This window comes from Platalea leucorodia (genome assembly GCF_965183815.1).
Source record: "Platalea leucorodia genome assembly, chromosome: 5".
NCBI lineage: Eukaryota > Metazoa > Chordata > Aves > Pelecaniformes > Threskiornithidae > Platalea > Platalea leucorodia.
In genome coordinates, this window is record NC_138827.1 from 39464900 (window position 1) to 39693707 (window position 228808).

The 228808-nt window shown below is 40.0% G+C and overlaps 7 protein-coding genes across 11 annotated transcripts; 5 read left to right on the top strand and 2 right to left on the bottom strand.

The window, feature by feature from the left end:
• Positions 1–13338: 13338 nt before the first annotated feature.
• Positions 13339–37963, top strand: BRDT (bromodomain testis associated; the record flags this gene model as incomplete). The annotated part of the gene is made up of 19 exons (XM_082314516.1): positions 13339–13530; positions 15701–15838; positions 16599–16728; positions 18855–19027; positions 20158–20529; positions 21573–21701; positions 21903–22091; positions 23200–23387; positions 23466–23758; positions 23872–23985; positions 25537–25668; positions 26593–26660; positions 27840–28011; positions 28764–28876; positions 30185–30326; positions 34122–34195; positions 35513–35763; positions 37057–37216; positions 37895–37963. 19 exons carry the CDS (start codon positions 13339–13341, stop codon positions 37961–37963), a joined length of 3099 nt encoding a protein of 1032 aa, XP_082170642.1.
• A 5973-nt stretch (positions 37964–43936) lies between these two features.
• Positions 43937–60858, top strand: EPHX4 (epoxide hydrolase 4; the record flags this gene model as incomplete). The annotated part of the gene is made up of 7 exons (XM_082311399.1): positions 43937–44179; positions 46876–46961; positions 50457–50614; positions 52702–52830; positions 54914–55017; positions 55968–56116; positions 60624–60858. 7 exons carry the CDS (start codon positions 43937–43939, stop codon positions 60856–60858), a joined length of 1104 nt encoding a protein of 367 aa, XP_082167525.1.
• A 2007-nt stretch (positions 60859–62865) lies between these two features.
• BTBD8 (BTB domain containing 8) lies at positions 62866–101532 on the top strand (the record flags this gene model as incomplete). Of its 2 annotated transcripts, XM_082314593.1 has the most annotated exons (18): positions 62866–62978; positions 63057–63242; positions 73521–73789; positions 74366–74483; positions 77545–77634; positions 79824–79904; positions 81052–81148; positions 81786–81874; positions 82092–82194; positions 85957–86139; positions 86952–87089; positions 88200–88329; positions 90871–90932; positions 92006–92642; positions 92999–93086; positions 93669–93808; positions 94960–97317; positions 98661–101532. In XM_082314593.1, the coding sequence occupies 18 exons, from the start codon at positions 62866–62868 to the stop codon at positions 99128–99130; spliced, it is 5352 nt and encodes a 1783-aa protein (XP_082170719.1). In that variant the 3' UTR covers positions 99131–101532. The 2 variants fall into 2 exon arrangements, with proteins under 2 accessions (XP_082170719.1, XP_082170720.1); XM_082314594.1 differs by lacking the exons at positions 62866–62978; positions 63057–63242 and adding an exon at positions 63905–63930.
• A 9165-nt stretch (positions 101533–110697) lies between these two features.
• On the top strand, positions 110698–118584 carry LOC309591802 (protein SPO16 homolog; the record flags this gene model as incomplete). The annotated part of the gene is made up of 5 exons (XM_082314597.1): positions 110698–110766; positions 112739–112832; positions 113970–114138; positions 116981–117059; positions 118446–118584. The coding sequence occupies 5 exons, from the start codon at positions 110698–110700 to the stop codon at positions 118563–118565; spliced, it is 531 nt and encodes a 176-aa protein (XP_082170723.1). The 3' UTR covers positions 118566–118584.
• A 9-nt stretch (positions 118585–118593) lies between these two features.
• GLMN (glomulin, FKBP associated protein) lies at positions 118594–140916 on the bottom strand. 2 transcript variants are annotated; one of them, XM_082314595.1, is made up of 19 exons: positions 140841–140916; positions 139158–139229; positions 138537–138662; positions 138057–138176; positions 137138–137246; positions 135649–135895; positions 135053–135152; positions 131385–131572; positions 130844–130897; positions 129891–129921; positions 129431–129520; positions 128841–128882; positions 128678–128751; positions 128268–128352; positions 125940–126049; positions 124753–124816; positions 121094–121217; positions 119844–119926; positions 118595–119709 (listed from the first exon to the last, which is right to left on the bottom strand). In XM_082314595.1, exons 2-19 carry the CDS (start codon positions 139221–139223, stop codon positions 119602–119604), a joined length of 1821 nt encoding a protein of 606 aa, XP_082170721.1. In that variant the 5' UTR covers positions 139224–139229; positions 140841–140916; the 3' UTR covers positions 118595–119601. The 2 variants fall into 2 exon arrangements, with proteins under 2 accessions (XP_082170722.1, XP_082170721.1); XM_082314596.1 differs by lacking the exons at positions 139158–139229; positions 140841–140916 and having other exon boundaries at positions 118594–119709; positions 138057–138129; positions 138537–138629.
• Positions 140917–141000: 84 nt separating this feature from the next.
• Positions 141001–189173, top strand: RPAP2 (RNA polymerase II associated protein 2). 3 transcript variants are annotated; one of them, XR_014228352.1, is made up of 14 exons: positions 141001–141080; positions 142096–142141; positions 143163–143277; positions 143953–144051; positions 145091–145156; positions 146381–146469; positions 148679–148714; positions 149591–150527; positions 151605–151699; positions 154179–154259; positions 161352–161420; positions 181875–182024; positions 182632–182840; positions 186430–189173. XR_014228352.1 is itself a non-coding variant. In XM_082313755.1 (13 exons), coding segments are annotated over exons 1-13 (1845 nt in total). In that variant the 5' UTR covers positions 141001–141019; the 3' UTR covers positions 182633–183834. The 3 variants fall into 3 exon arrangements, 2 of the variants coding, with proteins under 2 accessions (XP_082169881.1, XP_082169882.1); XM_082313755.1 differs by lacking the exon at positions 186430–189173 and having other exon boundaries at positions 182632–183834; XM_082313756.1 differs by lacking the exons at positions 161352–161420; positions 181875–182024; positions 182632–182840; positions 186430–189173 and adding an exon at positions 159563–159643.
• A 21160-nt stretch (positions 189174–210333) lies between these two features.
• GFI1 (growth factor independent 1 transcriptional repressor) lies at positions 210334–220841 on the bottom strand. The gene is made up of 7 exons (XM_082311844.1): positions 220776–220841; positions 220091–220318; positions 219657–219863; positions 214622–215037; positions 214395–214532; positions 212618–212783; positions 210334–210513 (listed from the first exon to the last, which is right to left on the bottom strand). Exons 2-7 carry the CDS (start codon positions 220203–220205, stop codon positions 210335–210337), a joined length of 1221 nt encoding a protein of 406 aa, XP_082167970.1. The 5' UTR covers positions 220206–220318; positions 220776–220841; the 3' UTR covers position 210334.
• Between the last annotated feature and the right edge of the window lie 7967 nt (positions 220842–228808).

The following is a 228808-nucleotide window of genomic DNA, read 5'->3' on the forward strand; positions in this document are numbered from 1 at the left end:
TAAATCAGCCTGTGACAGCCACCCATCAGTAGCAGCAGGTTAGCGTCAGGGAGCAGCAAGAGCTGGCTGCTCCACCAGGGAAGGTGAGCTCTGGGCCAACACTGACGGTGGCCTCACCAGCAAGGTCCCCATCCCAAAGCCCCCAAGCAAGGCGAGCAGAGGAGGTCTGACAACAGTAACCAGGGTCAGCCGATAGTCCAGTCATCATCGGACAAGTTTGTGGTGACGAGGTAAGTCCTAGGCCAAGCCAGGAAGCAAGCTGGGGGTCAGGACTAGCAGGGATATGGCCAGGCATGGGCACAAGTACCACATAGCTCAGGCAAGGGCCTGAGCCAAAAGGGGGAGATCCCGAGGAGGCCCCTCACAGCCCCTTCTCACACTGCTCTTTTCACAGCAGCCTCGTCCAAGGCTACACAGCTGGCCTGTGTCAGGGCTGGCCTCGAACGCAGGCAGGAGTTCGCCTCCACTTCCAGGAGAGGAGAAGGGGCTGCCCAGCCTGTTGGTGCACTCAGGGTCCTGACAGCAGGGAGGAAGCTCCTTATTCAGCGACATGGTCTAGTTCCTGGATGCCCCGCTCTTGGTTCTCCCAGATGTGTACAACCACGCAGCTTCAGCCCATCCCAAAGCCCCAGTCCCTTCACAGAAATGCGCAGTAACTGCAGCATTCACACGCCTGTTGAGTCTGTGTCCTCGTCCTCCATGCCCTGTGCCTTCTGCATTTCAAGGGGTAAAAAATGTTTCCGAATGCCACTGATTTCACCAAACGTCTTCTCCACGGCATAAACAACTCGCCTGCAAGCAGGAACAACCAATCCACTTCTAAAATGTGGATTTGAGCAGGCAAGGCTTAGGAACACACAGAACAGCAAGAGCCTCAGTTAAACACGATGGTGGGCTAAAGTCACTGCCCCACAGGGCACAGCAAGCTGTCCCAGTGTACCACAGACCAACTCAGCACAGCTCCATAGCTGAGGCACTAAGATCTCTGGGGTAGGCCTCCAGAAGTCCTCAGGAGAAATGGCAACAGCTACAGCAGTATGGGAAGTGTGGGAATATACTACTAGCATGCTTCTCTCCCTGAACCAGGAATTTCTGAACATAAGACTGGCTGTCCCATGCATGCTTGCTCACAAAACACAGGAACACACTGAAGCAAGAACATGCGCCAAGGGCATGGTAGTAAATCTTTCTGCCTGCCTGGAGAGCAGATGCAAGCAGAGACAGCGCTACAGCACCTGTCTCCACAGTATACAGAGAAATATACCTCTTCCTGTTCCAGCTTGTGGTTGTATGTACAGTGCCATGCTACTCTAAAGACCGATGGGCAAATTTTTGCCTCTCAGATTATATTCCAGCAACATATAGAAGCTGCAAATAGCCCTATAATTTTAAGAAAAGAAAAAAGAAAAAAAATCCCAACAGAGCAGTACAGACCAAGCATATTCCCCTCTCACATTGTCTTACAGGGGTAACCAGTTCACTGGGGCAAAGACTCCTCCAAATGCTCCAGTAATTCTGTTTCTGGCAGCATAGAGGCTGCCACAAATTACTACCTCCATCTGCACCACAGCGGTTCCTGTGCCCTGGCTTATCAGCTTAATCTAGGAGTATGTCAACTTGGAACTAGAGTCTGATCTTGAAAAATCTTTCTTTAAATTTTAGTAACGAACAGAATAACTGGCTTTCTTTTTTCGATCACACATTTATTCAGTCTGAATTCTGTCTTTACAAATGTAACAGACTGTGCAAATGTCACGCTGGTCATACGTTGAATGTCTGAATAGTGACATTATGCTTTCTGATGTTCTGAACAAGCAATCCGATATCAAAAGTCAAGGCCAAAGCCACAGAACCACTAATTTTAATTACCTTGAAATAAACAGAATAAACTTTCACCAGTTCTGAGCTGACATCTACTGGTAGAAGATTGCAACAGCGTAGGACACTGGACACAATCAGGAAACACATAGCAAAATATTTTGTTCAGGATCTCCAAGTGGTACCTGGTGAATCATCTGGGATTAGAAAGGATGAGAGCTCATAAAAGTATAAATTTCATGCAATTCTGCTGTGAGGGTGGTAATCTCTCACAAAGGGATCAGGCATATAGCTGGGGGATGTAACTCCTCAATCACCACCTCAGGTTTTGCATTTCAAGCATAACTTTGAGACAATTTTATTAATGCAAACGATTGTGCTGAAATTCATTTTAGTCAGATCTGCTTTGAGTTAGCTTAGATCATGAAGGGTATGAATACATAATAGCTTGCAATTGTGTTAGAGCAGTTCAAAAAGTTCTTGGGTCTCAGCTGAGGCACAGTAATTAATAACACGCACATCCTCCTAGCCAGCTGCAATGTGGATTCAACCCAGCTTGCATAAAATCACCATTGAAGGGAGTTTAAGATTTCAAATTATGCTGAAATAAACCATTACTAAATCAGAAAAAGATTGTTTTCTCAGGGACTTGAACTAGTGTAAGAACACTACTTCAACAAAATCAATTCAGTATGCAAGTAAGGCTGCGGATGCATCTTTTCCACCCTCAGTTTCTCACATGGCATAATGAAGAGATTGGCAGCATTGGGAGCACCCAAACTTTTCAGTACACATGAAAGTGGCACTCAAATTCTCTGGAGTCAAACATATGACGGCAGCCCTGCCACGCCATAGCTGCACTTGAAAATTACTGCCACAGATTCTGTCCAAACTACTATAAATTATGTGATTTAACATATTTTACATAACAGAAATTAGATCCCTAATTTCTGACTAAACACATAGGATTTTATCATGTACTGTTGCTTTAGGCAAACGTTAGAGGACCTCCTAGAAAATAACAAGTCCCGTTGACATATTCAAAGAGGGCATCCCATGAAGGAAAAGAAAAAGGTGAAATTCAGACTCAATACACTGTTTTGTTTCTCCTGTTCTTTGCACCCTAGTTGGTTCTAATAACCACAAACTTTACACAAATTTAGTGCTGATATGGAGTATCAACATCCTGGGGAGTATAAAAATATACTGAACAACCCAGTCATTTTCCCTTGGCAACCTATTTGAATCTCTGGTTCTGAAAAGCATGCTGAGAATTTGGTTCTGCCAGTTTTACACACCATGAAAAGAGCCCCTTATTCCGTGTTAGGGTGGTTTGTAATTTTTTCTTTTTTTTTCCATTCTCTCTCCATGCCTAAAGATCATGAGACAGGACAAAGAACTGATGTGTACTTGAACTCTTCAGAATAATGCATTGAAGTCCTATACAGGGAAGACCACACACCAGTCTTTCAGTAACTGAGGGCTTCTTTTCATGCTCAGTATACAGAGGAATGGGCACTTCCATGGGATACCCTTCCTTTCAAAGCAGAGTAGCCGCCACATGCACATTCAGGTGTGGTCTCTGGAAGCACAGAAGCAAGTTGGCCATCACAAGTGAAGGCCTAACCAGACAGAAATTATTTTGAGGAGGTGATTAGTGAAAGAAATATGGGTAATGAAAGAACTTAGAAGATCCAAGGACTAAGCAGACATCCTTTACTGACCCCATGAACAATAAGGCCAGGTGGGAGCAGAGCAGCTGGAGGGACATATCTGTTTCGGGTGAGAAGATGAAGTGCCAGAAGGGAGAGCAAGGTAGACACTGCTCATCTGCAGGCTGGCAGAGACCAGGAGAGCAGCAGCAGGGGTACAGGGAACATCACACTGGCTGAATGTCAGAAATAATTGAATCAATTGTAATGAAAGAGTTTAGAAATGAATTTTCAGGGAGAGAAACAGGTGGTTGCCAGCTCCATCAGGTGATGATGTACTATAGTCCCAATCAGGGATCATTCTGCGGCAGTCCCTTGGTTGGACACTAGCTGAAGGCTGAGTTAATGAAGTGTGAGATTTCTCTAGCAAGTGGGACCACTCTCATGGGTGAGAAAGGCAGCAGTAAGCAGGAACAGGGCTGCTTTCTGGGATGGATTAATTTTTTCACTGTAGTTTCCTGTACCTGCCAAAGACTTGCCTGTACAACTTTCATGGGTACCCTGCCACAGAGTCTCAGATGAACGTAGCTTTATAAATAACTGGGAAAATGATACAATGAGTTAAATGAATAACACAGGGCAATGACACTTTGCTATCATTTACCCCGACAGAAAACCTAAGGCAACTCTGTTGAAGTTAGTAGAGCTATTCCAAATTTACAGTGGTATCTGAGAGCCAAATTTGGCCTATAAATTAAAGCAGTAGTCATCAATTTCTATGTCTTGCTGTGATGCAGAGCTGACTTCTGTAATCACATTTTGTTTGTGGGGAGCTTCAGTGCCCGTTACTCTGTTTCCCATGGTTTTTGAAGTATTTGTTACTTGCACAGTTACGTATGCTGTCACACAGCATTCACAGAGTGAAGCAGTGCTTTAAATGCTCACTGGGAGAACAAAATTAACATGCTCTAAGTGAATACTTTTGGGAAATACCATTCAACGGTAATAAATTAAAACAAATCAAGGTCTTCATTCACAAGGTTTCAATTTTGTTTGCATTTCACATGTTATGAGGCCGATTCAGCAGTCTCAGAGCAGCAGCCAAAAACGCAAAGTAAGCATGTATCAATGTGAATTATTAACATATGCATCAAACTAACGCTGCTATCTAGGATAGTGCTCTCCATACATGATTAAACCTAGAAAGTGCAGAAAGGTAAGTGGGGAGCGGGGAAGTGACAGGGATCTGATTTATAAATGATCTTGCCTCACTTATCCCAATTTCTCCCTAAGATCTTATTTGCAGAACACAGCCCGTACAATTCTGCAACTTCTTTCCCTTTGTTCAATGTTCTGTTCCAAACACAAAGACGATGTCGCTGAAATGCAGTAATATGTGCAGCAGCACCTCTAGGGTTGTTTTTAAACTAACAATAGGAAGTAATGCTACAGTAGCTCAGACACCATGTCATGAAATCCTGTCCAGAACAGCTCTAGGTGGGCACAATTCGGAGAACTGCTATGGGAAGGACTATGTCAGCACTCCCGCCAGCGCACTGCCTCCAGGGAAGTACCCGAGCATTTTAGAAGAAGTACAATAGATACGAAGACTATAGACAGCTGCTGGTGTCTTAACCGCCATATCACCTTACATTATAAGCAAGAGAGAGCAGAGGGTTCTTTTGGTATAGACATCTATGAAAATACAGCTTCTTCCTTCCTTTTTCTTTTTCCATTTAGTATTTTAATGTTACTAGAAAGAACAGGATCGATTTTTAAGAACTTAATTCTGACCGAAACACGTTACCTTCCTTATCACAAAGACTCTGGTGTTACAAATTTTTGTTTCACATTGCCAAAGCATGATAACCTCCATGCTTCTACATCAAACTAACTCTTTAGATGAAAATTTTATCCAGATATGACTATAATCGCTATCCTTTGTCCACAAAGGCCGATTTCTTGACACCTTCTTCCCGTTCCTTTCTCCTGCAACCATGGACCTTTCCTTCGCAGTTTCACATCGGCTGCACATTCAGTATTAAAGCTGTATCACGTATACAACACATTTATAGTTTTGCTTAGCCTCTTGCTGCTGGTCCAGGAATAATAATAAGGAAACGTTGCCATTTCCAAGGACAAGATTGCATTTATCACTTCAAAGCAATATATGGTAAACGTGTATCAGTGGCAGGCAGAGGTTTTCATAAAGGAGATTTTCTACCAGATGGCACATACTGTGGCAACTCTAGAAACTATATCTGGAATATGATCTCCTATGAAAGATATAAGGGTTACTCAGTAAAACAATTATAGGGTTCCAAATGCTAAGGAATAGGGGCTGAAAATCTAGCTATCCTTAAGACATGGCTTAAACATTTTATGAGGGATATAGGACATGTTTGCTGGTGACAAGAGGAGATTAAACTCAGTGAGCCAAGAGGTCCTTCCAGTCAGAGTTAAAAAAAACCCCAAAACCTCATTGTTAGCTCAAACTGCGTGCCCACATTTCTTTTTGATAATATTGGTTTTTAATTTCTGAACCTCAGTTGTCAATACATAATGACCGAGTGTGCAATTGGCATTGTTTATCACCACTAGACAATTTTTACATGGATGTTTATCATCAGGAAGAGTTCATCATGATTCAGAGATAAATGGCTATCTGTAATAGAAATTTTCACCAGAATGTATAAAACTTGCAAATCTCAGCTAACATGATCTATAGCAACTGAAAAACATACCCTGTATCAAGATACCATGTTTTATTTAAAGATGACAAGAAAGAGATAGTTCACTATTTCACATCTCCTTAGCAAGCACTTAAAAATTCACCTTCTACCCACAAGACCTTCAAATGTCTTTGTTCAATAGGTCAGATCCCACTCATAACATATTTTCTACCTTTGGAGACATTTAAGACTGATCAGCAATACTTGCTTTAACATTCTAAATAGATGAATCATTTCAAATATAATACCTAACCCAGAGGCGTCAATCTATTTCCATGATACTTACCACGTTTATCGAGTCTTGGGCTACTACCTCGTACATTGTCTTACAGTCTCCCAGATAGAAGTGATTAAAAGTCTTTGCTGAATAAGTATCTTCAGAAAGATGCAGACTAACCCACTGCAGGAAGAGAAAACTGTCAAGAAGTCTGCCACTGAAATACCACTCCATTTCAGCCATCCTATCAGACTTGCAAAAATTCATTTTCTGGAGCATGTCAGGAATGTTATTCTAATCTCTCATGTAAGTGGACGGCACTAGGACTGTTTTGGAAATAGCTGATACTGGGTGAGGACAAAAGCACAGAGGTGCCTCCTCCCTTCCACTCTTCTGTTGTCCTCTTCTCCTCTCTACCCAGTCATCACCTTCAGAACTGCCAAAAGTATCGTCAGCAGCTACCTGCCCACAGGTCACAGACGGCCAGAATCAGAACTTGTAGCAAGTGCTGAGACTGCAGAGCCAGCCAGGAACACTACAATATTTTTTAAGTCTTTTTTCAACACCATATTTAAATTAAACAAAAATTATTGTAATACACTCTTTTTCAGCTTCTTTTAACATCAGATACACAAAGGTAGTGATTCCTTTAAAGCTCAGTTTTCTAAGTGATTACAAACCAAACCAATATAATTTTCAAACACAGTATTTGCCTCTTCACAGCATAGCCTAACAAATCTGGCTGACTTAAATTTTTATAAGACAAAAACAGATTCAAAGGAGGATTGAGCAGTCACAAGCCAGAAGCTGAAGGCAGAAAGCAGAGTAAGACAGCAAACAAGTACACTTAATGGGCAACAGCTTCTCTTTTGCCAGTACCCTTCCCATCTCCCCATCAATAGTAACAAAACCAATGACAGTTTTCTAGCAAGAAGATCACTCAGTTCAACAAACCTTGAGACCTACCTATAGAGGATTCCACTCCCTTTTCTTGCTTCACTTCATTGAGCGAGGTTTCTGTTACTTGCTCTACTTCAAATACAGGAATCCTTTCCGTCTCAGTAAAAATATCCCCTTCCTGTCACCTGTAAAGAATAAACTTTGCGTTACCTGCTCCCAGCTCAGCAGAAGTGCCAGAGGAAGCAGCTGTTTGCTGCTTCCCCCAACAACTTCATCCATATGCTCCTGACAGACTGGGCTGCTTACGTCAGAATATATGCTGGATCTACCTAGATACTTTAGATCCTATACCAGTACTTCATGCTTTTGCCAGGAAAACAAAGACATCTAAGTAAAGTTGGCCTAGTACCCAAGACATCATGCTGAAAAAAAAAAAGGGGGGGGGAGGGCAGGGAAGAGAGAGAAAAGCATGCAGATTAATCACTTGCACGATAAGAATCCAAACAGGTTTTGGTCCCAAGTTGACACACACACCTCAACGAAACAACATATTAAATACAAATCTGATTTTTGTACTACAGCATGCTAGGCCTGAAATTTTTAGGTGTACTGAGAGAAACAAAAGCTTAGTCAATAGCCAAAATTCAAAATAGGCTGGCTAAATTCCAAGTCTTTGTCATTTTAATGACAACAAATCAAATTTATTAGGAAACAACCTGGTCCTCGCTTTTATGCTACAGCAGCATTTACTAAATATATTTGGGTTTAAATTTAAGTAATGGAACTGGAGAGCAAAGGAAGGTGTGAATACTGTAGAGCCCTCACCCAGATACACTATTTATGCATCCCTCTTACACTGTAACACATTATGACTCAGGCTAATTGATAAAACATAAGCATTTCCATTATCTTTAAGCTTAAGACTTTAAAACTAAGAAAAACAAACCAAAGTAGATCTAAGTAGTATCACTCATCTTTTTGTATCCCTCCACCTTATTTTATTGGCTCACTAATGAGTAGGTCTGGCATAAATAACCATCTGGTGTGTCTTAGCCCTTAGCAGCTGTTCCTATTTTATACTGATAACTTTCCAATGAGAACCGCTGATAGGGCAGGTTTTAGTTAGGGTTGCAGGTGTATGCTAGAGAGCAAAACGAGGGAGTGAGTAGATTATAAAGACTTCTGTGCCTTTGTTATAAGGCTCTGTTCTTCCTTCACTCCTCAGGTGGGGAGGAAATGAGTTGTGGCTTCCCCTAAAACTAAGGTAAAAAGATGTCTGCTCTGCTCTGAGGGTGGTAGTTAAGTTTTGAATTGCCTAAGGCTAGTAAGGCTGGTTAGTTATGGTAGTAGCTGTAAGTCAATGGTTTCTCAGGATCTAATATTTATGTGGCCTGTCTCTACAACTAATGTTTGTTTGCTGTATCCCAGGAGAGGTCCAAAAAATAATGAAATGTTGTTTTATGGGCATCTGTAAGTGGATAGCTGTCCTTCTGAAAGAAGAGATTGTGCTACCTAAAATGAAGGCTGTGCTCTGTTCTGGGTGGCCTTAATATCTCAACCTGGGGGGGATTCAATATTTTTTATAAAGTTTCTATGTGATAATTGACTATCAGCTAAACAAAACCTGTTAAAAAGGCCTTGAAGGATGAAATGTTCTTCATGTGTAGAGTCTGGTAGACTGTATGCTTCTGTTCTGTATGTGGTATACTAATGTTTCTCTGAGCTGCTGTTCCTGACTAGGAGGATGATATATACAGGTTCTATGCTGGTAGCTATACTGCTGAGCTAAAGCAAGGGGAAATAACCACCTTTTCATTAGGCTAGCTAATGCCTGCTTTTAGAAACCTATCAGTGATAACAAATAATCTTTTCTTTAATAAAAAAAAAGTTTGATTATCACAAGATATGATACTTTGTCAAAAGCCTTGACTTGTCTAGTGGTGTAATTCATGTGAGCTATTTGCTTTTTACTCTTAAACTAAAAAACATATCTCTATCAAGTTAGATAAAAACTTCAAATTGAGCCTTAAGGAAACATCCAAGGCTTCTCTTTTGAGACTGCTTGACCTTTGGGACCAGCAGCTCAAGGACATGGGGGGCTGGGAAGGGGTGGTTTGAAAAATATCAAGCAATCTTGCTGGCTGGAATCTGATCACACTTTTGCTTCAGTATACAAATGTGGGTTTTATTTTAAGCTAGAGAGGAGCCCTATGTGACTAGGGAGAAGGGAGGGGGGGGCGGGCAGGCAGGTAGTAAAGGAGGGATAGACACCAAAACATAAACCCTTGTCTGTCCTTTACAATATGCAGTCTTACCTCTTTTGTTGGCATGGAAGTTAGTTTCCACAACATAAATTAAGGTTTTTAAAAGCTAGGCATCTAGGCCCAAGACACTGTGTTATGTACACAAAACTTTAATCCCCTGGTTTCCTTGGGCACTCTTGATACCAAGTCTGAGCTGCCTCCAAGACTCTGTACAATAAATTAGATGTTATTTTATGTTTTTCTTTCAGTACTAAATGTTATTTGTCTGCTTTTTATGATGGTATTTTTTAAGTTCAAACTGTAGTCTTTCCCTTCCTGTCTTCAATTTCTAGCCTCTGTGCTTCAGATGGAGAAGGTGAACAACTTGCACTTTTTAATCACAAAATGTGTTTTTTGGCAGAAAGAATCAGGGAAAAATGATAGTGTGGCCTAACAGATGAAAATTGTGGATGATGGACTTGGCTGGATTGTGGGGTTCTTAAAACTGCCTCAGAACTTGTCCAAGTTCTTCTAATACTGATCAGTTACAGGAGAGGCAGACCACGTGTGTGTCTAGATTTTTCCATTCTGAGATATACACATTGCTGAAAAGGTTAGCATTTAGCATGATGTGTGGTGGTGCAACTATATGCACTTTTCTTATCTAAGGTGTAATATATATGGAGTTCAACTTAAGTTTTTCAGCTTTTTTTGGCTTGTTTTAACTTCTGTTGCAAACTCTTGCTAGGGCAAGAAATACCATATAGCAGTAGAAATAGTTTATATTCAAAGCAGCTGCTCTTGGGGCTGGATGCAGCTATATGTTGTTTGCGGGTGGGAGCATATATGCCTTTAAATATGAAACATATATTGGGGTGGAGAGGATGGAGGATACCATGTAGTTGTTTGTGCATGTTACTACAAAATCTTTGTATGTCTGTAGTGCTGGGAAGGATGAGGAAATTGCAGCTTCTGCAGCTGTTATTCCCTTCGTGTCTGTGCTCTCCCCCTTCTTGTTCTCCCCCTCTTGCTAGAGTACACAAGACAACTCAATATTTGGAATTTACTTGGCCTTCCAGACTCTAAGTTCAGCATCAAACTTTCTAGTAAGTTCTGGTCCTTTCTTGTTTTGGATACTGCTACCTGTTTGTGTGTCTCCATCTGAATAAAAGACATGTGAAGCCTGAGATTGTGTACTTGGTTAAAAAAAAAAAAAAAGAAAGAAAAAAAAAATTACATTTGCATTCACTTTTCATATTAGGCAGGTGTTGCTGTTTTCCAAGGCATGCAAACTCTAAATGTGTGCAGCAAACTAGAAAAAAAAGAAATGGATGTTGCTTGTGCAGAGGGAGAGTGATATGGATGCCTTAACTGTGGTCCTGCATCAACAGGAGGTGTCTGGTGAGCTTGCCACTGGCTTGTGCCAGGAGGCAGGCAGGGCTCTGGGCTGACTGGAAGGACGGTGCCGGTAAGGTTGTTGCTCAATACCCCAGCTGGCTGGGTTCCCTCTGGGCAGCTACGGGCATCTCCAACTGAAAGTCCTGAATGAGTGGTCAAAAAGAACAAGCTAGTCTGATACCAGCCTCTCCCCAGGAGAAAATAAGTTGCTGCCGGACTGACAACGACAAAAATGCAACACATTTTGTGGTATATTGTTAGTGCCTCAGCTCCTGAGACCAAAATGATATACAGCTAACAGTTTAAAACTGCAAACTTGTCTGTAAGGAGGTAGCTGGGGCTTCAGTATTTTAAGGGGAGGTATTCTGAGTTACAGTGTTTCTAAGCCCGTCTGGAAGGAAAGAGTGGGAACAGGAGAGAAAAATTAGATCATGAAGTCACTTCTGAATTAAAAAAGAGACCAAGTACATGCTCTGGTACCTACTACTGTATCAACTAGCTTTGCAAAAGCAGGCAGCAGAGAAATGCCTAACTTCAGAGTTAGCACACTGTTAAGCACAAGGCAGGCTCTATCTTCTCTGTCTCTGGAGCACAAGCTGTTTTGCACATACTGTACCCTGGCAGTCGAATATCTTATTCCAGGAAAACTAGGTTCCCTTTGGTTTTTTTGAAATCTGCTTTAGAGTAAGTGCTAGACTTGGTCTTGTCAGAAGACACAGGTGACAGAGGATGATTATTCTCCAATTTAAAGTTAACACAGCTTGTTATTTATATGACTTGAAACTAAAACTTCATGCCTAAACTATTAAAATTGTCCTCTCAAGTGAAATTAGTATCATGAAAAATAACAGTATCTTTGATACCTGCTCTACTGTGGACCTCAAAACAATCTGATCTTGTACTAAATTTGTTAATGATGTAGTGTCTATGTAGGTATGCATAGCCCAGAACTGTTCCTGGTATTAACAACTCAGGTTTGATATGTTTTCCTCATTTAAGAAAAAAGAAAACTTCTGCCTCGATGACAGTACTGTTCAATGAAAGATATCTGCATTCTGTACATGACTAGACTGAACACATGGGGGAGAAATCAGAACAGCTCTTTAGCTTCAAGAGCTGTTCGAGAAGAGGCATGCTTTTGAATGCAGAAATAAAGACGAAAATGTAAGATGTGTGATATGTAATGTCCAATGGGATGTTACAGTTGCAACAGTGGGGCAGAGATACTATTCTAGCAGTGTGCTGATAACAATAGCTATCTAGCTTATTATGATCTCTTCTGAAACTCATGAAATACTTTATACCATGATGAAAAGCAGGCCATCAGATTTTTCTTTTTTTTTTAGCAGAAAGCAGGACAAATTGAGAATGGAGTAAGTAATGCTTGATCGAATGAGTACACAAAAAGAAACTGTTACATTGGTAAACCAAGGAACTACAGTTAGAATGAGAAAATATGGTGTTTTTTTGTCTTAATGGGGAGAAGAAAGCGAGACTCTTGACTGTAACTCAACGATGAGCGAAGGAGGTGGGCAAGGACTCGAACTTCTATAATAGTGCTTGGCAAAGGTCTTGCCTAGCTTAGTGCTGGTTTTATACACCCCAAAACAGCGCCTCTGCCATTCCTAAGTACCTGCATGTTCTGCTCCAGCACAGCAACACTGCGCTGGCTAAAGGCAAATTACCATGGCTGCTCCTTGCAATAGTCTTTAAATGATCCAAAACTGTTTGGTGAGGGGAATGAACCTTTTATAGTCCTCTGGTACATAACAAAGCTGATGCACAGTGGCAGAAAATGCTGTTGTGAATATAAACAAACTTGAAAAGCACAGTTTCAAAATAGGCTTATGCTACAGCATTTTATTGGCAGTTGTAGGACTTCTGTGTGGTGACTTGGCTGAGATGCATGAGGAAGGTAATACCTAGCTATTGCCATGTGCTAACTGAGACTTGCACTGTGTGCTGTAAACCTGCTTCTTAGGTTAAACCTTTTCTATGGAGGGAGGGAGGCAGGCAGAGGATGTATTCCTAGACTTTGATAGATGAACTTTTGTGAGGAAGCTTATTTCTAGGGAAACGTTACAGATCTCAACATGCCTCCTCTTTAAGCCTTTACAAATATAGCTGTTTATAACCTAAAGAACTGACCTCTAGTGGTCCAGCACATCCAATTTTGCACTGTAAAACAAATGTGTCTTGGTTAAACCATGGAGGTATGCCTGCGACTACAGTACTGACACTTCACAAACAGAAGTGAATATGGAAACAGCATTAAATCTAGATATTGTCACTGAATACTATTTATTTTTCTTTTTTTCCCCTCAGGTTAGATTTATAATGAAGATCTCTGAACAAGTGGATATATAAACTTGCTAAAGATGTCTGTTCCAAGCCAACACTGTTCTATTATTATTAACCCTCCTCCACCAGAATATATAAATAACAAAAATAGTGGCTGTCAAACAAACCAACTTCAGTACTTACAAAGGGTGGTCATGAAAGCCATGTGGAGACACAACTTTTCCTGGCCATTTCATCAGCCTGTAGATGCAGCAGCACTGAATCTTCCTGTAAGGACCATTTTGGAATTGGAGTGTTAATATGTAAAGTATTACAGGACTTGTGAATTAATGTTAGTTTAAAAGAGTTTTTTCTGATGCAATGGATCATGGGTGACTACTTTTGCATATGAACAGCTTTCATTAATCCAAGTCTGCAAGAAAACTGTTTTCTCTCTAGTTCATACTAAATGCTGCATCTTTGTTCATTTGCTTTCTGATCTGAGACTGTAGTAAATCAATATTTCTAAGGGATAATAAGAATGCTTAGACAGGCCCCTTGGCATTTCTGGATGTTGGTATTCTGTCTTGTCTTCTTCCCACCTCCCTGCTGGTTTAGCCATATTTCTTAACACTGCATATGATGAGTATTTTCTTTTGCCTTTGAGTTTTTTACTTTTAATAAGAGGTGGCCAGTCTCTTTCAATGTCAAATGCTTTATGATGGAAAAGCAGATCTGATTGACCCTAAAGTAAATAGGCAAATCTGGATCCAGTTTGATGGATAGAAGTAATTACAATTGTAGTACAATTTCAAATTAACTTTGGCATCTTGCTCTGAAGTTTCTAGAGGAATTAAATGTGCCTGCAAAAATAGGGAAGAAAAAAAGACTTATGGTGTTCTGATCATACCACAGTGACAGAACAGTCTTCTAGGAAATAGAAGAGATTGGATGCTTAAATTCTTGTTCTGTATTGCCTTGTGGGTTTATTTATGTTACAGTTTAATTGCAACAAAGTGAATGAATATAATGTGACAAATTGTTTTAATTCAGGTATCAAATGAAAACATTAGTTATTCACACAATGGTATTTCAAATGACCTGGAAGATACTGCTCTTGGTAGATAAGTAGAAAGGTGTTAAATAAAACTACGGTACATTTCCTTTTTTTTTTTTTTTTCCCCTCTTGCAGCTTAAGCAATCATATTTAGTTCTCTCAAATTTCCAAGACTAATTCTACAAAATCATTGCTTCTGTTTAGAGCAGACAAAAGCCTTTATCTGCAGCTGTTTCTCATGACAAACTCATTTGGTCAGTTTGTCCAAAAGCACAGTCAAAGTGACTCTCTTTCTGTGTCTTTTCTTACCCTTTTTCCTTCTTGGAAGGAACTGTCACTTAAGGTTAATATTAAGGGTCATTCAGAGTTGTAGCAACATTTGCAGCTGGCCTCAGGCCAGTTCTGCCTCTCTGGATTTCTAAGGCAGCCACTTGACTTCTAAAAGTATGTGTTAGTTCAACCGTTGCACAATAACAAGCAAACCTCTGGCTCCATGGCAAGGACAATGAAGGTATTTGCCTCCTTTGCCTCTGTCCTCCAGGTGTTAGAAGATGCAGAATGGACAATACTTAATTATTAGCTGCGTTATTGAAGAGCTTTCTTGGTTTTGTTTTGGTAAATTCAACAGTCTGCACTATGATGTATTTAGCTTTTTTATTTCACTAAAACAGATTGATAGGACAGCTTTAGAAGACTCTTGAAGTAGTAGTAACTTCATACAATTACAATGTATATGTGAACTTAGTGGGGATATTCCTGTTCTGATTTCTTAAATGTGCCAGCAGGGAATTAGCCTCATGCTCTTAATCACAAGCTTTCAGCCATGCTACTAAAATAATCACAATAGTTCACATTCCAGCTGCCTTTCAGTCATATTGCCACATCTTCACCAGACTAACCCTGAGAGGAGAGCCAATATAACCCAGGGGATGAAGTATTTGATCAGCCACTGTGAAAACTTGGCGGCTTCTTTTTGTCAGTGACTGAGTCTTTGTCTTTGTCAAAGCCTGTCTTTGGCTTCTTTCCCTCTGTGCTGTAAACTGGAGGGCTACTTCAGGTAAATGGCTTTGAGATAACAAATGAGAAGTACGTATACTTTTCATAAGTACTACTGCCAGTGTAGCTCTGGATCCTATTGAAATAAATATTCTTTGGGGATTTCAATGGTGGATGTTATATGAAAGAGCAAGGCGAAAATGAGGTGAAGAGCTCCTGACCACTTAGTTCTGTGGTACCTATGACTATAGGGGAAAGTTTTTTTTTTTCTTTAAATAAAATATTCCTTCCAACATAATGCAATTCTCCTCTCTTGCAATTTAACTTTCATAACTAAATGTGTAAGAATCTTCATGTCCTAATATTAGAAGATACCTGTTGTGTGACTAACTCTTTCAAAACCACAGGATTATTACAGTATTATAAAGAAACCTATGGACTTGAGCACCATTAAAAAGCGTCTGGAACACAATTACTACACAAAAGCTGTGGAATGCATTGAAGACTTTAAAACAATGTTCTTGAACTGCTACATATATAACAAGGTATGTGAAACACAACCTCTTACCAGTAACCAATTCTATTGAACGATACGTACAAGTCTAAAGCAAGCAAATGGTTATTAGAGCCTGCACTAAATTAGTCAATGTCTTCATGATTTTTTGAAACTATTTTCTCTGAAAGGTGGGGGGGCTTTGTTGCTAGAATTGACTGTGGGCATGTAAGCAAAGTCTAGCCTGCGGTTACGACTGAGAGCTACAACTGAGGGCATAGTCTTTTCTGCACAAGGATTCCGCTTGCAAAATCTCTGGGTTTTAGTTGCAGAGCTCATGAACAGCAAGCACCGTGTAACTGCTATACAAGCTTAAGGGTAGCAACCCTGAGCCATGCTCTGCTCCTCCAAAAAGTTTAACTAACCTAATTTGAAGTGCTAGCATCTCCCTGCGCTTGGATGTTTGTTGGCTGTGTCACATCTTTAAGCTTCAACAGCTTTCTTCAGAACATAGGAATGAATAAGGGAGTTACAGATCTGCCCCCTTTTCCTTTGCTGTGGGAAGTACGTGGATATAAAGCGAGTAGGACTGTGCAATGGGACAGTGGGAGAAAGAGTATTTCAGTAACGAAGCAACTTGTATTAAAGTGTGTTGGGGGGGCAGGGATGGCAAGGACTTACAGACCTCTCTGGTACTGGTGGCTTGTTTCAATCTGTTGGAGCAGGATTCTGTAGACTGTTTATTTTACAAGGCAGCCCTCCATTACTGCAGCCTCTCCTTTACTCTGAATGTCACTGACTGTATTTTGCAGCCTGGTGATGACATTGTGTTTATGGCCCAAGAACTAGAAAAAGTGTTTATGCAGAAAATAGCCCAAATGCCACCAGAAGAAAGACTGGTGATTCTCAACAAAGGAAAGAGAAAAGGAAAGAAGCCAGAAGGTAAGGCCTGTATTATATGTTGAACTGCAAAAACTTCCAGCAAAAGCTGGAAACAGGGAATCCTCCGTAGCTTGTCGCAGCTCAACCCTGGAGCAGTCGGGGTGTTCTCCACTTTTCCCAGAACATATCAGACAAGTAACAACATTGCTATAAGGCTTTAGCAGATTCAGTGCAGCCATAATGTTTTTTTATAGGTGCTAGCTAAATTTCCTACTTTCTACTAATGAAATGTGTTTTAAGAGGGGGTAAAAAGTCAGAATTAACAACTTCATCAGTAGTGTAACAGCATAGCTTCACAGCCAAACTTCTGGTGAAATGCAGTGCTCTTGCCCACAAAAAGGACAATTCAGTCAAGACATCTCAAACTCATGAGGGAATTGCATAGTAAGTGCTTGAAGTGACATTGGGAAGACTAATTGCAAGAGGCCAGGTGATTAGCTGCAACTTATTACTTATCACTGACCTCCTATGTCTTTTTAATTGCTCTTATAACCTGTTTCACTTGTACAAAGTGCTCACTTCTACATCTAAGCTCTCAACATTGCCAAAGAATAAATATTTATATTGATAGGAGTAAGACTATGCAGTGTCTGGAATCACATGTGCATCTCAATCAGTTAATTTGGAGACCTCCAAGGTAGTCTTCCAAATTGGCCTGGAGGTACTGCTGTCAGTTGTTGGGGAAATGTTAGCTATGTCTTGAAAGAGCTGCAACACTTCTTCATCCTGATACCTCTTAATTATTTACCTTCTGACAGCCATGGAGCAGTGATCTTAGCTAGCTCCGTTCTTACTGGGTCACCTAACAGATGCTCTTATTATTTAGCTATGCCACTATACAGCTCTTCAGGGTCTCCTGATGACTTCATTTGCTTCCTCTTACTGCTGTTGGTGGTGTGGTTGTCCTTGTTGCTGGTAGTATCTGAAACAAATGTTTCTTCAAAATAGTATTACAGTTTGATAGATCTCTGTAGCTTTCTCCTCAAGGTGTATTTGAGGAGCAACACTACCTTTCGGTGATCTGGTAGATGGTAAAGCAGTGGATTTCTTGGTCCTTTCACAAGAATTTTTAGGGGGTTAGGAGGAAGAGGAGGATGCTCAGCTGGCTTCCTGCTCTTACTAGCTTATATGAGTAAAGTCTCAAGCAATTCATTGCCTTGGCAGAATATGTTGGTTGCACAGGTAGAAGTGACTCCCAGAAAAGATTTCTGAGAAATGTGTTGGAAGCTGAGTTAGCTTTTTGGTTCTCAAATGATTGCAACAATTTAAGATGCTTTCATAACACAATCTTGCTGGTATTAATGCTGTTCCCTCCATTCCCTTTGCACACACAAATATGCAGCTTGTACAAATTTTGAAACGTTCTAAGCACTTCTTTTTGAATTGGATAGTTGAGCACATTGCTATGATCAAGGAAATATTTCTGTCCCATCTTTCACAGACTTTGGCTTTAGAGACAGATCTATACATACAGCTTATTTCCCTTTAAAGAAAAAAGAAGGCAACTGACTTCCATTTCAGAGAACGTCATGGTGTTACTCAGTGTTGTGTTATATAAACTAATAGGTGTGAACATCTATGGGAACTGAACAGAATCACAGAGCTGGAAAAGACATTAGTAATCTAACTAGCCAAATCAAATACAGAAAAACATTGGTCTAAACTGTCCTCAAATCAGTGATCGATACCTGTAATATTGCTAAGCAATATATGCAGGTCTTAACTATGCTTAGGAAACTTGAACCTTCATGATGCAGTTTGCACCCTTTGGTGCTTGGTCTTTATGTGCATGTAGAAAACAACTTGATTCTCTTCTTGGCAAGCACGTTTTTACCATGTACAGGTTTCAGCGTGATGTCTCTTTAATCTTCCCTCTGAGGTTAATCCACAGCTCCCTTGAGGCTAAATATGCATAACTTGGTACAATACTCTAGCTGAGGTATTAATGGTCCCGAGTAGAGGAGGATACCAATGTTGCTATATGTAACAATGCTTTTGTTTCTATTTATTTGTATAGTTTGGGTGTGGAAGAGTGGTTGTGTTAACAACTGTTCAATTTGATCAGGAAATAATTAGCTGCAACATTTAAGACCTAACTTTAAAACTTTCTGTTTTAAAATAACCAGAAACACAGCAGCCCAACCCTGGGACTTCAAATGAACAAAGCACAGAGCAGAAACAAGCTGAAAGCAGCGAGCAGCCTCCAGTGATGACTCAAGAGCTACATCAGGTTACACTAGCTCCTTTGTCTGCAGCTCAGCTGACTGCTTTAATGCCAGCTGCAGTCCCTATAACAAAAGTAAGCTTCCTCAAATAACTTTCAGAAAGAAAGGTATTGAAATTGCTGCTTCAGGCACTAACAGCAAAACCATGGGAGCCATGCTTATTGCAGTATCTTTTCAAAACTTCTATTGTGATAGAAGATAGTAAGAGATCTCCATTAAAACTTCTAGGTCTCTGCTAAATAACCAGGCCAGTACTAATTCTAGAAACTAAGCAGAAATTGGTATGACTGCTTGGTACATCTTTTCATACAAATGTAGTTTTAAAATGTTGTTGTCAAAGAAACAAAGTGAACTTTGAGATGGTCATTCCTGAAGTGTGCTGCTATACTTCTGCAGGCTTCACATTGATGTAGAAACTGTTCTTTCCTTGAGGGGTAGATAATGGGTTTAGTATTAAAATAAAGCTCTAAGTTCTATTTAATAACTTCTCATGTTTTCAATGTAAATCAAATGCTTGATTCCCTAAAAATAGCATGCTTGCTTAAACATTGTGTAACTAGCCTGGAAGGTGTTTGTAGCTCACAAAAGCAAATTCTTGTTAACTGCAATCTGAATTGTATGTGACCATCTGACATTTTCATCAGATAAACATCTTGTATTGACTTAGTTTTGGTTTTGCTCTTCCAATGAGGAACAGGCACATGTGTCACGCTCTCCTACAGTGTATATTTACACTTTACTGAAGAGTCTGAACACTGATGACAGAGCGCGCACTGTATCGCTTCCAAACCAAATACCACCCAGGTTAAAGAAAAATAGAGAGAAACCTTGTGCATAAAGTCCTCAACCAGGCTTAAAATGAATTGCAATAATTTTTCCCCTTCCCATGGCAGTCGTCTTGTGGTAACTTCATAACCTACCAGCTTCTTGGAGTCTTCTCAAATGGCTAAAAACTGACCACAACCTGACCTGCAGTACACCCTGTTCTTTCCTTTACATCTAAGATTGAGCTTGGCATGCTGATCTTGTAATGCCTTGTAGGTTTTCAGTCTAAACTTGTGGAAGTGCCACGTTCTGCTCTGCTTTCAATAGCTGTAAGGGTTCTGACACTTTTTAGATTTTTTTTTTGTGTAGTCTGAAAGCTGACCATTCTCTCACTGTTCTGGACATCTGTATTTTGGACTGTAAAATTTTCTTTTTCTAGGCAAAAAAAGGTGTGAAAAGGAAGGCTGACACCACAACTCCTACTACTTCAATATTCACAGCAAGTGGTGAATCTTCTGCAACATTTAATGAAAGAAAAGCTGTTAAAGCATGCAGAGGTGAAAATGAACGTATGATACCAAATAAGCTTCTGAAGACATACTTGCCAGATTCTCAACAGTCACCTGAAATTCTTAAAAAGACTCAGTTGTCAGAACAAATGAAACATTGTAATGAAATACTTAAAGAAATGTTTTCAAAGAAACATGCAGCATATGCGTGGCCTTTCTTAAAACCTGTAGATGTTGCATCTTTCTCACTCAGTGAGAACCAAGGGATCACAAAATGTCCTGCAAACCTGGGAGCCATTAAAGTAAGTATGTTTCAGAGGGAATTGGACTATTTGTGTGCTTGCTTGAATAACTTGTGCAATGACTGGATTTTAATAGTGTTAACTGAAAAGGTGTCATGAAAGCTGCTTCTTTGAAAGAAATAATGGGCATAGAAGCCATATACACTTATCTCTCTCAAGAAACTAAGCCACAGCTCACTGAAGAAAGTCTAAGTCTCAGTGTGACTATGTGCATAGTGGCTAATCTACTTATCTGTTGAACAAGCTAATATAGTAATGAAGGAATTGCCATCTCTGTGAAGCACTTCCAAGCAGGCTGCATGTTAAACATTTTTCAGTCTGTATACACAATGCTGTTCCTAATGCTCTATAAAACAAAATGCAATTCTGTAATGTTAACTTCTGCTTCTCTCTGAATCTCATTATCCTTGGTGAAGTGCCCTGGAACATCAACACTGAATATTTACATGACACCTCTCACACCTTCTGTGAAAAGGAACCCTTCTAGATGGAGATATGTGGCCAGTGCTTTGTGAACACTGGGCACATCTGTCTGGGGTTGAAGTATTTAGCCAAGTTAAGACCCACCTTTGTGGGGAGGGTTGGCTTTCAATAGTCTATTGAATTATCTTGAAAACTGGCTTGCACAATATAAAGGTTATTTCCCAATTTCTAGCCCATTACTTTGACTCAAGCACTTATGGAATAGGCTTTGTATAAATACCATGCTTAGAATCAAAACCAAGTGCTGAGGACATGACCAAATAAAATCACCCAAACATTGTTGTCTTGACCTGGTGCTGAAACTAGTACTACGAAGTCCTTAAAGCAATTACAGTTAGCAAATCTGTTTAAAAGAGGAAATTCTCTTACTTTGTTAAAGGGATAATGTTAAAAAGAGAAGCAGGTCTTTCTATAATGGCTCTTACAATATTTGCTGTCTTGACACAAGCTGAACCTGATACTGGATGTCAAAATTCTTGTTCCTCCTCTTTTTCTGCCAGTTCATGGTGATGCTCTCTACTTTCAAACCCTAAATGTGCATTAATCTTCTTTTCCTCTAGAAGAAAATGGATAATTTTGAATATAGAGATATACAAGAATTTGCTACGGATGTTAGATCAATGTTCATGAGCTGCTACAAACATAATTCTCCAGACCATGAAATAGTTGCTATGGCAAGAAAACTTCAGGTGAGTTATCGCTTAAGTCAGACTTGACCACAAAGGAATCTTATAGTCCTACTCTCTCTCATCTCGTGCCCTGATGTAGCATCTACTAATGTTACCAACTACTATGTTGCTGTGTAGTTCTAGAAAACAAGCAGCAACCTCATAATGCTTTTAGAATCTGAAAAACGTGCTGACCTCTGGTGTTCCCAAATGTAACTCTAGGATGTTTTTGAGATGCACTTTGCCAAAATTCCTGATGAACCTGTTGCTAGTGTTCCTCTGCCGCAGCCTACAAGAGAAATGACGGAAGCTTATTCCAGTGAGAGCAGTAATGATGACTCTTCAGAAGAAAAATCATCTGAAGACTCCGAGCAGGAGAGAACAGTGCGCCTTGCAAAGCTTCAGGAGCAAGTAAGCATTAGTACTCAATGTGCATGACTGTTACAATCTCTCTGATAGTGCTACTTGCAATTGTCCATTCTAAGGCTTAGCACCAAGAATCAGCATTTTAAATTTTATAGTAATTTGTTTTTCTTAATACAGACCTTTATTCCTGTTTGGAAACACCTCCAAAAGTTAAGTGAATAGTGCCTCAGGAAATACAAACTGGTTTTAGTGAATCATTGCTCTAGTACTCTTGCCTACCACTTCTTCAGATGACTCTCAAACTTCTGAAAAATAAAACCCTGTTGCTGCGGTGTGATGAGAGCATCCAGATACTCCACGTGTAGCTTAGGGGTATATTCTTCTAACAATGGCACTTCCTTCATATGGTTGAAGAGCCCTGTTCTTTTGCTCAGTCTCTTCTGAGCCACACAAAAGCAAGTCATTAAATTCTACTTCGGAAAGCTCAGTATGAAGTAAAACAGAAGGAATCTCATGCTAATGTGAAGCATGGCTTTACTTCACTGGCTAAGAGTGGAATGCGTCTTGCTTTTGCTTGAACATACTGCTTTAACCTGCTGCTGCTGTACCTGTAAACTATGGGGAAAACTAGCGTCTGTCCATCTTTCCTTCTAGTTCCTATGAGGTTTAAACAAACTTGTGTTAAGTCTTTCTCTGAAGCTGTTAGTGTGTCCCAACTAGCCATTTTATATCACAAAATACCTGGGGTTTATGGGTTGAAGATTCACAAGCCCAGTCCCACTAGCCTAATTCAGTAACATTGTAGAGGTCTAACCAAATAAGGCACTTATGTGCTTCCCAAATGCTTGAAATTAAAGAGGAGCTGCTGGATACTCCTACAGTGACTTTTTTGCTTTTTTTATTCTTCACAGGATGCTAGAAGACATATGCTGTTAGAAATGTCTGCATAAAATAAGTAGCCTTACATCTTCTATATGCATAGTCTGTGACTAATCTATGATATAGTAAGATGCTTGGAAAATAAACCTTGTTTGGAAAGCAAACATCCTATTAATATGTGCTCAGCTGCCACAAATCCTGTGATATTTAGGGCCAGTTTATTGTTCATCCTATATTGCCTAGGATTATCAGCTTTTTTTTTTGCTTTTGATAGCTTAAAGCTGTTCACCAGCAGTTGCGGGCTTTGACCAGAGCATACTTACCTAGACTGAAAAAGAAAAAAGGGAAGGCTAAACGGGAGAAAAGTAAGAACAAAGAAAAAACCAAACTAAAAAGCCAGATTCAAAAGAAGAAAAATCTAAAACACAAGAAGAAATCTAAGAAAAAGCTGTCCTTAAACATGTAAGTGTGGGGGGACTTGTGTGGGTGTCAAATTATTTTAAACTGCTGTTACTGCAGTACACTTTTTTTTTCTTGCAGTCAATCAAAGAAAACCATGCAGCAGGTCTTGTTGGCACATAAGTCAGAAGATGAAGATGGTGCCAAGCCTATGAATTATGATGAAAAAAGACGGTTGAGTTTGGACATAAATAAACTCCCTGGAGATAAGCTTGGGAAAGTAGTCCATATAATACAGTCAAGAGAACCTTCACTGAGGAACTCTAACCTTGATGAGATAGAAATAGACTTTGAAACTTTAAAGGCTTCAACACTCAGAGAACTAGAGAAATACGTGGCAACCTGTTTGAGGAAGAGACCAAGAAAGCAGCAGGGTATGTAGCATAAATGATGCTTTAAAAAACAACAACAACAACAAAAAAAACCACACCACCACCTAGATTTGTTTTCTGTTTTGCTGCAATGTTAACTTCTGTTTCACATGCAGCTAAAAAACCAACAAAGTCAAAAGAACAACTTAATTCTGAGAGGAAAGAAGAGCTAGAGAAGAGGCTACTGGATGTCAACGGTCAACTAAACCCCAAAAAGGAGACCCTCAAGAGTAATGTGACTCTTACTTTTATTAATTTGTAACAGAAATAGCTTAAAGTGGCATTCTCCCCTTGGGCTTATACACTGTTATGCAGCCGGGGCTTTCTCCTCAGAACAGTTGAGGTCTTAAGATTCTTCCTATGTTGAATGAGCTGGAGTCACAGCAGCAAATTTGGTCAGTTATTTGTCCTGTCTAAAACATCATCCTTATTCTTGGACCTAATCCTTTATTACAGGTAAAATGATGATGGCTTCAGAGCTTAAGGGACACTGAATGCCTTCTCCCTTATGCTGACATATGAATACATGGGGGGGGGGGGGGGGGGAGGAGGAGTGTCCCACAGTCTGTGTATTTGTTTGCAATTCACTTTCTGTGTCTTAGAGATTCAAGAATAACAAACTCTAGTCATACTTGTTAGATTGCAGCCTCACTACTGCTGTCATGCTAGCAAGACTTCTGCATCAGTGACAGGTGTGCTGTGTTGTCTTAGTCTTTAGGAAGTGCCCTAGGAGAATCAATTCAGTTTTTCGAGCAATAATGCATTTCAATATCAAAGCCAGAAATTCAGTACGTACTTCAGCATATCTACACTTGGTGGTGGCTCCTGTCAGGGATTGAGAACAGATCAATGGAGCTGATGCTGCTATTATAGGTCAAGTTGTTCCTCATTAAACTAGTGAGTGCTATTTTTGCCCTCTATTGGATATCTATTAAGCTCCTATGTAAAACCAGTTAGCTGAAATGATAGAAGCAGCCCTGCAAGACACAGGCTTGCATCCAGCATTAGCTCAGGCAACAGTCTTCCTGTCTGGTATATGTGATGGCTTGAAAATATCCTAGAAAGAAAAGCTTAAAGAAGCAGCTGAAATCAGTTGCAAAGGATATGTTGCAGGGAGAGGGAGGAGGCAGGCCAGGGAATCTTTACAACTGGCATCTGGCGGCTTTACAAGAAAGAGCTTAAGCTGTCACTTAACAAAGACTTGTGTCCAGGGAAACAGGTATCCATGTAGCTTCCCATTTTCAAAGCTTCTGTCAGAGCAACACACTTTGAAAAAGCTTTTTGACTGCGAAATCACTATAAATGGAGTTAAATCAATCCTGCAGATGCAAAATAGTCAGATGGTGGGGAGGTGGCAAAAAACGACAATTCTGGAGTACATATGGCTTGGGAAAGAGGAGAGCTGGCTATAGATAAAGACCTCAGCATGCAAGTCTGGCAGCAGCAATAAGCACAGAAACAGGCTCTGAACAGCAGGAAAACTTACGGGGAAAATTGCTTGAATTGTGTCTTAAGATAGCACAGTTTTAACCTACTTTTAGGACTGCAAGTTGTGTGATTACAGCTCCCCAATGGCTATTCATTCATTCAACTAGCTTGCTGCTGGTAAATCTACCTCTCTATAAAGGTCTCAAATCCACTTCTAAATGGACAGTGGACAAGAAAATGGCAGAAGATGAGCTGTTATATGGGAGAATAGACCTAACAACGTTGATCCTTGTCTTGTATATGAAGACTGCTCTACTGCAGGTTGTTCTAAATTATTTCTTTCTCTCCTGCAGTTGAAAACAACGTTGAGTCCAGTATTGGACCAAGCAGACTGAGCGACAGCAGCAACAGCAGCAGCTCCTCAGACTCTGGCAGCAGTACTAGCAGTGGTTCAAGCTCCTCAGATAGCAGCGACTCTGAATCGGGTCAGAAAGCTTTCTTTTGTGTTTGTATAGGCAAAACATCTGCCTTCTCAGTTAGCGTCTACTGTTCTGCATGCTTACCAAGGACTCCAGTTACCCTTGTAGGTTTGCTCCATGTCGAAGGCTCAATTCCAGTGCTATTAAATCAGTGTCTTAACAGTGAGTCTGTAGGTTAAAAAAACCAACCAAACAAACAACAACAAACCTACAACATCCACTCAGCTTATCAGTGAAAAACTTCAGGGACCAAAATCAGCTAGAAGGAGGTCTGTGTATCTAACCTGGAGACTTGACTATTAGGCTACAGCCTACTCTTGTAGTTTTGATTCCTTTTTGAAACTGTGATTTACTTTATTTTCATCTTCTGGTCTGCAGCATGAAGGGTGCCCTAGCTTGTCCCTAAGCTGAGGGACAAAAGTGCCAACAGCATTGACTGTAGAGCTTGATGCTTAAGCTGTCTCAAGCTTGTTTAAGGGACGAGACAGTGCTGCACCATCAGGATATCAGGATGATGTTGCTCTCTGTACACAGAACTCTCTTTAGTTTTCTAGGACAGAACAGACGTGCCAAACTGGAGGTCTACAACGTAGATATCTGTATGAGGTAACAGTGTAAGGTGAGATGAATGCTCAACAATTTGCAGTGTGGGCAAGCAAACAGTGAAGTCATTGATGGCAGCAAAGACCTTGATCCTGCAGGAATCTTTGTGGTCTTTTTTTATGTCTGGGAGAAGTTCTTTCTTCATCAAGCTGAAGCCAAAGTATCCAAGATAAGGATGGTCCTTTTACTGTGACATTTGGCTCACTAGGTACAACTGCAACTTGCATCTTGTATGTGTGAATAATGAAACATATGCGAATGACTGATTTTTTTTCTTTCTTTTTTTTCTCCACCCCCCTCTTTCTGCCAACCTCTCTGTATTTACAGTTACAGAAACCTTCTCAAAACAGACTGGAGCCAGGCAGAACTGTTCAACTTTTATGGAAAAGCCTAAGGTAAACGGACTGGAATGAATATAACACTTTTGCCCTAAACAAAGTTACTTGTTACATACAATGGTACTGGAAATGACACAACTTGATTAGGAAATAATGAATATGGCTTGAATGCTACTTGTTCTGTAGGAGTGATTTACATGGAGGTGCAATATCTGCTGTTTGTTAAAAGTAGCTCCTGAGGCTTTTACTTCTTATAATCATCATGGTAACTCTGTGTTGGGTGAAGGAGAAGGGAAAAGGAGAGAGGGAGAATGCTCCATACACCCCACCCCTAAAAAAGGAAAATCCTCTCCAACTTGATCTTTGAGTATTGAATTGACCTAATGAACAGTGCAAACCCCACTTAAATATTTTTTCTTTATCTATAAATAACCTCACTTCTACACCTGAAAATAAATAAACGGTACAATATACTAGTCATTTTCAGGATACTTTATATTACTTATTACTATGGCATTACTATAAGCAACAGCGGTTTTATCTAGAAATAATTTTTAATGCTTCTAAGATTGAATTGCTCTATTCTTGTATATACGGTGGGTGTTAATTCTTGTCAGGGTTAGCTGCCTTTTCACAATTTCCCTTGAAGCTACCAGAGATAGAGACCTCAGATTTCAAAGCAAGATCACAGCAAAGCCTTCATTCTTCTTACAATAGACTTTCACTTAAAGTGCTTAGCTGGATACAGGAAACTAGGCTGCAAATTTATTATTCAGCTGCTCCTTCTGCATCTTCATAAGCAAAGACTGAGGGGAGGAATTATGCAACACCCTCTTTTTTGTTTTGTTTAAAAAGTGCAGCCTCTGCAGTGACAGAATGACAGCAGTAAACTTGAGAAAAGAGGATACAAGAATTAAGCTTCAGCTTGGTCAGTTATAACAGCCCCTCACTGACTTTCTGAGTAACAATAAACATCATACTTTAAATCCTCATGTTACAGAAAACCCATGAGAACAAAATGTATCTGTCAGACCAAGGCAGTGCACTTCACCTCATGGGTTTTTGTCATCTAAACTTAGAAAATGCTAGATTAGTATCACAATACAAGGACTACTGAATCCTATAAACAGTGGAAATGGAGTGGTGGTGGGGAAAGGGGATCAAATAGCTATAAATTAAGATTTGGCTGTATTAACTACTGCAATCTTTTTCTAGAGAATACCGCTGTGTTTACAGAGGACATCCTGCAATGCTGTTCTGCAAGCACAGCCCTCGTCTTTTACTAGTAGATTGCAAAATCGTGGATCATCTGAACTGCAGAAGCCACCTCTCACTGTACTGCAGAGGCTTCAGCCTCTACAGAATAGATCACTTAAACCATCAGAACAATATTCCCAGTCTCCCTCAGGTAACATCCTTATGGCAAGAAGCGTGGCTATTTATGACTGCAGAGGAAAGAAGGGAGGGTAGGACTAATGCTTGTACTGCCCAATAAGCTTATCTTGGGGGTTTGGAGGTTATCAAGTGGGTAACAGAAAAAGTTCTTGCAGGATATGGATTATAAAGAGCATGATGTAAATAAAAGTGTGGCAGCACTGAGGATTGGCTAGGGTTTCAGATTACTGGGGCACTTATGGTGGGGCAGAACAGCATTAAAACAGGAGGAGGTGTTCATGCCTCCCTCTGAGATGGAAAACAACACCTCAATGAACTTAGGGTTACAGGAAGTGCTGAACACCTTAAGGCAGGGATTAGGTACTTAAACCCATCACCACCATGCAAGTTCATGTCTGAAATCCCTATTAGCTGAATTTAAAGCTTGGTGCCATAGACCCTCCGAACTGATTGCTGTTGTCTAGACATATCAAATATTAAGTTACTTAGGAACTTGATCCAAGGAGCTATTCTTTTCCCTTCCTCACTTCAAAAGGTCTAACAACTTCATACACTTCTGAGTTTTTTGTAAAAGACAGCTTGAGCTTGTAGCTGATTAACTGAGAAATCAATTAAAAACTAATTAAAAATAACTGTCTCAAATTGTGCAGCTAGGATACATATCTTCATATCCAGTTAATCCACAGCTCTAAACAGCGACCTAATTTTGAGATGTAGGACTGCACTTTGCATGATAGGGGAAATCACACACTACTTCTTTCTCAGGTACAATCTCAGCTGTATCTGCTCTGCGTGATGCTCCAGACCAGCAAACTCCTCAGAGTACTCCAAGGACAAAACAGTCTTCTGTCACCCTGTGCACACATGCTCTTCCAGAGGTGAATACATGCTTCTCTCTAATGCATTCATTTCAAATATCTTCTTTAAAGCATGTTCTTTATCATTTAAATAAGATCTAATACAATATTCCAGGCTTTAATTTGATGCAATGAAGGCCACTTAAGGTTTACAACAAAAGTTCTCCAAAACCCCACTACCAAAGTGATTCTTATCCTTTAATAGGACATTAATTCATTGCCTGTTGGATGCAACACAAAAGGAAAGAGTCTGGCTGATCAATATATCAAGCTTATAATGGACTGTAAAGCTTATTTTATTTCTTTTCAGTGCTATAGCTTAAGTAACCGTTGCATACTTAGAGGTTAAAAGCCCACCCTGTTAAACTTAGTTTCACAAAAGAGATGGGCAGCTTATACTATATATTCCTGCCTTCTAGAAGTATCAATCTCATAAGCTCAGTAATACTCTGAAGACTCTAGAGGCTATCCTGGAAAAGCGTCTTGCTTTTTCCTCCTGTTCCCAAAACCATGGAAACTGGGGCTTTCAGGGTCATAGATGAGGTTGTGAAATATTTAGTCACTGTTGATTTCTGTCTTAATACGTTCTTGGAGAGTATCCTGGTTAGAAGGGCCTCTGTGTTACAAAGGAAGTTATTGATGTTACTGCAGCAGCACGATCTCTTCCATCTTAAGATGTTTAACTATCTTTCTCAATGTGGTTTCAAGCATAGCTGCTTTAGCCAGGTTTCAATAGCTTTTATTTTCTGAAATGGATAGAAACTACCTCTTGAGTCTATAAGCACAGGAATGTGTCCTGCAAGAAAGGAAGAAAAGCAATTTGTCCTTTCTCATTTGTGTCCACTATCCAAAGGCAGCAAGTAGTATCTATTCTGAGACTCGGGTTTGTGCAACAGCTTCCCCAGTTCAAGGGGATTACTAAACAGTGTTGCACAGAGAAAATACCAGTGAACTGAAGTAATGCGGCTGCCCTTCACCCTGATCCATAAGCTAGAGTGGAGTAACTGCCTTCACAACAGTAAAAGCCAACTTCTATTATGTTGTACCATGTCCAGGGTTAAAGAGCTTCTATCAGTTTCTCATACTCCATCCACTCCATCACTCGGGATCTCTGAGCAGTTCATGTTCTAAATCCAAAATATTAACGTAAGAACTTGCTTTGACCACTGTAATATGAATGAAATCTAATTCTTCCCTGGTGTTTACAGAAGCTAGAGCTGCAACAATTTACTGCTCTAAGTTTCTAAATCTTTAATCTTGCTGCTGTACAAGAAGAATCCATGTGTTTAGCACTTCAGAACATATTTTGAAGTCTAACTTCTCTTCTAGGTATCCAACACAACCTCCCAGGTTGACAGTGCTGACTGGAGCAAACAAGCTGAGAAAACAATACATCTAGACAAATCAAATAAACTTCAAAACAAGGCCAGTGAGAGAACTGCTGATTCAATATCCATAAGTCAAGAACAAAGTATGTATTGTCATAATAAAAACTGTAACTGATATCAGGGGTGTAAAGTTAAAAATGTATATGAACGTGGTTTAAAGAAATAAAATGCTGAACACTTGTACATTAATCAGTTTGCAGACTAATGGAGGGGTTGCAGTTTTCCCTTGCTCTTTCTTTTTCTTTATTTGCTGCTTTTTTTTTTTTTTTAAAAAAAAGTTAACTTAAATGGATGCTTGGTTCTTGTTCTGTGTTAAAACATACAAAGCAAATGACGTCTTGATTTAAGAACTTGGCTTGCTAAATTTAGTACTAGGGATAAGTAACCCAGTCTTCCAGAAAGTCTGAGAGAACTGATGCTCCAATCTGTCAAACTTCACTGGCCTTTAAGCTGTCTTCTGCTGAAGCTTCACGGAGCTCTTTTCCCAGGGCACTTTGTGTCTATTTTGAGTTACCACCTCTGGCTCTTGGTGACAAGGATCTGACAGTAAAGCAATGTCAAACAGGCTTTCACCGTGGAACGAACTTGCAATTGTTACAAGAACACAGGTTCCCTGAAAGCTGCATTCCATGTAGAGATGCATCAGACTTCATGCATGTTTCAAACTAAAGAATTGTGAGCTGGACACTGAACATCCATGCTGAGAGCCTAGTGTTACCAGACATGATTGTTTTGGTTCCTCCTTTACTCTTTCCTCTCTAAACTACCTGTATAGGCTTGAATAGGGGAAGCAACAAGCTTCTGAAATCTTGATGAAATTAAGAGGCACAGCCTTCTCACCGATGAGCTCTTTAATTGTTGCCAAAGAACAATACTGGGTACTTGAGTTGTATTAAAGCAACTCTAAAAATGGAGATTTAATTCTCCAAGATGCTCCATTTGGTATTCTCATGGTCTTAACACACCTATCCATACACATACTGACTTCCTTTGTTTAGACTTGTAGCTGCTGGAGTTCCATGGATTCAGCTAATGATCTTCACTGATAAAGTTTTGAGGCTGCCTAAAACTTGAATTCCTGTCCTGTATACTGCATGACTGTAACTATCAAGATCCTGGTGTTATCTTAATATGCTGAAGAGCTGGGAAAACAAGGAGGAATAAATCAAGCTCACTGTTTCAATATTCATAGGAAGAAAAAAAACATAGCCAAAACTATTGGGAAAGCTTGCTCCTTTCCATACTTAATTGTTTACTGCTTACTCTTTATTCTTCTTAAATTTCTGTTCCTCATCCTCATTTAATTTGTACTGTTTCTTCCCTTTTTCATGGGACATTTTTTGAGGAGCTTCTGTGTTTAATATGAGAACTATCCAGTAATGAGACTCTGCCTTTGAGAACACTTGAACTTCAGTATTATGTTGCATAGCAGAGCTTTTAACACTGTTATGTGAGTGTAGTTATCTGCCCTCTTCCATAACACAGTGGCATTTGTTTCTGTAATGATACATGCCCCGAGACTGTGCTCAGTATTATCTTAGCCTTTCCACTATTAACTCCTGTAGAAAACTGGAAGGAGGTGGGGAAAAATACAGGATTTGGGCTTTTGGTTTTTTGGGCGTTTTTGGTTTTGTTTGTTTTTTTTAAAACAACAACAAAAACTTTGCTAATCTGGAACTGTTGTAGGACCTGTAATCTATTGATAGAAAATGTAGAGAGTGCTCTGTACTATATGCATCTACTTAGAGCAAACGAGGGAAACTCATTTTAGAATTGGATGCTTAGAGCAACTCATTGAATTTTGTAGAGAATCCCACTGTCTCAGGCATTTCTGTGAGGTTACCTGCATCTCTGAAACAGGAGGTTTTGATTTTAGACTTGTGATGCCTCTGATGATGTGGGTGCAGGCTTGGCATATCGCTGAATTCAGTGGTGGCTTGTTAAGAAGCTTAACTTATGAAACCAGTAACTACAAGCTTCCCTTCAAATTAAAAAGCAGTGTCTCTCAATGAGAGGTTCTGTGAAGGCTGGCATGGCTGTAAGTAGCTCTAAAACGTGTGTTTCAAAGCCCATGGCTGCAAATACTTTTGACACAGCCTCATATTCCTGCGTTATATCTAGAGCTTTAAGACAGACGTAACTATAAATTTAGATTTATCTTAAGTTTACTTCAGGTAGATCTTGGTGGGTATAACAGGTTGATCAAATTGATTTTCACAACGGGGTTAGATATTTTTGGTTGTGTGAAGCTCTTGCTTTATTTTGGAGTATTCAGTGCTCAAGACTGCCTAGTTTCTTACATGAAGATCCAAGCTGCCTGTATGAGGATAAATGATTGATGGAAGAAAGATGCCTATTGTATTAAGAGGGACATCTTAATACACTAGTTCTCTACTCTGGAGGAGAACAAGTCTCTGATAACAGAATTTGACCTGGGTAGACTTTGCTTAACTGGACCTGGAATCCATGAGAATGTAGATTTGGAACCCTCTTCAATAGTACTTGAGAGACTTCAGAGGTCTTTTGTCTTATTTTATTCCGCTGTATAGTAAAAACTCTCCTGCTCACTTGCAATTATACCAGCTCAGAGGCAATGCATGGAGGCATAGGGTAAAGGCCAGGCACTGTTCTTGTCTTAACTTTTGGAGGCTGTGAGGTCTTTCTGAAAACCCCTTTTATGACAAACTGACTGAGGATTTGATACTCTGCCTTTAGCATTCTAGATTCAAATATCCAAAAACTTTATCCTTTGCGTTAAAAAAAAAAGTTATCTTAAGTTTTTTATTAAACATTTACTTAAATACTGAACCATCTCAAACTGTAGTAGAGGACCTTTGCTGAATGATATCTGCATCATTTATATCTGGTTCTAAAACAGTGGCTTTTTCAGAGTACACCTAGATTTTTCATCCTAGAAGCTCTTTAGAAAGGGAATATAACAAAGTAATACATAAGATTTAAAAAAAAAAACAAAAAAAACAAACAAAAAACAAAAACAAAAAAAACCCCCAAACACTAAAAAACCTACCCTACAATACATGGCTTTTGTTAACTGTGTGGTATTCTAGCTGGTCCCTAGTATTACAAAAGTCTATTTTCAGGCCTACCATGTAGGAACTTGTATCTGTTCCTGCATTTTAAAAGTTTTTTGAAGCCTTAAAAGGTTTGAGGAAAGTGTTTTTCACACAAAATAGTATGGATCTTCTACAGTAACACAGCATATCAGAACTGTTAATCTGAAGTTAGTATTGTCAAAATAGCACTTCTACTTTGCATGTGTAAGTGTTGGGGTTTTTTTCCCTCACAAGTAATAAAGAGTATTCATACCTCCTGTAAGCTACTGGAAATGTGATGACTAGCCCTTAGTGGCTGACTTATTTGCCTTTTTTTTTTTTTTTTTTTTTTTAAAAAAAAAAAAAGGGGGAAATAGGCTGGAGAGCTTTAGGCAAAATGAGTTTACGTGATGAATGAGGTACTCTTAAATAATGCTGGAATTAAAATAGAAGAGGGCTGGGTGGGGAAGGGGACAGGAGGTGAGCAACTGGCAAGGTGCTGTGTTGAGACTTTCTGACCAAACTTTTTGGGCATTCTGCTGGGACCTCTCCTAGAATTAACTAGGAGTTAATCTCTCATATATAGTTGAGCTTAACCATTCCTTTCCCTGCCCCAAACTGGAGGGAAGTGGTTCAGTTCAACTTAAGCTTGGGAAACGTCTGGGAGCATTTCTGTCATTCTGAACCAAATAATAATAATAAGAAAAAATTACAGTGTAAATTCTTCAGTTAATTTCTAGAACGACTAAATTTTTATCACTTAAATTTAAGGAAACATAGTCTATAAAATCCACGAGTGAAAAATCTTTTTTATTCTTCTATCAGGTCATTGTACATCTAATGCTAAACCTAAGGGTAAAAACATGCTGGAGCCAAAATCTAAAATTCTTCCAAGAAAGGTAAGTGTTGCTCAAGTCCCATTTGAGGAGGAGAGCTTGGGTATACTTACTAGGATCAATAATTCCCTGTCCTGGGATCTTCTCTGAAAATCTGGTCTTTTATGCTTCAAGTATTTAGTGTCTGATAGCTCTTGGGTATCGTTATAACCTGTATAGCTTTATCTCATTTCTAGTGCTAAAAACAAACAAACAAAATCTATGGGCTTTGATCATTTCGGAAGATAAATTATCTAAGATTAAGTTAAAAATAACATATCTATATTGCCATTAAAAATATGGCTTATCTTGTCTAGTTTTAATATTTAAACTATTAGTGTTCCTTGATCTAGTTCTGATATTCAAGCTATTAGTGTTCTTTCTCATGCTGATCCAGTAACAAAAATAAGAGTAGTGTGGAATATAGCCTTGGGTACTATTGAAAAACCTTTCTGAAACAGAATGATACGCTTTTGATAACATTATTACAATTGGGAAATAATCTGAAGGTTTTTATTAAATTTAAGCAAAATATTTCTTAGCATACAATAGGTTACCTTAAATGGAGGAGCAGAAGAATTTTCTTACCTGTTATTTAAATTCTTCTGTGGTAATCAGTTATTTGAAAACATCAAATCAAAATTGCTACTCTAAATTATTGATCATGTCAGCCTCTGGACCTAAAAAGCTTGTATATAGTCTGTTGAATTAAAATACTCCTAGGATTTTTCTTTAGGCACTTAGCTCTTAGTAAGCTATTAACTAATTTACTGAATTCAATTTAAAAAATATGTATTTCCTTCATAAACACGTGACCTTCTAGTAGAAGCGGTACTTCTTAAGAATTCTAGTTTTATGCTGTTTTTACGGTATGAAGAAAATGCCACTGGGGGAGCGGGGAGAAAGCATGGGTATTTAAAACAGACCAACCCCACAACCTTAATACAAAACTACTGTAATGTAAGGATTACGTATAGAAATGAAATGGATGCTCTCCGTATTAAAATATTGTTAATCAAGCTCAGTCTTGTGAATTCATGTTTTCTGGAATTAAAAAATGGAGTGGTGGATATAACGGATTGGGTAAGAATAGCTACAAATGCCAACAATTTTTAGTATATTGCTAAAGAATCTCAAAGTCGATGAGACAATATATTGAAGTCTGCTTAGATTGCTGTATTTGCACTAATACTCTGCCAAAGTAAGGGTATTTTGTTGTAGATAGTCCCAAATAGGTCTAGTCAAAACAACATTGTGCTAATGTAAGAACTAAGCAGATAATGGATGACTGGTAGTTGTATTTTTGCCTCTTCTATGTTTTCCTTTTTCTAATAACTTCAGGATACAGGATTTAAGAATATAGATTCCTGGGTAAGCTTATGTAAAACGATGATGCTTCCAGCTCCGATAAAAACATCTGCTGAGAGCTTCAAACAGTTTAGGAAAGCAGCATTAAAGAGGAGGAGTGGGCAAGCCCAGGAGTTAAAAAGGCCACTGGTGCAAGCTGAGAGGGAACTGCGAGACCTTCCTCAAGAAAAAGAGAGGTTTGTAGCCACATATGTTGAAATATTATTCTATTTTTTGCTTGTATGGTTCCTGGGTGGCTTAGTTATTCGGGAACAAGTGGTTTGAATTAGGTAATTGCCATGTGTCAGTTGAAAGGGGGGAGCTGTACCACTCAGCACAACTGCACATCCAAAATGCATAAAGTGCCTTTTTCCCTTGCAAATCAGTATTGTTTCAGCAGTCAAAGAAACTTCTCAGGTACTCCTTTTCTAGTTTGTTTTGTTATTGGAACCCCAGAGCACACAATTCCTCTGGTCTTGACCAAAATTCACACCTGTCCTCAGTATCTTACTTTCCTATATCTGTAGCCAGGAAAACCAGATCTTATTGCTATCCTAAGGGGAAAGCAGGATAATCTAGTCTTCAAGAACCTGGTGTAAACACAGCTAAAGGAGTTCCAGTGTGCACCACTTCAGACACCAGAATTCTTTGCATTGCTGTAAAGAAACATATGGAATAAGCTACTGCTGTAGTATTCTTCCCTAGTTGTTTGCAGCCACTGTTTCAGTGAGTGCTCACACGTGTATCCCAGTCTGAGGTCTATTATTATGCTGAGTGGGATAAGTGACTGCCTACTAATTACTGCATTGCAGTAATATCTTAGATTGCTGTTTACCACCTTTTTGAAACTCTGCTTTCTGTAGTATTTCCCTCTTCAGTAGTCTCGATTTTTTTTTTTTTTCTTGCCTGTTTGACCCTGTGAAAGGTAAATCTGAGCCAGTTCCTAAGTTCTCCTGATCCTGACCGTTGCTGGCTGTATTGGAACGGATTGCTTGTTTGGAATGTATTATTTTAATAAACTGAGCATTTGAGAGACTTAAGAGTACACTCCTTGTTCAGAACGTATAGCGAACAGTCCAGGCACCTTCAGCTACTACAGGTTTCCACGAGGAGAAAACTAGGCATGTAGCTCTATGGAATAAGACACTACAGGTGCTTGCCTGAAGTTAGTGAAATCTAACTCAAATAACTAGTTGAAGAGGAAGAAGGTAGAAGCAAAACATCATGGGCCAAGAAAGTAACAGAAATGTTAAGCATGTACATCTGTCAGAGAAAGTGCATGTAAGCTTTGTGTAGCACTAGGTGCATATAGACTGGAAATGGAATACAGGAAACCTTATCCTACTACAGCCTAACAATTGCGTGCACATACCTCTTGCAAAGGGAAATTACTATCAATCAACGTGTAAAACAGAACCACAGTTTGAGGGCTATGCGCTGATTTATTTGCAGAACTCTCTTCAGGTGCAAAGGCTTGTTGTGAAGAAAAAGAAGAAAAAACTTTTATCCTATATTGATATCTTCTGCTTTCTTTAAAGGGGCAATGAAGGCACAGGGTTGGATGCCATGGCAGCGACAGACTCGGAGCCCCAAAAAGAGCAAAAGAGCAAACAACTGCCCGAAGCTCAACAACATGCTCTTGTTCAAGACCGTAACTTGGCTAGGAAAATTGAACAAGAACGCAGGAGGAGAGAAGCAGTAAGTTGCTGACTCTTGCCAGCTGATTTGCTTTCAACTTTAGTAGAGAATAAAAAACGTCAGCTCAGGTCCTTATTTTAAAGGGCTTGAATGATTGAGAACAACAGAACTATGCTACCTGAAGAGTTAGTCCAGAAAATTAAATAGGAAACTCAAAGCAGGTCTTCAAGTGGCAGAATATGAAAAATTATCTCCTTGGTCCTATTACTCCCGTAAGCTTAGAATAATTGCATGGTAAAATCAAATTTTAAAGGGGAGTCCCTGCCCTTTGAATAAGTGCAAACCTCAAGTCTTGCACGCTGTCTATCCTCTTCAACGTATTCCATGTCAACAAAAGTGCTAGTCATACTGTTCTGGTCTGAAATATCAAAACTGAACCTTTTTAAAACTAACTTACTGGTTTTATTGGTGTAGGTAATGAATGTTTTTTAATTGCTACTATTTTTGTACATTAAACTTTTTTTTAAAAAATTCATAATATTGTACAATGGAATGTAAGAACCGCTGTGTGAGATCATGCTAGATTCAGATAAGGTCTACTGAAGCTTTCATCCTGTTCAGCTCTTTTTGGGAAGAAGCTTTGTAGTTTTTTTCTTAAATCTTTATTAAATATTTGAGCTGCATAGTACTAATTGATGTCTAACTGCTCTGAAAATACCTTAATTTGCTTTCTTGCAGATGGCTTGTACAATTGATATCAATCTGCAGAGTGATATTATGGCATCTTTTGAAGAATATCTTGAGTGAAAGTTGTAGTTAATATAGAACTTAACTTCAACGCTACTACAAACTATACAACTTTAAAAATGTACTAGTTACAAGCTTAAATGTTAAGACCACTTTAAAGAGCATGTAAGCTCCTCTAAAATGCTTAATATTAAAAGCTTGTTTATTGATACTTGAAGCATCTCTCTGCTGCTTGTTTACAATACATGTAATCTAGTCTGCTACACAGTGGAACATAGTTGTTCTTTTGATTACAGTTTTATATGTTGTGAGAAAATATCAGCTTCTTGATTTTTTTCTCATTTCTTTTAAATCAAATTTTTTCAGAAACACTTGAGAATCTGTTATACTGAGCATAGCCAAATTCTTGTGTTTGACTGTATTAAGTCATAGCATACTAAATATGCACCTATAGAAACTACTTTAAACCAAGGTCTTGTCAATCATGTGATTGCTATGAAAACAGTAACTTTACTATGACATGCTTGCACAGAATTTGGGCTGTGACAAAAGACCTCTATAATAGTGATAATTTCTAAAGGGTATGTAACGTTATTTGTAATCATAAAAAAACCATTTCCTGGAACTCTGTAATTTCAGCAGCAAATCCTGTATATTTGCATGTCTTTTAAGGCCCAGACATGTTGATCTTCTGTTTAACGTATTCTATGTTAACGTAACATTTGGGTAAGGGTGCAAGCATGTTTGCCATAATGGTTCTGGTTCTTCACAGAAAGAAATTATCTAAAACATACCGCTTCTGGCTCCAGTTTGAAAGGCTTTCTGATTAATGCAACATTTTATTAATGTTGGGATACTTGTCTGAAGTAGAAACTAGAGTGTAAAAACCCTATGTTCTTGTTGATTACACATAGCTATCTCAAATTAAGTAGAGGACTAATAAAACATTGTTTTATAGAATTAATACCAAACCACAATGTGTTTTACAGAAATGTTGGGTGGAAGGGACCCCCTCGAGATAACCTAGTTCAGTGGTCTCCAAACCTTTTTTGTCATGCACCCCATCAGTAAAAAATTTTAAGCATGCACCCCCAAGACGTGTATATTTATTCATTTATAAATTATATACATGTTCTACTGTACTAATATATTATGTACATTATAAAAACCACACAAAAATAGAGATTAAAAATATTTTAAATAGTGTTTATTTAATTTTGCTTAGTTATGTTTATTTTGTTTTGCAATAAAAAAAAATGGTTTGTATTAAATATTTTCTTCCCACACTCCACTTTGGAGACCACTGATCTAGTTGAACCTCGCCTCAAAACTCTCTCTTCCTATGGACAGCTCTGGTCTGTTGAGTTCCTGGGTCAAAGTTGGAAGTGAAGGTAACACTGCCAGTGTTAATGGTGAGGGTCTGCCACTGACCACCCAACTAAGTAAATGAAGTGGACAAGACTTTCTATAAATAACTGAATTTTCAGATAAAGGAAATAAATTGCATCTCAATTCATAAATGACAGCTAAAGCATGCCTAAAAATGGTAGCCTGGTCTTTCAGGTAAGAGCTAGTGCTAGTTCCAAAATACATAGTCTGCAATAAAATACTGCTCTGTATCTTCTACTTCTGCCGCTGCTGGAATGGTAGTATTTCATTCCATAGCAGAAAGACTGTGTATTGACAAATGCTGAGGTTGGGGTATCGCCCCTTGAAATGTCTAGGGAAGTCCCCTTACATGAGCCTTGCCTGGATGCATGCTCAAGTGTACGCTGTTTGGGAGATTTGAGTACTTGGCTAGGAAGGGGATTTGGGGTGGAAGATGGGTCATAATGTGAAGTGGTGCCGTTAGGATGCCTTGTTTCACATCCACATCAAAAGTGATTTAGGCCTGACTTCATTTGTAGTTTATACATCACGAATAGGTATTTGTCCTGCAATAAAATATTACAGTTCACATTCAGGACTTCCTACCTTGTTGTCATCTGGACATACTTTCTGACTGGGTTAACGCAAGCTCAAGATCTCTTGCTTTGGAAACAGGAGGTGATGGAGGGAAAGGCAAGAATTTATTCTCTGCATTTCATCCATTCTATATAACCGTACGTGCATTGCTAATGGTATGAACTGGTACTTTTGCCCCTTCAAAAACTAATTCCAGCTTCCATGACTCTATTGTCATGATGACTTAAAGCCACAATGTCAGTGTTGCTAACAACTAATCTGATAAACCTTTTATTTGCAACCTACAAGCCAGTTAAAAGAGGATAATGAGGTCCTACCTCCAGACAGAAGGCTGAGTTCAGAGGAAAGGGAGATGGCCTCCGAACATAAGTGAGCAACAAGCCTATAATGATTGTGTTTGCCCAAAGCTGTCACCGCACTCAAGCAAGCAGGAATACCACTTGTGCAGATACAGCCTGCAAACAAAAAGCTGCTTAAACAGACTAAGTATTGTTAGTTACCTAACAGTTAACATGTGTACTAAGTTCTGTTATGCCACTAAGTTACCTTGATCATTTGCGAAAACAGCTGCACTAATGTGTCATTTTTATACTTGTGTCTACACTAGTAGATTGTATCTATGTGTAAATGAAGTGTAAGATAGTTAAAAACTTTAAAAAGTTCCTCTGTCACTAATAAACGGAATATGTTAGATTTTTTACTATCAAGTACGAGTTGGCCAGGTCAGAGGCAGAGTCAGTGACATGCAGAGTTGTCCTCTTTTGCGTCTCAGAAAAACAGGGTTAGTTGAACTGACAAAAGATTAGCAGGCAGATGGCACATCATGGAGGGCAAAGCACGTTGTCAGAGCTCGTAAGACAACCTGCCCTGGGGCTGGTTTGGCTTGGCACCCATTAGAACAACAATTTAGAGCAGAACATGAGAAAATCAAAATATAAGGAAGACAAAAAAAAAAATTGTTGGCGTTCTCAATTTTTCTTATTCAAATGACATATATAGAAGATTCTAAGCTTTCTTCTGCAAAATGCTGGGAAAGATGGAGAAGGTATTTGCTTTGTACAAAGAGGTTTGCCACACATATGTAGACAGCGTGGTCCTGGAAGAAAGCATTCCTCAATAAAGGAGGAATTCTGCTGCTTCCTTGGCAAACAGGACAGCTAAGGTAGCGCAGGTGGAGATGCCCAGAAACGCTGAGCCAGGCTGTGCTGAAGGGGGTGCAGAAGGGCAGGCAGCAATTTCATCGTGCAAAAGCCACGCGGAACTGCTAGGTTCCCAGCTCTGATACTGGATCCATATCTAATATCTGAAGGTGACATAGCTAAACTCCACAGGCAAAAGGTTTGTATAATTTAGCAGCTTGACATAAAACCACCTAGGTAGTTAGTGATGTATAAACTAAAAATAGACTTAGTTCTATTCTTGTGAAAAAATTAGCTCTGCGGTTTGTACAAGAAATATGGCATAGCTTGGCCAAATACCTGCTTATAATAAGGCACATCACGGCTCCATCTTTGATCCTTCTTATATTCTAGATGGCCACTATCATTTTGTGAATGCTGCGTCTAACCCGTGGCTGGGCTTCCATCAACCTTTCTTTAGAGGTTAGTGGAAGCTTGTGGTCAACTCCAGGATTTTCAACCTTGGTTTTCCAGTTTTTCTTAGGGGATGTTTTCTACCAATTCATTCTGATTACTGGTTTATTAAGGAATTTGGTGACTTCTGTGATATAAACAACAACATTGGTTGCTTTTCTCCTGCCAAACTTTTTAAGTTATCTAACTGGGTCACTGGTTTACTGAAGTGCACTTCAGGGAAAATCCTGCTGCAGCTAGTCTGATACTGAGAAGCTGCAAAGGCTTCTTCCCTACAAAAAGGGTTATTAGCACAAAGTCTGATGCATAAAAAATTAGCTATATGCTAATTCTAGGGTTGGCGGCATGAGTAATCTGAGCATGAACGGAAGGCTCAGGCTTGGTAGGCATGATTCATATAATCCTACTGGAGTCTGCAGAGGTTAGTGTCTTAACTGAATCATCAGCTTCTGATGTTGCTCCTTCTCTTCTTGCCCAAGCCCAGCACCTTTTTCCCCAGCAGCCTGATAAAGCTCCTGACCTTAAGTTGGTAGGGCTCACATTGAGACAGTGAGCAAGTATCATGAACAGCATGATTCAGCGTTGTCAGCTGATGTGGGTTGCTGATATTTGTGTTACTGGTAAGAGGAAGCTAGGCAGCTTTTTATAGCTACTTGAACATGTTATCTTTAGTAGTAAAAAATAAATTCAGGTAATGGTTGTGTGTCTTACATAAACTTTTAAATGCATGAAAACGCAGTAATGGGCAATTCTTTATAACATTGCTTTCTGCTGCTTAAGTTTTTTATTTGATTTTTAAAAAAAGAAAAATTTTGAACTGGTTAAAACCATTAATTCTGTCGCTGCCTTCAATGGGACTAGGATTCAACATCAGTGTCTATATTTGTAAGTCTGAATTTAGAACAAGTAGGAGAAAGCATTTGGTATGTTACAGACAAAAATTGTCTACAAGCTGTGTTCCACGCATAGTGAAAAATTATATATATTCCATCTGTATACATGGTTATCCAATTTGTGGGTTTTTTTAATAGCTCATTAAATTACATACCTTAGAGTTAACAGATGCATGGTGTCTTTGTACCAGCTTCTATTTGCACTGCTGGACAGAGCAAAAAAAAAATTTCTTGGAAGTTAAGTTCTAAACCTCCGAACTCGCCTGGACCAAGAAGAAATTTTGGTCTTTGTCAAATTCAAGTAAAATTTGGGAAAACCTTCCCCCCCAAAAAGGCAGGCAGTCGCACACAGGCCTACGTTATTAGCTGTGACTCTCATGCGGCCTCTACAAGTCTCGAACCTGCCTGTGCCCTCTTGTCTGAGAAGCAAGGAGTTTAGATCAAGGAGTAAAGGTGAGCAGGCTGTGCATCGAGTTGGATCAGGACTTGTCAGGATTTGACATGCAAGTTCCATTCTACTTTTCTAGGAGTCAGCAACTACTACGTCCAGATTTCATTATCTCCCAGAACTAATAATAGTAATCTATAATAATAATATAGTTACGCTTTTTCTTACAATTTTGGGTTACGTGAACCATTCTGATTCTAAATTACCCTTTACCCTGCATATCAGTAGGTTAATACAAGATAGGTGCTGACTTATCCCAGCATCCGTGGCCTCATAGGTGACCGTGACTCCTTGCCTTGTGCCCGTAGCAATTTATAACTAACGGACAGGCATGAGATTGTTCAGCCTCTAATGCCAGCCTTGGCTGACTGAGATCTCAGTACTAAATTAACTCGGTTGGAAGACAGTTAGTAACGATGATCCTACCTCCTCTTCTAGGGCATCTCTCTATTAGAATAAGTTAAATTTTTAAAATTATAAATTTTGGTACTGGAGCTCAAAATTTTTATCTTTTTAAGAAATATTCATAGCGATAGCATGTAATAACTAAAATTGTAATACATTTACGGAACCACCTCTAAGTGGGTAACAGTGAAGCAGCGGGGAAAGAATGTAGAGTCTTGAAAAATGCCGAATTGCAGCCACACACCGCTACGCTTCCCTTCGCCCGCAAGCCAGGCAGGTAAGGGCGGTCGGAGCGGGCGCAGCAGCCGCCTGCGAGGGCCTCGGCCCGGGACGGGCGGCGGGGCTGCCCCGCGCCCCCCAGCCCCGGGGCTGGCAGTGACATTGCGAGCGGGCTGTGGTGCCTTCGGCAGCTCTGCCGGAGCGCGCCGCTGCCCGCCCCGCTCCCCCGCTCCGCGGGCGGCTCCCCCGTATTTCACTCCCCAACATTCGGGGGGAAGAGCCCTCCGCGGCCTAGCGAGCCCGGGCCGCCGCGGGGGCACGGCCGGGGCCGCGGCAGCCGGGCGGGGCGGGCGGCGCGGCGCTGTGCCCGGCGGCGGCGAGGGCCGCGGGGGGCCGCGGGGCGGGCGCGCCGCCGCCGCCGCTCCCGGTGCCTCCGCTCGGGCGGCTCCTGGCGGCGGCGGCGCTCCGAGCCCCTCCCGGCCGGCGGGGACGGCGGCGGCGGCGGGGCCCGATGGCGAGACCCGGGGCTGCGTGCCCGCCGCCCGCCCGCCGGGTGATGGTGGCCGCCCGGGCGCTGCTCTTCTGGGCGCTGGTGTACAGCTACTGCGGGGTGTGCGCCTGCATCGCCGGGCTGCGGCTGCTCTGGAGCATCGGCCGGCGGCCGGGCGAGACCTTCCGCTGGGTGGTGCGGGAGAACCCCCCCGCCTGCCTCAACGACCCCTCCCTGGGCACCCACTGCTACGTCCGGATCAAGGTGAGGGTGAGGGCGAGGGCGGGCGGAGCGGGCCCCGCTGTGCGCACACGCACCCCTGCCCGCCCGCCCGTGCCTGCCTGCCCGCCCCTGCCGCCGCTGCCCCCGGGGAGCCGTGCCGTGGCCGGGCGGGCTCGCTGCGGGGCCGCAGGCCGGGCCCGGCCCGCCTGCCCCGGGAGGAAGCGGCGCCCGGCCGGCAGGGCGCAGGGGCTGGCTGGGCGGGAGAGGCGGTCGCCGGCCGCGGGGCGCTCGCAGCCCGGGCGCGGGTGGGTGCCCCGCCGCTCCCCGCGCCCTCCCCTCTCTCATTTACGGTTCGCCCGGTTGCACCTGGGAGCTCCTTTCGTGCACCAGGGTCGCAGGGAAAACGTAGAGTAAAAAGATAAGTCCCGTCTCTAAGGTTTGTACGCTTAAAGCTGCCAGTCCTTGATACTCGTCTCAGATGCCTACCTGTGATTTGCTCCTCCACCAAATGCTCCAAGTGAAGTTGTGTTGGCTTGGTTTCTTTTGTAGTTACAGGTGAGCAAAGAATGCACTGCAAATTTTGTCAAGTGTTATTTGTAATAAAAGGAGCACACAGATCTCAGTTCTGAGGGATCTGTGCAGACGATTTTGTGCCAAGCAGTACTAATATAAATTATTGAGCCTCCTAGTTTCTTATGATTTGCTTGGGGTTTTTTTCCTATCATTAGGAGGCATGTGCATGCTTTTTTACTCATATGCCACGTTCTTTTTTCCTATGGCACCAAGCGGTAGATGAAGGTTGCTGGGGAAGCGAGGGGTGTGACAGCAAGAAAAGAGCATTTGGGGGGAAATCAAATTGCTGTCAGTACGACAGTCTATCGCTCGGTTCAGGAAATATGAAACCCGCTTGCCGTTGGGGAACAGCAGGCTAATGGGTTACTTTCCAAAGGCATGTATCCTACGGATCTCTACAGGTTTCAAGAAAACAAAGAAAAAAGTGTGTTTCAGAAAAGATGGCAACATCCTATGTCTGTTTTGGGGGGTGGAAAAAAGGGGGCAGAAAGAAACAACTGAAAAGGTAGAGGATGGGCTTAGTTCGGGGCATGTGACATTGAAACTGCTGCTGTACAAGTGGGGATTGAATGTGTATGGATAAAGGGGATGTGCTTAAAGGCAACAAATAGATTAAAATGAAAATGTTGAAAGTAAATCCCTAGAGGACACTAACTGAAAGAAGCAGGGTGGAGGAGGGCTTACCCACTACTCACTAAATTGAGAAGAGAAACTGTGGAAGGAAACTGAGAAACTTCTACTTTTTTAAATATAAAAGGACCAAAGGCAGAGTGACATGGAAAATGGTGAAGATGATGTAATGGCCCTAAGATTTACTAGGAAGAGATCATTAAATACTTAGAAATGCATAGATGCTTTTACCTCTAGGGACTTTAACTTCATTGGCAAAGAAGAAGCATCAGTGTAATTTTGGGCAGAACTGAGCAAAAAGTCCCTATTATATTCATAGTGAGTATAAAACCCCTAGATGTTCCCTTTTCAGGCCCCTTTCAAGAATCAAGACGTAAGGTAATGGTTTTGTAGCTCGTTAGTGACTTAGCAGTGCCAAGGTAGCTCAGAGAATTTGAAGCATCTCTGGCAAGAAAAACTTTTTCTATGCATTTGCGGTCCTTGGCATGATATAAGCTCTTGATGTACACCAAAGGCACGGAGGTTTTCTTCCCTCTTTAAAATAGCAGAGACAGTGCAGGCTCTGATATTTGTTCAGGAGCTGTACAACCTTTCTTCCTGCAGTTTCCTTCACATGACTTCTAAACAGCATGTTGTATTTTGTGAGCTAACTCTTTCCCGACTTCTGTATCCGCTTCTGTGCCAGAATTCAGTAAACCCTCTAGGTCATAATTTCAGCTTATTTAAGTTCTACTGGATTTGACCTTGAGTTAGCGTAAGCTTGTGTACATCCATTCATTTCAATGGCATTTCAGTGTTCAGCCTCTGCGCTGCTAACAATAAGTAACTTGCCTGGTGGTAATTCTCATAATACCCATTTTCTTAAAAGGTGCATCAGAAATAGTGACTATAGGTAGGGCAGAAAGATTATAACATTAAGGCTTTCTTTTCTGAAGTGAGTCTGAAACCTTGAACAGTAAAAATAAGCAAAACCCACTTGCTTTCTAGTTACTTAATTTTGATTGCTTTTGGTTCTTAAGAATCCATGCAGTCCTTTATTGTGCCAAAACGCAATGTGATAGTTTTAAATAGTTACGTGATCTTACAAACTAACTGCAAGATTGAAAGCGCATTTGAAGTATACCGTGTCTTAAAGTAAAGTACACAACTGGTGTCCGCGTGAAAGCAAGGTGCTAGCTGTGACAATAATCTGCATTTCCTAGTCACCGTGCCAGGCGGTGCTCTGTCAGAAAGGTTAGCATGCTCACGGCTGAACTAGCACATAGTCAACATAGCCTGACGCATATTAAAGATGGTCCTCGCTGGAAGAAGCTGTGGCAGCTGTGGTGGGATACTCGGCATTGCCAGGGTGTAGCAGATACCCGATCTCAGAATCGCAGAAGACTTCAGCTTCAAAAACTGACAATTTCCTATTTTTTTTTTCAGGCGCAATACATTGTTTCTTAGAATATTGTCTGAAACCGTATTTATTCTCAAATCCCAGTATAACAGTTCTATGCAGCAATAAAAACACGCTTCTCTTTCTCTCATTTTAGGATTCGGGGTTAAGATTCCACTATGTGGCTGCTGGAGAAAGGGGTAAACCACTCATGCTGCTGCTTCATGGCTTTCCAGAATTCTGGTAAAACTCCCTATGTGCTTTTCTTGTATAAAAGAGGCTGCTTAAGATACCTGAGAGTGATCGGCTCAGCTTAAGTATCCCTAGTGTGATCCATTTTGTGTATCTATGAGTTCTAACTAATGGCACCAAGTTTTAGCAGGGAACAAACCATTGAAACATTTTTTAACTGCAGCATCCACAAAAAATTTCTGCAGGCTGATGCAAACCAACCATCTTTTTTGTATTGTCAATCCATTTTTCCCCAAGTATGTACACTTTTCTTCAAACTTTGGGAAGGAACTGCTCATTTTTAATGAATTTCCTGTTTGGATAACATTTGTACTAATATGGCTAAACTTACGAATTATAGCAGAGGGTGTTAAAATGAGGATTCATTATATGTTAAGTCCAATATGGATTGCTGCATTTATTAAAAATACTATATGTTGATTTTTAACTGGAGGAGGGGAAAGAAGAACTATGAGTTCTATAGGCTATTGTGCAGCCTAATTTCAGAATGCTACTCAGGGAGAAAGGTTCTATTTTTAGTTCATCATAAGATGAATGATGAATCAAACCCAATCCTAAAGGTTTGTTTATGACAATGAAAAGCAGTCATGTGTCTCATGATTTAACCAAATTGCTCAGGCTGTCATTGCCAGGCTTAACTAGTGAAGCATGGCTTACAGAACTTGCACCAAAAAAACAATAAGGGTATAGTGGAAGTGGTGATGCCAGTAATTCAGCAAGTTAAATGATCCTTTTCCTTTCTAAACTCAGATATGGAGCTAGGCTCCACTGTTGGAACTGTGATCTTTCAAGCTGGACTCGGGTCATGCCATGATAAATTGACCCAGGTAAAACAGCGGTCAGTTCTCTTCCCTTAGCAATTTCCTATAGATACTAACAGCCTTGAGGATGGTGGTAGAAAGTCATATTTATGTTATGATAAATTTTCAAAGAAGTAGGTTGTTCTAATAATAAATTGCTATCTAAAAGGATTAAAACTGTAAACTTTGATTAAAAAGACAGTTAGGTGGGGGGGGTTGCATATTCTATGCAAACATGCATACCTTGCATAATGCATATTCTAACACAATAAGAGAGCTGAGACTATGGCTGATTTCCCCTACAGTGGGAATAGTAACAGAAAATTTAGCATTTTATATACATATTCTACTGAGATCTGGTACATTATTTTCAGGAAGCAGAAAGCCATTCTTAGAGTTCAGAATGGTGAGTCATGCTTTAAGTGACAGTTAATATATTGTATTATCTGACCACTCAAAAGGAATGAATGAGAAACCGTTATGTAGGTCACTGGGACCACCAGTAGCATAGTTTATATAACTGTTTTTAAAAAGAAGACTACATGCTAATAGTCTGTAAAATAGTTACGCTACCGATGCTGATGTTGGTTTGTTAATTCAATCAGTGAAGATTTTTTTATGCAAGAATAGAGATTGTTCTAAGAGCACAAGATAAAATAGTCACAATTTAAGAGATACTTAAAGCAGCATCAAATTTGTATCATTTGGCCAGCAAAAAAACCCCGCCAAAACGGATATGATTCACAGGTACAATTCTCAATTGTAACAAATCCTCTGCCTTCAAATGTCTCAAGGTTATAAGTAGGACAACTCTAACCAGACAATACTGACCTTAGTGAGTGATTGAGACTGTCTGAAGATGAAAGACCACTTAAGAATATAATGCACCAGAGCCATTAAGTGCTTTAGATGCATAAGAACTTGAAAATTAATACTAATGTTGTGGAAAAACAATAATAAAATATTTGAAATTGGGCATAATGTGTTGAGACAGCTGGGTACCTATAAGACTTGTGTGTGAGCTGCTAAATTTTGTACAAGCTGCCTTTCAGAAATAATGTGATCAGAAAGTCACAAAATAGTTTCAACCTTAGGAACATGAAAGCATGCACCAACATTTCCAAATTCTGCTCACAAAGCAATTGTCCAATAGTTACAGTTCATATGTGGTAAAAGGATTTCTTTAAATATAAAACCTGCCCATTTGGTAGGTCAGACGTTTGGTGATTGATGGACTGTTGTGAAAACAGAAGATGAGGGTAGCAAGTAGACATTTTCTGGAACCAAAAAAATTAGTTTATTTATTTATTTATGGGCCTGATCGTTTCTTCTTACTGAAGTATATAGGATAGCTACAACAGTTACCATGGCAAATTCAGCTTCCAAATCATTGTATAATGCCTTTAAAAATTTCATGCCTGGAGATCTGAGCTAAATTTTGTATTTGCATTACATGGCACTGAAATGAAAAGGTTCTGACTGTTCTGTTTATATGAATACAAATTTCTATAATTAATGAGTGTTACTGTAATATTACTTATGTTCAAAATCCCTAATAGGCTGGAGGCAAAGCTGAAGTGGAAGAGCCAATGGTCTGATTTAGACACTGTTTGAATTAAGGTAGAATTCTGTGCATCACGCTTACGATAGCTGATGATCCAAATCTCATATATCATTTCTCTGAGATTGTTGAAACAAGAGCAGAAGTAAAAGCTAGATCCTGGCACTGAGGGATGCAGCCATTATTATATATGCCTAGAAGGATCATGTTTTTCTTCTATCTTTCTATTGCAGTATAAGATAAGGCCATGTCTGTCTTGGTACTGGCTATTCTGAACTTTATTTGGTTTGAATAACAGTTGAAGGGCAGGTAGTTCTTGCAGGATGAGACCTTTTCTTGTTACTTTTGCTTCATAACACACATCTAGTCACTACATACTATTACAGAATGAGGAATAGTCCAGGCCTTTGCCTGAGTTCTTAATTTTGTATGTCTTTTAATGTGTGTAATGTTACCACTCTTTTCCATAGAAACACAAGCAATGAAATACTTTATGTAGTACCAACGCATTGAGAGATTGTTCTGGAGCAATTCTGGTAGTATAGTGACACAGATGAAAGTGTACATAATATAAATCATATAAACTTCACCAAGTTCATTTGTTATTCATTGTATTTCTTTCTTTGGTTTATTTAGCGTATGAATTATCTGACATTCCTTTTCTGAAAAGAAAAAAAAAACATGCCTTGAGGCATGTTTCCCTACTCCATCAAAATGTGTGTGTGAGCAAGCCAGGGAGAAGAGAAAGCTTTTCAGACCTTACTTTTTTGATGATACTACGGCTCCAAGGATAAAACAGAATAGTCATCTGTGTGCTCTGGTTTATGCCTGCTTCCTTAGTAGCAAAGGGACCATGCCAGACTCCAGGAACTGTTGAAACACGCAGGCTCTGGCCATGCCTCCTTTCTGGCAGCTGCACTTCCTTACTGGAGAACTCAAGAAGGGAGCACAAAACGACTATAGCCACAAAGGACCATCAGCTTACCGCAGAAAGAAAAAAAGAATCTCATTGTAAACAAAGCCATGCTAATTTACCCTCAACTATATGGGAGAAAAAGCATTGAGTGCATTTTGGTATCATACTGCTTGACCTTATAACTCCAACTTTTTTTTCCCCTTTGTTAGGTATTCTTGGCGCCATCAATTGCGGGAATTTAAAAGTGAATATCGAGTGGTGGCCCTGGATTTGAGAGGTTATGGAGAAACAGATGCTCCTTCTCACAAAGAAAATTACAAGTTAGATTGCCTGATAACAGATATAAAGGATATTTTGGAATCTCTAGGTGCGTTAGTAGAAAACAAACTACTCAGCTCATAGATTACTTGATTTTGCAGGAAAAAAAAACATAAAGAGCTAGCATTGATTTTTTTTTTTTTAAACTGCATTCTCTTTAGTATATACACATTACAGATATGCATAGATATAAATCTAAGGATACTCGTATTTTTTTGACTATTATCAATGAAAAAGGTTTGTTTTCTAATTATGATGTGTATGTCAGTATAAACAATATGTAAAGATGATTCTCTATCGTGAGTTTAAAAAAAAAATCTTCCCTATGTGCTGTGAAATCTAGCAGTACAAACCTATGGTCTTTTTCCCTCAGAAGGTCTTCACTTACTCCTACCCATTGCACTTAGTCAATAATGTTCTGAATTAAGAGTCTAATAGCACTTGCAGACCAAAGAATTTAAATCAGGTGACATTTTTATTGCACAAACAAGATAGAATAAATATTGTGGGCTTTTTAAAGATGATGACAGTACATCTGCTGTATTAAAAAAAAAAAAAATCCCAAAGTGCTACTCCTGCACAGTAGTTAGTTCTCAAGAGCTGAATCACTCTGTCTTATACAACAGTAAGAAGAACAGAAGGGAGAACAAGGGACACATTGCTCCCTGTGGAAAATACACGGTGTAACGGTCTAGAGCCTGAAGCGAGTCTGCAAAATTTGCCCTTCCAGTTCAGTTTGAAGCATAACTGTTCTGGCAATAAATTGTAGCACCTAGTGAAGGGTATTTCCCTTCCATACCAATAGCAAGACAAGGGATTAGACGGTCATTTTCTGAATCATTTTAATTCCCTGGATACTCTATGAATAGTGAAACAACTTACTGCATTTCACATGAAGAAATAGTGAAGCAGTGATTCCAGTTCTAAGGTTTGAATTCAGAATTTGCTTTGCTTTCGATGTTTGAATATTGTCAAAAGATTGGGCAGGCAGTCCCCACACTGTGTTTACATTTTCCAACCTTTGCTCATTGTGTTAATCTCCATGGTAATGCCATGATTATGCTTGAGGAGTGCTCTTATCATAATTCAATTTCACAGGGATTTAAAATTTTTTGGAAAAGTATTTCTGAGGCTTGTTATCTTTGTTTGTTCTAACCCCAAGTTAAATTCTTTTGGAGAACTTGATTATATCAAAAGTGCTCCAGAAGATTTGTATTCAAGAGGGGTTATAAGGTGCTTTGACAACTGTGTTCAGATTTATGTCAGAATTCTAAACAGTTTGGCTTTTATACATTTCATTTGTTGTGTATGTATGTGCTCAGTACCACAGTCCTCAATGAGGAGGGTGATGGTATCTGACAGTATAGCATGTATTCCAGTAGTGGTTAAAGGAGGAATGGTTAGGCTTTCAAAAACACAGTCATGATTTTTCTCCCCCCTTTTATTGCTGTTAAATTACCATTTTTATTGATGGAAGAATAAGTACATGAATGCTGAGAACTTTAAAAATTGCCATCAGAACAGCATATGGAGAAAAGCTACAGGCCTACTAAGTATATAAACCTGTGTATTTATGTGCGTGTATATATATATGCGCTATATATATATATAAGGCTATTAAGTATAACACCCACTTTTTGCGTAATGATGATGTTCAGTGCTTAGATAACCTCCCATATTCAGAAATTCATAAGAATTAGTTTTGTTCAGGAGGGGCTCAGGAGATTGCTCAGTCTTTCTGTCTGCAGTTTCAAACTCCAAACTCCCTGAACATGACAAATGTACATGCATTATAAAGACTGCAAGTTGAATTGTATATCTGACCCTACATTGGCCAAGATCTGAACGGGGTGACCATTTGGGTACTGAGTGACGTTAGTTTGACATTGAGGTAGTATAGTTTAAGTGTAATTGAAGTCCAATTAAATAATTCTAATTATTTGTTGATTTTTTTAACTATAATAGTGCACTATTTTTTCTGGCCATTAGTAATGGAAGCAGTGCAGTATTAAGTAGTTACATTAATAAATGTGCTGGACCACCTGTTTTGCCCAATAATGATTTTATTGTATGTGATAATTTGTGTGGATACAAATTCCACTGAAATAAAAGCACAAATCTGTGTTTCTGTGGTAGGATACAACAAGTGTGTGTTGATTGGCCATGACTGGGGAGGAATGATCGCTTGGTTAGTGGCTATATGTTACCCTGAAATGGTGACTAAGCTGATTGTGGTTAACTTCCCTCATCCCTCTGTGTTTACAGGTGAGTTTTATAGCAGTCTTTGTTAATCCAGAGTATCTGCGTTTTCATTAAAATCATGTTTGCTTTGAGGTTGCTAAAGAAGAACCAGCTACTTGCCCCTTTAGATGTTCAGTAGATAAGTTGCCAGTACTCAGTGCCTCTCACAATCTGGACTGTACTTTATGAAGCAGTAAGGTATCAGGTATTTGACTGTTGGAAATAATTTATTGTAGGAAGCGGCAGTGCTTGCAACCAAACTTACTCGTGTTTTTCTTAATCCTTGAAGGTCCACAAACATAATTTTCATATACGTGAATCTGTTTTATACCACTTTGGCAGAATAAAATTCCGTGAACAGGGGTGTATATTGCATTACACCTAGGTTAAGGCCTCACTGCGTTATTAAATCTGCATAAAACAGCCTTTGTATGGATGTGAATCAGACATTAGAATTTAATCCCGATTTAGGTGACAAGCGACAATTTATGATCTTGTACAATATTCATTGGAATAAGACAGCCTTTCCGGGCTACTTACTAGAGGCTCAGGAATGTACTAGTAGTGAGCTGAAACAACGATTTAGGTGCATTAGCAAAATTTGTTGTGTGACAGGCTTTGAGCTTGTCTACGACCCAGAATTACAAAACATTTCATAGGGATTAGATCAACATTCCGTAATTAAAGCAAAAGTAGTATCTCACTAATTTTAATTTCTTCAATTGCTGACCTTACCGTATTTCCATTAAAAAAGTCACCCCATTTCCCCAGAAATAGTTGAGAATATTCAGTGCCGCTTTAATTTTCATTTCAGTTGAACGTAAATCTGACCTTACACCACCGTGGAATCAGAAACATTCACACATGTTGTTTTCACAGTGTTCTTGGGTACCTTTCTAAGATATTAAAGAACATTTTGCCAGGTAGTTAAGCCTCACTTACCCAAGGAAAGGTCTGTTCACCACCACCTGAGCAAGCCGGAGCTTTTTGCAGTATTTTCACCGAGAGCAGGAGCCAGGCTGTATAGAAGACAAATACATTTTATTATAGTATTTCTTAGTATTTGTTTGCATATTTGTTAAAGTACACAATCTGTTCTGTAGCTTGATAAAGTCTCCCTGGATCTACTTTGTTCTATTGTGGATTAAATGAAAATACAGTTTATAAATTGTGCAGAAAAGTAAAGTGAGCAGTGTTGATGATGGTCCATTATGGAAAAATATAATGGGTGATGCAGTTTAAGAATGTATAAGATATGAAAGCTTAGAAGATAGCTGACACTTCAGTTTACTATGTTTTAAAACCCATTTTTATTCACTGTCAGAATTAATATTTCAGATATTATCTCCTATGTTGGGAGTGCAATTTTGTCTTCCTGAATTTGCATCTGTAAAGGACAGGTTCTAGTCTTCCTAGTACCTGCATACATTCTGTGGTTGCTTTGAGAAAGTTAGATATTTGAATGTCAGTGTTGGCTCTTGCAACTCATTGGAGACAAAAAATTACAATTTAAAAAAAAAAAAAAAAGACAATGCAAATTTGGCTATATTGTTTTCTTTTGTTATATATGCTCCAATGTCAGCAAGAAGTGACACTATGTAATCTTGATTACGGCTCTTGAAATTGCCAAGAAGACAACTGTTAGAAAAATTCTATACTTTCGTAAACAGGATTGATGCTGTCTTTAGAAAGTAAGTGGATTATCATCTACAGATTTCTGTGCATCGCATCTTTGATGAGAGAAATACTTAAAGACTTGTATTTATGTCTCTTATTTCACAGCTGAAAAAATGCTTTGGGCTAGCTACACAAATAGATCTCTAAGTGAAAACCTATCATGCGATTAAACTCTGCAGTGTCACTGCCCTCACCTAATCTTTGGCAGGCTTCTGGTTTGCTGACTGTTTCTATTAACACATTAAAAAAGTATGTTTTAATGGCCACATCATATACTTACTCCTGAAACAATAATCATCTTTTGTCACATAGCATGCTCTAATGTAATATTTTTAAAACATTCCTTTAAGTTTAAAAAATAGTAATATTGACAGTAATTTTGTTTGAGTCATCAGTTTTCATTTTTAATTCATGGGCATTTTTGTTTCAGAATACATTCTACGACATCCATCACAATTGATTAAATCTGGTTACTACTTCTTTTTCCAAATGCCATGGTTTCCTGAATTCATGTTTACAGTAAATGATTTCAAGGTGAGCAAAATGAGTGCTCTTGTTTATATATTTAACTGTGAGTGATGGAGGAATTGCCACCTATGTTGATCCCTTCTGATGTAGTTATAATTACTAGAAAAAATACAGAGCTTTCTGATTTTTCTTCTCAAGCTTTATATATTTTTATAAAGTAGGATAGAAGAACATAGACTCTCTGAGATTAACTCTTGCTTTTGCATTTCTGGGAGGCATTCAGGTACATACTTTTAACCTCCAGCACTACAGTGCGTTACTCCACCTAGAGAGTCAGCTGGTTTCACTTGTGCCCATGCCAGTGGGACACATTTGGTGCCTGGGGAACTCCTGCTGACTTCTCTGAAGCTCCTGTGTGCGGTGGGACATCCTCTTATCCCTCAGCGCCTGCTACAGGGCAGGCAGCCTGGGAGTCTGGGCATCACATTCAGCCAGATGATTAATTCTGCCTGAGCAACCAACAAGGCCAACACCTCGTATAACCTTAAAAAATAAGTACAAGCACATAGAAAGGGCAAAAGCCGCTGCAGGCGTGCATCCTACATGCGTACAGCCCAGTGCAGAGCCCCCAGTGCTGCGCGCACACAGGGCAGAGCAAGCAGAGGAGGTCCTGGATCACCCTCCCTCCCGCCCGCCCTGTCAGCTGCTGGGGTCCATCCCAAAGGAAAGGATGTGCCTGCGCTTGCCTTTGCCTGTCACAGGTGGCAGGTCAGGGTGCAGAACTGAGTAACTTGGTAATGCTGGTATTTGCCCGTACTTGATTATTCTGAAGTAAGTTATATCAGAAATAAGTTTACTGTGTGCTTTACACACAGGTCTCTAAAAAAAGCATTTAAACCATTCACTATACTCTAAACAATGTATAAATAGATTTTAGAAAGACGTGTCCTGTTGAAGGAGAGAAATCACATTTTCTAGCTATCTCATGTGGTGGCTTTATATTCTTCCTTTTATAGGTTCTGAAAAATTTATTTACCAGCCAGGCCACTGGAATTGGAAGGAAAGGCTGCAGATTAACAGCAGAGGATATTGAAGCTTATCTCTATGTCTTTTCACAACCCGGAGCATTAACTGGACCCATTAATCATTACAGAAATATTTTCAGGTGAGTAGAATATTCTGAAACACGGTAAAATATTCTAGAGACCCCTGGAGGCCAAAAGTGTTATTGCATCTTCTGCCGCTGAAAGAGAGGGAAAAAACGCAAATCTGTTTCTAAAAGTCTCAACAGGTAACAAATGCATTCAGTGTCAAGCAGTGGGATGCAAAGCGAATTGTATGAGGTGTTCACACAAAACAGCGACACAACCAGAGTGCAGATATGGAAAATCTTTGTTTCAAAATCTAATAAAGAAAAGACCCTTCCTCATTCCAGAACCCGTGGCAATCACAAAAATCCATCTCTAAATACTACTTACAAAATTAACATCAATTTATTGTTTGCATTACAGTTCATATTATCTAATAATAAGCTCTATAAAGCTTATTATTATTATTAGATAATACTACTAGATAATATGGCATCCAAGTAAGTTACCTTCACTTGTAACTTTACAAAACCATATCTGACTTTAATTTTATTGTGTTTGGGCTGTTTTTTTGTTTTTGTTTTTGGTTTTTTTTTTTTAAAAAGGTGGGATAGGTTTTTTTGTAACTAAGCCTAAAACTAACCCTAACTTGGTTTTTTTTGTTCCTGCATTGGTCTCATCGGACTCACTGGCAACAGTAAGCACGTATAGGAGGGAGCATGTATAGACTAAAACTGAGAGACAGTATCATAATAGGAAATATTTTTGCAAGCTTAATATTTAGTTTATTTTCTCCAGCAGTTTTCTAATGGTTTTAACTTTCCTGGAAGGAGTTGGGTTTCCGTAGAGACTGATGCCCCCTTTTTATCTACCAAAAACTTAACAGGGCTAGAAGGTCTTTAACTCTATGTATGCTCTACTTATGACTTGTAGCCCTAACTTGAAGGACTATACCCAGAAGGGTGGGATTGAACTTTTTTTTTCTTTACTGCTTCCAGTCTTCAACAGTGCTAAATCTCCTGCATGCTTCTCTAACACAAGACCACCTTCCCAGTATTCTGTAAAAATTACAATTCTTTTCCTTCCCTAAACTCAGACAGGTGATTTTTGAAGTGGATTAACTTTTCGTTTTCCCCGGTCCAAATTTAGTGCCACCTTCACTGCTCTTTCTGTGCCTTCTATGCTGTCGCTGTCAGGAGAGCAGTCAGCAGAGAAATACTGGGAGGAAAACAGGGATCTGAGCTAGGTGCTGTCTTGTACAGGCTAAGAGACGAAACTGGAATGAGAAAGTAGAGAGATGGCGTATTTTCTTCTAAACAAGGTAACACCAAGCACAGACACCAATGGGGAATAAACGAGATGGCTGTGCTGGTAACAGTATACTTATTTAAAGCTCTGCAGAGAGTGGTGATGACATCAGCTGGGATGACCAAGGGCAGCGGGGAGCTGTGCGGCTGCACGGCGGCTCCCTGCCCCTGCAACTGCACTGCAGGAGCCCCCAGGGTAGGGCTAATGAGGAGCTGGAGAGGCATGAGCGCCCTGAGCCTCACTCATTAACATTTGCCACGGCACCTCACATCAGTGAGTGTGCACATTAACCAGATGCTTCTCTGACAATAACAGTGAAATATCTGTGATAGCTGAATTGCTGTGGGATTCAGATGAGATGAATGTAGGAGTTGCCTGTGTTCAAACTATTTTTTCAGGCCTTTTTAGGCTCAAAAAAAGCCTAGTATCAGTTATGAATCAGAAAGTATCTTCACAGCTATTAAGAAGTCCTCTGTGTGTGTGTGTACGTGTGCGTTTGTGCATTGTTTGCTTTCTTTTTCTAATGAAAGTACACCTGTACTGAATTCAGAGAATATTATTGTAGGTGCTACCATCAGCCACAATGCAGCAGGCCTTTGGGCTGGAAGGAGAAGGTTGGTCTTCAGCTCATTCAGTTCTTGCCACCAATTCTGATGGTCGCACCTTATGGGATGTGACTCATTAAATATTAAAACTGGATTGAAATTTTCACTTCCTCTCATATAAGCCATTGAGCAGCACTTAGATGCTAATGACTTGTATTCACCATAACTCCCAGTGGGCTGGCACTGGTGACCCATGTGTTAAAGGTTTCCCACTCATTACTATCTGCCCGGAGTTTCATTCTTCAGAGCTTAATTTTTTCTGCAAAGTTATTTCCAAAAAGATGGTTGAAATCACCTACTTCCATGCAGCACCAACTCATCCTTGTATAAATAACATGGCAGTCATTCCCTTCACTATACTTTAGATACAAACACTTTTGGAATAAAAATCATAAAGCTTTTTGTATCATGCTTGGTTGAGAGATGGGTAAGCAGTTGAAGCTTGAATTTCTTCTGGTTTGCCGTTTTTTGGAAAATGGGATTACTTCTCTTATAGCAGTTAAGAAGTACTTCAGGATTTGTTTACAGAAAAACTGCTGGTCAACTAACAGTGCTGTATGAAGGTCTGAGTCTGTTTTTCAAACACCTAAACTTCACGAGTGGAACTTCCCTTTCTAAAAGTGAAATCTGTGTGTTAATCCTTGTTAAAGGAGATTTCTAGAAACTTCAGGCATGATATAATTTGCCATATTCCAGACTGAAAAGAAATATAGCATAGCTCATAGGCAATGAAAAATGACAGGTTGTTTATCTATGCAGTGTGTGTAAAAAGCCCGGTAGAGCTTTCCTAAGTGAGGCTACAAATCTTGTATGGCACTTAGCCATAAAAGAATATTAGTAAACCCTACAGTAGTGAAAAAATACACATATAAATGGTGAAGAGATCCAGGATACAGGATTTAAAATGTAAAGAGATTAGTCTAAATGCACTGAATCAGATCATCAGATTATCAATTTTTAAAACTGATACTATGAATAAGCCATGGTTCAGTGGGTTAGGTCAGTTTGTTTGAAAAATGAGATTTTAAATTCACTGCTACAAAAGCCATTTTAAGAATTTTCCTAATTCATCCATCAAAATGAAATTAAATTATTATTTAAAGCAACCTTTTATTAATATTTCTTGACATTATGTATAAGTAGAAAGGAGGAATGTCTTCAAAGTCTCAATTTCTTTGTCTTATCTTAAGCTAATGCATGCCATCTTCTTTGTCTTTCCCTTTTTACAGAGCATAGTCTCTTAACTAACTCCTAAGTTTCAACCTAGCACTTAGGTTTGTAATAAAAGTTTTGTTCAGAAAATCTTTTTTATACATTACTGGTTTAAAATAATCATGTTTGAGCATTAGTATAGTAAAGATTTGTATCTGATCAGATGGAATCTGTTTTGAATTGTCACAGCTAGTCTGTTAAAATATGTGGCTATGATTAAGCAATTCAAGCATAAATTAGATAATTTTTTCAGCATCTCTGAAATAGATGAGCTGGAATAACTTCTGGTGGGTTAATACGGTTTATGTTGAAACAGTCTTTCATTTCTAGCTACCTGCATCGTTCCTAATGTCTACCTGTAATGGGAGGAAATATTTATAAAATATTCCATTTAAAATAATTGTATTAAGAAAAAACAATAAGTTTGTACTGAAAGTTTAAATAGGCCATTGTGGTGTTATAATTTTTATTAACATTTTACTTTCTAAGGGCTTTTCTTCAAATTATCAATAAAATGTCTTATAATGTATTTATCTTTAAACGCTTTCAAATCTGCCAAAGCTCTGGGTTGTGATGTTGCAGTTTTAAAGGGATTATGACTCCATGAAAGGCAAATTTTTAAGGAACAGTTTTCTTTCACTGCATACAGATGTAGATACCTACACCTCCGAGGCCTTCAAAAACAGACTGTAGCGCTTTGTAAAGGGAGCTCTGATGCACTTGGAATGTTAGCATGAATTTCACAGATGAGTGAATGTAATACTGATTTCAGTTCAGTACTTCAGACATCAATGTTCTATAGAATATCTTTTCCTACAGACATTTTTTTTCTTAGCTGTACTACATGATATTTAATTTTGAGTAGGTCTGAAACATGCTAGCTGGTATTTTCCGTATTGTCCAAAAACGGCAGCCTGCCATTTCCCAGACAACCATTTTTTGGCAAGGCAGTTTGGCTACTCGGGTAGGTAGATGCCTTGAACACTGTGGTCTAAATGTGATTCAAAGCATCATATTTCATCAAAACCTACTTGCAGTAAGTAATGCACATTCAGAAGTTTGCCTTAGCATTCATCAACCAAGGGAAAGCCACTGATCTACAAAATTCTGGCCATGTTGTTCCACAGTCCCTTTTACAGAGATCATGGGGCTCCTGAGCTGTGCACCATGCCGAAGCATCATTCATGTTCCAAAAATAAGACCTCTGTTGCAATCAACTGCTGATTACAGACACGTTACAGGAAAAGTATCTTCTAACAATTTTACCAGCCGTAAAAACAATTTCTGTGACTTTGAGTCACAGAAGCGTTTCCTTGGTATTGCAGAAGATACCTTGGAACCTAGAAAGCTTGCAATGAGATTCACTGTGTTGATTTCAGAAGCTAAGTTGACTGAAATCTGTCTTGGTGGTTTTTGTAAAAAAAAAAAAGACCTAACTAAGTGTGTTTTATTTTTAAAGCTGCCTACCTCTGCAGCACCATGAAGTCGTCATGCCAACCCTGCTGTTATGGGGAGAAAGAGATGCTTTTATGGAAGTTGAGATGGCAGAAATTACACGGATTTATGTTAAAAATCATTTCAGATTAACGATTTTGTCTGAAGCCAGTCATTGGCTCCAGCAGGATCAACCTGACATAGTGAACAAGTTGATATGGACCTTTCTAAAGGAAGAGACAACAAGAAAAAGAGAATGACTGTACATGTTTTAAGGGGTCTACATAAAAGCTCTTCAGATTTAAAAACTAATTGTTATCAGGGCCGTATTTCCAGCCTGCCTTCTATTTTGAGCTCTGTTAGAGAAGTGTTTTCGATGTACTGTACATTTGGACACCAACGTTACTGCTAAAAGAAGAAGTGAGTATGAGAATATATGATACCAACATTGGTTTTACCTGTATACTTGTATTTTGCACATAAAAACACCTGCCTTAAGATATATATGTATTTGTACAGAAAGAAAATCATGGAAAGTTGCTTGATTTTGTTTTCTCCCTTGCTTTACAGTTTTAATGTGTGGTGCCTTTTACAGATTTATAATGAAACAACAGAGTGGTGCCATACTGAAGGAAGTGATGAGTTTTCATTCTAGATTCAACTGATTTTTTTTAATGTATTTTACCATTAAACAGTAACTAACTCTTTTTATTATCTATATTTTAGCATACTGAATGATTGAAAAAGTTCTGGGCACATTTCTAGTCTTCAAGTGAATAATGATCTTGTTGTATTGTTGAATGCAGCTGCTTTGTGCCATGTGTTTTTCTTTCTTGACTAGAAAATGGGAAACCTGTACACTCAACATGTCTGAACAAGAAGAATGGAAAATTAAGATATAACATGTATCAAATCCACCTCTGTCGAATAAAATGCAACTTACACTACTCCCTTTATCGGACTTCCTATGGGGAGATTTCTTACTGAAGCTAAGAACTGGGTTTGAATAGCTGAAGTGTCTGTCCACTGCACAGCCTTCCTCATGCTACGATGGTTGTAGTTTCTTGGAAATAATGCCTCATTGTTGGCATTACCCTTCCTATGTTAGCAACTACTGTTCTTGTCTCCAAGAACTGCTGCCAAGTTCCTGTGTTTATAGGAGGAAGAGACAGAGTGATTATGGAAACAGAGGGTAGAATTAACTTGCATGCGATGGCAGGGGAGCGTAACAGTGGATGCTAACTACAAAGAAAAAAGCAGCACAAAACCTCAGTCCCCAGAAGAGGTGAGTCACCTGCCTACACGATTTCCCAAGGCTCCCTCTCTGCCTGCAGAGCAAGTGCGATGCCCTGGGAACAGGCGAGGACCAACAAGGGCCCATCAGAGGAGGCACTGGAGCCAGGTGGGCCTGAACCAACTGTCCACCCCAGGAGACGACAGCTGACAATTCCCGGGGAGTCTGAACAAGTGCCACGCTGCCGCACGGGTCGTCTCTTTCGAGCCACAGTCTCCCGCACAGGTACTTGGCACGGCCCCTGCCGACATCTCGCTCGACGTAATCCTCGCAAGAGAGTGGACCGAGGGGTGCCGACGGCCAAGTACTAGCTCGTGGCTGGCAACCTGCTTCCTTTCATGCAGTTCGCAAAACCTGAGGAAGAGTCCCCTCGGTACGGTGATAGTGGTACTCATCTTGCCTTTTCCATCCGTGGCTGGTGCCTGCCTTTCAAGGGTATTTTCCCCCCGAATATCTTCAGCATTTATCGACCGAAATGGTTACGTGCTGCTTTTACTTAAACTGTAAGGCTGGAAAGGCAGTGCCTTGCCTCAGAAGGGTGCTGTAAGGCGACTTTTACTATCTAGGCAGCAGAGGGCTCCCTCCCGGCGCCAACCGAGGCTGGGGGGCGGGGCGGGAAGGCCCCTCCCACCGGCCCCGCCCCCGCGGGGAGAGGGCGGGGCCAGGCGGAGCGCCGCCGGTCCTCATTGGCGGAGGCCACTGCTGGCCATGCCCCCCGCGGGGGAGCGGGGAGGGAGCGGGGAAGGCGCGGCGGCCGGCGCGGCGGGGCTCCCGCGGCTGCTTGCGAGCCGGTCCCTCGGCCGCCGGCGGGGCTGGCGCTGGCGGGAAGGAAGGCGCCGCCCGCGGCGACGAGCGCTGTCGCTGTTGTTTTCGTGAATACGGCGGCCCGCCCCGTCGGCGTCGTCGCTAAGGGACCGTCTGTCAATCCCCGCCCCGCGTCCCTGCGGGCGCGGAGCGGAGCGGCCGGCGGCACATGGCGCGCTGCGGAGGCGGCGGCGGCGCGCCGAAGGGCCCCGGCCCGGCGGCGGTGGAGCGGCAGCAGCTGAAGGAGGCGCTGGCCGAGCAGCTCCGGCAGGACCTCGGCAGGTAGGCGGGGGGGCGGCAGCCGGGCGGGGCGGGGGGGGGACGCGGCGAGGAGACGGCGGTAACGGTGCGCTCCCGCAGGCTGCTGGCGGAGGGGACGCGCTCCGACGTGACCATCCGCGTGGGCGACGCGCTGCTGCGGGCGCACCGGGCGGTGCTGCTGGCGCGGGCGCCGCGGCTCTTCGCCGGGCTGGGCGGGGGGCGGCCGCCCCGGGCGGCGCTGCGGCTGGACGGCGTGGGGCCCGCCGAGTTCCGGCGCTTCCTGCGGTGAGTGCGCGGCGGGGGCGGCCCTCGGGCTGACGGGGGGCGGCCCCGCTTCGCGGCTACCCCTGCGGTGTCCCTCCTCTTCTTTTTTCCCCAGTGTTAACACCTGTCCTAAAGCTTTCCCGTTCAAAGCGGTGCCTTCACAGCCTTCCCGCGGCGTTCGCGGAGGACTTTCCTGTACCTTCCCCATCTTCCTCTGCCTTCGTCCCTCCGCTGGCCGCGCGTGGGTATACTTGCCGCCGTAGCGTGGTTCTGTGTGGTACGTAAAGGCTTTGTAACAGAACAAGAGAAAAAGCAGCAAAAATCCTGAATCTGTCCTTTAAAATTGTCTGTGCCTACTAGTATCCTCGTTGGCGAGGTTACCTAATGAAAAACAGCAAAGAAAAGCCACTCCAGTGTTGCGTTAAAAAAAAAAAAATAGTTACGGATTTGGAAACCTAGGAGGACTTCATTAAGTTAGATGAAGATGCGTCAAGTTAGAAACTGCGTGGTCATCACCGAAGCCCTGATAACCCGTGCCCTAGGCCAAACAAAGCACAGCTTCCCCCCGCAACCTGGGACCCCACAGCGAGCATCAGTGCCGCGTGTGGGCTGGCGGCTCCCCAGCGACTGGCGCAAGGGCCAGCGTGTTTTCCCATGGCCAGCTATCAGCGTGCATCCGACATCTCGCTCGTCTTGCTCCAAACCTTCGGTGAGTACAGCGGGGGTGCTGGCTGGTACTGCCACCGGACCTTGCAATCCGCCTTGCCCGCAAGTGCTTCGAATCCTTCTTTCAGAGAACTGGGCAGCGCTCGCTTTTCTCAGGTAAAGCTGTGTTGGTGCCGCCTACCTTCTGTAAAACAGGGTTGGATGTCGGAGCCGACCGGCACTTCGGGGCGTGCACAGGAGCAAAGTGGTAGGCGCTCCGGGATTTCGATGAATTCAGGATGCGCCTAGAAGATGTATGCACTTGCAGGGTCTTGAGAGTGTTGGCAAGAAGGCGAAGGTGTTGCAGTTTTGAAGTTTAGTGCCTAAAATATAACCTAGGCTGACCTCTCCCTATTGATTTCTCTCATTCTCTCCTTAAATTTGTAAATAAGGCAGCAGGTGGCTAAAAATATGTATTCAGGGTACTAAAGTTGTAATAAGTACAAATGAAAACTTTTTGAACTGAGAGTAATATCTAAAACACAGAAGCATTGTAGTGGAACAGGCTGATAAACTGGCATTTGTTAGGTTACTGTCCAAGTCTGGCAGGAGCGTTATAAAACAAGTGGTAAGAAACAAAACAGCATGTTTTTGTCTCATATTTTTCTTAACTCCGTTATTACTTTGATTCCGTTAATTTGCTTCACATTCATGTAAGTGGTGGTACAGAAGACTTTCATGCAGAAGCATGATAATGCAAATTTTAAAAATTCGAAGTTATTTTAATTTGGAAATTGGGAAACAATTATTGGGAATAACTAATTATTTATACACTGTTATATCATTCCTTTATTTTCCTAATGTAAGCACTTAATATGCCTGCAGTTCATGGATACTTGCATTCAGTTTTGTCTGTTTGCTGGAAGGCAGGTAATGATCCCTAGAGTCCTGCATGTTCTCCAGAAAGCCTGGTATTGAAAAACACCTTTAAACTCAAAACAGCTCATCTAATTATAAACCTTTTATCTTTTCAGTGTGAGTTTATATTCTTCAAAGGAACCTCCCCATATATTCTAAGCTATGTATGAAGGGCGTTTTGCAAGATGGTTGGTTTTTCTTAACTTAGTCTTCAGTGCTGTTTGATACTTCACCTTTTGAGTCCTCTATGCTAGCACGTTCTGTGAAAAGCTGTGTTGCAGAATGCCCTGGAGTTTGACCACAGTGCTTTGGTCCTGCTTTGGACCCAGGAAAGGAAGCAGCTTTGGTTGAAAAGAGCCTAATGTCATTGTTGCACTGATAGTCATCAGTGCTAACATCTGTGGCTGTTGAATCTAAGTGGTTTCTTACTGTTAAGATGCAAATGAATTAGATCTTCACAAATCCAAAACAGTGTCTTAAATTACAGCTTGAGGTTGACTGAAAGCTAGCCTAATTCTTGCAGCACATGAATTGCCATGCTGAGTTGTAACAAAGACCTGTAGCTGCAGTTGAGCTTTGGAGAGAAAGTTGTAGTCTTCTACAAAAGTTCTAGGTTTTCTGGTTATAAATACTGTTTCCCTGTAGAATCGGAGAAGTGGAATACTAGTATAGCATTGAAGAGTTCATCAAAGCTATAACAAAATCTCATTCCTCTTCCTGTTTATATTCAGCTTTTCTTTTAGCTTTCCAAGTAAAAATCATCTTTCCTTGGGGATTTGGGGACTTTTTTTCTCACAAGCTATATCTGGCCTGCATCTCAGTGAGACGTACTTCCTTTGGGCCTCTGTCTCTCTTAATCGGGAGAGATGTAGGCTATATGTCATTTCTGTGCTGAAGACTGCGCAGCTCCTCTTGCCAAACTTCTGAGCATTTTTAAGCAGGATGGAGGACGTGGTGAACTTCATGCTGATCCTTCTGGGTAGCCTCAGCATGAAACAGATGAGTACCTAAGCACTGCTTTGTTTCCCTCCCTATGATTGCACTGTCTGAGGGCACCAGCAAGAAACTGCTGGGCACCAGGAAGTGCAGCGTCCATATCGTAGGCACTGTTCACCCTACGTTTTTGCCCAGTGAAGCTAACGTAAAATTGACTCTGCCCTCCAATAGCCTTCTGTCACTCTTCGTAACACAACTAGAAAAGGGTCAACAGTTGCAGGTATGTCAATGGCAGGAGATGACTGCTCAAGCAGGGTTCTGCAGTCTGCCTCGAGAAGCAAGCAACTTAGCATCCCTGAAGGACAACAGTCTGTCACAGATCATTAGATCATTAATATCTTCCCTTTTGAGAGGCAAACTGCTTTTACCCTTTCAGTCGGAAAAGTATAGCTTTAGAAATAAAAATCTAGTTGTTACTCTCATTGTCTCCTGATATTTGTATTAAAGGGATCTGATTTAAGGAAGGACAGAGAAGGGCCTAATGACAGTCAGATCCAGTTAAAAAAGCAATAAATACAGATCAAATACAAAGGAATACAATTGTCATTGTGACATTTACTGCCACGGGGGTTAATTTGCAGCACCAGCAGTTTGTTTCAAAGTAGACCAGCCAAGGCTTCGACCATGTTATGTTTGTATAGTTCTGTATCAGGCAGTAGAAAGACGCTACATCTAGCTTCAGTGCAGACAAAAGCATTCTTGAAGGCAAACTCCTAGACAGCATGATGACAGTAACTTCTTTCTGTAGACTCTATGCACACCTTTCCTTTGTTGAATAAATTTTAGGCTGTAGCAACTGCTATTAATACAACAGATATCCTATAGCACTGTTCCAGTTTCATCTGTCACTTAGTGACACCTCTTGCAATCTCATTGTTGCTCGTGTCTGTCAGAATCTTTCCTGTGTGCAGGGGGAAAAAAGCCAAGCCAGAAGGTGGGGTACCTGTTGATATTACATGACAGCAGATTGACACTACAAAAGACGATGGCTTAGCTCTATTTTCAGCTTGACCTTCTCTTGCATGTGAGGTTTTCATAAAGCAGTTGCACCAAATACAGCACAACTCATTTGTGAATACTTGTTCTTTAAGTCCAATTCCCAGTTACAGTTCCATAACGTTGGATTACAAAGTAGTGAAAAAGGGAAACATTTCTTTAAACAACTTATGCATGAGATTATTCTTACTGATTGCTAGACTGTCATAGTCCCCATTGGATACTGGCTGTTTTGGAGGAAACAAACATGACTTCTGCTCATGTACACTGAATTCCTTTACACTTATGCCTCAGCAATCTTACCCTTAATATCTAGGCTTCTGCATTCCCCTCTAATGGGTTATGACTGCAGACCACTCTATTTCAGAAGAATAGCACGCCTCCCATGTTCTTGAAATTTTGTGGGTTACGCAGTTTACTCTGATATGATCCTTCCCTTTTATCCTCTTATCACTCGTGCCTGTTGATGTGGTATACTCTACCACGCAAGGAGTATCTTCTCTGAGTGACTGATTCATGTAACTTGAAAACAAGCTAACTGCAAAAAGGGCTTTCTGTGGCACTTGCGGGTGCATTTTACGGCTCAACAACTATTCTTTTCCTTGCATTAAGACATAAGGGAATCAGCGATACAGCTGAAAAAAAAAATCATCCCTCCCAAAACAAATAGAATTAACAAAGCCCGCCCTATAAATGTGGGCAACATGGGAAATTTGATGTAACTGTCTTAAACTTCGTGGAACGATAAATCCTGAATTGTGGAAGTTAAAATGCTCTGTAAAGGCTTATCTCCAGTGAACAGTGAAAACTGAGAAAGTTGAGAACAAATTATTGTGAACCAAAGTGCTTATTTCCCAAGTTAAGGGATTAAGGAATTTGTTCCTGTGAATAGCTAAGCTGTTCTAACTTAATGGCGTTCGTCCATACAACCATATTCTCTGGTCTGAGTTTGTTACTACGGCACCAAGTTAGTTTGTTGTGGTGATAAATATGAGCTAAGCTAGTCATTGAGAATAATTAGACTTTGCTAAGCAAGGAAGGTGGGAGGGAGAGAAATAAGTAAGGTACTACATGCAGCTTGTAGTTTAGATTTTATGCTATATCCTGTTGGGGGATGAAAGCCTTCACCATGATGACTTGTCTCTTTTGAAGAAAACAGGCTTTAAACACATGCCAGACAACGGTGGCTTTATCTCCTTTCCACACACATAGAAACAATGAGTTTGTCTTTTTTCTTGTTGGTTTTTTTTTTTTTTAAATCCATGTTTATATCTAATCTCAATTTCTCAGAGGAAGTTGAGAAGCTAAACTGTCAAGTTGCAGTATATTCGGTATGTGTGTGTTATTAACATGTTGCTTTGGAAAACATAGTATGCCGTGGATTTATGCCTCAAGAAAAAAAAATCAATTTATGTAAGAAATGGGTAGAAGTCTTTCACTGGGACCATGATTGCTTAAGGGCCAGATTCTTCTGCTGAAATGCTTAGCTTTCACAAGAAATAAGAAAATCTAATCGTCATGTGTGTGAGGCAGCGAAGCAGTTGATGTTGCGTCTCATGAGAAGAAATTTACTGAAATACTTGTCTCAAGAATCAATTAAGTTAAAATAACCATCTTAGCTGCAAAAATCAAGCAGACGCTTCCTTTAGCAAATCTAAAGGGAAATAGAAGAACCTTAAGTGATTAAGGTAGGTTGAAGTTGTGCGTATGACATCCCTAACTTGCACTAACGAAGATTCACTGCTATAGGTGTATTGCTGAAATATTTTTGCAAGTCCACGGAGATTAAATGCAGTGCATGAGAGTATTTGCTGCAGATGGGTTTGCTGAAGACATCAATGCATTAAAACAGTGGGCAGGGAGTGGTTCAGAGACTTCTGACATTCTCAGTGTTATTTTAAGAAAAGTTAATATTTTTATTTTGGCATTTAATTGTGATAACACATAGCTTTGTTTAAGTAAAACTATATAATATGGTATTTTACACATGTACAGAAGATATTTCAGTGCAATCAAGTTACTACATGAAGTTCTGGTATGTGCTCTACCAAGTTCCTATTGAAAACAACACACAGCATCTGTATAACTTGTAAATAAAAGAAAAACATAATTTGTTTTGTCTGTTTTCATTAATTGTGTTATCCCCTACATGACCAAGTAAGTATCCTATTTTGGGCATCTGTACTTGTCCCTCTATGCTAAAGTTACCATAGTGTCTTTTTTTTCAGGGCAATTAAACTGCTGCACTGTCACAGAGGAGAATTTCCCCTTTTCATATGTGTTGGACTTCTGTGCTGACAGCTTCATGCTGTCCATAGTATTTATGATGCAGAAGTTTCTGATTTTCTGATAGACTTTAGCATTAACAATCAGTCTGTGTTGCTAGCTGACAGAAAAATCACATCAAGATAGGAAAAAAAAAAGTCCTCTCCCCTGGCATTAATGGCTTTTGTTCATGGCTTTGTAACCTCTTTACTAATGCTCTGCAAATCTGGGCATATACACAGCATATCTATAACAATGTGTACAAGATCCTGTCTGTTTAAACAGGGAGTGTCTAAGAACTCAAAAGCACTTCTCTAGTGACATCAATGACGTGTGTGTGTGTATGTATAACTTTAAGGAGAACGTGGGCAAGGAGAAGATGGCAGGTAACTGTCTTCTCCAGATAGGCTCTCAGTGAAGAACGAACTCTCTGAGCAAGTGGAAGCTGCTGTAAGGACCATTTGAAAGGTGGATGCCTAATTAATTGAGAATTGTTTTTTATTTAGTTATTTGGTTAACATCTACTTGGGGACAATAGGAGAGGCTGTCCTAACAGCTTTCAGTAAAGTTTGGTGATGATGGTGTTAATTCCAGTGGCTTTCGGTGTTCTCAGAAGTAACAACAAAAATGGGTTCCTCATGCTTTTAAATATGGTATTTCATTAAAATAAAACCTGCCCTTTTTCACTTCCCTTCTTATTTGTGTTGTCTCCATGGTCATTAGTGGCACACAACATTTCTGTTTGGGATTTTGTCAGTCTTGCAGACAGTGGGTGTGGCCCACAGGAAGGAAATGCGCCTCTTGACTCGAAGGACCAAAGAAGGGGATCATAACTCAAAATTCTCTTTCAACCCAACTATTATCTTAGGATTTTTTGTGATCATGTTTTTTATACTTTTAGTGAGCTTAAAAATGTCTTACTGATTCTAGTCAGTATTGGCTTTGTGGCTGTTCTGAGAACAGAATTGCATGATTGCTCTTCTAATGAGACTGTGTGCTTTTCAAGACTATGTGCAGTCATGCGTCTACAATTGATAGAAATAGGTGGGCCTTAAAGGGAGCTCTAAGGCTGAGAAACTTCCCAAAGAATTTAGCCTAAGTGATTTGGAACGAGAGGAGATACAACTTCAGGACACCTTTAAAAACAAAACTGTGAATGAAATCTTTAGATGCACAAAAGTAAGTTTGGTTGGGCTACTTAGCGTTTTCTTAGTACTTTGCAAACTACCCACAAAGTACGTGCTTTTCTTCAAAGTGCATTTTGAGATGTCTGTGTAGGCTGTGTGCTGTTATAAAACAAAATAACTCCGTACTGCTTATATGTTCTAGGAAGCTGTTTGGTCACAGCGAGTACAATCTAGTACTTTCCTGATCAACGTTAGGGATGTTGGAAGAACTGGAACATCTTTATGCCTTCTTAGACTGTTCAGATGACTATGAAAACTGCTTTCTTGAAAACACTTAATTCAAAACTGGTCAAGCTCTAAGACCTCCTCATGGTACCTCTATCTGATTTAAAGATGAAATGTATAACTCTATAGAATTGTAATCTTCTGCACTTTAACTTACTAAACTAAGGTGTCACATTGAATGATGCTTACTCAAGAGGTTTGGAACAGTAAAAACTATTCATAATTCTGCAGTAAGGGTCCTGGTTTCTTACAGCAGCTGCATTTTAAAGAGATGGTTTTACATTATCACTAAGACATCTGAGCTCCAAGGTCTGAGCTATGCATTTTGCTGTGGATGAAAGATTTCCCTAGCTTTTGTTTATGCAGGAAGGTGCCATTTGATACTCTGTAGAAGACAGTCTAGAAAACTTCACTCTGCCTTTAGAAATGAGCCTATAAAATAAAGGGTGTTGCCAAGCAAAGTTTTCTATAACGGGTTTTAGAAACCTGCAGAATCTTCCATTCTGGAAAGAACATCTAATGGGATTTAAGTGAGATAAAAGAGAATTTCTACAAGATGTGCTAAAACCGTTATTGCTGTCTGAAGCAGAATAATGGATGCCTGCAATGAGTCTTTCAAAGTAGTAACTTTACAGTCTGTATCAAGTGGGACTCTAATATACAGATATTCTGCTGAGTTTCTGGAAGTAATACATCCAGGACTGTGGCTGGATTTTAAACGTTAACTGAAATAATCAAGGTTCCTTGACTTTTTACGGAAACAAACTTATTTCAAATACAAAAACTTATTTCAAATACAAAACCAGTTCCTTAGCTCTGGATTAAAAACATGCCACTTGTTTTATTTACAGAGTTCCTAGCTGTGGTAAGGGTGCCGTTTTTATTGACTTAAGCCCTAGTGATAATAGAATTGCATTCCTGAGGTTTCTTATGTAGATTATCTGAAAATACCCTGAGGATTCCCAGGAAATTGTTGCCTCATTGCCTAGCTTATCAGATTCCCTATGGATATGTTTTTCAGTTACTGGCAGAAGGTAAACAAGAATATTAAAATAATGAATTTATGGCAAAGCAGTGAATCTGTTGCTGCTAATTTTCTTTCTTCCTCAAAGTCAATTTGTACTGTCTTTACACGTTGAATATGCAATAGCTCCGCAGCAACAGAAAGGTGAATAAGTAAAGTTCCAGTGCAAATTTAACCTAACATGTTATGAATTGCAATTTTCTTTCAACAAACCCTTACTACTAGGTATCTTCCTGCAGTTTTTCACATTCGGTATGTGTTTACTGTTTGCTTCTGTAATTGTGGTATTTGTTTACTTCTGTAATTGTGGTATTTGCTTACATCTGCTGAAGGTGCAGGGATAAAGTGGGAATGATTGGATTTTGTCTAGTAGTAGCATTGTCTATGTGACTTTAAGTGACATTTCTTGGAAGATGTAATGTGGAGAAACAGCTTGAAGACAAAACTTCAGAATACTGCTGTGGAATTTTGAAATCTCTGGGTTAATTGGGTTTCTACTCTGAATTTCTGTTCTTGAGTCCTACTGCCATAGAGCTGTAAAACACAGATGTTAAGTACTGAGAAGCATAGTGAATGGGGAAAATGTGTGGAAGTCATGGTCTTGTATTTTCTAAAGAACTGCAAAGTTTCCCTGCTCCAGCAAGCAACCTGTGGTCCTGTTCTTGGTAATATGGCATGTTATTACATGTCTTTTTCTCATGCCTCACGCTATTGTTACGCTGGGTTGGAAAGCACTGTAAATATGAAAGCAATAGATGGTCAGGCCAAGTTCACAGGTTAGGAGTTCTGAAAGCACATACAGGTACAACCACCTTAAAAACCCATGTAAAGAGAGTCCACCAATCTTACTCTTTCAATGTGAAATTTTATTACTCCTGTCATATGTTTTCCTGGCCCTTGCTTTCAAAATCTAATAAAATATTAAAATTCCCATTCCCTACATTCTCATTTCTTGTCATTCGTTCTTGGTGAGAACCTGTATCACATTCAAAAAAATTCTACCTAACTCAATCCTTTAAATACAGGACTTAAGAAGGAAGATGATTTCTTTGTATGTTTTCTCTGCCCCTTTAGAGGACAGTGTTCAAACAGTGCTCAAATTACTATGTTCCCATATTAACAATAAAGCCTGTTTACCATGGAATGAGTGACTAAATGCAGATCTGTAAGTCCACGTCTGCTAAATCCAAAGTAACTGTAGCTCTTCTGTTAAACTTTGCTAACTTCATCTATATGGTATGAAGCTACTGATAAAGAACGTTATCTGTTCACATTGACTTTTTAAGGCTCCATTAAGTTGCTGGAGTGCAGTATCTGTCTATAAATACGAGCTCTCCGCAGTCACAGACTGCGGGCTTTGTTAGCCTTTCCAGATTTTGAGCCAAAAATAAGCTGGTGAAACAGATGGGAAAGTGGGAAGCTGGAATTACTATATGGGCAAAGCTCTTGGGTAATCTTAACTGCAAATTTTCATGCTTTCAAGCACTTCCTTTGAAATTAAAATTTGTATGTTTAATACCATTCATTTATATTTCTGTACCATTCTTATGATTTTGTACTTGTAAACTTGATGTGAGAAGGTTTTTATATTCTTGGGTTTGTAAATTTGATGATATTAAAGGACAATCAAATGCCTTTTCTTGGTCATACTAAGATTTATAAATCAGTCATCTGTCATTACTGATACAGCATGCTTCTGCTTTTGCCAGTAGATGATTATAGTAGATGAGCTATAAAGAGCAGACAAAAGTTTCTTTAAAAAAGCAAACTGATGGACAGAAACTTTTGTTTCTTTTAACCTGATACTACATTCTACTTGTAATGCTTGTTTATGCTTTTTCAAGCATTGCAGAAATAAGTTTTCCAGAGATACAGTTTTTAAAAGGTGGGGGTTTTTAATTATTATTAAGCACTCTAGAGTCCAGATTTTGTTTTCTGGTCACGAACTTTGTTAGACAAAGAAAAAAAAAAAAAGCAATTTTTTTATTTGTTTGTTTTGATCAATTAAAAAATTACAGGAGTAAACTTAGTGTCATCTTCTAGGCTTGTGTATTCATCTGATAAAAATCTTAAAGAAGCTGAGGAGCTGGCTATGATGAAAAAAGTATGGGAACCCAAATTAATACAAGAAAACAACATTGCTGTGCTCCAGAACACTCAAACAAATGTAAATTGTCATGGAGATGGCAAAAGAACACCTGTTGATCAGAATACTCCAAGTGAAGCTGTGCAGAAAGAAGTCGCTTGTTCATCTTGTATTGAAGATGACATTCCAGTAGTCGTTGATGCAGAAAGCAACAAAGACACTGCAGGTAGGTTTGGAATTACACTTTTCTTTTATGAGGATTTTGGAATCAGGAAACTGTTGTCTTGTGAGGATTTTGGAATCTTTCAGAATCTTCCCTACTACAACTCTGAATGAAATAAGTAACATGAGGAAATGGGTAACTGCATCTTCACCAGAGGTGTTGGCTGCTACAGCTGTGTCAGTAAGATAGGATCAAGCAACAAATCTGTTTAGGCAGAACCTTGTAGCACTACCTGACCCTGAACTTCTTTGGAGTCTACTTTTCTTTAATGCAGAGGTACCAGATCTCTGTAGAAAAAATGAACTGGCTACATAATCTTGCAAAGGACTAACTGTAGCACTTCTTCTATAGATATTAAATATGAAGCATTAGTCAAATTGCCATTATCTCAAGTCAAAACAAGAAGTAAAATGCAAGGTCTGGAAAACCTTTCAAGGAAAATTCTAGCTTGAATATGCAATATTAAAATTTTTCATTATGTCAGATTCTTCTTTTCAAATATTTTAAGTTGTCTGTGTACTGTCAATAGTCTAGCCTACACCAGACAAAGTGAAAATAGCTATTTCTCCCCATCTGCAGGTAATTCCAAACTAGAAACTGCATCTGTCTTAGGAGAAGACTTAATGATGCTCTACAAGAAGTGCTGTTGTCCAGATATTAATATTTGCATAGAAGGCAAAGATTTTCAAGCTCACAGGTACATAAGTATTTACTGTCAAGTTATTCAACCAAAATCTTTCTAGTATAAAATGTTGCTGGTGCTGTATATCTATAGTAAGTTATTGCTGGTCCTGTTATCTAGCTGTGAACCATTACAGTTTTTAGGTCTTATGTGCGAAGTGGCCATACTTTGATACAAATGAAAATTATTTATCTCATTAATGGCAACTATTGTGAAAACAATTGCATTTTTAGCACTTCTAAGATTGCTATTGTAAACTCATTATATGAGTATATACTCATGTATAAATACTGCATAGGTTTTCTTTGCTAACCTTTTTTTAAATAATCTATGCTCTCTGAAGAAAATGAAAAATCTATTAATAAACTATTCAGCAGCTAATGATGAATAAAATTATCTTACATGTGGAAAATTTCTGGAGTAGTAATTTTTTTTCTCCTGCTCTTCAGAATCTGTGCATACAGAATCTGATTTTACTTTCGTTATTTCAGTCATGTAGACATAAAGATTGTCAGCAGCCTTTATTAGGTCTAAAGTCCAAGACCATTTAAGAACGTTGGCTTATTGGACTTCTGTAGCTTAGGAAAGCAAATTAAAGCGTCAGTACCACTCCTTGCACCTTTGATATGAGTCTGTGCTTAACATAACAAACTAGACAGCCTGTATTTTGTTGCCTTTGAGTATGTAACTAACTGAAAGCTATTATAAAAAACCTCCACTATTTTTAGTATTTTCTCAACACAAAACCAGTGTGGGGGTTATATTACTGACATTACAAACAAACATCTTCACAGAAGATATGTCATAATGGGGGGTGTGTGTTATTTTATTTTTAAATAATAGAATTAGGATATATACTAAATTTCCAGAATGTAGTGTAGTTAGGCATGTTTTTTTGATTCTGGTCTACACTATAAGAAGACATGTTCTCAGGTCCATAACTTTGAGAAACAAATACTTTAATGCAAAAAGAAAGTCAACAAAAAGATTCTATCAGCAGAGCTTCTTTGATTTAGGCCACTTATTGCCTGGAGCAATGTATCTAGTCTAACCAGCCCCCAAAAATATGGCAGTAAATCGCAGAGAAAACAAGGATGTTCTGAAACAGGCACAAGACTTGCTTGTTTTAGGACTGCATCATGTGAACAGTAGGAGTGAATAATGGAAATCTAACTTTGGGTATAACTCTGGTGAAAGCACCAGGATGATTTATTTATTTTAAGGGTTTTTTTTAAGTTCTCGAACAGGAGACAGTTTAAGCCCCCACCCTCTCCCACCCACTTATCTCAGTATTCCTTACTTTCTCATGAAGTCCTATGAACCTCCAATGGACTTCACAGTGTGAGCAGCAGTGCTCTGAGAAAGCTGCCAGGTTAGGTCTCTCTAGTGCTGTGTTGTATTCTTACAGAGCTCTGAACGGAGCAAGTCAATTTGTTCAGTAATAAACTTATGGCACAAACCATGACAGTAGGAAAGCACGTATAAATTTACTTCAAATTCATTTGGTATCTCCATGTATTTTATAAGTTAAAATTTTATCAATGTATGTTTAGGTAATACGTACTTGTCCATATTCTACGGAGCAGCAATCTTATTTTAAATGAGTCTTTGAAATATCCACTTCAGCTATACCCTTGCAGTTGATCTAGCCCTGTTCATTACTAAAATTTATTTGGAAGAGGATGACAAAATTGGAGATAGTGTATTTCATATCTCCATGATATTGTGCTATTGTATCTTATAAAAACAAGATTTTCACATACTCAAAGTTGTGATGTAATATCCATTTACATGTGGACATATTTCACTGAGATATGAAACATTCTGTAAAAGTTTCATTATTATTATTGCTAGATGAATCACAGGAGGAATGTACGAGAAGTTGCTAATTTAAAGTATTGAGACTTCTGAAGCAGGAGGAGGGAAGAGAGATGAGAGATTCCAGAATATATAATGACTAGAAAAGAGACCATAAATAGTGTTCTTCTTACTTCTTCCTACGCAAAATGAGAGTGCTCTGAAACATTTTAAGAGCCAACAAATACATGTAAAAGAAAGGATTCTCATGCCAATATAACACTTTGCTTTTTCTGCCGTAGGAAATACATGACGTAAGGTCGTTCTATAAATAATGGGAAGCTTAGTAAGTGTCAGGATAAAATTGTATGTATGAGAATATTATCTATGGCTGCAGTAGCCCAGATAAGCTACATAAAGGCTAACACTATAACTGGTGTAAATCTGGAAGGCTGAAATCATAAAGCAGTTTTCACCCACTGTCTTCTCTTCCTTTTTGCCCTTCCACTTCCACTTTAAGAAGCTCCTGTTGCAAAGGCCTTCTCATCTGTTTTTTTGAAGACTGTGATACTGGAGGAGATACTGAGCTACACAGACTACTGGTCTGGGGTTTCTTTATTGTCTTTGATGGAAGTAGTAGGAAATTGAATTAGCTCCTTTATGGCCAGTTATGCCTTTTAAATATACAAGGGTAGTAAGTCTAAACAGAAATAATTGATAGCTCTTCTCAAATAGTGCTGGCAACACACATTGTTGTATCATATGTTAGTTATCAAATCTGTTGGACTTTTAGGATGTGCTGGTAGGCGGCCAGTCAATTTCGAGTAAGAGAAGTTTTATGCTTCTCTTTTCACTTTAATAATTACACATTTTGTAGTATAGAAAGAATTTAAGAGATTCAGGATGCAATTATTTAGCTAAAATGGGGCTGTATAAACAAGGTTATTTACTGGTATTTGGTAAAAAAAAAACACAGAAGAAATAAATTTGTAATTTTATATTAAATAAAAGGAAAATGCTTGTGATAATAATTTCCTCTGTGTGAATGTCAAAGTCATACTAGAAACAAGCTTTAAGTGAGAAATTTAGAATACTGTTTGGTTTTGGGTTTTTTTTTTTCTTTAGCATATTTTGAAATTCCAAAAATACTGGAAGAAAAGGCATGCAGTACACAGATGACACCTTACTGCATAAAGGGCAAAGATTTAAGTCAGTTATCAAAGAGTCTCATAATAAATATTTGTATCTAGTGGAATAATGTTTACTTTTTCTCTCTCAGGGCCATTTTATGTGCCAGATCTAGTTACTTTGCTGCTATGCTGAGTGGAAGTTGGGCTGAAAGCTCCCAAGAGCACATCACTCTTCAAGGGTAAGTGTTGTCTTTGCCAGTCGTGTGGGAGCAAAAGTAGGCAATTTAAAATCACTGCAAACATATGTAACAACTGTGCTGTGTATAGAGTACTGAAGATTAATCTGCCTTGACACTTCAACCTGATACATTTCCTGAGTACTGGCTTGACTTCAGTATGAAACAGCCTGTGTCGTGTATTTGTTAATGTTGTCAGATGGTTCAGGGAAGAAGTCTTTGTCATCAGCAGAAGAGTACTAATCCTTTTTTGTAGAGTATGTTTTAGTATTCACAGTCTATTTTACAATTTTCTTCTTTCACTTCATGTTGTACATGTCATGAAAAGTATAATGGATGTCTGAACAGTGACATTTATTTTCATACCTATTTGTACAATAAGAGTATATGTATAATGTAAAGACAAATAAACAATTAAATTCCTGAAACAGTGTTTAATAATGATATTTCAGCATCATACACTAAAACAATTTTGACTACTGTGCTTGTTTGCAATGGCTTTCTGTGTGAGAGCTGAAAATAATGGAGCTGTACTTGTAGGATGAATATTTAAGACTTTGTAGATAAACGGGGGACTGCCAGGTTAGTTCTTTTCAGTCAGTATCAGAAAAATCAATTGAAATATTAAATTTTCTTTAAAAGCAAACTAATACTGATACTTGTACATGACAGGCACGATGTTGGCTGACTCGGGTTTCTTCAGAAGGAACTGTGTACTTTACAGTGTTGCAAAATATAACTGCTTTGTTTTAACATAAAATTGCTTGGCCAAGTGATACTTTCTCATATTTTCATAATTTTAGTTTTCTGTCAGTGTAATAATACTGCTGCAAAATCAGGAAGGTTATCTCTTGATTTGTTTATAACTCCCTAATACTTACACAACAATACGCTTTTAATTGATTCCTTAGCTTTTATGCTATACATATTATGTTTTAGAGGCTGATAGTCAACAATTACTCTGGTATTTACACTTCTCTCCCCATAATTGATTTCTGTATGGCTAAGAAATTTCATCCCTATTTTTCAATAGAGGCTTTCTTCTGAGAAGTACTTAATCTTTATATGAGAGTATATTCTCATGCCAATGCCTCATAATTTCTGTTATTAAGAATCATATCCATTTATTTTACCTTTTCTGGTTCAGTTTTCTGCTTGGTGCAGGTTTCTATGCTGTCTTTTTAAACACTTATAAATAAAGTACATATGGCTTATTCTGAAATAATGAAAATTCTGCCTCAGATAACAGCTGTCAAGACCGTGGGGAAACTCGTTCTTGCTGATTTTATGGCTATCATGTGTACTAATACATAGAGACACAACTGTGTTGATTTTGCTTCTTAGCCTGTTGCAACCTTTTTTTCCCTTTTTATTTTTTTATTCATCAATGTCTGTTGCTTAAACACGTCTAATGTTTTAAAGGGTCTTAGCTCAATCTGCATGACTATATTCCATTTATACTAATGTACACAGCATTTGTGGGTTCTGAAGATTGCACACCAAGATATACATACGTTAAGTACATTAATGCATTGTTCAGGAGATCGTGTCCACCATTTCAAACAGATATTCCGTGCCTTTCCCTGTTATGGTGCTGGGACAATGCAAGGATACAAACACAACTCTGTGTAGAAATTCTGTATTTCTTAATCTGAATCTAGGCATAAAGACTTTTTCTAAATATTTTGAGATGCAACAATCCCACTTCACGTTGTAGTAAAACTATCAAATGTACTGTTATTGTGGGAAAAGCTTGAATATATTCCTAAAATCAAGAATTAAAAATAATTATTATAAAACAATTTCTAAATATATAGTTGCTTAATAATTGACTTATTACTTTTAAAGAGCTTGGAGATGATGAAACAAAAACCTTTCTGCGTTTATCGGTGTAAATAATCTAGATACTAGTATTAGTCTGCTTATGATTTAATTTCAAAGATTTAAAGTATTACAAAGTTTCAGTAAGACTATTGAGTAGCAAAATTCACCCAAAACATAGTCCAGTCAGATATTTTTACATTGCAGTAATCTTGAAAATAGCTTTAATTTTATCAGACCATTTACCTTCCATTAACAGAATGGCTGGATGGTGTATCAGCCTTTTGACCAACTTCCTTTGGCTAAGAAATGTGGTGCGTTTTATTCTGGACATGTCTTTATTTCTATTTTTTTTCCTTTCTTTTTTGCAGCATAAGCCATGTAGAAATGAGTGTCATCTTGCATTTTATATATGGAGGTATTCTGGACTTCCCAGACAAAGTTGATGTTGGGTATATGTCAACTTTTATTAATTGCAGTTTGTGCTTGTTCTGTATTTTCTCAGTTAAAAGTCAAAAGGAAAATTGTTCATGTAGTATAAATAAGACAAAGATGTCAAATATAATGATCATTACACCTAAACATACTTGAGGGAATTCCAAAAATAAAGCTGTTGAAGAAATCTTGTTTATTTGGCAGCTACGGGAAAAGGTGGGCCAGACGTTTTTGGAATGTTATGTAAGGACAGCGAGTAACAGGAGGGTGTTTTATACCAAAATAATTCCCAATTTGCCTGTACCTTCCTTTTAGTTTTCAGAATAATATGTACAATGTGTGATAATATATAATAGTTAATATTTGGAATTTATTTTTAAATAATCATTTGAGTCGATGCGAAGGCTAAGTAGTTAGTCTTAGATCCATAAAAGATGATATATAGCAACCAATGTAAATGTTGGCATTTTATTTCTGGGATAGTTTTTAATCACAGTTTTATACATAATCCTGAATTAGTGAAGTAAGTTCTGAAATGTGTGAATTATTCCCTGAAACCACTTATAGATTAGCTGTTCAAGCACTACAATTTCTTAATGTTAGGAATTGTTGTTCAAAGCTTATCTATCTAAAATAAAAATATGGAATTGTTTATAATATGCCCCAATGTCAATGTTCAGGTAATAAATTGATACAGAAAATAAAACTGTGGTATTGATTATTATGTAAAATAATTAATAGTTTGCTCACTGTGCTTTTTAGTACTTGGAAGGGACATAATTCTTAGATACGATGTCATCAATAACATTTTATATAATCCTGGGAAAAAACCTACAAAATGCCAAAGCTCTGCTGGCACAAATATGTTTTTCACTTGCTACCCTTAAAATAGAGAAACTGGGAGTCTTCTAAACAGTTTCTCAGCCAGCGGCTGAGGCTTACTTTTATATAGACTGGACCCAGTGGTTGGGAGATTATTACTAGGTCAATATGTGTTCCTCTTTGAAGATTATTCTTTGGCAAGTTTCATACTTGGTTATCAATCTATTTCTGCAGTAAATTCTGACTGAACAAAAAGGTGAAATTAGCATGCAAATTGTCTTGTAAGCAAAATGCATATATGACAATTATTTTTGATTCCTGTTGCTACTGCTTTTTCTTTAGTCGCATGTTGGGCATTGCAGACATGTATGGGCTAGACGGGTTGAAAGAAGTAGCTATCTACATTTTGAAAAGAGATTACTGCAATTTTTTCCAAAAGGTATGTCAGTTCTCATGCTACTTTGTGAACCGTAAAGCCTAAGAAGAATTTTCGTTCTATTACTTACATATCATATTGATGAGATACTTAACAACTGTGTGGTCAAGGTGTTAGCTTAATTCAACGGACGCTATTCTTATGTGTAAATCTGCTAAATTCACTGGGATTGATGATGGGAGTAAGGCCTGTGGTATCATCCACCTATTTACAGAAGCTTATAAACCACAACTGATGAAAAGCAGTATTCCACATGATCAATTCAATATATACATGGAGTATAATTTAACACATTCCATTGTGTATGTAATTGTTCTTAATAGAAATACGGAAATACTATATATTTGCATATAAGATTTCATGGGCATGTATTTAGCAAATATTTCTGTTCAGTTAAAGTTAGTTTAAAAACACACAACTGCTTAGAGTTGAGCATTTTCATGCATTAGGCTCACTAGGCTGAATACTACTTTATTGACGTGTGGAAGCAGATGACTTCCCTATCCTGCATAAAGGCAAAGAAACTTAAATACCATGGTTGCTAACAGTACTTCTGTTTGAACTGAAGATTTTTTTACTTCTTTATAGTTTCTGTAAGTTAGAACATACAATAATTATGATAATTTGCTAACAACTCTAGCCTGTTCCTGGAAAACAGCAACCTGTACTAGAATGCATGGCTATTGCTCATTCACTGGGAGCAGAAAACCTGTATGCTGCTTGCATGAAGTAAGTAAAATAAAATAAATTATGGTTTATGTTTTTAATTTTTCTGCTTTCTGTCGAAATTATTTTACTTTGCGAGACAGGGTTTATTTTGTCATATAAAATGTTCACATTTTAAACATTTTTTATTCACAATACTTTAGAAGCATCACTGATGCTAACAAGTGAAGATAGAACATTTTTCATCTTCCTTACCTAAGAAAGGCTCTCTTTTCAACAGATGGGTAGGAAAACATTTTGCAAAATGTTTGTCAGAGAGAAGCTTTGCCAGTTTACCTACTGAACTTCAGAACAACTGTCTTGTTATGTTGGTTAACTCTTTGGTAAGTAGCATATAGTGTGCTTTATATAAAAATAGAGCAATTGTAAATTTTTTCCTTATTTAGCTGTGCAATGTAATTTACGAGAATAAATATAGTATTTTAAATCTGTAGTGCACTTATACTATGTAAAAGTTCCCATTAAAATAACAATTTAAAACCAGATTTTGATGTGCAGATGTTGTTATGCTTCATGGCACACAGCCTAGTGATAATCACATCAAAGTCTAGCATAATAATACAAAATAAGTTCATGAAACACAGCTGTGACATCATAGTGCGGCATTATGCATTCAGATAGTGAGGAACAGCAAATTGCTGTATCAATTTCTATGTTAGGTGGCGGCATATGCTGTTTGTGATGGTCTTTTCCTCTTTGCCTATATTCTAATCTGGAAAAAAATGTACTTTTTTTCAGACTTAAGGTGATCACTGGTCATCAGTGATCACAAGCCATTTGTTTACAGGCAAGATGACTTTTCAAAAATAAAGTACCAGTATAGTATACATATCTTCTACTTCTCAGACAACAGTACTGAGTTGGTCCCCTCAAAGCTCAGCGTTCATTTTTTGTGGCACATATTTACATTGTTCCAATTTAGATCTGCTTAAACTTAAATACTTTGTAATTGTGTTTCTGTATAAAACTACCCTCAGAGCTGACAGAGCTGACTGAACAGGTCTAGTTCAAATCAGTTACTTTTAACAGGAATTTGGCCCAGTAATTAGCCTGTAAATACACAGAATTGTAACAGAAATATGAAGAGCAGGTAGGAGCTAAAGGTAAGCCTGTACAGCCGCTGCTAAGCATGACTGTGTGTCTATGTGATGGTAATGTGGACTGGCATACAGAAAGTTTAATGTAGCTAGCTCAGGTAACATTCACAGGATGATTTTGGTTCTAGCACGCACCAGACAGCAAAGTATGCGATGACTCCTATATCTCATGCTGAAGTCCTTGTCCCTGTCTCTGTTACTGTTGTTATCCAATCTAAATAGCTCAGGTATGGCGACCCACACTGCCAAACATACCCCTAGTTCAAGAGATGTACTCTTAAATGGTTCTGGCCAAGAACTGCCCCTCGTTGAAAGGGCTGTGAAGGCTTGGGACTGTTTTTTCTCAGGATTTCTTTGATGGAGTACTTACCCCCATCAAGTGCCGAGGCCAGCAGGTCAGCTGTGAGTGGCAGCTGCTACTGCATATCCTGGTGAAAGCCTGAGAAACAAAAGATTTCAGGGCTATGTGGCTGTACCAAGAGAAACTTGAGAGTATCTACAGTTATAAAAACGGAACAGTCCTTCTACCAGAATACATAATTTCTAACAGAATAAAGACAGTAGCTATAGCTCTTAAGATACTAGGTGTTCTGCCATTATATTAGATCAGTATACGCAGTTGTTCCTAGAATATATACATAGCTTTTTATGTCATATATTGTATAAATATTTAAGAAGTTTTAAGTAAGGTTTTTAGGATGATAGATCAGTTCATTCTGATCGACAGATCAGAATGTTCTACAGGTGTTCATAGTTACACCACCACGCATCTCCAGACTAGCTCAGGTGTGTAGCGTAGACACAGTTCTAGGCCCCCCTCCAGGCACCCTTGTGCAACATTATCAGGACAGCTTAAAGGTAAAACTAAGCCACTTCAGGCCTTCCTTACCCTCTGTGCCTATTATAATATATCAAGATTCTGTGGTTACAGTTTGTGTTGAAATACGTGAGCTATCTTTAAGCTACCAGCATTTGCAGAACAGTCATGGCACTGTGGTACTTGCTACTGCTCCAGCTGTGTACCCAGCTTCTCCAGAAGACTTTTGCAGTCTGGACTAAAGTGTGGTTTGGTTCCCATTTTACTGATTTAAAATTTGTGTTGGTGGGTCTGTGCAAGATTCACTGGTATTTTATGGACTGAAGCCTACAAAGCTTTTAGAATTGCAAAGTTAAAACATAAAGCATAAGCCTCTTCTGCCCACAGAACAGTTCTGGTGAGTGATCATTTAACTCTGAGGTCTTAAGACACCCAGTCCAAAAACTTGTGGAATTCCCAGTGGAGTTTTTCACAGTCTGCAAAAATGCTTAAGGTTGCTCGAGGGAGAAAGAAGAAAATGTCTAAAATTAATTTTGCAGGGGCTACTGTATGTTTTATGATCCTCTTTTCTCTGCTGCTACAGTTCTCTGCTGTAAAACAGTTACACCCAGTTAAACAGCGTGAACTCTACCGATCCTTTCATTTACCAAACTTGGAAATGTGAAAGCTAGTTAATGTAGGGCAGCCACAGGGGAAGAAAAGGTGCAAAGGAAAGGAGATTGCTGACTGGAAAATCTCTGGGAAGCCACAGTGATGAACACAGAAACATTAAAATGGGAGTGCAGTTTAAAACACTGTTCAGGTACTTATCCCTGGTGTCTCAACTACATGCAAGAAAATTACCATTTTTATAGATAAGTGGACTTCACTTCAGAATGGTTAGGAAAAAAATAGAACAAGAGAAGTAAAATTCAGTTAGAGCCACTCCTACAAAGTGCTGATATAATCAGAAGTCAATGAAGGCATTTTATATTTCACTGGAAGTGTCTAATGGGAGTAAATGCTTATTGCCTTGTGAGCAGAGGCTGAATTCTGGACAATTCAAAAAGCTTGTAATTGAGTCCAGCGGGAGCAAGATCAAACCATAAGCATATACTTCATCCTTAATTTACCTTACATACATACATGCAAACTGGTTTTGCGCACAGCTGAGTAAAATAATAAAAAAATATAGTTGAATAATGGCTGGCCAGATTTTATGTTTAACTACAATATGCATGAAGAAAATCCTCCCTTCTTTCCACTTTGCATGGGACAAACATGATTATAATCTGAATTTACAGTAGGGTTTTTTGTGTAAAATAGTTATCTGAATTGTTGCTTTCTCCAGTGTTACTGATCTTACTGCATAATTTATCAGTGACCTGCTAGGTCATGTTGAGTAGAGCTTTCAACCCATTCTGATGTGAATAACATTAAATTGCAAGTTCTTTTTAAGTGATGTGTTAGCCAGTAGAAGTTGCCCTCAGGTACCATGCTGATGAGGCAAGGCAAATGCTTAGACAAGTAGGAAAGAACCAGAAGCACAGACCAGGGGAATAAATATTAGGAAATCTGTTTGCTTGTTTTAAATGTAACTATAAACATAACAGTTACATTTCTTAGAGAAACATTAGACAACAAAGAGGGTAAGTTCAGTTAAAACTCCATCTGGGAAGACAAATATTTGATGTCTGACTCCTTTAAACAAAGCAAAAGAATTCATAATTATGAAAATGCTTGGGTATTTATGTATCCTAAATGCAAGGCCATCCACACTCACCTAAAATTTTCACTTACCCATTTTATTCAAGATTTATTTATTCAATCTTTCAGTGACCTAAAAGGTTTTCCTCTATTCAGTTTCTCCAGTTAACATTTGCCTTATTTTGTTCAGGACTGCAGTATGTAATGACACACAGTTGAAAAAAATACAATAAAAGCTACCGAAAACTTTACTGCCTAACTTGAGCAGGCAAAAGAGAAGCAGTAGATTTTTCTTTTTCTGCTTTAGTTTCGAAGGTAGGTATCATGCTCAGAATTATCAAAATCCAAATTTATTTAAAGAAGAGAAATTAATACATGACTGGATCCTTGTGTAAGTGTTCAGTAACTGAACAGAAGCCATTTTACGAGCAGCAATTGCTTAGGTGATTACTTGGCAACGGGCTAATTTCTGGTTTTATTTTAAGAACCACAAGAATGCTGCTTTCCTTTTGATGGAGAGTGACCGGCTGATCAATAGTCTTCCCCAAGTGAAATGGACAGAGGCAGCTGTGGCCTTGGCATCTAGGCTACAAGAAGAGTGTCTAACATTTATTGTGGCCAACTTCCTACACGTAGTACAAAGTGAAGGCTTCTCTGTTTTGTTGCAGGTAAAAGTGCCCTCAAGTTATTGTATGCTTCCAAATAAATTGAATTATATCACACCTTGGGTAGTTCAGGCTGCTAAATAATCAAAATAGTTTCAACTTCTGCTTTAAGTACATTTCTGTAGAAAATGAGAAAAAAAAAACCAACAAACCAGCAATTAGGCAGTGCTAAGCTTTTTTGGGGGATGCTTTTTTCAGTGATGTTTTAAAGCATATTAATATGCAGGGTTGATACTGCATTCAGGTTATGTGCCTCAGTTAAGCAAAAGTTCCAGTTCATTTAGTGGGACAGTTTCTGTATTGCAAAGAGAGAAGTATATACAGAAGCTTTGAAAAAGCTTTCAGACCCCTGGAACAACAGCACGCAGTTACAAGAATGACTATACTCCCAATACTCATAATCAAACTTCTACTGATTTTTGTTGCAAGTTGCAAGAATGTAGCAATGCTGCAGGTCCTGGTGAGACCATATGTAGTCATCTAGCTGGTTCATTCCTCCCATGAAAGGTTTTGCTTTAATATGTACAGAGGATTAAAAAAAACAAATAGGGAGATGTTAAAACATTTTGTCTTTGAATCTGGAGTTGCATGTGGCTGTAAATTCATCGCAGCGTGCTTGCTCCTAAAATGTGGGTTAGCGAGAGGCCTCGGGATGATTTGCTGGAGGGCTGGGGCTAGGGAATGGATACAAAGGAAGATGCGCAGCTTTGGAATACCTCCTGCACAGCGTGATAGCAGATCCTCTCTGCTCAGTAATGCATTTGCATATGAAGTACACTCTTGTTTTAAATGGCTGTCTTTTGTTGTTTCCTCAGGCACAGGCAATGAGCAGCAAACCTGACCTTCTAGAACTAATTTTTAATGCAGTTGAAAAAAGTATTAACAATGAAAATAGCTGCTTTCTTCTCGTAGCTGTGGATACATTGTTGGACTCCACAAATGTGAAGGAGATGGTAGGTTTTTCAGCGTGCTGTGTTTGTAGCAAAAACTGTTCTGGTATTGTTTCATGTAATGGCTCAAATCAGATGATGTGGTTTGAGCTCAGGTGGCTCAGTCCTGCAATGGGGGTCACACACAAAAGCATCCGCATAAATCCAAGGTGCAGCTGGAAGTGCAGAAAATGTTGGCATTTGTTTACCGGATACTACCACTTTTTTCTTTTCGAGAGAAACCCTATCTATGGCAATAAAAAAAATTATTGTGTATTACTGAGAATGTAAGTCCAATGGGCACCACTGCCCTGTTGATCTTTACTATCACTTTAAAGCTGTGAGGAGAAAAACTTACCAAAATATTGCGTTACCTTAAACTTACAGGGAAAGAGAGCTTATTCTCTTTCTCTCTGCATATCTTGCCCCCCCCTTTTTGTAAAAGTCATAGCTACGTTTGCTTTTGTGTAAGACTGTCCTCTGAAGCAAGGACTGCCTCTTAATCTAGTGTGTGGTTTTTTGACTGGGGGAGGTGTCGGTCTCCATGTGTGTAACATACTGCGTATATCCGCACAATCTAAATAATGATATTTAAGCTGTGGTTGACTGTAATGCTGGGGATAATTCATGAATAGTATGACATACTGATTAAAATCCAGAATGATGCTACAAGCAAAAAATGAAAAATAAATGCAAAATGAATTACTGCAATCTGGTGCTACTGTAGATCTTCTTGATAAAAGCAATGAAAATTTAATCATCAGATACATTATTTTTCCCTAGAGTATTTGACCTTGTTGTGACACAGCTGACAGTAAAGAGCTATTATGGGGTTCATTTAAAAAAGAAAAAAAAAAAAAAAAAAAGAAAGAAAAGGAAGGAAAAAAAGAGCAATGTGGTGTTTTCTAGTGCTGTAGTATGCCTTGGAGTGACTTGGTTTTAAAGTATTGTAAAAATTACTGTGGTGGGCAATAATCCTTCAAAAACAGCATCTCCATCTACCAGGCCATTATAAAATATAAGTGATGACATCATTGATCTAGCTTAGGGAGTAAGTAGATTCTGAAAGGAATAATGACTGGTTGCTATGACAATATGCCCCTCGCCAGCTGCTGATTTGTTACTTGAACACAGGGTTTTACGTGCAAGATCCAGGCTCTGCGTGATAAGCTCTGGGTCTTCCTGGTTCAGTCTTTTTATGCTGTTCGTCACACAGAAAGCTGGAAGCTGATGAGGCCAGACCATCAACAGAAAATACAAGCAGGTATGTCTGGCATCAAATGGCATTAGAATTTTTTAGCAATCTGTTCAGTAGATAAAATGTAGGCGGTGTTGTGCAGCCAGATACAAATTAAAGCAAAATTTGTGATGCTCTAGGGCTTTGAAGTGGTATTTTACAATAGAAGCATGATAGCATGCTTAGCTAGTTTCAAACGTAGAAATCAGTAAGTCATTTTCTGTGAAAAGTCTCCCCTGCTTTTCTTTTTAGGAACCAAAACAATGTAGATTGATTCTATTCTTATTTACAGCTACTCTAAATTATTGAAAATATTGCAGTAGGATTAAAAACCTTATCTGTCTCATTTTTAAGGAGATAAGCACTGTGGATGAATGAAATGTGCACAAAGCAGATTATCCGTTCTATGACTTCAGTTTCTATCCTTTATCGTTTTCTACATCATGTATAAGTATTGCTTGTCTCTTGCATAAGGCTTATCTCGTGCACTGTGAGTAAATGCAGATAGCTTGGCTTCACAGTTGATTGGTATTGTGATATTGTGTATGCTGCTGCACAGAGCCCCTAAGGAGCTGCATAGTGTTCTCTCAAAATTTTAACAGGCAGCACTTCCAACAAAAAGGAGTTTTTGTTCTGAACGTTTCTTTGTTTTGAAGTACACAAGTATTCTGAGGGTGCAGAACTGATGATGGAGTTCGGGTTATGGCTGAATGTTAGCTTTGGCAGTACAGTGTGATAAAAGACTGTGTTGAAGACTTCTCTAAAATCAAATCACTTTTGAGTCAAAGAAGAAATATACATTTTCGTGTCCTTTTTGTTAAAGGCATTAGTAGCTATAATTATAAAATTGTTTACGCCTATAGATAGATGAAAATTTTATGCTACAATTACATGCTGAGAGAAAGATGCAGTGACAGTCTTTCTAAGCATTATTTAGGGATGTAGTCAAATAACATCTCACTGCTACTGTATAAAACAGGTTTATGTTTTCTTTCTGGATTATAAAATCCTTCAGAAGCTGAGGAGCTGGCTTTAGAAACAAGGGTGGGGTTCTTTTTGTTTTGGGGTGTTTTATTTTTAGGATGGTCGTGTCCTTACTGTAAATAATGTTTAGGCTGCTTTGCACTCGTGCTTTCAATACAAAAAAATATTTAAGACCAAGGTGTGCCTTAGTTGTCCAAACTCCATCTTGCCAGAAATTGTTTTGTTTTCTTTTAGATTAAATTATAACTCAGAGCTAGCATACATTTTATATGTAAACAGGCTAAAATGTTTGCATAAATTATCTGTTTTTAATTGCAAGCAAAATGATCACACAATACTGGTAGACAAATTTTAATCTTCAGGTGAAATATGTCTAGGATAACTTAAATCAACTTTCATCTTAAAGATTTCTGGTGATGGTTTATCTTCCAGAGATTTAATCTATATAGAATTAGAAGGCTATAATAGAGGAGGAAAAATGCCAAAAGAAGACATATGATATTGTGCGTTTTTTCATTCACAACATGTCTTGTGTTTTCCTAGGCACAAGTTTATATGGATTTTATCTTAATATATTGGTATGTATTAATGTGCAGAGTCATTGCTAGAAAAAGGATTAGATCCCTGGGGTGCCATTTTCAGCATACCTTTTGTGTGATTTTTACAGACCTATATAAAAATTATTTTTAGTATCTTCAGTAAGAATTCAGCAGAATTTTTTTGTGTTATACACGGATACATTTTTTTATGTATAAATAGTACGTCAGAACATGAGTCACTGAATGCCTGAATTTTTTAATACATTTTTTGCAAAACCTTTTTTCAGCTGGAACATTAATACAAACAAAAATGAAAACTTATCGATTCTGGGTCTGTACAGTGTCTATAAATATCCTTTTTGTATTCTACAAGCGCAATTGATTTAAAGGCTTTATTGAAAAATGCTTCCCTCCCAGAGTAGACAAGTCAAAAAAAAAAAAAAAAAAAAAAAGGCAAGGCATTCACTGCCTGAAAATTCCACATGACAATCACAGGGATAACTCTCATGACATTATGCTACGTGCTAGCTAAAGAGGCACTATGATCTTACTGTGTACATTTTGATATTTTGACTTTACCACTTTTGAAAACTAATATAATTTACTTTAATGTAATTAGTCTCTTTAAATAATGTAAATAAATATTCTAGAAATTACAGTACATCACTTCAAAGTCATTAGTACTCTAAATTTTAAGGTCTCTTTGTATATTGTGTACACTTTCAAAGGTCTCAGTGCGCTGCAAGCTTTAAGTGAGCTCAGCTTGGATAAACAAAAGTGTGGAAATGGGGAAACAGAAGAGTTGAACAACTTGCTTGTGGCCATGTGGCATCATTACAGATACCACATTTTTTTGTTCTGAACATAAAACCACGTATTTCCACTTAACATTTGCCATGTCACCAAAATCAGCCTTCCTAGAATAATTACAGGACCCAAAGAACTGCTTTCTGATTTCAGATTATATTAATTGAGTAGGCTGGATTATTTTCTGTCTCCCTTCTTCCCTGCTAAATAGTAAAGAAACTGCTTGTTCCTTTTACAGCTGCATTTGACAAGGGTGATGACCGAAGACTTGGCAAAAAACCTGTATTCACTAGTTCTCAGGTAAACATTTATATCCAAACATTAAAAATACTCAGAAGCTTGCGAACAGAACTATTTTCATCATGTGTTTTAAATTCAATATTAATTTGTCATATTATTTAATAGAACTTGCTTTTGAAAAATTTGTATTTCTGCAGAATCAGCAATGTCCATTACTGGAAACATCTTAGGACTCAGCCCATGCTCTGCTGCATTTTCAAACAGATAAGCTCAAATAAAAGACAGGAATTTGTGTTCAGAATCTCACATTCCCCTGTTGCTATGTAATGAAACTGATCTGTTTCCCAGAGCAAATGGTTTGCTACTGAGCTAATGAATCTCTGCTATTTTCACAAGCCACCACAGCACTGAGTCTGTTACACTCCCTGCACTGAAAAAATATTTTTAGTGCCCTCAACATCTCTTCTATTGAGAGACACACTCAAAACTACATTACTGTTTGGTTGAAAAACAGTATGGGTTTCACATGATTTGACAGTGTTGGATACATTGCAATGACACTGGTATCAGAAAGATTCCATTTCATGCACTTAATTCTCCATGTTTCAGTATGTATCTTTACCTGAGAGAGAATGAGTATTGTCACCTACCTGGTGGATACACTGTTGGTAATGGTTAAAAACATCACATGTATTATAAATTAATTTTTGGTTTTATGTTTGTAGTAATTCATAGCCTTTATTCCTCTTTGGAAAATATGCACATATAACTCAAAAAAAGTTTTCTTTCTTCAGCAGATGCTAATAATATAAATAAATATTACAGAGTAATTTGTCCAAAGTAAAAGTAAAACTCTACTTAGATATTTCTATATCCTCTATATAGAGCAGTATTTCACATGAGATTTACTAGGCACTCTAGTTATTTCTGGTACTCTCATATCTTTGAAAGCCAGCAATCTGAGCTAAAATATAATTATTTTTTTTTAATTATTTCTGTGCTGAATCTTGTTGCTTTAGATTCATGTACTACTTAAAAAGTAGCTGTGTTTCAGAAATGAAAGATTATGGATAGTTTGGTGTTATAAATGTCTTCTCATTTTTTTTTTTCCCCCTGATGCTTTTTTTTTCTAGCTAAACAAATCTATTACTGAATCTGGTGGTATAAGGAATACTTCCTGGACAGAACACAGCAAGAAAGATTGCTGGGGAGATTCTTCCACTAATCAGGATAAAATGAAATCTGATGGATTAGGAGCATCTGGACATACATCAAGCACCAGCAGAAACACTGTTAATAAGGCTTCAAAGCATGAGGATGTAAAGGGGAAAGATAGCAAAAAAATAGTTTCCAAGATTACTAAGGATTCAAAACCTGGGGAAAAAGCTGCTTCACCAAAGGCTAGAGCTGTTATAAAGACAAAAATAGAAAATAATGGAAATGTGAAGGCTGAAAGCGTGCTTGCCAAGCAAGATACAGAAAAGACATCATCTGCAAGTGGACAAAAAAATTCAGGAAGTGGCAAAGGACTAAAGAACCATGAAGGAAAAATTGCAGGTGCCAGACCTAAAGTGCTGACAGTAACCTCAAGTGTGCAGATCAAAACAAAGCCATTGAAAAAACCCACAGGGAAGGAATCTCCCTCCTTAGTGACTGTGGCAGGAGCTTCCAGCAAGTCAGCAAACTCAAGCATAGATATTCAGACTGCCAGTGAACAGACAGAGGAACCCAAAGAGGATAAATTGGTAGAGGAAGGGAAAAAACAGACTGGTAATTCTCTCTCTCTCTCTCTCTCTCTCTGTTTTTGTTTTTTTTTAAAGTCCCCTTCTGGTTTCTCCCAGGCTGGTCATACACTGAAAACCAGCCTGGGAAGCTTTAAAAAGAAATCTACTATGGATTGATGAGTAACCTTCCTCCCCTGTAAATTAATATTAACTTGAGATAAGAATATTAAATTAACTAACTTTATTTTATGATCAACTGATAGCCATATAAAATGGTAAGTTTTTTACAAGTTTAGCATCTATGCTGTTTTCAATAGCTGATCTTCATATATTAGAATTTTTTCAGTAGTTATATGCAATGCATTTCCCCCTATAATTAACTTTGAACTTACTTTACAATAGTGAAAACAAAGTCATCTGTGAAGACACCAAATGGAGTCACTAACAAAAAAAAAAAGACTGAGCTTGAGGCTAATACCACAACAAGCAGGTATGTTACAAATCAATATGCTGCTTTTTACACGTGTGTGTGTGTATGTTTGTGAAAACAGTTTCAGGTGAACTATTAAACTTACTGTTAAGTCAACATGTTCTTTTTAATCTGAGGATGGTTGTCTATTGCATGTTATTAGCAAAACAGTTTGAGTTAGCTACTGGAAACATTGCTGTAAAGATAGAATTTGTTTGGCTTTTGTGTTGGCTTGTTTCATGCTAATAATTTTTAAATTGTTATAGGTCATTCAGAGTTCTGCACACTGGAACAGTTAGTGACTACACAAGGTGTTGTAAACTTATCACTTATGGGATGGCTTAGATTAAACTGGACAGGAGGGCAGCTGAAGCACTGTGAAATTGTGAAATGAGTCATTTATATGTGTGTACATATATAAAAATACATATATACACACACATAGGTTTTATTTTCAAGAAATATACCTTTTAGGTTGCATTTCAATGTTTATATATGTGCATATATAAAATACATATATTGCTTGTTTAAATATAATTAATATAATTAAACATTGCTAGATCTTAAGCTTGGAAGTAATGGGATGTAAAAATTTCTTTGCAGTCTGACAAAAAAATCAACTGGAAAAGGGTGTAATGAACAAAATGTACAAGGTGTTGTAAAGAAAAAAGGGAATGTGAGTAGCAATTCTGCAGCACAGCAAAAAGCTCAAAACACACCTACTAATTCTCCCAAGAACCAAGGTAAAGTTTCATATAGCAATGAAATGGTCTGCCATTTTTATGGAAAGCTTTTTTTTTTTTTTCCCCCAGTGCAAGCATTTGGCAAAATCTTCTGAACAATTCTGTTTATTTTCCATGTTTCACTTTTGCTGACAATCCTAAATTGTAAAATGCAAATGAATGTGTGTCAACTTCAAAATATTTAAAAGATGGTCTTCACTGCCAATTGGTGTTTTCTTCTGCTTGTTTAATCTGCCTTGCAGAGTCTTTTATTTGCTGATGCCCTGCACTTCTGCACTTGGAACCATGACTGAGTTCAACAGACATTCTGTAGGTCATTTATAATATGCATCAAAGATCTGGACTGCAGACTTCTTCATGAACTGTTAGTTTATGCCTTCCTTTTTAGCTGATCCCCCCTAGGAGTAGCACTGCTGATACTGACCTACCCCATAAACGAATACTCGATTTCAACAGCTATTTATATCAAGTGCGGGAAATTACACTGTAGACCACAGAGAGGAAACCCTGCATTATAACGATAAAAAGTGTTAAGGATGGAGCTCTTTTTAATCCCATTTGGACTTGGCACTTACAGGGGCAGGGGGTTGAATATTCAAGTTACATTATTTTAAATGCATTATGATATAGAAAACACAGGTCCTGTCAATTTGTGGTCATTAAAGATCTTGCAGTATTTTCTGACAGAGCAGGGATATTAATTCTGGTATTCTAATCACATTATAACTAATGTAATTCTTTTCTGCCTACTTTCATTTCCTCTACAATATAAATTTAATATAGTACTCATCACTTCCTGTGCTAAGCTGCTGTGCAGTGTTTCTGTGCTCTATTAGATAGCTGCTGCTTTCTACTGCAGCGATGACTACTTCAGTTACAGGTTGAAGTAATTCCTTTATGTATAAAGTGCTTTAGTTTTAAGGGTGGCATATGTAAATGCAAGGTGGTATTTTTGTCTGGTATTAGTTTAAGATCTCAATTCTTAATTGTTTAACAAGCCTTAAATCCTTTAGTTACATAAAAAGTTGAGTAAATTGCTTCTCAACATAAACAAACACTAACATAAATTTGGTGAATATACTTTGACTGGAATATACAATCTTTATAGTTGTCTTTTTTTTTTTTTTTTTTTTTTTTTTACCGCTTGTTAGGACCTCAGGGGGAATCACCAAATTCACTGAAATCAGGAATGTCTCCAAAACATACTGAAGAAAAAAATGTGTCACAACATCTGGTTCAGACAGCACGCCCAGAAAAACATCCTTCAGCCAAGAAGAAGAGTGTTAAGCAGTCACAAACACCTGTAGCAAAAGCCACTGCAAAAACAACACCTAAAACTCCGGCTCCATCAAAGCACACTGAGATTATGAATAATAAAGACCCAAAACCGAAAACAGCTGGGCAATCTGTATTAAAATCTCAGTCCTCTGCCCAAAAACATTCAAGGAGTGAATCTCCTGTTGTCCAGAAGAATGTGCACACCTCTGAGCATGGAAGTTCAGGACAGAAACTTGAAAAAAACATGGCTGATGCTTTGGCAGGTCAGCTTCATGACAATAATGAATGCTATTCTGGAAAGCAAAGTGAATCTTTAAAATCTGTGATGGAAAGTAGCAGCGAAGATAAACTGCTGGCGTCCTGTCAACCCAATAAACAAAAATTATCAGAGCCTTCTGAAAATGTGGGATACAAAATACAATCTGAATCTTCTTCTCCTCTAATTACAGAAGAAATTACTTCTACACTGCATGTTCCACTGCAAAATGAAATGGAAGCAAGACAAATCTGTGGAGATCAGACTGGAATTAAACAGATTGAAGATACGGAGAAGGATGATAATACAGCTGAATTTCACTGTCATGCAGAGTCTTCCAGTGATGAATACTCAGACTTTTCCAAGGAAACCAATCAAAAGGCTACTGCTTCAGGAGAACTAGCGAAACATTCAAAAGCAGCAAAAGTCTGTACTGAACAAAGTGATAAATTAAACTCTGAAACAGGTCTTAACTATGGTGAAAATGCTTTACCAAGCTTTTCCAGAACGTTAACCAATAAAGAGGATGAGACATCATCTCCTCAGATTCATATGGAGCGATTTCTTACAGCTGATGAGCTGTGTGATACATCAGCCTTGACTGAATACAGATCAGCTACAGCAGATTTAGATGATGTTTCAGAATGTTCCACAGAACAAATAACAGAAAAATGTTCACCTAGTTACACAGAGCCTATAGATCCTGCAGAAATGCCAGAAAACCATGAAAATGCAGAAATTCCCTTCATGGACCACTGGAGTACTGCTGCACTGGATCCAAAAGAGAGTCCTGAATCAGATACTGGCAGTGCAACCACATCCTCTGATGATATAAAACCAAGATCAGAAGATTACGATGCTGGAGGCTCTCAGGATGATGAAGGATCCAATGAAAGAGGGATTTCTAAATGCAGCACTATGTTATGCCACGATTTTCTTGGAAGAAGCAGCAGTGACACAAGTACACCTGAGGAATTAAAAATTTATGACAGCAGCCTAAGAATAGAAGTGAAAATGAAAAAAGAGGGTTCTGATCTCTTCCGTGTTAATTCAACGAGTGATGATGAAATACCAAGAAAAAGACCTGAAATTTGGTCCCATCAAGAAAGTGCAAGGACCAATACCAGAGAAAGCAAAAGTTCTACTTTTGGCAATGCACAGTTTACTCAGGAAGCAGACCAAGTTTCTTCTTCTGCTGATGAAACAGAAGATGACAGATCTGAAGCAGAAAATGTCGCAGAAAACTTTCCTCCATCAAATGTTCCTACTCAACAGTTCCAAGGAATCGATAATTTAGCTTTTGAAGATGCAACAGAAAATGATACTGCAAGTCAGGAGTTTTCTAAAACTAAAAATTTCAAACGATCTGTTTTACTTTCAGTAGATGAATGCGAAGAATTGGGATCTGATGATAGAGTGGAAACTCATACTTCACGTCAGCATTCAATAGATTCCCTTACTCCTTCAGAAGTATTTGACAGTGTTTCTCAAGAGCACCATGGAAAGACTTTTTATTCAAGATACTCACTGGAAATTGAAGATGGATTCCTGGATTGCAAACAGCATAAGGATAGAGACAATAGATCGGATAAAAGTGAAAGTCCTCTCCTACATCTTCATGGCGCTGAAATCCCAGGCGAAGAGAATCCAGGTGCTTCAGTGACTGAAGAAAATTGCCCAGAGAAAGTCTATTCAGCAGCTAGTCCATGTCCAGGAGAAAAACAAAAAGTAAATATGAAGAATGAGGTGGCTAGTGAATTTCACCAGTGCAATAAATACTTAGACAATGATGCAAAATCTCAAGAAAGACCATGTCATTTGGATCTTCATCAGAGAGAAACTAATTCTGATGTGCAAAAGAGCAACTCTGCAAAACCTGTAGAAGCCAGTAAGAATCAGATACTCACTCAGGAAAGTCAAGTGAGAGACAGTCAACCAGCAACTACTGAATGCGCTAATACTGATTTACTTCCAGGTAATGTACAGAAATAGAAACATTCAGTCATTCAAAAACAAATTAGTAGTGAAAGCTTTGGCAATTTGTGTGGAATCCTGAACTGAAGTAATTTTGGCTGAAACTATATTAAATTTAATATTTTTAAGTATTTCACTTGGGTAGAGAATGCTTGTCTGTCTGAAATATCCGTCAATACCCTGCTGTTCAATGAGAAACTTGACTACAAGAAAAGAGATTTTATGTAATGCTAAAAGAAAGATTGGATGCAGTTGCCTGTACTTCGGTTACTTTTGATCCAATCTAACATTGACAGCATCACCTTTTGATGGAAACTTAGTATTTGTTTTGTCTGCTTGACAACATATAGTATGTCTGAATGGGATGTGCAATAACTACAGTAATAACCTTAACTAAAGCGCACTGAACTGTTTACCTGAACAGCTATATGCATTATTGTTGTAATTTATTTATTTATATATTATACGCAAATTTGGATCCTTCTCCCACTGACTATAACTGAATATTTGCCATATACATCAGTGGGAGCAGGTTTGAACTCTGATTTAGAGCTTATGAGATGTCTAAAATTCTAAATTTTACCAGTAAAAGCTTATTTCCTAAAAGAGAGATTATACTTAGAACTAATGCTTATATACAGAAAACTTCTAACTTGTTTCACGTAGCTAGATGAATACTTGTCTAGTTTTGTGTTTTGTCTTCTTTATACCAATAATTCAGTCTGTATATCCCATCAAAAATATACAATAGTGTTGATTACAACTATTGTGTATTCAAGAGTAATGAAATGCTGGTGATGATCTGTGTTCAGCCAGACCACAGAACAAGAAGACATTAAAAGTTGTACTATTTTTTTTAAGTTTGCTTGCCCTTGCCTGCAGCTGCCCTTGCATGTGCAGTGTAGAAATAAGCCTGTGGATAAACAATTTTGGTTTTAATTCTCTTCTAAGCTGACATAGCTTAAGTCACCATTCAGTAATCATTCTCTATTAATTCCCTCCATGCACCTCCTGGTCTAAATTTAATTTATGTAGTAAATGAGAACTTTCATGTGCATTAAGTGTATATTTACATTGTCATTTTCTGTATCAGAAACTTAATTATGGAGGTTACTGTTAATTACCAGTGGTGATTGCTGCTTTAACTTAATTTATAAATCATACTTTGTTTTTTATATAGGAAATAAATGCCTCAAATTTTGTCAATTTTGTATAACCCTCCATCCCCCCTTTTTTTAACCTGGTTGGATTGTCCTTCCTCAATGAGTTAAATTTTGCTCTCACAGCCCTGAGGGGAGGATCACCTGCAATTTTTACATTGTACAGTATTGTGAATTATTTCAGGAGACATAGATGATTATGACACAATGGCACAAACCTGCATGTATGAGCATCGGCCTTCAAAAACCCTTTCTCCAATATATGAGATGGATGTTGGAGAAGCAATTGAGCAGAGGATGGATTCAGAAACAGCAGTTCTAGATGTGGATTTTGAAGATCAGCAGTTTGCAGAACAGGACTGGACTCTTCTCAGGCAATTGTTATCTGAGCAGGACTCAAATATAGGTTTCAAAAACTCTGTTCCTGAAGACCTTAACTTAGCACAATGTCTTATCAATCAGACACTGTTTCTGGCACGAGATGGTTCGAATCCTCAGGGTACATCACAAGTTGACACATTCAGTAGGTGGACTGAACTAATGTCTCCACTTGATGATTCTTCAGCAAGCATTACAGTGGCAAGCTTTTCATCTGAAGACTGTTCGTCCCCTCAAGGGGAATGGACAATTCTTGAACTGGAAACCCATCATTAAGGTGATCAAATGTTTGCAACTGAACTCCAACCCATTCCCCAAATCTATTTTTGATGAGTTGTTTCCATACAATAACGAAATACTGCATCAGTCAAGAACGAGCAATTCTTGATACTGAGGCAATCTTTCTGATATAATGAGGTAAATATGTTAATTTATAATCTAGATTTAATCACAAGTACAATAATTTTTCAAGACTTAAATGTATGTCTTTTCTAAAAATGAACTTTGAGCATGTATTTTCTAGAGCTGTTAGAAAAATTAGATGACATGAAGGAAAAATCTTGGTTTCCCCCCTCCCTTTTATCTTCCTTTCTGACATTTAATATTCTCATTGAGCAAGAATTTAAAGATGACTGCACAATTAGTAGAGCTATTCCTCTCCTTTTTTCCTGCCTCTCTATATGGTGACTTCATTTTACAACAATAAAGATTCAGAATGGTTGTGTCGAAAGGTGATGTGTGCCAACGCTGCTTTAAATGACGGAAACACATGTTCAAAGAAAACATTTCAATATGAATCTGCCTTGGGCCTTATTAATATAAGCAGCTTGTTTCATCTGTTTCTTCCAGATTTGATTTTTGTATTTTTGGTTTGTTTTGTTTAGAAGTTTCCAATAAATTTTTTAAATTGTCTTTCCTTTAAATGTAAGACTTCAGAGGGTCTGTGCTATAGGAAGAGCACTGTTTCTTTCTTGGAAATGCACATATTTAAGTAAGTATTTTTAATGGCATAGTGCTTGAATTCAGAGGAGTTGGTAGAATGCTGGTCCAGTTCTAAAAAACAGTATGGCTTATATCTCCAAAAGTATATCTCAGTGTGAAGTCATGGTCAGTGTTACATCAGAAGTCTGATGTTGACTAGAATTACCTTCAGGCTTCAATGCATTACACTTGCACTCTTCTGACACTGCCTGAGGCATAGCAAGATTCTCTCAGGAATTTGGTTTTGTTTGTTCTCATAGGTGCTACATTTTTGGAGGGGTAACAGGATTCTTGCATCTTCATTAATACCTCTAGTGTAGCTTTTACCTTGAGACTAAATGTTAACAAAACCATTCTTCTGACTAAGAGTGAAACAGGGTATACTCCTCAGTACTGCTCATTCTGCTGGTTTTGGCTATTAATTTGGGTGTGGATAGGACTGTTCATTGTCTTTTCTGATTTGATGGGGGAGAAAGGGAGTGAGAAACTATTTGTAATTCTTACCAAGTCAGAACTCCTCCTGAAGCATACAGGGTTTTTTCCCTGCTAAGGTTAGGCCCTCCAAGATATCTGCATTATGGAAACAGTAGGGCTTGTCTTTCATGCAGCTTAAAACCTAAACAGGAAGTATTCTGCCTCCTCTTAGTCATTAACAGAAGTGCCTTCAGAAGTAGGTGCCATATGGCAGTAAAAGGCTACTAAGATTTTTTTGCTGTTAAAACTATTTAAGATAAGTGCACAGCTTAAGCTAGCTGTAACCACTGATAATATGGTCGGTTTTGCAAGCTTTTGCACAATTCCAACAGTGCACCTTAATTTTCTTTAGAAACGTCATTTCTTTTTGTTCATAGTCAGAAACACAGTTGTATGGAAATATGAAGTTGCCCCAGCATATGCCTAAAGAAGTTACGACTTGTCTTATCTTTGGACTTGACATAATCAAGAGCTTTTGAGGCAAAATAGTTTATCTAGAATGCCACTTTGTTGAACTTAGGACACAGAAGTAAAAGTGATGTTTTATTTTCCCCAAATTAAATGGAGGAAGGATTTTATATCATTCTTTAATATCAAGCCTGGGAAAAAAAGGAAAGCCTTCCTTTCTCTTTACGTCAATGAAGAAGGAGGACTTGAAACTTATGGAAGGAAGATGTTCAGTCTCATAATAATAATCTTTCCCCTACTTTTTTTAGCTTTTAGCAGCATAAATAGTCTGAGATATTATAATTCAAAATATTTGAAATGTAATATGCTGCATTTACCCCAGTCTTCATATTCGGTGAGTTAGAAGAACCTTTAGAAGTGCAAATCATCAAGAAAATCTATTTTTCACCTTCAAGTTTACAAGGTATATTGACAGTGGATAATCTTTTGCATAAATGAAAGAACTATAGTATTAGCTGTAGTAAAAGATGAAACTCTAGAGAAGCTCCTACAGAAGGCCAAGGAATGATGTTTTCTCAATTTCTGTGTGAAAGACTAAAGTAAAAGTTGTTTAAAATAAAGTTTAATTAGGAAAAGTGACAGAAAGTGAAAGAAGGGTCCCTTTTGTCTATTTTTTTGCTTTACTCGTATTTTTAACTTCCTACTGAATTGAAAAAGTAACATTGAAAAGCGGCACACAAAGTTCCATGTTTGTCACAGGAAATAAAATCACAGAGAGGGGTTTTTTTAATTGTTTTTTTTTCTTTGCATTTACTTTTCCAGTTGTATGAAAATTAAATTAGTTTCCCTTTCAAGTCCCCAATGATGTTGTTGCAATTCTTTTAATAGCTTTGCAGTAGACCAGTGATTAGGATTTGGTGTATTGTTCAGTTGGTACCTATGCAGCCGTAGAATTCAGCTTCCCACAGCCAAATAGTCTCTGTAGAAGTAACAGGAATAGAAAGCAGTATTGTTTTTAAATCGCGTTACCAGAGTGCCTGCGATGCTTAATCAGACCAGCATCCCACTGGCTAGACATTGTACAAACACAGAACAAAAACAAGGACTTCCCACAGAGTGGTTATAATCCAAGTTAAGACAAAAGGAAAAAAAAACAGCTGGAAAGGTAAAACGAGAGTGTCAATATTTGTCTAGCTGATTAGCAATGGTTTTAGCACACCATCAGTTTAAATATTGTCATTTTTTTATTCTGTATGCATTATGAGAAGGGGAAATCAGAGGGTGAGATTTGGAAGCTGGATAATGAGGGAGCTGTAAGGATCTATATTCCTGACCAGCCCTGTGTGTCATCCAAACTCTGTTCCTGTTTGACCGTGTTCAGTAGTCCCTCTTCCTTCAGAAGGATGTTCAAGCTTTAAGCAGATGTGGGTGGCTATCTATCTGTTTAATAGTATCAGTCTCTTGAGTTCTCTGGAGTCCTGCTCATGCCTCCTGATAGTGATTTTGCCACTGTATTGGCCTCTTCTTCAAAACATGAGAGCATGGACAAAGGTTTGTTTGAAAACTTCCTATACAAACAATCAAAGCTAGTGTCATGGGCTCCAAGTGAACAGTGATTAAGAGGTCCTGAATGACCTCTAAAGTAAAGATAAGGGATGTACATCTGATGAAACAGTGAAAGGGCATCAGTGAAGAAACTAAAGAAAGAGATGGCATACTCAAAATAATGTTTAAGTATTTATCTTTGTAGGAATATTTTGAATGAGCAAGAGCAATGAAATTACTTTGTCAAAGCCTGAGAAGACAATGTTGCAGTCAACAGGCGATACTGACAGCTTACATGACATTGTTATGTGAATGGGTAAAGATGTCTGTATCCTACAAGTAGTAACAAGAAATTTAAAGGAAAGAACTAGGAAATTAGAGTTTAAGATAATGACCCTGGTTTTGCCTACCTTGAATGACATGTTATGAAACTGAAAAATAAGGAAGGGTGTTTTACATGTATGGATGTATTAAAATAGGCTAGACCTCCAAAGGTAATGTCAATAGGCATAATTACGTTTTTGATTGGAAAATTAGAGTCTAGTCTGGACTGGAGAAGCAGCTCCGCAGGTTTTTCACATATAGATGCTAGCTAAAATAGCATCTGTGGAATAAATCACCAACAGACACATTGCGGATGGAAAAGAGAAGGAAATTGAGCCCCAAACACTTGGACCACTACAGGAAACTGAGGAAAGTGGAGGTTCTTCCAAATGGTCTGCTCAAAAAAACAATTAGGGAAGCAAAAGAAATAAACAAAGATAGTGACAGGAGTCAAATGAGGATGACAGGATATAAGGGAAAAAGCACTGTTGGCTTCATTGAAGATGGCCCACGAGACAGATGAGTACAAAATAGCTGTTTTGAGGGTGGTTAAGAACATGTTCTTATGGACCGTGATCAAAATGAGATATTGGCTTCCTCAGAATGAAAGGCAGGTAGATGCCAGTTTGGTAGAATGTGACAGAATTGCAGGAAGGAAACTGAGCTAAACCATTAAGAGAGAGGCAACAGTTAGAAAAACACATCAGTTAATATATTTTGGTTTGTTTTTTAAATGCATGAGATATTATACCATATTTATATAGTGTAGCAAAAGAAATGAGGAGACTAAGACCTAAAGTGAAGATCAGGAGAGATAAGCATGCATGAAATGAGATCAGCAGGCAGTCTGGCTGCTACCACAAGTGATCAGATAAGAGCATAAGAAAAGACTAACATCTGCTTTTGTGGTCTAAAGGTCTCAAGTCCAACCTGCTGCTAAAAGCAGGGGTAACTTCGAAGTTAGATCAGGTTGTTAGGGCCATATCAAGGTCCCTAGCATGTAAAATGGCAATAAAGTCAGCAGGCAGGAACATGGTGCTCACAGGAAAGAGTTATTTGAGATAAAAAAATATTCTCATTATAATAAAACTACTGTGAGTATTGTTGGAAAAGATTAGTAATGAAGTACAAGAAATATGGCTTGCTTGCAATATTTTTAAGTTCTGGATGATATGTGACAGAACTGTACACATTTAATAATCTTATTCCATGCTTTACTTTTTAAGGTTGTAAATTATTTCAAAATTACGCTGAATTTTTGAGTTTGCAAATTTTATTATTATTTTGGAGGAACCAGTGGGCAAGAGAATTTTCCGTGTTTCTCACACAAAAACTGTCCATAGGATCTGTTCCCCTAGCATTGTCTATCTATCTATCTATCTTGGTTTCTTTCAGGGAATATGTTAAAAAAAAAAAAAAAAAAAATTAATGCTCCTGTTCTAGGTACAGATTGCAGGAGACTGTTTTAAAACTTTGAATATATATTATTGCCATCTGGAAAATAATTAGTAGCATGCTCAATCTACTTTGCTCCAGAAAATCTAAATCTTCGCATGAAGGAATTAGGAACTGCTATTATGTTGTTCATCTGTTGCTCAGAACCAAGACATTTAAGAAGTCATTATTTTGCTTCCACTAACGTCAAAGGAAAAACTCCTGTTGACCTCAGCTGAAGCAGGTTCAGGGCTTATCTATATTAAATGCATGTACTAGAAATGCTATTTTTCCAATATATCTATTTCATAGTTTTCTAGTTTTACTCTATTAATAACATCATTGTACAATTGTAGATGTGACAAATTGCAGCTAGAAAGACTTCAATTTAGGAGTCATAATTGTATGCATTCTGTTAATATTTCATGACTGGGGTGATTTAACATTTTTACACTGATAGATGACATTCTTGCCAGGACTACATAGGAACTGAGGACAAAAGATATAATGAGAAGTAGCAGCTTTGTTACAACAGATGATTCCATGGAAATGGGCTTTCAGATTTTAAATCCAATATAATTAGAAGCTTTCATCTCTTGCAGAAAATCCATACTGGTTTTCAGCTTTCTATCTTGAACACAAGATATATATGCTATTTTTGAAAATAAGCTTTAATGTGTTCTATTTTGGAAAAACTACAACTCAAATCTATTCTTTGGCTAATTTAAAACCAAGCTTCCTATTGACAACTACTACGTGTGTTTAAGGAAACTAAACCTGTAACAGAGGAAAGTGATTTATATAAAAAGTGGATATCAATTAGAGAAAAATACTGGGTTTGATAGTTGGGGTTTTTTTGTTGTGGGTTTTGTTTTGTTTTTTTTACCTTTGGTAACTAATAACTGAAGAAGCTATACAGTGCATGCATGCACACACACCTGTTTATTTCTTGCATTTGACCTTCCTTTTATACTTTACTTTGCAGTCTATACTGCATAGTCAATTAGACCACAGTTCTGCAAACATAGGAGCAAATCTACTTAAACATTTGTGGATTGGCTTTCAGGTTAACGTTCACTTTTCAGAAAGGGTAATGGAACTGGCACTGGGGGCAGGCACCGTGCATACTTGTGGTTTTATATGGTACTCAACTTAATGAGGTTCTAATCCTGATGAACCATCTGGATGCAGTTAAAGTATGAAATAATTAATAATGGAATTCCATTAAGTTGCTTCCTTGTTCTCCTTGATTTATTGCTGAAGTTCCCAGCTCAGAAGACTGGTCCATTAGAGAAATCAAAGTCCTAAGAAATCTAACTTTTTGCGTTTTGTGCAACCAAAGATATTTCACTATTGCACAGTAAAATATGAATACTGATCAGATCGTCAATAACTGAAGCCTCAATATTTGGGGGGGTTGACTATAACTCAGTAACTAGATATATTTAACAAGGACATTGATGGTCAAAATAGGTATTGTATGCTAACAGAAGATGACTGTTAACTGGATTAGAGAGTGCATTTCTGGTGAACCTGAACAGAGGCTCACATGTACAAATTCAGGGACTGAGCCCAATTACCCAGGTAGTCCATGAGGTTTTATATTTATGCACGCAAGTAAAAGTGACTCTGACTTTTTCTCAGTGCCCACTGAAATTGGTGTGAGTGCTATCAGATCCACATTTATAAAAACCAGGATATTTTTAAGTGTCTGAACAGAAAGACTGGTAACCCCAGTAAAAATTTTGGCTCATGTAATTTACTTTCTAACAGTTTTGAGACTGATCGCACCAAATGACTTAAATCTACGGTGTCCTCATTTATGCAATCCTTATTTAGTCATTTGTGTGATTTTCTTACACTTGTGTTTAATGAAATCATTTAAGTTCTTCACTTTTTTTTATAACCCTCTTTTGAGTGGGATATGGCATCCTGCCTCTCAGCAGAATTATATTAATGATGTGCTTAAGATAGGACAAACCGTATGTACATGCCAGATCCAGTGTAGGTAGCGTAAAAACTTTTTGTTACTTCATAGAATGAGGTAATTTTCATGTCCATGAACATGAGACCCACCTATAAGTCAAGCTTCCCAGCTGTAACAAAATGTTCTCCTGTTATCTTTGTGGTAGAGAAGGAAATTTCAATTTCTATTTTCTGGATTATTGTGTTCTAGTAACCAAGATTAATTCTATATCTGTATAATGGGATGCATTTGGAGAAAAGTTTGAGTCACTACCTGTAGTCCATGGCTTTACGGTCCTAGAATATTTTGACCTCTCAGTCTTTGGGAAGGTGAGGGGGGATGTTAAGCTCTCAAACTGAATGCTTGCATGTTTTCCACCTGCTTGCTTTTTAAACCTAGATAATTAGCTGGGGCCTAAGTAACCATATTTCCAAATAACCCCTTGTGAACATGGTCTTCTGTTTCCAGAATCTCTGTACGGTTGCATAATCCCACAAGCTTTCTTCCCCATGCTACATGCTGAAGATTCTTAGTTGATTTCTGTATGACAGAAAATAATAAATCCTATGTGTAACTTAAAATGCTGAGTCATTGTACTTCATTGACCTTGTGGACTGCGGCCATCAATTTTTATTTGTGCTCTGTGAATTGAAAAAAAAAGTGTTACTTTTCTATCTGTTTAGTGGACCTCCTTTTTCTCCTCTAAAAGGAAAAAACTACTTTTTCTTGGATCATGTCACTGGAGAACAAGACAGGTGATGTGCGTGAAGACGAACAATCAGTTCTCATATAAAAATCTATAGAGAAGGGAGATACCTATGCAACTGCCCTACAAAATCAAAAAATTGTGCTGATTTAAAACATACAGGATATGGCCCAGGAGAGTGTAGAGAAACACTAATTTAATGAAAGATTTTGCCTTGTCATAAATTAGTTATTCATCCAAATGCTTAAACCATTATCTTCATCATATGGGAGTTCTAATCCCAAGATCCTTCTATTCCTGCCTAAATGAGGTTCTCTGCTCTGCTCCCAGGAGTTATTTGATGTGCTGCCAGACACAGCCCTGTTCTTTCTCTCTCTTGCAGCTTCAGCTGTATGTGAAATGCACCATATAGGTATGTGGAAAAGGAATGCTTCTGAGATTTAAAGCTAAGACTAGCAAAATGTCAGAAACTGTCACAACAGAGATAACTGTAAGTAGTAAAATAAATTTAGCTCATAGTATCAGGTAGCATAGGATCCCTCAAAGTCACTTTTTGGAAGGGAAACTGCTGGGGAGAAGAATGCTCTGAAGCATATGCAATCCAGAAAAACCTATTTTCTTCAAGTCCAAGCTCTATGTAATTAGCTTTCTGACATTAGGCTCATAAAAAGAGAAAGCCAAGTCATGCAGTGAGATTTGCACTCAAACGGCATTGCAAAACAAAATACGACCAGAATTGTCCCTTGAGCGGTTCCTAGCCCAAGGGCTCAGCACGTCCCATTGTGTAAGACTTGGACCAGACGAGTGTTAGGCTGGGGTAGCTCTTACACAGGAGGCAGTGGGGTCCGTTCCCCTCAGAACTTTCTAACTCAGAAGGATTCTTATTTCCTTTCAAACGTGAACTATTGTCAAATGTAATGACAGGCAGAAATATATTAAGTTTCCAGTATAACTTTTTGCCAACTGAAGTTAAGATAGATACACAGAATTTATGCAAGTTAAAATATAACAACTGGAATTAAAATACTGACAGGAAGATGCTTCTGCTAAGGTTTTGGGTTTTCTCATTGTCCCGCACTTATCCATCATTGTACTTTGATGTCTCTCAAGTGGGTATTTTGAGTTGGGGGGTGGGAGGTGTCCAACTTCAAGTACGATAAATGGCTATAGGGGAAAAAGGCATCTGCTGGTATGCCAGGAGCCTAAATCCACTGTTTAAATTTCTTTTTTTTTAAATGTAATTATTTATCCTTTTATGTACCTTACATTTCTAACAGTATTACACTGAAGGAAACAAAAATTTACTCACTTGTTAAAGATATTTACATTGTGAATCGTCTTTTTATTCTATTCTATTCCCTCCTGTTATTTTTTCTCCATCTGAATTGTTGCAATTCAATTAATGCATGTACATATTAGACATATTCCAAAATATCAATTCAGATACACTACAGTGTTATAAATCAAGCATAACCACGACAACAAACCAGTTCCTACTCTTTACCGCTGGGATTCCTCTAGTACTGAAACACAAATTCATGCATAGTGTGCATGAATTCAAACTTCACGTTGGCAGATGTCAGCGGGATCATCATTCCTCATCACAAAACTGCCTTATTATTTTATAATTGTATTTTAAAATAATTCCTGATGTTCTTAACTCCCTGATTTTTGTGTGCAGTCAGAGCACATGGCTCCACTGTGTTACAAGGAAACAGCTTTACAGTTTGTTGGTCCTGGCACAGCTCTCCAGACCACTGTAGCTGGGATACCTCATACATCTGTTATTTTCCTTTAATTTGCTGATTTTCACATTTGCACTCCACAGAAATTTAAAAATTCAGTATTAGAAATATTTGACTCACTATCAAAAGTAGCATGACGTGTCCATACCCTTGCAGTGAGGGGCAACTGTAACTCTGGTGCATCTGACCAACAGAAGCAGGAAATCAGATGTGAATCCACTTCTTATTTGTCTGAAACAAAAACAAGAGTAATCTTTAAATCACTACGTCTAATTATTTCTAAGCAAGCCAGACAATTTGCTATTTAAGTGTATAATTTTTAATATATAAGTGAGGTCACTTTCTTCTATTTTGAAATGCTCTAAAAAGAGTTTAAAAAGGAAAAGCTTTTACTGCCGTCTCAGATTTTCAGTAAAAATACCAGTTTCAGTAGATAGGCATGAGTCTAGATTCATATACTGGGTAAAGAGCAGAGCTGGAAATCAATGTTCTTTTTCAGTACTTTTAATGACTCTACACTCCAGCTCTTCTTTATCATATAAAAGAAGTACTGTTTCCTCTTACAGGATAAAAAAAGAAGCTCCAACATTCTCAGTACTTCTCTTTCACTGAAAGTGGTGCTGTTTCTTGCTTTCACATTTTTGTACTGTATAACTTCTATATTTAGTATATCATAGAAAATAATTTGGAATATTCTTCCCCAGAAACAGCTGCAGAATTAGCTGTCCATTAAAAACACTCCCTCAAGATTTTTTCCTATGCAAAAGTAGACTTATTACCATTATTGTTTATTACACCCACTTGTTCTGCCTGGTATCCTTCCAGTCCTTTTTATCATCTAAAAATGTCACACAATGTATACTTGCATGGCAGCAGTCTCTCAGGCCAACACCAACTTTCTGGAAGACTTTTATGGGGACACTGACAAGAGGATGGGGCTTTCAGCAGCATCCCAGGAGAAGCCAGTCCTCGTATGCTGCAGGGCAACGCGGAGCAGCAGACAGGAGTCGACCGGGATGGAGGAAAGGCAACCGGCTTCGGTGCTTCCTCACTTCCCACCAAGGCCCGAGTTATTTTCTCAGCAGTAGGTTACGTGCACTGCATTTGGTTGGTGGGAGCTTTTGTGTGCCATCTCTTAATTCCTCAGACCTGTGAGGCAAGGGTGCTTTCAGCTGCCGCACGTCGCCGGTAAGGAGCAGCCGCCGTTCCTCCTGAGGGCCGCGGGAAGGAGACGGGGGCCCCGGAGAGGCCCGGCCACCGGCCCCGCCGAGGACGGACCCGCTCCGTGCTCCGCGCCCAGCTGCGAGGCCGAGAGACACCGCGGGCCCGGAGGAGGCGGCCCGGAGGAGGCGGCCCGGCGGGGCTGCCCGGCGGGCGGGAAGCGCGGGGCGGGCTGTCCCTGTTGTCGCCTCAGCCGGGGCTCCCGCTGCTCCGCCTTGCGGCCGGCCCCGCGGGGCCAGGGGGATTCCATTTTAGCGCCTTACCAGGTTTTTAAAATGCGGAGAGACCCGATTAAAACTTACATTGGGAACCAGCTGGCACAAAGGTTTTGTGGAAACCAGCTCTCCCGACCCCCGGCGCGGCAGGCAGCGCCACCCTGCCCCCGGCGGGCACCTCGGAGGTGTGAGGCGAGGCCTCCAGGCTGCTTGGCTGCCTTGCACTCTTGCCAGGGAGCTTCGGTGTCCCCAGCTGCACCACATGAGCCTTACTGAAATAGAAACGCCTGCCAAGCTGGATATCCAGGAATATTTTCAGAAGAGTGAAATGCAAACGTATACGAAAAGAGCTACTGCTCAGGCCCGCGGCATGGTAGGCTGCTCCAGGCTGGGCAGGACGCCTGGGGCAGTCTTCCCAAAAGTATCTTAGTGTTACAGGTGCACAGTGACAAATGTGCTCTTTGAAAATGGGGCAAACGTTCCTTAGTCGTTTTAAGTGCTTTTAGGAATGTTTTTCTGAAGTCATTTACTATGGTGCTCTCACTGTTATGCCTCACAGAGGAAGCCCTCTCAGATGCAGATTCTTTAAAGCCATTTAGGTATCTAATTGCCATCTTAAATGAGTTCAGTGGTAGTGGGCACCTGTGTACATTTTGGAGAACTGGGTAGTGCCCTGGTTTTTAATCAGATCTTTAATGGATCTGTGTGCCTTAAACATTTCACCTCTGTAATTGGCAGGTAATATTTGTCGTCATTCTTTTTCCAAGCTTTTCAGAAGGTGGCAGCTGAGATTCCACTGCAGAGCCTTTAAACACTTGACAAAAATGACAGAAAGTGGTGGGCAGGAACAGTCAAGATGGATAACAACAGTTATTATGAGTACAGCTCTGCAGGTACAATACCACTTGTCAAGAGCAGCATCTGACTCACTAAGAAACGCTGGAAGAAGCATTTCCTATATTCTATATTTGGAAATATTTTATGCAATGTCAATGAATATAATTTTTTGAGGATAAAACAGTGACATTAGCTTGAAGTTGTTTCTACTATACTACTGGTTCTTTTTGTGTGTGTGTTTTTTTTCTCCTAGCTACTTCTGTACCTATTTAGTATTCTTGCCACCTGCTATTCTGAGTTACACTGCTTTAGGATTGTCCTCCTGAGTCATCATTTTTGCACTGCCCTGATGCTGCTTTCAATTAGCACTATGAATAATTCCATCAGAAATGTTTTTAATTTTATGGGTTTCTCCCTAAACACTTTGTTTTCTACTCTACAGTATCAACATTGAGGTAGATTATTACTCAGTAAGTATGCAATTCAGTTTAAAATAGTGGTTCTTACAGATATTGATGTATATTTATATCCGTTAATATCAGAAGCCTGGACTGTGTTCCTCAGTAAAGTGAAAGGGTATGTCAAGGAGCTGGTAATTAGTTCCTGCAGCTGAGACCAATTTCATGCCAGCTGGAGAGAATTTAGAGGCAAGAGGGCTTTGATTCACAAGCAAGGATATCTTATGCTAGCTTGGCTGATAAGGTTATCACCCCATCTCTGCTCTATAAATGGGTGAACGGTGTCGAAGTAATTCCTGAATCACCTTAGTTGAAAGCCTGTTCTTATTTGCCTGCTTGTCTTGGAATGACAGCCTGTGAACTCCCAGTTTGGGAACTGCTTCAAGAGCAACTTAATCCATAATATGGTGAGAGGTATCGGAGGGCAGTGATCTCATCAGCTATACCAGTGTAACTCACTCCTATTAATAGGAGCCCCACCTCTACTCAAAACTATTGCTGTTGGTAAGGTCTCCCAGTGAGCAAAGATATGGAAATAGCTGAATACAAATCTAAGATGGCTTTTCTTTTACAGAGGCATTGCTGTCTATCACTTTGGGTTATGAGCTTTCTCTTTTCCCTGTGCAGCTATCCTTTTCTTATAGCTGTTATTTATATTTGTGCATTAAATAATTCACTGTCAGCAGCGGCTTTGAAGCAGAGAATTTTTCCAAAATTGTAGTTATACCTCATAAGCAGCTGTCATTGAGTGTTCCCCTTTCAGACCCCTTGAAAGCATAACATTTCTGATTACTGTCTCCTTCAGGGTTCACTTGCTATGCTGACTTTATTTTGTACTCTTCCACTAAATCACACTTCCCTTTGTAGGCAAGTTGGCTACATTTTAAATGGATAGGTTAAAGAACATGTTATTAGCTAAAAAGGATTCAGTGATTAAATTTTTAAAATGCGTGTGTTTGAGCAGCTTCTGTAGAACATACTGCAGAAATGCTTTTTGCAGGCTGAAAAATCCATCCAACCCACTCCATTCTGTAGATGATTATGTTGCATAGTGCCGCGTTCTACTTTTCCTGAGTGGATTGCATTCTGTAGAAAAGCTTTAAAGAAAATCATGTCCCATACAGATTTTCTGAACTATCTTCCAAATGAAATGCTGACATCTGTGAAAATAATGCAGTCTAATTAACCGGAGTCATAGAAACACGCTACTGTATGTTCCTCACTTCTGCAAATCCTCCTTTAGCACATCTTACAAAAATAGACTGTAAAATGTTTGAGCTTCTTTATGTATTATGCAAGAGTTTCCTGTGGCAAACTGAACGTATGCATATAAAATTGTCATTCAATGTTTGATAACTTCCAATACAAATATTTCAAAATTTCATTAACTGAAAATGTTTAATTACCATTTTACTACTTTTTTATTGCAAGTGGAATAAAAAATATTTTTTAAACAATGATGCTCAAGTTCTATCTATAATGGTTCAGATAATGCTTTAAGAATATTTCTATCTAGCTAACTTGTTGGCTGAGAACGTATTTTAAAAATAACCTTTTAAAATTTATTTAGAATCATGAAATATCCACAATTCTACAGAGGCAACAACACCGAGTTCGATATTCAGAATCGGTGGAAATTGGATCCGTGATTTTTTCTCTTTCTGGTACAGTACTTTGAAGTTCATGTTTTTAAACTCATAAGCCCTAACGAGGTATGAGATCAAGCCCTGTTGTAGGCTACACTAAACTGCATAAAAGCTGCTTTGTTGGACTGTGGTGCAATAGGGGAAGGAGCTGTGCTGTGATTGCATGTAAACCAGGATGGAGCAGAGAACTTTGAGGATGAAACATGTTCATTGGTTTTTACTTTTTCTGGATGTCTTGTAGAACAGCTATGTTAGATTTGGCGATTATCAGCTGAACAGTTTAGTAAATTCTTGTTATACCTGAGCAGACACGTTGAGTGCCACTGACATGTAAGACAGCCATCAACATTTTTAGTATTCATGGCTGTAAACACAAGAGTGAACCAAGACCCTTGGCTTTCATCTTCCAAGTTGATTTTTCAGACCTGGTGGTAGCAGAGGAGTTAGGGAAAGGACGCTTTGAGCAGGTTTGATAAGGAAATCACTGAAACTGCAAACATGAGGTATCTATCCTTCCTTTTTAGAGCAGAAGATGCTTTAGACAGGTAGATGAGATCCTTAGGCTGAAGCTTTCCTGAACTATAAGGATTAACGAGGCACACATTGGCCTAGTCATTTGTATCGTTGATTGTTAAGCCTCCTGAACTTCAGCCTTCTTAACTTTCCCTTTCAGAATAACTTAGTTGATGGGGTTATAATTTCATTTTTCATGGTAGACAGTTTAGCTTGCTTTTAAGATGCTACAGGTGTGTTTGTTTATCTCATTTAGAAACGGGACTTGCTGAGCTCTTCAATCAGTCTTTGCATTTGCCCTAAATTCATTCCATCATAGCAGCTGCTTGTTGCTGAAGCATGTGCTTTCAGAGGCATTCAGATGTCTGTATTTTGAGTGGATTGAATAGTTGGGTTTTTTTTTTTAATATATTATAGTGGAAAATAACCTGTGAGTTATTTGTAGTTTTATCTTAAAAATACTAGTCATCACTGGCCAGATCTGATGACTGCATTTCACTTCAAGATGTGTAAATTCATTCATGTGTTTTGTTCCATCGCCTTTTAAACTGTTTGAATAAGAATTCTGCTTCCTGGTTTGTGGTGAGAACTTAATCATGTTACTGCCATGACATACACATTTATATCAATTTCTTCAATTAGGTGTTGCATTTATACTGGCAGACACTCAAGACTTGCTGATGACAGGGGAAGAACAGTTTTTCAAAAGAATTCAGAAGTTCATAAACATTCACCGGAACAGTTTTTTGGTTTTGTCAGCTGCTCTTCATGGACCAGAAGAATGGAATGTCATGTTTAGGATTCAGAGAAGGTATGATTTCAACATCAAACCGAAATTTTTATTGCTAGGAAGAAATGAAGTAGCAGCCCTAGATTTGGGAATGTTATTTTAGGAATTATTTTCAGAATTATTTTCAGGAATATGAATTCTATTTTGCTAATGCACTGGAAAATTATTGAAAGCCTATGTTTATTAAAGGCAAATGAAAAGAATGCTAAGTGAATCAATCTGATGTGTCACAGGTAACAAAAGGGGACGTTCCTCAAAACAGCAAATAACATCCCTTTCAATCACTTTAGGGCTATGTAACGTAATTCTTTTTAAAGTTTTCTCTTGAACTGGAAAATTAGGCAATTTTCTTAGCTCTGTCAGCATCTTTTCATGGTCATTTTCAAAACAGAACAGGCAAGTTTCTTTCATGAGAAGAGGCTTTATTGTAAAGTACAGATTCTTGACCAGCTTTTAAAATCTGTTTACTTGGAACAGTGTCTATTATACAGAGCTAACAGTAACAATTGAAATAATCAATGTTATTTTACACCAAAAGTATAAAACTGGACATTAAAGCTTTATCTGTGTTTTCTAATGAAGCCTGAAAACTTGCGTGTTTCTGCACATCCCTGCTGACAAGAGTCATCAGATTGTGCTCCATACTTGGAGTCAAAACTATTTTCTGGTAGGTACAGTAGTCCTAACTGCAGTTGCTTTTCACTCTTGACATCAAAGAAGTGACTAACCTAATGGAGTCTTTGATCTTTACCTCCTCGAAACTAGCACCAGTTTCGTTAAATCCTGGGCACGCTGCCAAATGCTGATGAGTAGCAGAGTGTATGGGATGAAATGTAGGAAATCTATTACCCATTTGTGAAAATTCCATAAATTTTCATGAGAGGTCTTAAAAGCTCTGCCACCATTCAGCAAGAACACGTTATTCAGCTGCTGGCAATGCTAATTCTCCGTCTACTCTGTGGTTATGTACAACAGATTTTCTGCACGTGTTGATCCCTAACAAATGTGGTGTTTTGAAACTGTATTCCATTTGGCAAGTCAGTAATTTTATTAAAATAAAAATAATAGTTTTGTCGTTGTAGGCCATACCAAATTGATGTTGACAAGGCACAATTATATTTTAGATGCATGTGCTTTGTTACTGCCTGGCAGCTTGGAGTTCTGCTATTGTATGTAAATCTGTGACTGAGCTTTTGCATTGGTGGGGTTGAAACTTGTGCCATATTCTCTCAAACTACAAGTCACCTGTTGGATTTGTTAAAAAACAGAGTCCCCTGGTATTTTCCAGTCTCCCTGTATTACCATTTCTTTCTGCTTATCTGTGGTTTTGTTGCAATTGGGAAAGATTTTTTTTTTTATTAACAAGAACATTATAGGATTGTTGTTCAGCACCATGAACATTTTATGTAGGGTTGCATATATCATGGGGGAAGGAGGAGAAAAGCAATCATCTTTATCATCACAGCTCAAATGAGCATTCCACTAATATCCTCCAGTAAATCTGTAGGTTAATTTTTAAACACCTTGGAGCAAAGACCAGCCATGTGTTCTAATGGGCAGTATTCTGCCCGTTGATCAAATGAATAAAATAAAAACTAAATTTAGAGCTGCTGTAATTGGAAGCAAAACTATTGACAGAAATGGATTTTCGTGATCTAGGTATGTACACGTAATTGTTGCACTTCGTTCATTCACACTTTGCTTAGCCCATTGCTAGTATTAGCAAAGTTGCATCTATTTATTTTCCTAATCCCTAAATGTAAATCAAACCACACTTTCTGCATCAGATTTTAGCAAAACTCAAGAGTGACCCGAGTACCTACTCTTAGGGAGGGACGCTAGCTATAACATTTATTTTTGCTCACTGGAAGAATGGGCAGCCAAGTGCAGACCAGATATCTAACCAGCATGGGTCTTCAAGTCATCAAACAGACTGAGGGGAGGAACAGGTGGTAGGCACAAGGGGAGGCCACAGGGGAGTGTACAACGGAGCAGCTGGGCACTTTGTTTGGATTAAATTTTTGATTATTTAAAAATTCCTCATTCTTTCTTGTTAAGTCCCTACTGTGTTCTAGCTCCACAATAGAGAACAGCAGCAATGCTAACTTTGCTGTCATTGTTACAACACACTTACTTAAGATACAAGTCTTAAGGAGAGGCTCTGTGCTTGCCTAAGCTGTGATCTTTCTCTCTTCCATGACTGCACTGAATGACAACTGACGCTAGTATTTTACACCTTCAGATTCCATTCTCAAGAATGAATGCATATGAATAACATTATTTATAGGAAGAGAATGAATTTTAGGTTAAGTTATTTGAACGGACAAGTATTTACATGAAATTCTTAGCAGAATTATCCCATTATCTTAATCGCATCTGACGTACAGATTGCTCTATTTAGACAGTACGCTACAAAGATTTAGTTCAAATTCTGAAGTATTTTTAGCACAGTGTTTTTAGATACTTTTCTGTATTCCTCCAAAGCCATTAAAAAACCCAAACATTTGTTTACTGGCACTGAGAAGAGTCTTCAACAATATAGCAGAAGAGGGTTTAGTTCTCTCTGAATGTACACATGCTTAAGAAGTGTTGATTGATTGATTGTCAAAGAGTCCTAGAAAGAGAAATGAGCCCTTCCAAATCCCACCTAAACGAGTGTTACAGAAATGGGACAGATGGCTATACCAACAGCATGAACTCTCCGGTTGCCTTTAAAGATAAAAGCAATCTTCTATGTACTTGTGGTGAAGGCACAGTAAGAAGTTGTTTACATCATGTGGGAATGCTTTTCGAGTTTTATGGCATCACAAATTAAATGTCCATTCTAAAAGTAACCTTAGCCTTAATTTATTTTTATGTGCAGATTCCTGGGCAGTAATTTACGTATAATACCAGTTCATAATACTGCTGAAACTGTTAAGTTAATGCTAACTGTAGCTAAGGTAAGTCTGGTTGCATATACTTAAAAATATTAGTTCTTCAGAAGTAAGTATATTAGCCAGGAAAAGCCAAGAACTACAAAATATTTATTTTTCCTTAGTGGAACTTTTTGGGTCATATTGACCACAATCCATGTAATACATTGAGGTAAGACTGTTACTCTCATGCTTTAGCCGAGTCCTTAAACTATTGGTAAGGGTAACTTTAAAAGCTCTTAATAGCATCTATGAAGACAAATTAGATATTTAAGAGCTAATTCGGCTCTTAAATTAAGATGTCTTTACTTCATTTACAAGTGCAGAACCAGCATGAGATCTAGATATGTAATGACTTCAACTTAAAGTAAAAATGCCAGTCTGAAAACTAGCTACTTGTGGATTTTTAATGATGCACATACTAGTATATTATTTCTACAGCCTAATGAGTGTAATTTATCTGTGTATCTGCAACATATCCTGTATGCATCAGCACATTGTTAATTAAATCCGTTTACTGAACCTCTTTAAAGAACATTTTTCTATGAAAATTCTAACTTAGATACTAACTTTAACAGTACTAGCAGCATCCCATGTACCAAAAATAAAAAGAGCAGGTTGAATGACATGTTAGGAATCAAACATGAATCTACATTTTGTCCTTTCCTGAAGTGGGCATCTCAAAATAATAAGCGTTAACCTATTCAGAGTATTCATCATTTTAAAAGTGTGTAAGCTACATCTCACTTACTATATGGCAAACGTTGTTCAATTCTTATGACAATGTTGAACATTGTACTTAAACTTTTTATGGAATCTACTGATGTCTGGCCCAATCTCTTAATACAGCATTAACCTAAAAGCTTTCAAGATTACTGCTTGAATTTACTTTTCTACTTGTTTGGAATGTTTACACTAAACTTCAACAGGAGAGCCCCTTAAGAAGTGATGATAGTATATACGACAAATCTGTTGGTTGCCATTATATTGTTATATTATTTCTTACCAATGCAGTGCAAAGCCAGTTTAATGAGCTCATCTTTTGGCAGAGAATCCCTAACTGGTATAGGGCCTGAAAAATGAACTTTTTTGCCGCAGGTTAACAGATGTGGCCAAGGGAACAATACCATCCAACTAATCCTGAGCTACCATACCTGACTCATGTTGAAATACTATCCAGATAATCAGATCCAATGCTGACAGGGCAGGTTATTTTAGGACTGGTCTTGAACCTAAAGGGATAGAGCAAGTCATCTCTGTGTGCATCATTCCTGAATATCTACTTCAGAAAACATGATTCAAAGTTCACTGCTGAATAATTTTACATTTGCACTATTTGAAAAATAAGATGTTGCATATTCTGTTACCCAAGAGTTACTGTGTCCTACTCATAATGTTTTTCTTTTCTCCAAGATAACTTCCAAGCCACGAGCAGATGATATTCGATACAAAATGGCAATGATAAAAGCCCAAATAATAGAAAACAGTCCAGTTTGGAAGATGCGTCAGGAGTACCAGTTGCATTGTAATTAATTTAGTGTTTGGGTTTTTTATTCATAAATAGCGTGGCTACATTTTAAACAAAATATAGAATGTTCTTAAAAATATAGTTACATTTCCAAAGACTGTATATACAACTTATGCATTTGGAATGAGAATTTATATTAAATAACTATACAGTGAAAAATAGCATACATTATACCAAATGTGCATTCTAAGAAAAAAAAAAAAAAAAAGTGATTTAACTGCACTATAGAAAAGCCATCCTTATTTTTAACTTGATTCTGAAACTATGAGCTCATCTGTTTATAATAATTTCCCAAAATATTTAATATATCTTAAGGAAAACTTTATCATGAAAGATAAGGATGATCAAAACAATTCCAAAATATAGGTTTCCCATGCATAAACAGGTATACGTATGAAATCTTAACACTTGTGTTTAAAAAACACACTGTGTGTGTGTTGTGTTACTAAGTTTTAACATCTTATTTGGCTCAAAGTTGACATGTTTTTCTTTAAACCTGGTTTCCTTTGCCATAGTGTTTCTACTATTATCTATCTATACCTTACAGTCCTGTTTGTAAACACAGAAGCTTGTTTGTTCAACATTAAAAAGTGCTAATAAAAATACCTTGTGCTTAAACAGTGCTTTTTAATTAATGGTTCTCCAGCCACTTTATAAAAATCTTTGTAATTCACAACACCAGTCAGCAACTCTTATCTAACAAATTTTGAAAATTAACAGAAAAATAAATGCACAACCATACCTCCCTGCCACAGCATAAGAACAAAAAAATCCCCTTGTTTTTAGTTTCTAAACTGAAGAAAAAGCATCAGATTCTGAAGAGAAGTACTTCAGTAAATAGGTCATCTCTCTGAATCGCATACAATAGCAAAAGAAAATAAAAAAGAACAGCAACAAGCCTTATGGAAGAGCAGCATTTGCAATTCTTCTAGAGGAGCCCACTCTACATTGCTCTTCTTTAAAGGCTGGTAGCTTCCAACTAAAGTCTCATAGTCAAAATAATCTTGTAAGTAGTACGTTAATTCAAATACGTCAGCTGACCTAACTATTTCCATCCATTACAGCTTTTATTTTCACTTCAATGAGTTCTTCAACTCGAGCTAGAACACTTTCTATTAAATCAAATGTGAAGAGAGCCGAGTGTAAAACCTGAAATGGCAAAAGAGATTAATGTTATTTTTATTAGAAGAATTTTTTTTGGTTTGTTTTTTCCCCCACTGTACCTGGACATTTTTCTCCAGATTCAACACTTCTGAATAACTTTGAAGGAAAAGCTAACTCACCTGAAGCTGCATTTCAGTAGTCATGGCAGGCATCTTTTCCCCACCAACAGTTACAGAACAAACTGTGTTAGAACTGTGGGCCTCTGTAGAAGAAAATAACCAACCAGAGATGAGGCTGCTGTTTCACATAACTTTTAGAATCAAAAGAATATTTAATATATTAGCATTTCTAGACAGTAATTGTTAAAAAACACAAAGCTAGGGATTGACCAAACACAGGGCTGAAGGTGCTGACCCTTAAGAGGGAAGACAGTTTGAGCTGGATGCTGTCTCTACGCTTTCTATATCACATATGACTACATTACTAAACAGGCAATATCTGCAATTCAAAACAATTTTATACAGCTAAAATGCTCCTTAAAAGGAAAAAAAACCTTACATCTCATCTTTTTTTGGATACATTTTTAATATTTCCACATCCAGAGAGATAGAAGAAGGTTCTTTAGCTTGACTTAATGAATCCAGACATGAAATAGTTATTTTATTAAGAAAAGGCTGCAGGCTTCTCTGTTTCAGGCAGATTATTTGCAGCCGGCAAAACTACAAGGACAAGTCTGAAAACTAAGGGGAAAAACTCTTACATTCAGACCACATATTTGAAATTCAGCATAATGCTTACAAAGATTATACATTGGGGGAAAAAAGGCTAAACCATTTACTATTATGAGCTAGATGTTCTCTCCTGAAGTCAAATCTCTTTATGCTTTGTCAAAGGCTAGAGAAATGTTAAGAGGGACTTAGAGAAAAAGCTTCCCGATTCATTTTAAAGGATTCCCTTTAGAAAGATATCCACAGGTTACCTTCACAAAAATTCCCCTTCTCTGCCTGATACAGTTTACAACACAGAAGAGGGTATTTCTGATATAATCCTTCAGATATTATTTCTTCTCTTGTTAACCTTCCCACACCTAGTATGAAACCTAAGGGCTATATGTTCACAGAGAGACTTAGATGCTCCTGTCTAACCTTAACATCAAAAGCATAAATGCAGAACAAGCTTTGAAGATCTTCATGTGACATTTCTATCAGGTTTACAAATACGATGAGAGATAAACGAGTTCAGATTTTTCTGACCAATTACAAAAATTATTAATAGCAAATATAGCAACTACTGAATTATTTGAAATTTGGAATAGTGTCAGCAGTTAAATAAAACGTGATCTATACAGCACTCATCAATTTGTTGTTTCCAAAGGATTTCCAAAGTTTCTAAATATGAACAAAGCAAAGAAAAAAAGAAAAGAACTAACCTCTTCTGTTTTCTTTCTTATTCTTTATTTCTGCTTCATAGTGTGCTTTTGACATATTGAGTCCTACATGCAGTGGTTTTAAAAAATTTTGCTCAATCTTGGCAAGTGTGGTCCATACACCAGTCTATTCAAGCACAAGAGAGAAGGTCACAAATTAGTTTTAATGGAGCATTGCAACGGTAAGTTTTTGAGCACGAGTTTTTGGACTAGTCTTCATAACATACGCTTCTGTGCTGGGAGGAAAAAGAAAAAAAGAATTTAGACTCATCCATTTAAGCATGAATAGCATCATGATGGACATTTAAGCTCCTCGCCCTCTCTCTTACATTTTCAACATTATTTGTTGAAACTTGGAGGATGAAGCAGACAGAAAAAAAAAAACGGAGCAGGGGGAAGCTTAGTGTGGAGGCTGATAACTACAGCAATGGAAACGCACATCATCAACTTGTTCTTGTATGCAAAGCTGAAAGGATCTTGGCATGTTGGGGGGGGTACTAGCTACTTTCTCAGGCTAGAATCTCTACAGTGAGTAAACAGCAGTTGTAAATTCCTCTGAGATAATTCAGCAGCAAAATGGCACAAATATTTAAATTCATATTCCCAAATTAACGCTGTATTGCTATGCCAAATGAAAGCTCTGATAAATGTCATGCTCCCCAAATATAAGGATCTTGTCTATATTGCATTCAGTTGAAAAAGCCTTGTAGGAATGTAACTAGATATGCTGCTAGCCCATCCTTAGGCGCAGTAGCCAAAGTGACACATGAACTTCTCCCTGCTTTGGTATGGGTGAAAGGCGTTGCAACGATGGCACTCAGGAAGGAAGAGATACAAAGAAAAGATGCTCAAAAGCAAGGCTGTTCACAGTTACACAGCATGAGAGGAAAACTTCTCTGCCTTGGCACCTTATAAGCTTGTAGTTACAAAACTGCCGTAGAAGGAAACAAATATAAAGCAGTCTTTGTGACTTTAGATATAGGAGCCATTTATATGACTCCTTTCTTCAGGCAGTATCCTCAAAGGGCAGAGTAAGGATGATAAAAATAAGAATTCTCAACATTAAATAGTATTGTTGATTACAGCGGAAAATTCACCAAATTTTAATGCTAAATGACACAAAGTTAACTGGTCAAATAAGAAAACCGGTAATTACTTCCACCACAATGGGGCTAAAAATGAAGAACTAACTTTCCAGAAAAATACTGATTTTTAAACTTGATTAATGAAAGTGCTTGTTACACAGCAATCAAAATATCTGAACTGACATGAAAGGAAGCATTTTCTTTCTGCCCCACTTGCACTATATGAAGGGAGACAGGGAGGAAGTCAAGAAGAACTGGCAGGGCTTAAATTTAAGGGAAAACTGCAGAAGAGGTGATGCTATTTTCTCCTCAAACTGTAGGGACATTCTTTATGCCAGGTACTAGAGAACATTGTTACAGCAATTGTGCGCTACTAAGTATAAATTTTTAATCATAATAAAAGAGGAATATTCTCTTTTGTTATGAAGCTATGCATTTACATGAAACTGAGTGGACCATAATGAGCACTTAAATAGTAATCACTCTGTAAATCTGAGAAATGGATATAGTCTATTGATACTAACCAATTACATAAATAGTAAATTAGAAATGCACCAATTGAAAGCTATTTTTACTATTCATTTTCATTACGGTTTTGGTAATCAGTGCAAGCTACATTATTCTTCTACTTAGACTAATAACGTCATTAGGCACTTATAAAACTTGTATTCATAGATCTCAAAGTGCTCTAAAAGTAGATTAGAATTTTTTCTGTGTTTTAGAAAACAGAAAATGGTATGCTGAATTCTATTACTCCAAATCATAAAGAAAGTCAAGGAACTGGGGGAGAACAACAAAACACCTTAGGATGCTTATCTGCTGGTTAGAATATTCATCTGACCATGATATTGCTTATTCAAGTCAGGAAAAGCTTTACTGTACTTTAAAACAGAAAATCAGTTTTTCTTTAAATGGTCACCGATTTAAAAAACTATTTTAATGCAAAAATGAAAACATTTAGTACTAAGGAGATCATAGAACGGTTTGGGTTGGGAGGGACCTTTAAAGGTCATCTAGTCCAACCCCTCTGCAATGAGCATGGACATCTTCAACTAGATCAGGTGATACTTGTTCGCTGCATGATACAGTGGATAAAAAGCTACTGAATTGCATAAGTTAGAGGAACAGTGGAACACAATGATTTGAAAGAGTCAACAGAAGTTGCATTTACTATTAGAATAAGTAGCCATTTGGTAGTGGAATGTAATTGGAAAAGTAAACACCAATAATTCCATTGGCTCTTCAATGCTGTAGCGACACAATGCAAGTCAGAGCACTTATAAATCAGCTGCTAGAATATGGAATCCATATATCGACCCAGTTGTTAAATTCAAACAAGTTTCCCCTTCGAGTATCCAGGAACACATTTCCATCAACCGCAGGTGGACAGGACTGACCGTACACAAAAACAGCAGATCCATCATAATATGTGACGCTGAAAAGCCATACAGCAGTTGAATAACAAATACAGCTTGCACTGAGCTACCAGTAACAAATGTTGCTGACTGCTTCAGCCAGAAAAGAGCTAAAAAAAAAGAACAACAAGAAAAAAAATAGAGAAGAAGGAGGTGGGGTTTACAACTAAAGCTATAAAATCCTGCTTTAAACTGAGGTAGTGCAATATTATATGGGTAAAATACGTAAGGGCAGTTTCAATTTTTTAAATATACTGCAAGGTTTAAATATGCAGAGTATTTCTGAAATATTCAAACATCCACACATAGGAGAAATGAATGTAAAGAGGTATACCTATAATAAAAACATAGGTAAACTACAGTGGTGGGCAGTTTAGGCTGGCAAGTTACCTTTGTGCATAAAACATTCTAGGTTGTACCCAGTAAAGCAATGTAGCAGAAAATTGGGTAGGTGTGGCCATTCCTTTTGTTACCTGAGGAGATGGATCTTACAGACAAGGATTTTTTTGATGCTAATACCTAGAGAAGCTTTTAACATGTACCTATGATACGGCTGCACAGTTACTCTAAATATAGGATGGTTTTGCCCAGCTAAAAACTATTTAAATATGATTATTAAATACTTTCTCAGAAATCTTAATACTATTAACTTTCAGCATATTACACAAAAAGTACTTTGCGTAAAGATGACTAAAATGGATCTCTTGAACTGCAAAGGTTTGTATTATTATTATTATTATTATTATTATTATTATTATTATTATTATTATAATAGAGAAATCCACTTGGAGGCTTGAGGGATACCACCGAATCAATAAGCAAGAGTAACAAATATTTTTTCTCATGGGAATACTTGATAGAGATGTTATTTTATGGTGACACACTCTAAAATTATGGACATAGACCACAGTTCATCAGGAAGAGTAAAAGGATTAGCTTGTTTACAGTAACAGTTAAGTATGAATGCAATCAAATTTCATCAGAATAAAATAGCACATCACGTATCTCCTAATGTAGTTAATAAAAACATCACTTCTGGACTACTGACCATTGCAAAGAAAAATCCAAAACCCATGTTTTTGAATCAAGGATAACAGCATTCACATGAATCCAGCTCTCAGCCCTTAGCTAATCAATCATTTTCAAATCAATTAGTACTTACTTGATTATCACTTTCACAATCCTTAATGACTAAGTATCTTAGTAGATTTAGTGATGCCATAATCCTGTGAATTAAAAATACACTATTATTTAGAACACAGATATATATTACAGGGATAATTTAAATTGTCCATTACCCAGACATCCTAAAAATACCCGCCTGTACAAAATGCAATCACTCATCTGTTGACCAATATAGCTTAGTCTAGAGCACCAGCGTGCAGTAACATCCATGTTACAACAGCTGACTCTTTGCAAGTAAGATTAAAACTGTCAGCAGATTGGAGAAGGCTGGGGATTGTGAAGGAAAAAGTTCTCTGAAGAGACAGAACCTTATTACAGAATTTGTAATATGCATCACTGGTGATCCAAAGTTGGTATGAAACTAGTGTGACAGTTCTCTTCATTATCATATTTAATTTTTACTTTTGAGTGCTTTTTAAAAATATGCTTTTTGCTTTTCTTTTACCATACTGTTTAGCAGAAACTATTTATTGCCTTTTCCAGGTAGACAGTGCAAGTACAGATCACACATCTGGGTTTTTAAGTAGTTACGTGTCCATCTGGACGGTATCACCCTACTGACTTACAAGCCCAACCTTTACTCATCATATAGGAAGAGACTTGTCCTATACAAGAGATGTTCAGAGACATTTCCAGTTATTTTTATATTACTTAATGCAAGTGTTTGCTGTTCAGGTGGCTCTGTATTCCCACTCCTGAGATACGGATTCCCAGCAGCAATCTGTGAAACAGGCTCAAAAAGGCTGTGTGCTGTAAATTGTATCCGATAATTGTTATTCCCCTGTGTCACGTAAGACAACATACCGCATTTCTTTTGTTCCTCCAATTGCTTCTGCAGAAAGCTGACAAACCATACAGTCCTGAACAAATAACGCTTTACCAATTAGTTCTGTAATTTGACATCTGAGGCCTTATATCCTCAGGGAATGGAGAAGGAATTCCTTTCTTACTGTTAAAACCAATGTAATAGCATTGTGACATTCTTCTGTACAGAGTTAGTTGAAAGGATGGTTGAAATAAGTGATCACTTTTCTAGTTTAAAATACACTGATGCTGTCACCTCATTAATTACATGACAGCGTACCTCCCATTGTAGTAAGGTAGTTTGAAGTCTTTTTGAGTGATTAAAAAGGAGAGAAGCCTCTAACTGTGATTACAACTCACCTATCTGAGTTTTGCAGAAGATCTGTCTCAGCACCTTCTGGAAGCAAAAGCACTAAATCGAGAAGGGAGATCAGGTGATGTCCTGTAAACCAAATGTTGTCACATGGCTTCTGAAAAAATGAGACAAAAAGTTTAGCTGAGTGCAAAATTTAAATCTTAAAGATATCTTAAATAAATCTTAAATAATTTAACAACAATTTTGGGAAAACAGAAAAGCAAAAAAAAAAAAGAAATCAAACACTGGAAGCAATATTTTCTTATTAGTACATGTGATTGAAGTATGCAAACTAGTCTCTTCATAATCCTCTCCACTTTGTCTCTTCATGCCAAGCTGTTCTTCTCAGTTTGATCAGAATAGATTGTCCACCTTATCACCATATCACCATCTATATAGTTAATATTTGCTTACATAAACTTAGCAAATTGTACCAGGCACTCTCTTTTTTTATACTGAGGTTTGGAACAATTAGCTATCTTTACCAGAGACTCTATTAATTTCCTAATAGTAGTGTCACAATTTTTTTTAAAGATAAGGTGTTTTAAGTTTTCTTTGCATATTTCTAAACCCACAACTCCTAGCAATGTTTTCAAGTAAAGCAGACCTTCAACTCTATGGTTCTTTGATAGAGGAAGGGCAGTCAGTTACTTTCTTCTGAAAGAGGGAGCAGGGAGAGGACGGAAGGGAGAATCATTTAAGCATAAGATGGAGAGTACTAGGTTTTGAAGTGGCAGAACATAATTATTCTGATGTCTTGTGCATCACAGACAGACCACTCGCTATTTTCACAAAAATTCCCCTAAATTACAACAAATTATGAAGTGAGGAGGGGCAAAATAACAAAAAACCCCCACCTTTCTCACTTGCTTACTGGAAGTTTTTTAAGGCCTTGCAGCTAAGACCCCTGAAAATTCCCTCCTCAGTGAGGATGGTTGAGCCTCCCTGCACTGGTGCTAACTTAAGGGTGCGCCCATCATTCCCAAAGAGCAAGTGAGCCCACTTCTCTCTGAAAGTTTTGCAGCCTCTTCAGAAGGCTATTTCACATCAGTACAATGAAGCTGAAAGCACGGAGTTGTTGCAGAGATCCCATGTTGGCCACGTCCTTATCCCAGGTAAAGGTGGGGAGGGGTGGGGGAAGAGATATCATACACAGGGCAAAAGCTAGACAAGAGGAGAAACCAGGACAAAGCCAGAAATGGATTGGAAGGAAAACTGAGATTAGATAAGTAGACATGAAGGGTAACGGTTTGTTAAGTCAGATCAGGTGAGGGTCCTGGAAAGATTTAAGACTAGCTGGGCACAAAAACTAAGATGAAATAAATGGATAGCAATAGGAAATTGTTATCCTTATGTCTATAGCAGAATTCTTTGCAACAACCCAGGAATATTCAAATTCATATGATGAAATTTTAAAATTATTTGTCTTTTTGACAGCCAGGGAACTCTACGCGGAAGAAATGTATTAAGAGAATTATGAAGCTGCATAGTCAAAAAATTAATTAGTAAGGAAATTTCAGAATATACTTTTACTTATTCAATTTTGGTGCAAGCCCCTTTTGTAACCGTTTTCGTATTATCATCTTCTTCACCCCTGCTGATTCAATATACAGGACAGACCATGATCTAATAAATAGTAATTTCCTGTTTTCTAACATAATTTTGCTAGCATAAAATATACATGAATTTATTATATTGTCCTATTTGACAAAAGGCAGTATCCTTGAGAATCAAATTTGGTTTGGAAAAGGCCCTAAGCAGTTAAAAAAAAAAAAAAAAAAAGAGAAAGAGAGAGAGTTAATAATTTATTTTTAATTAATTTTTCCAACTTCCCAGTATAAATGATTATAAAATATAAGATTTAAATGGCTTTGATCTACCTCAACCCTTTCTGATGAATTTAACATTTGTGAAGCACTCATAATATAAGGCTGACTGTCATCATAAAAACCAAGAAAGAATTAATAATTCTGTCTGGACTGTAGCATTTGAATTATATTCAAGAAATGAGGAACTGTGACGATAAAACAATATACTAAGTAGTTCCTCTTTAAGAAAGAAGCATGTATTTTCAAGCACAGAAAAGATAATAACTTCTTAGAAAAATACAGTAAGATTGTGCAATTAAAAGACAGATTTGTAAAATTATAATGTAAAAATACATATGTAGAAAAGGTTAATATTTTAATTACATGTTTTCCCAATCTTACGTTTCTTTTCAAAGTGTATTTTTTTTAATGCATCACTCAAAGCTTAAGGTGTACACATTTTCTCAACATAATACCAATAGAATTTTGAGATGGCAACTTGTTTTTTACTGGTAATAGCCTCACCGTTAACGATAAGTGAATCTGATCTTTTATGTTTTTAATAATGTATCCTTCCACACCAGCATGGTTGCTTGTCTTCAGTAAACACCTTCAAACAAACAAACAAACAAAAAATGATATTACCTCTTCAAAGCTGCCTATATAGTTAGCTCAAAACTTGGATAACATTATGGCCTTATGCACTAAGTGGGAGTTTTACCACAGCAAAATGACTATGTAACCTTTAAACACAAGCTTACATAAGACAGCTGATTTTATGTGAGAAAATTGTAATTCATTATTTATTAAAAAAATTAACATAGTAAAATTAATGTGGTTTACCAGATAAAAACTCTGTCAGAAATCATTGTATCTATGCAATTAAGCTGTGATAAAGCTGATATTACACAGCCTACAGTAATTTGGATGCATACCTGAATAATGTATATTTTCCCTCTGCATCAAACTTGTCTATGAACAACTGCAAAATATTTAAACTCTTCTTTCTCTAAAAAAAAAAAAAAAAAAGATGTTATCAGATTAATTCTAATTAAATAAATTCAGCATTTAACTGATTCTGTAGGTCCCATTACATACCAGATGTTCTATGGGACAAAGGGTCATAACTTTCACCAAATCCTGCAGTTAGACAGAGAAAACATAATTTCTAGTTACATACATTATTACATTACATCACACTAAGTAAAATCTATTCAAGACATTAAAAAAAAAACACCCACAACCAAAACCAAAAAACCCACAGCCCACAAAACCATGCCTATGAGAAGATTCTCATCAGAGAAATTCACGTTAGCTTCAGTGGTTGAAATCCCAGGGCTGATACACAAGACTACTATTCTCATACTGTTGGGTCCAAATAAGAATGCAGTCAAGCAGCAGATTTGCAAGGAAGAGGCAAAAATGAGCAAGCATCATCTTTCAGCTAAGATCAGTGCCCACCTGCCTCAATGGCCTGTACATACACTAAGTATATTTTGTCACTGAAACGTCATGCTGTAGCAGGTAGAAAAGACAATCAATTCTGTATAGCACGACACTGAAGGTTTCAATTTAACGACACAAGCATACAAAGGTTCAGTAGTATGTCCTCTCTCAAACAGCTACAAGACAGCTAGATATTATTTATACTCAAACTTTAAAGACTTCTGTACACTGCTTCTTATTACCTGAGGTACGTTAATAAAATCTCTGAATTCTAAATACTGATGGAGAAGGCTATTATCTTCTATTCTCAATAAACAGCTCTCAAACAGGTCCTGCAGGTGGGGGAAAAAAAAAAAGCTGCCAACATTTTGCACATGTATAAGACATTAATCTATATGCTTAACATTTCATGGCTAAAACCGCCTTCACTATAAATGCTCATTCACATATCCAAAGTTCCTAGGAGCTACAAATGTAAATGATAATGGTAATTTAAACATTTACGCATGTGTGTAAAGTTCAATAAATATAAGTGTTTGTAAAACTGAAGAATACCTAATTAAGCCTCAAAATATTTCTGAAACTATTATCTGAACTATCATTTGTACCTTTCTTAGAAAGGGAAACTCAAGTTTTACCATTACTTAAACTGGAAAAAAATAAACATTCTAACATTGAAAATTTGATTAAAAGAAAACTTACAAGTCCTTTAGATAACATAGATTCTTCTGTTCTAGAAAAAAAGAAACATTATCAAATTTAAGTTAATTAAAAAGACACTGTTAATATTTCAGACGAAATACTAGAACAGACATCAAAAAGAACTTGTCCCTCAACATTTTTCATTCTATTTTCTAAATACAGTATCTTCATTATTCCTCTCAAAGATTTTTAAAATAAACTGGCTGATGAAAAGTTGAAAATCAGACTCTTCAGGGTCAAAAATGACTTTTTTTTTTTCCTCAATATTTATAAATGCTCAAAAGTAACATCTCATATCTCACAGGTACCAAGACATTGATTAACAAAGAAAATTAAACTTTTCCTAGATGATTCCATTTGCATAGTCCTGCAAGCCTAAGAAAAACACAGCAGATCCTAAACTGAAAAGACCAGGAAGTTTTGTTTAAATTTTACCAGGTAAGCAGTCATAATGCGAAACTTCCCTTCTATAGCAGTGCTAGAAACTATTTGGTCAACACTGCTGATTATGGAAGGTGAAATAATCACAGTATATAGAAAAGTCTGGTTTCCTTTAGAAAGCCTGACCTTTAATCAGATTGCATATCGTATCAGAATACATTCAAATAAATACTATCACGATAGTCTTCTCTAGTTGTAAACTAATTGTTACAGAAGTACAAGTAAATATACACTCTAATTATTCTGCATGTGTTTAAGAGACGTTAATTTTGCATTTTCAGAATAAAGTTTCTAAAAATGATACCACAATACAAGCTGAAAACAATAAATCAATGTTTTAGACAACTTTTTATACTTCTTAGTAAAAGAAGCCATCTTGTGGAACTTGCCATTTTAATTCTCACATTTAAAAACCTCCTCTGAACTTATCTGGTATATTCGAAATTTGATTCTATGAATTACTATAAAAGATCACACCCACTGTTTAGAACTCCAAATACCACAAACCCTACCTTTTCAGTAGCACTTCAATATGAGTCATATTGCATTGCAGAAGGTATGATGGACTAAAAGAGAAAAATTAGGTTTACATTAAACTGCATAAGCCATATACATTTGCACATAGTTAATATATTTGACAGGATTAGTATTTTTTTTTCAATTTCTGAAAATATAAAATTAATAATTTTGAAATAGACACAAAATAGTAAGTCAAATTGCTGTTAATAACTCTTACGTGGAAACTGTCTATAAATATGCAACTGAAAATTTAATACATGTTAATTTTCAGCATGTGACTAACCCTACCAGTTTCTTTAAAAGGACAGCTCATCTAAAATTAAACTGTAATAGAGTAATCTGCAGGACTGGGGTATGTTCTTATGTATATAATATAAGCTACATAAAATATAAATGCATAAAGGTGGACATAAAGCAAGTACTCGTGAAATACACAGTTTTCATTCATAACTTCACACATTAAAAAGTTTTCTTCTGCTCAGAAAGAATCTTCAAAGTACAGACTTACGATAAGTGAGGAAGAATAGTTCTTACCTAAATACCACTGGAAAGCAATCAATACCAAAATGCTGAACAAACATCAGATATGACAGACATGCCAAAGAATCTGCAGAATTCTTTCGCTCTATGTCCGCAAACTCCTCATTCTCCCAGTGTGGACTTTTGTCTTTACAATGCAAAAACACTAACGGTATCAATTCTCTTATATCCCACAAAATGTCCTAAAACAGAAAGATAGATTGACTATAGTTGCCTTTAAAGGACCTGTATACCAATTAAGTTTCAAAGCTTTAACTGTATTTACAGTAAATTCTCTTACATAGCATACGTATAAATGAATATAAATATTTTGTATTTATGATATATACACAAAAAAGACCCTGCAGGAAAAATAACTACTGTTAGAAGAATGATACTAAGATAGCAAAGTCAAGCACTCAAAAGTTAGCAAAACACAAAACAAAGTCACCCTGCAAAACCCTAGTTTGACTCCCTTATCCACAATGCTATGAATAATGAGAGCTTCGTGATCACATTATGCGACAGGACCCGTGTTTTTCAGATCACGGAATACTCAGTATTTTGTTTTCTGCTCACTAATCAATATGCAACACAATGTTTATCTGCTAAAGGCAAGTCCTGCTGTAAAATCAGAATGCTCTGTATGGCCTTTCTTTCCAGTGATGCACAATACAATGACACCTGAGTACTTCACAAATACTAGTGCGTTTTTTCCCCCGCCACACACATTCATGTGGATTAGGAGGCAGCATAACTCTTATTGTACATATTATGAAGAAACAGCGAGACCAATGTTAACTCACTCTTCTGGGGTTGTCCAAACTGAATATCTGGGATCTCATTTTGGAAAATCAGGATTACACAAGATGTCATATAGTCAAAGCATGACGTTACTAACCTTAGCTGCAGCTCTCATTACCCAATTCCACAAACAGCAAAAGTGAATTTCTTGAGAAAATGAAGAAAAGGTAATTCATAATTAGCATAAAAAACATGGTTTCAGACTGTGCTCAACAGGAGAGGCAGGATAAAAAGCCAGTTTCTCACAGCACCCTTCAACTATCTTAACCATGAGATCATGTTCTGGTAATCCCTGCCTCCTTCACTGCATACCCTGAAAGTCCTGCAATAAATGAAATAAAGGTGTCAGAGACAAGATTCTCTTTCATTGCACAACCCTGATCGATCACACAGCAGTTCCATCCTATGCTGAGACATGCTGTGGAAAAAAATGGATGTGATCACGACAGAAAACCTAATTATGGTTGAAAAACAACCAAAAGTTTTGCTAACTGCTTAGTGTGCTTCACTTTACAATCTTAACATTTGGATATAGAATTTTGAGTGCAAAAATGCTTAGATTTTTAAACACAAATTCCAGAAGAAACAGGGTTGCATCACATGGCAACCTCCAGACTTCCTCTGCATGCATGCACATTTGCACACACATACAGAGTGTATTTATGTGTGCTTTCCTCATCCCAGCTGGCTCCAAGTCTTCCTTTTGAAACTCATCAAGTCTTAGAGTGCCATTCCCTCCCCCAAAATGACACTCTGACCCAGTCTCTCTGCTCTTCTAGGACTAATTCCTCCACTGTATCATATAAAAAGCTGTCTTTCTTCTGACTCCCTAGTTCATAGTTCACAGCCATTTCAGCCATGTTCCTCCAATAGCTGGATTTCCTCTGTCCCTCAGCCAGCTTCACCCCCACTCTACCTTCTCTGTAACTTCCATTTCCCTCTCACATAGCTCCAGGCATTCTTTGACTTCTGTCCTTCTGTATTCAACTTGTGAATTTTCCTCCTTTAACCAGGGATAACAAGGTAGAACAAAGTCCAAAGCTCAAACCTAACTTTGTTCTTTAATACAGTCGATGTTAACATGAGAAACAAGTGTACCCATAGTTAATAAAACAACTTACAGAAAAGAATTGTAATGGCCAGTTATCAAAACCAGAATTGTATTTTTGTTAACAGTAAATATTAATAACCAGTTAATAGTTATTTAATGCTCAGTTCTCCTATACGTTTAAAAAGGTCAGCTTGTTTTATAAGAGTTGAAGACGTGAGCTGCAATCGTGATACAAATGAGCTGTTACTGTCTACTCAGTGTTACCGAACATTGGCTATCCTGAGGGAAGACTCCATTTAGTACTGGGAATATTTTCCGCCCTTATATTTCACTGTAAGATTTACCAGCCTGTTTCTGAATAAACTGTTACAAAATAATCCAGCACCTGGCTGTCAAGAAGGTTCTTTCATTTCATCAGCCCAACACAAAGTCATTGTATAACCACACATTTGAAAATGAGAGACAACTGGTATTTACAGGTATTTTAAATTCGGTGCACTGGGTCTGGCTGGCATGGAGTTGATTTTCTTCATGGCAGCCCACATGGTGCTGTGTTTTAGATTTGTGACCAAAACAGTGTTGATAACACACCAGTGTTTCAGCTATGGCTGAAGAGTGCTTGCACAGCGTCAAGGCCTTCTGTTTCTTACTCTGCCCCTCAGCGAGCAAGCAGAGGGGGCGTGAGAAGCTGCGAGGGGACACAGCTGGGACAACTGACCCAAACCGATCAAAGAGATATTCCATACCATATAACATCACGCTCAGCAACACATTGTGTGGGGGAGGTAGTATTTTTCAGATTAACTGTTGTTCAGAGACTGGCTGGGCATCAGTCTGCTGGTAGGAGGTGGTAAGCGACTGCCATTGATTGCATCACTTGTGGTTTTTTCCTTCACTTATTAAATTGTCTTTTTCTCAACCCATGAGTTTTTCTTGCCTTTGCCCTTCAGATTCTCTTCCCCATTCTGCTGCGGGGGGGGGGGGGGGGGGGGGGGTAGCTCAGTGACTGGGTGGGGGCTTTGCTACCAGCTGGGGTCAAGCCACTACATTTGGGTACATGCAGGTGAGGAAATATTCTTTACCACATTCAAAACATGAACAAAGCACAGCTCTACCTGCTGTAACTTTATTAATCACACCTAGTCCTATTTCTGAAAACATACACATATTGTGTGTTCCAACATACACGTGGACTGTACTTGACTATGTCCTTATAAGGCTTGGTTTTGCTGCAAATTTAAGTAAAATTATCTATACCCACAATAATCTTGCTCTAATAAAACATAGGTGCTATGTAAAACATTCAAAACCAGAGTAACTGCATTGGTAGCATGGAGTGGACGTGTTCCTGATGAATTTCCAGCTATAGCATCAGCAGCAGTCAAGCATCAATTTATATTCTTTAATAGTCAGCAGGCACTGCACTAGGCATATTAGAGATTTCTCTCTGTGCAACACTTGGATTAAAGGTAACATGTAGATTTTGCCTTGACATAATACTGCAGCAAAGACAATCCTTTAGATATTCTAATAAAATCATACACCACCAAGAAAATGCAGCTGTTACAGCAAAGTAGCAGCTGCTGATTCAGAGAGCAGTCCAGACTGGTTTATAAGGAGCAAAACTGTATCTGCAAGATTTGTAATTTCCAGAGATGAGACGTGGAACTGTTCTAGACCTTTATCTACCTGCGTTATCTTACAAGGCCCAGTAAATCATCCCACTCACCAATAAAGGAACCAAAATGAGCTCTAGAACAAATTATAGGTAATTCTGAACTAGACCACTGGTTTTGCAAACACTGCAATTAATTTTGACTGCACTTACTATAATTTCAGTTGCAAAATGCCGAAAGGGATGCTCTTCAATGCCTTCAAGTTGCTCAAGCTGAGCTGTCAATAATGGGTATTTCAGGCTTTTCATACAGCTGAAATAAAAAGAGGTGAAACTAAATCACCAATAAGGTCACAAACACAGATTATAATAGTGTCATTGATGACCAAGAATAAAGTCTATGTTCGTATTAGCTGCTGCCATTCCTGATATTCCAAGGAGAATAAAAAAGAACATCTCCTGAAGAAGCATTCCTTAGACTTCACTTCCAGAATACGATTATCCTCACTGTTGTAAATTTGAGGGGAAGCAGAAGAATACCAGAACAGCTTCACAGCACAGAGACTAGTATTTCTTTACCATTTCCCTGTACTAAAACAAAAAATAATTATTTTTACCTTTCTTCTCTCACTTCACAAATATGTAAGGCATATTTAGGGCTTTTCTTTTTTGAAATAACACATTAGTTAATATAAAGTTGGCAGCATTATAAAACACTAATAAGATGATTTATTTACTGCCTATGTAATAAATGCCAAGTTCATTTTATTAAGTTATAGGAATATATTACACTAACATAAAACGCTCACAATTTTAATAATTCTTCTTTCAGCTCCATGTCATTGTATTCTGATGACTTTTCCATGTTTTTAACAACTTCATTCACAAAAGGTTTAGCAAAGTCCACCACTGCCTTACAACATTGACAGAGACCAAGTTTATCTTCTTGTATTTGCTGTTTTGTATAAGGTACAGGTAAGGGAGTAAGCTGATTCATAATCATGGCCAAAGATAAACCCACTGAGTAGGCCTTCTTGTTCTGAAGTTTCAAAAGCACTGGGAGAAAGGGGCGGGGAGAGAAAGAGAGAAAGAGAGAGAATATTTTGAGACATTAAGTTATTACTTAGAGGAAAACATGAAGAAAAACAATGTGACTACATAAGAAATCCTTTAGTTTCAGGCAAGAAGGAACGATACCTGAAATCACATGAGCAAATCCAGCAAGACTAAACATCATCAGCTACTTTAATGTGCTGTAGTTCAGATGACCATATATTTGAGAATGACAAATACTAAAGCAGCCATGCATTTCAACACATTCTTCCTTTCTCTGTAGCACCGTGATAAGGACTGAAAAAAAATCTGTCTTTCTAGAACTAGTCTAAGAGAAATAATATTCATTTATCTGACCTGGAAAACTGATTTATTCTTGCTTTATTGCTTGACTCCTTCTGTCCTTGGCAAAACCAGAGGCAATGGCCCAACCTTTCTGCTGAGATCTGACTCTACCTGAAGCAGCTCAGAACTGTTCTATACTCCACAGCAGAACCAACAGAGGGGCTCCCAGGCTGAGGATATAGCACAAGTGGCTCTCCACTTAAACTGCACTCAGTGCAGGCTGTCTGCAGATTGGCTATCCAAAAAAACATATACTTCTAATTACCAAAATGTTAAATTCTTGTTAAATTCTAACATAATTCAGTAACACATCTCAGAGACTGGTACAATCAGACTTAAACTTGATACAAGACACCTGATTTCATCTCACATATCACAACAAAAACTACTACTTGTTACCTACTTAGTGGGTGTCCAAAACCAACATTTTTAGGTTTTACTTATAAGCCAGAAGAATGCTTCCCCCCCCACCAATCAAATATTTCAACGTGCTTCAATCTGAAATAAAAGGTTTATACTATGAAAATATGGAATTGTGTATTTTAGAAGTTAAATAATGAAGAATTTCACAAATACATGTAATTCTCTGTTTCTGAAACAACAGTATGAATAGTTTACACCTCTAAATAGAACTGTCACAGGACCACATTCTTGTAAATGATGAAAAATAGCCGAATATTTATTTTTCAACTTATGCCATTAATCCCATCTAAAATCTTTTTCTAACAGGCCAATATAAGCATGAAAATTATACCTTCTGTTTTTTTGCAGAATATAATGGGCTGTAAAGCCTGTCAGGACAGACATACTCTGAAACTATTCCAGCAAAGGCTAAACTGATTTGATAAATAAATGAGAAAATAATTTAATTCAGAAATCACACGAGAAAGTGCATCTTACCTGTCTGCAAAGGCTGAAGCAATAACATGACAGTCTGGCACACCTGCTCTCCAGAGGTCTGCTCAATCTGCTCGAGTAAACCTAAAAAAAGTTCCTTCGGATTGCATAGCTGCAGGAGAGGAACAATGCGTATTTTTTAATCACCATGGTCATAAGCTAAAAAATTCATCACAAGCAAACTTCAGTACAGAAGTTCCTGAACATCAAGAAAGCAGATCTGAACATCCAAGATAATCTTTAAGGAAACAAATATGAAACAATAAGTACTTCCCTACAATTAACATCTTCCGTAGATTGTATATGTATGTACACTTTCATATAAGTTGAAAACATATAATAATAAATAATAACACTAAACTTGATTTTTATGATCTATAAAAACCTCACAGTACCTTAGCAAAGTAATCCTTCAGCATAAAAAGAAACGAAAAACTTCAGTGTGAATTTAACTCAAGCTATAGAGTTTGCAAGTTGTTTTTTAAGTACATGAATGAAAGGGAACTAGTTTTCTAGAGATTAAAACTTTTTTCCCCTACCACTCCATCAGAGTCATCAGGTACTCATTGTCATACTGTATCTGCAGTAAACAAGAGGTAGTATTGCTGTGGCTGCTCTGACTGCAGATGGCTGTCAAAAACTTTATGAGTTCTATCTGCCTTTTTCTTCTGGGTAACATTATGTCTCTTTGTTTTGCCCAGTTACTAATTTCACAAGATTTGTAAGAGGTTAATCATCTCTGAGAACACTAAGCCTGTGTCTACTTCAGATGAAACTGGCCCATGAGTTTAAAAGCTATGAGAAACAGACCGAAGAACCCAGAAGTATTCATGCCTTATTCCCTTTAGAAATCAGAGGGGAAATTAAGATCTCTCCCTTCCCTACAATTATTGTATTATAACCATATATTTCAAAAACATACCTGTGCCAACTGATCTAGTATCTTCAGGCAGTGTTCTCGCTTATCATCTTCCTGTTTATACATGAAAATACATCTAACAAGAGGAGAGATGAGATTCCAACCCATATTCTTGATGATAACCTAAAAACCAGATTTTCAGAGAATAAACCAAAACTAGACATCTTCTAAACCCAGAAAGATTGTACATATGAAGGCCAAAACTGTCACTTTCTCTTAATTACGCTTTAGTCCTCTCTTTTCTCTTTGCTTAACTCCCTGAAAAATAGTTATTAATGGTTTTGTTAAGATTATTGTGACTTGGTTTCTGTGAGCTACCTGAAGTTACACAAGAATGTGCACTTAACACAGAGCAACATATTAACTATTCATATGTACAGGCTTGCTCCACAGTGAAAGTAGCTTTCCCTTTTTAGTAAGCAGTTTTATCTATTTAACATTATGTTAGTGCACAACTAATATATAGAGTAAACTTAAACTCACCTTATTTTTCTCATTTTGAATTACTTCTAATAACTGAGCTGCATACCCATCTTCTAAACATTTCTGACCTGCTACCTGAAACAGATTGAAGTCTTCTCCTTTGAAATCAGCTTCTTCCAGAATTTGCTAGAAAGAAAATATGCACGTTTAACTCCATACTTATAGAAGGCAAATAAGAAAATCCAAGCTTTCACATCAAAATTAAACGTAGTGTCATTGTAACTTATCTTTTCTTGTATAACATCTTTCACATATTAAAAAGCTACGAAGAGCTACTACAGAAGACAAAGCAGTATTCCAACAGCACTTTCTAAGTCTAGACTACAGCACATTGTTTGGAAGATGTATTTTCTACAACAACCTGCTAGGATTTTGTTACTTCAGACAGTTACTGTTGAGTACAAGAACACTTCTTTCTCCAAGAAGCAGAAGTTATCAAGCATCTTGCGATAAGCACCACAGAAAAGTCAATGAAGCATGGAGACTGAACTTAGCTGCCCAATGAGGAGTTCTCCTAACAACCGTATTGTGTTCTGGGGTCATTTTGGTTTTAATTATAATATATGAAGAGAAACACACACTGCTTACACTTGTTACTTTTATGGAAAGAAAACTACTTACGCATCTTTGTATGATGGCTTGAAGTTCATCAACTGCCATTATAGCTTGACTTTGTTCTTCTGGCATTGAAAACTATTATAAATTAAAGGGTGCAGTATTAAAACACATGAAGTAAAAACAGAGACTGAAAAATAATCACATTATTCAAAAAAGTGCCAATAGAAGAATGAGAACAACCTAAACAGACAGATATTACGAAGACCACATGATTTAAAAAAACAGGAAAAACGCATTTAAGAACTGTACACTGTATTATTCTACTCCCTATATGTGCGGGAGACAGCTCTACAGACAGGAAACAACCTGCATTCTATGTACAGGCAAGCAATTTTTCAAGTAGTATCAGGGTCATCTTAAGAAGTCAGGAGGCCTCAGCTACTACTTAGGCAGATACATTGAAAACTGCAGCTAATACAGAGCAAGTCTGGTCTCACTGCACACCAAGCGTGGATGCCCATGATACACTACGTTTTCTGTGACTATTCTCACCAGCGGAGCTCCTGCTCAGCTGTGACTGAAACACTCTAACCCGATGCCTGGGATGTGCACAACTGATCCGACCGCCGTGCCAGTTTATATCAACAGTCCAATCAAGATTACATATGCAATATCATTTATTTCTTTCTAGTGTCTAGGCTGGGCTAGTTCAGTGGCCTTTTACCTCTAGACACTATAATTTAAAACTTTCTTGCTAAAAACAGTTAAGTTAAACATTTGAGTAATGTTAAGTACAAAGTTTTACACAGTCAGGATGATGAACTACAAAAAAAAAAACCATCAGGCTTGGTTATCCATGTGATATATCATAGCAGCAGTCATAATCCTTATAGTTTTAAGAAATTCCATGTGCCTAAACCCAGTTATAAGATCACTATGAATGTCAACTACCTCTACACCTGGACAATTAGCTAACTATTCATCAAAACACCCAAGTTCCATATTTATACAGACATCCAAATGTAACGTACTCAATCTTTCCTCTTATGTTTGACCTCTGCTACATCACACAACATGTAGATAACTAAGCTACCTCGATGTTTACAAAAAACAGGCAACTCACAAAAGCTTAAAAAGCATCTGTGTGTGAATTTTATTGCTCAGAGAATAAACAACTCACTTTCTATTCTCAACAGCCTTTTTTAACATTTTTACGCCACTGCAATCTAGCAATGTATCTAGCCTGTCCTCTTAATTTGGCCATTATCATATACTTTATTATCACACGTTGTACTGCTCAAGCTCTTAATTTTACAGGATGTTATTAATCCTCCCAAAACAACTTAAATATACTTTTGACCGCTAATATTCTTGCATTTTCAGCCCTCGGTAACTCTGCAATGTACTTACAGCCTTGAAACATGCCCTGAGCACCCACCGTGTTGTTCCAGAGATTTACCAGCTGAGCTCACAGACGGTCTCAGGCCTTAATACTTAATCCAGTTTCTAATTCGATCTTTTCAGAGGTTTCAGCGGCAACTGGACAGCCACTGGAGTCATGTGAAACTTTCTACTATTAATACTCACCAAACCCCCTCCTCTCCGATGAGCATATACCTCAGCCCCTTCCCTAGGCGGGGTACAACGCGCGGGCCAGTACAAAGAGGCTGCCAACGCAAGCCTTTAACACACGGATGAATTATAAAAAAAAAAGCACAAGGCCACTCTCCCCTCCCCTCCCCTCACCTCAGCGGGCCGCCGCTGGCGCCGCGCTCCGCCCCGCCGCCCCGACCGGCCGTTCCCCTTCGCGCCCGCCGCTCCACAGGACCCCGCCGCCGCCTCTCCCCGCTCCCGGCCCGGGCCACGCCGCGACGGCGGCTCCGCCTCCCGGGTGAGAGGTCGGAGGGAGGGAGCGGGCCGCCACGATGATGGCGGCCGGGAAGCCGCAGGGCGGCGCGAAGGGGAAGCCCAGCCGGCGGCGCGCAGGTAGGCTCCGGGCTCCCCGCGCCGCTCCCCCTGCCCGGCGCTTTGGGCTCTCCCTGTGCCCTCCAGCCAGCACAGCGGATTCGCCCAACTCGCTGTACCGGGGGGAGCAACGGGGTTGTCGCGGTCAGCGGTGCGGGGACGCTGCCGCGGGCTCGGCGGGCCTCAGCCGGGCCGAGCCGGCTGCGTGGTCGGGGCCGGGGCCGGCGAGCGGCGGCTGCCGGCCGAACGAGGCGGGGCCGAGCGCCCCGCTGTCCCCTCAGGCTGCGCGGGGGCTGCGCGCCTGGGGGCTGCGCGCCTGGCTGCTGCAGCGCCGGCAGCCCGCCCCGCTCTGAGCGTCAGGCGCGCCGGGCGTGACAGCGATCGCGCAGCTGGTCAGCAAACTGCGTCCTCGTGTTTTCAGCCCAACAGTCCGTTATTTTCCCTCCCTGTTGCCCTTGTCCCAAGGGAGCGGCTGCCCGAGTCCTCCATGCCGGTAGCCGGGTCAGGGCGGGCGGAGGCCCGGGGCAGTCGGCGGAGGCGAGCGGGAGGCAGGGAGGGCGACCGGGGCGGCTGGGGGGCGAGGTGCCGGCGTCGAGGCCGTGCTGTCGAGTCCCGCCCGGAGCAAAATCCAGTGGTGGGGCCGCTGAAAAGGACAGCGTTTCCCAGCAGTGGGGTGCAGGGGTAAAGCTGGGCTGGAGAGCCAGTGGAGAACCGGGGTGCGCGTGGTTGGCACAAAATTGTCAGAATTATTTTTCCTGTAGCTTTCTGACTATACAGAACATGGTGAATGAGAGTTATGAAGGCAGTTGGGCCTGTCTGTCCTCACGCTTATAAAAAGCCTGTCTAATGAGTTGCTGAATGGTTGCCAGCTTACTGAAGTCACTCTCAGCCACCAAAAGCAAGTTTCTAGGCAAGTCTCCTGATTATGCTTACAGTTTAGAGGTTGTAATATTTTTAAGGTTCTGATATTTTCCACTGTTAAAGGAAGAAAGTACACTAATTTCTGCATTTCTGCATTTGTATATTTGATTTCTAGGAAATAAGCATTCAGCTGCTCTGAAGAATGAAGATGCTGCTCAAAGGTATAATTTCTAACTAATAATATGTGGCATTCATGTTGTTTTGCCTCACTTTGAAATCGCATTCTCTGCCTCGCGTGTTTTTTTGCTTTCTCAGAGTACCATGACTAACTTCAGGAGACTGCCAGCATCAACATCATGCAGGCTTCTCTGCAGTGATGCTATGTAACTTCTAACAGCATGCACACATGTACATTGTATAATATGCTAAAAGTTTATGAATCTCACCTCCACAGTTATATTTCCTTAGTCTGTAGTGCTTGCATTTTGCCATCTTAACTTCTTTGCATACCCGCCTTTTTTCTTTATTCACTTTAAAAACCAAACTTGAGAGGAAGAAACACTTTCTGCCATGGACAATTACCTAAATATTCATTTGACTCTGTAGTAGACCTAGACTTCCAGGTGAATAGCATAGACGTCTGTCAGTTAAGACAGCAGAATGACTGTACATTGATGACCTCTGTGGGAAGCGCTGCCAAATGGAGATCAGAGACACCTAGACGGTTGCTCTCTGGGTATCTGCTGACAATAGAATAGTGGCAAGACTCTGGAACACTCAGGAAATCTACTGTAGTGGGATTTGTTTGATTTATTCCTTCCTTTAGTTTGTACCCTCACACTCAGTCTTGTCCCAGTCCTTTTTTCTTCCCACTCTTCATGTCTTACCCAGCTCCCATTCTCCTGGCAACACTCCATAAATTGTTGGTCCCAGGCTCTGTCCAGCCGGTTCTGGGTTTCCCTCTCTTGCAAGAAGAGTTGGGTAACCTTGTATGGAAGTAGTGCAATGCAATTAGAGTCTCTACTTTTCTTGACGTGAGTGGAAATAAAGCAAACCAAGGTTGGACACTCCTTTGTGGTTATTACAGAGTTCTAGTCCAGTTACTTGTTGCTTTGTTTGGCCAACATGGTGTGATGCAGAAAAATGTAAGCTACTGTATTTCAGAAAAAAAACAAAGATAGGTTTGGAGAATTGTTTATGGAAATCTGCCCTCTATGTCATTCAGTGTCTGTTCTGTTACAGGAAAGCAGCTCTGGAGGCTGCTATGAGAAAGAAGATTGAATTTGAGAAAAAAGCATTGTATATTGTTGAACAACTCCTGGAAGAGAACATTACTGAAGAGTTCCTTCTGAATTCCGTAGGTGTTGCAAGTTTTTATACTATTTTGTATCTCAGTGTTCAACCTTTTTTTTTAAAGTTCTTGGAACAATTTGCTGCAGTTTAAAGTAGACAAAAAATTTATTTGTCTCTTGTCAGCTCTGATGATGATTGCCTTGTTTTCAAGGGTTCTGCAGTGAAAACATGGCCTAGTTTTGCAGGACTGTATACATTTATGAATCCTCACTTTATTACCTCAGTTTTTGTTTATGCCTCTGTGGTTCTGGACTGATAGGTTAAGTATAAAAATTTAGGTCCACATCACATCATCTGTGAATTTAGACATAATGCCCCACCGTTTATCTGGCAGCACAGTTTTTTCTGGAATGGTGTGATGATTACTCCTGTTAAGGTTGTAAATAGGCTGGTAAATAGGTGTACAAAGCATGTAAATAGAGGAGAATTATGAAAATAGGTGCAAATAGAGGCAAAATTATGAGGCTTTTCTGTATGTAAAAAGAAATGCCCATGTCTTTCTTCTTTCCCTGTTTACCCTTTTACTATTTTTACTGTGTAGGTTCTGAATGCTGTTTATTAAACTTACCAGATAACTGTTACAAAATTAAAAATACTTATTTGTTTATGAGATGTTTTCAGTATGAACAGTGACAGATTTTCCAGTGTCTGTTGTTGAACTATTTTCTTGTCATTTTAGGGAAAATTTATTACTCCATCTCACTATAAAGACATTGTTGATGAACGGTCTATCATCAAACTTTGTGGTTATCCTCTATGTCCAAATAAACTGGAAAATGTAAGTTGCTTTTTATTAATGCTGTTATCATAAGAATCTCTTAATGATTTTTATTCCCTTGCATTTTCTCTTTAATTTTAAACTTACAATATTAAACATAGATTAAAATACTATAAAGTAATGGGCCAGGCAACATACCATTCCATTTCAATATAATCCTTCTGAAGTAAAATGTAAAATTTGATCAGTTGACAACCATTACTGTATGACAGAATCAATTAGCATCTACTTTGACAGTAATAAAGATGAATGAGGTATGGCTTCATGTCTGTCCTTTGTGCATGCAGAAACTTTCTAATCTTGTTCCTTCTTCAGTGTAACTACGTATCTCTTTGGGAAGGATTGAAGTGAAAAAATAATACAATGCAGGGATATCACTATGTGAATGCATATACATCTGCTCTAAAAATGTACGTTACCTGTGTCAAAATCATATTCACACTTATTTGAGTATGGTATGACAGAGCTTAAGCACAGCTCAGAGTTCAGTTAGATAACCTGTGATGTAGTACCAGTTGTGGTACGCCTGATTATCTGAAAAAAATCTACTCAAGTACAAAAAATTTTACTGTTTCGGACTTAATATGTCCCCACAGAAATTCACTTGGAAGCTGTATTATATTTTATGTAAGTTCCTCTCTGGGTTTGTCTGGGTAGTGGCAGGGGTCTCTGACAGTACAGTCTCGCATGCATATACATAGACATGGATTAAGGAAGGACCTGTCTGTAATTGCCTGACTCTTATCCATGAGTAAAGTTCCTACCACGGCAGCTCCATTGTTTTATGTTCAGCGCTGGCTTTCTTGTAGATCTGAAGTTGTCTTTTACTGATAGTGAGATGTAAATGATTAAAGGTAAATTGCCATTCTTACATCTGAGAAGGTACAACACCAGAAGAATTGAGGGAAAAGGTGGTTGTAATATGCAATTCAGTTAAAACGGAACATATTGCACGTATTAAAATATGTGAATTAAGAATGAAGTTTTCTGTAAATTCATGATGGAAGTAAGTCTTGCTGATGAAAGCGTATTGTTTTAGGTGCCAAAACAGAAGTACAGAATTTCAACAAAAACGAACAGAGTTTATGATATCACTGAAAGAAAGGTATGGTAGCAAGTCTATTTCTAAAATGTATTTACTGTTGTCTCAACCTCAGAAATGCATTTTGTAACAGCATTCATATAGTGGCTTGATTCAGAGCCAATGTTTGGTTCTTATGAAAATCATTTTCATGAACTGTTAGAATATGAAGTTTTTTGTGCATTTCAGTTTCTAGATGCTCTCTTTGGAAAGACAAAAAACCACTTTCTTTTCTAAATTTAAACATAACATGGAAAGTTTTACTTGGATAGCAGTTTGAATGTGGTACAGCTGATCTGTTAAAGACATTTGTGAAGAAGCATTCTCTATTTTCCTCCAGTATAGTCAATGAGCTTCAGTAGGGTCAAAGTGCATATGCTTTTCATTCACTGAAGTTTGCAGTAGTGTAATACAAGTTACATCTTACCCATTCCTTAGTGTGACTACATTTAGGGTTCTTTTTTGAGGACTTTTCAACACAAAACCTATCTCTTGACAAAATCTGTTTCTTTCTTTAAGCATATTCATACGTGTGGTGGAGTAAAAGTCTTTGCCTGCTCACAGGATACGCAATCACCTACAGGTGCTTATACGCTAAATTGTAGGATAAATGTTTCTAGTTCCAGAACAAATTTCTTCAGTGTCACTAGTATACATTCCTTTCTTCTGGTTATAATTCTGGGATACATAAAATTCTGGGAATTGCTTTCTCAAGCTACTAAGCAAGACTCTGAGAAGAAGTGGGATGTTTTGTCTTGTTCCCTGATGCAAGTGTGCAAGTTAATTTTTCAAAGATACTGCAAAATTTTAGGTGTTGTTCTGAGTATTGCAAAATATCCAAGTTCTGTTGCCAACCAAAATTTTCATTATTAAACACCTGAATTTTACTGCATGTATTTATGACCATCTGGTTGGGTTACAGATTGCTCTTTAAACAGTTTTGGATTTTTTTTTAAATTATAGCTATGTAGGATCTAATACTGGTTTGCTTCTCAGCATGTAATAAGAGTGCAAAAAGCAGAGAAGTGGGGAAAAAAAAAGCAGCTTCAAGTGGCTTGTGGGGAATGGGATAGACCTATTTGATAGGTTTGGTTTCTCAGGTGAATTAAAAACCTGGTTATAGGCTTAAAAAGAAATGTGAATTGGTACTTAAATTTTACAGGCATAAAAAACAATGACTTCTGTACCTTTCTATGAGTATTAAAGTTGTCTGTAGTCATATTTTCTTGCTTTCTCTCTCATTTCCAGTGCTTTTGCAGCAACTTTTGCTATAGAGCATCTAAGTATTTTGAAGCTCAAATTTCCAAAAGTCCAGTATGGATGCGAGAAGAAGAAAAGTAAGTATAACCTTATACATTCATTGCTGCTTTTGAGAATGTTTCTATCCAAGCTGCAATGCTAATTAATTAGCTGCAATGCATCAAAATGATTAGGCTGAAGCAGAAGTAACTGATGTTAACATGTTAGCTTAGCATGGTGTTCGTGTTAAAAGTGTTGTTGCCATATTGATCGTAATAATTGACATAACTCAGTACTACTTACGACTACTCAGTAGATATGACCATGTTCGTTTAGAGGGCAGACTAGTCTTAAGTAATAGTCAACTCCTATTAACTTTAAAATGTACTTACTAGGATTGGATTTTTACAAACCATATAATGTACAGGATGAATTAATCTTTCCTGTTAAAAGAGATTTTCTAATTTTAGCAGAGCACTTGGCATTGGTCTTAAGGTTAGACTGTGAATGCTTGCACCTGAAAGCAGACTATAACATGAAGAAGTTCTTTATCCTGGCTAGAACTCTAATTTCAGATTGCCCATTTCCTGCTGTTACTGCAATACACATTTTGGAACAGTGTGATGCAGTCCATGTTCCTAGCTCAGGAAACACAGGCTTGCAAATAATGAATTGAGCCAATGGGTGTCACTGTTTAACAAGAAATACTTGCCTAGAGAATGTTCAGCTGAATTTATTCAGCTTTCATTCTCCAAGACACTGCTTTTCATAGTCTCCTGGTTTTCAACAGAAGAAACTAGCTGAAATTATGTGTGTGAGCTTGGTTTCACAGTTCAGATCAGTCGTATGAAATATCTGATCAATGAGAGAAGAGGCTTAGAGCAGCCTGATCTGAGGGATTCCGGACGGTAAAACCAGTCTCTTCATTAAATGTTTAAGTAAGTTTACCAGTATTTTTGTGCTCTTGTTTTGCTGTCTTTAAAGAAAGTATTTCTAAAATCTCCCTTTATTCTTAACATCGAAGTATATAGTTCAGACAAAACCCCAGATAGTTCATAGCTAGGTATGTCAGTTTGCACAACCACATACATGTGCACACACTGATAAACATTTACACGTGAGGATATCTGAAATTCTTTTGACAGAAAAGACTACAAGCTCCACTTAAAACTCTGAAGGAGAGTTATATGGAGTTAATAATTTAGATCATTGTATGTTATCACCTGTAGTTTCCAAACTCAATTCACTCACAAGTGGTGCAGCTTTCATCTTTTTAAACCTGTGGGGTTTTTTGTATACCATCTGAGAGGTATTAGTGCATTGACTTGCATTTAATGCATGCTTAAAAGGTTTTCTTTCATTCATAGGACAGGTGGGTAAGGATTTCAGCATGTAGTGTTGGATAAAATGAATAGCATTGTGATGCTGCCTCAGAACTGAATTGCAGCAGATTAACTGCAAGTAGATCTTTGGAAAGAAACCCGTCAGAATTTGTGTAGTTATGGTTCTTAGAGTTTCTGGAAACCTTTGAACTCCATTTTCTTAAAGCAGTATAACTTGATAGCCTAATTTTTAACAAAATTTTAAATAAGTAAAGATAGCCTGAATATTCATATTTTTTGCATTAATTTGGAGCATTTTCCTATAAATGGCCCAGGGTTGTTTTTACTATAGGAACTTTGTGACCTGAGAGGATCTTTGCATGTTTACTTTGTCGAAGAGGAGACCAAAGGGTGATCTGAAAGCAGTCTACTACTACTTGAAAAAAAGTTACAAAGATTACAGAGCCAAACTATTCTTGGTTGATGGCAGAAAATAAGGGCAATGGCCACAAATTATCACACGGATGGTTCAGGTTGGGCATTGGGAAAAAAATTGCACTAAGGTTATGGTGGAATGAAACAGGATAGTCAGCAATGTTTTGAAATCTCCATCTTTGGAGGTTTTCAAGATTTAAACTTCTTGAATTTGTGACTGACCTAATCTAGTGCTGGTGACAATTGCATTACAAGCAGGAGGTCAGACTAGAGACCTCCAGAGGTCCTTTCTGGCTAACGTTTGTGTGACTTGTTGATTCTGTTAAATGTTGTTCAACAGAACAGGACTGTGTTGCAGGCACATGAGTCATGCTCTGTGAACGTGTATGTATAAACCTGCTCTCACTAACCCTGCTTTGAACAGAGGGTGTTGGACTAGAAGATCCTCAGACATCCCTTCCAACATCAACTATGAATTTTATGTATTAGTGTGTATTTCAAGAGCATTGATTTAGCAGGAAAATCTTCATTCTGTATCTTCTTTTTGCAGACCACCAGACATAGAGCTGCTGAAGGAGGGACAGAGGTACACTGAACAATATTTTTTTTTTTTTTTGTTAGATGCACTTATAGTTAGAAATATGAGCATCATATCAGGTGAAAGGGGAGTCTTTGATTTCCTGTGTTATAGACAAGACCTTATTAGAATGTACACAAAGGATTATTTGTCTTGTTTATTTTTTTCCTTTGTGATTCTAAACCAGCATATTTGATCTGTATGATTTAGTGTACAGCTGCTCTTGGCCTGCATGTCTTAATTGAGCTGTTGAAATCTGAAACAAATACACTGTTTGTACTTTGCATATTTTATAGCATCTATTCTTTATAAAGAAAATGGTACCAATTATATGTGATGAAAGCTTCTGTACTTCTTAATCTAAAACATCCATATCAGCTAAAATGAAATCATACTATTCTGTCATCTCTCTGTACCTTGCTGTGTATTGTGACTTTTTGTTTGTTTTCTTTTGCAACACATGGCCTTTAGGTGGCAAACTTGTATATACTAAAACCAGCTCTGCTGTCCCCCTGATTTTAGGGTCTTATATTCACATATATGTTGTCTATCTTCATTTTAAAATTGCACTGTTCATCATGCTGTCTGACATTCTTCTGTTGTCTTTAATAATATGTTGTTTACTATTCTTTTCTAACTGCCAGTAAGCAACTGAGAATTCCCTTCTCCAAATAGTGTCTATATTTGTCATCTTGATTGCAGAACATTACAACTCCTTCAGTTTGAGAAAGCTTTTAGAAGAGCAGCCATGATTCTTAAAGCAAAAAAGTACACTTTTATTATAAGGCAAAAATGCTTTATTTATGTTTCTTATACGAGAATGAAAAGCTATTACAGGTAACACCTGTTTCTTATTTTGTTGATAGCTTGTGTTTTCTGTTACAGTGGACAGTCTGGAGAAGAGGTGAAACTATGTGATGAAGTAATTAAAGCTTCTGACATTGAAAATCCTAGGATATCTTCAAATCCATGTGAATCTGGTTCTCATGACACAGCTAGTGACAGCAGTAGTGATACAGAACAAGAATTTGTTTCTTCTGTCTTACCCGGAAGTCAGTCAAGTTCAGCCAGTTTTGCACAGCAGTTGCACAGAAACAGCATCCTCAAAAAGAAGCCTGCTCAGAAAGTCTATTCCAGCCCTAAACCTGAAGACTCAGCTGTGGTAGAAGCCACTGAACGACTATCTAATTGTAAATTAGATGCTCAGGAAGAAAATTATGCTTGCTCTGTTCATAATAAAATAACTGCAACGCCTTCAAAAAATACTACTCTAGGAAAATCAGGTGCTTCAGAAAACTATGCAAACACCTGTAGTGGTTCACAGATAGTTTTTCTAGGTGTGAGCAAAAGAGGGGCAGAACATCTTAAAAGAACGCTAGCTAACTCAAAAGAACATAAAAAAACTGAACTGAGGGATCCAGTTAATTCCAAAGGCAGTTTATTAGAAGTGCTTAAGCAAACACTTATGGAATGGAGAACTGAGGAAACTTTAAAATTTCTCTATGGCCCAAACTACACTTCTTTATGCTCATCAGAATGCCTATCATCTGCCAACCAGAATGAAGAACTTGATGAGGATGACTTAGATGCAGCTGATGATCTTAACACTGTTGCTGTTGGAGAGTCTGAAAACAGTCTGAACTATTCTTTACCTTTCACAAGCCCAGGTGGAATAGTTAAGCCTGTGCCTAGTTACGAAAAGTTAAAAGAAGAAACAGAGTTCTTAGAACTCCGAGTAAAAGAGTTCTATAAAGGAAAGTGCATTTTGGCTGAAGAGGCGGTGACACATGCGCAAGCAGAGGAACATCCAAGCAAAGACAAAGTAAGTGTCCAGTGGAGTAGTGTTGAGGCTGTATAAAGCCTGCCTTCAAAGAATTATTATAAGCTCTTTGGATATGCGCAAGGTAACATCAAGCTATTAATGTAAAATAGTAAAAGGAAGGTTGGTTAGATTCACAACAATCCCATAAGGTTGAGGAATCATGTTTTAGGTTGGTGAGAATGAGTTTGTGTGACTGTTTGGGACATGTTTAATTCTGATAGCTGTCTTTCAGTTTGTGAAGCATGAAGGTAAGGAAGGTTTACTCAGATGAAACAATCTGTTGTAAGACAGAGTAGACTTTGGGTGAGGATGGAACGTTTGGGTTTTTTTTCCCCTTGCCCTTTGTTTCATTAAATAATTCTTTTATTTAATGATTTTTTTGCCTTTCATTCATGACAGTATACTTGAGATTGGATTTCTTTCTTCTCTTGAGTAAGACTAGATCTCTGGCATTACTTATTGTTAAAATTCTCTGAGTTGGAGCCTACTGATTTGTTTGGATATGTTACTGCAATCTAGACAATTTGGAAAAAGATCTCAAAAGGATTTGCAGACTGCAAGAAATAGAGTGGTCTGAGGTTTTACCCCTTCCAGCTCAGACAAACCAGCCAACAGCAGCCGGGTCTTGTTGTTACTACTGTAAAAACAGTATGCTGACTAGGCTAGGTAGGTTGTACAGTTGGTACTGGCATGTGAAATTGCTTTTGCTTTTAAAGTTCAAGTGTGATTTTAGTAACAGAGGGTATAATTTTCATAAGGCTGCTTCTTGTACAACAAAGCTATTACATTGCTTCTTGGAGAAAGTTTACTCTGACTTAAGTTTTGAAGGAATTACCATTAGTTGAATTAAAGTATCTAGCATAGGGAAGGGGAAAAGTAGGTTAGCTGCCCACTGTGTATTGGGTCAGATTAAGCGAACTTCTGTCCATTAAGAAATTAGTGGTTGGGTTTTTTTTCTATTCAGTGATAAGAGTTTTCTTATGTTTAAACATTTATTGATAACCTGTAACTATTGTGATGCATTGAATTTAATTAAATACTAGGTTATAGCTGTTAAAAGTTTTTTGTCTAAAATAGGATGATCAACAGGAAGATCTCACCTTCCCACTTGTTGATTCAAATGCACAAATGCAGATTAGAAAGCGAATCGTCCTTGAAAAACTGAGAAAAGCGTAAGTATCCTTTACTTTGGTAAATATCAAGCTGAAGTTGGTGCTCATTCATCATCATTTTAAGAAACAAACACTATGCAAGGACATTCTGGCTTTTTCTAGGTGGCCTTAGTCATAACTCAAAGCCGTTATTGCCCTAAAGAACTTATTTATTTCTGAGACAGTCATCTGTGGTACAGTTGCACAGCCTGCTGAGGTAGATGTCAGAATCTCACTACTAAGGTGTTCTCTGGAAGAAACCCATCCCTTCCTGCAAGCATCGGAGCTTGTAGTTGATGGCATTCCAGGCTGGCATGACAACATGTTCCCACTCTTCGGTAGCTGGCAGAAGTCAACGCAATTGTGCTGTTACACTGAAAATCTCTGTGGTTTTTGGATGTAAATGTTGGTATAACACACGGAGCTTAAAATGACAATATGTGCTTCAAAAGAAAAAAAAATTCCACAGCAAGCCCTTTATTTATCATCCTCCTTTCCCTCAGTTATCTGGAAATAATCTGAACTATTTAGATTCTTGTAGGTTATTTAAAAGCAGATTCCGATGGACATAAAATATGAAATATTTAAATAGCTGAATGTTCCAACTGCTCAAGTCTAAACTGAAAAACTTGAAGTTGATTGGGAGGAGTGCAAATATTTGTCCTGTATGTTAAGCATACTGTTACTGGTAAACAAATCTACACAGAAGGAAGTGGTGTTTTCAAACCTCTTAGTAGTTTAAGCAAAGGTCTTGCTAAAAGAGTTTCTAGTCCGTGTTTGGATGGCTGGTATCAGTATGCCTCTAGCTGCAACCATTAAAGGCCCTCACAGTGGAATCTTAAAACTTTCTAAACACCAGACCTTTTTCACATACATAAAAGGGCTTTGGAGTCCCAGAAAAGAGATTGAGGCATCTCTGCTGTAGCTGTTAAATGATTAGATTGTCAAAGTTGAGAGGACTTTGAAAATACACCTGTTATCAAGGCAATGCAGATAAATGAGTGTTTGAAGGCCATGATTGTGGTGTTTTTGTTAGGGGTATTTTGCTTTTCTGTGGTTGTAGTTTGTGTTAACTAGCCAAACTAGATTTTGCAGAAGCTTTTTTTTTTTTTTTTTTTTTTTTTTTAAACTTAAAAAAAACACAACCAAAACTCCCCCCAAAATAAAAAAACCCCAACTTTCTTCTGTTTCTCTCTACCTGCAACAAGTGTGGACAGGCCACAAACATGGACTCAAACCATGCTGCAAAAAAGGTGGCTATCTCTGATCTTTCTGTGAGTGTCAATGTCACATAGATTCCAAGGACTACTACTGTATGGTAAAGCAGTTCTCTGCTCCTTCAAATTTTTCCACAAATTTGTCAGTCATTATCAGCTTCTAGCAAAATTTCTGTTGAACTTAGAAGTCTGGTACTCCATGAATAGAGGATAAGAAGGAATGTTTTTTTGCTTAATTTCTTCAAAGGTTTTGTTCTTGACTATCCCCTTCTCTAGCTGGTCTTTTTAAATTTTATGAGGTGATGCAGTAGTCCTGTCACACTCAAGTAAGAGAGACAATTTTCATTGTGATAAAGCAATGATTAATGATTTCTTGGTGTGTTCAGATGAAGTTAGTGGGAATATAAAAATGCCCAGCATCATAAGAGTCCTGTGCTCAGTTTTTGTAAAACATGCAGGGGTGTAAAGGAGAACAGAAATCTTGATTCTTCCAACAATATTAATGCACCATGTGCATATATGCATATAAATGTAAATAACTGGATATTCAAATACAAGAGGATATTAACTATCAATCAAGTAAATAGATGCAAAAGTTTCATCCTAAATGTGGAAAACAATGCATGTTATTTCCAGCATTTGGGGATACTGACAACTAGTTAAACAGTATGTGCCGTTTGTTGTGTGCTGTATCAATTTTTACACAAAGTCAAGTAGGGAGGCAATCTGTCTTTTTCTTTCTTTTGAAATTTTCTAATTACCCTACTATCATGTTGATTCCAACTATCAGGCTTACAGTAGAATGTTATTTCTGTTGAAACTATGTGAATCTGAGGTTAGCAGATGTATTCTCTGTGCAAACCTCATTTAGACATGTAGTTTCCTTTTGTATTGTTATTTTTGAACCAAGTAAATGTAAGTATTTGAAACATTTATGAGGCCTGGAGTTCTAATCCTCATAATGTAAACACTTTGATTTTTTGGTAAGAATGTCTTGTCAGAACTGAAATGTGAAGTTAATGGAACATGCATGTAAAACTATATTTAATTTCTTCTTCACGTTCACACTGAGCTAGAGCTTCTTATTTTTAAAAACAAGCTGTTGTAAAGTGAAGGTGTTGCCCAAACACCACTCAGAGGAATCTGAAATGTAAACTACAGGCCTGATCTGCTGCACAAAAGTCAATCTCTTTTTATTAACTGTCATTAACTTTGGTGGAAATCTTACCTGAGAAGAAATGAGAGAGAAAAATGTATATTGATGAGGGTCTTTTGCCTTCTAGATTACCTGCAGTTTTGGGCCCTCTTCAGATTACTCCAGGTGATGTTTACACAGAGCTAAAAAATCTTGTCAAAACTTTCCGGTGAGTATTGGTCTTTATTTAGAGATTCTTCTTGATTGATTAATTAAACATGCTGTTGAATGATTTGTGATTTGGGCACAGAGAAGGCCCCATTGCAGATCTGCCCTTTTCTAGCTGTGTGTTCAGGTAGGTAATGTCACATTCCCTGTGGACTAACAAGTCAACCCTTTCCCTGCTCCTGACAGTGGCTGGGTCACCAGGAGTATTTGTAGATTTTTAAAAACTAGGCCAGTGGTCTCTGGAGGATGATGGTGAGTCTTTTAAAGGTTCTGCTACCTCGTCACCTCCTATTAAGCGTGAGTTTCTGAGATCTGTCACTTTCTTTTGCTCTGGCTCCCTACAGCCAGGCTTAAATGGTTTTAATGTGGTTAATAATTGTTCCCACTAACTTCTAGAGCCAGGAAGAAGGTCCAGTTTGACCTGTCTTCTTCCTGAGTTCAAGGGGACGTAGATGTAGTGGACACTTTATCACCACAAATGAAGTTTCTGCTTTAGTCAGAAGCACTAAAGATAGTATCTGGAAACACTGGGATAAAGACGGAGGGAAAACAGAATGGTGGTAACTTCTCTGAACATTTTTAGGTTTTCTTTGGGACAAAACTCTCATAACTTGGACCTAGATCATGTCCTACATCTTGAAGTATTGTCAGGAAAAGGAGCAACAACAGTTGCTAACTCTGTGTACGTTGCCACTCTTGAAACTTCCCCCCCACATCCCCAACCTGCTTGAGGTTTACATGTAAATTTTCCAAAACTCAGTCATGTGATGTTTGTCACAAGGAATCTAGGCTTTGGTGAATAGAAACGCAGCTCTACCTGATGGCCTTGTGATTTATCTGAGGTCTGGAAGGATGCCACTAAAACACAGATCTCTATATGCAGGATTTCTTACTATGGAAGATACTCTTCTTTTCTAGTGACTCTGTGCATGATGTCTTTTATTTAAAAGAATTGTTAGTGTTTGAACTTGATTCCGTAATTGCAGTCTTTTAAGTTGTGATTAACCTTTTATTTTAACAACACTGAAACCAGGGAAGATATTTTTGGTTAAATTGGAGCAGCATGTATATACTGTATGTATACCTAGTATTTGAATAAGATCTTTGTGTCTTAAAACATTTTTGTTGCTCTGCAGTCTAAATGCTTAATAGTCACTTCAGCTTATGGATTGATCGAACTGGAAAAACTACATTTGGTCTCTTTCAATCTACCTTTGTATGACTGATTATGTAAGAAGTCCTGGAGGTTCTCAAAAGCAGAACTTACTTATATTTTAAATAATTTTTGCTATTGAAAGACAATGTGACCTGAATATGAACTTTTAAAAGTGGTTTATAGCAAAGGAGCCTTGAAGCCAAAATTAAGTTCTAAAAACTCATATATATGTACACCTGTGGATTTACAGAATGGAACCAAATCTAATTAATTTGGACTTTGATCCCAATACCTGGCTCATGTACCAATAATTTATCATGTTTTAAATGTCTCCCCTGATCTATTTCTGATCCCTTAGATAGATAGCACTTCGTGAGTTTATTTTTAAGTCTTTTTTGTTAGGAAGAAAGTTGAAAGTAATGGTAGCAAGTTCTTGTGGCTCTGTTACTGTTAAGATTCCAGATAAAGTGCTTAGAAATTCAGCATTTTGGGCAGAGGATGGTTGAAGACAGTTGTGGGCACTACACAAGAATTTGTACATGCCTTTATATGTACATATATCTCAAAATAAATGGAGTTTTATTGTCACTGATAGTAAAATAATACAAAAATACAGGAAATAGGGAAGCAATAAAAATTTGGGCCCTTTTCTTGCATTTCTGATATGGAAGGGTCTGTTGATACACAAAAGGTAGCTCATGGATATTAAGATGAAGGCATAGGTTTGAATCTCCAGTTCTGTACGTAGGTTTAAATTTACTTAATATGAGTGGTCTCTCTGATTTTAGGTTGAATGCTTTGGCAGGGGGACCTGGGATAAATTTTAAATGGTATTTATGTTTGCAGGTTATAGAAATTGAAACATTACTTTCTTTGTTAATGTGGGTGAAATGCTTAATGACTATGGAGGGAGCACTGACAAATGCTAGTGCTGTTTCCTGCTTTTCGTACTGGAAATATTTCAGGCTGAAGAACTTGCCAAAGAGGGTAGGAGATAAAACACATGGCTGTAGTAGAGCTTAGCTGAAGAAGGGTAAAAGAGCATGTGGTGAACTAAGAAACAACGATTTTCAGCTCCATTGGTTTTTAAAGGAACACTTGCAGTTCAGCCTCCTTTGGGCAGCATTTTATTCAATCACCACTGCTGGGAAACGCACTAGAGGGATCTCAAGAGACATTTTAGAATGGTTAGAGCTCTTCCCAAACAAAGTCCCTCAGTGCCTGTAAGCTTTTGTTACGAAAACTGAGATGTCAGATAATTCTCCAGAGTGTGTAAGGGCACTGTGTTAAAAGATCAAGAGAAAATTAGCTATTTATATATAAATCAAGGCTAAATTATTATGCTTGTGAATGTGTGGTTGTTTTTCTTTTTTTTAAGCATAATATTCCATATTTAAAATAGAATTTTGTCTATATCTTATGGTTGGAAGTATTTTAATTCCTTTTGTGGAGCTTATCATTGACATTGAACTCTGTCAATGAATATGATACAGTTGCTTCCTGAAGATGTGTTCAAGACTTTTTATTACAGCTTTGTCTTATCTTGTTTCCAAGACAATATTTTAGCTTTTAAATAGGTATCGTGAGTGTATGTTAGCTAGTGTATACACTCACTAATAGGCTTTTACCTATTACCCCTGTTAAGTGGAATTTTAGGTTCTGGGTTTCAAGTCAATCAGCAATACTTTGTCGTAGACAAGGTTCTGTATGGAAACGTGAAAGTACCAGAACATTAATGACCTTTTCTCAAGTAAATGGGCTTCTCCTGAAGAGAGCCTAAAGTTATAATAGTAGCTCATTTTTGCTGGTTGTCATCAAACTAAATTATAGTACAGTACCTAAATATGTTGCTCTTTTTCAGGGAGTAGAGGAGGTGTGTTTTATGGTTAAATTGGTTTAGTTGAAGCCTAAAGAAAAACAATCTATGCTCTCATATTTGCCTGTGCTGACCTGGGTTAGTTAAACTTCACTCATCTTAGTGCAAGTTTTGGAAGAATTATAGATAGCTGAGGTCCCCTAAAGTCACAACTTTGTCCTAATCCCATGAAGTCAGCTTGCTGCCTTACAGAATAGGCAACTAACAGGTCAGATTCTTGAACTGAAGTTACCTATTACACCTGGGAATCTGGATGTGTGAACAAAAAGGCTGCTTCATTTGCAAAGATGCTGATGACTTCACTTTGCAACAAAGATAAATTGTAAAACAAAGGAAAGAAAGAAGGAAAGAAAGAAAATATTCTCCATTTGGGGCACATTTTTTTTCTTTTTCTCCCAGTGTAAGGACACAGACATACTGGGTAAAACTGAAAGACAGCAAGCATGGACCTGTTCAAAGGAGTTTTTTCACCAAATGTACATTTAGTACCAATAACTCATTGCTACTATTAGTCAAATTCACAGTAACATGTTAAAAATTGACCTCACAGATTCATAGATGACAGCTATATTCTCACTGTAAGGATAAACAAACTTCTAGAGAAGGAAATAACACTCAAGACTATAATTTATAAATAGGTATAAAGAAAAATATACTTTAAAAAGATTGTTTTATATTAACCAGTTACATTTTCTTGCTTCTTGTTCATAATATCTGATGCTAGGGGCCTGTTAGGGGATAACTATTTAGCATAATAATCAGCTGTGCATCTGCCATTCCCCATTGGACAGGGTTCCTGTTATCAAATTGTTTCCTGGAAATCCCAGGAGATGTAATTCTGCTGAGGAAAGGGTGGTGAGCTCCTGCATTCCTGAGTTTCTTTCCTATAACTTCAAGTTTGTTGTGGTCCCTGTTCAAGTTCTTGCACAAGGCGCTTACTTAGGGATGTGCTTAAATCTGCTGCCACAGCAGGCACTGTTTACAAATTGGGCCATCATTTGCTAATGGAGTTCTGCTAGCAAAATTTGCAGCTGACAGTAATTAAATGGAAAGACAACTAAAGAAAAAGAAGTAGAACTAACTGTGTATGCTCTTTTTCTGTCATTTTTGGGTTTATTTTTTTATTTACTGATTACTTTAACCTTGGACTCCCCTGCATTCCTACAACTTCCGTATTGCAGTTCACTTTCTTTGCAGGCTGGGCACTAGTCAGTTATTGGGAGGTCATTTGGGATGGAATTTTTATGCATCTTACTCTTTAGTCCTTTATCCTGTCAGCTTCTGGCACTTGGAGCCATCAGCTCAGTCTGAGCTGCTTCATAGAGGATTAAAACTGCTGCACAAGTCCTGCTGCCTACTGGATGGTGGAAGCAGTCAAGTCCAGCTGCAGTGCATCTTGCTGGGGTGAACCACAACACCCACAAACTAGCAACTAAGCGACCCACACAGCTATTTGGGATCATCCAACCTTCTTGGCTTACCTATCCTGCCCTACAGAGGCCAAGAAAGTAGAGACATTCTGTTTTGAAAAATTGCACATTGTTTTCTTTCTTTGGGTAGGTGAGGGAGAGCTTAGCCAAACTCTTTTAACAGAAAATATTTCACTGCAAAACTCAAATCATGTACACAAAGTTTTGTAGAGTTTTAACATTTCCACATTATATGTTTATGACAGAAATCTAGTGACCTCTTTCATGGATTGTTCTGAAGTAACAGTTTTGGCTAGAGGCGAGACAAAGAATTAATGAACCATTTTTACAGAGGACTTGCACTTCCCTGTTCTCTGAAAGCTTTGCCCTTCAGAGGCCTCAGCGTTGACACACAGCTTGTTTTTGAAAGTGACTGCCCTTCCACTGCTCCTTATTATTTAAGGCTTCACACCTGTAGGTTCCTAGCTTTAGTCTGATCTGCCTGAAATGCTTTTTTTCAGCTGCACAAGTGCTTTAGGACAGGTGTTGTACTGAAAGGTTACTCATTGTGGAAGCCTGACTTGACTGTTCATCCAGTGCAGTGACAGTAGTACATCAGCAGACCCATATTGCTGTATCCTGCTGGTTATCTGTGTCTTTTGACCACCTCCTTCATAAATAGCATATTGATGGCAATGAGTAGTGTTCAGACCTTGCCAATCAATACTAACATTGAGTAAGAGTTAATTGACACAAATAACTGCATCTCTCAGTTTGTGTACAAGAATGACACCTTCCTGTGCTCTAATCAATAATAACTCCTTGTAGAGCATTGAAATAAAGCTGCTTTCTCTATTTGACAGAGTTTTCCCAGGTGGCTTGGAGCTGTCTCTTCCATTGTGTCTCATCATAGCAGATTAACTGGAATGTTACATATGAATTGCTTGTCAAGATGATTCCATCAAGCATTTCTTGGTAGTGGTTATCACTGTCATCAGTATTGAGTCAAGACCTTCAGCTTTTGTTTTGTCTCTTGTTCTATAGCCAGAAAAATGTAACAGTTTACCAGGTACGAGCTTTGTTGCCAGCTAACACCTTTAGCTATTTCAAATAGTAATTGGGAAACATGAATCTTTTAATAACAAAAATAATCTGTATTTGCCAGAGCTATTGGTTCTAGTTTGATGTGACAGTTCCTGTACATGTAGTTCAAAACATTGCATTTCCTTTCGTCATTTAACAAAACTCAGGCTGTTGAGACACTATTTGAGTACTCATTGCTTCAGAATCTTATTTTGGTTGGAAGACTTGGAGATTTGAGGAGAAGAATAGGATAATATTGCTTTAATCATTACTATCCTTAAAGAAAAATTAATTTTATTATTTTTTAATATTGTTCTGAAATAGGGAAATGCAAAATGATCCTATAAAACATCTTATTAATAACTGCATTTTTAATGACCATTTTTATTATAATTCTGGGGAATGAGTTAAAAGAATTTTAATTTTAACAATAGCAAGTACAAATACTTTTATTTTTCCATTTTTTAACACTTTTTTGGGGGTAACTATATACTTGCCCAAAGAAATTAAAAAGAAAAAGAAACCTTACTGGGGAAGAAAGCCCTGGATTTTAATTTGTTGCCAGGTATTTCATTTTAAGCAACCTCCCATCTTCACCGGTGCCTGTAGAAGTGGGTATGAATGACAGGGTAGCTTCATTCTGGATTTGAATTTATATGAGGCTGCATAGCAGGGAAGCTGAGAGCAAGAAGGAAGCCGACGTAGGGAGGCACGTGCCCCTCCGTATTTCTGTTGGATGGCGCCATCTGTCTGGGTAAAATTAATTCTGCCAGCCTTTTTGGGTGCTGCATAGCCACAGCTTTGTTTTTAGCTGTGACTTCTGCATGAAGTTGAACACCATGGGTCATGCCTAAATTCAGCCTTAGCAACTCACACGTGAATTGTTTTAAGTCAGATTAACATACAACTTAAAGCAGATCTGTCTTATTACGAAGTTCAGCCAGATGGGTCAGCAGGTATAAAATGCAGCAGCACTTTTGTTGAGCACCCATGTGGTTCTTGATTCACACCTCATTTTCTCGCTCTCACATCTGCACTAGCTCCCATTGGATAAGTTAGAATTCTGGGTTTCCATTTTAAAAATAAGAATCATCAGAGGATTGTCTCCAGTATCTTATAAAATCCAGTCTGTTTCCGCAACATTAGCTTTTACAGCAAATCTGGATCTGAAGCCAACAGGGGGGAAACTAAGTGTAGGAAGGCCCGTCTCTTCAGAAACGCATGTGCAGTTCCTGAGAATTTCCCAGTGGGAATGAGTGAGAGCTGAGCCCTCACAGCAGCCCGGACTATTTGCAAGCTAATTCAAAGAATTAGCTTCTGTGCAGTCTTCCCCATCTCACTTTCGTATAGAAAAAAAGAGACATATTGGGAATTCTGCAGTTCCTCCGTTACAGGATAAGATGCCGGAGAAGCCTGAAAGTTGGTGAATTGCTCAGATACAGCTGTAATTGCTACATTGTAACTCACTGTATTAAGTCTTTTAATGGTAGACAAGTTAAAACTCAGCAGTTAAAATCTGTTTACTTTCACTCTGAAATGTTCTGATCTTTTTTTTTAATTATTTTTCAGGTTAACAAACAGAAATATTATTCACAAAATGCCTGAATGGACTCTAATTGCTATTGTTTTGTTATCTGTGTAAGTACCCTTTAATGTCAAATATTCTCATAGCTGTCTTAACTAGCCTATCAAGGCAAGATTTAATTATCAGATGAAAGGAGGGAAAGATTTCTTTAAATTAACTGGGGAAATCAATAGAATTATTTTTTCATGCAAATTAACTAAATCGTCTTGACAAAACAGGATTGTTCCACTTGCAACAGCATGTTAACAATGGACAAACTTAATGTTATGTTTAAAAAAGAAAAGTTAAGCTTTAGAAATTTTTAAAGAGGGCTGGTGGGGTGAAGGAGGAGTATACTTCACTCTCTTCCATTTGCTGCTGACAGACATTCTTTCCCTCTCTGACAGTAGTGCAAAATGACGTGTATTGTATTACTTGGATTTGGCATAACTGTTACACTTTTCATTTCTCATTTTACTTCTAATTTCTTACAAGATTTCACTTTCACGATTAAAGTCAAATTTTTTCCATAAAGATATGATGTACTTCTAAATATGTTTGAATATTCTAGCAAACTTCTTTGAGAGGGGGAAAGCTTTTTTAGCAACTCCCAAATTTCTGAAAGGCATACTGGGACCCAGTATTTTATTTTTATGAGGATTAGCTTTACTGCTTAAGATTATGATACTACAGTGCCTACAGTCCTCCTTAGCTTTGTTCTACTTACTGTAGAATTAAATTCTTTCCCAGGGTTTTCCTAATGGGAAGCGTGATTTTATTATAGTGTCTTTCAGTAAACACAGAGGCATGATCTATAAAAGCTGTAGTCATATGCATCAAGTAACTTCCTTAATTTATATTTTCCAAATTCATGTACATTTCTGAAGTTAAAGATATAAACTTTGCAGTGTGTAAAACAGGCGGTTCTCTCACAAATTGATATTAAACAGTAAACATTAGTTCACCTTTTAAGAAATCACTGGTGGTTTCACACAGTGTCAGGTCCTGCTTTTCAGTAGGGTTAAACCATCACGCAATCCTTGTATGTCTTTCAGCTTGAATTACAAGCTTGCAAAAACCTTATTCCAGAGACTATTTATTACCGCACTGCTGCTGCTTCTTTTGGGCTTCCTGGGTCACTGGAGCCTGTAGGACAGAGAAGTACTTACAGACATTCACAGGTCAAGAAGTGTTGTGGGCCAACCTCATAGCATCCCCAGTACTGCACTTACTTTCCTTGATATTACTTCAGTCTGACACGTTGTTCCGGCTTTACTGTCCCAAGGAAGACTATACCAGCAGGCATTAGAGTAGGCTTCAGCGAGCCTTACATCTGTGTCACCCAGCCAGATACCGCTCAAATGATTCATTAAATCAGAACACAGAAAGTAACTTTATTTGAATGCCTTGGCATAAATTTTTTATCAACTATAAGAACAAATCTTTTGTCATTTTTACTATATATTCTTATGGTTGAATTGGCAATTTGTGAAACAGATCTTATGAATTTTTCAAGTAGTTTCTGTACATTTAAGGAAATGGTGACTCTTTTGATCAGAAGTTAAAATATGTTGCTGGTCTCTCTGCATATGATGAGCCCTAAATGTTTACATACCTAATGACTGCTTTACAATTGCTTTAAAATGTTATACAAGTAGCAGGCAGTCTTGGCAACAATTAGTAGAAGCAGAGAACCAAGTCTCTTTTTACTTTTGCTTTCTGAGGGTCCACCCCCAAACAAATTAGTTATATTTGATCCTAAAATAGAGTAGATTTTATTTCTAATGTTATTCTAGTGAAATGAATAAAACTCCTGTTGACTTCAGCTTATTGTAAGGTTCTTGCAAGCTCATGATCTTCAGATTTTGAACAACAACTCTCAGCCCCCTCTTAGGAGAGGATGTGGAAGAATGTAGATGGGGTAGAATGAGTGTTAAGATTGCTCTAAGATGATGAGTCTTGCATCATTTCCGGAAAGATTAAAACAGAACATTAATTATTTAGGAATTCTAATCAAACTTGAATATTTAGTGGGAGCCAGAAGTGTGCAGGGAAAGGCTACTGAGGACCTGGGCAACTCCTTGCAGACAGGTCCTCAGATTGTGGCCCTTTCTCGCCTCCTGCAGTCTGCAAAGGAATCTGTCATATCTTACTAATATTGCTCATAAAAAGAGTTACACTCTATTAAAGTCTTCTCTGGCTTCCCCTTAGCTACACTGAGAGATGATGCATGTTGCAGCACATGTAATGTCATTTAGATCGCAGAGTTGTACGGGGCCTGAGTCAGAGTGGCTCTTTACAGCTTCTGTCACTGAAAGAGGAGCACACTTTCAGAATATGTATTCCGAGGTCTTGACCTGGGCCCGGGCACAGAATGGCCATTTTACTCCTAACGCTAAACGATGAAGTAGCATAAGCAGCACCCTGAAAGAGGATACTACTTCCTCTTTCCAGGAGGACAAAAGACCATATTACAGGTACCCAGGGGTGCAGGAGGTGTAAGAACAGAGACTACAGAAGGCAGAGTGAGCATGGGATTTCAGGGTATACCTCAAAAGAAACTGTTAAGACCTCAAGTATTTTTTTTGTTTTGTTTGGAAGCGGGCAGGGTTGTTTTTTTTTAAAGTAGCAACTGTTGGACTTTGCTTGTACCCCATTTTGTGCACCGATATTGTGGCTCACCACTTCCTTCTCATATATGGCTAGCGTGTGCTGAGGACTCAAACAGTGTACTTTACTTAACTTCACAGTGCACTTTCAGAGTGCCCCGACCTTTTTTGTGATATGCTAGTGGGCAGAATAACTATTATTACTGCTGTCTTGAATTCGAGTGTCATCACTGCTTAATACTTTGTATTATGTTATGGTAATGCTGTCCTCTCTTCATTGGAGTGTGCATATTAACTCTTCATAGGATACAGCATGTTGGATAGTCATAATACCTAATTTTGGTGCTTAAATTAGACCTAGGCTCCCTTTATAGTCTGCTGGTCCTTGAGAAGCTATTGAAAGTACTTACACGCCCTTGAGTCTACTGACTATTAAAGAAACGTGGGCTTCTAATTCATTGTTCTGAAATAAAGTGCCTGAAACTAGACAGTGTGACTGTCTTTCTCGAAGTATAAGATGTTGGAGATCACAACAGTGGAGCATTTCCTGTTCCTAGTGAACAGCTGGATTTATTCAATCAAATTATCGTATAAAATATGAACAGTCAGTCTCAGCCTTTATTGAAAATCTAGCCTGAGGCACTCCTATCTTTATGACCAGCACATTCAGCAATGCTGTATCGACCTTCTTAGAGTACACTTTGACAGCCAGAGAATTATGTTCAAGTAATTGCATTCATGCCTGCCATGGAGTGGGTGACTCTTTAGAGTGATCTGTAAATAAAATTTCGTATTCATTTGTCATTTGTAATAATTTTGGCAGTGGTAGATTTCTGTGTCTTCCTGTTGCAATGTTTAGTATGTAAAGCAGAATTATTATAGTAATAGCTGCTTTATAATATATGGTAAACTAGAATACAGAAGTTGCATCTTTTTTCCCCCAAAGAACTTTGCAAGATATCAAATGAAGCAGATAAATAGATACAAATACAGTAGTTCAGGAAAGAATGGAGAAAGCAGTGGAAGATTGGTTGCTATACAAGCATGGGCACTTGCTGTTTTTAGTGTATACCCCTGGTACAGTCTAATGGAAAGCTTTCAAGATATTTTCAGGAAATGTCTGCTTTCATCTTACTTATCTGAGCTGGCTGGTTCCAGTGAACTGTGGTCAGCATCATCTACAAAGCCTATGCAAGAGATTCCCCCGCTAAAAGCTTTGAAGCATTTCAAAATGTTCTGGGATTAGTTTATAAGCATTCGGCTGCAGTATTTAAACAAACACAAAATGGCCATGATCACTAAACAAAAGCCATCATTATATGTGTGCAGCCACTTTAGATAAATGTGTCGTGTGGAGATGTACTCTAGAGGTTTACTCTCTCGGAGATAACAGTCCAGGAACTGGAGAATCTTGAGTTCAAGTATGCGTTTTTACTCTTTGCACACAAGAGCCCATCTATTGCTCAACACTGGCGTTTCTAGATTATTTTAAGAGGAATTCAGATGCTTGTGATACCGCTACTGTGTTCTTGTCTGAAAATGTCTGAATGTTTGAAATGTACAAATCTAATGTATAAATACATGTTGGATATGAATCAGACTTGCAGAGTGACTCTTTTTCCTATAGAAACCACACACAAGTCAGCTGGATGATCTTTTATTTAGCAAGTCTGATGATAGAAGATTGGTTCCAGGTTTCAGCTGAGAAAAATCATTTGTTGTTAAGCCTGAAATATAATTATTTCCCATTTTGAAACAGAGTTTGTAGGACCAAAAATCCAAAAACTCTTTATAAAAGTGTTTGAATGTGGTCATAGTATTGTCTCTACTCTTGGTCTCTGTCTGTAGAGTTAGATTAGCGTGTGAAACAGAGAAAAGGCAAGTTTGTCTTAACACGTTAAAAAATTAAAAAGTATGTTCTTCCCTTTTTCTCTCTTAATAATTTGAGATTGTCATTTGGTAACTGTGAACTCAAATAGGTTTTCTGTTAAGCAGTTCTTATTTATCAGCACTTTCTAAGCAAATTCAAATCTGCTTATTTGGCATATTGTGGAGGAGATGAGTATTACTTTACTTCCTCCTAGCATGTTCCAGTATTACTTAGGAAACAGATATAGAACAGTATTTTGAGGGATGTGCAGTGTTGTTAATTGGGACATTAATCAGTGCCAACTTTAAAATTAATTAAATATCTTCATCATTTCTAAGGGAGAAAATAGAAGAAGAAACCTTAGCAGTTTCAAAGAAGGTGTTTCTCCTTATACAAAAAAACCCCCACGGTGTTGCTGTAGTGCTGTTACGCAGGAAAGTGACCCTGTGGATTTCATTGCAGCACACACAGCTGCAGTCTTTCTCCATTCTAGTATTTCTCGTGGATAGCCTTCTGAATGGGAGATTTGGATGTGCTGTGTAACTTTCATGCATGCCCAGCACAAACTCTCTGAGGTGAGTCCAGGATAATTAGTTCCCTGTTACAGTTCTGGTCCTTGACCTCATCAGCAGGAATGGAGCCTTAGCGTGCACTGTCTCCTGGACCTCTGTTGCGTGGAGTTAGGGGGGTTGGCTCAGAAAGCTGGCTCCTCTGCACCTGCCAGTTGTGCTGCCCAATGCAAGGGAAGAGCAGGGTCACGGCTTTCTGCCAAGTGTCTTGGAAATCCCTCCAAGAGATAAAAATCTACGTGTTCCCAGCAGCTGTATGTGTGGGCATTCAGATTGAAGTCATGCCCAACTGTGCAGAGCTGGTGTGCAAAGTGCATCATCAGTTACAAATTGTCCTTCATGGTGGTGTTCTGACTAATCTTTTTGTTAGAATCTAGAAATACTTTTATGTTGAGCATAATTTTGGATCTTCTGCTTTAGTCGCCTTTGGGAGCTTCATATTGCAAATGTGAATTAAGAATATGGTAGTAGGGAAAGTACTTTCCTCCGCCACTTCATTTTTGCCTTTTGTGTGAGTAAACAGGAGATTTTTGTTGCAACTTCTGTTTCAGCCCTCTGAAAGATAGCATGCTAGATTTTCGGAAGACTGCTTTATCATGTTGACTCTTTGGGGAGCTAACTCGGTCAGTGGAGTTCATGTCCTATTGAACTCTATGCCACAACTATGTGCTGATCAAGCAGATGGAAAAATTGCCCAGCCCTGTTAGAGAGAGAACTGTTTTAAATTTATATTTCTTGAAAAGGTGTACATTTAGAAGGTGTCTTTTGCAATGTCGTGTTTTTCCTCCTTCCATAATTGCTGCATACAGCTTTGGTTATTGGAAGTCATGTCATAGCGCAGAGTAAATTGTACAGTTAGAGGGTAATATAGACAGTTCTGAACTAATGCTGCATGTAAGACTTGAGTAATCCACACTGTTAACAGCTGCCCTAAACTTAGTTTTAAACTAAATGTATTTTAACTTCATCCACTGAGCAAACTGAACTGTTAATTTTGCAACTGAATCCTGAAGCTGTAGCCCTATGAAAATATACTTGCTTCCTTATTAATAATTAATCTTAATACATTCAATGCAAACATTTTTTTATCATGAAACATTACCCATCTGTTAAAAGAAAAACATTACTTTTACAGACACTTGCATCTTTTATTTTCAGACTTTTAACTTTATCTTAGTAAACTTTCTAAAGAACAGCCTACATTAATGGGTACATGACACATAGGCAGTGTTTCTGACTTACTTACAGGAAACTTCATCGTAAGATGAAAATCAGTGTTGATTTAGCTTGCTGTTTCTGAACTGAGAGAAAAAAAAAAAAAAAAAAAAAAGTAGAGGTACGCATCATTGGAAAGGTTACTATGGCTTCCTAGCATGTGATCCCCAGGTATTTCATACCAGCAGAATTTTTAGCGTGGGTTCTGGATTAACTTGTTTGGTTCTATGCAGAGAGTCATAATGGTACCTCTACGAGGCTAAGTGCTGTGTCGTGTTCTTCTTCAGCACTGAAATAAATTGTGGCCAAAGTAGAAGTATTGTATTCCTTAAATCCTCTGGAACCACTATAACAGAAGAACTTTGATTGTAGAAAATCCCTGAAAGAGCAGTATCTTTTGAAGATCTAATCATGCCTCTCCTTACGGTGCTTGGTGCAGATTACAGAATGTAAAACCTTATAATGCTAGACAGTAAAACAGGCTGTCTAGAAAGGCAATACTTCATTCCGGAGATTCTAGTTTCCTTTGTCATATTGCTGTTGAAAGCGTCAGACCTGACATGGCAGACAGTATTTTTGCTACAAAGTGTATAATGGTTTTTAAGGAGGAAGAATCCTGAAAGTGATTAAAAATGATGAAGATCTTAAAAATCTTGCTTTATGAATGAATTATGTCTTACAAAACAAAATCAAGTTGAATAATTGAGCTAAGTTATAATTTCCTTGGATCAGAACAGTGGTCCACAGACCTACTTAAAGCCCCATGTGTCAAAGATCTATGACAGTTAGGGGGAAATAGAGAGACGTGCATTTTATTAGCTTTCATATCGATAACGTTACGTTGGAGAATGTTGGTGTTCCTATAATATCCTACAGTGACCAGGGATAAACTGAAAAATCACTCAGACGCATGAAAATTTTGGAGAGGAGAGGAGTAGATTACAACTAATTCATTCAGAAAGGAGGCAAATTATTTTTTATGTGAAAATTGACAGTGGGCAGTACACTGATGAACGGGAGACTTGTTTTCATTTCCCAATACTGTAGGAATCGACTGCAAAGGAAGTTTGTACTTCTTCTCGTTAGTTTATTACTTCTTGAGCTATAAAAACATTTTGACACCCAGTGGTCTCACCCAGTCTGGCAATTAAGTTCTGATCCTGCTGTGGGATGTTAACAGTGAAGGCAAAAAATGTACAGTATTTTCTGAAATGTGTTCCTTTCATATTTATGAAAACAGAAAATACAGCCTCTTTGGGGAAGGAAGGAAGGAAATACATGTCACTGACAAGATGATGTGTAGAGCGTACCTCTAGGTGATGGGCTATGATGAAGCTCTCAGAATTTACAGACAATCCAAGCTAGCGGATTTAGCATCAGGGTGCAGGTGGCTCTTTTGACGCGAAGTGTATAGTTAAAATAAATACTTGGGATAAACCAGCAACCATCAGTTGACCAGAATGTTGTATAAATAAACATAAAATAACTAAATATTCATAAAATTTTGTATGGCATAATACAAAAAAACTAGAAAAATCATGTCTATAGCAGTACCTGTTCTCTTCCCGTTCCTTCCCAAAAGTAGAAGTGTGCTTTACTTGGCTGCTAGCAAACATAGCTAACCAGTATATGGGAGTTTAGTCCAGAAACTGCAAAGTGTGTACGTATAATTACATACTATTAGGTACAAAACCAGTATCGGTGCAAAAACCGTACAGATGCTTGATTGTTTAGAGGCTTGAGATCTCAGTATGTTTAATTTCATTTCGATGTATACCATGCTTATACCCTATGTTCCACAGAAATGCATATATCGCGCTCTCTCTTCTGCCCTCTCTATCCATCTCTCTACCTATCTGAACATTTTCAGATGACACTGAATAGATCTAACTCATTCATCATAAAACTCAGTATTTCTGAGATGGAGGTATTCGGTTTTTTAAAAGGATAAAGCATAGTTGAGATTCATGTGGCTCTTCATATTTGTTTCAAACCTCATCACATATTCTGCTCTTTTTAGGTATATGTTTAGGTCAGTGTACTTTCACAAATCAGTGTTAATAGTGGTGTTCTGTTATAGAGGTGGTAAAATTGAGATTAAGAGCAGAAAAGTGATTTACTGGAGATCATCAAGTCAGTAATAGATGCGGAAATAAACAGGAAAAGGCTTTGGGGTTTGCTCAGTTTTTTGGGTTGTTTGGTTTTGTTGGGTTTTTTTTTAAACCTCCTGTGAGCTGGCATGTCTGGGAAAAGGTGCTTAAGAATCCTTAACTTTTGGAGATTTTTAAGAATCTCGTTTTGAGACGTCTAACACTGCACTGGCATTTGTTTTCGAACTGGGAAAAGCAAGTAGAAAAATATTGAGGTCCTTATGTTTAACTTCTGAAGAAAAAAAATTTGGACACAGTGGAAGCAAGTCTATTCCTAGCATGTCTCTTTACTCAGCTGCATTATTCCAGGTGTTTGATCTGTATATTGGACTGGAAGGCAGATAATCAAGTTACAATGTTAGAAAGTTGTGAAACTAAACTATGATCAATTTTATGATCATTGTTTCCATAGTAACTGAGTACAGGTGAGTACATTTTATAAAGTCAAGTATTGACAAATTATTTACCTAAGCGTATTGCATTGTAGCTGTTTTAACTGTAAGACAGTATATTTTGTTTAATCTTTATTGAAATGTTTTTTGCATATCACTGAGATAATGAAATAAATTACCAGTATGCGGCAGCAAAAAAGTCCAGCAATTGAAAAAATGGATGTATATGAACCAATGTTTAATTTGTAAAATGTACCAGGTTTGTATATAAAGGCATCTTTTAGATATTAAATTGTCCCACTGTATGTGCACAATAATTTATACAACAGTGTATATTTTACAAAGTACTTAAAAGGTTCAGGCTCTCAAAAGCTTACATCTTAGCATTCTTTAATCTTACAGAGACTTATACCTGTGCTTAATTTCATGTAGCTAAGTAACCCAAAGACTTCAATGGCATGGATTCCAGTATTTGAGAGATGTCACAGGAAAACTTTGTGGAACATAAAAAGTAAGGAATAGAAGACTGAAAAGGATGAAAGGATCAATTTTTAAATAAATTTTAAATGTATTAAATTTAAAATTTTGACTAAGTTGAAAAAGAGGGAAAAATGGGAACAAATGGTAGGACTGAGAATTACCTTTGATCTGTCAGCTGGTTAGCAGGAAACAGACTTCAGATAAATGACGCTCTTTAAACAAGTCCTGTCCTTGAAATGTGTACCTAAGAAACTTAGATTTGTTAGAGAGAAACAGCTGATAGTGATTTCTTCTGGGTTTATATTGTGAACTGTTTTTTGCCTTGGCTTTATGCAGATAAGTAAGCTAAATTGAAACCTTTTGGAACAAATTCCTTTATGAATCTAAGAAGTGCTTTAAATGGCACACAGTATTATAGAAGTTCTGATGCTTCATGTCTGTGAACTAATGTTGTAGTAATAACTTGGAATATGGTAGTGTAGAGGTGGGTACCATACTCCATTTGTTTTTTAAAAAATCATCCTGCAGTTATATCTATTAATACAAAATGGTGAAACACAGTCTCTGATCCAGCTAAATTTTGTATGAAGAGTACTCTGGATAAGAAACCATAGATGCTGTTGAGCTGGTTTTGGTGCTTCCTTAGTCGTCTTGTCTGGCTAGAGGTTTTTCTAATCCACTGTAAAAGAAATCTGGAAACTCTGTTTTGCATAAGATTGTCCAAGTAATTGTTTTTTGCCAGACCTGTATGGTATGTGTGTTGATGGCAGTCTTGGTAATAATTTTAAAACAAATAAGTATTTGAAAATAGAGTTCCTAAATATCACTGTAACAGGAGGCAAATAGGACCATTACATATTATTACTGTAGCTTTAAAGGAGTCACGGGTCCCTGAACTTTTGTCACTGACATTGTAACATCAAAGTATTTCCGGAGTGTTGGCCGTCTTCTTTCTCGTTAGACAGGCTAAGCCTGGGTTAAAAACAGTGGTCCCCGAGTACTTAATGAAGCCGACTGCTTAGTATTACAGGATCAGCATAATGCTAGCAAATGCTTGCAGAGAATGGGACGTCATTTGCCACCTGCTGAATGTTCTGAAATGTGTGGTTCCTTTCCTGGACAATTGCCGAGGGAAGCGGCTTTATTTTATGTGTGCATATGCACCACCAGGAAACTTGCTCAGAAGAAATGTTATAGGAGTGAGAAGAAACAGTGTTGGTGCTTGCATTGCAAAGGTTAAAATAATCGTAAAAGCAGTAGAAAGCAGTAGACTCGTAAATTTTTCTCTCAGCTGGCTAGAAATTGTTGCTATCATGTTTATGGCTACTGGTCGCTCACAGGGAACTGAAATATGGGAACTGGAATATGAGAAATACCATTTTCTAGTTACTGTCTGAGAAGAATTGTGTTATATAATTACGTTGTGGGAAAATAGTATGAGTTACATGAAATGAGAGTTTCAGATGTTTATCTAATTTTTGAGGATTTTTTAATTTAATGTTTTCAGTTATTTGTATATACAGTGTACATTGTAAGGCATGTTGTCTTCAAGTATACAATGTACAGAACTGACACAAATAGCACTAAATGGTTATACTAAATTGTTACACCATTTGATGAAATGTCTCACCATAGTTTCTTTGAACACATAATGTATTTACAGACTTATTTTGGGTGTTCCTTTGCCTGACTTTTACTTTGCCTGTAAAATTAATTACTGACCTAATGATGTAAATAGTTTTTTATATATATAAGAAAATGTTTTACTTGTCCTTCATTGGAAGTCAAAGGTGATCTATCTCACAGAAGTTAATATTTTGAGGATAGTCTGAATTTATTGAGTTTTTTCCTTTTCTATATCTTGTTGTATCAGTGCAACATTACTATAAAATCTTTTCATTGCAGGATCTTTGAAGTTATACAGCTGGCTGTTATAAATAACAGCTGGCAGCTGATGGAGCGATCCTTAACTTTCAGGGGAGAGGAAAAAAGTGGCATAAACAATACATCCTGCTAGTCATGCAAATAGTTTGTTCGTTAGGTTAAAAGAAAAAAATACAAAGATCCAGAACATTTGCATTTTATTAAATCCGTCTGAAATAAACAGTTTCTGTACCTGATAAGGTAGCTGTAAGAAAGAAAGAAAGATAAAAAAAAAAAAAAAGGCAAATCCTTTGTCTCTTTTTCAGTCATTAGTAAGCACTTCTATCCAATGGTTAGATAAACCTTTGTTATTGTAGGTCTGCTTTCCTTTTACTGTTAGTCGTATCCATCCAGCTGCACCACACGTGAAATTTTGGCCCCATTAAAAGGGAATGGAAGTTGACTTATGTCTGAACACCAACTATATGAAAAGGGTGTGTGGAAAGTAAACTTTAAAAGAAGAAAAATACATATTTTGTGTGAGTATATACATAAACATGTATCAAAGAAACCATTTTTCTTGAACAGACTCGTAGAAGCTGCATAGGAAAAAATGAATGTAGTGGAAACAATTAACTTTGTTAACTTTTGAATGAACCTTAAGTTTTGCCGTATATTTGGATTATGTAGGAACTCGGGTCGTCGATTCTGAATCGGTGTTTGTAGCATTGATTTAAATGTAGTGGACAAAAATTTTAAACTATGAATAATTTAGTTTCTGTTGCCATCAGAGGATTAAAGTGTCTGTGCTGGATTCTGTGGACAAGTCAGTACACAATAATCAAAGGAAGTTAAATAATAAATAAAACATAAGTTGCACTTCAGCTACAAAATTCTTGTCTTTATGACAAGAATAGGATCTTCAGGCTACATTTAAAACTAGACCAGAAGTAGCTTTTTTTTCCTCAGTAAGAAAATTGCCTGTTTATTTCTGTCAGTTATCATTCAACACTGTGGGCTTTAGTGTGTTTTATGTTTCATTGAGAAAATAGAATATAGGAATAAATTTGGGGAGATGAAAGAAAACTGCCCCTGTATGCTGACTTCCCTCTTTGACCGAGAGGATATGGTAACAAAGGGCCCCAAATCAGAGGTTGCTTTAATTTCAGAGTTGCAAATAACACTGATGATAATTACTTTTTTTTCCAGCACTAGTATCATCTAATTTAAAAGAAGACTTAATTCCAGAGATATATTTAAATACTTCTGCATCTTGTTTGTAAGTTAGACGCTTCCAGTTCAAGACTGTCTGTCAAATATTAATGTGTTCTAATGGAAAATGTTCACTCTAGAGACAGTCTTTTGCTTTTAAGTTTGGGGTTTTTTTTTCATGTTGAGCTTTTTAAATCATGCTCAAACTAAAGTTATAAGAAACAAGTGGGTTTTTTTGCCTGAAACTGTAACAACTAAATTACATAAGTTGAGGCTGTAATGTTTTCTGTATTTCTGAATGTATGTTAAAACAGTATGATTATGTAACCGCTTAATTATACCAAAGGCTATAATTTTTTTAAGCTCCCTGGTGTTGCATCTTTAACGTACAAGTACACTCATGTTGTGCTTCAGATCAGCTTTTGGTCCGATACTAACTTGTGCCTGATGGATGCATTATGCTTTAAGGTCTGTGGAAATCCCTGCTGTGATCTAAGATACTTTACTACCAGAATCGCTGTCCCTAGACAAGTGTACTGTATCCAGTGATATACTGGTAAGTGAGGGACTCTGCCTCAAATTAAGCAAGCAGTCACTATATCAAACACTGAGAATTACAGTGATGCTTTGACTTATTCTGTCAAAACGTCTGAGCACCTTTCAGTAGGGGTTCATGAAATGGATAAACACGGAAAGTGTTTCAGACCCCATCAACTGAAGCACTGTTATTAAGTGATTGATACATTGGCGACACTCCAGTTATATGTACAGGCAGATGGTCTACGGACTGCAATGCACGTCTATGTCAATGAGTTTTATTGCTAATCTGTAACACTTGTTGTATTGACTCAGTCTAGCCATTTGTCTTAAAACAATTATTTTTGTTTAATCAGTTGTATTGGAGACTTCCTTCATAGAAACATAATTAAAACAGAATCTAAGACTATATTCTATAAAACTGCTATATTAAAACAACGGCATTTCTGATTAGTAACATTTTTATTGCATTGCTAAGCCCATCAAATCTGTAACATAAGAGTAGTGCAAATATATTTGAAGTATTTGGGGGGGGGGGGGGGGAACCAAACCCAAACCAAAACACCCCAGTCCTAGTGTGTTGATGCAGTAGAACACATTATAATGGCATTGTTGTCCCCATTCATTCGTTTAACATGGCTTTATGCATTCCTTGAGGATTTTTAACACTAAATGAAATGAACTGTTACTGAGAATGACCTGCAGTACCATACTGACATATAGTTTTTATAAATCTGCTCAAAAGTGTATTTAAATCTGTGGATGAGGTTTTATGCTCTCTCTTCTACTTGCAGTGCAAGGAGTAGGAAATTTACTGTAGACAGCTGCTGAAGGAGTCTTGGGCTGTTGATGAAATTGAAGTACCTTGTATTACTGAAACAACTTTAGGGGCTCCTGTCTAAGTAATGGCATCCTCTTTGGTACTGTCCTATAACCTGCCTTTGGTCCAAGAAGTGGTACAATATGCTCAGCTTGGCTGGCCACCCGTCTGGTGCAGACGGGCTCGTTATGGGCTCCTCAGTGGAGCGCCTTTTCACCCATCTTCCACAGGGTCAGTTTGAAAAACAATCCCTCTCCTACCACTTGCCAGCTGACGTTGCTGCATGTGGCTTGTTTTGATCCATGCCCTACCGTTCCAATCCTTTACACCTTGTAGAAGCAATCAGAGATGATTTCCCTCATGATTTCAACTCAAAATGGTAGGTACAGAGCTGGGAGGAAGAGTATGTTAATGCTCCTTGTAAATCTCAAAAGCAGTTGATACTTAGGTAATGCTGTCCCAAATGTTTACAAAAAACACATGGAGGGAAGAAAGCTGGAAATCTGGTGGTTTTATGGCCTTGTAACTTAATTCTTCTAAGTACCAATTAATTATTCATAAAGATGGGCTGTCCTACATTCATGACTTTGTTTTTCCAAATCCAGAATTGACTCATTATAATCTTGCAAGTGTGAGTTTTGAATGGAAATTTGACAGACTTACCAAATTAATTTCCATTATCTGTGACCCGGATGATGGTGGTATTCCCTGCTTTTGAATTAAAGACTTAGACTTTGATAAGCTGCTCTGCTTTCAGAGCCATTTCATCACACAGAGAAAAAGAGCACTGGATCACCACTAACCAGTCCTTGCCAAATCCCACCAACACACTTCAATGTAGAGTTTCCTTTAAAATATTTTTCAGTTGTGCCTGAATATGGGCAATACCCTGGAAGACTTTTAGTATAAAGGGTTTTTCTATTCAGGTAGGGTTCTGTTTAGTGCTTTATCGTAGTAGTTGACAGGTGATGATCAATAGCACTCCACAGAGTGTCTCCTGCACGGTTATGTTTCTTCATGGTTTTTAGCATTGTTTCTCTTAAATCAGCCCTTGTTAACAATGTGGCATGACTTTATGTCATAGCAAGGGAGCAAATACGCTTTAGCGTAGTGCTAACGGCACATTGCTGGAATGACTGATTTCTCAGAACCTTTAATAGCTATGTTAAATCACCCAAACTGATGTTAGATGCTTATAAGCGCTTTTACTCTTTGTTATGTGTACATAGCTGAAGGTCTGCTAACGTGCACTAAAACGCTTGTGGGATGAGAGGACTAGATTGCTCATAGCCATAGTTCAATTTGTGACTGTCCAAAGACAGCAAAAAAATCCATTGGACTTCCTTGCCAGTGAGGACCCTTAGCAAGAGTCTCTTAATGCCACCTCGATCAGAGGCTTGTTGGCACCGTCCCTGTAGCACATATGCGGCAGCCTGTGTCTGTGTTTATGTTGGGGAGGGGAAAAAAAAGAAAGTGCTGCCTATAGTTGCTGCCAGCTCTTGCTTCGTTTCCGTGTTCTGAAATGAGCATTCAAGAAACGTGCGTGATCATTAGTGCAGGTCTGTCATTCTGACAGAAGAACAGTTATCAGTCTTCCTGGTTATGATGATCTTAAAAAATTAAGTGCCTAAAACAAAAGGCAGAAAGAAACTGAGAGAATTCAAAAGAAAAAAACTTGTAAGTTGTGATGATTATGTTAAGAGGCTTATTCACAGTGCTCAAATGCCTATAACTGGCAAAAATGTTTATATCCTCTTTTCCAAAGCTTTCTATGGAAGGACAAGTAGTGCTTGCTTGTTCCGTCATTCTGCTTTATAATTCTGTTCTTGTTCGAGTTCCAAGCGTGCCGAACAAGGTAAGGGACGGAAATAATTGTGTTCAGATCCATGGATTCTGCCATGATCAGTGGCTTTTGGTTTTTTTAAGCTTCTGGCATTAGAAAACGTTAGGAAGACTGGCAATACTTACCTTTTCTAGGAGGAGCTTATTATTATTCTTTTGAGAATAAGCACATGGATTTTCTTCATGAGCATACAAACGCTTTGCGTGATATTGCGTAAATTTATGTGCACTCAAATTCTCAATGCTTTTCCTGTAATTTTAAGTGACCAATTTTGGGGAATGGAAAGGAGCCCAACTCTTAGGTGGTTGTGTTCTTACCCCTGTTTTCAGACATCTATTTCAGAGAGCTGTAACTAGCTGATATCACAGTGGTGGCTTTGAAAATTCAACTTTTTTCAAAGGGGATCACAGAATTCATCTTGAAGAAAAAGTCCAGAAATGTTTTCCTGAGGTCCAGTATCTGAGGGGAGGATGGTACTGTAGAATTAGAGTTTTGTTAGAAAGGATAGTCACACCTTTGGATAGGAAATGCCAATTAGTGCTTTTAACTACACAAAAGTATTACTCCACCATCATCTTTTCTGAATGTATTCAGCTGTCTTGGTTAAGGTATGCATAGATCTAAGAACGAGTTGCGCACACTACCATCTCAATTAATGAAATTTACTCCGTATAATGTGACTGACTTATAAAAAGATTTTAATTTAAGTTAAACTCCTAAATATACTTGGCAAATGTTTTTGTAAGGCGACTAATTCATAGAAAGTTTGGGTCTTGAGTTGAACTATGTAAACATTTTGCGATAGCCAGATGTCATTTAATAGCTTTATAATAATAGCTTGGTCTTCACATGAATTTCACTTTTTTTTTCCTTGAACATGTAACATATGTGGAATAGCCAGCAAATATGAATTTTATCAATCAGATATAGTTTGACATTTTTAACACTTTTTAAACTTTACAAAGACCTGTTTACCATATGGTGTAAGTGGGTGTGCAGGAAACGACACTGTTTCATGAAGTCTGATATATACTGTACTACTTTTCCATGAGCTGAGCATGAACGTTTCCTTTTAACGGGTGTGCTGAAGGCAAGCCTTTGAAGCATGGGTGTATAACTTTGGACAGTAACACTTACGTTTGGGTGCTTCTGTAGGTGATTGTTTTAAAATCACTTAATCCTTTAGCTTTTCTTATATTTATTTGGCTTTATTCACAAAAGTTTGTTCCACATTAATGCTGCAACATGTGAAAGAAGTAACAGAAAAGCAGAATTTATATTTTTCTTTTCATTGTTGCAGTAGCCAGTTGTTTTTATTGTGGTCCCAAGTACCCTATTTCCTGTTTATATTCTGTGTCTTTTGAAGATGCTGCAGAGTTTCGAGGCAATTCCACGATCCTTGAACTGAAATGCTGTATATCATTAAATTGAATTAGTCATGATGGTTTCTTCAGAGCTGGGGTCGTTGCAGCTTTCAGTGACTTGAAGATATTGATTCCAAATACTGTTCTGGCTTATTTGCATACAATTATGGTTTAATTCAGTTGTTAGCATTTCATGCAAGGATGAGAGCACAGCCCTCAACACTGTTGTGCAGTACCTCAAATATACATTGGACCAGTGTTACTTAAGAGCATGGAACTTGCCACTCAGTGCAAACTAGCAACTTGTGCTTGCTCCTTCTGCAGAGAAAAGCTTCTGCTTCTGTTCCAACAGCCACTTAAAAGTAGGAAAGTACTCGACAATAACTGCTTTTCAAATGACAAGTTAAAGCATCATTTAAATGCCAAAACGACACAGTTTTCCAAGATTAAAGTGTTTGTACGTATATTCATGAATGTTGAACGTGTTGTCCCATCTAGATGCAGTTTTTAACTAATTGCTAGAAACTTAGACATGCCTCTCTGAAATTACTTTTTGATTTAGTCTCCTGCTTATCAAATAATTAGTAGCTTAATTAGTTTTTAAACAAAGTTCAGGTAAGGAAAAAAACCTGATCCACAGCTAAAATGTCTTTTCTTTTTTTAACTTTGTTTCTCAATATTTAATGCCTGGCAGTTTCTCTGACAGTAGCAATACCTTTTTCTTTCTCAGGTGTGGGCTACAATAGCTACTCTTTAAACAGAGTGTCTGAAACAGGGTCTGATCATTACGACACGTTTGTAATTTGTGAAACTATGTAATAGCACAGACTGCAGTTCCAAAAAAAAAAAAAAAAAAAAAATATATATATATATATATATAAAACAAAAGTAGACTGCTTAGCATGTGAGCTTTATGGTATAAAGATTTTAGTTTTAGAATATTACTTAAAACTGCACAAGTTTTCTGCTCGTTTTGAAAAGTAATGTCCTTATTAACATCCTCTTAAGCCTAAGGCAGGAGGAAGAAAATTCAGCTAAAAATGCATGTAAATCTACAATATTGCCAAGAGAATGTTTTGCAATGTTACAGCCGCCTGGCACCAGCACTCACGAAGTTATGAGTGTTTATGCCACCAGTCTCTTTTCATATATAACCTACTTAATCGTGAGGAGGGCGAATTGAAGCCTAGTGATAACGCCTCTCCAGGCTTTTCTCCCACTATCCTTGTCTCCAGACTAACGCTCTGAAATGGTCGCTCTGATCCTCCATCAGCGCTTCCTCTGCTCCCCTGCTGATAAAGCGTCATAATGCAAAAATCAGCCTCCCGATTGTCAACCCGGGGCAGAGGCACTCTCTTTGACCAGTTCAAATAGTTACTGCTATACTTCTCGCCAGGGAAGAAACAACTCAGTCCTGTCTGTCATGACATACATAACAAAACCTAGTGGCCTCAGTCCAAAAATCAAAAATCCAACTGTGAATACTTCTCTTTTGGGGGAGGGTTTATGTAGCAGAGTTTGTGCGCAAGTCTGTTTCTTTCCACACCGTGTCCTTACTTTGAGCATCTCTTAAGTCCTTCTCGCCAAACGTCAGTGTTGGATAGTTGAAATATTTAGCTAAATATATGTACTTAAGTGGAATCCAAAAAGAAATGGAAAATCATTCAACTCATTAAAAGTCTGTTTATTAATCAAATTTTTTAAATTTATTTTTGTATTAAGGGACTCTATTTACTATGTCTTACAAGATCCTTTGTTTGTGTTCTATCACTATTTTTCCTTAACTGAAAAGAATCTTCTTTTGTATGCAGCTTTCTTCAAGTGGAGACGGTCTGAATACCAATGACTACAGGGAGATTGATCTCAGTTGTTACTCACTTAAGGCTTTCTGAGCTGGGAAGTTTTTAGGAAGCTGTAGACTACCTTGAGTTCCTTATTAAAAGTACATCATTTCACAAACGTATTCTAAAATAACTCTTTCCTATATGGTGTCAATGGCCCTATTTATCTAAATACAGTATTTGAGACGAAGTAACTGTTGCTGGGATATGAGTTCTTGTTAAGTGATCTTGTCAGTAACGTTTGGTGTTGAAGTTACCAACGTTCAGCATAAGCTTTAATACTTTATTTTGTTCATTAAACAATTTTTTGTAAATATTTGTGCTTAGGAAGTAGATTCAGCTATTACTACCTTTGCAATATTTTGCAATAGAAGTATGAAAAAAGAAAGGACTTTAGGATAAAAGTAGATTTGGATAAAATTAAAGCAAAAGTGAAAACTGACAGCTCAACATTTCACCTCATCTCCATACAGATACTGTATATGTAGATGATCTGCATGGTGATAACTCCTTCCATCTGAGGGATGCGTTTTAGCAACAGCACTATGCATGTTTAGGGTTTTTTTGTTGGGTTTTGGTTTGGTTTTGAAGACTATGCCTTCCGTTGGTGGTCTTGTTGATTCTGGAACTAAATGCAGTATACAGTAATGTGTGCCTTGCAGTTTCCATGATTTCAGATGACGAGTAACATTCTCTTTGGGGATGTGCACTAATGCCCTATTTATTTTCCTTGTCTGTTCTTGTGTATATACTTTATTCTCCTAGTTGGCAACTACTTTCAGCTTCCATTCACTGTAATCTTTAAAATCAGTGGAAACTGGATGAACTCCATCTACTCAGCGGTTCAGAAAATCAGGCCCAAATGGAAGTTTTTCTGTAAAACGTTGTTGCTAAATAGCAAATTTTGAAAGGCCAAGTATTGTTTGAATTTTAAAGCTAAACTTCATGAGCTGAATTCAGAAATATAATTTCCTCTCTCTCGTCCCCCTTTGATTCTCTTATTTTTCTGAAGCACTCTAAGAGTGCAGGCACTTTGAAACTTTAAGCACTTAATTTTGTTACCAAAACAGAAAATAGTTTCCCTATAGCAAATCTTTGCCAGAAAATCAGCTTTAAAACTGAAGTTTAGTATGCTGTATAAAAACGTCTCAAGAATAAATTAGCTTTTTTCCTAGTTTTGTCGGGCTTTCTTAAAGCCTATTTTTTAAACAGTTCAGTGTGTAAGAAGTATAATTTAAACTGCTTTAAGGTACAGACTTTCAAAACGATGAGAAATCAAATTGCTCTGATTATTCACTCAAATTGCTCCTCGGTTTGAGAATTTAATTGATGTCTCATGTGCCCATGTGTGTCAAGTAATAATAATAATAATCCAAACTGCCTCTATGAGAGGCTTCTATGTGTTTGGAGAAATCTCGGCTTAGAGCAAAATATGTTTGCTATTTTGACATACTATGATGTGTTTTATGGCATACAGAACAGGGGGAGAATTGTCCAAGTAACTACTAGCCCATTTTTTTCTAATTCGATTTTTTTGTTTGTTTCACTACATCTTACTAAAAATTCATATTTTGGTACAGGTCGTATTGCATGTAATACATACAATCTTATGTACTGTAATGAATCGAGTGTGACGTTATAAACTGCTTTTCTTCAATACAGTTGTTCGAACTCACAACCTTTGCTTTTTTTTACATCTGATGCTGAAAAGTCCCTTTTCTGTATCAAATATGGGTTGTTGGGTTTTTTTTTTTTTTTGCCAGATTGTCACAAAATACTCCACTTTTCAAGAATACTCAGACAAGCCCAATGTACACACAGTTCCTGACTACGTTGCTGGAAGAACTTCATTTCAAAAACGAAGATCTGGAAAGTTTAACAAGAATATTTAGAAAGGACTGCCTACTTGAATGGTCAGTCAATTTTAAGCTATTTTGCATGTCATAAAACTAAGCCAGTCAACAACGGTTTTAATTTTTAGCATTTTGTAAGTTTGCACAGTAACTACAGATCGTATCAGCCAGAGTAGAAAATGTGTAAAGTACATTTTAAAGTGAAGAAATATGTATGGTATGGAAATGAGTGTCATCATTTTGTCACTTACAGTAAATGCCAGCTGCTTACTTATCACTTTCATCTGTTGAGAATATATAGTTGGTTTATGTATAGTTGGTTTACATATAGTTGGTTTACTGCAATTTTGGGAGGAATTTTTACTCAAGTTCTTCTACAATTTATAAAAAAAATTCTGTGTGGCTACAATGGCTAAGTCTCAGGGAGTTTTTTTTTATTATTAAAATGAAATTATGTTCAGTGTGATATGAAATTGAGCTAAAAGCTATGTATTTTTTGCATAATACTGAGATTACATTTTGCATTCTGGGTGGGCTGAAAAACTTAAGAGCAAATACCTTATTTATGCTGATCATATTCAACTGATTTGATGAATGTAGCATTATAGTATTTAAGTAAGTAATTAATGCATTAACATTACTGATCTCACTCCTTTGTTCCCCACAGAATAAGGTGATCATCTTAACATCTCCTACTATCTGAAGTAGTGGCACAGAGAACAAAAGAACACCTTCAATTGTTGGAACTTTTTTTAAAATGAAAAATGAAATTTAGTATTGATTGTACTTCTTGCGCTTCTGCTTTTTCATTTCCTTCCTATGAATAAGAATTTTGAAGTCTTGTGGAGAAGCTGACTATAACAGCAGTTGTTCAAGGTATGCATGAAGACTAGTTAAAATGTGGATCATCTGAAAACTGTTTATTTAAACGCAGTAGAAAGGAATTTGGATTAGTTTGGTTTTTTTCTTGCTTTTGAAATTTTCAGCCAAAATTTGACTACAGGAATTGGGGAAAGAGAGGGGAAAAAAAGCATGTTAGCCTGGAGTGTTCAGAACACTGCTGCTGACATTTTTCCAGTTGACTCAATGCATGGAGCAGTAATCTTTAAGAATGATGACAACAGTACGTAAAAATGTCTTATCTGTAGCCTGTTTATCTTGCTACTTCTAAGAAAAGGGGTGGTCTTTGAACTTGTGTAAAAGTTATTTTTAAACAGCCTGTAATTGTTACTAATTTGGACTTTAAAATATATTTTAATAACTAAAAACTTAATTTTTGGCTTTCAGCAGTCATTTCATTTGAAAGAGTTGTGTTGTTTAGACCAAGCGTGTTTAGACTTGCTTCTGTCACTGATTATAAAATGCAATTTGAAACTAATCCACTAGTAATTCTTAATGATTCCATAACACGGTTTATTGCATAGTTCTCAGTTCATAGGACACTGTCCTTTGAGAGACTTGGGAAGAAAGTTGTAACTGACAGTGCTTCAGTCTGCAGCAAACACCAGCACTAGTTAAGGCTGAAGCAAGACTTAACCAGGACTGCTACATAGCAACTCCATTTAAAAAGCAGAGTTTATTCCTTTGGTTTGTTTCTGTAATTGGACACCAAAAGGGAACTCTGCACTTAATTAGTTTATTGCTGTGTAGTTCCTTCTTTATCCTAATCAGGATAAATATGTTGATTTCCCCTGACACGCAGAAGCCCATGCAGCTTTTCCCTGGAAGCTTCATTGTGCAGTAGAGTTTACTTAGGTGATGCTTGACTTCTCCTAACTTACCTTGTAATGGGAAGCTATGTTCAGTATAACTTGTAAAAGCAACAATTTAGGGTGAGGAAAACCTTTAATGCAAAGTTAAAGCTATGCATTTTTCTAAGTATGCAATAGGAAAAAAATACCCATCGTGATCAGAGTGTGTCTGATGTCAAATTCATAAGAAGGCATGATGTAATCTGGATAGACGGTACATTGGTTTTGTACCATGATGGAAAACTTTTTACTTGATACATATGCAAAGAAGGGACAAGAACTCACCAAAAGATAAGACTGAGTAATAGCTATGATACTCTGAGCAAAACTTAAACCTTTAATTTATATCTGTCTGCTTCTGATTTTGGAAGTCAAATATATTTCTATTTTTAGCTAGTACTTCACCGTAGATTCTGAGCAAGCCATTGTTCTGTTCCATGTACATTTACCTTGGGGCATAAAGATTACAACTACCCCATGACAATGCTGCTATACTGAATACACCTAGAAGGGATTACAAATGTACATCATACCAGGAATACGACTGTGTTTCATCAGATTCGATGGCTCTCATTTGGAAAGTTTTTACACTTCCTGTCAGTTTAATGGTGTGATTTTTTTTTTTGTTAGTTATTTTTAGGCTTGGTCTTCAGCACTTACTGTGTAGGAAATGTGTGATCTTGTAATAAGAGTGACTAGGTCACAGGCCCAAAGACCTCTTTATCAGGGTTCACTGTAGCTGCTTTTACTGTCTGCCTTCACAGTTGATAAAAGTAACCTTCCAGGATTTTTGCATCTCCTCCTTGGCTGCTGTGTAGTAAGCTCACTCACGCTTTTCCTTGCCCTAAGAGAAGAGAATAACCTTCCTGCTTCCATAACCTTTTTTACCAGTCCAGAAGAAGGACTTCTGTAATATACTGGAAATGCCCTGAAGGGATATTCTTCACTTACCTTTAATGATTTCATCTCCCTTAGACGTAAAACATGTGTAAGTAAATGCAGAAGGTATACTTATACCCATTACTTTTGAGTAGGAGAAAGGCTGTAGACTCATCTCAAAAGGATCTTTCATAGTATCAGCCTTAAATGGTTGTACAAAGAGCACAACTCAAGCACCAAAAATTAAGTTCATCTATGTAGTTTTCTTATGAGCATGTTTTGTAACAGCTTAACCGCTTAGAAATGTTCAAATCTAGACCTCATTTATGAGCTTAAAGCTAAATTCTGCCACAACTATCTGTCCTTTAACAGGCTTTACTCTTTCTCAGCTCACCTTTTTTTTTTTTTTTTCCTTCCCCCTTCTCATTTTGGTTATGTTTGCAGGCAGATTGTTTCCTTGTGGCCTTGCTGCTGTGCTTACTGTTTTTCCTTCCTATGTTAGTTGAGCAGATGAGAACAGCTGACACTCGCTTCAGTGGTAGGTTTGAGCCTTATCTCAGATACGCTAAATTTTAGTGACTTAACTTGTGAGCTGCAGGTGTGTAGGGACATTATGGATCTGAGGCTTAGGGTAGGTAAGCCTCTTTCTGAACAGCTCTATGGCAGGGGGCATGAGCTTCGTAAAGCCATCAGCTGCTTAGATCATAAGGATCATAAAGTCATAGAAGTCCACTGCCGTGACCGTGTAAAGCATCCAAGCCTATCCGGCAGTGGACCTGCAGCAGGGCAAATATGGTATGATGTGTTTCTTTTAATGGCAGGGGGAAACGAGACTTGTATGGTGATATTTTTTTTCCTGATGTATATAACGCATACAGTAAAGAACACTTCAGTTTAAATCTTAAAGCAAAGCCTCCTACATGCTGTTGCAACTTCTCAGCATGAAAGGAGGAATGTGTGACACATACCTGCATAGTGCAGATACGGATTTCTTAATGAGTTTTCTATAGAAGTAATGAAGTAATCTTGGGAAGAGAACAGTGTTAATAAAACCACATATACAGAGAAAGTAAAATTGTTCAAAGTTAGACAAAGCAGTCTTTGTGCTGGCCAAAGAGGATGGAGGAAAAGCTTTTGTGTCTATTTTCACACCAAAGTTCACTTCACAGTCCTTTAAATACTGTCAGTGTAAGTACCGGACTCTGTAATAGTGAATTTCCTAGCGCAGAGCCCTTCACTGCTGCCGTTTGATTCTTTGTGCCCGTTGACCAAGCTTGCTGATTTTTCTTGGGTTTTGGAGGGAAGAAGGGGATTCAGAGTGGTTTGCTTTGATAGTCACTATTTCAGGAAAGTGGCCAAGTCATAATGTAACCTGTAAATTATCAGGTATTCAAAAGTATTACCCTGCATCTTTGTAAAGTTTGAAAATCATGTTATGCTTGTATATGGTAATGTAAAATTCTACATTAAAACAAGCAGAAGAGAGCTTGATTTATTTCATTGAAGACTATCAACACAGAAAAGTGCCTTAGGAAATCTAGAGCAGCATAACTGACGTGGCTGTGCTGCTGTCTAAACCCAGGACTGGAAAGTTACATCTGCCCTGTCTTTAGAGCGCAATGCAGGGAACAACAAAGAGTATAGTGCATGCATGAGATACATCTGGGGCCTCAAAGGCTGTGTCCACACAACACACAGAAGATTCACCTCTATTTTCACTGTTCAGTCTCAGTGAGTAGTTTAAAAGTGAGGCATCTGTTGTGGTTTTGGGGGCTGAAATAACAGTCCCGTGAATCTTGTTGTTGAACCTGCATGACCTACCCTTCTCTCCCTAGTTTGAGAGAATCTGGACTCTACAAAATGCAAGAGGGGATGAGCAGCTCAGCTGGACATTGTCTCAGCTCACCTTTAACTGCTGGAAAGAAAAGGACTAACACATCAGAGAGAAGAAAAAGGAAGAAAGAAGGGGAAAGCAGTATTCACACCTTCTAAATTTAGGCATCCAAGCTTAGGTACCTGCCTGTCTCCATTTACTTCAGAGAGAACTGATGCTCTTAAATTTAGGTTCTCCAAATCATACCTTAGTGGAGCATATGAAGTGGATGGTGTTAACGCCTCTGTCCCTGTTCCCTGGTGGCAGAAAGAAAGCAGAAAAGTCAGCTGAGAACTTTGACCATAGTATACTGGCTCTCCCTGGAGTAATTTATTTAGTAACAAAGCGTGGCACAAAATTGAATGGGGACCTGCCCCTGCAAAGTAGGAAGTTTCTAAGCAATGTCATCCTATTGTTCGGTTATTTTGATGGCTACTACTTCATGCAGAATTTTTTCTTAACCTGTAAGGGTTAAAACCAAAGGAATTAAAGTGAGTGGCAGTCTTTAGAAAAAAAAATAATGCCAGTGTGTTGAAGGTATGTCCAGGAGGTTATACACTAGTTCTGCAGTTTGCCTCTAAGCTTTCCATACTTACTGTTTATTTCTGCAATTGCTTACGAACATCCAGTACTGTGGGTGGGGTTTAGCTTGATCTCACTGGGGTAGCAGGTAATGCTGAACTGTCATTTCCAATGAGCATTAAATATTGAAAACACAGAATCAGCCTCTCTATGGCAAGTCTTAAGTTTCCATAAGCGGCAGATGGTATACAAGGCAGGGCTAGGCACCTATAAAGACCTCTGTTTCTCAACTGCATATCTCCATCACCTGACAGCCAGTCATCCTCTGATTAGAGTCAGAGGAAGTGGGTGTGCCTTCCATTAGCAAAGACAAAAAGTAATATTGCTAGAGACTTTTCCTCTTGTGAGCTTTCTTTTTGTGACTCTTCCTCTTAGAACCACTTCTCTGCACAGACTGCAGACAGTGCTTTGGGAGCCCGAAAGATGCTGGAGAACGTGAACTGTGGCATTTGTGGTGCTACACAGGATTTGGTGAGGCAGGGGGAGAGAGCTGGAAACCTGTGTCTTCAAGTAGCTCTCATTTGAGCACTCTGGTTTCAAAGAGCAAGTGAAAGCATACGTTGCCTCAGTGGCTGATCTGGACATGTGTGATAGATGTTAGTCATTCCCCATTGGTTGCTTGCAGCTGTAGAGCCAGGCAAGCTGGAGTTCTGAAAAAATAGACAAGACTAGCCAAAAAGAGTAATAATTAGCAAGAAGAAAGGTGAGAAACAAGCACAAGCCTTTTTAAACTGTTCTTGCCCCAGAGAATGGGCAATATTGTGAGATACCTTTTGGGCATCCTCCTCAAAATAGTCTCCTCAGTACAGCATCATATTTGGGGCAGCATTAACAGTAGTGGCAGGGCTGGAAAGGCCAGGAACAAAGGCCACCAACTTTCTGACCATTGTTTCTGAGATCTGTGAGCCAGGTTTATTTTCCCACTGACTTTCCCACCATAGTTGAATGTGCAGACTGAAGTCCTAGCCTTAGGAAGGCTTGTCAGTCAGAATAATGCAGTAAGCATGGCCCCTGTAACACTTCAGATGGGCACCTGTTTGTTGGTTTTACTGTGCTATCCTGCAGTTACCCCAAGACAACAGCTCCCTAATGAGTGCCTGCTCCAAGAACAGACTTTAGTGGACACACTGGTGATCGTAAGGCAGTCGCATCTCGCCGCTATGAAAACTCCCCCCTTAGAAGTCAGTCCCCAGAGTGCTTTGGTAGCCTATACTTTAAAAGCAAAGTCTTTAGTACATGTTTGCACGCTGTGATTACCTGCAGGAGCTGCATGCAAAGATCAGAGAACAAAGCCAGTGGGGCTACTGATTGGTACCTGCATCATTGCGAGCCACATCAAATCAATGCCATGGCTGGCACTTTTTAGCCTCTTAAATTTCATGGGGCATGTAACCGAATTGAACACATAGTGGGACAGCAGCAGCTTCCTGGAGAGTCCTACGATTTGGTTAGAATTAGTCATCATTACAGAGAGTTTGAAGGACTTTGGATACCGCTTTAATAAGGTGCAAACACACAGATCAGGATTTACATCATAAATCCTGCCTTTTTGTTCTACTCAAATGGGAGTGTCTACAAATCAGGTTCATATAATTTAACAGCACAGTAGTTAAGTAACAAAAAAGATCATAATTGGTAGTATTATCTAAGAAGTCAGAACAACCCTGCTTACAGCTGCCAGCTAAGATCTGACTCATCTAAGGTATTTTATAGCAACCATATGTTAGGCATGTCTATCTCACCTATTATGCAAAAAAATGATAACGTTTCCTAATCAGGATTTGCCACTGAGCAGGATTTTCCGTAAACATCTTTGTATTGCAAGCGCTATCCACAGCCAGGAGAAAGCCTTTTGCAGACACTTCTGATTTGTTAATTTAACAAATAGAATAAATGGCTACAAATCTGTGGCTAGTACTGATTCAGCAAGGCTGGCTGTAGTTCGAAGTATAGGTATGTTACTTTGGCAGTTGACACGTTAAAACATCCCTTAGGAATTCTGTGTTAGAAGGTAACTTTGGAATACTGCACTTCTTGTGCAAAAAACCCTGGGCGTTTCAAATGGAAGACATGGTCTCGAAGCAGGAACAACCATGCGATACGTTAAAAATATTTCACTGAGGCAGTGCAAGCAAAGTTATATTGGTATAGTGTATTTACCTGCAGAGAAAAGACAGGGCGAATTCATATCATTACAGGAGAGAAAGATTAAAACTTAAGTTTGAAAATATTAAAGTCTTTTGATAACAATGCAGTTGGTTAAGCTAGAATAAACATTGCATTTTAACAAAGGCAGGCACCGCTGTAAACCCCCTTGGCTGTTGATTTTTGAGCAAGTTTTATATCCAGTTCGCTTTTACACAGAAACCTGCCTAAGCCTACACCCCCTCTGCAGTCTGACTTTAGTCCTGCTTGCACAAAGACTGGTTAAATGTCTATCAACCTTAACTATTCCTAGGCTCTTGCAGCAGTATCCGAGTAGTCTAAAGGAGTAATATGGGGGATGAAGCTGCAGTCCCGACACTCCCTTCTGCTCTCAAAAGGGCAGTAGTTTTACTGCTTAAAGCTCTGATGACAAAGCTCCTGTTGATGCAAATGAGAGCAAACTGTTGTCTTCATGATTACATACCTTCTTTAGGAATCACAATCTCATTTTTTGAAGAGAAGCCTTTCACTTAAAAGTTTTTTTGAATACATTATTTTTTCTGAACTGTGGACTCTCATTAAATAAAAAAAAATGAAAAGCAAAGTAGATATTTTTATAAAATTTCACAACTAGAAATGTAATTAAGTGTTTCTTCTTTATTAAGATAATTTCTCCAGAGGGCATTTGAAAACTTGCAAAATAAGTGATTTTACCGATACTACACTAGTCCTCAGCAGCTCTGGGTCAAATACGTGTCATCTCTGCTAACTATTCACTTCTAAGATCCTCCCAAGCTCTGCTTTTCTGTACACTGAACATCTGATGCTTCTTGTTTTTCTTCTATAACCACAGATGTGCCCTCTTCAAAAAACTCACAATCTCAAAATACTAAACTGACAAGCTGAGTGTCAAACCACACACCCCAAGCAGCAAGCAGTGCTGAAGAAAAACAGAATCACGCTTGAAGAAAAACAGAAGAAATCACACAAATTGTTTCCAAAGAATGAATCTGAAATGTTTTCAGCTCGGTGCAGGCATTGTTTCTTAAAAATGCAAATGCCACTTGATGCTTTTAGCTTTTATGCTCACTTACGATATAAGCAGAGGCTGCTCTCGGAAAGAAGAGGTTAATTTGAACAACGCTTTGTATTTTCTTGTTAAGATGAGTTTCATCTCTCTTTGAGCTAAACTGGAGCCTTGCTGCGGGATCAAGATGGGGCTCCTTGTTTGCCAAAAAGCAGCACGGGTGTTCCTGTGCTAGCTGAGTTACACGCTAGGGTAAGAGAGGCCTGTTCACTGGGAACGCGTGGTTTGTGTGCGCCACGGAGCCTCTCTGCATCAGAGCCCCCATGTGTTGCTCGCTGAGAGCGCACAGGAGAGCTGGACAGGAGCTGAGCAAAGCTCCCGTCCTGAGCCAGCAGGCCCACAGCTGCTGGTTTGCTGTAGCAGGTCCCTACGTTACAGAAGGCTGTTTGAGCACAGGGGAGTGAAGTGATTTGCCCAGGTCTTTACGGGCAGGCTATAGCAGGACCCACAGCTCTTTCAGCTGTGGTGCCTATCTGCAAGCCATCCCTCGTCCCACTGCAGGGGCTGATGTGGGACAAGATTTGGTCCACAATGCTCTAGTGCTAAGGTGCCGAATATTTATAATTTGGCTTGGCAGTAATGCTATGAGTTATCTAAAAGGCCTCATGATGATACTGTCCTGCAAAGAATGACACGTAGAAGCAGTAGAAGGGGTCATGTTCATGCTGAAAAAATATGTAAGACCAACTAGCTGGTTTCTTAATTAAACTGTCAAGCACAGTTCACACTTCACTGCATGCTGTCACCTTATCTCTACAGTTCAAAATTTGTCATAGCATTAAAAAAAAAAAAAAAAGTTAAAATTTAAAAGCAGAGCTATAAACATGTATTTAGCTGCCTTGAAGGCTCCCTGTCAATATGCAACTGTAAGATAATGCTGTTGTGCAGGTTTCACTGAAAGAAACGTCCTTTTTTAAATCTGGTGATTCAAAGGTAAAACATTGACCTCCAGTTTTGGTACTTGACTGCTGATCTTCTGTAAAGATCTGTGTAAGAAAGAGTAATGCTGGATTCTGGGTTACATCATTTATATTTTAATGGTTTGAGTCAAAAGCTGGATTCTTTTTTTCTCTATCTGATAACCTTGAATACAAGAGAGATGATGCCTGAAGCAAAGCTGATAAAGTCACCAGTACTAAGCAGCATGTGTGTTGGGGGGCAGGGGGGAAGCACAACAGCATAGATACATATCTTCACATCCCTGTTTCCTTTACCAGCGGAGGAAGGAAGTTCCCTGCAGATTAGCCCAAGAGTATCCGCTCGTACAGCCCGAGAGCTAGCAAAGTACCCTTCCCAAGAGCCACAGGCTTTTTAAAATATTGAATTCAGTATTTCACAGATAATACCAACTTCAAGTTTTTTCTATACCTAGCGCTACTGAAAGCCTTTTACTAAAAATTCACAACTGGGTATCACAGCCATCAGAGTTACAGTCACCCCACCCTGTTTCCTCTCTCTGCTCTGGTCCTGTCTCTTCCCTCGTCTTCCAAATCTTCCCTCTTCTTCCCATCCCAGTGCCTGGCCATTCCTTTCCGCTTCACCCCTTCCCTGATTCCAACAGCCAGCACTCATCCTCCTGCCTGCTCCCTGTCCGGCCCTGTGAAGCTCCCACCCAACAGTTCGGTTTCCACGACAGGCGAACCCTGGGCTTCCCACCCCTCGCGCTGGCTGCAAGGGGAAGAGGAGGGGACGGCACTGCCTGGCCAGCGCTGCCCCGTGCCTCCCACCCTCCCGTCCGCACACCGAGTTACTGCGGGGAACCTGCTCGGGTTTTTTCAGCATGGGACGGTAAAGCGGCCATCTCTCCCCTCGCTCCTTGAAAGAGGCTCACGCGTGTTGTTGGTTTGGTGCCCGTTTACACGGGCGGCCTCGCTAAAGCTGGGACACTGCCCCCGAGCCACGCGACTGTTGCTGGACGGACAAAGATACTCATATAATGATTCTCACAACAGCATCTATAGATTATTATGAAACTTGTCTCTAAAACAGATATGAATCACCCGACAGCTACAGCAGTGCTCCTGTGCAGAGATGATTAAGAATTTTTATGCAACTTCTTTAATCAGAAGAGGCCTACTTGGTTGAAAATGAAACCTCTGCAGGAAAAGGTTGGTTTTGATTAATTTCTCAACTTGAAAAAGTGTCCAAATTGACAGTGTGTTTCACTTCAACATTTCTAAACATACAGAAAAGGGGAGAAAAAAAAAAAAATCAAGTTTAAAGTCACTTTTCATTTTAAGATGGGTTAAATTTCATTATGATCAACTGGTATCCAGCCATTTTAACACACTTCACACCATTAATTTTTTGTTTGCAAAAATTTACATTTTCACTTGTCTTTCCAAATTGTTGTAGATTAGACTACGTGAACAATCAAACATGTTTTTCCTTAGTAGAAGTACAGTAATTAGTTTTAAAACTAATGTAATGAGGAGCAGTAACAGCTTTGTTCGGAATTTCTTGCTATATAGGAATCCCCAAATAATAGCCCCTGTATCTCTGTAGGCTATTGCCTAAAGCCATTATCTTTCATAATGCAACCTCAGGGAAGATTTTATTGCTGGAAGAAGAAATGCATTCCTACTTTTAACTAATTGTTGTAAGAAATTGTCTAGTTTCAGAACTTTGACCAAGATTACAGATTCACCACTGAAGATTGATCAAACTGATCAGTGATTACACAGGATCGTGCTTATTTTTAGTTGCTATTTTTTTTGACTGAGCTAAAGGTCGTTTTATGGCACATTTCAGTGTATTGAGGTGAGCTCTTTACCATTTGAGGACTCTCTTAAGAGGGTTATCAATTAGCAGTTTCAGCATCAATTTCAAAGCATTTTCCAAAGACAGGTAACCCCTTTTCACAGAAAAGGAAAGTGAAAGGGGAGCGGAGTGACTCATCCAGGCACGTGGACTATGTCAGATATAGAGCCAGAAATAGACTCTGAGCTCCTGGTACCCACATTCAGGGCCTGGGGACTAAAATGGCTTTCACAAAATTAATAGCTGTCATCCCACCATTTTGCAAAGGAAAATCCCTTTCATGTAGAAGATGCTTTTGAAATTCAAAATATATTTGCTTTCTTCTTGGTGATACCTGCTGTAATACCTCCCTTACTCTTTTGCCTAACCCTACCCAGAGCTGAAAGAAAAATAAAAGTTCATTGAGCATCTTTTTCTGTATCTGGTGCTTTGCCTTGATGTTGCTGATACTATAAACTTGGCTCCACACCAAACAGAAACGTTCCAGCTGAATTGGGTCAGATTTTCGTAAGTATTCACCATCAGATGTGCGTCCTATCTGTAGACATACCCACTGCAACCTTTAGACTCGGTTTTGAACATGGTTAAGTACGTTGAGGCCAGGCACTTTAAAATAAAAGGGACTAAAAGCAGACCATTTGCTCTGGCCTCAGTTGTGAATGCTGAGGTCTTTGAGGAATCCAGGCCACTTTGTCTATCTTCTTGTCTATTTATAACCTTCCTGCCCATTGAAGAAGACAAGATGAGGCTACAGATGTAAGGGGGAGCCGATGGTTGGGACAGAGCTACACGGGAGATGTTTGGAGGGCATGGGACAGGAGCGCTGCGGGGACGGAGAGGTCCTCTGGCTGAGCGCTGCTCGTTGCAGCCACCTAACGATAAACTCACCGGGTTAGCCCAGGGGCTTTAAACTGACCTTAGAAGATAATGTGGCCACTCTGGTACAGTGGACTATTCTAGGCTCCGTGAGAAAGAAATCAGGAGGATGTGGTCCTTTCTCGTGACACTGTGGATAGACTAGACCAACTAATGTTAGTTTTTAAGAGTCTTGCAAAACTGGAGGACATTTGAAAGCAGCAATGAACTTCAGTATGTTTCCAGTAGTAAAAGATGAAAGAGGGTATAAGAGACGGTCCAAGGAAGCTTAAGCCAAGTGGTCCGACACTAGGTCCGGGTTAATTTGGGACCACAAAGGAAGAAATAGATGTACGGAAGCTTTTCTTACAAACTAGTAAGACTGCAAATCTTGAGTTTCTTCCACCAGGTATACTTATTAAAAATAAACCTATTCTATTAGGGAGAAAAAGGAGAAAAAAGAGGGACACACATGAAGCATATTGAAAACCAACTTGCTGATGAATCTCAAAGCTGAATCCAGTAGTAAATGGGGCTGACTATGAGCAAAGATTGTAAGTATTAGTTCTTGGTGAAAAATGCTCGTCAGTAGGTGGGTTGCTCTGGGGGGTTTGTTGGGGTTTTTTAAATTTTATTATTTTTAAATCCAGCCTGTCGGTGTGGAGGCATTTTTCATTCAGTGAATTGCATCGGCACAACAGGCAAGGAGCGTACAGTGTGTGACAGAGCAGACCAACAGCTTTTGCTGGACTTGCCAGCTTAGAGCCCCTGATGAGCGCTTGTTCAGAGAGAGGGATAAGGAACCACCAGCACCAGCTGCTGCATGGAAACTTCAGGAGCACAAGCGTAAGAGGAGAGAAGACATCAGCAGACATTTAGGGAAGAGAAGGAGGATGACAACAGAGGTTTGGTAGATAAGGAGGGAGCAGCAGATGCTAGAAATCTTTAACAGTGGAATTGGCAGAGAACATTAGAGCGTGTGGAGCAGTAGGGTGGTAAGGAGGGTAGGTCAGTGTTAGAAAGTGATCTGAATCACACGGTCACAAAACGCATTTTAATACAACCAGATGAAAGAGAACCCACCTGGGAGAAAAGAAAGCAAGCTCTGGTGATGGGATGAGAATCTGCCTCTGAAAGCAATGATGGATACTAGGGTGTGAAGTCAGCCTGCACAACTAAATGCTCAGCACAAAAGCGTAATTATGTTTTTAGCATCTGCACCTACGTATGTAATGTACTACTTATCTCTGTACAGATGTTTCTTTAAGTACAGTTGTAATTATAAATAGGAGAGCCACCACAAAATCAGCGCAAGCGTCATAGACCTGTGAAACCATTGCAGAGCAAGCGATGTTGCAGATGGTGAAATACAGTGTTGTGTGGGAGTTAACTATTTCCACATTAACGTTATTCAATCACAGTGGCCCATTTTTCACAGAGCTTGCTGAACTTCATAAAGTTTGCACAAAGGTTAAGGTTTGACATTTTGAGACAGAATAGCTTAGCCCTCTGTCCTCTCGGGAGAACTACAATAAATAATAATAAAAGAGAAACACAGACCTTTACTTCATCCCTTTCCAGGGTGGAAGCACTGAAAACATGCTTTTTTTGACACAAATGCTTATTCTGAGGTCTTCGTTACCAGGATTTCCAGTAAAATAGCCATAGGCAAGAAAGCACTTAATCTGTTACATTAGGCTTCCTGAAACCACAGGGAGGTGCAACTGTGAGTGTGGGCATAAGAAAAAGTCCTCAAACTTCTAATGGACTAACAGAATTATATTTCTCTCAATATGCAAGGTTGTGATGAGGTCCTACATAAAGGGTAGTCATTTAGTGCATAAGGATTTCTTTTATTTTTTAACTGGTGTGACTTCTGTGTCAGTTTATGCAAAGCATGCCTCTAAGAATGAAAGAGATTGAGACAGGGCACACCACCTTGTTCACAACAGCATAATTCATGACTGCACTCAGAAATCACTTCTCTCTTTAGATTTAGGTATTAGTTCAGAGATGCTTACTTCTAGAAAGCAGTATTCTCCCTGAAACACTCAGTTCTACAGATCCCTAATCATGTGTTTTGCTAATTTACTGCTGCCACACATCTGTTATTGCTGCAGTACAGGGTAGATACAGCACATCATCTTCAGTGTTATTACCATCACAGAAACACCGCACCTGTAGGTGTTTACACCACTTCTTAATCAGAACTTTCCAGTTCTAACAGGACTGGTGAATTATTATTCACTCCTAACACCTAAACCAGACATCCTTCAACTGAACTATTTTCCCACCAAAAGATATGCATCCTCCATCATAGTGAGGTTAGGGGTAAACTGTTCTCTTGTGAAATGGCTTCCACCACGTTTCACTGCAGATTTTCTTGTCCTCGCTTAATGCTCACAAACGGGTGTCACGTATTTGGCTGTTAAGGGTATTCTCAGTTTTCAGAGCTGGGGGCACAGAGCGCACATTGCCCACAGCGGTGACACCGTTGCTCTGTGACGGAGCAGCAGTCCCACCCGACTGTAACAAACCACGCAGCCCCTCCGAACCCACAGTCAGACCAGGCTCTGCATCACGCCAGCCGCTACGAAGCCTCCGTGGCTTGGCGCTGCTCATGAGCGGCATGACTGCGAGTTACGCTTCCCGCTGCACGTGTGAAGGAAGTGGTACCCTGTAAAGTTTCCTGCCTTTCCCACTCACATACCCATCAACCTTTGCAGCCAGCGAGACAGGGATCATACAGAAAACCACCTTCTTTGTTACCCAGTCTCGAGTCCTCCCAAAGCAGGTCAGCCCAGAGCATATCCTCTGGATAGAGAGCAGCCTGTGGTCCTGCAGTCAGAGCTCATATAGTGATGGATGTGCACAAGCAGCACTGAAAATGCTGGCATTGCCATGAGACGCCTGCCTTTGCAACCATAAGCATGTTCATTTATTAAGTGTTGGCCAAGTTTTGCTTGGGGGGAAACCCCAAAACCCATTAGTAGAAAAGCTGTTGTGTGGCAATGAGGTTCCAGCACGACTGCAGCTTCCAAGCTCCAGCTCCCTCAGTCGTGCGCACATCCTGTCCCTGCTCATTTCCAATTCCGGGGTCCTTGTCCCAGATTTCAGAGTCTCCTTCAGAGCACCTGCCCTTGCTCCCCTATGCTCCAGGAGTCCTCCACCTGTGTTAGGTGAGTTGTCCCACCCTTCTCACCCTGGCACTTCGTGTCCTGAGGCCGTGGGGGGAGGAGGAGGACCACGGAGGTAGCCTGCCTGCTCTCACCTCTGCCTCCTCGAGGCAAGGAACCATCTTAAGGGAATTTAGCTGCAGAGACCTTGAAAGTCTCCACCAAACCTGTACGAATTGTGGGTTCACAGCTTGCAGTAGGTCTTGCAGGTTGGACAGAGGTAGAACCCTGATACTAAACCCAAGACATTTGCTACAGCCTTGATCCCAATGTCCTGGAGCAATGGTACCAAACTGTTACCCACCACCAACACAGCAGGAGTCAAAAGACCTCTGATCTGTGTGCCAGCCTCAAGTCTGTAGCTGAAGCCAGCTGCAGAGCGATTCCCTGGTACATAGTGGAGAGTCACTGCTTTGCTCTAGGAAGGGACTGCAGCAAACCCAGCGGTGTCATCCAGACATCACTCGCAGGCATGCAGGTACAAGCACGACGTAGAGGTAATTGGTCATTAAGGAAAGTCCATACTCCCTAGCCTCCCCAGGTATAGGTGCCATTTCCCTGTCACACACCTTGAGGTGAAGGAACAAAGTGCCCAGCTCAGAAGAGCAGCTTGAGAGGGATGAACTCTTCCAGGCGTCTTTCCCCCCTCAGGACGAAGCAGTTCTGTGGGGACCCTCCAAACGGGAATGTGGAGAGAAGGGAAGACATCCCACCCAATGTGCCACGAGAGGGAACTGCAGCTTCACAAAGAGAAGGGCGCAGAGCCAGAGTGACATTTCCCCAAGACCTCGTTCTCGGAGCTTGCTGAACCACAGTGACTGCCTGTAACCCAAGCAAACAGCAACATAAAAGTTCATGCACTGACATAAGACAGTTCAGCCTACTTTGTTAGTCTGACAGTTATAGGCAAATAAGAACAAGGACCATAACACCAACCGTAAGGCAACTTTTAAACACGCGGTGTTTCCTATAGTCACGCAGCAATCACCAGGAATAACTTCTCCTAGCAGGTAATGACTGCTAAGTCACCCGCAAGAAAAAAAGCCAGCACTGAACCAGTCTACTTTTTAAATGCGACAAAGAGATCCAAAAAAAGGCATTTGAAATAATACCTGCTACGAAAGAGGAGAGGGCTCGTCAAACCCTGCTGTGGGCATTCTGCTAATTGGACCAACCCGCACCCCAAAGCGCGGAGCATTTAGGCAGGGTGTAATCCCACTGCGAGGGGGCTCCTGTCACGCAGTAACCTCCCCTCTCCGCTGAGGTCTCTTTCTCATTGGGAATGGGTTCGTCCTTCACCCTGGTTTCTGAGGATTGACTGTTTTGTGATAGCATTGGATACGCCACTTCCAGTTTAATGCAATGAATTTCAGGCTGTCCACAATCTGGTGTGCAGCTACGGAGCGCCAGTTCTTTCTCCAGGAGGGTTTAAGAAAGAGTAGCCCTTAGTGTTACGTTAGTTCCCGTCCTTGAGGAAGAGCAGAGTGAAAAACAGATGCTGCCATAAGCACAAACCCAAAATGTGCTGAGCCACGCAGAATTGCAGCAGAAGTACTGGAGATAAGAGTAACGCCTACTGACCTGGCATTTCCAATAGTCAGCACTGACCAGGAAACAACCGTTTTCCCCCAGTAGACCATCCGTTGCCGAGTTTAGCCTGCAGAAACACCCTGCCAGCACCGGTAAGACTCTTGCTATATCAGTTAGATGCAGTCCACGTAGTATTGACTGGGTTATGGAGCTACAAACAGGTTCAGTTCAGTTTAGAGCACAGACCACTCAGATTTACTCTGACGGATTGGATGTAGGTCATCCCACAGGCACGTTCTTGCTCTTTGATGTCAGTTAGACAAATCTGTCACATGTGAGTCAGCTCCTAAATGCTCTTGGGGCAATGGGAGTTTGGCTATATACAGAACTATGTAAATACCAAAAAAGAAACTAAAGATTTGACCTTTGTTTACCCAAGCGAGTCTCAGTTGACCGAAAGGCAAGTCACATTTTAATACCATTTCTAGGATTGATTCAGCTCTGAATTAGGCCAGCTTCCACAACTCAACTGCAAGTACAGCATGTCTGTCGGCAGGAAGCCTACTCAGAGACTGCAGTGGCACCAGGAACCCACAAGTCACACAAAATAAGCAGTTTGGTGCAAAAATCTGGAACAGGAGCACAACCAGCATGGCAGATTGCACTGATTTATTCACCGCCTTTGCTCCAGCAAGGAGTCCTCTGCTGCAAATGTCTCCACCACGTCTGGCTGCCCCAGGGGAATGGCCCAGCAGGTCAGAGAAGGTGCACCAGCAGTGCCAGTCCCCCAGCAGCACCGGCGATGAGTCAGGCCCTGTCTGCAGAAGCGCACAGAGGCCAGTCATCCAGCAAGCCACCTGAAACTATCACTAGCAGCAGCAGCAGCGCAGGACCGGCGGTGTCAGAGACGCCCTATCACAAAGCTCTGGGTCCCTTTGCTCACACGTAAGTCCAAGACCAATCCTCAACGAGGGCACTTTTCCCTTTAGCCAGAACTTCATGATCATCTTTGTAATACCTTGGGCAAATATTGACTCGGATCCAACAGACTGAAAATATTTGGTTTGCACCAGATGTGGTGCGTATGTGTCTTTGAAACATTAGCTAAAGGAGTGATTTGGAAAAATAAAAATTCTAGGTGGATGTGTTTACTTTGCAAGGTTGTTTGCGTTGTGCTCAGATCCCAAGAAGCGTGCGTGAAGGTTTTAACCACAGGAAGAAAGCCAGCTGTAAGTGCCGCAACGCACAGTAAAACTGTGTGCACGCACGTGCATTCCTGCATCTGCGACTCACCCACATGATAGCTGGAGGGCTAAGGATCACTGGTGAGTACGTTAACAAATCCATACATTCTTGTCCTGAACAGACCCAAAAAGGTCTGTCAGGTGAAGAAGAAATTACTGACCTTATCGCTTCATGACAGGTCCTCCAAAGTACTTGGCGTCTCATACTGGTCATGCTTTTTCCAAGAACTTGGGCACCATTGCCCTGGCTCCCAGCTGACAGCAGCTTTTGGGAATGCTGACACTGTTCCAAGGGAAGGGAAGGTAACTGCTCCCTTCTCTCCCATTTCTCTTGCCCCAGCTTATTAGAAAGAGTTCTAGCAAAAACCACGTATCTAAGCAGAGAAACAGCTTTTGTCAGAAGGTTGAAAGCAACAGAAATGTAACTTGAGTGGTGTAAGTTGCTTCAGTTTTCAATTCTTAGGTCCCTCCTATCCTGACTGTCAATTCCCCATGTGTGTCTACTCCCTCCTGCTAAAAAACATCAGTCAGGTGTGGCTTTGGCAGTTGCAGAGCTTGCGTTACAGGAAGAGGGGGAGAGAGGCAAAGCAACATGGGAACTAGAGCAAAAGCGCTTCAGCACCATTCAGTAACCTATGGATATTCCTTTTGTCCAACAGTTTCATTGTGGGAGTTGATGGGCATTCATCTTAGGGGCCTTTCAGAAGGAACAGGAGCGTGAAAAGAGGTTCTTTTCCATATTTACTAAATAAGCATAGAAGAAAAGAAAAAAACTAGACTTGTGTTCAGTATATTCACTGGAAGAATCCTAGTGACATATTTGTTTGCTGGACAACTTAGGGACAAACTCACTAGGTAGAAGTTTGTACAGAACAGAATTATTGTTTGGGACTGTTGGACTGTAAATTTATAGCAATGCTCTTTGACCACCTCTCTTAGAATAATCCTCTTTCAGTCTGCAACACATCCCAGGCAGCACTTGAGAAGTACAAGAGTAACATTTTGCTGAGTCTTTTTCCACAAGTGAATCTCTTCATCAGATACATAACACCTGACACCTGGGGCTCTCGTGCCCTCTGAACAGTCAACAGATATTGCCCAGAACAACAAAAATGTGCAAGCCACATGCTGATCTGCATGTACACCTACCTCTAATGGACTGCCTCCCAACCCCACTGGAAATTCCAGGGTGTTGCAGCTTTCCTGGTCATGAAAGACCACTACAGCAGCCAACCTATCCCTCCAGACAGCTTACCCACAGGCTGTGAAGCACTGCAGGAAACTAACCCTGAAAACTTTACTCAGACACACTAAGCTTGCATTGAAATCAATCTGATAACACTCGGGAGCTGCAGGAACATCACACCCCGCAAAAGGGGAGTTACAGATTGGTTTCAACACAATGATCAGTTAAACCAGCACTAGAAAAGAGACTGAAACTTTGGCCATGTGTTTCCTTGAAAATATTCCCTTGTGCCACAAGTTCACTACCAGAGGCCAAGACACTTCACAGTAATATACCACGGGTCCAGGAATTAAGGTTATTTTAGAGGAGCCCCTAGAAAGACACTCTTCTGTACTCATGGTAAGGTAAAGCTCAGGCCACAGTGTCACAGCAGCACACAGAACCTCCTAATGCAGCCGTAAATCCAGAAAGGCCACTTCGAGATTTCCCCCTGCCAAGGAAACTCTTCAGATATGTTACAGTCAATATGCCTCGTACCTGGAGGTTTCTGAGCCATCAGCCCCACCAGCAATGCTTTGCACACCCCCCTCCCCAGCTAATTATTGACCATCCAGCACACTCTTAGCTCTGTGTGTCCGAGTTCAGCCTAGGTTTTCCTTCCTCAGGATCGCAGCATGTATCTGAGTACTCCATCTCCCAAGTCATATTCAGGTCGTATTCCCCTTTCGAGGTGTTTGAGGCATTCCTGTGGAGGAATCAAATCGCTCCAGCACCACCTCACGAATCCTTAGCCTGACCTTTCTGGCCACAGCTGCCCAGAGGCTGGACGTGCCACAGCCACTTGCTGCACACACATTTTCTCTGAAGTATTGTGGTGGAGTTTCCTCCACCTCTTTGTCAACCACTGTTACAACATACAACCGAGCACCACCGTTAGCAAGATGTGCAATTACCCTATTTGAAATTACTCTTTCAAGTTTATAGGACTGCAAACAAGGAGTCCTGAGCAGGTCTCTGTTGCTGTGGTTGGGTGGAGTTAAACACAGTCTCCCCTGGCCCACGGCTTTCTCATACTGACGGCATCTGCCCTATCCCCCACCCCCTGCTCCTCAGCCCTGACCAGCCTTTACACAAAGGGACATTTTAGTTTCTTTTTGTCCTACGGAAGTGAATTTCAGTCTTCAGGGCATCATATAAAGCTGTTAAGTCAGATTCTCAGTCACATGAAGCTGGCTTTGTACGAAGCTAACAATAAAAAGCATCTTTGAAAAGCTGTTTTACTGCCAGATGAGGAATTAGTCCCATTTCACACTGGTTTAAGTTGACAACACACTTTGTTGTGCTGTGGAAAACATGAAACCTCCCAGAAGCATGGCCAGGGAGGCTGTGGCGTCAATGTGATTGGAGATTATGCCATGTCCCCTGGCTACTGCAGGCTGTGCTAAAGGGGTACTTCAGCTCCTTTAGCCTATACACCTGATTTCAGTCACCACCCTTTATTCACGATAAACATAAGGGCACCCCTTTGGAGTAAAGGGGCTGAAATAGTAGGAAACAGAGCACTCAAAACACAGGCCAGGTGCGCGGCAGGTCAGGAGCAGGGCTGCGCGGTCACAGGTCTGTCCCCGCCATGCACCGGCCCGGCCGGGAGCCCACACGCAGGAGCCAGCTCTTAGCAAGGGCATCTGCCACCAGCTCTCACATAGACGTGACCCCCTTCTCTCACAGCATGGGGCGTCGAGGAAAACACGCAGCACTGAATCACCGGCAGCAGAGAACAGGCACAGCAACACCTGCAGCCCAGCTAGAAGAAAGATAAGCAGCTTTTTGGGCGGGAAGCGAGGCCCAGTATTTGTTGGCTTCTACAGCATTCAGGAAAATAAGGCACAGGGAAACAAGGAGTTTTTTTGTTGTTGGAGATTTTTACCTTTTTATCCCCCCTCAGCTGCAAAAAAAAGCCCACTAGACCTCCAGCATTGCCAGGCCACTCTGGCCAAGAGGCAGTGGCACCATCATCAGAGACTTCATCCACCCACCAATGCTTGTGCCCTCAGGGAGCTTCCCTGATTATCAGCTGAATTCCCACCACACAGCTAACAGGAGAGGGATCGGACAGAGGGCAATAACATTTACCTAGGAGGCTCTCACTACCAGCAACGACAGACACGCTCACTGTAACACATGCTACATGTCTCGTCATGCTGCTTAACTGTAGCATTTCCCCCCATTTGGATGAAAAGCAGCAGAACCCAACCCAGCCAGCGCAGTTGTCCTTTTGTGTTACTCTTTCCTGTATGGGATCCTTAGGATCCAACACACTTTCTGGGTTGAGAATCGTGTCTCCTTATACCTGCATTTTGCAGAGAGCTCTTTGGCTCTCTGGCCACTCCTGATATCTGAAACACCAGCAGAGAGAATGATGTCCTTAACAGTGCCAGCGCATCAGTACAAAGGCTGTGGCAGTCTTCTCCATCATGCAGAGGCCCGCAGAAAAAATTGCTCAAACATGAGATTTCAGCAACCGAACATGCAGAGGAACAAAACGGACATCCAAATGGCAAGTGGAAAGAGCCACAGTTAAAACCAAACCACAGCAGTCTCAAAAGAGAGAAGTAACAGTCGAACATCTCCCCCTCTGAAATCATTTGGTGCCCATCAGTTTGAGGCACTTCACACTTAAGCAGGCATGTGATCCTCCATGGCCCCACATTTGGCTGGAGTCCCACTGTGAGCTGTGTGAAAGGTTTCAGACAGAGGTATTTAGAATTTAGGGAAGAGTAAGAGATGATAGAGCTCACCCCACTTGCATAAAACCCCTTCCTCCCATAAATGCAACTGCTCTTTTCCATCCCTGCAAGGGTCTGTGACGCAACTTGGGCTGGGGAAACCGGGACGGAAGCGCCCGCTGGAACATCGCCCCCCTCGCCTGGGATGAAGGGAGAGGTGGCAAACGGCCTCGCCACCTCAACTGGCCACAGAAATCAGTCCAGAGATTGCCAAACCCCTGTAGGAAACAACAGCAGCGAGCCCCACCGGAGCCAGGCTGGGCTTGACAAAAAGGCAGGGAAGGAGCGAGGCTACGTAGCTCCCCAGGCAGCGGAGCTCAGAAGCAAAATGCCTCAGCCATGGTGGAAATATCACACAGGAAGGAGACTCTTCTCGATTGCAATTAATGTTAATTCAAGCTACTGAAAACAGAAATAATTCCAAAACTGACTGACAGCAGATACATAGAGTACACGGCGGAGCTCAGCAAAGGTCAGGCCCCTGCAGCGCAAAGCCCAGCACAAGCACACAGGAAGACCCAGCTCTTTGCTCTCAGAGCTCGAGGTGCCAGCGCCCTGACTCACGCCTGCTATTACTCAGCGCGAGCAAGAGCATCCTGGTCCAGCGGGTCCGAGCTACCCGACTGCTGGATGTGCAATATAAGGGATGTCTACACCCGCAGCTGTCGCTCCTGCGGTGGCTCAAAGAGCTGGAACAGCTGCATAAAGAGGATCAAGACCATTTTTCGCTTATTCCCTTTTCGGGAGCTGGTCTTGCCCTCCTGCCCGTCTATCCATGTTGCTGTGTTTCAGAGAGGCAAAAGGCAACAGTAGAGGCAGTGCTGACATTTTGTGAAGTTGGGAATTTACCAGGTTTAACAGATAACATAAGATCCATTGGCTTAAATCAGGGTAAATTAATCGCTAGAAGCAGCCACTGCAAGCAATTTAGACCAAGTAAACGTCTAATCTCTTCTGGCTGATCACTTAATGAAATACAATTAATTTCTTGTGGGTCTTCACTGCAATACTTAAACTTCCCTCTATGAAATACTGAAAACATCTATTTTGCCTCTTTTCTTGGCAGATGAGTGTACTCTTTTGAACTCCAGAGGTCAGCTTCCTGCCTCTTGCACTGCTACCTCTTTTTCCCCTTTGAACTTGCCCGTTGAGTCTATCAGTGAGTTTTGGGAACGTATTATTCATAAGGGGAAAAAAAAAAGCAGCAAGCATAAAATATAAGTAGATATCTCATACTGAACTGTCTATCACCTCAGAGGATTACAATTTCCCTTTAACGCCCGCTGGCTGCATTACAGTAACTAAATCAATGGAATATATTGGCCATTTTAAATGCATGCTGTGCTGCGCTCCTGCCAGCGCCCTTGGCTGAACAGCCACCTCCGTCCCGTGCACCAAGGAGGGAGCTGGCAGGACGAGCCAGCAGCCGAGGCGCCTTCGGGGCCGCTTAAGCGGAGGAGCCTGGCATTGCCGCAGCGACTGCTGCCGCCGCCTTGGCAAGCTGGGCCTCTGCTCCGCATGCATGGTAGTATCCAGCTGGCTGGGAGATCACCCACATGTCAGAAAGTTGGCTGGATGGTATTTAAAAGAAGGAAATAATTTCATTAGCTGTCACATTTTTTTTTTCTAGGTTTGTCTTACTCAGTATTTTTTTGTTGTGTCATCTCTATGAAAAAAAAAAAAAATCCAGATGGAACAAGCATACAAAAGTGCTTTGCTTTCATCTTATTTGAAAGATTTATCACATGCTCCAGGTTAATCCATTAGGCAACATTATTCTAACAAGGTGTAGCCAGCATTTTTATAACATATGAAACATTTTCTTCCAGATTTATGTGCTCCCTCTATTTATAGTCCATATGTTGTGTATATTACAAACTGGTATGATAAAGACTCAGGAAATTTTCTGAGACTCGTGTTGTTTTTGGGGTTTTTTTCCCCTTTTTCTCCCCCTGGCCCCAACTAATTGGGCAAAGACACAACTAGATACCCACACCCAATACATATTCAGACTTGTGTCCAGCTTTAGATGCACAAATGTCTTTTCAAATCTGGTTCCATCACTTTACGTGCCTTATAATGCATTACAGATGTTTACATCCCTTAAATCTATTTAGATGGCTTTATTACTCAGAGGAAAAAATACTGGAAATTACCACTATCCTATTGACAATTTAAAAAAAAAAAAAAAAAGAACTACAGTTACCCTTGGCATTCTCAAAAGCCACCTCCACTGCAGGTGAAAACATGCCAGACAGACAGGATGTTGCTCAGGGATGGAGTGAGGTCCAGGATTCAGCAAGAAAAACCTCTGGAATGTTAACTCTGAGCAGGCATCTCGTAAGGTCCCTGCTAGAGAAGCACTTCATTGACTTACATGCATATTTCAGTGCTTTTCTAAATCAGAATTCCCTCAAAGGGCTGTATGCTGAGTTATATTTCACTATTAAGTTTAGAGTAAGACCCAAATCGTAAATAAAGGCGAAATCCATTCCTGATGTGAACTGGGGTTATGCTGGAGATGAATTTGACACACAACTGACCTGTTTGGTCTTTCTCTCTTAAGGCAGGAAAATGCAGAGACTTGAGGAGCACTCTTTTATCAACGTGCAACAGCAGCGCAGCTTGCAAATACAGTTGCACGAGTCTCGCAATCTTTCACCCAGGGCTTATTCTAGAAACCTCTTCCTCCTTCCCCCCCATCAACTGCAACAAAAGTTTTGCTTGAGGAAGGAGCAAGACCCAGAAGAGGTGCTCTCTCCCTTATGTTGCAATATCCAATCTGAGTGTTACTATCAGCTTTTGGAAACGGACTGTATAGAAAACACAGATGATGTTTGCATATTTTAATTTTAAACATCTCTGCTCGGCATAAGGATGGAACCTAATAAGTTGCTTTGTTTCTGCCTCATGAATTAATTCAGCCTGCTAACTGATTTGGATAAAGCATTTTGATTCCAACTAATAAATTTGTTTTCTGGGCAGGCAAAACAACTTTTGGAGGCAAAGTAACAAGTTCATTAGCTTGCCGGGAGAAGTACTTTTATAATATCTATAAGGAATAGACTTTTTCTTTTTTTAGCCCACTTGTTCCACCCGTGTCTTTTAAATCAATCAGATAAATTCACCTTGTTTTTCAATGCCCTGAATCCTGATAGCTCTGCACACTTGATAGGTAATTTAATCATCGTTGGTGTGGATGAACACAAGCTCAAATTAGCTTCTGAAAGGCTTAGTCGTCCTGTAGATAGCTCTGCCTTTCCACTTTTATGCAGGAACTGAGCTTCACCAACTGGTTAGCTCGAGGTGTCATTAAAAATTTACAGAAAGAAACAAAGGTGTGCTCCAGCGTCTCTCCTTACCCTTTCTACTGTTACTCCAGCAGACAAAAGGTATGGAACCTGCTTCATGAATAATGAGTCATGTAATATGCATAATGCATTTTTAATGGCACGCAGTAATAACATTGAGAGAGATATTTCCAATCTTCAGACTTGCACCACGGCCTCTCAGTAGCCTGTTCTGATTCTCCCCAGATAGATCTTCTTTTCCTCCTCTTCATTTCAAATTCCCCACCTTAAAGCAGTGACTTTTTCCCAGAGGTAGCTGCATTTCACCCAAATCGGCAGCTGAGCCAGCGCTTGATGCTAAGCGGGGCTGGTGAGGCGGGGAACACCCTCCCACACAGCCACGCACGACTGTTTCAAAGGAGTTCAGGACTGAGCGACGGCTCAACACCAGTGCCCTGAGGTATACCAGTAAGTTGCAAGACACTCTGAAGGAAGACACACTTAAACCAATAAAAACAGCCACCGAGTTTCTTCTCTTGAAGAACAGTCCTGTCACCCAGGCTGTGTCCACCCTGCGGGGCCCTCCCACCCCACCAGCGGCTGCCTTCTCCCCTGGCCGCCCAACCCCAGCCAGCAGCTCTGCACTAGGCTCAAACCACGCTAGTTGTCCTGTTTGAAAATGAGACACTCGGGGGGGGGCAGGCACACATTGCTATCGCAGTTTTAAAGGTAAAGGCCAGCGACTGAGCCCACTCGGGGCCTGCTGTAGGAGTAAGGGCTGCCTGCAGGGAGGGAGGCTGTGCCTGGCAGGAAAAGGCCCTCCTGAGGGCAGAGGGGCTGGGGCTGGCTGCTGCACCCCGGCCACCCCATGCCCGGTGCCCCCGGCCAGCATTCACCCCACCACAACAGCAGCTCCCTTGTAAAATAAATATCAAGCATTGCCCCAGGCCTACCTGTGCCACACGCTGAGCCGCTCCTTGGAGCCTCCCCTGGTCTAGGCAGGGCCTAGGGCATCACCAAGCCTTCCCCATTACCACTTAGTCTCCTACACTGATCTTCTGCATTAATTAACCCAGCATAATGGGCCTAATGCGGTCTTCAGAGCACCTGGCAGCTCCTGCGTGCTCTCACCCCGACAGCTGTGATTGTGTGCCATGTTTCTGTTTAATAAAAGCCCCACATGCGAAGCCTTGGTGTGGGTGACTGTGTGTGGAGGAGCTGCCCCCCGCCCGAGCGGCACGTGCTGGGGCAGCCCTGCAGAGGTGCGCTTCAGCCGCGGCCGGCGGGGGCAACCCTGCGAGGAAGGGGCTGCGGCTGAAGTTCTCGGGGGTGGCAGCAAGCAGAAGCACCACGGCAGGTGGAGTGCCGCAGCCAGGGTGCCCCAAGCACCCCCCAAGGGGGCCTCTGCTCGCTGGTTTTATCCACAATAAAAGTACAAACAAAGCTGGAAACAAGAGTGTATATCCATGCGGGCAGACAAGGTTCTGTGCGCGTGTGGAAGCCCAGGCTGCCATGCTGTGCTCTGCTGGGGAAAGGACAAGGGACCCCTCCGTCATCCTCCTGCTTCTTTTGTATGGGCTGCGACTGCCAGATGGAGCAAGCTCTGCTGACAAGGCAGGCAGGCAAAAGGCGATTCTGAGAGTCCCAACAGGCTTAAGTATAAATGACGCACCTGCTGCTCAGGTGTCCCTGCAAACTCCCGGTGACAGACATTTAATCTTGTGGGAGGACGTTCAAGTTCCTCCTGGGCTGAGCAGGGACTTCTGGCAGTCTGCATCTCCAAAGCAGACACTTAAAACTGCTGTTTCCTCTCTAAACTCTTTTACGGTGACAGTCCTAAGCACGGTATACCCCGGTCTTCGAAAGTGCGAAGCGTTTAACTGAGATCAGTGGGAGTTGGACAAATAAACGGAACAGTGGTGTTCTTTAATCACCAGAGCCCTTGTGCAAATTCTGCTGTGCCTCCATTCCCTCCTCGAATGCCGTACCCCTGACCGTCAGTGTGGTGCATCATTGTAATGGCTAACATTCACAAATGTGCTGAAGTTACGTATTAAATAAAAATCACTCTGAACCATCCTCAATACTTTATTAACTTAAAACAATAAATATGTACCAATAAACATAAGACACTCCATAAAATCTAAATAAGGACATTGACAAACCTGTCAACAAAGTAAAAACAGCATTTTTTTAGCTGAGGCACATGCAGGGTCATTTAAGGCAAATTCAGTCAATTATACATAATGATTCCTGCCCACCTCAGCTGAGTTTAAAAATTAAAAAACAAAACCAAGTATACAAATGATGCTATTGAGTAGCTGTTTTCCAGGTATTAGAACAAGCCCAGAGGGCGGAAGCCAGTAATGGTTCTGGACAGAAAGTCTGTGCCTCCCCGGTGCTCGTGCCCTCCTCAGGATCACTTGTTGGATGGGTTTCTAGTTATAAGGCATAACTCTGTGCTTTGGCTTTTCCACTTGTCTTTCACAAGCTTCCTTCTCCCCAGTGGATGTAGCAAGAAGTAACTCCCCATCCCTCAAACACACACGCACACAGCCAGGCCTTGCGCAGAGATGGCTCTGGGAGGAGAAAAAGAGCCTCTCTGTTAATGCAGTTCCTGATTTGCACCAGAACAGGTGAGAGCAGGATCAGGCCCAAGCTGATACCTTTGCTTGAAAACCCGCAAGATGTCAAACTGCACAGTTCAGTCCTGATCCTCCAGGTTTTCCTGACAGGAAACCAAGAGTGAAGCCATTCAGCACTGAAACTCAACCAAGGCAAGCGCTCCCCACACCACGTGCTGATGGCTCTCTGTCATTACCATGTAAACGCTGTTATACCCATGCGTCCCTGCAAGGTGACTGAAGCTACTGAAAGCTTCGGGGGTTCATCTTGGCCATGGGAGAAATATTTTCCAGCTTACAGATATTTGGTAGCTTATCTGTCTTTGGAGTACCAGCAGGCTTTATATCTAAAAGGCTTATTTTCCAGTGTTCTTTCAGAAACAGAGAGGGGGAGAGAAAGAGAGAAACCCCAGCCTTTAATTTCCGCTTTCACAGTCATTCAGGTTGAGCTGTCAATGCATGGCCCTGTCCCTTCCTCTCCAAGCTCCTGGTCAGAAAAGTAATGCCAGGGCCTGTGCGCAGGACAGGGCTCAGGTCCAGCGGGGAAGCCAAGGGCGTCTGTTCTCATAGTGTTGTAGGTGCTTTCCGTATTGCAGCTGGATTCATTTCAGGCCGTGCTGTGTCTCCCGGTGTCTCCGTAAATCCACCTTTCGTTGGAAGCCTTTGCCACACAGATCACAGCCAAAGGGCTTGAAGCCTGTGTGCTTCCGACTGTGGGTGATAAGGTTGGAGCTCTGACTAAAGGCTTTTCCACACACCTGGCACTTGTGAGGCTTCTCACCTGCAAGCAGAAGGCGGGAGAGAGAGGGTGTGAAAGAGGCAACATGCTGCTTACGCAGGACAGGAAATGCACACAGGGCCTTAGAGCTAATCAGTGATTCCTGCGTGATTACCAAAGTTCTTCCAAAAAAACATGCGATTGGGAGCCCCGAAGCATTACCTGAGCCTGCACTGCAGCTGAGCAGGCCTAGATTTGGCTGCACCTCCATCGGCCCACTATAGTCCTGGGAGCAGCCTGAAGGACAGAGCGCTCCCAGGACACCACAACTTGTGAATACATTTGGCTGCATGGGCTCTGTGTGATTTAAACTGGCTTTGTGTCCTAGAAACATCAGGAACTCCTGGAAAGACCCCTGGGTCGTGCTGAATGCCTGACATCGATTATTACAGCATCAGCGTGGGGGCAGGTGGAATAGATAGATGCAGGCTGTTAAGCCAAACCCAGTGAGCTGGAGTCTGTCCCCAAAGGAGGTATGAGGGCCCTTAAGCGAACCCTGAAGGGCAGGCCTAGATTTGGCTGCACCTCCATCGGCCCATCCAGAGATCTGCTCTTCTCTCTGTTCCCCACACTGCAATGCTCGCAGTCACCCCGAGCCAGCCCTGGAGTTCTCCTCCAGGCAAACAACGTAAATGGGAATAAATCCAGCCTCCGGAACTTCTCCTACACAGGGGTCAGTGGCAAAACTCCATTGGCTTCCATGGGAGCAAGATCTCAGTGCATTTTCATAGTGTTTATTATCAAATAACGGATAAAAGGGAACCCAACCACAAAACCAAGCCTTATTTTCAGAGTGGCTTTGCACCTGCAGAGCCCACTGACTTCAGCTGGAGCAACCAACTCTTTGTACGTTTGAAGATCAGGTTCTCAGAAAAATAAAATAATACAAAATGTGCTGGAGGCTGAGTTCACAACTGTATGCTGCATACGAAAGGGATCCCTGATTCAGGTAAGGACCTGGTTTTATATTAGCAATTTAAAAGCCCAGGCACAGTTTCTGATCTCACAACAAAATAATGGGTTTGACTGATTCAGAATTTGGCTGAAATTCTACTCAATCAAGCCTCATTTGAAAAAGTTACTATCGAAATACCTTTTGTGTTACTTCCTAAATAGTTGATTTTCATCCAGCAAACATGTGGTGGAAAATCTTTGTAAGTAACATTTATTGTTTACTGCTTGTCGTCTAGAAAAGTCACAACCAAGCAGCGTTACATATAAAGCCATCTCTCTACACATTTGCCATTTTTAGGCTTCACACTTGATATCTGCTAGTGGTCACTATCAGGAAACAGGATTTTGGTCATCTGAACCTTGGGTTTGGCCAGTACAGCTGTTATTTTGTGTCTACAAATGCTTCTGTCTCTCACACATCATTCATTTCCCTCAAATTTAAGTGAATGGTGCAGGTCTGAAGGGCAAGATTTTCTTCTGAAGATTTCTGATAAAACTGCCTTCTCACTGAATGATATTTTTAAAACAATTTCCTTCGGTGATTCACCTGCACTTTATTAGTTTCCATGTTTATTACTAACAGTGAAACTTGAGAACTCTGCAGCTCTCCTTCCATTCTGTATCAAACTGCAGCCATTTCTCAGAAAGTCCGGGTGGAAGTGCAGGCAATCTCTGAACAAATATTTAGACTAAGAGTTGGACCCTAGGCCCTCCAGTTTAGTGTTTGCTCTAGAGGAGGAGACTCCTGTTGTTCCTATTGTAAATTGGTAGATCCTGCAAAAAGAAATGCTGCGATCGAATTCACCTATCATTTTCCAGGGACCTCAGCTGTAAATCAAGGCTACACGAATATAATACTCTACAAATCATTTTACACAAAAGCCCTTTGAATAAACATTGGTGGATCCTAAGGGTACACTGATTGGATTGCGAGGATTTGGGTTATTTTGCAGCTGCTGTTCATGAAACCACATTCAAATCACCCTCCTTTGCACAAGTAGAGCTCAGACAGCATGAACAGCAGCAGGGCAGTGAGAAGCACAGGGAAGTGCACGTACTGTCCGAGCTGAGGAGGAACGGACTGCTGCAGAGAGACCTCTTCAGCAACCTGCCCCCACAGTTGGGGCTGAACACCGCCAGCTGCAGGGCTGACCTGTGTGAATGAAGGTGTGTTTCTTCATATCAGATTTCTGGTGGAACCGCTTCCCACAGTACTGGCACGGATAGGGCCGGGTGTCCGAGTGGATGAGCAGGTGGGTGGACAAAGTAGAAGATCTCTTAAAACTCTTGCCGCAAATCTTACAATCAAAGCTGCGTTCCTGCAGAGAGAGGAGCCCAAACACACACGCGTTACACCACGCCAGCGATCCCACCAGCAACAAACTGCCTGGTAGCACATCACTGTCACCCCTTCTGCCTTAGCAAGCACTCCCACTTCTCCAGAGAGCTGGACTGGCCTGAGGAGATGCTAACACTGGCATGATAGCACCACATGACAAAAAAAGATAATGCACCCTCTCCCAGTGCTGTGCACCACTCCTCACAAAAATTTAACTGAACAGCATTTCCTGCTGGCAGGAATGGCCAGGTGGGAGCATCCCTGACCAACCAGGCAGAGTCCGCCTGCACATATCAGCAGGGGCCCAAGACATGATCACTCCACTGGGAAGCCCAACAGCTCCAGCACTGTTCAGAGGCCACCTCTCTGCTGTACGCAGGAAAGTGGGTGCTGAGGTCTGCTTGGCTCTCCCGGGAAATCTCTGTGGCAGGCTGACTTCTGCTGGCAGGGTAGCAACTAACTGCTTATTTGTAGTTCCATTATAATTCAAGTGAAAAGTACCTAGAGCTCCTGGGGAAAACAGCTTTTTGGCTTACTACTTTAACATATCAAACTAAATGCATTAAGACCTTGCTGTCTCTCTCCTCTCCCTCACATACTCCTCTCCACCACTTTCTTCCACCATAAATCATCTCTTCTTTCCATCCCTTAACTACCATCACATCTTCCTCTTCCTGCTACACTTTCATACAACCACCTTAGTTTATTTGGCTTCTAATGCACTCTCCCTGAAATGTTGTCCCCTCCATGGACACACTACGCAGTACTGCTCTTTTCACCATTATTTAATGGGTGATGAGCTATTTCCCCCCCATTGTGTGCTCTGCTGTTGCACACTCATGAAATTGTAAATAAAACAGTTAGCAAAAAACCACTGCTGTAACTCTATCCTCCAAAAGCCAATCTGAAGAAGGAAGATTTGCCAGGTCAAGTGGGTGGGTGAAGGGGAAATATGGCACAATATCAGCAGGTGGAAAATGTTACAAGTCCTCCTACCAAAATTAACTACCATATTCTTTTGGTGTGTGACTCAGAGTGTGTCGAGACGGGTGAAGTCTGTGCTCTATACCTGACTGGTCGTTCAGATGTTCCCTGCACAGACACAATGACTACAAACAAGGGAAGACTCACTTCTTTGGGGGAGGGGAGGAGAAAGAATGAGGAGAGCTGCATCGAAAGAAAGTACAGTGAGTGGCTTTAGCTGTTAAAAAAAGTCCACATCCGCGTTACAATCTCCAGCTCTGAGAGTGAAAATGTATTATTTATTATCTGTTACTTCTGGAGTACCAAAAGTGCCCATTGCTTAACACAGACGCACGCAAGGTCTGGGGAATGGAAACAAAGCCTGTGCTCTTTAATTTGTTGATTTGCAACTTTGCTCACTAGCTGCCCATCCTTTCCTCTGCCTGCTACCACATTCTTCACCCACAACTGCCCACTGCAGCCCTACCATGTTCTTCTCCTCCTCTCCTCAGTTTAGATGCCCACTTACTGCCCTGTGATTGCCTTCACGGCCTCCCCAGTGCTGGCCGAAGCAAGCAGCTGGCCCTGGCCCTCGGACCTTCATCCTGGCAGTCCGCCTCGCTCTCACCTGCGAGTGCACGGCCTTGTGCTGCTCCAGGCTGACTGCATGGCCGAAGGTCTTGCCACACATGTCACAGGCAAAGGGCCTCGTGCCACTGTGTGAGCGGCGCACATGTACCTCAAGGCCATGCGGCGTGGAGAAGACCTGAGGGAAGAGAGCACACAGGGTCAGGCTTGCCAGGGAGAAGGGGCTGGGGAAGAGTCATAACCAGCGTGGGAGAAAGGGATCCCTACCTTGCTGCACTTGACACACTTGTAAGAGCCAGTGCTGATGAGCAATGGGCGGCACAAGAGGTCCGACTCCACTTTGATGCCACCTGGCCCCTTCTCTTGCTGCAACCCAGGCTGTGTCTCGGCATAGAGTCCAGGTGCTGCTGCCGGCGGCCGCTCAAACAGCCCCTGGCCCCGGGAGCCGAAGTCACCATAAAGTCCGAGGGAGGAGCTACACTCTGCACTGTAGAGGGCAGGCTCGGAGCCTCGCTCGCAGAAGACCCCCAGGGCTGAGGTTCGCTCCAGCGTCGGGCAGGGCCTGTAGCTTTGCACAAGGTGCCTCAGCTCGGAGCCACCCAGGCTGTTCCACATGTACGGTTTGAAGGGCACTGAGAAGGGGGGTGCTTCATCTAGGGACGGACACACGGATCGCTCCGAGGCTGCGGAAACACAAGGGCATGGCAATTAGTGCGCCTCACAATCCAGCCACTATCATAGGCCAGAATTGTCTCAGCACTCAGACTTGTGCCCAGAGCCAGACCCCGGTACCGTACATTAAAGCTGCCCTTTCATCTCTAATGGGAGGACATTTGATATTGCACAGTAGGGTCAGTGCATCCAGTACTACCTACTCACCTGCTGTCCCAGCCAAATTATTTAAAGCAGCCACGAATTTTGTCTACCTCCATCTCTGGGTGCCCAGGTGAGCACACACTGATCTGACTGTTGAGACACTAAACAACTCAATCTGCAACTTCCTTTGGTTTTATCTGAAGCTCCTCAGAAAAGACTTTCTACTATGTCCCAAGATGGGCATCAAAGCTGACAGTCCAGATGTTTAAGATCTGATGTAGATCTCACACATCCATATAGGAAATACAACGTTATGGAGGTGCCAGAAGGAGCAAGAGCGCTGACATTTACCTGTTCAACAAAACTAAAAACTGCTTGTTGCACAATTTAATGCCCAAATCTACTCTCCCAACTTCAGGCCACAACTGTCCGTAACTATACTACAGCATAAATGAAATAAAGAACAGCTTCTGAGGTGCTTGAATGCCACGCCTCACTTTTTCAGAAAAAAATAAACTAAAATCAGCCCTCATCTGCAATAAAATCGTGGTTGTTTCAGATTGCTCTGAGTTTCTCTAAGTAAACTGAGTCCACCCAAAACATTGAGCTTTGCAAAATCATTGGTATAAAAATTGAAGACACACAAACATTTTCCTAGCAGTTATATTCAAAGCGATCTTCCACCAGGACAAGCTCAGATGGCTTCAGTTGGCTCTAACAGGCTCACCTCTGGCAACAGCATCTCACCAAGGCAGTGGGCACCACAAGATGAATCACACTTGGGAGGCCCACAGCAGAGTCTGATGCAATGGCAGGACCACAGCCTTTGAGATCAGTGTCTAAAGGCACAAACGCTCAGGGAGCCTCGCATAGAGGAAAGCACAGCTGGGCAGGAACATGTGGTACCAGACCCCAACTGTGTCTGCCAGAGATGCGCGAGGTGCTCTGCTTTCACTCTTCATCACAACAGGCAGCAGCACTGGGGCAGTCAAATGTCTCCTCTGGATGAATGTTTTAGTGAACCAAGGAAAACATGACTCAATTAACTGCTGAAGTGCCGATGCCTTCACAGAGATATTGGCATCCCTTACAACTTGGGCTTCCACAATAACCTCCCTTACCCAAAAACTTGCCCACCCACAATTGGTCTCTTGTTTTTTCTCATTCCTGTCAGCTCCCAGCTCCCATGGCTTCCTCAGCCTTCGGCAAACCAAGATAATGAGGAGTGGGCTAGGGAAGGAAGGTATGATGTGTTAAGATATCCATTTGGATAGGCAGATGGTCACTGAGGGTTAGGGAAGGGAGTGGGAAATGAGGTGAAAATTGAGCTTTGAATGACTTGACTGTTTCTTATCTTTTACATAATTTTGGATGTTAACAGTCTCAAATTCTTCCATTGAAATTAGCAGTCTTTTGGTTGGAAATATATGCGCACGTACCAACTGGGACATTTGAACAGAGCGATGAAATCAAATTAGCTGAATAGTGCTGAGCATGATTTTTCCTGTTCTGCACTGACTGCAAAGTTGTGGTCAGCGTCACATCATCTGTCTTGTGTCTTTGCAACCAGTTTCAGTGTTGCCATCTCTCACGATTTTATCGCAAGATTCAAAACTATCTTAAAGCCCCAGCTCTTGAAACTGCATGATTTCATCAGGCCCTCAGCTTTCCTTTTGTTTGCTTGTTCTCGTTGTAACTTTTTTTTTCCTCTCAAAGTCAACTTCTAGCCCAGACTGTAAAGAAAAGCAAGAAAATGTAAACCCTCAATATTTCAACACTAGAACTGAATATCCATAAGGTATTACTTACAATCTTGATTTCTAAGCCAGTCCGTTGAGTGAGAGGAGAGGGAAGGCTGACCTGATTTTTGAGCCCTTGGAATTGGCAACACAGGACATGATAAACATTGCACCACAGATCAGTTTGCGTGCAGTGTTCCTTCCATCACCTCACATGCTTTGGAGACCTCTCAAGCACAAGTGCAGAGGAGCCACTCATGCTATACTTCTCAGGGGCAAGCTCAAGCCATCCAAGTCCTGTACCCAGTATCAAAGTGACCTGCAAACCCTGCTCTGCCACACTGCTGGGCACTTCTGTGTCTGCGTCTCCTCCGATCCACAGCATCTAGGCCTCCAAGGGAGGAGCACGGAGAGCGAGACAGATTCTCCCTCCTCTTGCTAGCAATTCTGTGCAGCCTTTATATAGACCACTTCTGGGAGAAGAAACATCAATGCTGTTTTTTGAAGGCAAGGCAAACTCAACCTGAAATGGTTGAGAACAGATTGATATGCACAGCAAAGAAAGATTCAAGCATCCTCCTCCACAGACCACAAAACACCAGACTCTGTGCAGCTCCATTATACCCAGTAAAAGGCTCCCTCCCAAACTGTAGCATCAACAGGCTCATCAGGAGATACTAATACACTGCTGTAATGAGCTATCAGGCACCTTCTGTATATGCAAACACATGTGATTACAGACACACATAGAAAGTGAGGTTAAATAACAAAGTGAATTGCACTGATGGAGTCAACAATGTACTAGAGTGTTAACAATCCTATAAAGGTATTGTGTCTGTGCATGCCCGCCCGGATCGGCGGCACAGCACTCAAAGACAAACCTGAAATCTGGCTTTCGCCGAGTATTGAAGCGCAGCCTGCATGTATGTTCACTTCTAGGGATAAGGGGGTGATAGTACTACTCACCGCACCTGCCCTGAGCATGATTTAGAAACATCATTTCTCATCTGCCCTGCCCGTCAAAGCACAGAAACTGTGCCCCACCCAGACAAGCACAATCATAGAAATCCAGTCTCTCACCAATGCGTCTTGCAGAAGTGACCTAGGCACAAATTGCAGCTTCAGACCGAATCTGACAAAGCAGCTGGAAGGCAGAGGGGAGCTGCGGGAGGAAGCCTGACTATCTAATCTTGCTGCCACTGCCTTCATCGTTAACATAACAGCATCTCTCTCAACGCACTGTGGTTCATTTAATAAAGCTCTTTCCTTACGGTAATTGGAGTCCCGTACCTTGCCGTTCCTCCTGTGAATGGGATTAGACAGTCCCAGTACCGTGACACCCCCCCCCACCCCCCACCCCGAAAAATCTTGATCTGGGGATGTCACCCTCATTTTGCAAAGATGCCTCCCCTGGGTAGCTGGATGGGTGGCGGGGAGCTAACGAATCCCACAGTGGGAGAAAAAATGAGTGGGGAGGAGAAAAAGGCAGAGCAGCCCTGGTAAATACCTGCTCCATTTTATGTCGGTCTTTTAGATACCTCGTGAAAATGATCTGTTTCCCATGCAGAAATTGTAATTATTTGGGGAAGGAGGAGCAGGACAAATTTGTTAGAATAAAAATTACACACATTGCTACACGTTATGCAGAAATATTAGCAAAAGAAAGACTACTGCATTCCTGCATTTGGTCCAGTCTGTCCTTGGCACAGACTGAAACTGTCCCGTAGCTAGCTGTGATGATACTGGGCAGCATTTTGAACGTCCCCTCAAAGGGCTTTAAGACTCTTAAAAGAGGGGGAGGCTTTAAAAATGCAAACCCACATCATTACTATCAGCCGTTGATATGTAAGGACACTATAAGGACGAAGTGGGAAAACCAGTGGGGAAATGGGACAAAGTATTTGTTTGCTGGTGTCTACTGTTGGTAAAGCTGAGACAATTTTTCCTTCGCTAAGACAGAAATTGTTCTTTTTTCCATCTGTCACTTTTTAACTGAAAAAATAAGAAGTGTTTTTTATATATACATATTTTTGTTATAAAATGACACCATTGTATTTTTAAACGAGATAAGTATTCGCGCCAGGCTGGGGACAGCATCTCCCACTGCTCCAACCACATCAAAGGCAGGACGAGGGAGCTAGAGACAGGCACTGCAGCCATAAGTGTGAGTTTCCTGGATTTGGGGTGTTTAAATCTGACCGTCATTATTTTAATCTCGTTTTTACGAATGTGTTTTTAGAAAAGAAAAAAAACCAAAACAAAAAACAAAACAAAACGAGAAGGGGGGGAGGGAGAGATCCTTTTTATAGGCAAGACGCAAGAAATAACCTGAAAGGGAGTTAGGGAAAACGTCTAGCAGGTAGTACAAAACACAAAGTCAACGCTGTTTACTACAGGTATATAGATAGCCTAGTAGAAATTTTTAGTGTCTTAAAAAACATCTGAAATCCGGGTAGCAGGACCCTGTAGGAAAATGCCGGGACCTTTAAAAGATAACCGGCTTGCCTCTAACAATTAATCAGAAACCAAAAAAATGAACGCCTGATGGCATCACAACTTTCCTACAGCCTGGAGATGGGCTGGAAAAGAGATAACCCGAAAATGAGTGGAAGGGACAGATTTGCCTTTTCCCACTGCATGGGAAATCTGTCCCTTCCACTCGTTTTCGACGGCGGCGTCCAGCCATGAAACATTGCCCCATGGCACCGACACAGACACGCAGCCGGACCCTCTCGCCCCGGTCCTACCTGGCGAGACGGAGGGCGAGGGAGGTCTCCAGAAATCCTCAAATTCGGACACCCTGTCACAGACGCTGCCCTCGCAGCTGGGCGCTGACTCGGAGGTGCCATCGGCAGCCTCGGTAAGGTGGGATTCCGGGGAGAAGCGCCCTTGGGAAGGCTCCGGGTCGGGCAGGACGGTGCGGCACAGCCCCGGATCCTCGGGGATCTTGCTGTCTGCAGGGAAAAGGGGGAGAGGGGCTCCTCAGTGCGGGTCCAGGGTGGGAACCAGCCACCTCCCGCGGCGGCACCTCTCCCACCACATTTGCTGCCGGACTCTCTCCAGCCCCGCATCGGCCCGCAGGGGCTGCGGCGCCGGGGGCCTGCACAGCTACCGGCCGGTGCTTGTGCCGCTGGCAGCGGGGCGATGCGGAACGGGCGGGCTCTGACCGGGGGACTCATACCTGCACAGATCTGGGCTAGCACCGTCTCCAGCCGCAGGCTGTAGTCCTCGTCAGCGGAGCGGGGCTGGTGGTAGCTGTGCGCTTTCTTGCTCTTCACTAGGAAGGACCTCGGCATGGTGGGGTGCTGTCACGGCCGGCGCGGCCGCCTTCCCTCTCCAAGCGCCGGACACGGCGGCGGCTGCGAGCGTCACCCCCGAGTCTCCCGCGGGGCGGCGGCGGGGAGGCGACCTGCGGGGAGGCGCCGAGCCCGCCGGTGAGGGCCGGGGGCGACGGCCGGGAGGGGCCGCTCGCCGGGGGCGGCGCGCAGGTGGCGGCGCGCAGGTGGCTCCGGCCGCCGCCGCCCCCGGCCCCGCTCGCCTCGCCCCCCCTCCCCGCAGCGCAGCTACTCGCTCTCCCGCCGCCCCCCCACCCCCACCCCCGGTGCCGCCCCGGCCACGCTCCGGCGGCCCGACGGCGAGCGATGCCCGGCCCGTCGGAGGAGGGATGCCGGCCCGACGGCGGCTGCCGGATCGCGGGGAACAGGCGACCGCAGCGGCCGGGCACCGCTCGTCGGACGAGCCGGGGCTGAGGGAGCTGGCGGGGACGGTCATGTGCGGCCCCGTCCCTCCGCCGGAGCGCGGCCGCAGCCGGCGGAGCGGGGGCACCGCGCCTCCATGTTTGCGCCCGCGGCGGCAACAAAACGCACCCGAAAGGGCTTTATCAGTGCCCGCCACCCAGGAGGGGCTGGACGGCGGAGGGCTGCTGCCGGGACGGGCGGGAGAGTCGTTACAAACCCGACAGCCTAAACCCGACGCCTGAGAGGCTGCTGCTGTCGGAGGGACTGATTCACCCATCCAGCGCCAACCACGATAACGCGAAAACGAACAAAACGGAATCTCTCCTGCAGCCGGCAGCTGTTGGCGCCGCTGCACCTTGCAGCTGCGGGCACCGAAAGCCGGGGCGGGGAGAGAGACGAGGTGGGAAACCTCCCGGGAGGGGGGGCCTGCGGGGAGCCGGGGGGCCGAGGGCGACGGGGGCCGGGTTAACCAGAGCTGCTCCTCGAGGAAGGCGGGAGAGGTTCACTCGAACCCGTCCAGCGCCGGGCCGCCGCTGTCGTTACACTTGGCACTTTGCAAAAAGCGAGTTCAAACCACGTTTGTTTGGGTCTTTTGGGGCACTTCGGGGGGCTGCTTGGGTTTTTTTCCCCTCCCGTCAGTGGCCTCCGGTTTGCGAACGGGGAAAGGGGCGCGGCGCCGTCTGCCCCGGCCGGAGCGGATCCCGTCGGCGGGGGCGCGGGAGCTGCCCCGCAGGTGGCGACCCCGGCTGCACCGCGAAGCACCGGCCCCTCCGCGCCCGCCGGGGGCAGGGCCGCTCCGCGCCGCCGGGGAGGCACCGCCCCCGGGCACGGCGCCGGGCCGGCGGGTGGGAGCGTTGGTGCCCAGGGCCACCTGCGCCTCCGTTCATCCTTGAGCGGGGGCTGGCAGCGAGCGGGGGGCGAGAAATCAAAGCGGCCCGATAACGCGTCGCCCTCCCCGACAGCAACGGCAGCCGGGCGGGGGGTGGGGGTGGGGGGCGCTCCGGCTGCCGGCGCCGCTTCTGCCGCGTGTTTTCGTCCCGGCGCGGCGCTTTTCCCTCCAAAAGCCAGGCCGGCCTCCCCCGCCCCGCCGCGCAAGGCCGGAGCCTGCCAGACCGGGCCCGGGCCCGTGGGAAGGCGAGTCCCGCAGCCCACCTGGCCGCCGCTCAGCCGCGGGCGCTCGCCCCCGCTCTCCTCCCGCCGGCCGTTGGCCCGAGGGCCGCGCGCCCGGCCGTTGTTGGCGCCGGGCGGCACGCGGGGCCCGCGCCCGCCAACGGCCGGCCGCTGTGGGGGCGCGAGGCCGGCGCCTCCCCGAGCCGCCGCGGCTGAGGCAGGGACGGAGCGGCGCGGCGGGTCGGCGGGGGGGAGAGGCGAGGAGGAGAGAGGCTAGGTGAGGCGAGGCGAGGCGAGGCGAGGGGGCGCTGCCACCCCGGCCCGCCCGCCGACATCTGCCCACGCGAGGCGAGGAAAGGAAGAGCGCTTACCCATTTGGAGGGGTGAAGGAAGCTGGGCTGCAGACGGGGTTTGCGCCGCCGCCTGCTAGTTTGGGTGACTTTAAATTTAGCCTCCCTTTAAGGAGCAATGGTGCTTGAGTTGGCCTTTTTTTTTTTCTTTTCTGTCTCTCTCAACTCCTTCAGAGCTCGGCCCCCTAAACCACAAATTCCACTTCCTGAGCGTTAGGAGCTTCTGCAAAAAAAAAAAAAAAAAAAAAAAAAAAAAAAAAGCTTTAAAAAAAAAAAAGCCAGAGCCTCACAAATCAACACGGTTCGCCCTCCTCTTTCTGTCTCATTTTTCCTTAAATGAAAATGTCTTACCGTATTCCACCTCACAGGGCCCGCTGAAGTGACATCAAAGTGTCATTCTGGAATCGGGCGTTTCATTTCTCTCGGGGTTCTGCTCTAGAAATTACACGCATCTATCTGAACTATTCTTGGATCCCCTTCAACTTCCGCAACGAGAACAAGTCAGAGATTCAAAACACAGATTGACTCAAGGCGGGCAGAGGCAGAGGGCAGGGGACGGAGGAGCCGGCGCCCGCCCTGCCGAGCCGGCTCCGCGCAGCATCCCGGCCCCCGGCCCCGGGAACGGGGGGACGCGCCTCCCGCCGCCATCCAGCCGTGCGTGGGGTTGTAATCGGGGCTAAGGCAGGGCCCTGGGCGACGGAGACCTCCCCTAGACTAGAAATAACTTGTTGTGGAAAACTCTTTTGGGATAAATACGCCCAACGGCGCTGAAAATACCTTAAGACCCAAGCCTAGAGGTTTGCTCATTTCCCTTCGGATTTAGGTAATGGTTAAATATGGAAGGGGTAGGCGAGATCCCCCACCCACCCCCCCCCCCCTCCCCGGCGCACGGTGGCTACCGTAGCTTGAGAGCGATTCAAACACGAAGGCGAAAGAGGAGCGGAGCCAGGCGAGAGGGAAGCGGTTGCCTTCCTCGCCTGCGTGCCGCTGCTGAGGCTGCTGACTCGGGGGGGATCCGGGCGGCGGGCACCGGCGGCGAGCACAGCAGCGGGCACCCCGCTACCGCCCGCACCTGCGGGGACCCCCAAGCACGGTTTCCCAAGGCTGGCCTGGGATTCCTGATGCAGCCAGGAAATCCGGCTGGGGTCTTCGGTATCTCTCTGAGGTGGGTCTGGGCTTCGCTCTCGGACATCTCAGGCCACCGGCAACTTCGTTTCGATGACTGTAGGGCCGCCCGAAGTACGGCTCTGCAGTGAGCGAATCGAGGTTTAGCACCATTTCCCGTTCCGAAACGACCGAGGCTGAGGGAGACCGAAGTCGGACGAGGCAGGAGCAAAACTTCAGCCTGCCTCACGCCCGGCAGCACGCTGGCTTTGCGGAACAGGTGCTTTGCTTCACCACCACCACCCCCGAAGTATTCACAGAAAAATTAGTCACTCTGCGCCTGCGAGCACGTATGGAACACAGGATTAACCTGACTTCCCAAAACCTAAGTAAGCAAGCGAACACCACGACGAGAAAAACTGTCCAACCTTTTGCATGATGCTTTAGTAGTGACACAAAAGGAAGTTGAAGAACACGACTGACACGTCGCCCTTAACACCTTCATTATTGCCGGAAAGTTCTTGGTGCTGGGCACAGCAGTTTTACTGACGGCATGTCTGCACCGCGGTCTCCCGGCTGCGCCTTTGGTTGATTACTCTGAAAATCATTCGCGCCGTCAGCTTTAAAAATAATTGCTGGAATCGGTAGAAATAACCAGATCAGAACAACTCGGTGTCATTTCACGTGTGCGTCTTTGTTGACTCACTGTTTGTGACTTTTTGCGAAAGAATCTTTCTCGTTTGCCTCTGAAATGGGGTGATAAACTAAGAGCCTGTCGGTTACCTCGCCAAACGGCGCTTTGACCGCGTGTAACGAAAGCAACAGAAAACGTTACCGTGAATTACTATTAGCGCTCATCAACAGTTCTGACCTGGTTACAATAAAGTACCTCTCCGTCTTTATACATCGAAGATAAAAACGTAGACGGGCGCTTTTGCGCGGTTGGAAGCGCGGCGACTTCCCTGCGGGAGATGCTCGCCCTCCGCCACGGAGCGGGGTGCGGGGCCGGGCGCCGAGCGGCTCCGCCCGGGGCTCTGCCGCGGGAGGCACGGCGCCCGGCCCCGCCGTGCTCAGCCCACCTGCAGACGGCACCTTCTCACCTAAACCGTTTAAAAGCCTTCGGCAAAAATAAGGAAATCGAGCGAGTGAATCAAGCGCAGGCTGAGTTCAGGGCGTCAGCTCTCATGGGAGGGTGGCTGTTGCACGGGCACCAGCAACGGACGCCCGGCTCCTGGGGCGCCAGCTTTCCCAAACGGCGAGGGGAGAAAGGGTACGAAACCGGCTTTGTTTCGTCATTTGCGAAACCAGCTCGTGCCTGAAATGCACCCTGCCTCCCCAGGTTTTCGTCAGGACGGGCGATTTGCTTTACGCCGCCGGTGAGGACGGGGCAAGCGGACCGCGGGCGCTGCCCGACCGAGCCGTGCCGCGGCCGACCCGAGGCTCCCGCAGGAGCCGCGGGCCGGCTTCGCTCTGTCGGCGGAAGGTGCGCGGCCGGCAGCCTCCCGCCGGGACGCGGCAGAGCTCCGGGTGCTGGCAGGGGCTGGCGTTACCGGCAGCTCCCCGCCGCACCCACCGCTCCGCCGGCGCCGGCCCCGCGGCCCCTTCGTGCGCGCCCGGGCGCGGCTGCGCCACGTGCCGGCGGGCGGCGGCGCGAGGCCGGGTGAGGCGGGAAGCGGCCCCTCCTCTCTCTCCCTCCCTGAGGGGAGCCGCCCTCTGCCGCGCCCCTCGCCGGGCCGCGGAGGCGGGCCGGAGCCGCCCCGCTGCCCGCGGCCTGCCGCTGCGGCCCTTTGCCGGCTGCTCCGCACACGCGAGTGCGTGGGCGCGGGGGGCTGTCGGGCGGTGCTGCCTCCTCTCCCGCTCCCGGGGCTTTGCCGGCCCCGGCTCGTGCTGTAACGCACGAGGTTTTTTCATCTCGTGGACTCCCAGCCCTTTTTATCTGGAACACGCCCCGCACGCGATTTATCTTGCAACCCAGAAATATCGCTGGGTTGCTATCTCTACAGAACAAGGGACTGGAAGAAAATGCTGCAGCTGCTGCAGTCCGTAGGTAGAGCCCAAAGGCAATTTCCACTCCTTAGCCTCCGACAGCCATTGTCCCAGGGCTCTTTCCACCCCCGAGAGGAGCTTCCTATCTGTAGTAACAGCACGCCGAAGAGAGGTGAAGAGACTAAGCTCTTATTCTTGGTTTATGGTGTGACCTATGTGCTGCAGTTCAGTAACCTTTAAGGTGGTTTTGTGTATGCAGTGGTCATCATGTGACACTGCAAGAGCTGCATGACAATGCCAACCATTCTGTATCTCGGTGTGAAAAAGCCAAAAGCCAACGGTCCTGAGTTGGCGGAGGGATGTAATTCACGCGAAGTGTAGGTGATGGGGCTGGTTGTAACGGAGCTGCTCTAATGCTTCCCCCAACGGGAGTGAGATATTCAAAGTTAAACATAAAAACTTGGTAAGATAGAGTGGAATGCAGTGGTAAGTACACGATCATTACCCCACAGTGTCAAAAGAGGGAAGAAATAAATAAAAGGAGGGGTTTAAACTAGGATGGGATTACATTGTAGTCGTGCTTAAGACTGAAGAGCTGCTCAATGTAACTTACTGCACTGTTCACAGCAGCTGCCTGATGTCACCATTAGAGCTAAGAAGACATCAGATAAGGCACCAAAGGTGATGGGATGCAGATGAGATCTTCATGTTCAGAAGTGATGAGACACTTTGTAACAAGAGGAAGGATTTGAAGAACAGGATTTGACAGGTTAGCTGCCTGGTACGTAGGGGAGGAGAAGCAATTTCTTGTGTGTGGAAGTCAGGACTGGGAGAAGGCAGCAAAGAGGGTGATTTTGTGGGGAACATACGCACTTGAAAGTGGTAAAACCTGAGATCACAGTTATCCAGAACACTTTCACTACGAGAAGCTGCTAGAACTTGTAGCACTGTGCATTCTGTTGGGAAGTGTGTATTTTTTATAACTTTTTTGTCAATATTTAATTATTTTTAACATATCCTGCTTATTGTCCCGTCCCCCCCAGTGTTTTGTCACTACCTTCTTTGTTTCTCCTTGTGGCATAAACACGTGCTGTAAATATGTAAGATGTTAACCAGTGATTCTCATACATTGCCATTTTTTGGATCGCTGGGGAAACCAAAGTAACTTCTGCTGCTCCCAGAGCAGATTAGAAAAGTAATGATCACTGTGAGCATGAACTGGAGAGGGGAAGTGACAGTAGGCTGTGGTGTTGAAGGCTGGGATGAAAAGAGTGATTCCAGCTTTGGGAAGGAGTGGACCCAGAACTTACCTCCATTATGAATAGAAAAAAGTTTAATCAACAGATTACAAAATGTTGATTATGCAAAATGGTCTCAGGAATTTTAGTTCTCATAGTGAGACACTAGAAATTTCAGTCACTTATGCAACAGTATACAATTCTAACAGTATGCCACATTGCTTTTGTTTTTCATAACTGTGAAATGAGGTATGAATTCCTGGAAAGGGAGGGTGTTAAGCTGTTGTATCTTGGATCTAGTGGCTGTATCTTAGTCAATCAGTTTCCATGTCTGGGTAGCCATGCATATGTTAGCATGTTTTCGCCACTCTAAAGGTGAAACTTCATGGTATACAGAGGTTATGTTGAAAGTCAATTTACTGTGCGCTTTTCATTCTATCATTCAGAATCTCTGGTTCTACAGGCTACTGCGTTTGTAAAAAAAAAAAAACCCAAAAAAACCCAAAACCAAAAACCAAATCAACAAAAGCCCTCAGAGAATTAGAAAAAATATATTTGTGCAATTATACTGATAAAAGTATTTCACAGAACAAAAATTAACTTCGTTAAATCCAGAGATCTGTTAGTGATACATAGCTTTCATCTTCCCTCTCAATACACAGAGTCAGTAGCTGGTGCATAATTAGACGTAACACTGCAGTTTCCATTTAGATTGTACTAACCTCTATTTTATAGTTTTTGTTTGTTTGTTTGTTTTTTATTTTAGTCTCCAGGACTAGCCTAATGACTTTCCTAGGGGATTTGCATTATCCTCTTACCTTCCCTCAAAATGAGTTACATTATTTGGAGCCTCTACAGGTAAGGGAATTAGCAGCACATCCAGTCTAAAATGTGGATATTTTTATGCTAACATATCTTTAGGTCATTCTACCTTAAAATATAAATGTTGTATGAACATCAAGTTTCACTAAGTTGCTAGCATAGTCTCTGATATAGAACAGTGATTACATTAAAAACCCCAGAGAAAAACGCGATTCCTTCTGTGTTGCAGTTCCATGAAAGGGCTGAGTACAGATTAAATTCAATAGTACAAGATTTACAAAGTGATTTTGTTAAATTTATGCATAATAGTTGCAGAAAAAGCAGGATGATTCTGAACAGCCTCTCTTGGGTTGTCTTCCTAGGATAGTCTGTGCGTAACTAAGTCTCCTGAAACTGCAGCATGTCCAGTGATTCACCTTAATCACCAGAAGAGATGCAGTTAGTTGAATAAGGACTTTTGCTTCTCCCTTGATATTTTTATTTATGATGTTATTCAGTATCAGTATTTATTCTATTAGTATACTTTAAAACCACAAAAGTTCAGGAAATAACCCCTGCCAACTAATCTCATTTGCTATCACTTGAACAGTAAGGCAGTTATTGCAAAATCATAACACTTCACTGTTCAAACAGACAGGATTTTTATGGCTCTCCAACTGAATTTTGCTCCTGCCACTTACTACAGAACGTTACCTTTAAGAGAGACTTGCAGCTGGTATTGATGACAGGCAACAAGACATTTGTCACCTATCCTCTTGGGCAACAGTTATCCAGGTGCAAAACATAAGTCACCAGATGCTCATTGGAAGGAAAAAAAGGCAACTGTTACTTGTTAGTGAACAAAAGTGCTCCTGATTTGGTTTTGCATAGATGAAATTTCCAACAGGGATCAGAATCAGTCAGCTAATCCACCTCAGAGATGGCGATTCCCACAGATTATACCGGGAACTACATAGTCACTGGTAGGATGTGGGGAAATTTTGCAGAAATCCTGAAGCAATTTAGGAACCACAAAAATCAGTAACTTGGAATTTGTCACCCACCTGCTCTAAGATTTAAATTAGATTGCACCTGGGCAGATAATACTGTTGAGAGGCCCAGAATGTGCTTCTTCCATGCAGCCTTCCCTATCAGTCTTTGAACATTTGTTATCTCCTCAGTTGTGCTGTTTCTTTCTGAGGACACATTCAAAATAAAAGCAAAGGAAATGCCTAACAGGACTAGCAGATGCGTTCAGCAGTATGCTTCCACACTTTTGCAATTTTAAACAACTACACTGCTTCTCGTGGGTAGCAAGATAGTCAGCACATATGTTAACCATCAGTACCAACTTGTGCATGGCTTCTCTTTTTTTATTAATAGAACAGTTGCAAACATTGCTAGAAAAGAAGTCTTAAGGGTTTTTTAATTACCTAAGATGGCAGTAACAGCTGCCATTAAGAATATTCTTGACTAGAATGTGTCTGAGAGGGCGAGTGAGTGTTCATATGACAATAGTAGAATATCTTGTTCTGTTCAAGAAGCCAGGGCCATTTTACGGGATCTCAGTTTT

What these genes read in the sequence shown, in the direction of transcription:
- GLMN (XM_082314595.1), bottom strand. Translation starts at nt 139,223, where the DNA reads ATGCCAGAAGAACAAAGTCAAGCTATAATGGCAGTTGATGAACTTCAA. An exon ending in TTCAAAATGAGAAAAATAAG is followed by an intron (nt 138,177 to 138,536) that starts GTGAGTTTAAGT and finishes TCTGGTTTTTAG; the next exon opens with GTTATCATCAAGAATATGGG. An exon ending in ATTTTGCAACTGAAATTATA is followed by an intron (nt 131,573 to 135,052) that starts GTAAGTGCAGTC and finishes TTTCTGTTTTAG; the next exon opens with GACATTTTGTGGGATATAAG.
- RPAP2 (XM_082313755.1), top strand. Translation starts at nt 141,020, where the DNA reads ATGATGGCGGCCGGGAAGCCGCAGGGCGGCGCGAAGGGGAAGCCCAGC. An exon ending in AATGAAGATGCTGCTCAAAG is followed by an intron (nt 142,142 to 143,162) that starts GTATAATTTCTA and finishes GTTCTGTTACAG; the next exon opens with GAAAGCAGCTCTGGAGGCTG. An exon ending in ATGATATCACTGAAAGAAAG is followed by an intron (nt 145,157 to 146,380) that starts GTATGGTAGCAA and finishes TCTCATTTCCAG; the next exon opens with TGCTTTTGCAGCAACTTTTG.
- GFI1 (XM_082311844.1), bottom strand. Translation starts at nt 220,205, where the DNA reads ATGCCGAGGTCCTTCCTAGTGAAGAGCAAGAAAGCGCACAGCTACCAC. An exon ending in GCTAGCCCAGATCTGTGCAG is followed by an intron (nt 219,864 to 220,090) that starts GTATGAGTCCCC and finishes TTTTCCCTGCAG; the next exon opens with ACAGCAAGATCCCCGAGGAT. An exon ending in CTCGCCCTCCGTCTCGCCAG is followed by an intron (nt 215,038 to 219,656) that starts GTAGGACCGGGG and finishes GTGTTTCCGCAG; the next exon opens with CCTCGGAGCGATCCGTGTGT.